The sequence below is a fragment of the Caenorhabditis remanei genome, chromosome X, assembly GCF_010183535.1.
Source record: "Caenorhabditis remanei strain PX506 chromosome X, whole genome shotgun sequence".
Lineage (NCBI taxonomy): Eukaryota > Metazoa > Nematoda > Chromadorea > Rhabditida > Rhabditidae > Caenorhabditis > Caenorhabditis remanei.
The window spans coordinates 7,517,540-7,797,523 of NC_071333.1; the positions used below are offsets into that span (position 1 = coordinate 7,517,540).

Consider the following 279,984-nt stretch of genomic DNA (forward strand, 5'->3'; position numbering starts at 1 on the left):
TCACTTCCTCTACGATGTTGTTGTTGTCTTGCTGGACAATGTTTTCAATTGAGTGGTTCATAGTTCGACCTGAAATAAAAGAGAGTGAATAATTATACATTATGATGGAGAGCAGTTAAACGACGTATACGAGATGAGGAGACAAAAAAGATCAAGGAAGAGACTCTTTTGATGAACAAGTTGCAAAAAGAAAGTAAACTCTGAAAGCATTAAAATTTTTATAGATCAAAAACAGAATTGACGGCCGGTGTAGGCATTCACCATGTTCTGTTCCTTGCCTTTTACCTCTGAAAAGTGGGAGGAGTAGAAGCGGGAAAATGGGGCAGCGGCGGCAAGGAAGTCTGCAGACGGGGCGGTAAAATTGAGCAGTGAGCAGCTAGACAGACTGGGTAGAGAATGAAGAGAAAGATAAGGAAACGAGGCTCTCGGGTAAAATTCCAAAAGTTCGCCCTTTCTCTTCGTTGTCTTTTCTTTTTGCAAAAATACTTGATGAAGCCATGGAAAATACTACTCGAAGGCAGCTGGAAGTGGTGAACTTCAACAGAACAGCTGCATGTCCACGGACACGTGTTCTATGAGTTTAACAGGGTATAACGCTTGGTGCACTAAATGAAAAATGAATGTTGAGGAAAGATAGACAATTTGTACACATGTTACAATTAAAACAACCGAGGTCAATCGTTCGAAGCACAATTGGAGTTAGAAACAATTGTAAGATCGCGAAGAAATGCTTAAGTTCATTTGCACTAGTCATTGTCTTCAACTACTTCATTCTTTTATTCTTAAAATATATCCAATAAAAAAATGAAAAAAAGTACAAGAATGTACTGGTGCTTTAACCCTCTATGGAAAACCGGGAAAGAAGGAAACGTATTAAACATTAATGAAACCACAAATTGCTTGTATTTTGAGAAGAGAATGAAGACTTCTGAGCAAAAGCTTATCCAAAACACAAGTTCAGAAGAGAAAATCTACTGGTGAGGATGCCAAGAGCATCATGTGATGTTTTTTCGTTATTTGAGCAATAGTGGAACAAGGTTCCGCTGCTTAGTGGACCAAGAAAACATTAGATGCAGATTGTGAGAAAACAATAGATATTCTGCAAAAACAATTGGAGAGCAAAACTTCCATTTTGCAGAAAAAAACACAATCTCAGCATAACATGGAGTGAAAGTATATAATATAGATTAGCCATAGTGGTTGACAAGTTCTCATGTATTTAATTTGCAGACTCAAAAGTTAACATGTTATTGCATTTGCAGACAGGAAATTGCAACGGAAGTAGCGGCGGACTTGAAAATTATATGGGCAGAAAAGCGTATATGCATGAAAATGTGCCAATTCACACTGCCCTCCCTTATCTCGCCAATTTTTGGCAAGCCTGCTAGTAGGTTAGTTAGAAGAAAATAAGCGAGCTCTCCCGGAGCGGCGGACGCCGCGGCGACCAAGCTATTGCCAGGAACTACAGAAAATGAGAGCATATTCCACTAAGCTTTCACAAAGCCAAAAGAACATTGTAATAAGAAGTCCCGCTTTCCGGATTACGATCGTTTTCATCCCAATACTTTGTATTCAAAAAGAGATATAGATTCAAAACATAATCTACAAAAAGAAAAACGACTGAAATGAGTAATACTATAAATTCCACTTTCTGATGAAAGCTTCAGAGAGCGTTAAGCTCTTTGCTCATCTAAAAGTAAAGAGAGAGGGTGCCTGGTGTCCCTCTGTCAGACGGCTTGGTGCACACATTCATACATTTTTTTGCAGCAAAAAAGGAACCCAAAGATAGAATGGGCGTGTCTTGAGAGAACCACTAGTGCAAGAATGATGTATCTGTTTCTGTTCCCAGGAGTGAGCTTTGTAATACGAAGTAAAGTACTTTAGGGGAAAGTGCAGAGTTGTCGAAAAATCACGTGTTCCACAGTGTACAGTAACCAGATGACAGTAATCAACAACAAAATATTATACGATGATTTCAATTTAACGGAAATTTATTAGAAATCCGCAGTTGTGGCCGTGAGTTTGTTGAAATTCAAACGTACTCAAATATTTTATAAACCCAACGCTATTGTTTTAGCAAGTAATTTGATTGGGGACAATATTTCATGTGCTTTATTTTCTAAATATTCAAAAAATCAGGGGTCGCGTTGATTCCCTCATGGGTACGGTTAAAAACGGGTCAGGTTGAATTTCAAAAGGCGGGTTAAACTATACAGAGCCAGATGTTCTTCCAATTTTGGGTGCCACCCTGTCAACCTGTTCTAACAAAGAACACTTTGCAAAACGACCTTTCTATTGATCATTCTCCGCTGTGATTCCATCGTTTCATTTATCTCAGGCGTTTTTACTTCCATTTAAGTTGATCGTAAAAACTGATTTATTTTCTTTAGTGTCATCAACTATTCATTAATGGAAGAAATATTGCAGTTGTTATCAGATTTTGCCGTTATCATCTAGTTATCAAGAAGCCAGGAGAACTGGAATAGAGCAGTGAACAGCGCATGCAAACTTTTCGCGGTCGTGCAAAACGGAAACTACTGGGAGAAAATAGAAAAACGAAAGTAAAAGATGAGTCTGCAAAAAAGAGACAGACAGAAAAAAACTGTATGTACAAAAACAACAAAAGAAGAATGGGGGACACCATCTGATTTTTCTTCCTTGTCTGTTGTCAATGTATTCTTGTTTCTCGATCTGAAAAATATCTAGAATATGATAACAATAACGTCTGGAATATTCTCTATTTAGAAGTGATAGAAAAGGGAGACGATTCCGGGCATGACTTAAGAGAAGATGGGAGTTGTACCCGATTAAAGTGCGAAAATGTTGGAATGAAGCAGGCTGCGCTTTGAGGGATAACATGATTATGGGCGGATCGTTTGGCCAGAAAACTGGGATGGCGGCGCAAAAAAAGAAATGAAAGGAGAGGGACTAATTCTAGCAAAAAATACTCAGATGGATGACTAATTGGTCACATTCAAACGTATCGCATTTGCCTCCACCCGTTATTGCCATTATTTATGACTATGTTCTCTTTCTTCCAATCATCATCATCATCCATCTATTTTTGCAAAATACAAAAGGATCAGGGAGTGGAGAACATGAAAGGCAGAATAAAAGAGAGGTAAACGTGTGTGTACGCGTTTGAAAAAGAAAAAAAACGGAGAGGAAAATGGTACCCCTTGTACAACAATCCGACGCGATGAAATGCGTCTGCGCTACAAAAACAGTTTGACAACAGCAGCATCAGACGCGCAGGAGGCGTCTACCTCTCCGCGTGACTGCGTTGTGCCCTTTTTGCAGGGGCGACAATGTTCTTGCAAATTTTTATACCCGATCCCATAAAATAACACAAGACCCTCTTCCTGTTCGGTAGCAGAAACTAATTAATGATCAACACACACAATCAGAGTGCGATATGAATCAAGAAGTAAACAAAAAAGAGGAACGTTTTTAGCATAGAGAACCAAAGATGAACACTACTTGCCTGGTGGCCAATGTTCTGTATTATGGAAAACAGGTCAGTCTGCATGGAGGTATTATAGAAGCTTCTAAAACAATGGGATGGAAATTTATTCAAATTATTTGGTTTTTGATGTAAAATACTGTCTACTAAAATGGTGTTGTAAAGTTGAACACTTGGTTTCTACTTTGTTTTTTTTACATGGATAATAGAGTCAATTTGAAAATGTTCATTCGAGTTCAAAGCGTCATCAAGTTATAATTCAACAAAAAAGAAGTTGATATAAAACGTATAGTTGAGTCTCATTATAATAAAAATATGTGAAAATTGCGCTAAAACTGCATCAAAATGCAAAAGATTTTGATGTTGGCTAAAAACGCACAATTTTGAAAAAATTATAATTGAACTCTGAAGGAAATTGTGCCTGAAAAAAAATCATGGGAGTAGCAAATAACATTTGAAGTGCAAAGTTTTTTTCTATGCTGCTTCACTTGATCTCATAAAATTTAGAAAAGGAACTTGTATAGTTGTCTTGTGAGGAATTAGCAATTCTTTTACGGTTATTCCCGGATAATTTCACTCCTAGCCGCCATAGCCATTCAAAGTCCGTTCCAATGTGAATCCCAAGCCGATCTGGGCCTGAAAAATCGATTTCCAAACACGCTACGTTTCCAACACATAATCTTCATATCTGTCACATTTCCCAGATCCAATTGACTTGTCACTGTCCCAACCCTTGATAATAATCTGCGATCTCTAAGAATGTTAATCCAGGAACTCAAGTACAAAAGGACGCTTCGTCACCTCATCAAGGAGCTTCAATGACAATCACGACACTCTGAGTATTGTTCATCTATCTCTTCGATCTCTTTTTAATCAATATTTTTAAGGAAGAACCCAGCCTTTTTTTTTATTCTCTGACAAAACCATTTAGAAACCGAACGGGAAAACGATTTTTTGAAGACTCTCGAGATTATTGGAAGTCTTAACTATACTCTGAAAGAGCTATGCTTAAAAAGCAATTCAATGCCAATGTCTAAAACTTCATAAATATCGAGAAAGTGTGAAATTTAAAAAAAACACTTTTCATTCCAAATTTTGTTCAAAACTTTTCAGAGATATTTACTGTTACATTCTTGTCGTAACGACTTTTTCGACCAAAAAAATAAAGAATAATAATTATAACTTCCAAGTTAATAAAAGAATTAGAAACCGTTAGTATTTGCATAACTTTATCAATTAAGTTCTTATAGCATCAATGTTTGTGATGAACCAATCAGGGATTATATGATGCCATTGAAGAAACTCGATTCTTCAGTCTCAATTTTCTCAATAGTCCATTTCGAATCGTTTTGTTGACCACTAGATATATAAAAACAGGAAATGCATGTATGAGTTGCCACGTTTTATGAGCAATAATTATGATGATGATAGGAAGTTTGACGAAATTCATCAGAACAAAGGTGATAGCAGCGACCATGTTCACAGAACAAATCATAGCAGACTGAATCAGTATTTGAAAACTCTAAAAAACAAAAACTGTTCATATGGAAGGTAAAGTAAGTCACCTTACCAAATCTTGTCTTCTACTCTTCCAACTGAACATACTCATTTTCTCTTGAACTATGAAATAAAGCCAACCATACATAAAGCACATAACAGCCACGATGAGGATATTGTTAATGCTATGAGGTATGTTGTGATACTGAAAACATGAGGGATAAGTAACTTCATTTATGATATTTTGGTACCTCTGATAATCGGTTTTCTGTAATCATAGGATCAAACAACCATGTGTAGTATTTTGAGTTGAAGCCAACAGGATTAGTGAAAAGAGTGAAATAAAATCCATACATTAAAAAAACATATCATAACAATAAACGTTCGATTTCTGAAAAGAAATTCAGTAAAAGACACCAATTCATCTGATTTTACCCATTGAACAATGTATATGCATATGCTGGCTTACTCATCTCCACAAGTCTGTTGGCAACAAGACCCAACACAATAATACACGAACAGCACCACAATCCCAGAATAATAGACCCAATCACATAGTTAAAAGTGGGATATGTACACCAAACCGCACCTTGGAGTGCCAACACTCCTGTGATGATTGAATTTATCCATAAGGCCAACATATCGACAATTCCCAGACAGATCATGATCTTGAAGCATGACATTTTATAATATTCCGGTTGAAACATTACTGACAAAATGGATGCGTACAATATCTGAATTACCGTTGGATGAGAAAGTTTCTCTGAGCCATAACTCACATTGACTACAACTCCAAAAATGATATCGAAATAGCCAAGATATGGATGACGTACACCAAAGAGTTTAGACCACTCTTCTGAGCTATGCGCACTGTAAATCTTTAATAAAAACAAATACTTGATTGAACGGCTTACCTGCAGTTATATAGTGGCATGCTCTCAACAGAACCATATTCAATAAGTTTATTCATGGCGTTTAGAAAATTAACGAATCCGGAGCTTTTTATACTTTTTCCCAGTCAAATACGTTCTGATTGGTCAACAGCTCTAGTATGATCTTTATCCGAACATACAAATTATTCAATAACCAATAAATTGTATTCTGGTAAGATCGGAAGTCAAAAATATACGATTCAAGACGGAAGCGTAAAATATAATATTCCGAGACCAAACCGAAGTTCAATGATGATAAGGGTTTTGATGCCATTTCTTCGAATCTAGGCGGAGCATATAATAAAGATTAATATTGCTTCAAAAGATTTGAAAATAATGAAAGAAAAGTATCAGAAAAATTGGGAATGACCTAATGATCAGACATCTTCTGATTTCATACTTCGACACGGTTTCAGACACATTTTGTATTCAATTTGGTTGCCTAATGAGCAAAATCACAAAGTCTACTTGTTCTGATAGTCTACATATTACACCCGGGAGTAAATGTAAGACAATGCTAGTTGTCATAACAAACTGAAGGGAACGCTTGAATTTTGATTTCAAATATGTTCCAGTCCGTGAGAAACATCTGATTCATTCGAAAATCAGAACATTTCATAAATTGGAACAACACACAAAAAAATGACGTTTCGTTTGACATTTTCTTCGAATAAACATCACGTGGACCATGAATCTTATTGTTTTTCCTGATGGTTTCATTTATAGGAATTGTTCAATTAATCAACGGATGCCCTCACTCAAAGAACACAGCGACAACAATGCTTTATATAAAAATAAGTCTTAAATGAATTGATTCATTATTGAAACAAATTTGAACAATAAAACATAATGATAACACAAAAAACAGCTACTTGACGAAATTTAAAAAATAATTTACAAACCCATTTTTAGAAAGATTCTGCTTTTTGTTCACGAATTGCTTTAATTTTTCGTGTTCGAAAGAAAGTTCAAAATTTACTGTGACATTCTGGACAGTATTTCCGATTTGAAATTGGACTATATCATGTATGAATTCTTCGTAACCGTACAGGTAAGAAGTGTGTTTTATTTTTGTATATTTCCTTATGTTGATAAGACCCCACGTTTCTCGGATAGCATCGATGAGTAGACGTCCTTTGCTATCAAAAGGACGAGGCAGCCGTTACTTTTGGGAGATTGTTTCAAATGGTAAGACGATAGTGAGTAATGTTTTTCTCGACTGTAGTCGATCGTGTTGAGCAATCTTGATAGGATCTCTTTCATTCTATGCGGACAATCATCTTCTTGGAATCGGAGTGTCAACTTCTTAGACGGGTACTGACTTTGAATGTGTGCAATTTTAAAATTTGTATCACTTAAAAGATAATAAGTGGTGTTTATGAAATTATTCATCCAATAAACTTCTAGAGTTTCTAATACCATTTCCAACAACAACTGATCATTTCTTGCGGTCCCTCGTTTTGTAGATATTGGTAAAATTAGATTGTGACAGTTTCAGCATGTAAAACAACTATGAAACAATTGATGATTTCTTGTGAATACATTTCAATTGCATCGTCTCCAATCACAAAAATCAAATGATCACAGGCGGTTTCTGTTCCGATTAATCCAGTAAACGACTTGAGTATTTCGGTTCTGTTTTGAAAAGAACAAAGACAGTATCGTCCAACGGTCCGAAGAAGTCTGCAAAAAACATGACGTTTTTATGTTTTCTGAACTTTATTTCATACATTGAAGTTATACGCAAAGAATCAAACATCTTTTTCGGTAAATTCAGTGAGTCCATCATTGGCATTGGAATTAAACTGTGATGCTGTGATGATACTGAATAATGGCTGCGATCCATGCAGCCACAACACAACCTTTCCAATCCATATATCTTTCGAACAGACTCCTCTGAAATAACCAGATGCAGAAGTAAACTCTATAAACTAAACCTACTGCTTTGTTCCAGAAGCCTATGGATCTCTCTATGTAACCAAACTGATCTTTTTTTTTGATAAGGAATGACCATCAAACACGAACTCTGTGACCTTGACTTGAATTATGTTTATCAAATATCTGAAAATGTTTGCTTTGATTTTTGAAGACCTGTTTTTGAAACTAACGAAATATGTTCATGAATGTTTCTGTTTCGCAAAAATCTCCCATTAATTATCAAATATTCAGATACGTTCCGCATATGAATCTTTTTATGGTTTCGGCGTGTTTCTGGCAGATTAAAAAACCGACATAATGAGTTGATATTCTGAAAAAGTATAAAATACAAAATTAATAAGATGAGACTTACAACAAACAGCCGAGAATACTCGTAATCATAATTAAAGTCGTTTTGTGATGCAATTGAACTAGGAAAAATTCGTGCAATATTTTGAACAATCATATTTGTTGGAAAATGCTTTACTGCTTGGCGTTGTCATTTCATCCGAATCTTTGTAGCGATACATTTCTCGAAATGTCTGAAAAGTTCACTTCAAATTTTTTCCCAGAAAAATAAATGAAATTTTCAATCACGACAATCAAACGAAAAACAAAACAGGTAAATTTAGGCGTAAATTCATTGAGCGGAAAAAATGACGTTTCCCATTCAAACCGTGTCCATAGAGCACGTTTGCCAATGTCCTATTTTCTCTTCGTCTCCACATGCCCGTAATGCAGAGCTCAAATAGAATGTATTTTGACTGTTCACACTTAAAGTACCGATTTTTTGCTCATTCGATGAATTTTGCAGAGAAAACATGAGCCACTAAATGTAAGGGTACGTGAGACATGGCCTTGTTTTTGAAGAATTGAGATTTTTAGAAAAAAAAGTTAGTAAGGGATTATTAATCCTTTTGCGGTTATCCCAGAATCTTGTTACCCCTAGCCATCGTGGTCATTTAAAATTCGTTCCGGGGGGCACACATTCCAGTTTGGGAGGTCTATTTCTAGACACGCCAGTTTTCCAAACACATAACCTTCCCTACCTGTCACATTCCCAAGAGCCAATTGGCTAGTCACTGTCCCAACCCCCATCAATAATCAACGTCTTCTAAGAATGTTGATCGAGGAGCTCCAGTACATAAAGACGCCTCGCCACCCTATCAACGAGCTTCAATGACAATCAGGAATCTCTAAGTATTGTTCATCTACCTCTTTAAGTATTTTTCTAATAAATGGTAAGGCTTCGCTTTCTTTGACAAAAATATTTAGAAAACGGACGGGAAACAATTTTAAAAAAAGCTTAGAATTGTTGGAACTATAAATTCTACTGTGTTTTCAGAGCAACGCTTCAAAAGCAATTCAATGCTAATGTCAGAAACTCTATCAATATCTACAAAATTTGAAATCAGAAAAATACGTTTCACTCCAGTTTAAAACTTTTCACAAATATTTACTGTTACATTTTTGTTGAAATTTCCGACTTCAATGTCCTGTAAAACTAAAAAAAACAAGTTTATGAAATGATCGGAAAGCAATAGTATTTGCATAATTTTATTAATAAAAATCTCATTGCTAGATCATTGTTTGTGATGAACCAATCAGTGAGTATATGATATCATTGAAGAAACCTGTGTTTTCAACCTAAATTTTCTCAGTAGTCCATTCCGAATCGTTTTGTTGATCACGAGATATATGAAAACAGGAAAAGCATGTATGAACTGCCACATTTTTTGAGCGATAAGAATAATGATGAGTGGAAGTTCGACGAAGTTCATCAGAACAAAGATGATGGAAGCGACCATGTTGATAGAACAAATCATGGCAGACTGAATCAGTATTTGAAAACTCTAAAAAACAAAAATTGTTCATATGGAAGGTAAAATAAGTCACCTACCAAATCTTGTCTTCTATTTTTCCAACTGATCATACTCATTTTCTCTTGAACTATGAAGTAAAGCCAACCATACATAAAGCACGTAACAGCCACGATGAAAACGTTGTTAATGCTATGAGGTATGTTGTGATACTGAAACACCATGAGAGATACAGATTTTCACTTATTACATTTTGGTACCTCAGTTGATCGGTTTTCTGTAATCATAGGATCGAACAACCATGTGTAGTATTTTGAGTTGAAGCCAACAGGATTAGTGAAAAGAATGAAATAAATTCCATACATCACAGGAATTATCATAACAATATACGTTCGGTATCTGAAAAGAAATTCAGTAGTGATCAGACACCAATTCATCAGATATTTACCCATTGAACAATGTATATGCATATGCTGGCTTACTCATCTCCAGAAGTCTGTTGGCAACAAGACCCAACACAATAATACACGAACAGCACCACAATCCCAGAACAATAGAGCCAATCATGTAGTTAAACGTGGGATATGTGCAGTAAACGGCACCTTGGAGCGCCAACACTCCTGTGATGATTGAGTTTATCCATAAGGCTAACATATCGACAATTCCCAGACAGATCATGATCTTGAAGCATGACATTTTGTAATATTCCGGTTGAAACATAACTGACAAAATGGGTGCGTACAATATCTGAATTACCGTTGGATGAGAAAGTTTCTCTGAGCCATAACTCACATTGACTACAACTCCAAAAATGATATCAAAATAGCCAAGATATGGATGACGTACACCAAAGAGTTTAGACCACTCTTCTGAGCTATGCGCACTGTAAATCTTTAATAAGAACAAATACTTGATTGAACGGCTTACCTGCAGTTATATAGTGGCATGCTCTCAACAGAACCATATTCAATAAGTTTATTCATGGCGTTTAGAAAATGACAGAATCCGAAGCTTTTTATACGTTTTCTCAGTCAAATACGTTCTGATTGGTCAACAGCTCTTGTATGATCTTTCTCCGAACATACAAATTATTCAATAACCAATAAATTGTATTCTGGTAGGATCGGAAGTCGAAAATATACGATTCAAGACAATAAAACTCGGAGACCAAATCGAAGTTCAATGATAAGGTCTTTGATGCCATTTCTTCGAATATAGGCGGAGCATATCAAAAAGATTAGTCTTGCTTCAAATGATTTGAAAATAATGAATCAAAACGTAGTATCAGAAATGTGGAAATTATCAAATGATCAGACATCTTTTGATTTCATATTTCGACTTGACTTCAGACACATTTTGTATTTAATTTGGTTGCCTAATGAGCAAAATCACAAAGTCTACTTGTTCTGATAGTCCAAATATTAAACCCAGAAGAAAATGTCAGACAATGCTAGTTGTCATAACAAACTAAAGGAATTGCTTGAATTTTGATTTCAAGTTAGTTTCAGTTCGAAAGAAGCATAACACATTCATTCGAAAATCAGAACATTTCATAAATTGGAACAACAGACAAAAACATGACCTTTCTTTTGAAGTTTTCCTTGAACATTACAGACGACATCGATGTGAAACTAACGGAGAACAAAGTCTTCTAGAAAACAGGAAAACAAGGTTTATGGATTCGTTGATTGCGAGAATGCAAATGTTCGTGTATAAGGCAGATGAAAAATGTGCATTCCAAGACAGGTTTGATCAAAATAGCGAAACAAACACGGAAAATCGTGTATCTTTAATGAAGCATCTCTAGAGGACCGAGCAAAAAAACTGTTGAGTAGAGTGAACCAAACCTATTACAATTATAAATACTAGAATCTACAAAAGCGTTCATGTGATCAAAACGGTAGTGAAATTGCAAGTCGACGCTGAATCGCATTTTAGTTTAATTTACAGAGATGACTGGAATCGAATTGGAGCTCCACGGCTAAGGAAGATCAAATCAAGAATTTGTTCTTTTGCTGGCAATTCGATGATTCCCGATGAAGACGCGGTGAACCGAGTCAGAAGAAAACATCCCGAACACAAATGAAAATTCGAGTACAAAGGTAAAACAACCGAGTAGCCAGAGTGATTTCAAAGGTGCAAATGGGAAGTCGTTGTGAAGAATGAGAAGTGAACCAGATCAGGAAAAGAGGGAGGAGAAGAGAAATACTTACTATCTCTGTAAAAAATTAGTCCAGAAGCCACCTGTAACCCAGGAACATCAACAGCTGCAGCAACAGCAGAAAACCAGTCTTGTTGTTTGAACGGCTATGGATATGGTATTACTCCACAAACCAAGCATGTAATGATTTTTCGGAACTTTGTTTAGTTACCGATAAACTGCATGTATTGGTTGCCTGTACACAACCATGATGTATGGTATATGTCTGGTCGTAGATTTCGATGGATCTTAGAAGAAAACAAAGAATACGTGAACTTTTGACATGTTGGGGGAGATGTTATATCGTAAGGTATATAAACCTCAACGTGAAACCCTTCTTACGTGTCCCGATTATTCTTGTGCTCATCTACTTATGGAAATGAATTCTAATGAAATGGTGAACTAAGAGCCATGCTTTGACTTGCACTCACACTAGAAAAGTGAGGAACACAACAGTTGTGATAGGATATCCCGTTTGTTACTGGTAGGGAATGAAAAGTCAACGGTGGTTGCTCTACTGGTATTCTAACATAAATGGACATTCTTTGAATTCTTTGTGTATTTCAATATATGAAACACGTTATTTTCTTGTTAAGGTATTTACAAGAAACCTAACAAGGGCTTCGTTAATTTTAAATAAGTTTTTTGGCTTTCCGATTAGTTTCTTTCCGTCTTATGATAAGTTTCTTCCCATATCGGCTAGACGTGCCGGAATGCATTTTCGTGAATCAAAATACCAAAAATAATTTCAAATACTTTACCCTTTCCAAATGATTAGTCGCAGACTCTGAACAAGAAAAAGTTTTGATAAATTTTTTTGTCAATTGTCAGTTTAAAACATGTTCAAAATTTTAAAAAAGTGCAGTAAGTTTTCATAAACCACTCAATTTTCATTCTACATAATACTGATAACGGTTTTACAGTGGTTATATGTAAAACAAACCTCTACAGACTAATAATTAGCGTTTGCAGCAGGAATGAATTTTATTCACGCTATTCAGTTTATCTTTAAAATTGAGAAAGTTTGTCAAGCATTTTCAAACATTAGAACTGAAGAAAACAATGAAGTAGATCAATTTTGACGGAATCATTTGAGTTTTATATCAATCTTTTTTCAGCATAGAATTAAATGATTTATTATTATAATGTGAAGGTATGTTACAATATCTCTTAAAAAATAAACAAAGAGTTTTCGCTTAAGGAATAAGTAATGAATCAGGAGCCAATATTCAATGAGAAGATATTTGAAATTCACACCGAAAACAGTTGAGAACAGCAAAAAAGATCACTTCCTCTTGATGAGCTTTCGAGTTCAGAGTGCTTCTGGATCCACAGCTGAGAATATAAGACAAACTGAGCTGTTCAACGATTCATTGTACCAATAGAATTCTTTCTTGTCAATGAAAAAGCCATTGTCAAGACGCACTGTTGTTTCAATTGTTTTTGTTTCTTCGAGTGTCCAAAATTCCATTGCGCTCTCAAAATGGAATAAATGACGAAGGTTGTCAAAATCAGCTTGTTGAAATTCATTCATGGCTAGTTCAATAACTAGCTCCATATTTTTTTCTGTTAAGTGAAATACTAGCTCGACAATGGTGGGCATATAATCCTTCGTTTTGATTTGGAAATCAGATTTTGGTTCATGTGAAGAACTGTAAAAGTATGAGAAAGCAATCTTCACTTTGTCTGATGGGGTCCAATAGAGAAGTCTCATAATACTATCAACAAATGTGTCCGATTTCGTGAGAATATCTTGGTCCATTCCATACGGTACATTGAAATCCATGGCGAAAGATTTGCATGGATAAGTTGGCTTCTCATAAAGAAAGTCCCTCATGTCATCAAAAAAGTTTTTTGGGTCGTATTGGCAAGGCATGATACGTCGATTCAGATAACTCGTTCCAACTTCTTTGAAAACAACTGAAGACACATTCCATTGTTGCAGCAGTGCAATCACAACTCTGATTGCAGGCAACCAGCTTAGCTGTAAAACCTCGAAAAGCATAGTTTCACAGTTGCAATCGGTGACAAACTTCTTTGTGAACGATTCTATGTACTGTCGTCGATTATCAGCTCCGTTGAAATGCCAGTTGCGCATTTGGACAGGAATCTGAAAAAAACTGACAGCTGTTCATCACTTAATCAATTTCTTTCCTACTGTTATAGTTTTGAAGTATCAGATTAGCACTTTTTTGAATTTTTTGTTGAAACATTTCATATTTTACTTTTATCTAACCTACGTGAACATAATATGTCGTGGAAATCTTACCTAATATGGGTTCTCAAGCAATTGATACGTATTGGTCTATCGTTAATACGTATAGCGTGAACAAACTCTTTTTTGTGTGCCTGTATGTTCAACTTCGTATTGATGGAAATGTGAATCTTATTGTTTCTCTGTCCGATTGGTTCACACATGGATCTATCGACGGACTTGCTGACAAGCTGAAATTGAAAAGTCTTCAGTAGTATAATTTCTCAAGCTTACTCTTAATGAGAAAATGTCCCAAGGTTTATCCTCATCAGTGTTTTCATCTCCGATTTCGTCTGCTCCAATTATCTAATCTGCACGTGCTTCTTCCTCTTGTTCAATTGATGATTTGATGTGTTCCAAAATCTTTTTGCGCAGGTGTGCACAAGTTTTGCGCAGGTGTGCACACAAAAAATACATTTTCGAACAAGTTACCAGTATTTATTGGTTGGAGAGTTGCAATGTTTTCAACGATTAAATCGTTTTGACATGCCATACTGCTTGGTATCGTTATTTTTTCCGTATTTTTGTAGATACACTCACCCTGAATAGCTGAAAAATTTAACTTGATTTTATCCAGAAAAGAAATTTTCAAACACGACAGGCAGGTAAAAAAAATGAAGTATGTAAATTTAGGCCTAAAATCGTTAGGTGGAAATGCACGCTTGTGATATTCAAACCGAACGTGTGTCCATAGAGCACGTTTGTCACCCCTCTTTTTTCTCTCTTTTTCGCATGGCCGTGTGAAGTAATGCAAAACTTAGAGAATTCAAAAAGACTGTTGTGGATATTTGGAGAAGCAAATGTTGGGAAACATTGACTTGATTGATTGAATAAAACGTGGCAAATAATATCCGGAAAAATAAGTTATTTTATACAACACCAGTCTTTGCATTCGCAAAAAGACACAGAAGTTCTATTCCATACTCATTTAACGTATTACAATTTGTTCTTATGAACTCAAGAAAAAAGATTGTGAAAAGAGATTAAAATGCTAAAATTTAGTAGAGTTAAGTTACACAGTTGGTACAGGAATTCTTTAAAATAGAAATTTGTCAATACTCATCATTGTTGCTGAAATTCAGAAAGTTGAACCAGATTTTTTTTCCTCAAATTACTAGAAGCTTTTCAAAATCATTATACTCTTGATAAGCAAAACTGTAATGTTGCTAGTAGTTTTCATTAAAAAAATTGTTTTATGCACAAGTAAAGTGAGATGTGGAGTAGTTACAATACATAACACAATGGCTACAAGTTATTCTTTGAGAAAAAGTGATCACTAATATCACCGTTAACAGGGGGAGAAGACACTTCACAAGATTAATGAGATTTTTGTTAGTAGCTTACAATTTGAAGTTGAAAAGAAAGAAAATTTGGTAAGAAGTAAAACCAGAAAAATTAAAAATTATATGACTAGTAGCAGATAAAGATAGAAATCTCTATAAACCTGATGTAAAACACAACAGTAAAGCGAATAAAAGCTCATCAGACAGACCCGAATTAAAAATGTAAATGACAAAAAATAAATCACAATTAATCTTCTTATTTCATCAGCTACCAGTACTACTCGAATTTCCACCCAGAGGCCATGGCTTCTGATCTGTCATATCTATTTGACAGACGTAGTCGTTGGCAGTGTATATAGTACCAAGACGTTTTATCCGTTCTTCTTCACTCTCCTCTTTCCAACCTTTTTTATTTCTTGACATCCGACTTGACCTGCCAGTTTCTGCTTCGTCTTCACTGGAACTCTTCGTACGGTCTTTTCGTTTCTGAAACAAAAAATTTCAACATAATTGTATAGGTCAATGAAGTGATTCTATACTAAAAATAAATATATGTATATCTTACATCAGTATTAATTTCTTTGGTTTCAGGTTCCGTTTTCAGCTCCTGAACTGACGTTGAACTGATCGGCTCTTCCGAAACGCCTTGTCCACTTCGATAACGTCTTCCTGATATAATGACGTCCACACCGGGACCGCCTCCATCATAATTTCGATCTAATCTTCGAATAGGCACTTCGTGAATTGCTCGACTGGATGTTGTTCCCCACGAATCCATGCTCCGACTCATCGACTCATTGATATTTGACGTATTTGCACCCGGAATCGGAACACCGGTACTGTAATACTCTGTTATTTCGAAAATTCTCAAAGAATGCAATACTTACGCAAACGTCGACCTTTGTTCAACAATTGTCTCTTTTTCCTCAACCGTTCTTTTTCCCAACAACGTCTCTAAACTTCTATACGAAGACGTCGGTCGATTGGTTGTTGGCATTGTATACGCATCATTGCCTAAAATTGGCGTAAAAGTTTTTTTTTTCGTTTTCTCCATTTCAAACTAACAATCAATTGAATAGGACACTCGTTGTGGCGCTCCCGCTGATGAAGACGATGCATGAGAAATGGAAAAAACGTGTGGTTGAAGGTCTTCTCCTGGAGGACGAGGTGGGACTGGAGAACACCTGAGATCTGGTGGTGGTGGGATTGCTGGACCACCATTGTTAGAACTTGTATAAGTGTCGATATAAGAAACAGGTCGACTACGTCCTGGAATTGGAGACGTTGGTGGTGGTGGAGCATCGAGAATAGAGCTGGTGGAAATGTTGGCAAGTGGAGCTCGTTGTGTATCGATGGATATCGGAGTTTGCACGTTGTTTGACACATTCCCATTTGCAATCTGTAAAATTTCATAGAATCAGTATATCGTTCGTACGGTTAGCGTTTACCGTTTCATACTCATTTCCAATTGTCGAATAGTAATGTTCCCTTCTCGGCTGGTCCAACTGGCCTTGTTGCCGTAATCGTTCTCGAACAACATCAGCATTTTCTCTGAAAACAATGTAGCGTTGATTTTACTATGCGTGACTAATGAAGCGATTGCAAAACATTGAAAAACCTGTTTTTATAGCTATTTAACATTAAAAAAAAGTTGAGTGCAAAAGATGAAACAATGTTCTTTGGAAACATTGTATTAGAAACTTACCTCATTGTAATGTACCGATAAGACGGTTCTCTGCTAGAAACAGCTGATTGTCCATCAAACGGAATAGCAGGTGGAATCGGGTCAACTATAGGAAAAGCTGGGAGAATAGGCTCCGGTCTATTTGATGGACCGGGTTGCGAATCATCTCCGTAGTGGGACACATTTCGTCGAATCTGAAAGTTAGTTCGTTTAATAACCATATCATTTTAAATTATGCTACCTTGGAATACAGAAGATCAAGTTCTCTTTCCGTCTTCTCGATCTTTGATTTCTTTTTATCCACTCCAGTTTTTGGTTGAACATTTAGGTTCACTTTTGCATATCCTGGATCGTACGCGCTGCTGTTGTCACCATCGTTTTCAATTACATTCCTGCCTCGTTCCGATGTGATTGAACTGTAATAAATTTGAAGTTTCCGGGAAATATTGTTTCAAAACAAGTACCTATACGGATCTTCAGAATTAGGAGCGTAGATTTGAGATGCACTTTGATATACCGTTTCATCGGGACGAGTACGGTTTTGTGGTCTACCGGAGAAGATTGGATAGTCGTACTTGCGATCACGGCTAGTTGTTGCTCCGCTGACTTCTCCAACCTATGAAAAGCATTTTTTTACATGTCACACTGATCAAAACGAATACTCACTTTTGAATAGAGCGGATCGACAAACGAATCAGTTTCCGCGTCGATACATTCATACATTGGATTCACAGTTTCATCAACAAATCGGATATCGTCAATTTCCCCTGCTGTGACCCCACCTCGTTTAGCTTTTTTGTCAATTGCCGTATACAAATCTGCCGGCAATTTGGGAAGCGCTCGACCTGGCGCCGATTGACGGTTGAAGGTCAGCATGTTCTGTAACTGAAAAGGACAATTATATGGATTCATGATTTCATATTATTAAAATCAAAAGGAATCGGGCTAATTTTACAATGATAAGATTAGTAAACTTACCATATTAGTGACAGGTTGAGAATGTCTTTCATGAGGAGCTTTGACGGGATTCGGACGAAAATTGATGTTGTTAAGAGCGGCCGGTTTGGAACTTGCCGGAGGATTTCCGGTAACCGTGACTACTCCATAATCCGTCTCGTCTTGCTTATCTCTGTAAAAAGAATTTGATAAAAAAAAAGAGTGATAATGATGGTATTTTGATAAACCTCGAAATATTTTACACCTTTTTGATTGGAAAAAAGAATTATTAATTCAAATTTAGCAACCGCGCTCTATTGGACAGCCCGTGTTTTCTTTATTTGGTAACACTTATTTTTCTTGTTTTTCGTAAGTCTTGATTAATTTGATGATCGGTCATTAGACATGTTTTTTTTACATCTGCCAGACAGTTTTTCATTCACAAATACTATTTCCGGATGCAGAAAAACAAAACTCGCACCTGTTAGTTTTATCATTCCCGCAGCAGGTGCACATTGCAAATACAGAAACCATGACGATGAAAACAGCGATTGTGAGCAGAAATTCGATTGGATCGATGGCTGAAATGGCCGGAAGTGACGTGCTAATGTCAGCTAAAGGCATAACTGCCTGCTTCTGAACACTTCCTCTGCTCAAGAATGTTTTGTTCTGAAATTATAAGAACATCAAGTGAAAGAAATGAGAAAATGATAAAGAATAGAAAAAGAAAAACACCGAATTGATAGAGTGAGAAGGTGAGAAAAGTGTAACATCATAAAATCAAAGATACAATCAAGAAAAGTTGTATCAAGTTGCGAAAACAGATAACTAGACTTCCTTTTTCTTTCAAAAACAGAAAAAAGGAACAATTCCTTAGGAAATCATAGTTTTCAAAATGCAAAGTCGTGGGAAAATACCTCAAAAGGAGGAACTTTAATGAGTGTGAACGGGGTGAAGAGAAAAGGGTCAGACAGAGAGAACTGAAGAGACGCAGAGTGAGGCAGATGGAAAGAACGATGAGGGCGGTGGAGAGAGAGATGGGGCTGTACGCGCGTAAGGCCCTCCCAACACACTTTGAGAGGGCCGGTTGGCTGTTTGCCAAGTGGATGACCATCCTTTTCCTCCCACCCAAGAGGGGGAGTCTCCAACAGCATAATGTGACGGTTTGGATTGACCTTTTCTCTCTTATCCAATTGCCTGTTCGGAGAGACAGAGAGACAGACGGCCTTCTGTCTTCTTCGGTAGACAGACGGAAATGAGCACTTCTCTCGATGCGCGGACATATACGTGTGTCTCCGGCCTGTCATGTCACTTGTAATTGATAGACGATACAATGGATGGGCAATTAGACGACAGAGAAAGAATTAGATTAAAAAGTACATTGATGGAAAGGAAGAGAAGAGCATTCGGAGAAGAAATGAGTCGTACTAGGTTAGGTTGAGGAGTTAGAAAGTTTTATGTTTCGTGGTGGGTGCTACTTTCATCATTCTTAATTAATCCGTCTAACAATTGTATGACTGATGTGAAATGAACTTTGGTATCCTCAAAACGTTTGTATTTTTGTTGCTCATATTAATGCAAAATAATTCGATGTTAACTCAAAGATTCGGAGACTAAAAATGAAATATAGAAAATATATTTTCGTCATATTTTTTCTACTTATTCCAACAGGATCTGTATCTAAAATCACAGAAACGCAGAGAATTTATTTTCTAAAGGTCTTAATTGTTTTTAACTATCTTTGTCAGATTATAAAGAGTTGACAATTCATTAGAACTATAGTTTTGTTAGAATAGTCTTGAAGGCAGTAACTGTAAGATATAAACAACCTAGCGGTGAGAAAATCAAAAGTGAAATATACCAAAAAGCTACTATTCACAAAACGTTTCATTTCACACTTGACTATCATCGGCCTACCGAACTCTCTGACTCTTGCACATTCTTTGGCGGAACACCAAAAAGCTTTTCCCAGTCTGGTTTTCAGCGAAAGTTTAAAGATAATCGTTTAGCAAATATCAACTGCCGTTTTACTTTGTGCACATTGTACATGCATGAAGTTGTTTCAAAGCAATTTCGACAAGTGGTACGTCATAAAAGTTAAAAAGAGGTCGACTACAAAGGAAGTACTCTACAATTAGGGAAAAAGGTTCAAAACGTTTTCACTAGTAATTGTCGTCTGCTAAACATTTCGAAAGTATTTATTTTCTAGAAACATATTGATTTGTATTAAAATGGAAACTTTGCAAATGATTTGTTGCTCCCCGATAAGGAAAGTGACGGAAGTGGAACGAGACGGAACGGAGAACCGAAAACGAAAAGAAAAACTGAAGTTATTGTTGAGAAAAAAGGGGTTGACAGTTTAGTTTTGAGTGACGTGTAAACATCTCTAATAAGAAAAAGTCAGTGCACCATAGAGGGGTACTAAAGAAATCGGCGAACTGTGCCTCTTTGATCTGAGAGATGAATAGACAGAGAGTATCGTCGCGAAAAGGGTTGTTTCCTTCGACACACACCGGCGCAAACACAAAAATGAAACCAACTGTCATTTTTGTGAGCGAGAGGGACAGAGCTCACAGATGTATGCTCGGAAGGAAGTGGAACGACCGCTCTTTCGATGGTTTTTTGTTCTGCTTTGTAATCTGTATAATGTTTTGATGGGAACCGCGGCGCTTTTCTTTATGAGCAATCTGAAAGGCAGGACAAAAGTAAAAACAATGAATAACAGGTCAACATTTTTTATTGTACGTAAAGATAGAAGAAGGTCAGGACGATTAGGAAGGCGACGAGCATTATTTGACTATCACGAATGGCCGGAGAGTCGTTGCAGAAGTCAATGTTCTTGCAGAAACAGTTCGTGTGAGTACCCAAAGAATTGGTGACTAGTTTGCAAGCTGGAAATTACAAAAATTTTCTCTTAAATCTCTAAAATTTAGAAAGTTTGCTCTCTAAATTTCCTAAGACCTTACACGCTCCTGCGGTATCAATTGGTGGATTGTCAATGCATCCGTGATAGATTCCGTTTGACAAGGCGTCCGGTCCCTTTGTACAGTAGACTCCTTTGCAGTACAAACTTGCGTTACAGTAGTCGTTGGCGTCATCCACGCCGAGTGGGGTAACACAGTCGTAGCACTTGATTTGTACTTGTTGGTAGGTACCTAATCCTTAATCATATGCAGAAATCAGTATGGTTACAAGCTTACCGATAATAGCCACGGAGACTAGGATGACTTGCAAGAATGAAACCACCATTATGATATTCTAGGACTACAGAATATGAAAACAGAAACGTCTGTGTAGTGTATGTGGGGTGAATGTCAGAATATGAAAGAATTCGGGAGCCGAGTCGGGCTTGTGGTTGCTATTCGAAACGCTTTATGCTTTTATTTATTTCCTCGATTCCAGGGGACGGAGGATAGACACACGACATTTCCATAGTGAAATCCACAACATCTTCTCTCTGGTTTTTATTCTTTTTTTGTTTTTTTGACACAAAAATTGGAAAAAAGCAGAGACAAGAGTGTGTGGGGAGGACAAGTAAGCAAATCAAAATCGTTGGCGGGGTTTTAAGAAACAATACATTTTGAGTGGTTCATAGAATGGCAATTTTTGACAGAATTGGAAAAAACATTGAAATCAAGTTTTGGAGAAGAAGAAAACACGTGTTGTATTTTGTATATAAATGAAATCTAGAAAGCGGATGATAATGATAAAAAAGCAGGCATAAAAAGAATTGTACATTGGGAAGAGATCAGCGATTCAAGTTCTACTAGGATTCAGGGACGTTTCATCGGTTCTGAAATTGTTCCAATTTATACATATAGTGTTTTCGGATAGGAAAACGAACCTAGACGCAGTTAATTCCATGTGCCGTTTATATCGGAATGATCGTTCCGTGCTACCATACGCTTTCGTAACATTTGCAGTAGTAAATGATGACGGTGCACATAACGAAACTTCCTGAAAACATGAATAATGCTTATATTTCACCGTCGTTTGTGTTTTCCTACCGAGTCAGTATTCCATTGTGCCATGTCATAAATACATGCTCCTATTTGAGTTGACTTTATACATTTCCGACAAGACCGCCTAAATCGTTTCCCCCATACGAAAAACACCCAAAAGTTAGATGAGCAGTTGAGGACGATTAGAAAATTTGATATATCCACGAATAAGGAAGCAAGTGGTGACCTCATGAACGCTGATTGACCGACAACCTATAATTTATTTCCAGCTTATTTAGTGTTCTTCCTCTGGTATCACTTACATGCTCCAAAACATCAATGACCGTTGGCAAGATGTCGGAGATCAAGAATTTAGCGATAACCAAAACCAACATTATATTCGATTTATGGTCTTTTCTGGAATAATTGATAATTGCTGATAAGATATGTTGACGTCATAAAAACAAAAGGGTTCCTATGAAAGAAAATAAAAACTGACCTTGAGGAGTTATATCGAGATGATTTCATTGATTTACACCGTGTATCTACATCCGAATTGGGTGCGCATAAAGATTTCCGTTTAGCGATAGCGGATCGGAGCGCTGAAAGGAAACCGTTGATTACGCAAGAGAAATTGTAAAGAGTTTATGTACCAATTGAGATTCGCAGTGTGAGAGCAAACAAAATAAGGCAGGGAAGTAGAGTTACAAATATCATTGCTAAGATGACGTGATAAATTGTCCAATATAATTGATTCTGAAAATAAGATAATGATTAAGTTTCAGCTTGCTCATTAACCCAGCATCACATTTCGAACTTCAACATTTTAGTTTATGTATAATCAAAGACCACACTTCAATTCCCCCACTTCCTGTTCTTCACAATAGCTTTCAACCTATTTTCCCACCCAGCTACCTTAGACTGAGTTAGATTGAGTGAGTTTTCGGGACCTTTTGAGAAACGCCAACACCTTAGAATTCAGAATAAGTTATGCTTTTGGGACAAAGATCTATTTTTCCCCACTTAATACGCCCTCTTTTTTTCTCACATACGTCGAAAAGTGAAGTCCTATCTATTGTAGCAACACAATTGTCGCTGGTTGGAGGATCACAATATAAAATTACATGAACTTCAAAGAATCGCGGAATTGAAAACATGATAGCCATTATTGACACCACCACCATCAATCTTCGCACTCTTCTGAAAATGAAATTTGGTTTAGTTTAGGCACAGACGGCTTCTTCTTTCTTCTCTCTCGATTTCACTTAATTTAGTTTCACGCACCGTTTCTTTCCGATTGCACGATGTTTGAGTGGTTGGCACAACGCCAAATAGCGGTCTATAGTCAGTGTCAAAACAATCCACACGGATCCGGTGTGAGTGGTATTTGCGAACGTGTAAACATAAGGGTATAGGTACACGTAGGTGCCTTGTGACACTAGGTGACCCCACCACAAGTTGGGAAATGAATACAGTAGAAAAGCATTGGCTAGTAGTGCAGTTTGCCAAAGTGTCAGTGTCACCTGAAAACAATATTTTTGAAAAAGAGAACTTGAATTACTGTAGTTTTAGTTTAGCAAAAAGCCTAAATATTATTTTGATTGAAAACTTCTTCTATCAAGTACTGTCTCTTTGTCAAACCAGCGATCATCAAAGTCATACTGCTTCATTAATGCATAACAATTTACAGGGCATTGTATATATGCATCTAAACATTTTTAGATCTCTGGTCTTTCAGTAATTCAAACAATGAATGTTTCATGTGAGAATATGTTCTTCTGGTGGTCTATGATAGTTCAGAATTTGTTGGTCCCTACTTTCAGTTTTTTTAATTTCAGACTACGCTTTACTTGTCTGGAAAAGCACTTCTAGAATATCTGAACCGTCCAATTACGCAAAGCGCTCAAATTGCTGTTTTGTAAAGTCATGCATACAATTCATTTTTCTAATGAGTAACCGATCAGATCAGCTAAAGAAAAATGAGAGGTTTGAGATGTCTTGTCTCATTTTTTAGCCTCGTGAGTTGAGTTATTCTCACAAATTATAGTTCCTTATGACGAATGTAAATACGATGCTCACTAAAATATACCAAATCCTCTAAAGGATTCCGTTAATATTCACGTACCAAATAATACTGAATTGCTGGTGTTCCAGCTCGTTCTTTTCGTAGAAATATGAAGACTGACAATAGATTTAGAATAATTCCTGAAAATAATAAAATGATTATGTTTAGTGGGGGCGTCTGAAATAGGCGTAGTGTCTAAAACTCAAAAATTCAAAAATTCATATGTACTTACCAGTAAATACAAAGAATGCTGTGAGGTATCCGTTCAACAAATGCGACAACATTGTGATGAAAGAAACTGCCCAACCAAAAAGGACGTCAATGAAGGTGGTTGGAGAGGAGGCGGCATCCGATGGCACCATTACTGGAGGCATGAGAAGACGCGACAAAGAAGAACTGAAACATTCTTTTTTCTTAGTGTGTATAACAAACATATCATGTTTCTTGAGCATGAACAGTCATAGTTAGTTTTTTTTTTCTCTCCTTATTTGATGAGTGCATAAGGAAGAATATATTGGGAATGTCCCCGGAAAAGAACCGGATGTGATGCAACATAGAATTTATTTATTTTTTGAATACGAGAAGACACTGAGGTTATACTTATGCAATGAAGATGGGACAAATTTAGGGAGAAGAACACTTTTTTCGAAAAAAACTCCTTCAGGTTACAGTAAATTTTGTATTGGGTTAAAATACAACTGTGGGAAAGAAGGCTCCAAATGCAGAAATCAGAGAGATGTTACTTTGGTCATATCGCCTAATCGTGTGTTTATAAAAAGCCTATCCCTAAAAGAGAAGCCTTGTATACTCTAAGAACACGATTTTTCTTGAACGTGGAGGAAATGACGGAGAGCCAACGGAAAAACTAATATAAAAGTTATGAACAAAAACGAAAGGAGCATCAAACCTGTCAAAAACACTCACAATTTCAACTGAAATTTCTCTTACTTTCCAGTTTTTTGTTGTATGAAATGAGTTCTTCAACCCTACTTCATCGTCTTTTTTTTAAACGGATGCTTGAGACGGAGAAAAAACGACGCGTCTCACAGCTTTTAGTCAATTTGCAGACTTTTTTTTCTGGATTTTTAAAGCAATTGTTTTGTTGTTCTGTGATCACGATCTGTGAGCTAGTAGAGGATATTTCATATGTATAACACCTAATTTCGGATCTATTGAAGTTTTGCTAGTCGGTGCAGAATTGGAGGCAGTCTACTCGATTTTGATAGAATCTCGCCCGTTTGAGATCAAAACGAAACATCATAATAATTAAAAATGAGTACAATTATATTCTTCCAATTGTGGGAATAAGAAGAAAAGGAGCAACGAAGAAGCCGTCTGGGCCGTTGTGCTTTTGAGCCATCACTAATCACGTCCTTTGTTTTTTTAGTGAAAATTACCCGGTTTATGACGAAATAGGAGAAAGTCGGCTGTTGCCCGAAATTACACAGATTTTTGGGCAACCGGTAATTGTGATTACTAGAAAATTATTAAAAAATTATTCAAAGATTAACTATTAAATAAACGAATGAAAGACATGTTATTTGAATAGATAAAATTGAGCAAGCCGAAGATAGTCTGAAACTTGTCGCAGATTTGTAGGTCTAAGGAATAGAAGAACGCAATAACCTAGTTCCAATAAAAACAAAATTCGAGTACTTGAAATTTCCTTCAAAAGAGAAATGAAATCCGAACACCTCAAAACAAAAAAGGTGTCAATAGAATTTTGGAAGGTGCCAATCAAGTTTCACACTAAACTCTCAAAACGCCCCCAGAAACTCAAATTTTGCAGATATTGTTTTTGGTCGGTTTGGAGTTTTTCTCGCTAGACTTTCACTCAAAAACCCACACTTAAGTGGAGTTTCAAAAATCGCCTAACCTTTCATGGTTCCTTCTTCCATTACTTCCAAAACAGGTGCTTCTTCTTTTTCTTTGAAATTTTACTGTTAGTCCAGACAAAATGAAAAAAAAAACGAATTCTTGAAAAAAAAAACAAGGATTCCCCCATAATGCTCTCTTATTGAGAAAAAACAACAAAACACAGAAATAATGAATAGGGCAAAAATTGGCAACTGCGAAGGCGGGAGACAAGCTTTGTGTGTCGGTGTCAATGCATTACGGTGAAATATTAATGGAATATGCATGGAATACATATGTCCAAATGTTGCACAGACGCAAGAGCACAATCTTGTTAATCTAAGTTATGAAGGAAAGAAAAAAGTTCCTCAATATGAATCCAGAAATATGCTACTTGAAAAATATGTCATATCTCTGTCTCTAGTCAGAGGGCAATTACTTGCTGGATATATGCGTAGGAGATTTTGCAGAAAAGTCTTCTCAAATTCAGAATTCTTGCGTGAGTCCTCGCCTTAAGTAAAATGATGCTGTAGATCCAACTTCAAAGATCCAAGACTTTGTTTTTCCGGTTGTTCTTAGAAGTATTAATAAAAATTCAAAGAACAAAAATTATTTATATGTATCGTATTGCTGTACATATTATGTCCTGGGTGCCATTACACTATACACTCCTCAGAGAACAAAATGATAGCCAATTCCAGCCAACATATTTTGTCTCACGAAAAAAAAGAAGGGCAAGTCGAAAATAGAAAATAAGAACAAAATACTTCTAAAAAGTAACTGAGTTAAAACGAACTGGCGAATCGATGTGTAATGGGAAAAATAATAACAAAATAACAATCACGTCAAAAAAAGAACAAGATGTCGTCCATCTCGGAAGGTCTTTGAGCATTAAGCATCAAAGGATAGTAGTTATCGTTCCAACAAAGCTAATTTGAAAAATGATTCATAATTCTCTTTCAATTTTCATTTTTTATAGAACCTACAAATGCTGTGACGCTTTCAGGAATTTCCTCCAAGGAATCTTTTAGTTATAAAAGTTCAGGGATTGAACTATTTCAAGTAACTCCAGTATGAGAAATAATATGAGAAACCATATATAAACATGAAAAATACACTGGTACAATGAAAATCACAATTTCTATGTTCCAGACACTTCTGCACGAATTGTGTAATACTTTCAAAGATTCAAAAATAGGGTTCTGGGAACCATGTGTTCTCAAAACAATCATACGACGTAGAATTGGAAAAAATGGAAATAAAATCATAAATATAAGAACGTGAGATTCGACAAAATATTGTTATGATTGAGAACTTGGAAATTCCTTGAGAGTAATTATAAGTCTAGTCTAGGTTTCATTTCAATGCCTTCAGAAACAATCAGAAAAGTTTTTCAATTTTTAATCTCTCAACAGTGCAGAAAACCAAAAGACTTAGAAAAATTCACTTCACGAAACCTAACCCCATGATTTAAACGTTTAGAGAAAAATGGTGCCCTTTTTGTTATCACTGAACAATCTTGTTCTCAATTTTTCAAAAATTCGTTGACAAAAAACAAGCGTTTCCAGTTAGTTGTGCCATTCCTGTGGGACCTCACCTCAGACTAAATGACGACTATACTAAATTCGCTTTTGTGTGTGTATTTCCTCTCCAGATACTGATGATTTATGAGAAGTGTAGGTGTTACTGAATTAGATATTTGGCAGGAAACTACGAACAGCTAGCCGAGAATGAATAGAACCTTTACTTCCTCATTATGGTGGAAAAAACACTGAACGAACATAAAAAAAGACGTTCTTCTTAAGATCCATCTCATTCAAAAAGCAAAAATCAGTGAGAGGAAATTATTATTATTCACTGAGATTCTACTGCAAGAGAGAAGAGATCCAGGCTATATTTGTTTTCCAGACAGACTATGGGCACCTTAATAAATAACACAAAAAACAACTAGGGTAGTAAAAAAGGAATGAAATAGATATTCAGTGGAAAAAGGAAGTCACAAAAAGGTCTAATGACATGTGTAGTTTCTCAATTTCTCAACTTGCACACTAGTCCACCGTGTCATTAAAAACTTAAACTTGAGCTAAACTATATCCGGGATGAGCTATCCGCAGGGGACTAGCAAATTAAAATGACGGACGAGCCACATCGAGTAAATGCTATATATTTGTCTAACCGACTACCTAAAATTTTTCGTTCAAGTGGACCAATGATCGGAATAAGGTTCCATGTACGTCTCTCTTCAAAAATACTTGGGACAGGATCATGACGATTTGTCAAGACACCTTTTTATGGGAGGGAGTGAGACTATTTCAGCCAGTTTTGATGCCGAAGAACTTGATGTTTTCAATTTTCAGGAGAAATAGATCAAATGAATACTGGGACTGAAAAAGACATGTTGTGTTGACGACTCCTCGTTTTGTACTTGCCTTACTCGCATTATGTGTAGGCACTCTTATTTTCACCAGTCATTTATTATCTCCTAGAAAAAAACCGGGCCGTTTTCACTTCTTTCCTCCCTTTTGTGGCTTTAAGCGTTGTTTACCCAGACAAGGAAGGTACCAAATGACTTCATCATCTCGATAAAATTGAATTACCCACAGGCGCATAGAGAGAAAAGACTACTTTACAAAAATATAAATGTAAATGAGAAAAGAGAATGTTGAATCTGAAAAATGTCCTTTCACTCACCTCCATTTTGAAACTTGTCGAAACGCCTTAGAAGGCGGAGATTAATACAATAGAAGTTGAACTCTTGTGGGAGTTGGAGAGATCTGTAAGTCAGCAAATTTCATTTGAAACAAAAGCGAAACAAAAGTATTAGTAAAAGATGATAAGAAATATGAAAAATCTGTGTATCTGAGTCACACAAATCAGCTAGTGGGAATTAGGAAGTAAATTAAACTAGAAAAATTGCACAATAATATCACCAAGTAACATCATTTTCAAGTCTGGAATTTTGGGATAGTTAATAAAATTGACGTATGTTGCATTCTTATCAAAATAATGTTCTAGACCTGAATGAAAACCAAGGATAGCGTCATTTAAATGAAGTTCATGAGGTTCAAAACACACTATTCAATAATTACCGTATATTCTATGACAGGATGTGCGTGTGTCTGAGAAATAGGAAAAAAGAACTTTGCTATAATCCGGAACTTTCTAGATTTTTGAGTTTTCAAGATTCAATGGTAAAATACTGAACCGGGACGGATTGTTTGAATTTCCAGATGAGGCAGTTCGTTTGAGTTAACTGTAGTAAATTTCCAGTTCCGTGGTTTTTTATGATAACAAAACTAAATTAAACTAAATCAATTTATGATACCCTTTCTCTAACTTCTTATATTCGAACTAGCAACGTTAAATTTTATGATTGCAGTAATCACCAGGAAATTAGATTAGACTTGAAACATTATCTTTTAGCATTGTAAAACTTGTATCTTCACTCTATAATCTTGTGATTTGCATGAAAATGTCATTTCAGTTCCACGAGATCAAATTGCTCTTTCATTCCGGATGTCTATTACATTCTGAGTGTCATCCGATTATACTCTTTCTACGTGACTTAACTAAATTATAGTTCGGTTCATAAATTTTCAACTTCTCTTCACAGCCATTCCCGTCAACCGCGTGGGACAACCCTGGTTGACAGGAACTCAGCGAGTGGGAGTTAATGACGTATGAAGCTTTTATTTTAGAAACAAATTGGATTTGATCTATGTGCTTTAGACTCTTGTTTTACACAAATTAAAAACTGAAAGGCAGTTCAATCTTTTGATTCTGAAGAATGTGTGAAATTAATGAGGAATTTTAATAATTTTAATTTATTATTGAGGAAGTGTCACAATTGAAAATAAATGCATTAGAGAACAAAACTTCAAGAACTACCGGGAGAACCTTGATGTGAAATAAAAATATTACTGAGGTGTAGTCAAGATCAGAAATTCAAAAAATCCAGATCTATACAAACAAAAAAATTTTGAATACGTGAGATTTCGTCCCTATAAAAAAGCCTGGAGCACAACCAGAAAGTTCATAAATTTGAATGAGAACTCAATTCATCTTCAAAAAACGAAAAAATACCATAAGACAAGAATGATGGAGAAAATTCAAAGTGTTTACCCAATTTTCACATCAGGAAAGACGCAGGAAACGAGAATAGTCAAGAAGAAAGGAAGAAAAACCAGAGTGAGAAACTATTTGATTTCATTTTCAGATATCTCACCAGCCCATCTTCTTCCCTATTTTTGTTTTTAATGTCTTCACTTTTTTCTCAATGAACTTGTTTCTACAGGGAGCATACAAAACATAAGAATTTGCGAATTTTATACGGAATATTTTCAGTGAACTCCTCACTGAAATTATTCATGGAAAATGAATTATAGCATGATAGGGCGGTAGAGTAATAACGAACAAATAATGTAGTTACACAACTCCAAGAAAAACAAATCTGAAGTCAAATCAGACTGGTACATTAAGACTCCAAGTGAGAAGAAAAGAAATCAAAATTAAAAATAAACATTTGGAGTCATTGCAAAAAGAATTTAAAAAAAGAAAATGTTTGCAACCGACATCAATTCATTTATACAACGGACAAGGATGAATCGGAAGCTACGGATGTATATGTTAGAATTTTTTGATAACGTGCCCTTTTTGCAAAACGGAAATAATGAATTGGAAGATGCGGGGATAATGTGGGAAGATTTTGAAGCTAAGCCCTACAACATATCGTCATTTTTTATTACAATTGATGCTAAGTATAAACGTTCAAATGTAGTGAATTCGGATTATGGATGTACCACCTTCAAATACTAATAATGAAGATGGGTGGTCGATAGATAGGTGGTTAAAAACAAGGAAGATCGGCAAAAACACTAGTACGGAACAGGTTCATTCCAACGAATAAAAACATGGAGATTGATTATGGAGAAGCAAGACTGATGATAATTTGGTAATTCGATTTCACAAGAAAAAACCAAAGTCTCAGTAGATTGAAATCTAGTAATCGACGCATCCTTTTTGGTTCTTTCGTTTTGTGTCGACCCATTTGCCCATTTGAATAATATGAGTGTTCTCACGCTTTGAAAAATAACAGGAATAACAATTAACATTGTAAAATTATCATTACCAATTCAAAAATAAACACAAAAACTGCATAAGAATTTCCAAAGACAATAGACAGGAACTATTTTATGGCTTCAGTCTGATGAACCAAATTTTTGAAATTTGTTTGTGTGTTTAATTCAATCTCTATGAAAATAATTTTAGCTTAAAAGTTGATATGGATTACTAAGTACAAAGAGTGAAACCTAACTAGGAAGTTTTGTATCACATTTTGTTTTCGGCACGGAGGGATTTTCAAAGAAAAAATCTTACGCGTTAGGATTTCAATGGAATATTTTTTTTCTTTTTATCAAAAATTCTTGCGCACTCCGCATTATAAAGTCCAGTTTATTTAAAAATAAACCCGTGCATTCGGTATTAGACAATCTTCTTTAAAAGCTGTTGTTAATCTTTAAAATGTATTTATAAGAGCTTGATCGGATTTCAATATGGTCATACGCAGTGAGGGTAACGTGTGGAAATTATAGAGTTTAGCCATCAATTTTCAGTTTTGTTTGCTTAAACGAAACATATTGAAAACATATCAAAAAGGTTCTGTTTTGATAGTCAAACATTAATCCAGTTAAAGTTATATTTAAATAGTTTTGGAAACGTTCTATGTGGCCGCTAAGAGGAATTATTCAAGAAAGTGAGATTATCACACTCCTACATCTAAAACAAATTATGCATGCGGTCTTTTCTCATAATAGGCGCTTCTGTTAATGACTCTACAAATACACAAAAAGGTATTATTCGTTTAATCTTCTGTCTGTTTTCGATTCCTGACTTGGGTACAATAGAAATGATAACAATGTACGGGATGACCCATCCTTAAATTAAAAATGGTAGGAGTAGTCGAAAAAGCAAAAGGCTTCAAGACGCTCATCAAAGTCAATTTAAAGACGAGAGAAAAAAAGGAGTAATAGAACGTCGTCAATTTTTTTGGGTGTGTAATATGAGAAAACATAAGTATGAATCAGATGGAGCATTCGACTTCGCCTTCGGGGGGTTGACTTTTGAGTTGCTTTTTCTTTCCGTTTCAGAGAAGAAATGATGGCGAACCTCAAGTGTCATCTTTCAACCTTTCTCGGAATTTTTCCGCATGGCTGAAGGATTGAAACTCATCTAGCTGATGAACCCTGCTCCCTATATTGTTCCACTAGAAAAGTAACTTCCAAGTGAAGTTCTTCATTACACTGGAAACTTAAAAGGATGAAAAAAAGAAGGGCAGTACACAGACGTTTCGATTCAGCCGAGAAGAAAAGGAAGAAGGGTAAAATTGAAGAGGGAAAAAATTTGCATTGTGTGGCTGTCAGAGAACAGAATATGTCGGGAGCGCTCTACTGAATAGAAGGTGGTTTCGGAGAATTATGAAGTCAAAAACGTTTTTTTTTGTTTGTTCTGAACGCCTATTCGAAAAGTTTTCGGCATGTCGAGACAAACGCGAAGTTGGGTCAGGAAAACATGACGGGGGAATGCTTGGAAAATGAAGACCAGAGCTAACACGAAAAAGGCATCTAAGAAAAAAACTTCATATGTGACATTTTTCCAAAAAACACAAGGAATCCCGGGGAGGAGCGGAAGTCGAGCATGCAAAAGTGATTTAGAAGAGGAGGCACACACATACACAACATTCACTCTCGGCGACCCCTCGTTTTAGAAACAATATTATATTTGGAAGTAACTTTTTGCTCCAATGAGTCGAGAACGAATATCTTCATTTCAGAACATGATGTACTCGGTACCAGCCGCACTCAGAATTCCAGATGAGAGTTGAGAGTTGAGGAGGTGACGAGTTGAAAATGGGAAATTAAATTGAGAGAATAGAAAATAGAACTGGTTCTAGTAGGAGACACTTTTTTTAATGAGTTTGAATTGATGTAAGGGTTGACTCGTTGAACGTAAACTTTAACATTTGAAAATGAATATAATTACTAGTTTAAAGTTTATAAGCTCAAAACTCGATACACCTTCAAAAGTTACACAACTTTAGTTAATGATGTAGTAGTTGAAACTGCTGAAGTTTGATGGAGGCGTTGACAGATAGTAAGGTGCTTGAATAATTTATAGATTTTTTCAAACCTACACTGTAAGGCAGTTACAGTAGTTTCTCACAATCGTTCATCTAAAACATTCGAGTTATCAGGCTCTACTTCAACACTAAAAAATAAGGTCTAGCCTATAAACATGCTCAAAAAGCGATTTCCTAGTTAACATTTCTGAGAAAAGAAACCCAAAAAGGTTTTTGGTATGCTTGATTAAATCTGGGAACCAATCTTGGTGATACCAGTGAAACAAGGTTTTGTGAGTACAAACTTCAGTTAATCCAAATAACCTAACAAATGTTCATGCGCGGAAGTATTTCCATTGGGCACCAAAATTTTCAAGATTTTTACCGACTTACCTCAATGTCTCAAAACGAAAACGAATGAATGATTTATCAGTTCTATGAATCACATGATGAACAGAACAGAAAACAAGCTTAGAAACCCATCTGACAAAGGTTATACCCCCTCATCTATTCTCGGTTGTCTTCCGTTTTTCGCTTCTAACCGAAACTAAAAATTGAAGGTTCCCATAGTTGGATAGATCAGGGGGTTTGTTTCTTTTACTCTTCAATTGTTCAAGGAAAGAATGCCAGTCGTTTTTCGACATCATGTTATTTTTTATTTCTTCTATACCTTTCGGTTCTCTGCGCCAATAACTTCAGGCAGGTAGAACCAAGGTCCCTATAGTTATGGATGGCGTCTGTCAGTCAAATTGCTCACACAGAAAATGTCTATAATTGGATGGCGGAAAAAGAAATCAGGAAATTTCTTGAGAGAAGAAAGAAACTAAAACATAAGACAAACTGGTTGATATGTCTGAAGGAAGTGAGCTGTGCGGCAACGGATTGAGAAAGACAAGCCAGTTGGCTGGTGACTTCAATCAAAAATGTCAATTTTCTGAATCGCTTGTCACAAAAGTTGTCGTTACCGCAAAAGCGACATTAGACAAAACTCCAGACAAAAGACGTAACAACCATCATGTGGTCCTTAGTCTAGGATCCATACGGGTGTGAAGTAGGTCAGAAGTCAGTATAGTTCGGTAAGAGGGAATATGAAATATAATTGACTTGACTAGATCTGGAAACAGAAGCAGACTCGGAAAAATAAAAATGAGAAAAAAATTGAAGTGTGTGAAAAACCCTCTAGTGTCCCCTTCCCAGACACTAAATACATCATCTGTTGTTCCTGAATAAAGATCTATTTCATGGAATTCGGTATTCGAATTTCGATCGAAGACATTCCAATGAATATTTGAAAATCTTAATGAGTTTTCATCTTGAGTTTTGGTAAGCAAACATAGAACATTCCATAACACTGGGTTGGCCGAAGATCTTAAAAACAGAGAAAAGTAAGAAAAACAGAATGGAAAGGATTACTGGTAGGACAGCACAACCTGGACAGCAGTAGTAAAGAAAGAGAGAGAGAGAAAAAAGAAGAATTAAAAAATTGGCTTCTTTTGATACGGACATGCTCTTCATTTTCACTTTTCTCTTCTGAGCCTGTCAATGCTCAAAGATCCTGAAAAGATGATTGACCAATATAAACAGTGATGTTCTTTGGAATGTCTTTTTAAAATTGTGTAGTTGAAGTATCCCTTCAAAAAGTTAAAGCATCAAAGAGTGCCAGACAAAACACTGAAAACGGAAGAAAGAAATATAGAAGAACGGAAAAAAACGCATCGACGTTGCACTAATAAATTATGTCATTCAGAATCGAAGGCTGAAGCAAAGTTTGACTCGACTCTTTTTGAGTATCCGGAGTATCAAATGATGGTCCCCTAGAGGATCAGCAGAAACTTAATGATTCCACTAAAAGAACAGAAAAGGAAATATGAAGAAAGACGACGGCGCCATTTGAGACTTTCAAAAACAGCGAACACGTATGATTAAAGATTTGTTTGGAATACATATGTCATTAGTTTTGGGCTAAGTTTCAGAAAAGAAAACAAGAAATTTGTACAAATACATGTTCAGTGAAATGAACTTACATGTCATTTTGTCTACAGAATTCTTCTGTTCAGATAGATACAACAGCAACAATATAATGTGATGAGAACTTCCTGAAGCACAACGTCAATAAAAATATGTAAACTTCTTGAATCTGACCAAAACAACTTCTTTCCAACTGACCTCAAATCCTTACTCAAATTTAAAGGATAGAATGATTAAAAAGTTTAAAAGAGTCATTGATGACGCAGAAGCATCTGGAATGGGTTAGCACGAGCAATATAAACAAAGGAATCTAGACCTCGTAAAAACGGATTAATCGTTCTGAGAATAGAATCAGATCAGGTAGAAAATGAAAGTTTTACGATGGATAAGAGGAAAATGTGATGTGTTGAGTACATTTATTTATTTTGAAATACTCAGAATTTTTGAAATACACCAATATAGATTTGAAATTCAACATCTTCCACAATTCTGACGAGCGTGATGTCATCTGTATTCAGTTCTGGTTTCACATTCAGTCTGCAAGACAACATGCAGAAAAGAGAAAAATGAAGTGCCCTCAGAAGAGTCACCTCTTCAATTACCAAAAAACGCCATTTTCCTCTTTTCTTTCTTATTCTCCAGCAAAAAAGAAGTGATTGATATAGGCACATCTTTGATTGATTTGAAGACTAAGCCCATGGAACCAAACTAGTATTTACGGTGAAAAATGAGAGAGGAGTTATTGCAGCCCAATTTGAACCTAAACCACTACACGTCATTGGTTGGTCGAAAAATGGGAAAAAAAATTCTAGGGAAAAACAGCTCGGCTAAGGAATTGCCTAGACAGGGGTTAACCTTAACTGAATAAAAATATATACAGAGGAGGAACAACATTTAAATCATTAGCAGAATGCATACAAGATCAGATCATACTGGGTCAGAACATACAAAGTCAAATTCGGTGTCTTTCTGGAAAACATTATGTTTTTAAGAAACAGCTCACGTACTCTATCGATGGGTCTAAGACAAACAGACCTAAGACAAAAAGTACGCTTGAAAAAATTGAGGTGCGCTTTGAAAAGGATTTGAGATAATCGCTTTTCAACGGAGGTTTCTTTGTTGTCTATTGGGACCACAGAAGAGGAGAGTAGGCACAAAGTTATCAGGTCTACGTACATAATTACACTCTTCTAGTTTTGTCCCGTTTTCCTTTTTTCTCTTTCAGTTTTTTCGTTTTGTTTTTCATTTCATCGAATCGTGAGAATATTTAGAACGATTGATGAACATGTGAACTTGCGCATAGAAAATAGAAAATAGAGAGGAGAGAACCAACATTAAAGAATTCTCACGTTTTTACTTTCATACGAAGTACGAGAACACATTTTTTCCTACCTGGGTCGTTTTTCATTAGACATTTTCAGCCAATCCAATCCAATCTGACAAATTGGAAATGTTTTCAACCCATTTTTATAGGATATTCAAAAACGAAAACAGCGTCACCTAAATCCCATGAGATTTTGATATTTCTGTTGTCTCATTTTTTGATATGTTTGGTTCGACGCGTTCTCCCTCTTCTCAACTCGACGATTTTTGGGACAATGTTTAAGACAAATGTCTTTGCCATCACCATTTCTAACTCGCTTCAGTGTCATAGTTTCACTTCCTGGTTTATGGAAACAATGGCTACCGACGAGTTAGAAGTGGATGTTTTGTGACATGTTGAAGGAATCGCTAGTAGTGTAATAATTTTTTGATGAAGGTAGAGAGTATGAATGATAGGTGAAATGTTATCAAGCATCAAGAAAGCGGCTGGTGCAATAATAAACTATGAAGTGTAGGAAACGATGGTTGCCCTTCTTTTCCAGTGTAATATCGAAATACTCTCCTTGACCCAATAACAAAAAATGTGTGACGTCAGAAAGAAAATAGAAGATTTGGTAGGAACCATTGGAATGTTACAACAACGAACAATTCAAAAAAGCCAGACAATAAAAAAAGATTCAAAAGTCTAATAGTTCTTCAGGTCATATAACAATAGATGAAAACGTGTGGGACAGCAGTTATTGAAAAGGAAAACTTTGATGTTTCAGAATTGAAGCTATACAAAAAATGTCTGATTGTTGAGAACGAAATAAGGGGTTTTCCATGTTTTCAAATTTATAACTAAAAACAAATACTTGAAAATAGGCAACATCTGTGAGAACAATACAATCTTGAAATCTGAAAAACTGAACTCTGTTTGCAATGAATGGGAAAAATTTAAGAGTTTGCACATAACGTGATTGATGTTATTACAAGTTTTGAATTGACTAACTTTATTGGTTTGCTGGAAGCAGGAAATAAACGTTTCTATGAATCAGGTCTAGCTCATTGTGTGCATTTTTGAATTTCTATAGAACAGCGATTAAGAAAAAATGAAGCATTTAGTTCATTGAACACAATTTTAGTTTTCTGAGAGCTGGGGACTTTAGCTGAACAGTGTTCTACCAAAAGCAAACTTTATTCGTATTCAGATGGTCCAAGTTTCGAGTGTTTCGTTAAAAACTTTATTTGTCTGAAATCCACAACCTCCCAGACAAAATCAAAACAAGGTGCTCTGAAAAAGGTGAAAATGTCTGTCATAACATGTTGTTTCTTTGAAATCCCACTGGAATTATCCAAACCAAACAAAAATTTTGATGCTCACAAACAATACGACAATTTTATGTTTTGCTCATATACAGAGTCAGGATTGTCTACGTTTTATAACCGGATTAGTTTGTTTTTTTGTCATTTCTTTAAGTCTGCATGCATGAATTTCTGAAATGTCAATTTTCAATCATCAAACAATCAACGCCTTTCCATGCAAACAATGCTGTAAATGTCACATTTCACAAACTTTAAGTCATCTTCAAAACGTAGTACTCCCACCATTACGATGACTATCTAAAATGTATCGAGGCAACTCATAAAACGTTTCCAATCCGCTTCGTCAACAAATGCTATTGGTGGAAATAGTCAGAATTATTAGTGACACGTCATTTTTTTCTGATACCGAAAGTTTACACGGCCAAACTTCACCAATGGCAGCTGAGTGAGTTGGAAAGCAGAGAGAAAGAATGCCGATAAGGGAATAGTACAAATAAACGGGGTGAGGAAGAAAAACTCGAGATTCTCAATTTCCATTTTTATCGAAACATGGCAGCTCCAATTCTCAACCCAGTGAGTTTTTATTTCAATCAATAAATGTTCTTTATTTATAAATTTCCATATTTCTAGGCCTGTCCAGGATCATTCGCTCTCCCATATGGAGTCCGTTCTGGACTTCAAATTGCTTTCAACGGACTCGTTAAGCATAAGAACAAGTGAGTTAACACCAAACATCTAGCAGAACTTCTTTCATAAAACACATCTATTTTGCAGGGACTTCAACATCAACTTGATCTCTGGAGGAAACATTGCTCTTCACATGAGCTTCAGATGGGAAAAGGACAAGATTGTCGCTATAAATGCCAAGATTGACAATGCTTGGGGAAACGAGGTATATTTTTTCAGAAAACTAAAGTGGTGTTTGAAATAAACCGAACGTTTTCCAGATTCGTCACTCCAACCCACTTCACCACGACCAAGCCTTTGACCTCCAAGTCCGTGTCTACCCAGGACACTTCCACGTCACCACCAACGGAGTTCTTCTCGGAGATTTCCCACATCGTCTTCCATTCGAGAGCATCGGAGCCATCTCTTTGGAGGGAAATGTTCATATCAACAATATTCAATTCTCTCAATTCCATTAAATACTTTTTCATTCTTTAAACTTTACATAAAAAATTTGGAATTTGAATAAACATTCACTTATGTGATAACACTGATGTTCTTATCAGTTAGAAATCAATAACCACTTTTGGTCAAACACATTGAATTTTATTGCATAAACATGGAAAAAGAGACGTTAAAACAAAATAATTACGTGAAACTTTTGAAAGTAAAAGTCTATGACAGCAAGAAGGTTTTGACATGGGAATTGATAGCAGACAAATTGCGAATTCAAGAATATTGCAGAGAGTTCGAAAGGATGAGATTAGGATTTGGGAAGAGACTACAGCGCGGGACACAGAACGGGCTAATAACATTATTTATAAAATTATGATTCAATTACATGCAAAATAATACATTTTCTTTTTTCTTAAGAACAGGTAGTAAGAAGGATGTATTTGGGAGAGGGAACAATGAGAAAGTGAAAATACACGTACTATGGAAATTTTGACAATTTTGATTTCCAATTGCTTTGAATATATTCTGTTATACCGTATGAGTTTTGTGGTCCTCCATGAACTTGACTTGGATTGCAGTTAGGGGGGAATAGCGTTGTTGTGGATAGGGGCGCGGTAGGGGAAGTAATGCTGAAAACAGTAAGATTAGTAAATGGGTTTTTTTCGAACTGCTTTAGAAAATACAAATGTATTCGAAAATACTTACCAAACCAGTGTGCTCACGGAAGACAACGCAATCGACAATATCAGCCACTAGCCGTTCTGTGATTCTTGCAATGTCCTTCCTGTTTGGCAGCTTCTCATTTCCTGCTTTTGGCAACTGAATTGGTGGATTTTCCACAGCATGCCGAGATTTGTAATATGCGATCAATACGTCGAGCTCCTCTTCGGCTTCATCAATAACAACACCATTCTCGAATGGAAGCGGACGAAGTTTTTTGTAAATCTCCCGACATGCTGGGTCGTCCATATAACTTCTCTCAAAGTCTTCATATTGGAAATAACGAGCGAGTCGTTCACGGAAAAGCATCATTCTTTGCTGAACCAGTGGTGATTTTTTGGAAATATCGTAGATGAGTGGAAGATAGAATGTTCTGATTTTTCTACCAAGATCTCCATTATGTACACGTTGGGATATTTCTGACATGTGCATTCGGAAATTCAAAGTCGTGGGATCCTTGGAATTTGTGAAACGATATTCAGTGTCCAAACGAGCGTAATACCCCGGCGCCATACAAGATCTGTCACGCCATTTCCGACTGCTGGTGTACCAAGTATTATCGAACTTTGCATACCGTATACACTGCGGATGCCTTGGTCCGCACTTCAATTGTGGCTTCGGTAAACAGGCGACTCGCATTCTGCGCCGAATATCTCTCGTGTTTATTTCGTCTAAAGTTTCCTCAAATTTCTCAAGCTGGAGTCCAGTTTGATGCCATATTTCCTGAGTTTGTCTAGGCTCAAAATGTTTCATTCGCACAAAAGGAGTTTGAAGCTCTATCAATCGCTCGACGATCAAATCACATTTTTCTTGGTAGCAGTGAAGAAGAAACTCGGGACAAAGAGTCAACTCCAGTGTTTGCATTTCAGTAAGTGGTCCAATCTCCACCATGGGCTCCCATTCTTCTGTGCATGCTCTTCTCGGCGGGTACCAAACTCGTCCTGGCGTATCGTCTGACAGAGGAACGCAATCTAATGGGTAGAGTTGCACATCGTTCCCAATCCATGGTTTTATCATTCTTCGACTATAATAGTTTGGTATCTCTTCAGTACTCTGATATGTGATTGGGATGTACGAGTAATCAACTTTGAATGTTTTATGAAGTGGAACTGTGCTTTCAGGGTTTTGTTTAGAGACTTCAGGTGCTTTGAAAAGTTGTTCTTCTGCTTCAGAATAATATGGTACCGGTTTGTAGAAAGTAGATTGTTGTTGCTGTTCTTGTGGTTGCGTGTGTTGTACTTGAGGCCTCTCAGTTTCTGGTATCTTTTGAGATGAAACGATTGGAGAGATTTCTTTTGGTGGCTCCGGTTGGACTAATTCATGTTCTTTTTGAACTGGTTTTTGAGTAACAGCATCTTGTCCAGCAGGTTTCTCAAGCACTTGTGGATCGACGACTGATGATGTGGCCTCAGTTTCTTTAACAATGGACTTCTCAGAAACTACAGGAAGAGGTTCCGGTGTCGGTTGAGCAATTTTTTCCAGTGGTGATGTATCTGGTGCCTTCTCTGTTTCAGGAACATCAATAGGAGGAATTACTTCATTTTCTGTTGTCTCCGAAGTATTCTGTTTTTCTTCCTCTTTGTTCGAAACGACTGGCTCATCACACTTGGTTTTGTTTTGTGGGATATCTAACTGAGTTCGTCCCGGAACATTCGGATCGTCCACTTCCATTTCTTCTATCTTCTGTTCTAGAGGAATTGGTGTTTCAGCAACGGGTTGTTGAATCTCTGGTTCCTGTTCCATGGGCTCATCAGTGTCCATCTGCTCAATATTTGTAGCTGGTGTGATTAACTCATCTGGTTGGTGACTTGGTTCTTCAGCGGAAACTTCTTCGATTACCGGCCCTTCTTCTTCGATTGTCGGTTTCTCTTCTTTCATTGCCAGTCCTTCTCCTTCGATTATCGGTTTCTCTTTTAGAATTGTTGAGTCTTCTGTGTTGTTGATCGGTTCCTTGAGGATTGCAGGATTTTCGGGTTCCTCCAGAATGCGCTGCTCTTCCAAAACTTCTGGAACAACATCGTTGAAGTCTTCAAGGACTGGATTCATCGATTCGTGATTCGTAGACGTGGTTGGTTGATCCTCCGCGTTTTCTAGAACAGGCATTCCCAAATAACTTTCATCAGCTTCTTCTTCCTCTGCGGCTTTTTCATTCAGCGCTTCCAACTTCTTAGCTTCTCGCATTGCTTTTCGTTTCTCGGCATCTGCCTTCTTTTTCATAGCAGCTAGTTTTGCTTTAGATGGCGTTGGAACTTTCTTTTCGGGAGTTGGTTTTGGTGTTCTTGCATGCTGAAAAAACATCAGTTTACTTTAAATTGGTTAGCATAGTACAAATGGATGCAATTTTCATGTGGAACACTATAAACGATTTTTTAAGTTTGATCGTGAGTTCCAACACTTGTTTAATTTAATTGTCTGTACTCACCTTTGTGGAAGTGCTTGGAACATTTGGATCGTCCTCCTCGTCATCATCAGTAACTTCTTCTTCCGTGTAATATTTCTTCTTTTTTGTACTCCCAAGAGGGCAATCTTTCTTTGCCTTTGTTGCATGTTCATGCCATCTCGCCTCTGTCATAACCTGTGCCATCGTCTTATTTGATTCTCCTCTTTGTACAGCGGCTACATCTCTGCGCGTTTGGTCGAATCTCGCGATAACATCCACAGTGTAGATGAGACGGTCCAGTGTGCTGCGCACTGCAAAGAAGAGAGATGAGGTCAATCAATATGAGCGAGAGAAGGGCCACATGCACAATGGGGGTAAGTGAGGTGTACAACATACCGATAGTAGCATCGTCCTCAACTGGTGGAGCTGGAGTGAGGTTTCGAACACTTCGTTTTGGTCGAGTAGATGTCATACCCACTGGAATCTGCCAGTTTATAATTATCATTAGTCTTTTGAAAAATAAAGGATTGAACGGAAATTGGAATGAAAAAATAACACTATTTATTTTAGAAAAAATTGAGTCTTATCGCAAAAAAATCATTCGATTTTGAAAACGGCTTATCAGACGTTTTTTAATATTTGAAGAATCGAAATTTTCAAAATAAAAATGTTGTTCTCAAGCTGTAAACCCCTATACTTCAAAACAGTTTAAAAGTTTTTGAATGGAGGAAAAACCTAATTGAAAGCACTTTTTATCAATAAATGAAATGTATCCATCTTCGCTTCTAAGAAAAACAGTTTTTATCAACGAAACAAAACACAAAAGTTGTCCAAAACATTGAGGGAACGAAAATTAAAATCAATGGTGTCATAAGTTGTTTGCGCGTTCTATGTGCGGGCCAACCTCTTTCTTTGCGCCTTACTCTCAAGCTGGCAGCATGAGGCGAGAGTAACACACAAAGGAATTATTTGAAAAAATAACAGAAGGCGCGAAAAACTGAGGCAGTGACTGATTCTAAAATGAATTTAAAAACAAATACAAAATTTGATAAGAAAATGTGAACGAGGGAAAGAAAAAATAGTGAAGAAGAGACAGAAAGAGAAAAGAAATTCATAGCGGTTGAGAAACCAGAAGAAAATTGAGGAATTTGGGAAAAAACCCTACGTTAGATCAGGAGTTTGTTTTGGTAATATGCAAAAAGAAAAAAAGAAGAAAAAATATGTGCCACTAAAAAATATGGACTGATATGATAAGAGCTCCCGGCTTTTCTATCCCTGTCTTATTCGATAATCCGTTATCAAACACCCTAATACTCGGACGGATATAAACGGAGAGATAAGATTTCTTCTTAAGAACACAATACCTTGGTTTTTTTCTATTTCTTTTTCAGATATTCACTTCTATTCAGAAACCAGACAATACTATTCTTCTTTTTTCATCTCACCCGACAAGTAATTTGTTTTAGTGCTTGCTCGTCTGGAGGTTTAACTCGCTATAAAACTCGTCAGCCGTGAACAAAAAGGAATTCGAATTCAAGTTTTACGAATCATTTTTTCGCTCAGGTTACGGGCGTAAACTAATTTCTCTTCACTCTCACATCTTTTTACTCACATTTTCTGCATGAATTTCTCGTTCCCATAGTACCCATCCAAAAGCTATCATTTGTGATATCGGCTTCGATCCTCACGTGCCTTTTATATCCTTTTCATTGAAATTGTATGTTTTGGATTGTATTACTCTGCTTTTTGTTCTGAAAAAACATGATGATCTAGAATAAATTTCATATTACTAGGGACCATGTCTGAAAATATGTAATCTGGAAGAATTTTTTGAATCTCACTAAGTTTCTGCGAAATCAGTTAAGGGATCACAAATAGGTTGTTCAAATGAGCGATTCCTATAGTTAAGTGAGTAGAATGGTTGTTGGAATTTAAATGTTGATGAAGTGTTTATAACTGCTCTGCACATTTCGCTTTTTCAAAACCAATTGATTTTTGATTCAAAAATATTCTTGATTTTCTTTTGAATATTCATATTTACGACCATCAATGTAAAACAACATGTGTTTGTGAGAGCACAACTAATCAGGTATTCATAAATTTAATTAACTGAAGAAAATTGTTGCCATTTTGAAGTTAAACAATAACCGAATTCTCTCACCCTACTCTTTTTCTATTATCACTCGTCTGGAATGTCCTTTTTGGTCACATTTTCATCCTTAATCCGTCATCATCACTCAACAACTGTCAGGAAACGGAAATTGGAAAATAAAGGATAAAGGCAACGTTACTTCCCATTTTCGCCCACAATATCTCATGGTTTTCATCCAATTGTTGCTACTTTTTTTCTGTTTGAGATGAAATTCACGGCATAAACCACGAGTGTGAAACTTTCATTATCCAAATGTGATCGCAACACGAACCCTCTTCTTTTGGCATGCAAAAGGAATTGAAGAGCTACTTAGCTTCTATCCCCCCTTCTTTCCTCCCGGTTTGCATCCGGCTGGTTAACGAAAGAAAAGCTTTTGGTTATAAATAGACAAGCAAAGTTTGCTGGTATCAAATTGTCGTCTTTCCTCTGTTTCCGGATCTTGGGGTCTGTTTCTTTCTGGTTGAGCTGCAGCAGCATAAGGCAGAAATCACTCACGAGTTTTCTTTTGTAGTTTCCAATTTTAGAAAAAGATTTAAATTTAGATTTGTTTCTCATGTCGTCACTTCTTTTCTGGCAGCTGTGCTATCTCGTCTTTGTTTTTTCGGGGTAGTTAATGTCACTTATATGCGTCAAGAGACAATTCTTGATACTTTACGTAAAAGTCGTTAGAAAGTTTAAAAAAAAAGGCTTATTTTGAATAAACGGGAACTTGCTCAATTTTTTCATAAGCGTAAAATCCTTAGCAAGCTAAAGTTCAACTTCTCCAATACTATTTTTCGATAACATGAATCAACAGTTATCTAAACATTTTAAATGTATGATTTTCAAAACAATATTCGAATTCTAGAGTCCAGCTGATCCATCATCTTTCCTACTTTTAGCGTTCTCTTTTTTTCTCAAAGCGTCGCAAATCTCATTTAATATGCATAGCTGCAACGTAGTAGGGTCATCCTCGAACCATCAAAACATTTGTAGAAAAGAGAGGGAGGTGGTCTGTCGGAATATAGTCACCCATAAAATATGTGACATGAACATTACCAAAACTTGTTCTTTGTTTATCTAAATGTATAAACAAGAGGAAACAATTGTTTCCGGGGAGCAATGGATTGACATATTTCACTGATCATCAATATTCATAAACCTCATTTTTTGCGATTCAGAATAACATTCAGCTATAAACTAATAGATGCATATTTCAGGAAAAGCACCATGGTAATCAAAACACCAGAGGATCCTTTTGTCTACTATCATTTGGGTGAGTCATACCTTCTATTTTTATAGCAACCGGAAGGGTAATATAAACAGCAAAGCATGTAGATTGTTGCTATAACAACGCCCGAAAATTGTTATCAAATTATACGAAAGCAGAAATTATCAGATGCTGTTTTCCTTTTCATACTCGAGAATAACATTCGAGAATTGAATACGAGTCGGTGTTAACTTATTTCTGAGTTTTTCTGTTTTTTTCATTTACGGCTCGTCAGAGTTTGTCTTTCTCGGATCTAACTTCAACAAAGAATTTTACAACAGTTTATGTTCGAATAGCAGAAAAATGTGAAAACTGCCCTGAAATTTCATAAAAATATATTCTGACAAATTAAATAGAAAGATTCAAAGGAATTTTGTTAGACCTGAAATAGTAGTACGCTTCCTGCAGAGTCCATATTTTAGATTGGGTGTAGCTGTAACATATTATTTCCAATTTACTAATCCAAGTGCAACCTTTTAGTATTTTCATTCACGCCCATATTCTATTGTTTTCAAAAACTAACTTCTTCCGACTAGATTTATTTTGAATGACAGTGAGAATGAACAAATTCATTCTAACAATAATGATGGGGTGACCCTGAAGAACAAAAGATGTGAGAGAAAAATTGGTGGACGACCACGATGACAGCCAAAGAGAGAAGGGTGTGGTGATTCAGAAGAGGGGTCCGAGCTCAAACAATGACAGAAAACCCCGCAGTCTTCTCATTCAAAGACCCTTTTGCTCCCGACTCTGGGATGAATTTCCAATGTCTGAATGGAGATGAAATGTGAAGAGTGACGCTGCTTGTCTTAGCAGCATTTACCCCAGACTTCTTCGCCAACAGCTTCCTTCCTCCCCATTTTTTGTTAACTTAGGCAGCAGGGGCCTCACTATTTTTTATTGTTCTTTTTTCTCTTTTTTCTTTCCATCACGACGTTGCACACGAACCCATAAGCTTTCCCACTCACCACCATTCAGTTAGTCTTACATCTTTACTCTCCACCCATTCTTCATTTCTCCAACTCACGTCGTTATTATTGAGTTAACTAAGACGCGATTATGATTGGCTCCGCCTCGTGTACGAGACCACTCCATCAAGCGTTGATCCCGTTAGCGGTTAGTGTTCCACCAGCCGCATTATTTATAAGAGGAAAAACGAGACATATTGAAAGTAGGTTTTCTAGGGTCACACAAAATTTCAGAACTTTTTATCATGTTTAAGATACATTTTCAGTGGAAGAAGAGTTAGATACTGCACCAGCACTTGAACGACAAAGACCACCAAGCATTGACTACCTGTTCGAAATCACCAACTTCTCGAGACGTGAAATTCAACAGCTGTATCGGTCATTTAAAGAGGTTAGCTGATCTGCTATTCGCAGTGCATCGATCAAAACAATATGACTTCAAATGAAAAATACTACTTACCAATTCATGGGTCTACTTTTAGCTTGTGAAAACGTGGGTTATTCGCTGTCGTTAAAAGAATTTATAGTTGACCTTATGGTTTCTGCTGATCTGAATCGTTATGAGTTCGCTAGACCATGTAGCACGCTAAACAATGATTGTTGAAACCTTCCGTAGTTTTGCCGCAGGTTACCAAAAATACATACTTGGGCGTATTATTATCAAACGTAACTACTTTTTTTGAAATTATCGGAAACTGGGAGCTTTAAGCTTTTCCAATTCTACGCGTAAGAATTCCAGTTTATCAATTCTCATATTGGGAGGACAAGTAGTAGAATTAGTTTCCTTGTTGAAATCTATTGATAACTCTTTTTCATTTCTAGCTGTGGCCAAACGGAACAGTTGCACTCGAACAATTTCAAGCCATCTATGCAAGTATTTTCCCGAATGGAGACTCAAAAAGCTACGCAGAGCTGGTTTTCCGGAATATCGATCAAACTCGTGTTGGATCTGTGACATTCTTGGTATATTCCAATTTTTGATCTGAAACATTCATTCGTTTACAGGATTTTATCACAAATTATTCAAAAATCGCCAAAGGGACAGTTGATGAACGTCTGGACTGGATCTTCACTCTCTACGACACAAACAAAAGTGGATATATTGCTTACAACGAGATTTTTCATGTTGTGAAGTGGGTTCTTTTTTCTTTTTTTTTCTTGTTTGAAACCTCTCTCGTGGCCGCATCGCAAAATTATTTTTTATGACTTCTTCAGATCGATGTATCAGATGGTTGACGCGTCGCTGCAACCAACTGCTCTTGCCACCATATGCCGACAACATGTTAAAATTGTTTTCAAGGTAAAGAAAAAATCTGAAATGCATGATATTGTGAAGTGTTTATTGCAGAACTTGAACATTGCTAATGGAGGAAGAATCAATAAAGAAGAATTCATGCAACGCTGCCGTGCTGACACAGAAATCGTCAACACCTTGGAAGTGTTCAATTCTTTTTCAACTGGTCTCTTGAACTTCTAATTGATACTTTGCTAACTAACTGATGCTAACCTCCTATCATTTTTCCAAAACTTCTCAACAAACTATTGTGAATCTCAATTTTTATTTATTCTCATTCATCATACTTACATTATCGGTATAAAGTATTCCAGTGTTTTATTTAATTTTCAATAATAAGGTGTTGTGGGAAAAATTGTTTACCGATTAATGGAATGTGTGTGACATAGAAAACATGTCGATAGTTTTTCAAATACTCTGAAGTCGAAGAAATCACATGTATGAAAATTTTGATTTAATAAGAAACCGATAAAACGATATAAGATACATATGTTACTGCCAAAAATGTTTATTTATAAGGGATATAAAAGAATGAGGGGAATATATGTCGGGATACCATTAACTAACAATTATGTAGATTGGGATTCGACATGAAAAACATTCAATATTCATCACAATTTCTAACAAACTAGACCGTTTTGACCGATTGCGTAAAATGAAGGGGATGGTGGGGAAACAAAAAAAGTGGAAGAATGAAGGGGCGAAGTTGTAGCACCATGAGGATGTTTTCAGGAGCATAAATATGGTTAAACCGTGTAAAAGTCTAGTTTTACGAACGAATCTGTTTTTGAGAAGGGAGCATTAACGAAATCTATACCGGATTATTTGTACCCTAGACGGAAATGAAATACACAAAACACACCACAAAGAAACGATTGATGGCAAGGAGAAATTTTGGGGAAGTAGGGGGGTCGTTGTCGCTGGCGAGGATACGCGTTTTTTTCTGATGGGATGGGGTTTTGGGGAAGGCAAAGTAGACAATCTATGGCAATTAGCACACACACATGAGCACACACGTTGAAAAATCAAATGAAACGATTAGATGATGAAAAAGCATAAAAACTGGGAAAGGGAGAGGAGATAATCTTAGGGATAATACACTATTTCAAATTTTTAAAAAATCTGGCTAAACGAGGGAAAATATAACATATACTTATCTCCTATACCCGGGCACTTTGTAATCGTACCAGTAGTAGTAGTCGAAACGAAAATGGGTATGTGCAATATGTTTTGGATTAATAAAAATATATGAGGGGAATTAAGAAAAAACAGGCAATATATCTACCAGTACGGTCCATCAGTGCTGAGTGCTTTCCACGAGGCGAATTTTCCCCAGTCGTTGTAATCGAGTTTGTAGGCATCATCTCGGTCAAGATACTTGGATCTAAAAATGTAGACCGTTTTTAATTATTCTCTAAAAACTTTTGGTTACCAACCCGCCGAACAATGAGGCACGACGCTGTTGTTGTTGCTGTGGAACGACTGGATGATGTTGAGCGCAGTGCAAAACGTAGTTGGTACCCGAATTAGAATCCCAGTATTCAGTTTCATTTGCTTTGAAGCAAATGCAAAATTCGATTTGATGGATCTGAAAATTTTTGATTTTTGATTGCTGAGATTCTTCAAAAAAGTGATAATTTATAAGAGAAAAATGTAACTTGACTAAAACTCACCTCTACATGTGACACTACACTAATTTGCACACCCACGTACTAACTCAGCCTCCTCCTATGAATCATTAACCGTACTCCATGTGTTTTATCATATCCCATATTTCCATTATCCAACTCTCACCTTCTCTACGGAAGAAGGAAGGTCAATTTCAAATTTGAAACAATCATAGACTTTGCTGGTGGATGGTTGGTAGATCGCAGCTTTGTCCATGTATGAAATCCATCCATTCATTGTGTATCTCACAAAGACACTCTTTTCAAATGCAATATTGCCCACTTTGACGGTTCCAAGCACTTTGTAACCTTCATTGTTCAAAATTACATTTTCCAACGAGACTTTGTTCTTAAAAATTGGATTGAAAAATGAGAGATATTACGGAGACTTACCGTTTCCAAATTTTCACGGAAGCGAACATAATCAGCAGCAGGCTGTTTGAAAGTAAGATCCCAGACAGGTGCAGGTTCTCTTGCTGCAATCTCTTCTTCTTCGAAAGATTCGCCACGGTAGCGGCGGAGAACGGAAGGGCTCAACTTTGGAGGACAATCACTCGGTTCGGTGGCAACACGGATCATGGTGAGATCTTGTCCACAGTCATCGGCAAATCGAACTGACTTTCTCGACTTCTCCTCTTCTTTGAGTTCAAGTGGTCCAGCACAGAACAGGTCCAAATCATCATTGCCACATTCGCTGCTTGATGAGCTGTGCGATTGATAGTCACTTCCTTCATCTGGAAAACATTGCTAACTTTGTATAAAAAGGTTGGTATAGTGTGTTATCCTATCCAATAAAAAAAACCCAGATCAGACCAGGTTCCTGATTTTGCAAGAACTATCAGTTAGTTCAGAAGATTTATCAGACTAATTACCAAACCATCTAAAAATAGCGGCAAGTTCAATGAGAACATTACAAAACGATTAGTGATTCGAAAAAAATTGAAGGAGACAATCGCATCACTCATCAATTAAGGATCACATACCTTTCTCTTTAATCGTCGTTTCGGAAAGACGCTTACGAACTGTATCCAAGTTCATATGTGTCAATCGCATCTTGTTCAGTCCTTCCGACTCACTCTGGGAGCGAACCTGAATAAAACGTGTGCTATGATGTTCAAAAAAGGGCAGGTCCTATTATAACCGGTGTTGTTTGTTGCAAAAACTTATTTGTGTCGTTTTTCGTTTTATTGACAAGTGCATAGTTCGATAAAAGCTACAGTATACCCGCCTCCAATCAGACAAAAGACAGTCGTGATAAACATGTACACGTGCCCAGTCGGTTTTTTTTCTATATCTAGAATCTTTTAACAACTCCATTACCGATCGAAAGTTCGAAGCAATTTGTGATCTTTCGAACTTTGATTTGCAGAAAATGGGAAACAACTTCTCTTATTTTCTTTCTCTTTTTTCTACATGAGAAGCCCTCAGGCCTAAGAATTGCGCTGCGTCTCCTATAATCTTGAACCCTCTATTTTTTTGATGCGCCCCTACATCGTCACACGCACTGCTCACTTCTTCTCTGACTCTCGTGTATTCTGTTTTTGCACGTCGACTCCAAAGGCCCAAATAAAAGTGCATATAGTTGTTTAGACTCACCTTTAGACTGGATGCATGTATTGAGGTGTCACCAAAAAACGGGAAACTGGCGGCCCGACGACATCCTGGCGACGTGGACAGAACTGAGAATGAGGCGGGTGCCGAATGTGCTGCGCATGTCTCCCATTCTCGTTCGCGCCCCATTTCCATCGGCGCCCTGAAATTGAAAAATTGATAAGAAACATATGGAAGAGCACTGAAGAAGCGAGAAAGTAATAAGCTTTCTCTAGAAGCACATTGATAGAGGAAATAGTCAACATCAAGGAAATAAGTGAGCAAGAATCAACTCTGATCAGCAACAACAACGATGACAACAATAACAATTCAGGAAGAAAAAAAAAACCCACTGCAAACGAACCTAGTCAATCGAAATTTGAGCTCCCGATACACCTCCTCTAAATCTCCAAAACTGTCAATAAGCATAGAAAGTGAGAAACCCATTTTGTGCTCACCGCGACACCCGGCATGAAGTGAGGAGGTCTACTTACTGGCGACGGCAAGAGGGGACCCTCGTAAAAAAGTTTTGTCTAGGGGTGAGGCAGGCCTAGAAGGACTTATCAAGAGAGGAGGGGGGGTTAAAAAAAGGAAGACACGATGCAACAGACGGACGAGTTCTAAATCAATCTGTTGGCGCGGCACAGCGAAAACGGGGAGCAGTGTAGGAGCTGCGGGGGCCATCGGGCTCCACTTCTTTTCCTTCTTTTTTCTTCTTCGACAAGCTCACGTACACACACTCGCATTCACTCATTCTCTCTATCTCTCTTTCTATTGCACCACTACCACTGTGGCCTGACAAATCCTCAATGTGGGCCCCCAAGTTTTTGAGAAGTAAAGAGGGAGTGTCTTTATCTTTTTTTTTTCTTCTTTCTTCTTTCTTGTCAGTTCAGTTTGACATAGAGTCTGGAAGACGTGACAGAGGAGAAAGAGCAGTTGACAACTGTTCCGTCATGAAGTGTGTACTTGAGTTCAAAAAATTAACCTTGAGGGAGCAAAACGCAAACCTCAAAAGTATTCGTGAGATTGATATCACTAGATTTTAGTAAACGTCCAAATAATCAAAAACCCAGTAAATGATTGATAAAGACAAAATTATCAATCGTAGGGTTCAGGTCTCCACTGTCTTCTCATCAGACAGTCCAGTCTGATGAGAACTGCGTAGAAGACCTCCGGGTGTACGTGACATAGCAAAAAAAGGCGAAAGGCGAACGACTCGACTTATCTTCTATGTTGTCTCACGTGGCAAATTCTATTTATTTCCTCTTATTTTCTGATTAACAACATTAAAACTGCCAAAAGGGTAAAAAAGAGATTTGACGGCAACACTTTACGAACAAATACAAACAAAAAAACGACACCGAACGGACAAAGAAAAGTAATGGTGAACGCGTATGTCTTTGCAGTGCGGAGGCACCCAAAAACTATCTGGTGTAGAACCTGCGTCTCGTACACTCTCGACCTCCTCATCACTCATCGTAATCTATCCGGAGATGCGCAATATTATTGATTCTCCGAATATCTCGTAGTACAACAAACTGTTGCTGACTTCATTTTGCTTTGTTTTTCTTGAAAAAATGATACATGAGCTCACGGGACCTAACCTCGTGGTCATTTTCTACTGAGTAGTTATTTGTGAATAGAGATGATATCAGTTCTGGAACAAAAAAGAAAAATAGGTCAAAGATAAGCCTGTTCAGAGAGAGATTTCTCTTCTGAGGTATGAATTGCCAAAGTTATTGAAGCTTTAACTTTGTATTTTGAGCCGGAGTAGGGTTCATTGCACAACCAGCTGAGAGTAATAGGCGTGGGAGGACGGTTATCCTCCACTTGTCATATGGAAATAATTTTTGGCGGATATCGGGAAAAACGAGCAAGTTTGCAAAACTAACTCCGAACACTTCACACACACACAAACGCACATACAAACAAAGATGAATGGGACGGAGCAGAGCAAAGAATGGTCACTTTTTTCTCATGGGAGTTCTCAAGGCGTTTGTGATAAGTGGTATTTTATAACTGTCATTTTTGAGTGATTGTGAGAAGCGAAAAAAGGTTTTCTTTCAAAAGTCAAGTTTGAAACAGATAGATAGGAGAAATGATTTTGTGGTGTTTGTGACTTGGGAGTAGGAGGAGCGAGGTGTTTTCCAGCTGGAAAGAGGCAAAAAGTGATATCAACTGTTGTTGATGGAAAATGAACGGGAATTGGGTAAGACGATTAAAAAAAGTGCTCAATTCAAAGTTAAAAAATCAGTAACCATGCTCTCAGAATATTTGTCGAATTCCAATTGTTAAATTTTTCCTGGAGTTGTTTGCAGTTGAAACTATTATGAAAGTGTTTTAAAGTATTATGTTAAATAGGTAACCTGCAAAAAATTTGACATTAGAAAATGTTTCATTTCAAACTATAACGTTCGAGATCTTATCTTCTTCTCTATCATCAGACAGAGTACACGTTCAGGTTACAAAAGTTATAAGTCTACCAAAGATCTATTCACAAAAAACTGAACACTAAACTAAAGAAGACGAAGTTGTCGCTCGGACACCGAGAACAAACTCCCGAGAGTGTGTGGTGTTGGGGTGGCAAGTGGCTCCTCCCACTAATCTTGCTATCATCGAACGACCCCACCTCCTCGTGTCGAGACGAGACACACGTGAACTTTTTGCAGGGTATGTCCCCAACCTGAACATGAACCTACAACTGTTGCACGTGAATACTCACACCCCGCGGAAGAAAACGATCGGTGCTGGAGGGTCTCCTCTCATTTGCTTCTTTCCGTATGCCCACCGTCACCACAACTGTCGTTTGATGCAACAATGTGTGGCGGAGATACAATATACATACGCATATGAGTCTATCGGGGCCATTTGCCAACCATAGGTGTATCAAAAGTGTAAATACACTATGGGTGATTGTTTTGAAAAGAAAGGCGAGAAGCATTAGAGAGATTACTGTAGAAGACCCCGTAACATAAAGAAACAAAAGTAAAAAAAAAAGAATCAGAAACCGATTTGGGTTTTGTAATTAACGTCATTGTGTCATGTTGAATAAATCAAAATAGATCATCCATTGATACTGTGAAATGTTGCAGATGTCGTCAAGAAGCGGCCTCTAGGTATTCCCTCGCTTGTTCCCGTTAATCTTTTCTCATCGACAGACCAAGTTTCACATTTGCAATAAAAAGCATTTAATGACCATACACATTCCCGTAACTGATAGCAAGGAATACCTTTAGTTGAGTCTTTGATCGTTTCGTGAAGGTTAAAGTGAAGAATGGATGAGGCGATTCTTGAAAGAACTTGTGTAAAGTATCTTCTCCATTCGTTGGGCCAATACTTTGTTTTTTTGCTTTTCCGTCTTTTTTCCGCTTTTCAACGGCTCGGATTTCTTTTACATCCTAATATTTTGAGACAGAATACAAGATGAATGTATGGAGAATTTTTGAATGAAAAAGATTGAGAGAGAGAAGTACTCAAAGAACTGATGACAGACACAAATGACAGCTGATAGATCTCAAAAGTTGTCAGAACTGTTAGATGTATCTGTTTGATCATATGTTTGATAAGTAACTATACCTGATAGTGAGTGATTAATAAAGGTTGAGAGAAAGTGAAGGGCAAAGTAGAGATTGGAAGAGAGTGGTTGTTTTGATAATATAATTGGATGACTCTGATGGACTGATACAAAAAATCGGATGATTTTTACAGTTATAAAGCACAACTGCTGTAATAAAAGTTTAGAGTTCATCATAAACCGTCACCAATAGCTTCTTCAGATGAGATGATAAGTTTTGTTTGCATTAAATGAAACATACAGTAATTCCGATGCATCATCGCACCTTAGGAAAATCTGAAAGCTCAGAAAACTTACTTAGCAATCTTAACAAATATTACAATTGATATGACCCAATATGTCGGTAAAAAATTTATACAGAAAAAAACAGTTCGAATAAGTTTGTTCCAGTTGTTTGAATTCGAAGTTCAGGAAATGGGAAAGGTATGGTAGTACACTAGCCTTGGTAGCGAATTCTGAATACGCTACATGTCTTACTAGGAAAGGTCACAGAGCGACCGTGGAGTTCTGGGATATAGATGAATTTATGTTATTTTGGATTTAGCTATAGTTGGTCCTCTCAGCACTACTTAGTATGTTTGCAAGCTGATACAAGAACAACCTTCAAATCTGTCTAAAACAATTCACGCTAATTGCTCTTCAAAGAAAAATTGAAAAAGAAGACAAGAACTTTTGAGGCATGTGTATATCTTTGAAAACAGTCAAAACCCTCTCACACAAACTATTTGGATCTTTGTAAAGATACTCACAGAATTTGCATTGAAAGTCGCATCGTGGAATAGTAGAATCGATTTCGATACCAGAATTAAATAAACACCAAGTCGATGTTGTTTTATAAATTTATCTCAGAAGGTGACAATTGTCTGGTTACATGCAAAATTAAAAGTCAACGACGTTACAGACCGCTCACACGGTGTTCTCAATGGCCGATAAACAAAAATGAGGCGAGTGGCAAGTAGTTGACAGTTACGCCGAGACTTTTTGTGGGAGGTCCTAACGGATTTTTTGATCTAGACTGGGTTTGGTCTAACTATGAGGAAAGTCGCAACTTTTGAAATAAGTGAACAATGTTTACAAAGGTTTCACAAATCTGAACTGCTGAAAAGTATGAATTCTAAATTAACTGCAGTAACTTTGTACTTGTTCAAAATAAAAATCGAAATAAGGCTTTGAAAAAAGTGCAGTCTGCAATATTTTAAAAAATCTACATAACATTTTATGTTATAAAAGGACAGTATTCCTTCAGAGATGATCTCAGCTCTTACACTCGATGACTGATATTCCCAACATGAAACAAAATCGGGAAACATCTTTCGGAAAACTGGAGTGTCTATTAATAACAAACATATTTGGTCGTATCATTGTCTATATTGGTTTATTAATCAGTCTCCCTTTGCATACTGTATCTAAAACGTTTCACTTCAGAAATGATACTAATCCTCTTATTTTCGAGAAGAATAGTTATCGAAATATCTCATTTCATTTGGTTAACCTTCTAGCGAAAATTGTTTGTACGCCACTCTTTTGCCGTAGTTTCAACTCATTTAATCTCGCGGGAAAAATTTTTCTGATTGCATCACGGATCACACAATTTGCAGACGCAAAGTGCGAGCAATTTCACGTGTTTCACGTGTAGATGCACTCCGATGCACCTACTTCAAGTTCTATGAGCTGATGGGGGTTTCCCGTGAAAAACGACAAAATGTGTAGGAAAATCTTGCGTCAGCCTGATTGGTTGTTTTCAATCTTCTCGGTTTTATGTAAGAAGGTTACAATGATAACGACTATTTGATGTTGGCTGTTTTTACTACCGACCAGCAGGTGTTAAAGTTGGGTAATCAGTTTGATTTTGTGACATTCTCATGATGGGGTTACCCCTTTTGCACAAAGAAGAAATGCATTTCACATGATGACAACGTTAGAAAAGATTGCAGCCCGATAATTGGAGCGTTCTTTGAAGTAGTACAATAATAGATGAGGATAGTGGATCACGTGATTGAGAAGCAAAAGTTGTTTATCACTTATTTCTTCCCGCCACATTGGGGACACCCTGTTTGAGTTCTTTCTTGCGATTGGTTTTTGGACAGCGAGAAGTTTCAACTCTCACTGATCATTTCATCAGATTTGCAAGACGTAGAAGATAGGGCAAAAAAGTTGTTTTTGCACCAGAAGCTTGTTGGATCGCAGTACGTAGGACAAAAGATACAAGCCAGCAATCTTTGAAGACTAACGACTAGAAAGAAAGCAATCCATCAGGAAAGAGGTTACAGAGAAAAAACAAGAAAGAATCAAGCATGTTGTGTGCATCGCTGATTTTTACACCAAAATACTTAAAATGATAACAAATAAATTAATCATTCTCTTTACGCTTAGTTTTTCAAAAGATCGGAGAAAACTGACATGAATGGTTTTTAGGAAAAAAAATCGGTGTGAAACAATGAATGAATTTCGTAAACATTCATAGTTATGACTCATGTTCCTTCTTTGTTGTCCGAAAATCACACCATCAAAAAATATACATTTGATAGAAAAACACCCAGTAGCTAGTCATGTTGGTAGTCCTCAAAAATAATATCAAAGAGCCAGTAGTTTACGGGGGCAAGCTAACCTTTATTATGGTGTACTACCGACATTTCTCTTTGTAAATATTTACAATTGTTATCAGGGGGCAGTATTGAACACGTTTGCTGGTATTTTAGGAAGCGCCATATTGTCGGCAACGGTTTCCAAAAAGCTATAGGTTTAGGTCAAGTAAGAAGTTAGGAGTCAGAGTAAAAGAGCCGAAGACTAGTTATTAAAGATGAAAGTGTGAGAATTATGAAACATTGCAGGGAATTTCTGTTATATGAGAATTTTCTATTATTGATTGAAAATTGGTATGGATTCAAACACAAAAATTGAAACTTGAAAATGTTTGAGCTTGTGATTGATTGGTCAGAGAAAGTTGATAATCAATTACTGATTAAAAGCTTTTGGTTAACAGATGCACAGAAAAACGAGAAAACACAGTTTTTAATGAAGTTGGATATTTTATCAAGATTACTGTAGAAGAACTGTGTCAAAAATGATTTCAAAGCTTTTAGTGTGAATTTAATTTAGAAATCACAGAAAATGTGGTAACTACCAATTTGATGATTTGTAATAAAAATTGAACTCGAAAATTTACTGATAACATTTTGTCCGCTTTTTTTCTTCTCGAAACTTCTTGAATGGTTTTTGACACTTGATGTCTTCTATTTCTACAAAAACACATCCATTAACACGTTTTTTTCTTCTCCCTATCAGTTTCCACTTCTTCAGACGGCTATGTCGTCTATCTATGAAAAACAAAACGTTCCACTTCGTGCAAATATACCAAGCAACACGTGCAGATAGTAGTAATGTACTGGAATCAAGTTTTGTATTGATATTATCACTAATCATCAAACAAATTTTACATTTTCGTTTCCCCGCTGATTTGTATCACACTTTTTATGAAAACAAGTCAGTTACTTGATCGCGTTGATCAAAGATTCATTTCTTCTTCTACAATTTGATTTATAGAGGGGAAATGCATATGGAGAAAAAAAAAGATGGTCGAAAATTATCAACAACAGTTCAAGTTACACGGATAACCGGTTTTCGAGAAAAAATAGATAACAAAATGGGATGAATAAATTATTACTTATTTCACCTGAATCGACATTAAAGTTAGTGAACGTTCTCTGGTCTTCACAAATTTCTCCGAAATAAGAAGGAGTAGTTTAGAAAGAAATATAACTAAAGTGGCGTTGATTGAACTGTGATAACAATTAATGACGGTCATTTGTGCTTTTCACTATCAGTTTGTCTCGGTGGAGTTTTTACTATCCGAACAGAAATAAAAGTCGAAATCAAAGGCTATTAAGGTTATCAGTGCAAGCTAAGCAGATTAATAAACTGTAAATACTAATAGACTGGAGACGTTGTGTTTGGCATGTTGAATGGTTAGGGGCGGAAGTGAAAGTAAAAAAGTGCAAATCGCTTACGTGAATTTCATGTTCCAGCTCATTACTTTCAGAAGTCGGAATAATAGGAATAATAAGATGTTCGAAGCAAAGATCTGGTTAGTGTTCTTTCTTAATCATAATTTTACGACAAGACTAGTGGATCGTAGGTCTTTTCTTTATTTCTCCCGGGAGATGGATCGTCCCATTTTGCTAACACTTCTCGTTTCTACTCTCCTCTCTCTTTTTGTCTCCGAGTCTCTCGACACTGTTGTTTGTTGAAAATGAAACGGAGCGTTTTGGTGTGCAACTACCGATGGTGAGGCTTCACGTGTAGCGCCACGTGTTTCACGTATGAGATGAGACTACTTGCAAGCAATCCGGATGGGAAGATCGAAAATAAATGAGCCTTCTATCTTCTCTTCTTCTTCATTTTTGTTCTTCTCATCGAAATGTCTCAATATTTCATTTTGGAAAAACCCCCTCCAATCGTTTGATGCCAGGTGGTACCTATCACGACGACGGAGTTCCGATAAGTGGTTCGACAAGATAAAAAATGAGCTGATTGAAGCAATTTCACTGTTCACGTTCAATATTGACATTTAATTCTGCAAGTAGTAATAGTTTTCTATTACACATTCTGAAGTATCAGCAAAACGATGATCAATGGTGTGATAATTGTTGTTTTACAACTGAAAACTACCAAAACAAGCATGGTTTCAACGCGATTACTATGATAGCAAGTAGAGGACTTGAAAAAGAACATTTGAAAGGGAATTTGTGCTTACTCTGCATCTGAAACTACTTTCTTGCACATTCCTTACTGATTATCAACTCAAAATGTGATTAGTTCAGACTTGATAACTTAGACACAAACCGAAAACTAGAGACTGAAGTAAACTAACTTACGGAAACACAAAATTGAATGATAAAACTAACAAGACAAAAGTTTCTTGTTCTATTTTTTATTTAAAAACACACGAGACGCTTTATTGGGTCATATGACATAATTAAGATTGCCTCACGTTTTTTTTTTGAAAACGTGCCTGGCTTCAAATCTAGTTTTTTTCTTTTTTGAAGAATTACTATGTAGTTCTGTGAATAAATATTCACTTTTTTTTGAAACTTTCCGAAAATTTTAATGCATAGTTAATAGTTATTAACTAGGCTAAATACTAAAAACTTCAATGACAGAAGTTAAGTTGCAATAACTTTGTTTGCAAAAATATGGATCACCGTCAGTACAATCAAAAAGGTTGAGATATTTGACGAAGCTATTTCTTATACGATGATACATTTTTGCCAACCTCCATTATCTCTGTTCTAATTTGATAGTTGAATTGTGTTGTCCTGTTTCATATTTTCTGTTCATCTTATTCATAAATCAGTAAATTTCCGGCAATTTTTCTTACTGAACCGTTTCAAACCACAGTTTTTTTGAAGTCACGTGACGCTCCGATCCAATAAACAAACTTCACCCATAAACCTGTTGATCTTCACTGATCACTTCTACAACCTTGACAAAAAATATTCCGCGAATAAATAGAAAACAACAAGGAAAATCCAAAGCCAAACCAGCAAAGCCATAATTCACTCTCCAGGAGACACAGGCCAAGGCCGACACAGTTAGATTCTCAACTCACTTCATGTCAATCAGCAGGAAGATGATGTCACGGGAATTATTATTACCGAGAGAAGATATATAACTTTTTGTTGTATTTTAATGTGTTTTCCTGGCTGATGACTTCCTTTTATATCGAAAACCGCGGACACAGACATTTTTAGCAAAAAAGTCAAGTACAAGGGACATATTTTTCTAATTGACCAAATTTGATGCAATTTTTCAATGAAAGTGCAACTTTTCATATGTTTACAGACATGTTGACATGCACTTTACCATAGAAGTGCATATGTTGTTTGCTCGGAATGCTTTGCAAGAATATGAAGGTCCCCTCCTCATAAATTCTCCGCGTGCCCCTTTTCATGTAACCAGGGCAACGCTCAGCTCGTCACTTCGTATCGAATTTTCTATTTCTCTACCCTTCTCTCTCTCTTTACTACAAAATGGCATACATTCTTGGATTTGGCGATGGTATTTTGATTAGTTTTGGGATTATCCTCGGAGCACTACTACTATGCGTTGTGAATGGGCGATCGAAAGGATTGTGAGTGTAAATGCTTTTCGTTGAAAAGGTGTAACGGGTAGAAGACAGAACATACAAATACAAAATGGATTCACAATTCTTTGAATTTATAATCCAGTCTACATAAGCATTTTGTTTTGAGATATCGTGATTATGGTTTTGCTATTTCCGAAACGAAGAGTAAAATGGTTGAAACACGCATTTTTCTATAGGTAATTTCAAAACAAGTATGTTAAATAAGTAATATTCTGTTTTCTACCCGTTAGAAAAAATATAATGTAAGAATAATGGAAACAGGAACAATATAACTAGATAAGCTAGCCAAAGTGTGTCTAAAATGAGAAATCGTATCATATTTCCAATAATGTTCTATTTTCAGGCCTTCCGTGATAACGTATATCATAATTGCTGCTCTTTTGCTTCTTCTTCTTTTCTGGTGGCCTATCAAAAAAGCTGATGAACCTGCTGTGGAGCAACATGAAAAAACTGATATCATCCTTATTCCACGTGTGATATTCCTTATTTTGCTTCCGTTCTTCACAATCTATCTCATTAATTTGTATGTTCGACACAATTTATTCAATGTTGTAAGAGCAGAGTCCACGTCTGAAAGACATGGGCATTCCTGGTTGATGGAAACAAAGATTGCAAGAATGCGTTGATAAAAGAAACTGAATAAATTGATTATTTATGTGTCTGTTTACTCAAATAACAAAGGTCATTTATGTCTTAAAAAGAAGAACTAAGGTCTTCTCACCGGAAATTGAATCTTGCACGTTTACAAATAATATCTATTTCCATTCAGTGAGACAATTAGTGTTCTCTGTGTTCTTTTCGATAGAACAATTGGCAGATTTTTCTGACTAACTTTCATCAACTCAATCACGGAAAACAACACCTGCGTAATTAAATTGCACAATAATCTCAAGTCTGTGAACTGAACGTAATAGATACATATTGGTTTAACACTGATTATTTTCAGTTCAATCTACTGTTATTAAATATCAGGTGTCAGCCTACCCACATATTATTAGTCATATCGTATTCAGTTATATTTCAAGTTTACTGACTTTCCCTATTGCTCAAATATTCAAAATTTCCTTATTTCAAAAATCACAACTGCACTAGTGTTTGAAATACACAACATAAATCAACTAGTACTCTTTCGATTCAAAATGCACTTTCAACTCAATCTTCTGAGATTTCCGTTCTATTTTTGTTCAAAATCTCAATTAACACGCTTATGTCCCCCTCAATTAGACACAGAATTTTATAATTGTCTTTTTTTTTGCGCCACATTTGCACGTTTCATTGTCCTTCTCCTCTGCTAGGAGATCTTCTGAGTTTTATGACTTCATTTTGACGGAGTGAATGACAGGCAGCGGTACGAATAGCCATTTAAAACAACAATTTATCTTATGACGAGGGTTTTCAAAAGATCAATTGAAATTATTTCAAGAGATTCGGATCAATATGACTGTAATATAAATGCACAAAATTTTCGAATTTCAAAGTTTTGAACCAAGTCTAATGCAGGAAGACCTGAAATCACTTTTAAAAGTTATTCACAAAATTACAATATAGACAGTCTTACAGCAAGAGTTTTAAATATTAGGAATGAGGATATTTATATTTTTAAAGAAATATGTTAATGAACGCGCACTAAATCCCCTTTTTCCTGTCGTCACCGTACAACCTCGTTGAAACCCCCATGACTTGAAATGTTTATTACGCTGCACAAATTCAATCAAACTGACCATATTTATCATTGTCAAATATCTGGTATTATTCACCCTCTAGATTGGATATCGACACCAAACTTTTTCATTTTCCTACCAAACACTCACCGTCATGCACCACAAAATGCATAATAAATAAGGTAGACAAAGTCACAATTGTTACCACACCTACTAGTCACAACTGACAAACCCCTTCTCTATAGCCTCACATTTCTTATTCCGATTTCATTGTCGTTCCTTTTTCATTCTCGTCATTTTTCCCATTTTTTATTTGCTCTGCTCCTGATTCTGAATTTGATGAGAATTCTAGAAATGATTTCAAATGTCCTTGTAAACCACCAAGGGGATAAGATGAAAATGAGATGATTGCGTAGGACTTGTACCACTGTTGACTTTTCCCTCCGGAAAGCGAATTGGGTCCTGAAGAGGCGGCTTATTTCAAATTTTCACCCATTTCGTCATCGCTGTGCAAACACTTGACTATCTAATTTGAATTTCGAACAGAATTTGTTTTCTTGCTGATGGGAATTGGTTTTTTTCTCCATTTTTCCCACATAAGTGCTGCAACCCGGAACAAAAAGTTACAGATAACACAGATTCAGTGATATCTGTTTGAAAACATTTTGTTCTTTGCTCTGACGTCTAATCAAAATGTTTCCCCAGACTTTATAGAATAACAGCTCAAATTGTGACTTTCACATTCTACGTCGTGGCTATTTTCTTGTTTATTCCAAGAAATTTGTTTTTCTTTGTCGTAAAAGATACGGATGGATGGGTATGCTGAAAAGTCCAAAGTGTTCCAAATTGAATATTCCACGATTTTGCTCTGAAGAAACCGCTCAACAACTACAGAAAAGGAAGAGTTCGAACTAGGTCCCGTGGTCTAGCTGACCTGAAACAACCATCATCTTGTTCCTACGACCCATAAAATTGTACGCAAAAAAATGGAATCATGATCTACTTCAATTTTGTCTTCTCCAATTAAAAAACAAAAAAAAACGCGGCTACCGTAGTTTTTACCACCTACAATTATGAAAACAAGGATTAACGAGGCACCATAGTTTACTATGAAAGATGATTGTTTTTTTCCGAATTAACGACATTGCGTGCTGTATTATGGCACCTCAAACCGGATACAATTATAACCGGGTTACGTGATGTCTGTGAGTCAGATACAAAACGAAAGGGACAAAATACGTGACCACGAATTGGAGGATCTTCGAGCCCGAAAATGGAGATTTATAGTTGTCTGACTGAATGGAACCAAGGGAATGAGGAGAAGACCTGCTGAAATGAGTTGGATTCTGATATACGTCATTTTATTTCTGATAGGTTTTCTCGCTTACATATTTTCCTATAGTAGTATGTGCTTATGAGAAGTTAGTCCTTCAACAGATTTCAGTCATGTCTAAACACTTCAAACTCAACTTCCTCTTGTTCGTTTTCTTTTCGAACGTCTCTCATGTTCTCGCATCAAAGGAGATCCTATCTTTTGCAAAAAAAGATTTAGAATGAAAATTCATTTCCATCCTGCCACGTCACATCACTCAATCTTTGTGAATGTCAAACGACGACACGCCAAAAGAAAAAATGAAGGGGAGAATAAAGAAAATCTCAGATTACACCTCGCTGTTACCCTTCTTTCTCGAGTTAATTCGGTTTAAATCTAGAAGCTGGTGCGGGTCATTCTTTTGCCACATCTTTATTTTTTGTTTTCATTTGTTTTCCTCCCACGATTACGCGCTCTAACAATCGAAAAATACCTTAGTATCGTTTATTCACAATTATTCTTAAAAAACAAACTCCATTAATTTTTCTCACCCGTCTGATTCTCGATTCCCAGAATGGCAAATTTCTATTTTTCCTGAACTTACTTACACATTACTATCGTTCAATTTGAGTGACAGCTCACTCTTCGATCTAACGATCATGTGGCGTCAAACTTCTTCCGAATCCAGAATTCATAAGTTGAACATGTCAAATCTGATTTCGCTCCCTAAAAAACACTATTCTGCCAATGATCTTGGTAGACGAAGTAAATCCAATATCTTTTCTTTGAAGTCGAGTAGAAGGGTTACCATTAGTAAATTTACAATAAAAGGTAACTGATATGTTATTCTTTTGTTTTCCATTGTTTCTGAAATTTAGTTTGACTTTTCTTTGGACGAAGTAGTGAATTTTTGGAATTGCAAAACTGGCTTCGATCAAATTTACTTGGAGTCCTTTTTGTAGTGCCACTTGATTCGTTACCACAATCAATAGAGTAACTGGATACATTTGAAACATAGTCAATGGGAATTTTTGAAATTTCCACTGCAGTGAAACTTCAGTTTTCTATATAAGTCGTTTATGTATCTAAAAATGTGGTTGACTCAATTTTATTGCACTAAACATCAACTGACGTGTGCCGTGAATAATCTAGTAATCTATTATGTTGACTTACTCTGGTAAGTAGGAAACATCACCTTGTGAGAAAATTGTTTTTGGTTTTTGTGGTAAGAAAATGCGGTAAATCCTGCGCCCCAATAATACAATTTGTTAGGTTGAACGAAGATTCTGTTCTCCAAACTAATAGCTCAGACAAATCTTGTCGAAAGACTATAGCCCGTTTGAAGAAGTCTCTGAAGTGAACTATTCTGAACATAAGTGTTTTGTTAAAATTCAATTTTTGATGTCCCAAATGTCGTACTATTTTTTTGTACAATTTTCATATATGTACTTTTTTTCATCAATTGCTATACAACTCTGACATTTTCTGATCCTTAATAATTCTTTATTCATCTCTCTTGAATTATTTTCTTCGACCTTTTCCGTATTTTCATTTTCTTGGATCATCTTTTCGTATACTCTGATTGATTTTCAAAATGCCCCACCCACGTGAAAACGGCCATTTCGAGTATCCTTTCAATCCTAGAGGGAAAATTGGGAGGAGGGAAACGTCAAAATGGGCGTGGCCTAAGAAGACGTCCTTCTGAGCTCCTCCCCCTTTTTTTCGAAGAGAGAGTCATTGTCATAAGGTTCCCCAAACACATCTAGGAGCACCGGTTTTGTTTTCAGTTTTCTATTTTTTACCGGTTTTCTATCCTCTCTGGTGTTCCCTTTTCTCTTTGGTCTTTTTAGCTTCCAGTCATAGAAAACCTAAAAATGTATGAGTTTCCAGGTACAATGCTCAGCTTCTCGCGACTCACCTTCGTTCTTCTTGTCTCCGCATGCGTCATGGCTATGGCCGCACCAAAACAAATGGTGTTCGGTTTCGGCAAGCGGTTTGTTTTCTGACTATACTAAACTTGTCAGAGCTCATTGAATTGTCTTCAGCTCAATCGACATGAGCGAGATGCCAGAAGACGTTCCAATGAAACGCTACAAGCCAAGAAGTTTCGCAATGGGATTCGGAAAGCGTGCCGCAATGAGAAGCTTCAACATGGGATTCGGGAAGAGATCCGCTGAGCCACAGTTCGGTTAGTTACTCTTTTCTGTGTAGCTTTAGTGAATGTCCATCCCTCTTAGGAAACCTAACCCCCTATCCTGCTCTTACCAACCGCTTCTGTGGTAGTGTTAGTCGAATTTGAAATTCTCGTATGCAATCTGATTTTCATTTAGACGTCGATTCCTTCTAATCCCCACCATCACATCACACAAACGCACCAAAGGGGTGAAAATGGCGCCAGCACTATACCAAAACAGTCTCTCTATTCTCTCTACTCTCTCTCTTTCTTTTTATCTCTGTTTCTCTTTATTCCGATGATTTCAGCACCAAAATCAGTTTCACCTATATTATCTCTCAAATATTCTTTGTCTCTCTGTTCCAACCAATCCAACCCATTTTTCGCACTTGCTGAACGTTTGTCCAGTTTGAAGTTTCCAAGCTGAAATAAAATGTTTCTAGTTAAAATCTGATTTTAATCTTTATTTTCTACAAGAAATTGTATGTCTGAATCGCCAGAGGGAATGTGTGGTTGCTCTGTCTATTTATTGAAGTATGTATGTCCATCTGAAAAGGGTATGTCACCGATTGTCTATCTAGATGTAGATTGTATGTATTTATGTGTGTCTGTGTGTTTTTCTATTTGTCAGCAGGTCCTGGAGGACTCTTATTAGAGGAGAACGAGAATAGTGGTTTTCAGACAACGAAGAGATGCCTGCCTTCTTTGAGGAGGAAACCCCAGTCTTCATCCAAAAACGCAAGTTGATCATGGGCCTTGGAAAAAGATAAAATGTAGGTTTCCTCCTCAAACCAACAAAAGTTTAATGGTTGGGTTTTGAGTTCATCAAGTATTCAATTTTTCTCGAAACATTTTTGACAAAGTCAACCAAAAGTTTTATGTGTTTTATGAGTAGTGACGAGTTCAACAAATGAATAATTCAAGAAAAAACGAGAAAAGCGGTTTTGGATACAATTGAAATTCACGAAAACTATTTCAGATGCCACTTCCGACCTGCCTAGGGACCCCAACTTCAGTCATCACCAATCCTTCTGTGAATCAATCATATGTTGAATTTAAAAACAATCTCCTGAGTCTCAATTTGCTGTTGCTTTGAATAAAAATGAATACTTTGTATTTCTTCAGAGAGAAGCAGCTGACAGACTATACTAGTTTTCGACAGAATGGATTTTTGAACTTTTCCAGGCTCCCATGGCTCAGGCAAAAAGAACTAAAAGAGTGCTGAGAAGTAATTCCAAACCCCTCTCTAAGATCAGATCACTTGCCTCCGCATGACGATCAGAAATCGTCAGTTTTCGGCATTTTTCCGCTTTTCTCGTTTCCTTCATTCGTTTTCTTCATCGCATTCCGGCTGATAGGCGCCTGTTGAGCTATTGGCACAAAGAAAGCCTTGTCTCACTATCTTCTTGTTGTACATTGGCAAAATCGAGAGCAATTGGTTAGACACCTGCTTTGTCGCGTCGGCGCCCCATGCTTCAAGCATCGAACTGATCACCCATCTTCCCTGCCGTCGTCGGTTTTCTTCTTCCTTCTTTTTCTTGTCGTCTTACACACTGGGAGGCTATGTGTGTGTTGGAGGATGTGAAACACTTCTCGAGACCTCAAAATAAGTGAGCAGGTTGAGAAAGGATGAGGTGGGAAGTGATAAAGAAAAAAAGAGGAAAAAGAGTGTTAACATCAGTGAAACTAAAAAATAACGGAAAAGATCATAAAGACAATTTGAGCCACATCAATTTTTGTTAACAACTATACTACGAATATCACCTGTCACTGTGAACATCTCAGGTTCAGTTCTTGTGTTCCTCTCATTTCGAATTTCGGCACTGACACAACACCAACACCTTGATATCGGATTGGCACCCTTCTAAGCGGGTATCCCTTTTCATTTCAAAAAGTTGCATTTCACCGCGTAGCCTCTGATTGTAATGTCATTCTCACACATATTCTCCAAACACTTTCTCATCGGACACATTTCGGAACACACAGGGACCACCCTGTTCTTCACTCTATCATCATTTCGATTCAAATCGATTCCACATTGGATGACATTTCAGTGTCCTCTAGTCCCCCAGCGACGCAAAATTTTGCTCTGATTGCAGGAGTTTCTTGTGTAAAATGTATATAAATCTTTTCGCCGAAACAAGGAAAAAACGTCGATCTCATCTTGCTTCCATTGGTCGATTTTCATATGTTTTAGTGGTCCTGGGAAAATTTAATAGAAGGCTTTACTTTTATGTTTTTGTTTTTCAATTTTAACTAGCATTCTGATGTAATCATAGCGATTGAAGAAAAATATAATTTTTTAAATGAAAATCATTTTTCAGTCCTGTGTTTTTTCTTTATTATAGGTCTTGTCACCAGTTTTTCTCACTGCTCAGACTCTTAGCCAAAGATTACACTCTAAGCATTCTTCACACTTTGGGTGTAATCATCATAATTTTAATAGCCATGGCAATTGTCATAGTCCCTCACACTTTCAAGTGACGTTCTCATTTTCTCATCAGTCACTTATTATTATGTTGGTGTTGACTACTGAACTTTGCCCCAACTTCAATTTTTAGCCTACTCTTCCTCTCCCATTCTTTCCCAATCAACAAGCTTCACCCCAACTTCTTAGGGTCTTTGTCTCGATGTCTTACTCAAAAACAAGTGGCAGAAGATTTCTGCTTTCATCTTCTTGTTCTAAAAGCATCTCTATTTCTCTCTTTAGTTTCCATCTTCACCTCTCTGCCATTGATGCGATCGGATCGGCAGAGGCTGAGAAACGAGGAGAGGTTGTTGTGTCGATGAGAGGGGGATCTCCAATCCTCCCACTCATTTTCTATCTTTCCGCCTCCTCTACGCCAGAGTTTTCTTTTTTCTTCTGCTTCTGAGGTCACATTGACTGATGGATCTGTTCTACGAGAGTGGGCCATTTTCCGGCACAAAATCATCAGAAATCGAGTCCCGCCTCCACAAGAAAACAAAACAAAACATGATGAGAGAGGTCCGAGGGCAAGTCGCCACCAGTTTTGAACACACTGCACTTTGCCCAAAATACCAAATTAGTAAAACATTTTTCCGACTTGATCTTTCATCTTCAATAGGATCTGATTTCAAACAACAATACGCTATCCATGACATTGTGACAACCTACTACACACTTCTGTCATATTTCTGATACATTCTTTTTCCCGTATCATCTTTTTCTTTTCAAAATCATTATCGAAAAATCATTCATTGTTGTCTTTTAGTGTCGTCGTCGAAATGTCTGAGGTGGATGCTCAAGAAGAGTTTCACGACGCCCCGGAAGAGGCTGTCATTGAGATTCAGAAGGAGTTTGTCGCCGAGATTGAGCAAGATAACAGCAATGCTCAACAAGCTGGTAAATTTAAAACTGTTCAGTGTCATAGAATAATATTCAAAATATTCAGAAGGAGAAGAGGACCAACTTGTGACCGCTGAAGCCGACGACGAAAAGAGCGCTCAGCAGGTTGATGAGGACCGTACTGAAGATCAGGTACTGTAATATTATATGTTCAATTAACGGGAAAATATAAGGTTCGAAAAGAAAGTCCTGACATGATTTTTAATATTAATAACACATACCTCGTTGTTCAAAGAAATATCCGAGTTTTGCCTTCAGTTTTCTTCTTTTTTTTCTTTTTTCTGACAATATTATCACCTCTGGCTAACAAACAACAGATACTGCTCACTTATCTGTGTTCCTCTGATTCTATTTCTTCTTGTTCTTTTTGGTATCACTTGCTATATCATCTCTTATTATCTTGTCCCACACCTAACCTATCCCGTAAACAACTTTTGCCCAGGCAACCATCCCACCCGTCAACGACTGATATCGTGATATAAGACAAGAGATTGCTCAATGCGTAGGAGTCCTTTTTCTCTCTCCTCGGCAAAGACTGAGACCTCGACCAAACCTTATTTTTTCTTCCTAGATCCCCTCTGTCTCTGTCGTTTGCAAAACGCAAACAACCAGTCACCCAACCCTTCGCCAATCAGTCAGCTTGGTCTAGAAAATCGGCAATAATTAGTTTGATCCGATTCCAATGTGATCATACCTTTTGAATTTTTTAAGACTATGTTTTAAATACTCAGAAGCATTTTTCTGAAGATCTCAGACAAACTAAAAATATAGCGTTCATCAATTTTTTAATTTGCAAAAAATGTGGCATCTTTCTTAAATTTTATGTTCTGTCCGCAGTTTTATATCCACTATGTTCATTTCTCGCCGAAGTCACGAGTAGAATGTAATGTTTTAAAAATTTCTAAGAACCAGATGGTGCCTTCTTTCATTGCTACCACCAGATTCAACCTGTTCGGTTTAGCTCTTTTACTCTCTCTCTATAGCTGCCAGATCAAACAAATCAACATCTGACTTGTGTGAGTGGGTATATACTTTGCCCACTTATGTTTATAGGTGTTCGTCACTTTCTGCTCAAGTGCAACTTTTGTTCCGAGCATCTATGATTTTTGAGGTTTCAGGTCCCCGATATCACTGGAACGGAGTACGTGGACCCAATGACGACAAGCATGGACGGAATCGAAGATCTTCCAGCCAATGAGGAGACTCAAGTAAGATTTTTGATTTTCCTACTTTATAACTCTCACTAGAATACTAAATTACGTAATAATCACTTAATGTTGTAATACCAACCAAGTTTTGTTTATATCCATACATTTTCTTTTTCAACGTTAGTAGTTTTAACATACTCATATTAGAACCACTACCCAGAAAAACACAAACTCTAATTTTTTCAATTCATTTTTCTAATTCCTACTAATCAGTTCGAAGACACAATAATCGAAGAAGACGAACTTCCGGATCAATTAGAGTCAGCGGAACATCAGGAACCGCGCTCAGAAGTTATTTCCTCAGTTATCGAGGAGGAAATCATTGAAGAAGAAGAAATTGAGGAGAGCGATTACGTGAGTTTCATTAACATTCTACTCATCAACAGAAGAATTAATCAACCAGCCTGCTAGATTAGAACTTCTTCTATTAAACGCCTTCTATAAAACAGAAAACTCTTATCTCAGGTCGAAGAATCAGCTCCAGCCGCTGAAGAGGCAGCTCCAGCTGAGGAAGCCCCAGCTGAGGAGGCAGCTCCAGCCGAGGAAGCTGCTCCAGAAGAGGCCGCTCCAGCTGAAGAAGCTCCAGCCGAGGAGCCAGTTGTTGAAGAAGCCGCCCCAGAAGAAGCTGCTCCAGCAGAGGAAGCTCCAGCAGAGGAACCAGTTGCTGAAGAAGCCGCTCCAGCTGAGGAACCAGTTGTTGAGGTAGCTGTTGAAGAAGCTCCAGCTGATGAGCCAGCGGCAGAGGAAGCTGAGCCAGAAGCAGAGAAACAAGAGTTTGAGCTTCAAGCTCCACCAGAGGGCAAGCGGCCACGCACTCCAAATGATTTGGATACCCCAGCAGCCGATGAGGAGCCAGTTGCAGAAGAAGCAGACGCTTCCTCTGAGGTGCCACCAACTCCAAAAACTGCTGCTTCGGGTAAATACACCTTTGCGAAGAATAAAAATAGTACTGTTTAATCTTTCCAGAAAAACAATCAGTCCCACCAACTCCAAAATCAGCTGCCCCATCCGAGGTGCCAGCTACACCAAAATCCGCTGCCCCATCCGAGGTTCCACCAACTCCAAAGTCTGCTGCACCCTCTGAGGTGCCACCAACACCGAAGTCGGCTGCTCCTTCCGAGGTTCCACCAACTCCAAAATCCGCAGCCCCATCGGAGGTGCCACCAACTCCAAGATCTGCTGCTCCATCGAGTGTCCCACCAACACCAAGATCGGCTGCGCCATCAGATGTGCCCCCAACTCCAAAGAGTAACGGGCATATTGCCAATGGTAGCATTCCAGGAACTCCATCAGTTGCCCAGGAAAGGTACGTATTCTTTGACATACCATGTTTCTTCAATTTCTCTGCATGAACCTATCCCTCCCAAACACACCACTAACTTTTCTTTTCATTTCACCCCTCAAACCACGCACCATTTCAGCGCTAAGGCTACTCCAGTTGCCACCCCAGCGGCCACCGCTACTCCAGCTGCGACAGCTACTCCAGCTGCAACTGGAACACCAAAGGCTGAAACTGCTTTCAACTTTGAAGAGACTCCTGCCACACCAAGATCCAGTGTGCCAGCTACTCCAATTGATTCAAATTTGACTACTCCAGCTGCTCCAAAGACACCAAAAACTCCAAAAACCCCACGCACGCCACGTACCCCACGCACTCCAAAAACACCAAAAACTCCAGCTGCGTGAGTTTTCTCCTATGCACTTTCTACACTTTTCTATTTTTTACGTTTGGCTTCTCCTACTTTTAGTTCAAAAATACATTCATCTATGAAATAACTGTAAATTAATTTGATTCAGAGCAGAGCCAGAACCAGAGCCAGTTGAGGAAGAACCAGTTGCCGAGGCTGAGCCAGAGCCAGAGCCAGTGGCAGAGGAAGCTGAGCCAGAGCCAGTAGCAGAGGAAGCTGCTCCAGAACCAGAAGCTGAAGAAGCTCAAGAACCAGCTGCATCTGAGCCAGAGCCAGTTGCTGAAGAAGCTGCTCCAGAACCAGAAGCTGTTGAGGAGCCAATCCAAAAGACTGAGGTTGCGGAAGAGGAATCTGCTCCACCAGCAGCTCGTCAATCATCTCCATCTCCACCACCAGCTCGTCGTCGTGTTCAATCACCATCTCCGGAACGTCAACGTTCTTCACGTCACGCTGATCGTGACATCACTAGCTACGACGAAGATTCGTACAGAACTGTTCCACCACCAAGAATCCCAGCTGCCACTTCCTTCTCTTCGTGGAGTCCACCAGACAAGCAGAGCTACACTCCAATCAGGTATCATATTTCATCCAACAGAATAAACGTTCAATTTCTTTTTAGTCCATTCGTGAGCACTGCTAACAAATATCGCAACGAGTATACCTCTGGCACCAGCTACCGCCCAAGCAACATCTACACCTCTCACTTTGACGATATTGTTGCTACCGGAGCCTTCTCATCTGCTCTTTATTCTACTACTCGTTTGATTGAGAGATCACGCAGTCGTACTCGTGAACGCAAGCAAGCTATGAGATCTCAAAGATCTGCTTCAAACTATTACAGGTGAGAAACTTATCAAATTCTGAAACTTTTTCTACTCGGATCTTTCAGATACGTCTCTCAATACCCAGCTCCAACCCGTACCCGTGAATACTCAACACCTCCAAGCCATGCTATCAGCCGTCCACCAAGCCGCGCTTCCAGCTTTATCTCATTCCTTGACTATTCGGATGCTAAGCAAGGAGAACTCTCCCGTGGCAACTCCCGCACTTCCATCTACGGAGATTCACTTTCCAGAAGCACTTCCCGCGCTAACGTTGACGCTTATTATGGCGGTGGCAGACTTTCTCGTGTTGACAGTTACGTTCGTGATATCCACACTCCATACGAATACGAGGTAAGGGGGGTTTCGGGGGCTATCTGATGGGAAGAAACTTAACAATAAGAAGTGAGAAGTGCTATACAAACATTAGAAATGCGATATCAATTCTATTGGGTTTTCAATTCAATCATTCTTTTAGGTTCCATCCACATACGACAGATACCGTTCATCGTCCCGTGGACCAGTTTCTTATTCAACTGTTAACGGATACACCGTAAGTTTGAACATTTTGTGTGAAACACTGGTGTCTAATAGGTCTATTTGTCAAGAGGTCTCTCAAGTGACAGAACTTGTCAATGATCGCTTTAACTATTTTGAGTTACTTTATTATTTTGCCTGCTTAACTGAAAGAGTATAATATTGGGATTCGAAAAAATCCAATTTTTTGGAATGAGCAATTTTAAGTTTTTTCTGCAAGATGTCTGATGCATCAGTTCAGTTTTAAGTTTATGTGATCGTTTTTTTTTTGCTTTCTCTCAGAAAAAGATATTGTATCTATCATCCGGTGAAGTGCAGTAGCAAACACAAACAGTATGGTAACAGTAACTCGAGGCGAAAAATACACGCACTTTGCGAGTCAAGCGGAGGAGACAGTTGAGCAGCACAAACACCTGAGCCCACTTTAAACCCCAAGGCAACAAGAAAAAAAGTCGTTGGGGCTGCGCTCATCTTATCCTCGCAACTCAAAAGCATCCACACAGGAGCCAATCGGTTGCTTGTTGCGTTTCCTGCTCCTTTCTCCGCTTGGTTTTGAAAAGGAAAAGCCAGAGCGTTCCATCCACTTTTCTGGGAGCTAGACCTCATCCCGGACACTTCACCTAAATACATTTTTCTCCTTATCCTCCCACCACTTTTTCGCTAGTCTTGTCAGATAGTTTTCTATTGACTTGGTCTAGTCCAGCAGCCGCCACCAGTTGCCAGATCTCATCATTCACCAAATATAACTATGTATCTCTTCTCGAAAAAACGCATATTCAGACAAAAATTCGACCTTGTAAGTTAAGAATAAGTGTTGCTGAATGAGCCTGTAAAATTGACACTGTTTCTGACCATTAATTGAATATCAAAAGATCAAACCAGTGTTTCACACAATAACCAACACATTCTTGACTCCCCACCCGTTCACCAATGATTCCAGGCGTATACCTCATCTCCATCTTACGTTGAAACTGATTCCACCCGTAGAATGAAGAGATATCAGAGAGATACAAGCCCGGCGATGGTTCGCAGCATGTATGAGGTCAGAGCATCAAGACCTTTTTTTATCCATGCCCCATGTCCCAAGACAATTTTAACGTCCTTGTCTAACCAGTCCCTGTTTGGTGTTGACTAACCGGAATGCATGCTCAAATTCCGGAAGCAAATGTCACGTGTCATCTGATTTTCAGGGACGCATTGGACAACTCGAAAGATCGCTGTCTCGCGAAGTGATCCAGAAAGACAGAGTATGTTGTTTTGTCCATTTATTTTTCAGCAGTCATGTAGTTTCTCTGAAATTGTCCTTTTTTATATGTTATATATGTAAAAATTCAGTTGCGCTCCGAGTACCAACAGTTGTCCTCCAAACTTGACCAGGCTGTCCGTCAAATGGAATTGCTCAGGTCTAATTCATACAGCAGCTATCGTGGACAATCTCTTCCCCGCACTAGCGTCTACTCCCACTTCTATCCGCACTACTAAATGTCATATTTTCCCAATTTTAGTCTCTTAGTTGCATCCACTTTTCCATGTCATGTTTTTCAATTGATAATGTTACTTTTTACATTTTCAATCTAGCTTCCATTCTATTTTCACAATTCTTTAACTCTTCGCACCTCTAAACGCTGCAAAGTTTTGATGAAATCTCCTGATTCTGCAGGAGTGATGTTCAAATTATCTTTATACTACAATCAAATTTGACTTTTCTCTATTTTCTTCTGTTCTGCAACCACCCCTCTTCTTAATTTCATGACTATCCTTTATACCTGTATAACGTTTATATTCTGATAACACGCAAAAAGGTAAGAGAATGGATATGTAACTGTTTGTGCAGTGCTGTGACAATTTCATGTTTTATTCCACTTATTTGTTTCATTTAATATGTAGACCCGACCCCAAATGACAAAAACATAATATTTCTATCACATTAGACTTTTGTGTAACACTAACTAGAATTCAACACCTATTAGAGTGTGTAATACTTGACACATCTCGAACAAACCTTCAATGTTTCCAACTTTTCAGCCCGTATACACCTCCCAGTATGGAAGATCAACGACTGATAAATCGGCCGGATATTCGGCGCTCCATAGCTTATACTCTGGATTTGCGCGCGACTGGGCTACCTTCAACTGAGAGGTGAGGAATACGGAGGGAACTTATTCTAATTTCAATTTGTGTTTTCAGGTGGCGTTTGGGAAATGTTGTTTATGGTGGTTTGTATCGCAAGAAATACGATCCTGACCTAGAAAAAGCTGTTCAATATTATAGTTCATGTGCTAAAAGAAGAAGATCCTAAACATTTATATTTAGCCAATCCCATCCTCCTACTTTTGACCCCCTCTCTCTTCCATCTCTGTTTTCTGTTTATTTCTCCTAAAGACACACATTTTTCTTTGAGTCCGTGATGCCAAGTCATTGAAAATTATCCTTCCATATTCAAAACGAAACGAACATCTGAATTTAGCTTTGTAGATTTTTGTCAGTTTTTATCTCTATTGAATTTCTAAACGATGCTTCTTTTCTTGAATTTGTCTGAAACTAACACCAAGCCTTTCCAAACAAAAAACTAACCTTTTCTCCTATCTATCTTTCCAACACCCAGACATACTGCCTATTGTAAACATCAACACATTTTTTGTATTTTTTTGTATTAATTCAACAACAATACGTTTGATCATTATCTTCTTTCTAAAACCCTTTTGTAGATTTTATCATTTGATTGAATTTTGAATTTTGTAATGAATAAAGTGAAATGAAGAAAAATTGTTTATGGACATGAAAAAACAAAGAATGAGATGAACCCGCTGTACAATAAGAACTGAATGAACGAAAATAACCAGATGGGATATAACACCGTAGAACGATAAGTCATGTCGAAAAGGTTTTAAAGATCAGTGATTCCACTCCATGGATCATTAGAGCAAACAATCGTTGCTGGCACTTGCATCACTTTGAAAAATCCAGACCACATAAGTGGAAGGCCAAAGAAGCAAATCGACCTGAAATATGAGTACATTTCAAAAAACAATTTCTGAGGACGTTTACTTTTTTAAACAAGCGTAAAAGTACATTAAATTGATTTCTTATCTTATCAAGTCAGAGAAACTACTTTCAAATGTTAATTCGTTTCCGATCAAATTAGTCCTTCAACTTACATTATAAATCCAGTTGCTGTAGAAGCAAGGGTAGCAGCTTTGCGCTGTTCATTGTACACTCTCTCCAATTGAAGGCTGATTTTGGATTGGCTCATCTGAAAATGGGCAACTTATTAGATAATGAAAAAATGAGAATGAGGAATAGAAGGCGTGTGAAAATAGTAGATTGAAACAAAATAAGAACCGGCTACCCGGCAGCGCAAAGATTAGGATGAGAGTATCTATCTACAGGCGCTCTTAAATTTTTAAATGTGGAAAGGAAGTGGTCGAAAGGAATCAAGAAAGGGGAACGAAGAGAGTGGAGAATTGGGAAGAACGACTGATCGAGTGGTCGGAACCTGACAAAGGGAACAAATAAACTATGGATGGAAAGGTTGGTGGGGGCAAGTCAAAAGGAAAGTTCATTGGAGAAAAGTGATTGCGCGACGCTGCTTTGTGTTATAAAGACGAATTCACAGACAAATTTAAGAAGTTCGAATTCATCGTTGTTATCGGATGATTCTATTTGTGACTAACACTTACTGACTGACCATGGTTACCGAACAAAGAAGTTTCAGTAACCCTTCTCAATAAGAAGATTAGTCAGGCATTAATAGGAGTAAGATCTTACCTCCTGACCCATCGGTCAACCGTCATCCTTTTTATACTCCGCCTAATCGAAACAATATCTTCACGCTCCCCAAACTAGAGCGTGTTATACTCTGGTTTTATCTTATTCAAAACCAGTTTCTTGAATCATATGATAGTTTCGAAATCCGTGGTCAACCTCAATCCCTCCCACCTGCACCTCGATCAGATGTTCTGACGAGTGTGTGTCCTTGACATACTGTATTGGATGTATGTAACAGTACCAGGTGGTTACTTGTTGCTTATCTCAATCTATGTATCTTTTTCTCTTGCAAGATTGAAGATTATCCATCGCAATGCGATCATGTGCTAGGGATACGAACCAGTGATCTTGGAAATTTGGAATTGGTGATTGACCAACTGTATAAACAGATTTCAAGGAGGTCAAAGTCAAGAACGGAAGCAAAACAATGACGATATCGAATTGTCTTGTATGGCGAACATTAGGTGTTCCTTTAGATAAGGGAAAATGTGACTTTCATTTTCTCCACCTATCCCTTTTTTCATTCTCTGTTTTCACTAACCGAAGTCATTAATTTTGAAGAATTGTCAGCAAGTAGGTAGGCACATTAGGGAAAGTTTAAAAGCAAACACCTGGATGGAATACAAAATAACCTTTGGTTCAGAAAAAGTTGTAAGAAAAACAAAAAGAAACGGTATTTAAAAAAGTAAAACTTAATGGGTTCGGAAGAAGGAGAAAAAAAAACGGGAAGAGGGCAAAAACACACGGAATGGGCGCCCGGCGCCGAAGCATTTCATTCTTCATACAAAATTGTGTTACTGGAGCGATTCGAATGGATACGGATCGACCTTGACTTAGTTTTCGCCTCTTTTTCCGATAACAGGCCGACTATCACTTTCACTACCTTTTATGTCAGTTCAAGCGCCGACCTTTTTTTGCACAGGCAGTTGGAGAGAAATTAGGAAAAGAAAATGGGAGAAGAAGATAGAAAAGTGAAAATAAGAATGAGAGTAATGAAAGAGAAATGGACGACTTCCGAGATAAGCAATCAGTTTCTCTTGACCTTTTCAGGATAATAAGAAACAAAAACGGATTTAAACACAACAACAGTCAGGACAACAAAAAACACTTATTTTTAAAGGAACGATAACTTATTATATACAGTACAGTAATAACTGGAAAAGAAATCTCACAGATTCACAGAGTGTGCAGACTCCATAACAGTATTTTGGACATAATGAGAAAGAATTTTTATTTCTGAAAGTGCAAGTTTATGTGAAGCGTATCTACGTAAATACAGGTGACCTCACCACAAAAATTAATCCTGAAGATGGAACAACGTTAGTTCTAATCTAGATGCAATCATCACTATTCAAACTTTTTTACAAATGGTGAACGTAAGCAAGTAAAAATGCTGAACTAAAACAGAAATCGGTTTTTCGTTATTCAAATTATGTCACGTTAATTCAACTCAACTATCCATTTTTACTATTTTGTAAATAGTTATGAGAAAATTTTTATTGTCACAATCCGAATAATAATCTTGTACATTCAATACTCATGAAAATCTAACATTTCGTTCTATTCTACACATATACTTGCAAAAATACTCTTCGAACCACAAAGTACACTCTTATTTTGAAGAAGTGCAAAACGATAAGCCTTTGCTGACCTCCGAAGTCACAAGATGTCGCCGATCCGTCTTGACACAATTAGTACCGGTAATCTGCGGAGGAGTGTGAATACGAGATCTCCCATCTGTACGCGCATTCCATTCTTCTTTTTCTCATCTTGATTTTGATCAAATACTTTCAAACCCATTCGATGGGGGTTCGATTCCCCCCGAATGCGGTTTTTTTTTTCAATTTGTTCAATTGGTAATTTGATATATTTTCTCGGCCAAAAATAATTTATTGCTCACATTTGCCAAATAAAAGGGAAACCCTTCCCTAATTATTTACAAATGAGTGATAGCGTTAAATAATAATGGAAGAAAAATTACACATGAAAGCAGTTGGGTTGAAGCGAGAAAAATTTAGAAGTGGATAAAAAATATAGATGACGAACAAAGCTTCAAACCATTATGCGTAAAGCTGCAAAGCGTTTAATAACAAACTGCGCAATCAGTACAAAAATTAGTGATTTTCAGAATAAAGTAAAAAAGACCAGTGGTGTTGGTGGATGTGATGGATGAGCTTGGTATGTTTACACCTTACAGTAATTGTACCAATGGTCATAGTTCTCATTGGGAAACGGGGGTCTAGCTAAGCATCGGGACTGATAAACAAAATGGGCATGGGCAAATTAGGAATAGCATAGTGGATAAGGAAAGAAAGATCCAGATGGTACTTAATGATGTTGATCTGGTCTCTCGTTTCGGGCAGCAGCTGGTCTTTGAGTCGGGAACACCGTAGCCAAAATTGGTGCAACCGTAGCGTGTGGGTGCTCGTTGATGGTTGAGTTAGCACCCGAATTGCTGGTTCCGGCACGGTTAGCTGTTGGTTGAACAACGACAGTTGGCGGAGATCCTCCATGAGCGCGTCTCTCTGCAAGTGGACGGATTGGGTGTTCATCCATGCTGTTGTCATGGCTCAAAGCAGCAAGACGCCAAGCGAGAGTTCTGAAAACAGGTAAATTAGAAAATTGAAAAAGAAAGAATGATTTACCCATCGGAACGGATAGCCTCCACACGAATCGCCTCAAACATAGCTTCCATTTTCGACATTCTCTGGTTGACTGAAATTTCATCAGTATGAATTGGAAATTTTGGAAATTAATTTCAACTTACGTTTTTTGACTTCAGCTTCAGTGGCAAGAGCACGTCTCTTCTCTTGGTTGCAGAGGCCAACAAGCTTCTTATTCTCGATTTGTAAGTGGGTCGCCTCATTCATTTGTTGACGAGAACTTGATGGTGGTGGTTGCTCGAAGTTTCTGACGATTGGAGAGTGAGCAGTCACTGCGGAGGGATTTAGCTCTCTGAAGTTACGAGAAAATTGTACATGAATCTAATAGCGAGATATTAAACATACTTTTTTTGTGCAGCAGCAGCATGAAGTGCAACTTCAACAGTATCGTCAAAATCGACGAATCCATTGACATAGGCCGTCTCGAGGGTCTGCTGGAGTTTGCGTTTTTCCTCGTTCATCTGGCTCATTCTCTTTCCGAGAGTATTGATTAGAAGCTCTTGCTCCTGTTCCAAAGCAGACTCGTGGTCTACCTTCTCAGCACGCAAGCGCATCAATTCCTCTTGATAGCTTTTTTCGGCGCGACTGCAATAGGTACGGAGACGTTCAATCTCCGCTTGCTTGTCAGCCATCAATTTCTCTGCCGCCTCGTCTCCATGAACATCCGGAATTTTGGCGACGTTGGCCATGAGTGACTTCGTCAGAGACTCCTCGTCCTTCTGATACTTCTTCACGAGGTAATCCTTGTCTTGGTTCAACTGTTGGATCTTCTTGAGAAGTGAGTTTGAAATGTATTCCTCCTCTTGTTCGGCCTTAGTGAACATCTGGACAGCGGCAATTCGGAGTTGCTTGTTTGCTTCAAGAAGTTCTTTGTTCTCGCGTTTGCGTAAAGCGTTGACATGCTGAAAACGTAGAAATTTTAAATATTTTCTGGCTAAAAAACTTACTTTTTGGCGGTAGAAGCGATACATCAAATCGAGCATCTCGTATGGCAGTTCCTTGCGTAGTTTTCGGTGATTTTCCGGAAGTGGAGTTGTCTGATGCACTCGATAGACCGTTCCGTTGTGGGGCGCCGGCTCAAACCACGTTGGTTGCTCGGTGATCAAGAACTGGTAGAACTCCGGGTATCTCGAGTGAATGTCCCTATCGGCAATCATGTCACCGACGCAGACGTTCATCATGATTGTACGGTTCCCCTCGAAGTCCTCCGGATCGATGATCTCGGCCTCTGAGTTGCGCGACGAAAACATCGAAACACTTGCTCCGATCGATGAACCAGGGCTAAAATTAAGACATTTTAATTGTTTTTTGTTGAAAAGGGACGAAAAAAACCTTGGAGCAAACGGCTCGTGTCCACTGGAGTGACTGCGATGAACAGAGAACGAGGATTCACCTGAAAACAAAACAATTATTGATTTTTGTCGATGGCAATATGATTAATATCACCTCTGATCGACGGATCGATGTGTAATGCCTCATTTTTGCCGGTAGAACGTCTTGAATGATCCATTATACGGTTTCTATACTGAAAATTGATAAAATATGCGAAGGAAACTAACGAATTGGGCTAAAACACGAAGAAAAATGAGGAATAGAACGACTGTTCATTGGCATGTGTTCGAAAAAAAAGAGGGAGAGGAGTGTTCACTGGAGCGCGTTTGCACACCCCGCTGCCGGCCGCCATCAAGAAAGAAAAAGAAGGGAGAAGAAAGCTGTGTCGTTGGTTTCTCGCTGTCCTTTTTGCAGTACTTTTTTGCGAACGAATTCATGGGAAATGTAAGAAAAACTGCTGCATGTGACCACGAAACAAAAAAATCAATGGAATGATTGAGAAGTATAGCGAGAAAGGGGTTTAGTAATTGAACAAAGAAATGATTTTGCTTATCAAGCCATCATTGTCCACCAAATGAAATTGTTTTCGTCTGAGTTTTTTTTCAACGAAATGTTTTACTTTTTTCTTATGGTTTTTCTGGGTATTTTCAAATTGGGAAAACAAAAACTTTGATATAACGGACATACACTGTGATTAGTTTACTCGCGAAATTTTTTTTTTCATTTTGAATTTCATAGAAACAGGGAAACAATGACAAATAAGGATAATGAAAAACGCAAATGAAGGCAATAAGAAGGCGAGATTGGCAGTACCCTTTGGCCACGTAGGAGGATGTGTGATGAGTATGCACACTCATGAATAAAAAAACACTCAATGCACTCACACAATTTCACTCAAATGGAGAACAGACAAAGTGTTCTATTTTCCACTAACAAAATGTGGAAGAGGTGGAAGAATAAAGGACAGGTCAGTTGACTGATGAGTAATCAAAAGAGTTTAGGTGTAAAGTGTTTGCACAGTCTGTTTAGAAATGAACTAGTTGTCATGTTCCACAACTTTTGAGATGATATCATGATATTGGGTCGACTTACTGCTTTACTTGTACCAGAACATTTTCCATTGTTACTCATCGTTCTTGGATAAAAGCCGAAGAAGAATATATATGCTGCAAAAAAAAACGTTGTGGGTGTTCCAAAAAACGGGAGAAAGAGTAAAAAAGAGAAACTCGTCATTGTGCCACCAAGCGAGAGAAGGGAAATGAAAAAAAGGGCATTTTTAGTGGGAAAGGGATGAAAAAGAGCGATTGACGGCGTCGAGATGAGCAGCTCCATGCAATGGAAATTGAACGCTTTGAGCTTTCGTTTTTGGTGAGGATTGGATAATTGGCATTTGGCAGAAGCGGTGTATTTTTTGGGTTTGTGAGAAGACGGGAAACAACATTTGCAGTGGAAAGAAGAGGTGCTATGTTTTTAAGGAGGGTATTTATACTGAAGAGAGTCTGAGAGCACCTGCTGTTTGAGGATAAGCAAGATTTAGAGTAGCAGTTATTAGAAAAATGAGATGCACTATAGATCTACTAAACATCTGAAAATAGCTCGAATGACGATTCTCTCAACATGACTTCAATTTTTGTATGAACTACTATATATGGAAAAAAAACACACAAAAGTTATACAGAACGTCGGTCAATTTGTTAAGTACCAACGGTCACATGCACTTCATAAGTTTCCAAGAAAAAATTATAGGGTGAAAAACTGGAGATTAGAGAGAAGTGTCACATGATATTAAGTTTTCTAAACTGTTCTTTTGAAAATAGTACATGTTTTCAAGATGGTATCTCTCCAAAAATCTTCTTCTCCCTTTTTTGAACACTCGTTTTTTGCAGTATACCGAGAAAGGAAAGTGAAAGGGATGGTAAAAAAAATAAGGCACTTGGGAATTTCGTTTCTGTTGTTTTGTATTCCTCTCTTTTTTTAGGGATCCTATCTTCTATCTTATCATATCAAACAAAATGAAAGAGATAGTGAAACGGTATAAAGAACAAAAGTTCAAAAAAAGGACGGTTTGGACAGCCGCACGTACACAAAGGGCAAACATGATATGGCAGATTGAAAACACTTAGTTGGCGGTTTGCAAATGAGAAAAAATTGAAACCGGATACAAATTCCAGTCAAAACGGAACACAGCCTTTTTCGATTTATAACTTGGTTGAAGTTTATATTTGTTTGGCAAATTTTCTCGTGCATCTAGTTATTCTAAACAAAAGAGGTTCTTTTAGAAGGTTTTTGAACGTCTTTTCCCATTTGGCCAGCACAGCTCCAAATATGTGACGTAGGCATCTCCATCTTTTTTACTCTATTTAAAAACGAATGGGAAAGAGAAAAGGAAAAGAAATGAATTTATTGGACGAATGAATGAATGAATGAATGTTGGCTTGAATAACGGATAAATGAAAAATAGAACCACAAGCCCATAGAGTTTCGGAGGTTAGAGAAAAGACAAAAAAAAAGATTTTCAGAGTAGATAACGCATCAAAAACAAAAACTCATTTATTTTTAAAACAAAACAAAATTATTTTCCAAAAAAAAAAAACAAAGTTTAACCCAAACATAGTCATTCATGGACTATATGGTCAATGGTTATTATTGCTGTCAATGCAACGCTGAAGTGAGAGTCTTGTATGCTAATTTCTGTACAATTCCGATCGTTAACCAGTCTCAGCTGACATCTTTGAGCTTTCTCTGATGTTAGTTCCATCAAGTGATTTCAGAGATTATTCATTTTTTGCATCCTCGTCATCCCAATTTTTGTATTTTGCGGTCTTGCTGATTTTGAATGATAGGTAACTAACGAGTTGAACTTCTTTTTAAAAAAATATTAAAAAAGAAGAGTTTATTGTTGAATATAACGTACCACGTTGAAATTAGAAGGGTGAATATCAATAATATGGATAATAGAAAATACATTGTTTTTTGTGAACGACGAGAGGAAAGTTTAAATAATTTTGCCAATTAACAATAAGTTATAAGAAGATAAGGGGAACATGTTGGAAGTACATCAACTCCTAGTACATTTGACAGGAATATGTGGGGAAAAGGGAGGTGGAGTCAAAAAAAGTAAGCTGTGATAAAATGTTTTGGGGATCAGTGAGGATCAAAGAATAAAAACTTATTCTTTATTTTTGTTATGAGGAATAGTCGCTGTTCTTTTAATGAGCTTCTTTTGAGTGATTTGTTGGCGCTTACGGTAAACAACTTTTGCGTTGACTTGATATGTCTTCTTTTTACGGTTTTGACGGACGATCCAACAGATGATAGCAACGATGAAAAGAATCAGTGCCACTGTACCACCGAACAAGATGAAATCGACGTCGGTTGGAAGAGATTTTGAGGTACTCAAATGGAATGTCATTGTAATGTTGACATCACGAGTGGTTCCAATCGCCAAGAGTTGAAAGCTGAAAAAAATAGTTGAAGTTGTATTGAACTTTTCATTATAGTTCACAGAGGTTAATCTCAAGTATGTATTTCCAAGAATAATGTCTTAAATTTTAGTTTTTAAATTGTAGTGGAACATAGTCTGCCGTTCACGACATCCGTACCTCAAGTTGTCATCGGATGGAGTCGAGCAGTAGATTTGTTTGAGCACATTAAATCCATTCAGAAGCTCTTTCTCAATCAAGATTGGCTTATATGGTTGGACATCCAACTTGAAATCGTAAGCAAAACCACACTTAACCAACTGGAACACAATATCTTCTGATGACGCATATGTGAAAATGATGTGAGCACTGAGATTTGCATCAAGGGCTGAAATAGATTTACCTTGATTCAAGAGTACGCCAATTTGAAAAAAAAGTTTAAAAAAGTTCAAGATAAGCGCCGAAGTTTATATTTTTTATTTTCGATGTTTTCAATCATCAGAAATTGCAAAGAAAATGTTTTGAAGCTATGTTCTGACTTGATAAGTGAAGCTCAATAGTCATACCTTTAGTAATGAGTGCATTCATCATCACATTAAAAAGATTTTTTGTGTTTCCATAGATTTTGACTTCTTGAGATTCGATGGGTTCTTCAATTGGCTTGGGATTGGCTTCAATATGGAATTTATAAATTGAAGGTTTTCTATAGCGTTGTTTGGATGAGCCCGGCTCCTTCGCGTAGAGGAAGACAGTTCTGAAAGCATGTGTATAGTGTTGCGGGGGAGATGATTTCCTAGGGACAAAAATGAGATTTAGATCATGGACATAGTTTATGAAATTCTAATGATGATTGAAGAAAATATTTTGCTTCTCCGAAAAGAACAATTTAGAATGTTGAAAATGGAGCATATGTGCAACCACGGGGCTTCTAGCGTTCCCGATTTCAGACCACTATTTTTCTCTTAACTCACGTGTTTTTGATACTGCATTTCTCCTCCAAGGTCCAAAAATATTTGATCCAAGGTTGATCAAAAATAATTCTGGCTTTCTCAATTGGCTCGATAGTCCTCCACAATGTCTTATTACAATGTTTTAAGACAAAATGGGCAGGAGCCTTACAGCTAAAATTCATTCCCAGTGGTTTTTTGCGGTGAAGAACTGAAAAAAAAGATTTTACTACGTTCTGATGAAAGATTTTCAAGGAAAACCACTCCTTCATGAAACTGGATTCTCAGATATATATTCAAAATGATACGGTTAGGTTATCTGTCTGTTACAATTATTCGGATATGAAGAAGGAAACTCACGATACGACATGTATTCACTAAATGTTTGATTAACGTTAGAAGTGATGACCATAGGTATGTATTCCAGAGATTGTGTATTAGTAGTATTAGTAGTTCCAACATTTGTTCCATTGAAAAACAATACATCTTGCTCAACATTGGTATTTTTTTGGATTGGGTTGTGGACAGCAGTTGTGAAAACTATTTGAAGAGTGAGAAAAGTGACAATTAATGCCATGGTTGTTTTCTTTTTCATTTCAATCGAGGTTCCCAACAAATGATCTGGAATAAAATGTTGGAGTGAGATATGAATATAAAACAATCGAAAACAATAGAACGGAGAAAAAGAGAGAGAAATATCACAGTTACATGATTTAACTCTAGCTGCCCAACATTTAGAACGCGTTTTTTGTATATGTTTTGATATCGGTCCTAATCACTGATTATTCTAAAATTGTCAAAAATGCAGTCTTTCTGTTTCGAACAATTGCAATCCAACGAAGTTACAACCTATCAAGATGTTTTTTTGTCTTTCTACACAATTAAAGGTTTTCCTATATGTTTTGTTTCTTTTTAGAGTACCATTACTACCAAACCATGTGTAAGCCCGACGTCATGTACATAGGAGTCATCGGACATGCTATATCTCTGTGCAGCTATGATCAATGTTGGAGGATCAATGATGATGAGTCATTGGTACCATGTGACTGACAAAATGTACTATAGAGTCACGAATCATTTTGGTAAAGTTGTTTCTCACAAAGAATTAGTATCGAGAGACACTTTTCTAATCTAGGTTTTCTGAATAGATTGTGAAAGAGTTGTGAACAAACTAAGCTTTGGTTTGATCTATCAGCAAGTTTCAGTCAGAAGTGATGAAAAAAATTGCAGGCATAAACTGGAGATGATCTGAGAGAAAGCAGAAAGTCACCATTCCCAACAAGTGGAAACATCAAGAATGACTGCTTCAGAAACCGATGCCTTCTCAATAAATGGGCGGAGTTTGTATAGGTAGGCGGAGCTTACAGTAAGAGAACGCAGTTTTTGCAAAGACGCCTGTTTTGCAAACTGAAAAACTGTGCTGACTAATATTCTCGAACAACAAAATGAGAAATTTTTAAATTTCAGATAACGATTCTTATTTCAGTAATTTCAGATAACGATTCTTTTGATTTCAGATAACGATTTCTGTAACTGTTCAAATCTGTAGGGATCTTACTGTACCATGAAAAAATGTATAAAAACTCAGAAAAAATACGGATCAGAGAAAACACAGAGACCAAACGCAACAACCATTCCCGCTTTGCTGGACTATTCCGCTTCGTTCAGAGGGCGGAGCTTCCCATAAGAAGGCGGAGTTGATGTTTGATCTATCTTTTTTTGTTTGAAACAGTGTTTCATAAGGTGTTTGGAGCGGGTCCTTTTCTATGCGAAGTGTTCAGTAAGCGATGGCTTGACAATAAAGGGGCGGAGTTTAGAAATGGACACAGCGTTTTTTTTTTCGAAATGAGCAAAAACCATCGGAGAATTAAACACTAATCGATCAAACAACATTCTATTCTCAAAATCTCATTTTTCACAGTATTATACTATGAATATAGGAAAATAGTGCTCATTTATAGAAACTGCCGAACTTAAAAACAATGATGTCCAATGGTTTCCAATTTTCTCATATAAGAAAATCAGAGTTCAAAATTGGAGAGTTAGACACATTTCAATCAATTTAGGATCTATCAGATTTCTAGATACAGTCTTGTTTGATAAAAAATGAAAACACTCCTTTTATTCAAAATCGCAGTTAACCAATTGCATTCAATATTGAAAGTGGAAAATGGTCATTCGCAGTTTTCTATAAAATCTCAGAATTAAAGTTTACATTTTGAGTAGACTAGAAAAACTATACGGTTTCTAGGGACAATAGTTCCGGAGCTCAGTTTGAAAACCTCTCTTAATTATCTTAACATATTTTTTCATGGCAGCAAATTGCTCCTAAATGTAAGTGGTATTTCTGGATCAAGAGGAAAAACCCTTGCAACATTAGAATGGAAAAAAAACTGAGAGAAACCATTCACAATGGACTGAACTAAAACACGTGACTGCGTTCTCGCTTTGTTGGACTGATATGTTTCAATCAGAAGGCGTAGTTTTCAGGAAGAAGTTGATGTTTGATCATTTTCTGTTTGCTATCAGAGACGTTATCCCGTTGGCCAATCCCGGTTCAGTGAGAAGGCGGAGCTGAGGTTTGATTCGTTTTAATTTCTGACACACAAAATTATGACTAATATTTTTTTCTTTGTTTTTTTCTTTGTTCGAAGAAACTGGATGAGATAGAAGAACATGTGAAAACTAAAAGTTGAAGAAAATGCTTTTGATTGTATTTTCAAAAGTTTTCAGAGAAGGATTATGCAAACTGAAAGAACGAATCGATATTATTCAGAGAAAATTGTTGTTCATAGTCTACAAGGTTGAACTCAAAAAACTAATAAAAATTCAAATGCATTGGTTTCAAAGTCAAATGGTGAACGTGGCAATATTCCCCTTATATTAAGATGTTCCGTTCACTGTTTTATTGAAGAGTCAGAGTTTTGTTAGAAGTTTTGTATCACTATCTGGGACTTATGAAAACATCAAAACATGTGAATGGCTCTCTCATCAATTACGGACGGAAAGCTGAATGCACATGCTTGGCGTAATCCATTCCTAAATAATCCTAGATATCATTTCGAAGACCTTTCAATCAACTTTTGTCTGATTCTCTTATGTGTAAATAATTTCTTCAATTATTCTTCCGAAAAATTCTAAAACATTAGATAGCATAGTTTTTTTTCTAATTTTAGAGAAATACCCCTATTTCTAAGTTCCGCCCTCTTATCGAAAATGCCTCACAAGTTTAACTCTGCTGTTCTTTTTTCTAGTCACATGGTACCAATGAGTTATGAGTATTAAACCTCAAGCATCGATCGCAGATGTACATTGATATAGCTGCAAGTCCCGTGACTTATGTTTTCCTGACACGGTAGTAGCAACAGTACTTTGAGTAAGAGACAACACAACATTTATGCAGACATATAAGAAAAAAGAGAGAGAAAATGTTGGGTAGAGAGACAGATAGGTTATACATATGTTAGATTTAGCAGATGTTCAGTATTTCTTACAAAAAGACACAATCTTGGTTTCCGTAGTTTTTTGGCATTCTCTAATTAGAATCATTCATTAATGATTAGACACTTAACATAACGTTAGATTTCATAAAACAATCGAAATTTGAAAATTCAGTTGATTTAGGTAGATTTAACGGCAGATAGCAACTACTGTAAGAACATAGATAAATGCCTATCTTTTGGAATATGATAAATTTGTATAAGTTTGTACAGTAGTTTTGTCTCATCTGTTATACAGCATAACATACGTGACTACTAAGATCTGAATAGACGTACCCTTCTTATACAAAAAGAGTACATTTGATGACGATCGAACACATCTGACATCATCATCTCGTACCTTGTAATTTGCTAATATCTATCTGTCAAACTTCTTTACTTGTTATGTTCTAATTGATTATTTTGCTATTCATAATAGTTCTCATTTCAGATCAATTGTCGGCGTACTTGTACTTCGAAATTGGAATGGGCACAACTCTTGTATTAACTGTGATCCTCGCTCTGTTACAAACAGTGGCGAGCACTCCGGAATCCTCATCCAATGTCACCACTACCACTCAATTGAGCTTTACTGCAGTCGACAACAGATTCAATGCTGAAACCCTTGTTCTTAAATCAAATATGTTTTCCAACGGCAATGAAAAGGAAGCGAAGAATGTTCAGGATTACACTATCATAAAGATGGGAGATGAAAATCAATGGCGGGGTTTTTTTTTCTAGTCTAAAGGTATTCTCATTTTATCGTGCTTAGCGTCTCAAAACCTTTTTTCCAAAAAGCGCGAAACGTCTTAAAAATTATACAAACATTAATTCAGCCCTCAACGACAATAGCAGTTCGCTCGTTGTCCTCAGCAACTGGTCATCAGAGGCCGCTGAGTTTCGGTTGGCAAAATGTGGTTTTTTCTTCAACTACACTATCAACATTCGACCTAATACAATTTTCAATGTAGATAGAGACCTCCTCAACGCATTCAATCAGATCAAACACACTTACTGCTCAAACGGAACCGATGATGATTTGAGGTACAGAACGATTTTTTTGTAACGGTTGTCGTGAGAATGTTGAGTGTTACAATAAAAGCATACGTGAAACATATCCTTGTGAAAACTTTAATAAAAGTCAGTGAATGAAAAAACAAACGTTATTTTTCAGCTTCCAACTTCTGGTCACTCGTCTTCCGCCTTCTGTTGACATTTTAATCCGGTTCAGTGTACTGCCCATCCCAGAAGACATTCTTGGCTCATCCGTCATCTATTTCATCTGGTATTCTATGTCTGCGGCAATAACAGCCATTTTCTTAATCTGCTATTTTTCTTTCCTGGGCTGTGCATACCGTCAAAACCAGAATAAGGCAACATATTACGTCAATCCAAAAACCGCTGCGACTAACTGTGCCAGTATTTTCGTTCACCCATCATCCAGAAAAAGCTTCTCAAACGCATAACGACCGTTTGTATCACCAATGGAAGAAAATAACCGTCTTGCTGTTTGATCGCCTTTTGTCCCTGTAAATTCATGTTCTCATGCCTTCTCCCCCTCTTCATTCCCCTTTTCCTATCATCCTTAAATTACTGTATTTTGTTTGCACCATTTTTCTAAAAGCTCGTCAATTATTCTAATATTTCCTCATTTCCCAAAAATCACTTTACCAAAATAATACTTTGGAACATATTTTCATTACCATATGTAAATAAATTTTTCTTTTGCAGCTGATATAAAAAAGCATTTGAATTCTGGTTGACGCGCAAACCAAGCAAGCATTTTCAACCAGTGCCTAGTGTGTTCAAAATGGGAACTTGAACTGAACAAAAAGAATGGATCTGTAACGCATGTATTTCCGGAGGAAACGTGTTTGTGCATCACCGCAATACTACCGTAATTTTCCAAAGAAACGTCCGCCATGTTCGAAAAATTGAAGTTCCTTAAGAAAAAGGTACGGCAAGCCATGTTCATGTTCAATCAGTAAAAAGTGGAAAGTAGCCGTCAGAGTTCATTGCTGGAGACATCAAAACGAGCATCCGGTGTTTTATTGTTTCACAGTTAGTTACATCAAATGTTTGGAAATTCTTTTTAGAAGTACATTATAAAAATTATCGCGGGGGATCTGGTTAAATTCAGAAAACTTGACAACGTGAAGATAATTAAAAATATAAAACTTCGAAAAAGTGAAAAAAAACCAGGTGAGTAAAAAATAAGGGACTTGGAAAGAGTTTGATAGAAAATGTAAAGAGATAAGTGGTCCTGTTGAAGACTGTGTTGTGGTGGCTAAGGCAAATCTCCAGGGAAAATCCTCGCTGCGAAAGTTGCCTCGTTGATCTGTCGATTCTAAAATTCATTGAATTATGCCTTTAAAGTTACGGCAGAAAAACATTGTGCAAAACAAAGAATTCGAAAATGATCTAAAAAACTATCAACTTATACTTTGATCCCGATTTGTTGCATGGCGCACGATTGCATTATTGTTGTAATGCGTTGCTTGCCACCTTTCTCTTCGAAGTTGGAAAACACGTGAAGCCCCGGTAAAAATCATTTGTATGTGGAGACATCATGGTTGTGTTAGATTTTTCATTATCAGGAATTTTGTGCTTCTCTCTGTCAATAACACGAGCAGGCAATGATGGACCACTAAAAATACTGATTTTCTTGTTGTCAGTGAACGATTAATTGCTTGCACCCACGTTTCTTGAAAAGGTGAAGAACAAAACTCTTTCACTTCAATATCGGTGAATCCACTGGTGAGTGCAGTTTTCAGAATATTCTTTAGATATTCCTTCTCCTTGTTAAACAAAGGGTATTCCTTCACAATATTGTTAACAGCAAGTTCAATTTTATCATTTATAATATTTCCTTCTGCGACTTTTTCATCACGCAGGCGCGTCATCATATTGTCCCAAGTGTGCTCAGTTTTGATGCAGTTTTCACCAGCACGTTGATTTTCATCTTGAGAACTGTTTCTGAATACTCGGAAAAAACTGTTAATAAAAACGTCGGCCCAAGACGTCACAACGTAGCTACGTAACCAATCGTTTTCTGCCTTGAGCTCTTGGTTTTTGGCTATGCGCTGCTCGTAGACGTGCTGAAAAAATGAATAATTTATCTTCTGTCATGGTCCAAAATGACTTACTTCAAGATGACACTTAAAATACATTAAATGTAGCATTTCGTTGCAAAGTTGACGGTGTTTCTCTATTGATGGAGCTTTCAGCCACTCCTCCAAGAAAAATGTCCTGTTATTTGATAGATCGTAACGTAGAAAATATTCAGTAGCCATAAAATTGTAGAATGCCGGGTACATTGTCTGTAGATCTGTGTTGGCCATCAAGTTGAGGACCTTAACGTTCATGTCACAGGCGTTTCTCGGAAAAACTTCCGCCTCCTTCCTACTATTAGTAGGGATTTGCGTAATCTCAGCTACCGATTCTCTAGAATTTTTCTTTTTCTTCTTATGAAGGTGAGCTATGGTCTGACAAGCAGCATTCTCGTGTGTGTGAGATTCTTTGAGAGATTGCTTTTCAATTGAACTGATCTGATAACCGTTGCCCTCGACTCTGACGACGGTTGACCTGCCAAGAACATCAGGTGACAAGAATGGCTCACTGAAATCACACAATATTATTGAAAAAATATTGAAATGCTTGCACCGACTTTTTCTCAGCCGGTGTTGCAAAGAATCGCTCGAAATCCCCATCGTCCAACTCGATTAACACACGGGAGAATGCAATTTTCAGGCTATTCTTTAGATCTTGCGTTTCCTCCTTCAACAGAGTTCTTGCCGTAGCAATATTGTTGACGACGAGCTCAATCTCATCATCCACAAATTTTTGACGAGCCGTTTTCTCATTGCGCATGCGCGTCATCATGTGGATCCAAGTGTTATCCGTTATGTCGTAGTGTTTACGATCACTTTGATTTTCCACCGTTTCTTGAGACTTGTCGTCGAGAACTCGAAGAAAGCTGGCCATAGATTTGTCAGAAATGGATAAGTTGACGGAATTCCGCAGTTGACTATTTTCCACAAAAAGATCTCTGTTCTCAATATTGCACTGTTCCATGTCGTGCTGAAAAATGCGAATCAGAAAACAGTTTTCTACTCTCAGTAACTACTCACCTTCAGAACGTCCTTGGAACACATCAAATGTAGCATTTCGTAAAAAAGTTGGCGATACTTCTCAACTGTAGGAAATCCTTCCATCTTAACATATCCCTTGTATTTCGATGGGTCGTAACATTTGAAATTGTGTGTAGAGATGAAGTTGTGAAACTGAGGATACATTCCTGCTGTATTTGGGTTAGCAATCATGTCATCAATAGTAACATTCATGATAAAGGTGTGATTTCTATCAAAGTTTTTTGGCTCCAAAAAGTTTGCATCAGTGTGATCCGACATGATTACCAAGTTCGAATCTATCGAAAGTTGAATCAACCGTGAAGCACTGAAAACTAAAACAGATTATCCAAAGTGACGGGAGAAGTACAAAGACTGTAGCGGTGAATCGATTGAACGTCTTCGTATAACAGGATAAGTTTAAGATTGATCACAAGTGTTGTAGCTCCTAGATAAGTGTGACCGGGAATGTGCTGAACATCAATGCCACAGGGTCATAGTCTCTATCAAAACTACAGTGTTTTCAAAATGTTTTTCATACATTCCGTTAAGCAACATTCCTCCCAAAGAATTCATGTTTTACGGAACTTACCTGATCTTGCAAACAATACCTGATCTTTCAAACTTTGTCAGAGACATGAATGACAGGTCTAGAAATGAAGTCCAGATGTCAAAAAACAAATAACTATCCTAGGTTCATTGACAAAAATTACTAAAACTGTTTTCTGTTCTACTAGATACACCGATTTCTGAAACGCCATATTTCTCTTATTTTCGTGATTTTCGAGAACTATTTTAAAAGGTGAAACACGTGTTGTTTGACATTTGGCAAAACTAACCAAAAAACTGTAGTAAAAGTGTTTCTAAAGATTGCGAAAAACTATATTATATTGAACAGTATTCTACGGTTTTATATCAGAAACTCAAGTTTCAAATCAATTTTGTGAATAAAAAATATGATCCCAAAAGAAGTGAATAGATCAATGATAAAATGGAAAAGAATTGATATCGGAGATAAACTAAAACTGAATGAATATTGAAGATTGCCGATTTGACGAGTATATATAGCGGTTCCCAACTCAATCAATTTTATTGCCGAGAAGGCACACAGAATAGGATGAGAAATTTCAGAAAAAAGAACCATAAAATTTATATGATCTGTGGTGGACCGAACATAAAACACTGTATTCAAATTCAACAATATTTTTATGAATCTTGGGATCTTCCGCGTGGTTACTGTCCTATCCAAGTTTTGAATGGACTCAACAGGGAGTATAAAATTTAGAAAAATGGAGATTCACACAAAAAGTTATTATCAAGTTTAAAAATTGTACAAACTCGCTTGAAAATTTTTTTGATAATTATCCGGTGCCGACTGTACGGTTTTGCCACGGTTTTCGAGATCAAAAGATGAGAATCGTTATGCATTTTGGTCCGTTCACTTTTCATTTCTTCGGTTTCATACGGATATATACCATATTGGAGCGATGATCTCTCTTCGGAATACGACAGGAGCTGGTACTGCGTGACGCTTGTCCACTGCTCATGTCCTCCATGATTCTGTCGAATGGATCCGACATAGTGCTGAAAAATCAAAATTATAAGACATGTGAGTAATTTGACGGCATACAAGTTACGAATGACAGGAACGAACGAGAGAAAATCAAAGAGAAATCGAAAAGAAAAATGAGGAGTTTTATGAAACATGGCGCCACGTGGAAAGACGTTTTATGGACGTTTTCACGGAAGGGGCGTTGAATTTTCAGCGAGGAAAATGATGCTGCAAAAGAGTCAAATTTGAGATTTTTCTATGAGAAAGAGATGTGGAAGCAGCGATTCAAACTGTCGAGTATTGAGAAACGAACGCCGGAACAGGAACAGGAAAAAATAATTGCACGGAACAAAAAGCAGCTGATGATTCTAGAAGAAAATGAGAAGCAGTTGAAGAACCTTATTATTTGGTTGAGAAGACAGGAGATAAGTTTGGAGAAGGTGACACATAATGAGACACGTCTTCAGTTGAATGAACTGAGTAGGGCTTACAGTGAACAGCCAATAGAACGGAATGCGCCGATGGTCCCCAAAAGAAGATTGACACCGAATGAGATTCTGATGCGGATAATCAAAAGATTGGAGGTTCCAGTGGTAGCTTTGTTGGAAATTCAAAAATTATATATAAACCAGCCTGGCTGCCGCGCCTTCGGCGCTTCATCCGGCTGGCCTCTCCCTATTTACGTGTTCTTCTTCTCAGAAATGTGTCCGCGTGGCCGACTGGACCAAGGCGGCGGGGTCTGCGCAAAGAGAGCAAGTTCGATTTTGGGCTCGGCCGCCTTTCTTTCTCATTTCTCAAAATTTGCGGACATTGGGATAGATGGACAAACCCCACATGCGTTTTATATATAAGAATGATTACGTATTTTCAGTTGGATATAACGGAGTAATTCTTCGATTCTGTTCTCTCAAATTTCTCAACTTCTCACCCTGTTGTAAATTCCGTGAATTCACAACTATGTAGTAATCGAAGCACTATAAACTTAAAACTTATGAATCTGGAAAAGAATTCAAAACAGTAAAAGGAGTAAAACTCCATCCTTCTAACCTCTTTTTTCAGACTCAACGACGTCATTTACCTGAAGTCAACGTCTAGTGCCGTTCCTGTCGCTGTCCTGCTGCATCCTCGCCCTACCGTACTGGAAAGTCTGCGTCTCTATTTTTTCTCTCCATGTGAACGCGCGGTCGCTCTTGCCGGGATTTTCGAATCATGACGATGATTTTTAATTTCCTTTTTCTGTCCCTTTTAGTTTCTATGTTTTCTTCAATTTAATAATCTAAATTTAATATAATTAATTGGCTCATTTAATGTAATTTTCCCTCATTTCGTTAGCAATTCATAGAAAATCCACGGGCAACATGGCCCATTTACTAGCCTAAAATTTATATAAAAGCAGTTGCGATTCTTTGTTACGAACTCTTCGCCCAATTTTTTCATTTAAAATCCAGCTATTCGCCTACTTGAAACGTCATCGCCTCGATGAATTTTCACTGCAATTCTGCTCCAAAAAACCTCTCTCCTCGCCCGCGCTTAGTGACGAGGAGACGCAGACATTGCAACAGAAACTGGGTGTCCATTGATCAATTTCCTTGCAATTTTTTTTCCAGGTTTCTCCTCATTCTACTGCCCGTGAAACTCTTCGAACCGCTTTTTTTATAATTTTGTTAGATTTATTCGCCTATCATTGAATAAATTTAGATTTCTTTTTAACTGTTTTCCTTTTTTGTCTATTTAATAATGGTTCTCTCCGTTAGCTATCCCTTTTAAAGAGGCTTTTTGTGTCATTTTATTCTATAAAAATTAACTTTAATTGATTTATTTCAGAAGAGTCAATCAATTGATGAGGAAGTGTACAAATCTTCCAAAATATAAAAGAAAAGAAGTCTATATGCAAAACTTAAAAGGAACGAGGGAGAAGAACAAAGAGCTGGAAAAAGAAGAAGAAACGATGAATCCGACAACGCCGAGCTCTGAGTCGAGAGATCCGGCGGTGTCATTACCTCCAAGAGATCCTCAACCGTATATGGTGAGAGTTCCGAAAAAGACGCTTCGAGTTGTGGAGAACGCGCCGGTGGCTTCATTAGAGACGGCATCCAAAGGTCCCCTCCCTCCGAATAATCCAAGGAAACGGCAGCTAAGATATTCTTCGCCACCACAAGAAACTGCCAAGGAACGACAGCAACAACGAGTTAACGATGAGCTCCGACGAAAACATTCGGAAGAAATACTCGTATGGAAGGAGAGATTTGAGAGATCACAAGCTGAGAGGAAGTCACTGGAACGACGAATGTATCGACAGGCACAAGAGTTTCAGGAGAGATTCGATGAGACTGTTGACAATATTTCGTGGAAAGAACGATACGCGCATTTGGAAAATTTCTGTCGAACATGTAAAGGAGAAAATATAAATTTGAAGGTGGAATTGAATGGAATCAAGAAAGAAATGGATAAACGGGAGAAGGAGATCACTGAGCTTCAGTTGGATTTGGCCTATGTTAGATCGCTGTGCCCGTAAGTTTTTGAACGATTTTCCCTTATTCCCACCCCGAAATCTATTATTTCAGAATGCCAATACCACCGAGAGTCAAGAAACAAAGAAAGCCGAGAAAGCCGAAACTGCTGTCACCACTGCCACCACCACTGTCTCCATCTGCTATCAACTTGTAATATACATAATTCGATTTATATACTTTTGTTTTCATTTTTCAACTGTAATCGATTCTCGATAATTTAGTTTTGTTAAAATTCATTCAAAAATCTGATATTTTTGAAATTTACTTCGCGAAAGTAATGCAGTTTCAATCAGTTTTCAATTCTTAAATTAGTTTTCAGATCTCTTCAAAAAGCATGCCACGAGCCAAAAAGCAAAAATGACTTCGATTCAAAATCTGAAGAAATCGAGAGAAGCACTACTCGCGAAGAGGGATTATCAAAAAAGGGAAAAAGAAGATAAAATGAATGCGATGCAATTCCAACTTGACGGAGCTCTCCGAGAAAATGAACGACTTCGAAAAATGAATCAAGAGTTGAAAAGCCAGCGTGATCAGTTGAAACGAGAGAATGAAACTCTCCGATTCGCAGACCCAGTCGATCTTCGACATTGGAAGTGCCGATGTATTAATGCTGAGAAGAAATGGACGGTTCAGCAGCATCTGGCTAAAAATGAGAAAGCAACTACGAAACAAGATCTGAAATCTATAAAAAACGCGTTGGCTATTGAGAGGAGAGCACATCAGGAGACGAAGATTGCCCTTGCGTATTATAGGAATCAGGAGAAAATTAGGAGGTGATCTTAACTTTTCAAGTTTTCTCAATGAAATTTATATTTCCAGCTTCCAATCACACCCGGCAACTCATGGTAGACCTGTACGAATGATACGAGACCCGGTGAACACTCCAGAAGAGGCTCAAAGCTCAACTTTCAATTCAATTTTGATGAATATGGCTGCTCGAATTACGCCCCCGGATACAGATGAATCACATACAGATACATCACATAAAGAGAAGAAACCTGAAACTTTAGCTCAAATTGTGGTTAAAGAGGAGGAGAAACCAGAAACATGTAGATTCCTGTTGTAAAAATGCACTTTTTGTACTTAAATAATGAAGCTTTTTTATATTGGCTTCTCAATTTTCTTTTCAACTTCCATTGATTTGTCTGCTTTCAATAGCCATTCCTCTCATCTCTGGCGCCCCTCCGACGCCACAATGGAAACGTGCCCCGTTGATATTTGTCGCTCCTGTTCCTAAATTGCATTATTTTGTTATAGAAAAATGGCTCCAATAACAAAACGAGTAAAGGCGGCACGTCACAATGGATGTGGAGATTGTCCCAGTGCAAACAGAGTAAAAGAGCTGTCATCGGAAGTGGCGGCTCTAAAAGCTGAAATAAAAGCTTTGAAATCAGAAAACGAAGAGCTGAAATCAGATAAACGACAGCAAGAAGAGTTGAATAATCGATTTCCCGAGTTGTTGGCAGTTTGGAGAACTCGTTACGAGGAGGCGATGGACAAACATTTGAATAAAGTGCTGATGCGTGGCGGTGACGTGTTCATTCCGATGGGTGTGCATTTACGAGAAATGAAGACAATTGAAACGTGGAAACGGAGACACGACGCAGAACAGACACTGAGAAAACGACTGGAAGGATTCATTGAGAAGTTTAAGAAGAATAATAATGAGTTGAGAAGAGACTACGAGACACAGGAGAAGGCTTTCAAGAAGGCAAAGAAAATGTTGGCGATTTTGATGCCGGATAAGCCGAAGAGCTCGAGCTACGAGGATGATGATACAGAAGATACAGAAGTAATACCGAAAAGGTAGGGAACAAAAAGAAAAATTAACACTTTAAAATGTATTTTTTTTAGAGAAGACACTCCGTCAACCACTCTGGAAGGTCTGGAAATAATACCAAAAAGGTAAAAACTAAATTTCTTTTTATATCTTCTCAATTTTTGCTGTTTTTTCTTAAAAAAACACTTTTTTCTTATCAAAATTTCAATTATCAAGCAAATTTTCTCATTTTTGCCTGAATATTCCTGTTTTTGCTATTATCGTAAAAATACTAAATTTCAGTACAAAAAGTGATTTTTCCCCGGTTTTCCATTAAAAAATCTTGCAATTTCCCATTTTTATCCAAGTTTTCACATTTATCAATTGAGAAAACACCCAATATTCATTTTTCTTTTTCAGAGAAGACATTCCGCCGTTAATCCCTGCGAATAGTCTGGAAATGATACCAAAACGGTAAATAAGAAATAAAAAATTTATTTTTAAAACATTCAATTTCAGAGAAGAACAGACCATAGAAAAATTAATGAATGTGAAAGAAGAACAATTTGAAGAATGGTATCAACCAGCTGTCAAAATGGAAATAGAAGATTTCGATTTCACACAGAATCCAGAAGCCTCCACGTCGTCATCACTCAATTTAACTTTAAATTTTCCATAAAAGTGATTTTTCTTACTTCTCAATTAAATTGCATCCTGAATGAAACCACAACCTTCTCCTTAAACCCGGTTCAATTTTCACTAAAACGTTGCGCTATACGGAGTCTCTTGGGGCGCGATTGCATACCAGTTAGCGGCATCTAGTGGTCCATAGAGATATATATTCTCTTAAAATGGCTAGCTAGGATACATTGCAATTTGGACAAGAAACACAGAAAAAGTAGGAATATTTTGAAATTAAAAATTTTAAAACTTTGAAATTCAGAAAATCAAAGATGATGTTCGCACCGGAAGACAATCTCAAAATTATTGAGAAAAAATATTTAAAATATGACCGGTTTGAGATTTTAAATGAAGGAGATGTTGGGATAGGAACATGCGGAGAAGAGTCTCTATTATAAATTTGTGCTTTTTTTGTACATTTTAGTCGACTAGAATAACTCGATTTTGGACAAGCAACCGATTTTCTCAAAAATAACTATTTACCTTCCAGATTCCGGAACATCTTGTCTCCAAACCTTCACTTCACCAGTTTCGATGTCAAAACAAAACTCCAAATCGCAAAAAAGTTCACTATTGTGCTAAACGGTGACTGAACAAGTCATGGGACTTGGTGTTCTATTCGAATGGATCTCTCGATGAATTCTCGTGGAAACCGCTTTTTTCGATATCCTGTACTTCTTCGATTTCATATGAAATGTTCGTCTCGTTGACCACATTGAAACGAACATTAACGTCTTCTGAAAATGGGAATAAGAAAACGTGAAGAGTGAAGTCGGATGAGGTTTCAGATGCTCATTCATGAAATCACTTCAAGAAATGATCAGTTAAACTGTGACGACTTCCAATCGAAATTTGATGGCGGAATTGAGAAGTGAGAGACAAATAGATAAGAAATTCCAAAGAATAACGGAGTGAAACACTATCTGAAAGGACTGAAAAGTCTGATCTGATTAATCTCACCTTTCAGCAGTAACTTCTGAAACTCCTGCAACACAGATAATTTTTGAACTACCATTCAAGTGGATAGCTTCTACGAAAATACCTTTAAGGACCTGATCGAAAGTGTTTACGAGATTCTTGTTATCTCTAACAGCTTTCTCTACTTCAGCAACTTCCTGGGCGTTGTAGTCAGGTCCACTCGAATCGCCACCACTTTGACGGGAGTCATACGAATCGCGTCTTCCTCTGCTTTCATCGCGACCTCCACAGCTACCACGAGATTCATTTCTTCTATATCCTCCAATTTCTTGAATCACTTCTAACTCCATAGCTTCCACGGGAGTCTCTCGAGTCGTTTCGATCCCACCATAACCTCCTACGAGAACTTCCTCCATATCCACCTACACCTACTCCTCTACTCTTTGCATACTTGTTAATGACATACTTGAGAACCGAAGGGTTTCTGTGGAACGGTGAGTGCTTGGTGTCAATTTTTATCCACATCTCGTTAGAACCATTTCGACTTTCCACCAAACGAGCGGATTTCAGATGTTGCATCCGGTTCAGAATTGGGTGAATCGCGAAGTGGGAATGTGGCATTTCCGAATCGGTAGAATTCGTTGTTGTTCAACTTCTGTGAAGTGAAAATCTCCACACATCTTGTCAACTTCTTTGGAGAACAAAGCTTCTTTTTCATCTGATCCAGTGTATACGCCAGCTGGAACATACAATGCGGCTGCACAGTCATAAGCCACCACGTGGTACGATTGGTTACTGAAGAGTTCTTCTCATGGAACTTTCTCATGATGAGGTGTTGAGCGCAGCTGTAGAAGTTTTCGCGTAAGAAATTTCAATCCACTCTTTGAAACATTTAAATAGCAGATCTCACCATTATACATATTCATTTTCACAATTGGAACGTCTCTTTTTCCGAAAACTACAAATATTTCATTTTTCTACCAAGAAATAGAATTAGATTACATCCAAGGGCTGTTTTCATCAAAAGACTCTTTCTCCCTCTATCTCTCACATCAACAACTTTTCAGGACCTCGCAAGATTTTTTGTGGAATCCAGCAATCCAATTTTGTGTCAAAATATGCAACGCGTACTGGGTTTTTTCCAGATAATTTTGTGTTTTTTTTGAAAGTCACAAGTTTTTTGCAGTGTTTTCTTTTTATTTCACGCAGTACAATACAGATTTTTGATAGTGAAGAATAGTTTGATTTAGTTCTCATGTTTTTCTCATTTATATTCTTGTTCTGTTGTTGTTGTGTGCATGAAAGAGGAAGGAGAGTTCTCCGGATTTCGAAAAAAGAATCAGAGATAGAGATAGCGTGTCTGCATTGCTTAATAGACTCTCCGGAAACAGGACTACGAAACTCCCCTCTAAAGCTTCTCCAGACACAACAATACCAAATACTCTCCTTCTGCAGCATTTTCTATACAATCTCATTATTTTCAGTTTTCAGTTTATCCTCAAATGCTCACAACACAAAACCCTGATCTGTGTGTGGAACCATTTATAGAACCTTCTCAATGGTTTTTTACACTGGTAGAAATTATTCTAGCTGTTGGTGGATTAACCATGAATACTGTAATAACTGTGATATGTCACAAAGCGTCCCCCATGCCACATTCACAAAGACGGATACTGGTAAATTGAAGTTTATAATGTTGAATACATTCCAATAGTTTTTTCCAGGCTTCAATATCTATAAATTTTGCTGTACTCTCAGGATTCCAACTTGCTCGTAACTTTTTCTTATTTCTTGTAATGCAACAACCGTGTCTTAGCCAAGTGACTACTGTTTCATGTAAACTTCAAGAGTTTCCTCTAATTTTCTGTTACATTCATTGTGCTGCAACGTTTTTCCTGTTAGGAGTTCAATGCAATTTTCTGAAGTTGTAAGTTGAAAAATAAGTTTTAACATCAGGTATATTTCTTCAGAAAGCCAATTGACAAACTCCCTATGAAATGGTATTTGACTTGCTCAGTTTGGCAAAGTACTGTCGCAGCTGCAAGTGTCGCTTTAGCACTGTTATTCACTGCATTTGATCAAGACTTAGAAAACGAGCCGATGAACAAATGTTCAATTCTTCTCGCTGTCTCGCAATCTTTTCTGACATTCTCTCTTCTGACACTTCTGATTTTACTTCACGCTTTTGGATTCATACTCATCATGATAGCATCCATACTACAGAGAAACAAGTGAGTAAACGCGAAATTTTGGTGAATCCAATTTTGTTTGCAGGAAAAGTTGGATAGCGTTCACAATATTCTCCTTAAAAGAAATTCTTCAATACGAGACTTTAGCATGGCAAATATCTCTCTTTGTCTCGGGATGCGTAGTGTTATATCGACATGTTTTAAGGGAAACATGTGATGAGGTATGTGATTTCCATCATGGTATTATTTGAAAACAAACAGGACAAAAATACTTTCAGTGTGCGGTTGTCATTCTGGAATTGGCGTTTTTAATATTGCCTCTACTGATATCATTTGTTCATCCTCTGTATTTAATCTGGTAAGTCCAAAACTTCATTCACGAGAAAAGACAAAAGTTCATTGTTCAATTACTTTTTGTATTTATCTATTCTCTAAGAAAGCAAACAACCATTTTAATTCAAACCACTATCACAACAATTTTAATCCTATAAATCAGTACTTTTTTACGATGAAAAACTGATAAAAATCTAGTCATGAAATTCTTTGTCTTTTCTTCGTACACTACTGTAGATATTACCTGAAGTTTGATTTTAGGTACGTTCTACCCATGCGAGATGCTGCAACTAGAACATTCCCGTGCATGTTATCAGCGTTGCCTGAGTACTCACTGGTACCACCACAAGTTCCATCAGCGAGCACTTCAGCAAGTAAGTTTTCACTTACTTCTGGATATAGTCAATGTCATATATTCCAGCATTCCCACTCCAAAGCCCCCGCACTGATCTCACTCCAAGTGATACTCTGGCAAATGAATTCAAGAAGAAGCTATCATCATTATCACCTAAAGTGGTGATTGAAGAAGAAGATATCGCTGCTTGTGAATGGCCGACTGATCCGCTGTAAAATCTAAAGAAAAACGAAAAATCCGTTGTAAAAATTGTTTCTGTCTTTCTTCTCTCTTTCTCTTTCACGCCCTTTTTATATAGTGCTTTTTTCAATTTTCTCTATTTCACTAAGTAGCAATTTATTTGCGACAAATAAACTTATATTTTTCACAACTTGAACGGTTATTGAACTGGGAATGTGAAGTTTTCTGGAGCGAAGAGAAAATGTGGAAGATTAACTTTGGAGTGATTCAAAAATATGGGAAAAATTAATTATACCGGGTACGGAATTTTTGACAAAAAGGGGTAGGGCTTTTTCAAGATCTAAAGCTCTAGTCTACAAAAAAAGGAACTGAAAAATATAGGGTGTTTAGAACTGAAATTACACCAATATGGCGTTAGACAATTGCGGGCACTTATTTAAAATGTCGTATGAGAAAAAAATAAAAGAGAGAGTGAAAAAAGGTAATACTTGGAAGAATATATACATTTCACGATCAATCATAAATTAAAAAGATATTAGGTAAATCGATCCTTTGTTAAATGACGTTCTACGGCACGCTCCTCTTGTGGTGACAAGTCCAAGATTCGACCAATATTGTAGATATTGGCAAGTTGGCTGTGTCGATCACTGAAAGACATAAAAACTAGTTAAACAACTGAAATACATGTACGTACCTCAATATGAATGTGAGAAGTGCATCCTTTGCTTCTACATCCAATCCGTTCTGGAATGACTCAGAACTGCTTCCGGCACTTGGTAGATTTCCTGCAGCGGCAAGTACGGAGGCGCGAGCTGAAAAAGTTGTAAGTTATAGAGTGGTTTTAATCGAAAATAGATTACGTTGCATTTTGCGATGGGTGATGACCGATCCGGTTGGCGATTTTCGATGACTGTTGATGATCTGATTCTGCTTACAAATAAGCATATCTCTCTCCCGCAGCTCGTTCTCAAGGTGGAGAACTTTTCTATCGAACTGAAATTCAAAAGTTCAGAATTTGTCTCAAAAGTCTCACAAGAGTGAATAATCCTCTTACAGTATCTGCCAGTTTTGCCATGCTAGTTTGATTCAAAATAAGTTTCTGTTTGTTGAGTTCGCGTTGCAAATCCTCGATTTCCATAGACATTTGTGCTTCTCTTGACAGGAAACGGTCACGTTCCATGTTTTTCATTTTGTAAAGCGTGGCCTCCTCAATCGCCTTATCTCGAAGTTTGGTCACATCACTCAATTTTTTGGTGATAGCATCAAGCTCTTCTCTGAAACGGATATTACATAGATTTCGTATGATTAATGATTTATTGTTACCTGAGACTCTCAATAATCTCCTTTTGACGCTGAGAAATAAGTCTTTGCGAGTCAACGTCATCTCTCAAGTTGCTTTCACTGACAGACAAATTGGCAACTCGTTCTTTGAGAGCTGCGAGCTCCTGGTCTTTCTTCTGCACAATTTCGCAAAGCTCATCAATTTCCGAAGTGAGTTCAGTGTATTGCTGAAAGTGATGTCATTGTACATACATAATGGTTTTATCACTAGAAGAGCCTTGAACTTCCGGCGTTGGCGCCTGGCTACCGTTTCTTATCTTATTAATGTTGTAATGGGAATTGTAGAAAGAAGGGCAAGTATGGTTGTTGAATAAAAAAGGCATACAAAAATAACACCAAATGATACCTGTTCAGCTTCAACCTCGATCCCATCAATAGTTTGCTGAGACTCCTCCAGTTCTTTCTCGAGTTTGGAATTGATTTTCAGAAGTTCCTGGAACAAGAAATTACAGAATCTTTAAAAAGAATAAATTGCGAACCAAAGAAAACAATGCATTTATGACACTCACCTTTTCTCCATGCTTCACTTTTTCCAAGTCAGCTTGAAGTTTACCAATTTCCACTTGAAGACTTTCCATGACTACCGGAAGGTGTCGATCAACAAGAATGAACGAGTCGCTGTCCGTCTACAAAATTCAAATTTTGAATACAAAATGCGTTGTCGGAATTTTGCATAACCGTCACATCTGCACTCCGCCCTCCGTCACAAAGACAGATTGATGGAAAAAACATCTGCTCGGGCAAGAGGTAAAAGAAAAAACATATGTTCATGTTCTCCGGGCGCTAGCATTAAAATTTCAAAACGGCCGGAGGTGGCGAAACTAATAAACTAATAAAATATTATCAGACAAGAGAAAAAGAGTGTTATCAGTTCTTCTTAAATAATTCCAGTGTTACCAGCCACACTGGTGAATGTGATCGAAAACGGACAGAAGAAGAAAAAAAAACGAATATAAAATCGGAATTGGCAAAGAGTCAATTAGGCTTGAGGCCAAAGAGGGAGAGGAAAGAGGGACACCATGATAACATGATAATGATCAATTTGGAGGGAAAACAAGAAAATGAACGGGTGGACGGAGAAAAGAGGGGGGAAATGGACGAACGATAAGAAAGATGATCCATGATCCGTCATCAAGAACTTACACGCCGACAGATATACGAGACGACAAATCTTTTTTTCCGAAAATTTTATTCGTCATGAATCATTTGAATGGCGTAGAAAAAGCGGACACACTATACCGTAAAAGCCGAAAGAAATAATTTGAAAGAGTAGGTCATCTGTGAAAAACCCATTGTACTACCACTGAACACGAGTACTATTGTACATCAGAAAAATAATATATCGACAGTGGTATATGGGTTACATAATGACAGTAGCGGGGTGTAGTAGTGTCAGAGGGCGGTATCCCAACTAATTCGCATATTATAGCTACAGGTGTACGTTGCTATCGCGCAGGTTGCCATTGGCCCCCGCAACAGCATGAAGACGGAGAAAAAGTCTCCACAAGCAATGATGAGAAAATCAAACAATAGCTTTTGCTTTGACATTTCTTCCCTTTTTTCATGTTACATTGCAGTTTTCGGCCATACACTGAGACCGTTGAAAAAAAAGAGGAGAAACGATTCATCAAACTTATTCAACTTGACGTTTTTACGCGATTTATTTATCTGTTTAAGCCGTTGCCAACTTAAAAAATAAAACGTGACAAAAACAGGAACAAAAACGCAGACAAAGAAGTTGGCGGAAAATTCAAAACCGAATGTGAATGTGGTAGAAATTTGCATAATCAGGGAAGAGTGTTCAAAAGAAGAAATAAAAGACACAAACTCACGGTTCTTTTTTCTCCCATCTTTTGTGTTAAAACGGCACGGAACATTGATTGAAAGAAAGTGTAGATAATAGGAATTAATTTCATTTAAAGGTGAGCGAAACCGTGGGTGGCGGATAATGACACACCAGTCAAAAAGAGGAAGAATGAGTGTGAGAACAAGAACATCTGGAGAAAAGTTTTTTGGAAGTTAGTAGTATAGCTACTAGTGATTCCGATCGGTTGAAAAAACGGGCAAAAAGAGAACACAGGGTGTCAAGGAACAATTCGGAAGGAAATACTACAGTTTCGCAACTAGTGGTCAGTAGAAATGGAAAATGCGAGACGAAGGAAAAGCATTTTTGTACATTTCTAGTTTCTAAGAACTGAGAAGCTACAAAATAGAAATGTTGATGTATAATTTTGAAATAGTGTACTTAAAGGAAATCTTGAGATTTGGTGAGCACCAGCGTGGTCAAAAACCTACTCAAACAACTTCTTGAGGTAAAAATAACAAGTGCCAGTAAATTAGACGTTTAAATTTTCCGCTTAAATGGCGTTTTGTTCAAGCAAATAAGTTAGACTACTGAATACGACCTAATATTTCGAAAATGAATCAAACAACAAACTTTTCAAAATTTCCAAAAATACTGAACACGGGCGTAACCTCAGTTCCCCCTCCGCACAGGAACTCATAAGCCTACATATATACACACTTGCTCAGTTCGAGTCACACACACGAAGATAGAAGCAGAAAAATAGTTCAAATAGTGAAGTGAGCGCGCGAAAACAAAATATTCGTGAACAAGTGGCCTTGTGTTTATGAGTGAAGCGAGGAAGGTGTTGTGTCCAGGGGTGACGCCAGTCGTCAGTTCAACACAGTCTTCTTTCCGGGAGAGAAATGGATGGGAGGTGAATGACTATTTAGGGGAGAGGACTGTCACCGAATTTCAAACGAAATTAATCGAGTCTACTGCGTTGCTTTGCCCAAAATCGTAAAATAAAAATACAGTTTTCATTTCTTTCAATTCACTTACAAGGTCTCAAAAATCGTTTTTCTCCTTTCTTTTTCATTTAAAACGATTCTCATCATAAACTTTCTCTACTCACTTGAACTAATTGAAATGTTAAACTGTTGATGAAATTGAAAAGTGAAAAAAAGGAAAAAACCAGGCGTTGAGAAGAAATTTGAAAGGAACGGGAAAAAAGAAAGAAATGGAAAAGGTTACCGTGAAATGTACACATAATGTAGAATGATTAAGAGACCCGACTCCGAACAGTTTTTTTCTCAAATTTATTGACATTGATGGGGAGAGGAAACGAAGAGCCTTGTTGGAACCCGCTTCTAGTGTTTATTCATTTAAAATCAGATGAGTTTTCTAACAGAAACTTGCCCATCATCAAATGTGTTTGTTTACCAGATGTGAAAGTTCAACAAAACGTTTGAACTTTTAAAACAAGAAGCTACGAGAGACGTTTTTTTTGTTTCTAAGAGACAGCGGGGGCGACTACGACAGCAATAAACAAGAATAAAATCGGCATGGTGAAATAGTGAGTGGAATATGAAATATCACAAAGAAACAAACGTCTATGCTTCTCTTCTTTTTCATAGATTTGCTTTTGAATTCAAGAAATCAGAATATTGAGATTTCTGAGAAAACAGTTGGGAAGAAATGTGAAATAGAAAACAGAAGGCAAGAAGAGAACAAAAAACAGGGCGTAACCAGAAGGACTAAAAAATTTACTAACTGATTCGGTGACAAGAACTTTGTTAAATTGAGCGGAAAATGATTAATTGCTACCGTATCTATATCATATACGCTTTCAAAAGAAAAAAATGAAAAAATCTAGGATATTTGTTGTGTTTGTTTTTGCGGGGGAAGAAAATAACTCAAGTGTTTGATTTCTATTTGAATATTCTGCGCTTTCTATTTTTTTGTTGAATTGTTTTACCGAAGAAAAAATCTTGCTTCTTCACAAATATCTGAATTTTGTGAAAGACCATACCTGAACAGTTTGGTCATGACATGAAGAGGTCACCACACCAGTGTCCATCACACTTTTCCTCTTTTTCTCGGCGGCCATTTTCTTTCCAACGAGATAGGCGCTCATCTGTTGTTCTTCGTCTCGTCTGAAGGAAATAGTACTATTTGAATGACCATGACTCAGAAGGCGTTGTCCGTTTATGTTTATCTCGGGTCCCCTTCCCTCTTTCCCCAACATTTTTCTCACTTATTGCGGTCGTATTTAGACATTGAACAACAACAGTAGGTGAATTAGGAAGTTCAATTAAAAATGTTCAGAAAGAAAACTAGGACCGGGTACTGTATGGTGGAGAGAGGAGACGAAAAGAGGGAAAACTATATTTGATGTATGGTTAAAAAGGAGTGGTGAGTGGATGTAACAAGAAAACTTTTTTATGTACAGTACTGTTGTAATGTGATAGGATTCTCAAAATTTATGACCTTCCTGCCCTATCATCAATCCCCCTATCAATATTTGCCAGTTGGTTCATGATATTCTCCAAAACTTTTCCCACACCCCTTTTTCTTTGGCAGGCAAAAACCTATCAGTCACAGTTGTCATCAACCACACCCATATCTCTATCCATTGCATGAAATACAACTTGATGGTCAAGGGCTTGTCCTGTTTTTTTTTCTACACTCACCCGAATGCATTGATAGCCGCGACCAGCTGTTCGACTTCTGCAGAAATCTGCTTCACTGCAAGCAAATCGTCATCGAATTCGTCGTCAACACTATCTAGTTCATCCTCATCAGTCTCGTTAGACGGATACCTCTCGATAATTGAGTTCCGTAATGCTTGTGTCGCTTTCTCGTCGTGTACATTATTACTTGAAACCGGCTCAGCAAACTCGAAACTTTCTGATGACGTAGAGGATGATAGGCTTTCTTCTTTTCCAGATGAGTAACCATCAAAATCAACTTTCACTTCATGCGCTGAACATTCAGAGAGAATGTCGTCGTCAGTAGCTGGAGAGGTTTTCACCTCATCAGAAATAACGAGTGTTGGCATCGGTTCATTGTCAGTTGTTTCCTGGTTTGAAGAAAAATGTGGTTCTTCATATTTCTCTATTTCTTCGGAGGGAACAGTGATTTCAGTTTGAGCCATTGGAGTTTTGGCAACAGTAATTTCAGAGAAACATTCTGGCATTTGCTCGTATAGCATTACTGGTCTGTCCATGACCAGATTTTGAGCATAAGTAGATTCAGCTATTGCGGATGAAACTTCGCAATGCTTGTCAGCCTCTTGCAACTGATTCACTGGAGATTCAGTCTGAGAATAAATCATAAGGTTATCAACTTTCTCAAAGTTTGATGCATCGACATTCATTATCTCAGGGGATTCATCGTCAGCAACATCCGAGAATGGTGCTTCTACAACAATTGATTCTTTTACGAAAATTGATTCTTCGGATGAATTTTCTTCAGTTTCGAGCACTGCTGTTTTTTCCTTTGGATCTTCATTCTTCAATATTTTATCATGTTGAATGCGATTATTAATTTTCGCTAACATTTCTTCAACTTTCCCAGCCATTTCAGCTTTCACATTATTATGAACACATTCTGTGATAACACTGTTTGCAGTCATGTTGTCACAGTTATCAAATGTGTTGACACAAGTCTCAACATCAACAATTGGAGCATCAGTAGAAGTTACATCAGAAGTTTCACTGTCAGAATCCTTATAGAAGAGCTTTTGAAGGGGTTGAACATCAATAGAATCAAAACTTTCGGCAGTTTCAAGTGGGGCGACTTGTTCGATAACGTCTTCGGAGTGTATTGAATTATTGGTTTCTGAGCTGGAGCAAGTTGAAGAGTGCTCCATATTTTCCTGGTCGCTTTCAGTTTTAGGAAATTCAGTCTCAACATATAGCTTCACGTCTTCATCACTTTCAAATGCAATCATTTCTCCGCTATTTTCAATTTCCGTCTCAACTTCATCGTTTTGGTAGGGGGACTCATTATCTGATAAAATAAGCTTCGTCATGTCTTCCTTGAGCCCTTCCACATCAACATTCATCAACTCTTCTACATCCTCCTCTTTTTCTTGAATTGGAGTGCTACGATCTTCATCAGAACTGATATCTTCCAATCCCAGAGTAGTATCTTCTGCCAATATTGGCGTATCAGGTCGTTCGTTTTGGTTGCCACTGACGTCCACCACACCATCCAAAAGCTGTTGAGCGACATCTCGAATGTGAACATCATCCACATCATAGAACTCTTCTTCACTGCTTTCATCGAGAATCTCTCTTTGTGTCATGACCAGAATTCTCGGTTTCTGTAGATACATGATCTGTTTGACTATCGGAGGGGAAATCGCGCGTGGTGTGCTCACTGGTGTTTGTTCTCCAGAATCCATGAGTTTTTGATCTACATCTTCTGGAATATTGATAGTGACATCACCGCCAACTTCACGGGCAATGTCATTGAGGCTTGAGGCTAATGGGGTGGCATATCCTTCACAATCGGAACTCTCAGGACTCTAAAAAAATGATTCAAAAAATTAAATAACTCTAGAAAGAACATCCCACCTTATAGTTTTCTCTGGACGTCTCCGAACCGTAAAGTGAATGCGTATCAGTATCGGTTTCAGAATCCATACTATACCAAGTTTGCTGAAAATACCTGCAACGTTCTAAGAAAAATTATTGAAAAAACTAGGAAGACGCATCGAGAAGTAAACTAACAACGATAAGAGAGTCGTTAGAGGAGGGACAAAAAATGCATTTATCATCTTCTTTACCTTAAGGAAATAAAGAAATAAAGTGTCAACGACGTTAGATAAGAATAAGAGAATAGACGAGCAAGAAACGGGTCGGAATGTATGTATATTTAGAGTTGCTAGAAATACAAAACAAGGGCGTGATGGTGTGGCGCGTCTTCATGTTTCAAAGAAAGAGGGGAGGAATGAGTGATTGCATACGAAGTTTATGGGAAAATCTGTAGTAGTTGCTGTCTGTGGAAAAGAATCAAAGAGAATTGGAAAGGGAGTGTCAGACCCAATCCAGCCCGGGGGCTACTCGTACAGATTCTCTGAAAAAGTATGAAGAGAATAGTACGGATAGATATGTCTATTATTCCTCTACTCGCGTACCTAATCGCATTGAATCAAGTCAACTACGTGTCTGAATGTGAGAAATAGAAAATTCAACAAAAAGCACCAACACAGAAAATTATTGTTTGTGTACACAACATAACACAACTCAACCAATTGAGAACCAAACCAATTTTTTGTTGGTAAATGTTTGTGTTTAAAGTGAGTTGGCCAATATGAACATGCTATTCTATCAAGAACCCTAAAGAAATATATGTTTTTCCGTATGAGTAATATATCTGTGATTCTTTTCGCTTCCATTTTCTATCTGGCGTCAGAAATATCAACAATTGAATTGTATACAAGTAAAAACAGGCTTTTGTTGACAAACGGCATGGCCTGAGCATGTATACAGGCCACAAGACAGGAATGGGAGGAACAATAAAATCTCAGAGTTCCAGGAGTTTGTAAAATAGAAATCAAAAAACTGAAAGGCAGATAGGAAAGTTTGTCAAAGCAAATCATTTTTGGGCTATAAACAAACTACAGCAAGTTAAGTATTCAAAATCTGAATTCTTGAGAAAAAATTATTTGTATTATACGACCTTGCCTGAGAAAAATCCAAACATTCTGGATCATATGTGTTTTCAAGGGGCGATGAATGATAGAATCGTAAAATAGTGATGTAGAGTGGATTGACACAAAAGAATCGGACGGACGCCTTTTCTTCCGCACAAAAGAGAGATATGATTATGCCTGTGGCTTTCATACGGGACATACGGGTCTTGATGGGCGAAAATGGATATATTCTATGAATATATAAAGAAGATGATAGGGTGGACCTAGCAGTGTCTTCCCTAAAAACGCAGCCTCTTTCTTATCAGCCTATGATGATTGAAGGGGTTTTTCCAGTGATGGGTTGATTGTCTATTGTGGGTGTTACATTAAAATAAGAATAAAACAACGTTAGTTTTACAGTTGGACACGTAAAAGGGGGAGGCTTACGAAAAGGAAACGTGAAAGAAGCGGGGAGGTATTGGAAGGGAGCGGAAGAACTGGATTGGTTGAGGCAAAAGGCAAAGGCGAAATGTTATGATTAGGGCGAGAAAACATGAGAAAAACTAAAAGGTTCCGGGAACTAATAGGTAGTACAAAAAGAGTATTAACGAGAGAAATAATGATGAAGAAAGAGACAGTAACTAAGTCTACTCGTTTTCTTCATAGTCGAATGATCTGATCCGACCGACATCTAATTTAAATGCATGAATGATTGCAAATCAAACAAGTCGAGAAATGGGATAGGGAAAGAGAAAGAGTAAATGATAACCTTGAGTGATTGAATGCATACACTTCTTTTAGAACATTTTGTCTGTCGTGTCAAACGCGAAGACATAAGATACTCTACAGTTCTCAATTTCATTCAAAATAATATTTCTGAGTGTCTAGATTATCAAAAATTGGTCACTAACATCCCATTCAAAATACGTAAAATCAAAAGAATCTAAAAATTTTGGTGTTCATATTTTAAGGTCACACTATCTTACAAAACTGAGGTTTGAATTGTAATAGTAACTAAATGGGCTTGTAAATTCAAAATCATTTCTAATTCCATCAAATCAATGAACCCTTCTAACCTAAATTAAAACACTAGATCTAAAGACTGGGTGAATTTTAAGAAATCTAGCAATACCGTCATAAAACCAAACCACACTGCCTCGAATTCATTTTTAAAACTGGGATTAGAAAATTTCATTCATTTAATGAAATTGAAAATTATCTTAAATTTACGAGCGCACATTAAGTTACAAAACGTTTGATTAGAAATTCGTCCACAGTTTCGTAAGATAACCTAACCTCAAAATATCAGACATGAAACAAAAATCAACTGCGGAAACAAGATGTCTAATAGCAATCAAAAAGCTAACCTGCCACTGTTTTTGATATTGACATGAGCCAATAAAATTTATAAAATTTCATCTATCAAAACAAACAATTTCAGTTGCTTTTTCAAAAGTAAACAGGACAGAAGGATCAAAATCAACTACTCTGAAAAAAAGAGGCTACTTAGTTGAAGTGTTTTTCAGAACAACGCCTCCTGAAAACAACACCCAGAATGAGATATTGAACATTCAGTACATATTTGGAAATGGCAACCACGCAGAAAACGCCCAGAAACACAAAACCAGCAATACTCTTTTTTTTTTTGAATGCCTACTCATAGTTTTTTCTTCTTATTTTCTTTCCCCCTCGCAAGAATGACGTTTTTTAACCACTTCCAAATGATCACTTCCCACCGAACTGTGTGAAAAAAAGCTTCTTTGACAAACCATATGATTGTGGTCGATGGCGGCGGAGGCAGCAAAGAAATAACTGTTTGTCCTTATGATTTATTGAGAAAATGTCTCACATAAACCAATTCTAATTCTGTCTGATTCTTTTTTCATATTCAGCACTAACAATTGAACACTAACAAGTTTGGAGAATGATAGCTATGATGAGAAACATTTAGCAAAGCATTAAACAAAATTAGAAAACAATTATTAATAATCATAATGACAAGAGTTGTTGTGAGCGATGAAAACTCTCGAGAGGTCTCCTTTGTTAGGATAGTCGCCACTGAACAGGGTGACACCACTAACTGCAGGAATTATTTCGAGACTTCGGAAAAACGACTGAAGGAACGGCCCGCTTCCGAGATTAAGGAGATGGAAAATGACGTCTGCATCCGGATGCATCTCGTACATCACTCCCGAGAACACACGAAGGGCTGACATGGCAATACTGGGTGAGTCAGCATACAGAGGCGCTACTTTGAAGACGTTTTCTTCTGAAAAAAAATTGGCCATAGGGTTTGAAAAAAGACAAACAGACAGTACACACCTTCAAGTGATGTTTTCACAGCAGAAATGTGAGCAATGATGTTGTGATGTCCGTCAAACAAAACTATTCCGAAAACAAACGCAAGTTTGTAGTAATGCTCCAAAAACTCTCCACGCCTTCTTCCATTCACACTGCTGTCGTACTCGACCAATTGATTCCATTCAGATGGTGTTAGGTGGTTCACAAGCTTGAAGTTCTGAAAAATCGGAAGTATTGATTTTAAAGAAAGCAAACATTAAGAATACTCACATCGCCACTCAATTTCTCCATAGACGCATGATACTCTGCAACTTTCATTTTGTAGTTCTCCAGCGTAGCTCCAACCACTGGTGTCGCTTTTTTCTTGTATTTCTCTACCATACTTGGAACTGAAACAGTTTTAGTTTTAAAATTTTATAAAAGATTTCATCATTTTTACCGCCTCTGAGACCAAGTACGTGATCAGTTGGCATTCGAGAGATAGCAATATCCCAGATAACAGAACCAACTCCTTTTCCTCTGTGTTCTGGAGCCAAAAGGAAGAATCCCATGAAACAAATTTTGTCGTATTCATTCCAAATGACACATCCGACAAAGTCTTGTTCTGCTGAAACCAAACACATTGACTTGTCTAGTAGTGAACAGAAAGAAACTCACGAGTCTTAGAAACAGCCCATACACTGCGAGTAGATCCAATTGATGGTGTGATAGCAGTCACTGAGTTGTCATCAGATGTCCATCCTTCAGTATCCACGAGATGTTTCCATTGCTTCCAAAGATGGTTACTCGGTTCTGGATTCTCAACGATGTCGTATTCAACTCCACTCATCCCGTTTTTTAATTGGTCTGAAAAATGAGATATTGGAAAAAAGTAACGATTAAATATTTGAAAACACAAGTGCACGTTCAATTTGTTTGAATGGTATAGTAAAATTTTAGGATCTGAAATCGAGAACATTTGTCAGTTTTTTGAGAAATCATTCATGTTTTCTTGAAGGAATGTAAAAGCATAAACAATAGAATTTCGGAGCAAAGAACAAACTTTCAAATCTTCCACCAACCAAAGTGTCTCTCTCGTCCCAAAAGCACGAAACGTTCAATCTTAGTGTGAAATAAAACACTTTTAGTCTTTTCTATCTGCCAAAAACTTCCCGGCCCATCTGTCTTTCTTCGAGACAGCAAAAAAAAACGCAAAAGATTAATCAGAAAAAGTGGGAAATAGAACAAAACGAGACGCAGTGAAAAGTGCAATGCGCTCTTCTCCGTTGGCAGGAAAGAGCAGTAAGAAAATGTGCTGCCAACACATATAGTCGTTTTTGCTGCTCAACCAACCACACTCTTCCTTTTTCTTAAATGTCTTTCTAAAATGGTTGGAACGAAGGAAAAAAGTGTTTGCAGACAGGAAAGGAAACACTCAAAAAGAAGAAAACTGAGGAAAACGAGAAAAAAAATGAGGGAAACTTAAAATATCAGGTTGGGTTGAAAGATACAAAATGGAAATTGATAATAGATACTTTTAATTGAAGGTTGAGACTACTGATAAGAAGAACAAAACGCGCATGGAGTGATACATCATAGTACACGTAGACCCGATCTATCTATTGCTTCAAAAATTGGTTTCTTGTACTTTTGAAGAGAGAGAAAAGACGAAAAGTACACTCCAAGAACAAAGAGTATCTAGAGTGGAGGCACATGGAATATATCAAATTACTCATTCTTTGGAACAATGTTTCAGTAAAAATTTGAAATGAGAAAATGAAAAAATAACAAAGAGATATTGGAAATATGGCTTTCAATAAATTTTTGATTGGCTCATGTTCTCTTTTGTGCAGTTCAATGACAAGTAGTGGGGTAGGAGCAGGTCAATAGTTTAAAAACTAGAAATTACAATATTGAGGTGTTATAATTGTACAAAGGAACTCCATCAATCAATGAATTCTGACGAAAACGAAGGAGAGAATCAGAGATGCAGAGAGGTCACCAATTTGCCAATACGCCAATTGGTGTGTACTGAAAAACACACAGGTTATGAGAGATAGGATAGAGGTCACCTGTTGTATTAGTAGATCACGTTATTTCTTTCATTTCAATTTGCTCACAAGGAAATGATCCACGAAATTTTGACAAAGCTTTGTCTTAAGATAGATCTGGCCGTCGATTCGCTTTGGGACCTTGTGAACTTGTTTGTTTCGGACGGTTTCTTAAAGTTTAAAATGTTATAAGAAGGTGAAAATGTGGGCTACAAAAAACCAATTGGACAATTTTTCTACTTTTAAACATAGATTGGTACGAATCATACCGTGAAAACCAACAGAACTCGTAAAATCAGAAGGCGATAATTTTTGATAACTAAATTTAGTAAGACTTCCACTGCTAAACATTTTCATTACTGAAAGTTGCTGAAAGTCTAACAACGTTTTCGATTCTAGACAGCGGATTGTCGCAGAGTAATGAATCTCAAAGTTACGTTACTTGCTTTTGTTTAACGTGCTTCAAATTGTATATATACAATAGTACCATATATACAAATCCATAGTTATTGCTGTTAGTTTTCAAAAGCACAGTTTTAATTAGAATATTTGTTTCAATCACCTGATATCAGTAACTTTAACCAAACATCCATTTCCTAATTTTCTACACTTTTGATCTAAAATCCTCTGGACTTGAGTCAACATGTCTCCTAAAAATGTGATGTCACGTGTTTCAGAGAAATCCAATTGGTAGTGGACGAAGCAATTTGCCAATTTGTGTTTAGACTTTCGCAACTTCTTCTTCTTCTTCATTTTGTGCGCCATTCCTGCACCAATTCTCTGGTTGTCTACTAGCTCTCACTTAGTCTCCATATTGTTATGCGATCGTTTCTCTTCTACTTTCAATTGTTTCTTTTTTGGAGCGACTCCCACTTTCCGGCACAGAATTATTTCTTGCTTTTTTCTTGTCTACACACAAGGCGCCCCTGACAACTAAATCAATTTCCGTTGTTCGAGAAAAGAAAGAAATGTAAGATGTCGACACGATTGTTTCGGCATAAAGAAGCGTAAAAAAGGGTGGACAAAATAGAATAGCAATCAGCAGAGCACTTCCTTCTTTTTTCATCATTTTTTCTACATTTTTCAACATTTTTCTGCTTCTCTACATTCTTCCTTCAAATCCGTTTTCCTTTTCCTTTCGATGCTTTTCAAGAGAAAAGAAGTGTGAGGAGAGGCTTGCTTTTGTCAGATGTTCAAAAAAGAGATAAGAATTGAGTTTTTTTCCTTCTTTCTTTCCATGCTTAGAAGCCGAGAAGAGGGTGCAAGGGTGCGGCAGCCGGGCCGGCTGCGGAGTCTGCGGAGAGCACACACCCACCACAACAATGGGGCGGTGCTTCAGTTCGGCGTCTTCGAGTCGGTCGCCTCAGGGCATGTGCGACGGCGACAACGACGTCGTCTACGAATATTGATGCCACCATCATTCGTCGCACAAAACACCAAGGCCACCAGGATCCATAGGTGACAACGGACGACGACGACCACTGCCAACGTAAGTCCTTTTTTCTCCTTCCGACCCATTCATGTTTTAAAGAATAGCAATCTAGTTGTCGCCTGGAAGCATTGGTTGCCTAGAATTCTCCTTTTTCTCATTTTCAATTTTTTTCCGTCCTTTTCCTTTTTCCCATTCAATTCCTTTTTTCGTTGAGAAGTCCATAAAAATGAAAAAAAAAACATTTTATACGAAGCCACATATTTTGCCTCCTTGTCGCCTTTTCCCATCATTTATCTTACCCAAAGTCCCAAGGGAAATGTTCATACTGGACTGCAAGATTGAGGACAAACGGCGTTCTGATTGAAAACTAACAGATTGTCACAGATTTAGTTAGTTTATTTCAGCTTCTAAATGCTCTCCACACTATTTCTGTTGCTGTATGCTACCCGGGAAACGGTTCATGCACTCGCCGCGGAGATCAGTCCAACTGTGTCATATTTGCTGGATAGAGGGTGAGTTACAAATCGAAATCACGTTCACACGACCAGTTTCACACTGATTAATGAAATTCAAAAGTTATTTGAAATCTGAATAGCTGAAACTGATATCTTATTGTCATTTTTCAAACGATTTACTTTATTTCAGTTGTGCAAATGACACTGAAGTCATTGATCATCTCCTTTTGGATCGTGCCCTCTATTACAACAAACACAAACTTCCATCTCCACAAGTAGACGTGAGAATCGAGATGTGGGTACAAGAAGTGTCATCCGTCTCCGAGTTAACACAGGATTTTGAAATAGGTACTCATTTCTCCATCTCAGCCAAACCGAGCCACCCCTCTATTTCCAGATTTGTACATGAACGAATACTGGACAGACCCCGGTTTAGCCTACGACATTCTCAATCCCTGCCAGGTAATTTGTCACTAGAAAAGATTTTACATTTCCGTTGTATGTGCAGGGCAATTTATCATTCGATTGGGCTGTCATGCAGAATATTTGGACGCCCAATACATGCTTCATCAATTCTAAAAAAGCACAATTGCATAGTTCGCCATTCACCAATGTTTTTCTTATGGTCTTTCCAAATGGTAGGTTTAGTTTTATCTGTTGTTTTTATAGTAAGACAAAAAGTTCGCTAGGGTTCCAGAAGGTTCAGATAAAAAAAGAAAAAAAAGAGAAAGAGAAAGATAGAGCGTCCGCAGCTCGTTAAGTGTAGTTCGACTTATGCTAAGCTTGATTCGTTTATGCAAAATTCTGAGACTGCGCAAGGGATAAATTAAATTTGAAGTCTTGGATCTCAAATTTCGAATTTCAAAATCCAAGAATTCTAAATTCGGTAGTAGTGATAGAAAAAGTATTTGCTAGAGATGTTTCAATTTCACATGTTTCCTGAAAATGAAATTCAATAAGAAACGGAATCACTGGCAAAAAAAGTGAAAGGAAATTTGAATGACATAAGATACAGTGTATCCGTGGTTTGTTTCCTGTGTAAAATTTCTAGGATGACTATTTATTTTTCAATTGAACCAAAAATGGGGCAGAATGTAGTTGAAAGGAGAGAGACAGATCAAAAGAAAAGGCAGGTTGCAATGAATAATTGATCAAAAGACCCAGCGAACAGAAACAAAGGGAATAATTGTTTAGTAGGAGGAAGGGTGTACGGAAGTGTTTCTACGTGTGCTCTCTACCTGAAAACCAATCCACCACATTTAATTTCCATTTCATTCTCTTTCAGGTTCTGTATGGTCCAATTGGAGAATAAAGAGCACTGGTCCCTGTGTGATGGATCTCACTAAATTTCCAATGGACAGTATTGAATGTTCTTTGACTTTCGAATCATTCAACTACAACAAGGTTGCGAATCTCTTCCAATTATACCCCTATATTTTTCTTTTTATGACTAGTTTTTTTCATAACAACATTTTCCTCAACAGACACATTTCAATTGTTCCGTTTATAGGATGAGGTATTCATGCGATGGGGCGACCCTCCATTAACTATCTTCAAACCGATTGAGTTGCCCGATTTCACAATGACCAATTTCAGTACTTCCAATAAATTCCAAGTAAGTTACTGGTTTGGAGAGTGAAAAATAAATTGACTTCTTGGAAAATTAATATTTCATGTTTACACGTTGATATCTAAGTTCTGTCCATTTTCAGTTATACGCAGCTGGATATTGGAGTGAGCTGAATGTTAACTTTCTATTCAAACGGAGATCCGGATGGTATCTCCTCCAAGGTTACATTCCCACGTATATGACAGTATTCATCTCCTGGATTCCATTCTATTTGGGTCCAAAAGCTATTCCTGCTCGAACAATGATTGGTCAGTTTTAAAAATACTCGGAGAAAAAAGTTTGTGAGTATAGTGCCTTTCCCCAACCGCATCCTAAATCTTCCGAACCACGTAATTCAATTTGATGTCGCTGATCAGATTTAGTGCGTCACTGCAATCTTCTTCCCATCCTTTGACATTGAAAACCGAGGTTTGCGATGAGTTGCACGAGAAAGGAAAATGAGTAATGGATTATAGTTAAAATAGTATCGAGATGAAAAAAAAAGAATAAGTAGAACACTTATCATGAATATAATCTCTGGTAATCTTTTCAGTCCACTTTCTATTCTTCTTTTACCGATTATTTCTTTGTATTGTTTACACCAGAAAACGAGTAAGAACACTAAGACTCACGGATGTTTCGAAGATTAATCCTATTTAAGACTTTATAAACCACCCAAACATATACAAATTCTTTTAGGAATGAGTTTTTCTGTTGGTTGACTTTTTGGTATTACTGAGAAAGGCAGAAGTTCATTTCTTAGGTAATCTCTAATGGACTAAAGTTTTCAACGGTAGAGTTTTACTGAATCAAATTAATCTAAGTGGAGATTTTTAAAATTCATTTCGTATAGTAGGTAGTTAATCATTCTAAGTACTCCAAAGCTCGGACAATAAAGTTTTACAACATTACGGTAGATTTAGTGTTTGGAGTAAATGAACTTTTAGTCACTCTCACAAACTGGAAAGAATTTCTAAACAAATTTTTGTGAGGGTGAAGGTTTGTTTTAAATGCTGTTTCGGTTTTTGCTCAATTTTATCAAATTCGTATACTGACTTAGTATGTTGTTGAAATTACTTATACAGTGTGCTATTATCTGTTAAAATAATAGCTGATTTATAAAAAGTTAATTAATGTGAAACTATTTGAGAAGTCTTTCTTATTTACTTACTAGTTCTTACTAGTTAGAGTGTTTGTAGGAACAAATAAAATTCAAAAAAAAATGTATTTTAATTATTTTTCAACGTTTTGGAACAACATCTTGTCAAATCATATATAGTTTGATAAGTTTGTTCTCATTCTTAATTCCTTCATCATTCAGGTGTCAATGCCTTACTGGCTCTCACCTTCCAGTTTGGTAATATAATCCGAAATCTACCAAGAGTGTCGTATATCAAAGCTATCGACGTCTGGATGTTGAGGTTTGTTTCGTTTTTCTTCCCCCTTTTCCTTCTCCTTTACCTCACCTCTACAATTATTCATAACCTCCTACTACCCAATACCCAATTCTATTTTCTTTCTTTTCAGTGGCATATGCTTCGTTTTCGCGTCTCTGTTTGAACTTGCCACAGTTGGCTTTCTGATGCGAGATGAAGGAAAACCACCGGCAAAGTCAACGAGGATAGCTAAAAAGTTTGTTTCCAGTTATTTTGCAATTCATGAGTTGTTATCCTAATTCCAGCTCCGTTCGTTGGCAACAGCAAAGCATCTGCAAGGATGACATTCAAAGAAAATCCAAAAACTACTTATATTGTGAGCGTCTGGATAACACTTCTCGATTAATGTTTCCAGGTTTGTTTGTCATTTTTAATGCACTATGACACTCTTTATTTTTAGTGGTGTTCACATTATACAACTTCATTTATTGGTTCGTATACATGAAATCAGCCTGGGATCAATAACCATAATCAACACATATAATAGCGACCAATTCCAAAAAATTCATCTCATCGTCCCCCTTTTTCCAAAATGAATATCATTTGAGTGAATGCAACTAGAGCCGTGGTTGAGCTAGATAGAAAGTTTACGATTGAGTGACTCTTCCGGTCGCATCATCATCAAAACTTTTTCATGCTGACTTTGCAGGCAGCTATTATGCATCCACTCATTGACAATCATATCTTCGCATATTTTCGCCCATTTCTCTCATCTATATATTTTCCACTATATCTCTCACCCTATTTTTCTTACTTTCCTATCTTTCTAATTTGAATAACAACTCCTTCATATTCAATTAAGTCACGTGTACGATAAATGAACAATTCATGAATAACAAACGATTCATTATTTTTTTATTCAAACGTTTCTCAAATGAAAAGAGAAACAATAATTATATCATCAGATCCGTCGATGTATTCCGATCATAGCACGACAGTTTGGACATGTGTGAATGATGTCTTTGCAGGAACGTAGACAGAACGGCAAGAAGCAACAACACCAGCAGCTGAAAATAGAGAAGTAGTTGAGGAATGATTAACCGACAGGAGGAATACGGCTCAGTGAACACAAAAACATGAGGGGATAAACACGGAGTAGACTTGCTTAATTGGATGGGGAGGAAGTGAGATGACAAGTGTTCAACACAATGTTACTCACCCAAAAAGGAAAAGAGCTGCAAAGAAGATCCAGGTCAATAAGCCGTAGACAGATTTGGTACAAGTCACAATCTGGAATTATTTTGTTTTAAAAAAGAGATCACAGTTTCCATAGGTTCACGCGGAAATCAACTTTTTTGAAGTGCTGTGTGGTTTAGAGGTCACTAAGACAATTCATTAAAACTCGCTTCTTTCGCATCGCGACTACTTTTTTGATATTCTCGCAAAACACTTTTCCCAATTTTCTCACCCTGAGGAATAAAGAAAGTTTACACACTAAAATATTCTCTTGAATATCTATATCTTAAATCTGACCAACCAAGAATCTCCCTAATTCTTAAGAATTTGTCGAAAGACTGAATATTAAATTTTTCGGAATGCGTTCTCGAAAACTTATTATAACCATTCATCCATGAAAAGTTTGCTGATGATTTTATGAGATTTCTTGTTTGCTCTGTTCTCTTCACTTCTTTCCCTTATTTTGTCTACCTCCGGAAGTCTCAAGAAAAATGTCTGGGGCCCTCGGGCACAAGTGCGACACACTGAACCACTCTCATCTTCTTTTCAACAGCAAAATCTCGGGAAACTCACGTCCATCCGACAATACGGACACTGCAATTTTGTGGCATGCGGTTCCAGACGAATGATGACAGTAGAAGATGGCATCGGTCCAGACGCCATTGTTGTGTACACTGGAAAATAGTTGTATTGGGGTTGAATGATTTGGAGTGTAATTTACCCGGAGAATGAACATCCGCAATGTTCTCAAAACCACCATTGTCATGGAAGTGAAATGGTGGTGAGGTTACATGATTATTCGGGTGATATACTGGCTGAGTGGGTGCATAATCCGGATTGTATGCTGGTGGGACCACTTCTAAATTAAAACTTCGTCGTGGGAGAATTGTAGGTTTTCATGTTTTGTTTCTCAAGTTTGTTGTCAAAATAGTGTGTCATCTTCTATCAGTTCCTCGAATATACCAGAAGACAACGATGATTTAAAAAAAACATGAGACAATATTTCGTAATTTCTTTGTCTCCTATTTCATAATTTTCGATGACAATACGAACACCGTTGTTTTGTATTCTAGAAGACTTCAAAACCCCATTTCTGGCTATATTGGAATATTTCATAATTTTCTTTATTTACTTATCAGAACTCACGATCATAAGCTGGTGGATTTTGGTATGACATCAGAAGGAGTGATGGATGAAGATGTCGTCCTGATGAGAGATGAAATGGAATGGATGAATGGGACTGGTGGCAGCTCAGAGCTATTCTTTTTTCTTTTCAGAGAAGAAGCACAGAGATAAAAAAAGTTGGCCTTAAAAAAGGAAGATATGGGCGGAGCTTCTGAGCTGTGCGTTTCTTAAACGGAAAAGGAGAGAAAAGATATTTGGCATGTGATGGTGAGTGCGAGCAGCGTGAGCGAATGAGTTCCGGCACCGAAGCGCTGTTTCAAAACGAGCAGTCCAGAAAAAAGTGTGGGCTGTCGGAAAAAGAAAATTTGGGCGACAACAAAAAACACATAATCGAAAAAAGACACAGCATCATCTTCGGTTGTAACAACGTCTCTGGCGGCTTCGAAAAATGCACAAAAACATCGAAAACATGACCGGGCATGCGATCTTGAAGTGCAATTGAGAACATAGTGCATATAAAGAACACTGGATTTCAAACGGTCGTATTTCCATCTAAATGCTAATTTCCCAACTCGAATTTCTTTAAATAAAAGAATATTTCAAAAATGTCTCGAAAATGAAACAAATGTTGATCAATTGTATTGTTTGGTCTCAGTTTTGTTTTGTCTTATTCGCCTCTTTACATTTATGCTACATTGCCTTTACAAAAAACCACTACATATTTGAGAATATTTATTTTGTGTTCAACTTTGACAGAAGCTTTTGACAAAAAAAATGAAATAATCAGCTGACTTATAAAGGTTTGTGAGTGTGTTGTTGAGGAAACTAAACCCGTTTGGATACTATACAATTGAACAGATTAGAATGTTGTAGTAAGTGACTAATTTAGTTTTTAAACAAGTGGTTTTAAATGTGGTTAAATATGATACAAAATTGGAGATTAGCTGAGTATGGAGTTGAAAAATTATAAGAAAATCGGGATTTTAGTAAAATGACAAGTAACTAATAAATAATTGTGACATGATTAATATTGATGAGGTTGTTGATTGGGATACTGTCCCATATAGCCATGTTGTTGTTGCTGCTGACCTGGCTGTTGTGGCTGTTGTTGTTGTTGCATTCTGAATATATTGATTTATTGAAACGTCAATTCCTAAACTTCATAAAATCTTACCTCTGGTCTGGTTGCTGCTGTGGGTGATAGTACTGATTAGCTGCTGGCTGCTGTACTTGTTGTTGAGCACCCATAGCTCCCATTCCTTGAGCTTGTGGTCCTTGTGCTCGATGTTGTAGTGAGGGAAATTGTTGCATTTGATTTCCATAACCACCTTGCATTTGCTGCTGGGCTGCAGGTTGTTGTGGAATACCCATCGCGTTTTGTTGGGCTTGTTGAGCTTGTGCTTGGGCCTGGGCTTGGGCTTGGGCCTGAGCTTGCGCTTGGGCCGCTTGAGCTGCCTGAGCTTGAGCAGTCCTCTGTTGTTGCTGTTGCTGCTGGAGTTGGAGTTGCTGAGCTTCTTGCATCCGCCGGTAATGTTCTTGCTGTTGCTGCTGAGTGGCTTGTTGTTGTTGCTGTCCCATAGAGTATGGAGGTAACTGGGCACCACCCATTGGATTCATTCCACGCTGAGCTTGTGGTTGTTGTTGTTGAGCCGGTTGGATCGGCTGAGTTTGTTGTACTTGTTGTGGTACCGGTTGTCCCATTCCGCTCATTCCAGACCGACTCATCCCTGGTTGACCCATTCCAGGTTGTACCATACCAGGTTGACCCATGGTTGACTGTCCCATTCCTGGTTGTCCCATTCCAGGCTGGCTCATTCTCGACTGCTGCTGTGGTTGTTGGGGTTGTTGACCAGGTTGAGTCATTTGTTGCTGGTGCATTTGATTTTGCTGCATACCATAAGCATTCTGCTGCATGTGCGAAGAACTGCTCTGCTGAGATGACGCTGAAACGAGAATGATGAATAAAAAGAAATTTGTAATGAACACTCACTATTTGTACTTGTGTATCCCTGATTCAATCCAGATTCCTCCATTGATTGGTTCAAAATGTTGGATGAAGCATTCGAGCCAGCATAACCACTGTAACGGTTTTGTTGCTGCTGTGGTTGCTGTTGCTGGTGAACTGGTTGTTGAGAAGGTTGCTGTTGCGGCGGCTGAGGATACTGTGGGGTGGTTTGTGGATTTGGTTGCTGTTGGTGATGAATCGGAGGATTCTGGTGTACTGGAGCCTGAGCTGGCTGTTGCTCGTATCCTTGTTGTTGTTGTTGTGCTGGAAATCCACCACGGTAAGAAGCATTCTGTGGAGCCATTGGATTCTTGGTCTGCTGTGCCTGCTGCGTTTGTGCTTGAGCCTGTTGGTATTGCTGCTGTTGTTGTTCAGTTCTACCAAACTGGGCTTGTTGCTGAGGTTGAGCTTGTTGAGCTGGTTGTTGTCTCATTTGGTTAGCTTGTTGAGTCTGAGCAGGCCACTGATTCTGTGATGCTGGCTGTTGTTGCTCAGGACGCTGATAGTTTTGAGCAGCAGCAGGTTGATTGTATCCTTGTTGTGAATAGGCTCCTTCCTGGGTAGGCCGAGCATACTGTCCGGGATTCTGTGTTTGTTGAGGGTTTTGCTGTTGGGACTGGGCTTGGGCAGGCTGGTTCATGTTTTGTGCTGGCTGTTGGTGTTGTGACATTTGAGGATTCGAAGCTGCGTAGTTGGTTTGTTGCTGTGGATATGCAGTTTGTCCTGGCTGCTGAGCTTGTGGATATCCTCCGGAAACATTCTGACCAGGTTGTACATAACCTTGTGTACCGCTTCCAGGTCCCATCCGGTTCTGCATTTGACCCATTGATCCAGGCTGTGTTGGACGTGCACTCATATCAGGAGTTGGTGTGGTATGCATTGGGCGGTTGTATTGTTGTTGTTGAGCCGCTGGTTGCTGTTGACCTGTTGGGCCACCAGGTTGCATTGGAGCAGGTTGTCCAAGTAAAGGTTGCTGCTGCTGATAGTTTTGCATTGCAGTCTGCTGTACTTGCATTGGGTTGGGATTAACAGTTGGACCTGGTAGCAATCTTGTTGGGTTGGTTGGAGGAACTTGGGCAGTGGCTGGAAAATCTGAAATTATGACGTTGAAAAATACTGTTGAAAACTAAAAACGTACCAGGTGCGTTAGGTTGTTGTTGTTGTTGTCCAAACGACATATTTCTTCCAAACCCAGACGCGTTCCCGGCTGTAGCATCTCCGAAACGTGGATTTTGACCAGTCGCTTGTCCTGCTTGTGCATTTTTTGCTTGGAAGTACTGTTTCTCCTTCTCTTTCTGCGAAAGAGCCATCTGGTTTTGGGTATGCTGGTATTGTTGAGCATGAGCTTCGTTTGGTTTGGTCGGCATCAACATTTTGGCCCCACCCGGTTGCTGCATTTCAGGTTGTGCACCGAAAGGATTTCTTTGCTGTTGTTGTTGAGGAATGCCTTGCTGTCCTGCTTGTGTTTGACCCAGCTGTTGAGAATAACCAGGGTAAGCTTGTTGCTGAGCCTGTGGGTTCATTCCACCTTGATTTCCAAATTGTGGCTGAGCAGTAGCTTGCTGACGGATCTGTTGTTGTTGCTGCTGCTGCTGTTGTTGCTGATGCATATTCATCTGCATTTGGTTGTTTCCTTGCTGGTAGGCAGGCGGTTGGTGTTGTTGCTGAGCCGGCTGCATCTGCTGGTGACCATGACTAGGCTGTTGGTAAGCTGGCGGTTGGTTTGGTTGCTGAGCTTGCTGTGGATATCCAGTTGGATTCTGATAGGAACTCTGTTGATAGCTTGGAGGTTGTCCCTGTGGCTGTTGCTGTCCGTAAGATGCCGTTTGCTGATTCATGTACTGATTCTGCTGATTCAACCGGTGTTGTTGTTCGAGTCGGGCGCGATGCTCCTGTTCACGAGCTGCAGCTGCAGCGGCAGCGGCGACTTCTCTAGCTCGAGCTGCTTCTTGCTCTTTACGTTCTTGTTCCAGACGCATGGCTTCTTCCTTTTCTCTTCGAGCCTTTTCTTCCATTTCAAGACGAATACGTTCTTGCTCCTGGCGGAGTCGTTCCCTCTCTTCAGCTTCACGTCGTTGACGTTCTGCTTCTTGTCGGAGGCGCTCGCGTTCTCGTTCCTCAGCTTCTCGTTGAAGTCTGATGCGTTGCTCTTCAGCTTCACGACGTGCTCGTTCTTCAGCTTCTCGGCGTCTCATTTCTTCTTGTTGCCTTCTTTGTTCAGCAAGGAAAGCCTGTCGAGCTTCTTCTTGGATTCTGAGCTGCTCCTCTCTCCTTCTTTGCTCTTCCTGTTCCTTTGCCAGACGCTGTGCTTCTATCAATCGGTTGCTCTCTGCAATCGCTCGTTTACGTTCTTCTTGCTTTTGTTGTTCAATCTGAGCCATTCTTTCTTGATGCTCACGAGCCTCTCGTTCTCGAGCTTCCCGCACTTGTCTTTGTTGTTCTATTATCTGTTGTTGCTGTTGAAGTTTCATAACCATTTGCTCTTCCATGATCTTTTTGCGATCTTCAGCAGAAATCGCTGCAGAAGCACGATGAGTCATAGGATTCAATGGACCAGGGTTTGGTGTTGCGAATTGTCCGTATGCTAAAAAAATGTTTTTAACGTTAGAATTGAAAATCGAAAAACTCACTTGGCATAGTAAGCCTGGTCAAACCATTTGCAGTGTATGTTGGTGGCGGTTGTTGGTGCATTGGCTGATTCATTCCCTGTTGGGATTGTTGATGTTGTCCCATTAAACCTGGCATGTTGTCTGTACTCATTCCAGGAAGTTGCTGAGTCTGGGCAACAGGTGCCGTACTGCCAGGAACAGCCGGATTGACAGCAGAAGCAGATGATGTAGATGTTGTTGCAGCATTAGACGTGGCGGCTGCTGCGGCAGCGGCGTTAGCTGCAGCGGCAGCAGCAACAGCGGCAGCAGCATTTGCATCAGCAACTGAAATTAGTTTAATTTGAATGAAAAATTTAAAAAAAATTAAAGAAATCGAAATTTAGTAAAATACTCACTGCTGTTGCGTTTTTCCTGTTTGCGATTGAGCATGTTGCGGATATTAACCTTTGTCTCGTCACTAGATCCATTACTCATTGGTGGTTGATTAGCTCGCATTGCTGCGTGATAATTTCCACCACTTCCGCCAGACGAGCTTGTATTTCCTCCGGTCCAGCCGGCAGTAGCTGCAGCGTCAGCTTTAGCATCGGCTTTAGAATTCGCTCTTTTAGCTCTTGGTCCGCCAGCACGAGCTCCAGAGTTCCTTTTGCGACCTCCTCCTCTACCACGTGTGGCTGGTGATGAACGAGCAACAGGAGCTGCTGAAAGTATTAATTTTATTTCAGAAATCTCAGAAATATTGATGCAAATTGATAAATTTGAAAGAATGGATCTTTCAAATGACCGAATGCCGGCGGCCGTGGCCTAACAGGATATAACGAGATTTTTAAAAAACTTACGTTTAGGAGTTGAGGTATCTCCTTCTTTTGCCTCAGTTGCAGGAGTAGGGGTAGCTTCAGCTTCTGCAGTTTTTGCTTTCTCCGCTTCAGATGCCACGACTTCATCACTTTTAGTTGCACCTTCTGCAGTCTTCTCTTTTTCTTTATCCGTTTCTTTATCCTTGTCTTTATCAGCATCAGCCTCTTCAGCCGATTTCTCGCCTTCCTTTTCGTCCTTCTTCTTCTCCTCATCTGTCTTTGATTCCTCATCAGTTTTCTTTGCTTCATCAGCCTTCTCTGGAGTTTTATCAGTGTCAGCCTTCTTTTCACCGGACTCCTCCTCTTCTTCGTTAGTTGGTGTTGGTGGATCAACAACTTTGGTGATTTCAATATCTGGTGGGGACAGGAAGACGTCGTCAAACATATTGTCGCTCATTATCAATTGTGGCCTATTGAACTCCAGCATGTGTTTGTGTGCAATCAGAGGGCGAAGCACACTTTGGATGGGCTTAGCAACTTTGTCGAGACGAGTTGTTTGGAAGTTTCGGAATCTCCATCCTCCTTTTTGAATTACTTCAGGCGTGTCCAGAATGTGGTCGAAAGCGTTGGTCTTCACCTTTTCTTCCGGCAAATAGGCGTATCGTCCGTTTTTCAAGCCTTCTCCGCTGATGTATTTCTTCGACGACTTTGGAGAGTTGTTATTCTTCATTTGGAACTTTTTGTAGGAAACCGATGTCATTTGAACTTTGCCAATAGGAATGAAGCGGAGAAGAGATCTGCGGGACGGGTCAATGTACCTGTCTTGAACCTCTTTTCGGATCTTTTTCATCAATCCAGCGTATTGTGGCCAACGAACTCTGATAGATCCGTATCGGTCGTGTGTGTTCATGTTGTCTCCTTCAACGAGTGTCCAGAGAACCATGTGATGAAGCATATCGTAGCATGTTTCAAATACAAGCCTGAAAATTATAAAAATCAATAAAAATAACAAAACATATTCAATGACTCACTTTTCTCTGGCCTGGTTGATAATTCCATGATACATAAGTTGGAAGATGAGCAGTCCCCAGGGTTCCACATGTGTTGGTTTTAGAATTTCCTTGTAGATATAGGTGATCAAGTTCATTCGTAAAACCGTACAATCCCGATGCTCTGGTCGATTAGTCCAATCCGACCGTTTGTGATGGTCACGGTGAATTTCCCTTTGCAACTGAACATAAAGCGCTTGTAAAAATCCATCTTTACTCTGTTGAGACTTCTCACAACGAAGACAAGTAAGAATCATGTTGATGAACGGAATCTTGGACATTGCCCATGAACATTGAAGAAGACGATCTTTTGGAGTCGTTGGTCGAGTATCCATTAGCATTGCAGCCTCCTTCAAAAACTTTGCAGCAACTGTTCCGATAGTAGAATTGGTATGAGCAACAGGGATATTTGTCGGTTTTGGACACATTCGAACGAGTGGAGCAATCAGCCAATACTTGTTAATGTCAGAGAAACGGAAATCAATTAAGGTCTTTAAATTTGGCATCTTGATATTGGTCTTGTAAGCAGTTAGAAACATGTCACGACAACATTTTCCAATTTCTGACATCAATGCATCCGCTGCGATTGCTCCTTGTTGAGCGTACTTTGAATTGGCATCCGGACTGATCTCCTTGATCATGAGCGTCAAATCAAACAGTGTTGCCCGGAAGTTCCAAATGTTCATAAACGATAACACTTTGTCGACAGTGACTTTCTTTGAGATTTTGTGAGCTTCGAAGAGTTTTTGCACATTGTCTCTTTCAGTAATCCTTCGCAGAGATAATCTCAGGATCTGTTGTCCAAGGCAGTTTTGCTTCAGCTTATCCTGGTTGAACGCCTCCATCCTTCGACTTTTTACAAATCGGAACATTCGAAGTGTAACCCAGTCTTGCTCGCAAATGGTGAACAACACTGTCTTAGCAATGTTGAACAGGAACTGTGGGCGATATGGAGCCTTTTCTCTGTGAGAGTCCGATAAAATCTTCTGCGGATTTTTGATTTGAAACACCGATGGGAGAATCAGACTGAAAATTTAAAAGTAATAATATTTGAAATATACATTGAATCACTTACTTAGCGTCACGGAAACGTGGTTGAAGAGCTTCTAGCAACTGAGAAATGTGTCCAAGTGCTCGGAACATAGCGTTATCCATTTCAAACCAGTGGAAGAGATGGAGAATTCGCTCGTCAGCAGTATTCTTGAAACGCTTCTTCTTTTTTTCAATTCCTCGATAGTGAACAGCCAGTCCGAATGGTTCATCGCCAGCACAACAGAGTCCAGCAATGATTAGAAGACACAGACAGACTCCTGGTTCAGCTTCACTCAGATTCCGAGACTCCGTGGTTTTGGAAGTGACTTTTCGTCTGACATCTCGTGTTTTCTGTGATGTAAGACGTCCATGAGTGCCGAGCATCAACGGGAAAACGTGCTTGGCCAGTTCTGCGAGAAGACGTGGAATGTAGAATGCAGACTTTCCAGCAAGACAACTGATGAATGTGGTGAAGGAGTAGTGAGTGGAGCAGTCAGAGATCTGCAAATATTTCAATTAAAATATAATTTAATAACAAATAACTTACATCAATAAACTGTCCCATTTCCTTAAACGGGAAGGTGTCGTGGCAACTTAAGCAACACAATCCTTTGATAGCTCCAATCCAGTATTCCGACAGAGGTGGATCGTTTGCGGTCACATTTGCACAGTAGTTAGCCAATTCGTTTAACCGATCGAAGTTACGACCATGTTTCCGAGCCTCAATGAATGCGCGAATTACAAAAGAGTAGCGGGCATTCGGTCTTTTTGACGGTGGAACTTTCTTTGTATTCGGCTTCAAATTGTGAACAATCCACTTGAAATCACTGTAGGAGTCATATCGTAGTGCAGCTCCTTTTAATTTTAATTTGCAAGCAGCAAACTCTTCATTGAAGCAATTGACATCCATATGGACTTGTTGAGTATTTGGGAATACTCTCCAGAAGTATTGATCTTTAGCATCAAAGGGTTCTGTTTGAAGTCCGGCAGCGGTTATTGCCTTTCTTGCGTGGAATGCAAAAACTGCAATAGTTCGTCCCCAGCCAGTGATCAAATGGTCATCCGCTCGAATCATATCTTCAATTAGATGATAACATTGGTTGACAATCCCACAAGCGTTTGGATGTAATAAGAATCGTTGCCAGTGCTTCATAAAGAACGAAACGAAGATGAATCCAGTTTCAGCGTAGTACATGTCCGGAAGAATATCCATGCGTAATTGAGCAATCATTTCGTCAACAGATTTCAGGAATGGAACAGTCATCTCAAAGAAGTCAAAGATAGAACTGATGTCCATACTGAACTCATACATCTCACAGATGACATTTACGATTTCTGGAGCCGGCACTTTGTCAGAAGATTTCTCCAAGAACGCGCCGATTCCGTCGATGTAGTTGTATACAAGACGCTCCAAGATGATGTGTTGGTCATAGTAAGTTTGAGCACGAAATTGACGGAGAAGCTCTTCGAGACGTGTCTGGTTCAGCTTTTTGTGGAGAGTTGTGACTTTTGAATGTCGATTGAAATGAATGTATGACTTGGTCTCAAACTCCTTTGCAATGTTTTTGTAAATGGCACGAATACGTCGGAAATAGTAGTTCCCAGCAGGTTTGATTCCAAACAAAAGAAGTCTTCTGATCCGAAACTCGTCAGTGTCCTCGTTAACATCAAGTTGTGGAAGAACAATGATCATTTTTTCCAACAAATCCAACTTTCTGCCCATGAACAACCGTTTTGGTGTGTATTCAGTAGTGAATTGTATCAATTTAGTCTCATCTTGCACTTGTTCTTTTTTGAATTGTTTCGGAATCTTGGGCAGTTTTTGCTTGCGTTGTCTAGCCATCAGTGGTGCATTGTAGTCCAGATCCATTTCTTTCTCAAGCTCTTGGATTATGTCCGTGATCGAGAAGATTTTTTCTCGCATCATCTCAATCATGATAGCCACAATTGCATCAAATTGTTTTTGATACATTGGAATACCAGGCTTTGGTCCCTCAGTCACCATGAAGTTGAAGAAAAGATCCATTGGTTGCCATCCGCCGATAGTGTTCTCCGAACCATGATCCATACCAAATCGAAGAAGTTTTGCAATGTATGCTGCACGGAATGAACCTTCTCGTTCGTCAGTAATGCACCATTTGAACATCAATTTAGATCTCAGCAGAGCTTCCTCCTTGGCAAACTTCTCACGGAATTTGAATAATCGATTAGCAGCATTTGGAATAGCATCTGGTTTCTCCACGTCGATATTATCCATGACTCCGATTACATCAACACAAGTGTCAATTATTCTGCCATACTGAAGAACGTCCGCTCCATTCGGTAACCATTTCTCTTCAGCCGCCTGGCTGCGACGGACAATTTCGAGATGTCGGAGACGCAGAGTGTCTAGTGCCTCTTCGTTGCCTATAAGTTGGAATGACTGTTTTTGTGCAACAAACGAAAACATATTTTCATTCTAATTCTATCCGACGCATAGCACTCATTTTCGAATTTCAGGAGAAAATCTCTTGAAAACCCACATTTCTTGAAAATAACGAATATTCTCTCATATTCACTGTAATATCTTACCTTCGGGGACTGGTAACTCGTAAAGATCACATGGTAAGTAATCCAACGGAGATCCGCAGAGTTGTGGGAGGATTTTGTGACGACGCGGTTCTTGTTGAATCTAAAATTAACAAATTTTGTTATGATCAATTGATCGAAAGAATTTCTTACCACAAGGTTGTTCCAGACAAAACTCTCCGGTGTGACACACGCCAGATATTGGACCATCGCTGACATGAGATAAATTGGTTCCATCATGGTGGTATAGTCGTATTCTTTGAATCCCGGATGAGTTCCTGTTTTATTTTCCCATTCTTTGTCTCTCAAAGCTCTCAAACGAATTTCTTTGGCAATTGCATGAATTTCCTGGCCTTTCTCTAGCTCCTTTTTGGCCGCAAGTTTTACTTCTTCCCTTTCCTCTGGTGTCATTGGTGGAACAACAATGCCATCGGAAATTCTTCTTTCGCTGGTTGTCTCTTTTTGAGGCATGACCATAGGTGCATTAATTTCCATTGGTGGGATGTGTTCAATTGGTGGGATGGTCTCAATTAATGCAGTTGTGTCCATGTGCACAGATGTTTCCATGGGTGCAGGAGTCTCCATGGACGCTTTTTCTGGCTCAGACACAGGTTCCTCAACTACTTCGGGAGTTTTCTCTTTCTCAGGTTCAACCACTGCAATGACAACACAATCGTCCTCATCAACCTTCTTTTCTTGCACAGCGATAATCATACAATCATCCTCTTGATCGGCTACAGGTAACTCAGCCATTTCTGGTTGGTCGACATCCATGTAATCGTCATCGACTGGTATTATCAGATTATCTGATGTGTAAGTGGGGTCAAGCTCCATTGGTTCAGCTAGAATGAAAGGATCAGGAAAATCTAAATTCAGCTCTGGAATGACAATTGTGGACATGTCGATTGGAGGATTCTCAGCAGCTTCACCATCTTTGTCTGTCTTCTCAGTGCTATCGGCATCTGTATCTTTCTCTGTTGATTCTGTTTCTTCATCAGCTTTTGAAGCCTTCGGACTTTTCTCAGATCCAGCTTCTTTTGACGCCTCATCGTTTTCATCATCTTTTGAGTTGGTGGTACTGTTCCGTTTGGATGCAGGATCTACAGGAACATCCAAGTCGTTGGCGTGATCTTCTAAAGATTTGTCCTCGTCTTTCTTCTCCTTTGATTTTTCACTTTCTTCCTTGTTATCATCTTTCTTCTCACTGTCTTCATCTTCTTTCTCGTTTTCTGGAGCTGGAGACTCGCTTGGCGAAGATATGAATTCAACTGGCGGTGCTGGTGGTGGAGCTTCTGGGGGTGTCGGGTTAGAAAAGTCCATTACGTCTTCGTTGTCTGGGTCAATTGCACTTCCACCCAGTTGTTGCCATAGAGGGAATGTGAGAAATCCGTATCTTCCAATAATGGGACAAGGAGGCCTCGGTTTCTGTTTCAGATGAGAAAATTCGTGACCCTCCGGATATTTCTTTGAGGGGAGACTGTACAGCGGCTTTAATGGAATTGGCTCGTATTCTACCACAGGAGAGGAAGCTTCCATTTTGTTTTCATCACTTTCTGCAGGAGGAGGTGTGACTTCATTTTCTCTGATGTAACGAACATTGGGCTCAGTTGGCTCTTCCCACGAGAACTCAGGCTCATTCTCATTGTATGGCTGTAGAAAACGCTTTGGTACTGGCGGAGGTGGAGGCGGTGGGAGTAGAACTGGATAAGAAACTTGAGCCATTGAATACTCATCGTAGTCCATTGGTTCCTCTTTGATGTGAACCATAAAGGAAGAGTGCGAAGTAGTGCCCATGCTTCTGTCGTAGGAGCTATCAATTTTCTCTTGTTTGATAGTCCTTCTATTCACAGCGGCTGCTTCTTTTTCCTTATCAATTTCCGCTTGTCTTTCAGCTGTTCTCTTTGCGATTTCTTCCTTCCATGCTTCTCTTTGCTCGTATATCTCCTCAGCTCTTTCCTCAGGTGTCCTTTCGTCGTCTTCATCCTCGAAATATGGTTCATCGGGAAGTTCATCGAAAAAGTCTATGAGATCTTCAGTATGGACAGATGAGACAGAAGTGCTATCTGATATCACATCTTCGCGTCCTTTGATGGGAATTGGTTTTCCAGCAGCAAACCAACTGAAAATAAGATAAGGCATTGTATGAGAACTCTAATAAGGTAGCAACTCACGTTCCGTTTTCATCAAATTCGTCTTCATTTTCAGCTTTATAAGCTTCAAATTTGCGACGCATGTCTTCTGTATCAGATAGTATTCCGAGAGCTTGACAGAGCAATGTGGACGCTCGACGAGAAAGAATCAAATTGGAGCTGATGTCTTCAGAGAAAGATATGAAATAAGCCATGAACTTTCTGCAAACAATTATTGAGATTGTATTGGAAATGATCAACTCACTGAAGAATATCATCTTTGAATATAGAACCTCTGATGAAAAATATGTTGAATGCTTCGGTGAGGTCGTTCAAAAACTCTTGCTTGTCGAGTACGCCATCCTACAAAAAGATGCAGTAAGTTTCACTCGATGAAACCAATAAAAAGAACTTACTCGAAACATGATTTTCATAAATTTCGTTTTGTATTTCCACATTCTACATGCTTCTGCGTATCCACTTTCTTCCTTCATGTTTTTTACCAAGTGGTGGAGAAGGTGGTTAGTTGTTTTGCCGCATGCTTGACTGAGTTCCAAAGTAGCAACGTCGAGAAGCGTCTTCTTCTGAGTTTTACTTGCAAAACCAATGATGCTCACAAGTTTCACGCACCACAATGCTCTGTCGAAGGGCACGCTGAAAGTTTAAAAAGTGAAATATTGATAGTTTTGGAACATTATTTTTTTAGTGCACGGCAGTCAACTATGCAATGCTAGGCTCAAAATAACTGAACGACATTTAGTAAAATGTAGCTTTTGGTTTCAGATTTGGTTTTCATTCTATAGTTTATCACAACACTATAATTTCAAATTGTTTTATTTTATTTCCGTAAACAAAAATTTTGAAAGTTTCCTTTCAAATTGTGCTAGACCAACTGAGAGAAGACTCGATAATTCTTTTTCGTTTTTGCCAAAAACATTAAATTAAAAAGAGATTGGACCTAATCTGAAGGGGGAAACACTGAGAAGAAGGGATTGAAATAAATTACTTTACTAATACACGCATCGTCGAAAAAATGCTTGTCCGCAAGACAATACGGCATTGAAACTAGTTTGAAATATTAGAAATTGAAGTGAAACAAGACTGTAATAGGCTAATAACGCCTCAAATGATTGTGAACCTGCTAAAATGCTATGGACTTAACCGGAAAATGTAACTGTAATCAACAGCAGGACCAAAACTCTAAATTTTCATCTGATGAAAAAACAACACCTCAAATGAAAGAAAACTATTTTAATTTAATTGTAAACAACTTACTTGTAGTCGTAGAACTCATGGAACAGAAACTCCTTTTTCTTGAAACTGGGAATCTTCTGTGACAAATACTGCAAAGGTGACCCTCGAGATAATGCGGAAAAGAATTTGACTCGATCCTGGAGAATCCTTTTGTAGTGGTAGACTGCGAAACGGGGAAGAGAGTCTTTTGTGACTTTCCTGTCTCTGTCGTAATTCATGTTATATTCTCCTTTTTTGTGTATGATCTGAAGTCAACATTAAGTATATAGAATTATTGATGAAAACTACTCACCGATGCAATCATAGATTGCGTACGTTTTTGTGCCCGGTCAAGGCGAGTTAGTTTGTTCTCGGAGGCGTTGAAAACAAGTGATTGAAGTTCGTATTGAGTAACTGGCATCTGCAAGGAAACCCAGGTTGTTTATCCTCACGTGCTTTCGCCCTCTCTGCTTTTCTTCTTCCTCACCACCCATTGAATATATATCTCGCCGCACACAGAACTTATCATTCTCCCTCACTCCATAGTTACTCTGCACTCTGCATATTCATCCTTTCTCTCTCTCATTCTCACTTTCACTCTGTTTCTCCATTCATACCTGATATCCTTTCTTCAACCGCTCTGTTGTCAACATGTCCTCTTCTTGATTTTTATTTTGTTTATACACATCTGCTGTGCCCATCCGAGTATTTGACTTCCGGAGAATTCTCTCTCCTGAATGAGTGTCAAACCAAGATGGCACTCCGTTTTCGGGATAAGCGTCATCTTCTTCTGATGAACCTTCATTTGGTTCAATTTCTGAAGTTGAAGGCATAGTAGACGGCAACATTTCCCTGAAAAATGAGAAATTTTCAAATTTTGAATATATAAAATAGAGTTTTCAATCCAGAAGAAACGAAAAAATAGGTCATGATAAAGAAAGACGGGGAGGGAGAAATGAAAACGTTTTATAGATAACAAAATGCAAACAAAAGGAATGGGAAAACGGAAAAAGTGTTATATTGATTTCAAATGTTCCATTTCTCTTCATGAACAGTGTTTATATTTGTGATGAAAGAGTGGGATAGAAAAATGAGGCACAAAAAGAGACGATGAAATCTGAGAACTAGATGAAACATGACCTCGTGGTTTTGTTTTATATTTTGAAATGTTCCCTAGTAATGCTTCTTGTACTGTTTCATGATTGAAAATAGATCTAAAACAGAGAAGCAAAAAATCAAACAAAAAATTGCAATTTTTTTTTGGAAATCTGGCCAGAGAGTGAGTCATACACGTTAGAAAAAGTTGTGAGTACTATTTTTCATCTACGTAAACCAACGAATCGATAGTTCTTTTCTCCTATTTCGACCCCCGATTTGATGATGACATACGTCGCCGCTCTCAGACCAGCGGAGACGGAGAGGCGAAAGAAAAAAGCGGCACAAACTGAATAGAAGCGACTTGGATAGAAAAGAAAAATCGTTCCGAGAGAACCACTCTTTGGAAAGAGTGAATGAGAAGTGGAGACGCAGTATTATGGGAAAGTGTGTTCAACTGCCCGTCCAACAGACAAAGATTCCCTTATTATCGATTCGACAGTCTAGGTCACAGTGGTCCCTGCCTCATCTTATGTACACACGTTGAGGACGGAGGAGGAGGAGATGGGGAGAAAGGACCTGTGTGTATGCGGGGGCAAATTTTTTGGTGGTCCGTTGTCGTCATTGTTGTTTTAGGAGAAGGAGGGAAAAGGCCATATGTGGGCAAAGGTAGAACAATATAATTATACAACCTATATTTTTCTGATGTCGTATTTTGAAAATGAACTGTTGCTTGTATTTTCGAGTGGTTTTCAGTTTTAGGAGAAACAAAAACTAGGCAATACTTATCCCATAAAAACGACACAATCCTATAGAAAAAAGGCAATTCCATTTTCAGAATCACTCTCAAAACATTGATTCAAAAGTGTTTCCCTCGCGTGTAGTAGAAAAGGAAACATCTGGTGAATGTCTGCCTTCAGTCACCAACTGGAGGGTCTAGATTAATGAGATTGGCGGGTCAGAGACACTGAGAGGAAATCTATGAGTCAAGACGGAAACTAAAAAACTGGGAATTGCGTCTTAAGGCAGAAGAGGTGGGAAATCTGAACGAACATGAAAAAAAGTGGAAAGAGGAATGGCTGCGTGTGAGAATTTCAGAAGTTACTTGGAATTGTTGGAAATGAAAATGTCACAACAAATGGTGAGAAAGTACTTTGTCAGATTATTGGATGGTGTCTATTTTCTCATTTAAAGACAGTTACTGAGTTTTATGAACGCAATAATTCTCCCAATGCTATGAAATTGTGATTGCCTCTATAAAATGAGACATTCGTAATTTATGACCGCCTTTGGGTTGACACTCAAGACCACAAAATTACATTAGCATGATCTTGAAACTTTCGTGTTCAGACTGGGGAATGTTTTAAAATTTCAGGTCTTGTTCTTGTGCAGAAAGCTATATCATCTTTCTCTGCAGCACTCTCAAAGCTGTATTTGAAGAAAAAACTGGCATGTTGGAAACGGCGGCTATTGGAAATGGGGCTGCTCTTGCTGACGCGTATTGGCCAAAAACGCGTCACTGGCACACTTTTTTCTTAGGCCACTAGATATTTTGTTGTCACATGACTGAACTTTCCTATTTTCCCTATAGAAATAAATTCACCTGTTCAGTAGGCTTGATTAGGTCCATTTCATGATTTTCATACATTTCATAGAACTCGACCATGAATAGAAACTACTTGGCGAGCACTTCAACGCATATCTCAGAAACTCTTGAAAGTTGAAGTTTCGGTATATTAATAATTTATAGTGGAACAAACCAAAAAACAAAATAGAATGAATTTTCAGGAATTGTAGAGAAAAAGAAGAGAAGACGTGAAGGACAAATATATGGAGATGAGAGAAGAAAGAGGAAACACTGGTTCGTAAGAAAATGCATGAAAAGAGAAGGAAAAGACGACGAAGAAAGAAGATAACAAGGAAGTCAATAAAAATAAATGGGAAGAAAAAGGAAGGGCACAAAACAATTCGAGAAACATTTGAAATCATTTATGCAGAGAACAGTTGACTGGCTCGAGACGATTCAAAAAAGAGCATTTGGGCGGCAGGAGAAAGGTTGCTAATGGGCTCGCGTTGACCTGTAAGTTGACTTTGTTTACACAGAGAATAATAGAAATGAGCAGATTGGTGTGGCTTTTCTCTGAGAAAAGGTCAAAATTAGAATTGCTAATCAAACATACTTCTGGTGATAGTGCCACTGGGTGACACATTATCATAACGAGACATTTCAAGGTGAAGACTTTCTCTTGAGTCACTTGACCACTCTTCAACTGGACTGGATCGCTCATGAATTGGTGCCACGTGTTCTGGAAGCATTATTTTTTCTTCTGGAAATGCCAAGATCTTTTCAAACCTTGAGTTGCCGCTTTAAACATCACTTTTCTTTCTCGGATTTCTCGAAGCCCGTTTTCTTCGAAACTCTGGTCATCTGAGTCATTGACACTAACGGTTCTGGTCATAATCTGGTGGGAATCAACATTATTGCGAGGTTCTGGACTGAAGGAAGGTTCTGTTGTTGCAAGTGGAATTTCCTGAAAAAAAATCACTCTCAAAATTTATTCATAGTTGTTCTAGAGTCTAGAGTAACAATGTTCATTCAAAGAATGGAGGATCGGAACACATGTGGGGTACATTCTATTATAGACCCCCGTAAGAGTAGGTTATACACCCCCTGTGTAAACGTTGGAATACACCCCCACAATGCGTGATTTAGTCATTTGGATGGGGGTGTTTATTGGAATGTTGGGACTATATTATGAACATTCTATTATAGACCCCCACACATTACAATATAACCCCCCAAATTTCAATCAGATGTGGGGGTATATATTGTAATGTGAGCATCATTTTGATATAGGCCCCCCAATGACTGAGTATCATTGTTGGCAGTCAAATTGAATATTGATTACACTCAAAAATAATTATTTTCTTCCGATTTTTCTTCGTTTTTTTCGGGTTTTCTGTGCGTTTTTCAGCAGTTTTTCGCTAAAACTTTAAAATTTATCTTTAGGTTAAAACTAAAACGTCGATTTATGCTGAAATTTCCCCTGATTTTCCACAATTCTTAGGCTTAAGCTGAAATTCCCGTATCATTCTATTACACACCCCTAAGCCTAGCGCCCTGGAAGTAGTGATTACCTTAAAACAGGATACCCTGGAGCTTGCTCTCGCCCCGCCCCTAAGCTCAGCGCCCTGGAAGTAGTGATTACCTTAAAACAGGGCACCCTGGAGCTTGCTCTCGCCCCGCCCCTAAGCCTAGCGCCCTGGAAGTAGTGATTACCTTAAAACAGGACACCCTGGAGCTTGCTCTTGCCCCGCCCCTAAGCTCAGCGCCCTGGAAGTAGTGATTACCTTAAAACAGGACACCCTGGAGCTTGCTCTCGCCCCGCCCATAAGCTTAGCCCCCTGGAAGTAGTGATTACCTTAAAACAGGACACCCTGGAGCTTGCTCTCGCCCCGCCCATAAGCTTAGCGCCCTGGAAGCTGATTTTCCTTAATTCTTAGGCTTAGGCAGAAGTTCAGGAGACATTCTATTAAACACCCCCCGGGGGTGGTATACCAACATGGCGTTTTGGGGGTGTTTATTGATACACGTGGGGGGTTATAATAGAAGATTGCCTGGTGTTTTGATATGAACCCCCACTTTCCACTGTGGGGGGCTTTAATGGTTTCATTATAACCCCCCACACTTTCTGTTCCATTATACAGCCCCACAGTTATAACCCCCCACTTTTCAGTTGGTGGGGGGTGTATTCCAACATGCGGGGAAGCTATCGGTGTGGGGGGGTATAACCGAATTTTCCCCACATGTCTAATATTGCATAAAGTATGATTATGCAATTCAATCTAAAAAAAGTAAATCGGCGTGGATCAGAAATCATGCTGTCAATTCAATGGATTGTAGCATTTACGAATGAGTTCTAAAATGATTTTTATGTCTGAATGTTTATAGCTATTTGGTAGAATTCAAGATAGGGTTAGGGATAACTAGTTAATCGGGATCTCACCAGAGCTTATCATTGGCTAAACCATCTCACACACTGAAATTCAACAGGATTTGAGATTTATTGTATTCGATATTTATTTTAAAAGTAAGTGACCTACATGATGGATGTCCACATCCTTATCCACTGGTTTCTGAACATTGTTGGTGCTTCCATTAGAGAACCTGGCTCTGCGAGTTCTTGGTGACGGTGGCGGTCTTGAAGTTGGTCGCATACTCCTGGCTCGTGCTCTAAAAATACGCATTCCTTCTCGAATTTGATCCATACCAGTGTGCATGAGTTGAATAAACGAATCGGTCCGGGATGATTGGAAGGTTGCATCGGTGGAATGAGATCGAGTGCTTCTGCTGAAAATGAACATTTTTGAATTTGAGAGAATACTTGTAACTGTTAACCTGCGCCATTTGACTTCAGAAGTTGGTGATCCACAGAGTTCACCTGTGGAAGTTTGTTGCTTTCTGTTGAATTTCCAGAAACCTTCCACTGACTTTCCTCTGAAGAATCTTGGCCATTTGGAATCAGATTCTGATCTCATGTCAGACATTGTGGCTGATTTCGAGATAGTGGTAAAGCTGTTTTCAACGGATATGCTTTTGCTTTGCTCTGAAATAGAAAGAATTGATTAAATGTTATAGAAAAAAGAAAGAATTGCCTTCATCAATGTCGCTGATGAATAGAGCCTCCGAGTTCTCAATAAAGAAGTCACAAATTGCAGTATGCACATTAAGACCACTGAGAAGATGAGCATCGGCTCCGTTGAGAGTTGGTGGCGGTCTGAAAGTAATCAACGAATATTGTTGCAAAGTAACGAGAGCTTCATACCGGAATAAATTCGGCGACCAAACAATAGCCAAGTTTTTTGAAGTCATATCAGTGAGTGCTCTCGATTTGCATAGTCTTGATAAGTGTTCCATCAAGAATTTGGCTGTTTTGTAATGGGCTTCCGGCATGGATTCCAACAAAAATCTCAACGATTCTGTTTTCTCGGTTACACTTTCATCTTTTTCAAATGCTTCGATTAGTTTTGGGTATGCTTGATAAGTGAACAGAGGATTTGGAAGTTGACGGAAATATTGTTTCAATAGCGATGACACTGAATAAATGTCTCGTTGACCGAATTCATGAAGATCTGGTTCTGCTCCGCTGTCGAATTTCGCCCTGAATTCATAAATGATTTATACGAAAGAGGAAATATTATTTACCTGAGTCTTTGAATATTTGATTGAATTCCACATTGCCTATAAATACCCGTAACAATTCCCTGGTCTTCAATTGCAGCACAACATCTCTCTACTATAACTGGCACTTTTCGTCCTGTTCTCATGAAAAGCTCAGTGAGTTCCAATCCAAATATTGGCTCTCTTCGTCGGTTTCTGAACATAGTCGTCATATATCTTCTTGCATTTCTGGGAATCGCCTTTTGTTCATTGTTTAGCGGATTAGGTACACGTTTGTCATCAATGAGCATCACGCAGTCGCGTGGGAAGTAGCCGACCTGGAAGGAAAGCTTTGTGTCATACTCTTTTTTTGTTTTTTGGTTTTTAAAGATATGAGTCCAAAGTAGAAAAAAGAACAGTCGAATTCTTGGCCCTTTGAAAGTTCATTAAGCCAGTAGGTCAGATAGTTGCACTAAATTTTGATGTTTTAAATTCAAAACAGTTAGATTCAAACACGGAAAAAATCATTGCACACAGGTCAGCTTGAATTTACGAATTTCAGTAGTATGAAGACGTGATTTGAGTAACAATAACTGATTTCTGATTTAAAATTCAAATTGAAAAACCATATGGTTTATTATAACCATACTGTGCTGTGTAGTATCGTTCACCTTTCTTTCTGATTTTTCAAACACTACCGACATTTGTGAAAGAGATTTGAAAAAAACCTCACATGCGGTTTACATCTTAGAATTAAAGTTGGAAATATATCAAAGTTTTGTGAAAACAAACTAACCTCGAAACCTAGTCTTGCATTCTGTGGATCGACAATCTTCTGGTTGGATATCGTCAATTTTGCTTTCCAAAATGTTTCCTCATTTGGATTTGCTGTTGACATTTCCGTAATAGAGACGATATCACCGACCTGCAATGTTTTTGTTTACTCTTGTAGCCTCGCAAGACCAAATTTGAAAGATACCCGCAATCGCAGCTGAGAGTTATCTGTTGGCTCAAAATCTTTTGTAACTACTGCGGCGGCGATAGCAGGAACGTTGATAGAAGTTTCTTCGGCAGGCTCAAAATGGCCACCACGGCTATCAATCTGAAATAAAAACAACAATGAGAATATTTTATATGTTTTTCACACAGCGACTTGCTCTTTACTGTTGTTTTCTGTCAAAAAAACGTCTTTTCAGACAAGAAGAGCATTTGATATTAAAGACTTTCGTATACCATTTTACTTGTTCTAACAACGGGGATGAACTTACTTCTAAAAATTTCAGAACAGGATAGCACGTTATAATACTGCCAGTGAGCTCCGATAATCGTTCTGTATAGTTGACAAGCACTTCCTGAAAACATCATATGTCAACTTGAGCCTACACATACTGATTTCAGAAGCCGTCACCTTGAACTTTGCCGGTTCCAGATGAATAAGAGGAAACAGCTCGTCAAGACGTGAGTGCCTTCGTTCGAATACACAACGATGCAGCTGTCTATCGAAGACAGCCCAATCCTCTCGAGAACGTTCGACAAGCCTGAATGAATCAATGATGGAAAACCTTTCAAGTTTTTGCTTTTTCTTTTTTCTTCCTTTTTTACTCTGACTTCTTTATTTTAAATCCCATGAGAACAGCTCGTTTTGTTAGATTTTTTAGTTGTCGTTCTATATTATATAGAAAAAAAGCATGGCATACGAAAGAAAACAGGGAGACAATAAGAATTATGTCAGAAAAAATAAATTGGAAACAGAGGGAAACGACCAGCTCACCATGAATTTGATTCACTTTCCACACGCATTTTTATCCGCTCGGTTGCATTTTCGTCCGTGCTTATAGAAATTATGACCACTTTTACGGGCCCCAATTCAACGGATGAGTAGTGGAAGTGTTGGCAGTCCACGAGACGTTGGATTCGGAGGCTGAAATTTGGAATGGGTATTTTTTCCGTGATTATTAGATATTTGTGTTTGTTATTAATATTACTTCCGCAACAGGTCAAGCTAGTTTTCAGATTCGAGCCTTCGCTGCTGGTATACTGAACTTAAATTCTAAACCTCGGCTCTCCATACCTTTGCATCTCAATATTGATCCGATCGGCTAGTCAGTCACTCATCCAAAATAAAGTCATTCAATCAATTACATGAAATATTGAGGTAGAATAGATAGGGATAGACCTCTCGGTCGCCTCAAGTTCTTTTGGTGAGTGTGTAATACCACGCTCACTACATCCTACGCTAGCTGCACTCCCCGTGGGGTAGACAAGCGGATAAGCGATGAAACATTTGATTTTGATTGGAAGAATCGAGTGATTGCAGAAAAAATTGCAATGCAAAAAGTGGATTGAATTCTGACACAAGATTTATGGGATTTAGAGAAAAGTGCTCGGTGGGGACATATGGGTAGCTGTTAGAAAAAAAAAGTTGAATATTTGATTAGAGTAATTTTGAAAGCTAGTTAACAAAACGTTGTATGTAAAACCTTATCACATTTCATGATTTATAAAATTTCATAAACCAACATTCTACATCTAAGAATCACACAAGACATATCAAAAATGTTTAGATTGCAGAATTAATGGCGGTTGAAAAAAAGATAATGAGTGATAAATTTTTCTCTCTCTCAATTTTGATTCACTGAAATACAATTTTTTAGTAACAAAATTTTCTGGATAAAGATTCTACCTACCTTCTACCGTTTCTCCTGGCAAATGGACTTTTTGGTGAAAGTGGTGCATCGGATTCCTCGACGATTTCCATCGCCATTTTACATTACCCTTTTCACTCTCTATCCACGCAATATTTCCGTGTTATGATACCAGTTTCTTTTCACACGATGTTCTTTCTGAAAAATAACAACCGGATGTGGCAAGGATATAAAACGAAAAAGGTGAAAAGTGTTGGAAGGCGCAAAAATACACGTTATAAACACACGCTTTGCTTATAGATTGGTTCGATTATGTACATACAAACAACATGTCAATTTGGTGTTGGCAAATGAAAAGTGACGGCTTTTCAGTTGAGTGGGGCCATGAGAAATCAGGAAAATCAGAAAAATCGTGTGACTGGGGTTAGGAGGTGAAAGAGTAAATATGGGTTCGTTCGGAAGTTGTTGAAAATTGAGAGGAAAGAAAAAAGGAGAAGAGGGACAGAAGGAAAACTTGTGCCGTTTAGAACCAACAACCAAGAATCTTTAGAAGACATGTGTTGAAAAATCATGTGGTCAGAAACATCTTGTTTGAGTGTATTAGGAATAAGAATTATTTTCATTTAACTGGTTGGTCGATTAGTAATCGCTATAGCCTAATACAGATTGCGATTTGAAAGCATTTTGATAAGCGCTGAACATCAGAAAATTAATTCCTATACTATTATTCACAAAAAGAATTTCGGCAGAATGAATACTACTCGAAACCAATTTGCATCAGAATATCGTGCATTAGAACCAAACAGTTGCAAAACACAATAGCATCACTTTGCAAAGCTCAAGATTTCAGAAAATAAAAAAGAGGTCAAATCATACCCTAACTCATTTATCTTTTGAGACAATAAACGTGAAAAATAGTTGGTTGGTTCCAAAAAACTTCATCAAAACTTGTGACACCTAGCAGAAAGATAGCTAACATCTCGAGAAACAGCAACCAGAACTGATCTGTGCCAAGTTTCCGGTTTTCTAACTCATTGAACAGCTGCTATCGTTAAGGAGGAGAGAAAGTACAAGTCACTCGGTACCACACGTTAGAAGGACAGGTGTCGACCAATTCATGGAACAAAACTCTTATAAATAGAGAAAAAACTGGATTCTATGATTCTAATCAGTATACTGATGAGATAGAAATGATAATACAAAGTGTTATGAGAGGATGGTGTGCTACGTTTCCGGATTCTTCTTCTTTTCCGTCAAAAGATAAAGAAGATAGAGGAGAAGAAGGGGCCCTCTGACTTCTCATCAACCACTCTACGTCTCGTTGCTCGTATCACGATTCATCCAACACACACTCTCCCTTACGTTCCTCCTTCTCTTTCTTGCTCTTTAGTTATCCTGCTGCTCTTCTGTGGAGCTCTCAATTCATATCTACCACCTGACACTATCCCTATCACCGCATTGGGGAGAAGATGGCTTGAGGCGGCTTGAAGAAATAAAATGACCGACATTTGTTCTCAACTTTTCAATTTTTGTCTCTATAGAGAAGGTGGAAATTATTGGAATCAATAGTCGGTCAGATATAATTACAGAGTTGTTATATCAAACACTAATAATAAAATCCAGAACAATTCAACTCAAAAAAAAAACTTTATACACTGCATATATTATACAGAACTCGAGAAATCTGAATTCATCAAACACAAAGTGAAAATTGAATGACCTAATTTCAACATCAAGCAATTCTTCTTTCAAACCTTTCATTTCTCGATGTTATCGTGTTACATGCCTTCCCGAAACCGACACTTTTTCTTGAGGAACATCCAATCGGGAGAATCTGACTTTTGTTTCATCAAAACATTTATTCAACTTTAGATAAATGCAAAAGCAAGTGAATTCGAGATTAATTGGGAAAAATGTGAAACAGTCACAGAAGAGAATGACTCGGGAGCAGAGAGTTTTGTGGGGATTAATAGAGAGCAGCTTGGCACTTAAAGCAAAACGAGGAAATAGAAGTATCCGGTATTCTATTGTTTCAAAGTTGGGGATATAGATAAAACTGGGATAATAAGGTTATTCAGCGGGGAAAAAGAGAAATGGTAGAAAGTGAAGAAAATGTAAATAAATACCACAATTTGTCCAGATCAGTGTATACAAATTATTATACAAATTATACAAAATACTCAGCAAATTCAGGCTTAGAGATCCGCCAATGGAGTTTTGGTATATGGATGATCCGCATCGTGTTTAAGCAGTTTGACAAGTTCGTCGATGTAGCTTTGATGCTTTCGGCAATAGATAAAAGAGTCCCACATCATTGTACAGACATCCAAATCACTTGTAGAGGACAGGAAGATGTTCTGAAATTTGGGGATGTAAAAATGCAGTGGCTGATATTGATTAGTTGAAAGACGTTTTCCAGAAGACGCGACGCTCTCGCGTGCGTCGGTAGCCAAGGTAACGGGAAACACATGATTGTTTTTACCCTCCATGTTAGAGTATTCAACCGGTAAAACCTTATGCGGGTCTTCACACAACGTACATTTTACTAACTAATACTTGCTCACGGTACGTTTTTTTGTATCTTGTCATAAAAAAATACAAAACTCACTTTTGATAACGGTGCCGAAAATCTGAAGAATGGAACTTCTAACGAGTCAGCCCATTGTCTGGATCGTGCCACTGGTGCTCCTTCCGATGCAGTCGCTTGATCGATAAACATTGCCGCCAAGTTTTTGATTGTCTTGATTGATTGCAACGGTGAGTTACTATCAATTGACAATGTTTCAATAACAGTACATGGAATTTGACCTGTTCCAAACGAGACCAACACATTCATTTGTACGGCGTCTTTCTTTCTTCCAGACATCTGAAGTTCACGATTGTAGGCATGAACCTCACTCATCAGGTCTAACGCCGGGTTATTTGAAATAATACCACCATCGATGTATCGATCTTCTGAAGGTTTGAAGAGAACCGGTGCCGCAGTGGATCTACGAAGAGCCATCCAAAGAGGCATTTCTTTTGGTGTCTCTGGAGCAACATCTTTTGCCGGCTTGTAGTTACGAGCCATTTCCAAACGAACTGGTAGTTTCTCCGAGTTAACCGCACTGATCATTAATCTTGGATATGGAATTTCCCAGACTGTTCCAGTGCCGAATTGATCTTGGATGAACTTCTCCAGTTGTACGGTGTCGTATGGAGGCATAATTCCGTCAAACACTCTGTCCTTCAGAAGAAGATATGTCTGTTGCATCTCGCGCAGATTCTTTCCAGTTGCCAATCCAGCCATGATCAGTGATCCGGTAGATGTACCAGCTGACCAGTCGAAATACTTAAAGATGTCATCTCCTAATCTTTCCTCAATTGCAATCAACGTCTGGATGATAACCAATCCGCGAATTCCTCCACCATCCATAGAGATCAAGTTGACTCGTGGCTTCTTGCTTTTCTTCGAAGCTTCAAGTGCATCTTTGATGTTCAATTTCTCCGAATCAGTCAATTCAGTTTTCTCGTAATCAGATTCACAACCAATATGAATCATCTGAAGAGTCTCTTCATACTCTTCTTCGAATGATGAAGCATCAAATCGGCAGTTGCTTCGACATCCTTTGTAGCCCTTCGGACAACGTCTCGCCCCAGCCGCCTTCAAAATCGCAAGCATTTCCTGGCTGAAAAAAACATTTCTTTACAAAATCTTGTGTTGATTTTCGAACTCCTACTTTTGAAGGGACGCAGCCAAGTGTCTCGGTGACTCTCCTCTCTGGTTTATCTTATTTGAATCAGCTCCCGCCGAAATCAGAAATTTGACGCACTGCAAAACTCAATTGTTAGACTTTCTGTGCTATCTGATGGTTACGTACCTCCAGGCTGATCTTTTTTGCATCTACTAGAGCGGCTGACTTATGAAGTGCCGTGTTTCCATGGGGGTCGGTAGCATTCATGTCGGCTCCATGGGCGTAGAGAGTGACAAGAAGTGGCAATAAATCAGGCTGAAAAATTGGAATTCACTTTTTCTTCAAAAAGTGAAATCATGTCTGCTACCGTAATCTTACTCAACAAGTATTACACCATAAGATTAAAACACACCTTTCTGGTAGTGATGAACAACAATAGGGCAGTTTCTCCTGCATTATTCTTCACATTAATGTCCAATCCTAATTCGACCTTCCTATTCAGTAGTGCGTTCAACGACTCCTTATACAATGCCACGTGAATTGCACTATTACCAAGAGCGTCACGTTCATGAGCGATTTCCGGTTTGTCCGTCAGCACTACCTCAACGACACTTTGCGCATTCTTTGACGTCATCGCCACAAACAATTCATTGCGATCTCCGCGAGTAAATTTCGCGCCTTTTCCAATAAGGAAAGTGGCGACGAGTGGTTTGGCGGCACTAACTGCTTCGTTCAAAGGACTCTGACCATCCATATTGCGCTCGTCAATGAAGTGATGTGAATCCGGGCACTTATCCCAAATGACCTGAAAAAACGGAACCACTCAGCATATTGAAGCGCTTGGAGCTTAGCAGTACCTGTGCGCAGAAACTGCTAGAAACATGATGCCAGACATTGTTTCCCGCCTTGTCAGTTTTCAAAAACAACGTGGGATCCAGTTCAAGAAGTCTCTCAACAATTTTCTGTCTATCCATCGCCAATGCTAAATGCACTGGGTAGCAGTTTTCTGTGTGACACAAACAACGGAGCTGGCTGAAAAGAAAAACAATGATATATTTTCATGAATAAATGATCCCTCGCTTACCTTTCGAATGGTTCCAGATTTTCATTCATTTCCTTGATCATTTCATCCGAGAAGAAGTCCAATCTATCCGTTGCAATTGCCACGTGTATCATATGATAGTGTGGCTTCAGACGAATCTGTATGACCAGTTCTTCAATCTTTGATCGGATATCAGCACGTTTGGTGTCCAAAGAAGTGAACAAGAATGATTTCTCATCACAAAGGTGAAGAAGATCCATCAGATCTTTCTTCTCATGAGCTCGGAACAAGCTGAACGGTCGGGTGCTCAGAGAAGCCGGCTCATAAAATCCGTTGTGTGCAAACACCAAATGAAACATTAGGTCCAACCGTCCATCTTCTCTTGTCGTCCCAGATACAATTATAAAATGTTCATCGTCTACTTCAGTAGGAACGATCTCGTAGTTGTTGAGCTCGTCCATTGGAAACTGGCAGACTTCATCAACTCGGGACGAGTACCACGGTTTGTTGAGTAGCTTGGTGAGCATTGATGGAAACGTTCTCACAAGAGACACCACGTTCTCAAAACTCAATCCAGTCTCAATACGAGGAGTGATTTGTCGTGCTGGTGAGTTGGTCACACTCGAGCTGGGATCGCTTCTGGAAATGGTATGATTTAAAACTGGACGCTGGTTATCATGCTCACTTTTTTATTAGTGGCACAGTTGCATCGCAAAGACCCGGTTCGTCTTGTTCTGCTTCTACTAGGATAAAATCATCCTGAGAAGCATTGGCAGTAGTAGTTGTACTGGTGATGATTGTGGTTGTGGTAGTGGTATCTGCGTTTTGGACTGTCTCCGTGACAGCCATCGTTACTTCGTGTGTTCCTTGTCTCAAATCTGAAACGGGAAATACTCATGCTTTTCAAAACATTATTTCTGCGCTAAAACAAAGACTTTTTTGGAATACTTACCTTGCCGACTGCTGACGATTTGCTGCTGGCTTGGCGTTTGATTTTCTCTATAAGCCAATGGACTAATTGAGACAAACAAGTCCGGGTCGGAAAATGACCGAATTCTTTTGTTTTCCGGACTTTTCACTTCTAGATTGTCCATAGGAGCTTCCGGTATGAATGAACAAGATTTCAGGTCCGCCATTTCACAATGCTGCTTCTCACCGTTTTCAAGTCCTCGTGACAATGAATTTCTGAAAGATTTGAGGTTTTTGTTTGCAATTTTTATTGATTACTCACCCGTTCGGTTTGAGGGCACTCAATGACTGTGAAATTCCTGGCCAACAATCTTCAGATGACGTTGCAGAATACCAATCGGACGAATGTGTGGATTCAGCTGAATATGTAATTTTTTGAATACATTTTCCAACGAAAAACAATGAATTCAACTTACAAATGGCTAAATTCGGCTCTTTGTGGACTCCGGGCAAAAACTGCTGAGGGAATGGGCCGTCCTTACTGGATGCGGCCATGGTTGCCTGGAAAAATTGATTTATGTGAAGTGTTGAGCATAAATTTAGACGTTTCGAAAATTCGGAGCACAAATTCAAGTGGAAAAGAAATTTCCAGGCAAAGAACACGAACAAAAACAAAAAGTTCTTGTTCAAAATAAAATTTTGGCACGAAAAAGTGGAAGAAAACCGCCGGAATAAGGCGGATAAGATTAAATTAACATTTGCTGGCATCCATGTGATGCCTGCCACACAAAACCACACAAAAGACGAAATCCACTATGGAGCGCATTTGCTGACCGCCCTCGTGGTGGCTGACGGGGCCGCTAGTCATGGGGGTTGTGAGAAAGGGGTGAAGAGCGGCTGTGCGTTGAAAAAGAGAGCGAAGGAGGAAGGAAATGAATAAATTTCGGCTGAAATCACATTTCTCGAAAGTGAACTTGAAAATAGAGACAAGACAAGAATAAGACCATCAGAATAGTAAAAGGACAATGATGAATCGCGATAAACGAGATAAAAAGGAAAGTCAACGTAACATAGAGGAATAAACATTGCGAAATACCTATGAATCATTTTAATAGCGACAGATAACATCTTCTTGTTTTAAAATGAAGCTTTGAGACAATAACGACTTCAACGTTTTGTAATAGATATGGATAGGCAAGAGTACACTCCATTTCCTTCTCAAGGGCATACGCAAATACTTCACGTTTGTCAGGTGGTCTCGTATGAGGTCTCCATTTTTTGAGTCATAGTTCATAGTCCAGAAAAGGAGAATTTCAGTGAAAAGTCTTATCAAAGTTTTCATCAGTCCTGTTATGATGTTTCTACATTTTTTTCCAAAAATAATGTCCGGTTAGAAACCAAAGTTCTTTTCTCTTTTTTTGAATAAAGAAGATGCATCGAAAAGATAGTTGGGAAAGGGAAAATAAAGTTTTTGTCCTTCTTTTTTGGATTGCATTTCGTTTTGAATTGTCCCATGACTTTGACTTCCAAAGAGGACACTAATTGTGGGATCGAGAAGCACAAAATTGGAACGAATTGGATGGAGGCAGAACAAGAGAAAAATAGGAGAAAAAAGCATGAAGATTGGAATCATGTGGTGTAGTTGGAATTAATTAGTAACGTTTTCTGGTGCGGTTTATTTGATTGAGTTGTTTCCAAAAGACAACGATACAATTGTTCATTAAAAATAAAAACAAAATGTGGTCACTGATAAGAGAAAACAAAAACGGAGAAACAAACAACAAAAATTGATCATTTCACGTGAACGTGCCATGTCTTTTTATTTTTAAATATGATATGAAAAGTTTAAACGGTGAAAAAGGTAAAAGAAGGTAAAAATGGCGTGGTTCTATCATGAATCGACAACTCTGAAATATATGCTTGACATTAAAAACAGAGAAATTTATATTCCCGTTTTATGGGGAGTCGTAACCTTCATAAATTCAGAGAGATGGCTTCGTTTCGGTTAATAGACGTTGAATATTTTAATAACTTTCAAGAAGTTATGAAGTCAAGTATGAGTCACTTTGAAGAGTACTGTAGTTTGTTATGAAGAATTTCGTTTTTCAAAATTCTTCCATCAGCCAGGCGAATGTCAAATCGTTGTTTATTAAAAACTTTTCAGAATTGTTCATTCATAATATGTTTGGTCAAAAATTATTATTTATGTTTAGTATCACATTTCACCAATCCTTTATTTTTTGTAGAAACTACAAATTACATTTTTTTAAATCTTGATATTCATGTTTTCTGTTTGCACTTTTGATAGCATTTCAGACTTTTAAATCTTGATGTGCCACTTTTTATAAAGAGTGTGGTTCGAAAGTTGAGATATCGGATAATGTGAATCAATTAGAATCGAACACAGGAAAAAATAATTTTGTAAAATATGAAACATTTGTTTTTAAGTTGTCAGATGAAATAGCAGTCCCAAGGAAATTTCTTCTTAAAAGTGTCTAACTTTCTCAGATATTGCTGCTTGTACTTGATTTTTTAGCCAAACAACAAATGTATACAAAAAATGTCAAATTAAACTGATGGATTTTATGAAAAAATATTTATTTTTGAGACATTTTGAGCTCTTCAATTTGACTGCCTATCAGAGAGACCGTCTCATACTCAAAAAAGTTGACAACTTCAAACTAAAAAATGCAAGTGTCGCATTCTTTATATCCAGTATTGTATCTCTCCTGTGAAGTTTCTTCCCGATGTATCAAATCAAATAGTACCCAATTAAATCTATCTGATTACCCCATCCTCAATTTCCTTAATTTCTGATCTGCGTCCTCGGCCTACATTAATGGTTTTATTTTACTTTATTTTAAATGTAACGTGTCAGTGACTATATCTTTTGTTTCAACAACTAAATCAAATAAAACACTTCTGAAACTATTTCAGATATTTTCAAGTTGAAGCAATGGCGTGTTCTCAACAAAATGTTTCGGTGACAAATGCTTTCAAAAGTATCAATGAAATAAATTCAATCAGTCATTGGGTGGGTTAGAGACATTTCTTTGGTATTGCCGTGGATATATTTAACGATTGATAATTGTCACGTGAATTTTAAGATTATAGATCATGTTAATGAATCAGACTATAACATTGTCTATTTTGTGAAAAAGTGGAATAATCTTTTATAATTGATGACGTGTTGTTCAAAACCCTTCTGTTCTTAATTGACCATTTTCAGTGTTGATATCTACCAAATAATGCATTCTCACTTTCAACTGTTTTCCATAAAAGCTCCCATCGTCCACAGTTTGTATCTTTTCAGTGTTGAAGAATGCGATGAGCTTTGATGAGAGATGAGAAGATTGCTCTTCAACGCGTCACTGGCAAATTTGTTGTATTGTTGTTTTAGCGTGATTGATTGACTGTGTAACAATTAGATAGAATGAAAATAAATCAAATATCGGAGGATGGAGAAAATTGCCGGAGCGCAAAGTCACAGTTGTCGATCGACGGATTCTGATTATTGCAGATGAGATGGAGAGAGAAGTCGGATTAAAACGCAATTTGTCTTGCGAGGTTATCAAAACACCAGTGATACGGAGAAAGACAATAAAGAGATAAAAATTTGGATAGTGATGAACTTACTTACTTAGTTACTTAGTCGATCCGTTCTTCGCTCAGTTGGTGTGGGCGCGGATCACAGCTATCCATTTTTTCCGATCTTTGGCGATTGTGCTCCAAGGTTCGATCAATTGAGTTCCTTGTCGCACTGAGATTTCTTTCCTCAGGGGGTCGGCCCATCGCATTGATGGTCTTCCTACTGGTCTTTTCTCATTTCTGGGTATCCATTCTTGAAGTAACGTTGTCCACCGATTATCGTTTCTTCTCATCACGTGGCCAGCCCAACCTAACTTTCGTTTCGTTATGAAGACAAGAGGGTCTTTCACTTGGGACATCTTCCTTATATCTTCGGGATTAGATCGCCTCTCTCGACGTGCTACTGAATCTACCGTAACAGTTGCAGAGGCCGGGGGGGGGGGGGGTCTTTGAAATTCAAATTTTCAGAATTGAAGATGTTTCAAAAATCAATAGTTCAAAATTGAAACAGGCACATCAGTCCAGTTCAGGGGTTTTCAAAAAATGTGGAAGTTTGAAAGATTTTGTCCAGATATGATAACAAGAATTTTATCATTCGAGATAAAAATTCATACCAAGTTTTTCATTTTCAGTTCAAGCAATGTTGAGAAGATAGAAAGCCACCGAACTGATTCTCTGCACATTTTTTTTTCAGAAATATAATAGGTGTATTTCAAAAAACAACCAACAATTATTGCTAAACGAGTATTATTTTTCCATCTTCATGATTTTCACCCTGACTCCTTTTTGCAGTTTTCTAATTTCTAGAATTTTTCACTGGAATGCTTTTAGGATCCCCGGTAGTTAAAACTCCCATTTTACAGATGATAAATGACAAGCAACGGGTGTTGGTGACAAGCATTAACATGATTGTTTTCTTAACAAGTGATTCGCTTCTTCCCTCTTATCACTACCACTTCCACTATCTCACCGGATCTCTCACGACCAGCGAGAATGTCAGTTGTCATTGGCGGCTCGTCCAGCCGCTAATTAGCTCACTGGCTCTTTTCTCTCGTCAAATGTTGTACAAAGTGACCTTCTAATCGGCGGCGGCCCTTTTGGCCCAAAGAAAACGGCAAGAAGTCAGTTGTGCTAAGGTAGTCCATTTGAGTGATCAACTTGAATAAACTTTTAGCGACTCTGCGGGTGTCAATTAGAGACTCGTGAAGTGTGTGAGAGAATAAGAAAGATGAGGCACCTGTCGTGTGTTAGTTACTAATCTGTCACTACATGACCTCCGATAACCATCTCAACTGTTGGATTGTGATGGAAAATGAGCAAATAAGCATGGATGATTATGCTGATAGCTGTGGAGGCTGACTGGGTAATTGGTTACACTTCATGCATCACTATAGTGACTTTATCTAAAAATCGAGGATCTAATTATGTCGGATGTTGAACGCTGGTGACAAGAAAACGATGGATAGGGTATTGAAGAGTCTATGCATATAGCAGAATCGACTGCGATTTCTACAAAACATTATTTGTGATTTAAATTTTATTTTCAAACCCCAGTGTGCTTTTCTTCGTTTTCTTTTCAATTGTTCAACTCCAGACACTTTTCAACTTCTCAATCAAACATCAAATTGAACATATGCTATGAGTTAAGTCATAAATTTATCAGAACCTATCGTTAAGTTTATACACCATCCTCTTCTCAATTCAAATTTCTCCAGATGCCACCAATCGTCACCGTCCCCTTCAATCTCTCAGTGTGAACTGCCGCATAAAACTTGGCCATACTCATTCAAAAGCTATTAGAAGACCATTAAACTTGGAAGGGTTAACCGTGAGCCAGGCGCAGTCAGTGACTTGTAAATCACTAAATCACCGTGTCCGAAATGTGGGGAGACGATGACAATGGTGGCACAAAGCGGGTAGGTAGTTGAAAGAAGAGAAGAAGGAAGAGGGTGTCTCTTCCACGTTAAACAAACTTTAAACTGACGTTTTGATCAATTGCTTTCTTGTCAGAACATATACCCACAGCCACTTAGCGGTGGCTTCTTATCAAAACAATTGGTTTTCAGGTACTAGCAAATCTCTCGGTTTTCGAACCGAGGTGCTTGTGCTTTTCCAGAAGAAAAAGTGATAGCACATGTTTTGAACTATTATTCTCCTTTTTCAGCGTAAAATCGAACACGATTTTCGACTTTTCAAATCAGAATGATTAACTTAGGGTTTGTGCGTTCCGTTACTTCCGTCATGTATTTTTGTCTGAATTAACAGTTGATGTTTAAGACGTTTCTGGTTATGTGAGCATTTCAGAAGGTTTTTTGAACCATTATGAAAATAATTCCAATGTGCGTTCAAGAGTTCTCTGCACGTTCACAATTTCCATCATTTTTATATCATTACAACTTAACCAAAAGTCAATCTGACTGCATAACTCATTCTTTGTCGGTAAACAACTGTTACTTTCCTCTTTCTAAGCAACCATCAGCCATCTTTTTTTTTATGATCTCACTTTCTGACCTCAATATCTTACGATTCATCCTTTTCCCTTACTATTTTTACACAACCCTCTGAGCCATAAGTTTATCTGTGTCGGTGTCTATGTCAATCTGTTTGTCAATTGCACAATATGCAAATGCTCGGCGACTGTCAAAGGAGATAGGCCGGGATTACGATTACCGCACAAAAAATGAGTCGCTTCCGTTTTTTGTGGAACCAATGAATATGCAAAATCACGGTCCCTTTTCCTCCATTCCCGTATGTCGCCCTCAACCTTTCATCCCGATTCTCTTCACCGATAGATCATTAATTATGGTGAAAAGTGCGAAGAAAAGAGAAAAAGTGAAATTAAACATTGAAATGAGGAAACCGAGTGATGAAGAGAAAGTGGCAATTTCCCGAGCTGATTTTGGTGCTCAGATTGAGTTGCGGAAATTGGAAGTGCGTTTCGACAATTAATCATTCTCCGGATAGTATCCATCAATAGTATAGCAGTTTTTCATTACTAAAGTTGTTCAAATTATCTCGGAATGGGAAATAAGAAGATATATTTATAAATGAATGCAGGCGTTGCGCTAATCAATTCGAAACATAAATTGTAACGATTAAAATGTTAAATCCAGAAGGTGTCAATTTGTACTTGTTCTCAATTCCGAAAAAATCCCATCTCATCATCAGATTCATCACCGTCACCCCAGTTTCATTTCCAACCACCTGCATACTCGTCTTCCTGACAATGTAACCAAGTGTTCTGTGGGTGGGATTTCAATGTTAATTTGTCGCAACAGTTGGAGGTCCCATTCTCTGTTGTTCTAACTAATCGCTCCTTCTGGCGCCATCTAAATCAACATTTCGTCTGTCATGTGACATATGTCACACCTTCAGAGGTCTTCAAAGCAAGTCAAATCGTAGGATTGATACATCTTCTTGTTTTTCAATATAGCGGTTACTGAATTGTCTTTAATTAAAGATTGGGCGGCCAAATAACAATTAAGTTGTGAGAATTGGCTTATTTACGCAGAATATACAAAGTATTGCTTCTTTTCCAATGAGAGCAACAAAGTTATCGCAAGGCTGTCTATTCTGACTTTTTTCAATATCGTTACCTATTTTTTGTTTCTTGACCTAGTCTAACAGCTGTAGAAGAAGAAGGAAAAGCTTGACACGATTGCACTTCATCTCCCCTTTTCCCTTGGTGTTGAAATTGATGGTGATCAATTTTGATAGACATGCAATCAGCGTGTTGATCAGATGGCATGAAAAGACAACATTCAGATCGGATAGGATCCCGCCCTCCGTCTTCTTCTTCTTCGACCACCCCTGAGCGGTGGGCGTCTGAGTCTGTGTGACGGAGGAGAAAGAGAGGGAATACGGTAGTTAATTGTTTTCGGACGAGGGCCAACAATCTGGTAGGCGGAGTCACTCACAAAAAGAGAAAGAGATAGGACCCATTGCACACTTTCTTTTTCACTTTTGATTTCCTTGTTCTAATTGATGCAGCGTTTTTTTTTGCTTTATATCTCTTCACCACGAGACGTTTCATGCATTCACTCCTCAACCTTTTCCTCGTGCCTCATCAATTTTCAACTAGTTGGGGATAATAAGCTAATAAGTGGCGCGTACCCAATAAAAGTGTCATTTCGAGAGTTTGTATGTGAGGGTGGGGACTTGGAAAATATGCATGATAATTGGTGAGTCGTAAAACTCTCTACGCCTAGTTTTGGCTCTCATCACATAATGACATAATTACTTTCTTTAAGGGATAACAGACAACTTAGAAAGGGATGGCAACAAGCAGGAGCCTAACCTCACTACTCCAAACAATTATGTTTTGTTGGCTCGAAATTCCAAACAATTTCAACATCAACTCTCCTAACACTTCATTTAGTTCCAATTTCCTATTTGAGTTGATGAGACGATGATTATTTTGGTGTTGCGCTTCATTGTTTTTGCTTTTTGTCTCTTCCAACCTCCCCCACTTTTACCGCTATCCATCTGAATCAGCTAATGACGATTGAAGAAGACCTATAAATGGGGTCGATGTCACGTGGCAATAAATAAATCGAGACGCGCAAGGTGCTAATGTCATTAAGCATGGCAATAAGCGCGTGGTGATGTTAGATTGGTCAACACATCTGCTTAAGGGGCTCCTCCCTCTCATTTTCCAGCCATCTTACCGTAAACCTTCTGATTTCTGTTTGCTTTGCAATTTATCCTCCATCCTTAAGCGATGCGCACCACTTCCCGCCTTTTTATACTTCCTGTCGCCTTTTTCGGGGTGTGCTCTAAGAGACAGAGAGCATTATCTTCAATACCCTATTAATTACAAAAGTGTATCCTCTTTTCTAAATCCCTCTTGCTCAATTATTCTTACGGTAACATATGTTGTTACGCATTCAACGTTCCCTCATTCATCGCAGATTATTTTTTATGATCAATTCTTTCTAATCCATCGTAATGAATCTCTTTTTCTAAAGACATCGGTTGTTTTATTATAGATATTAGAACAATGGTGTCGAAAGACGAGAAGCCGAAGCAATCTGGATTGTTCAGTGTGGAAAGTCTTCTGGAGACACCACCACACAAGTCAGACAAAGAGGAAGTTTTCAAGCCATCGCCACTTACGCCAAAGACTCCGTTAATGATCCCAGGACTTCATCACATGGCACCGTATTTTGGAGCGCAACTTGATCCAGTCATGATCTACTTTGCACAAACTGGGTGAGTGAATTAAAAAGATTCCCATAAGTTAAACCTAGAAATAACATCTTTAGACGGTACACATAATCCTTCATAATCCATCCCCTTTATTCAGAAACCGTCTGCCTATTGTAAGCTCTGACAGTTCCCCTGAATCAAGTGCCTCTTCTCCTCTATCCATACAACACTCTCTCCCATGGCTGTCCTCACAACGAGAAGATTCACCAAGTAAGAAAAAGCTTAAACTTTGAGACCCGTCCTTAATTATCATTTACAGCCAGCGACGACACCAAAATCCAGATTGGACTCACAAAGTGCATGCTGAGAAAGCACAAGAACAATCGAAAACCGCGTACACCCTTCTCAACTCAACAACTCATTTCTTTGGAGAGGAAATTTCAAGCAAAGCAATATTTGTCAATTGCAGAGAGGGCCGAGTTCAGTGCCTCATTGCAATTGACTGAGACACAAGTCAAGATATGGTTCCAGGTTAGTATTCGTTTTGTTCCCAATCGGGAAACGATACGCTAAATCAAAAGTGACAGTAGTCACCAATAGATCATAATCACATCGGCACGCTTCGCTTAATTATGGTGTTCGTAAACGCGTTCTCGCATTCCTTTCGATTAGGTAGATAACAATGACCTTCACGCCTTTCTGTAAGTCATCCGAGATCCGAGAAACCGATTTATGGACACCTGTTGTCATAAGGTGTGCAATCTAAACTTTAGATGTTATCTTTAAATATAGCCGACACTTTTTTTGCTCATCCATAATAAAAATGTTATCTGGTGTCTAGATTCATGAAAAAGTGGCTAACCATATCTGACAGTTTCTCGGCCACTTGTCAAGAGACTGTTGTGTTGTGCCAGCTGTCTTTTTGGCTACAGTACCTACACACCTCTTGATACATTTTTCGGACCCAGCGCGTGGTGTAATGGTGGCAGATGATGGCGCGGTTAATTGACCTTCATCATCACGTAATTGGTAAATATTGCTGCTGCACATCGCAACATTCATACCCGGTTTATATGTCTTTTGGGTAAGCCATTCTTTCAAAATTTGCGGGTCGCAGAACATACACAATGGTGTCAATGACGCAAGCTAATTGTCACATATTCATCTGCTCAGGCTTTTCTTCAATCAGTCACATACGTGATGGGCCATAAAATTAGACGAAATACCAGCGGATTGCATTGGGAACCGCAGATAGATAGACCTAAACCATCTGCATCACCCACAACCTTGATTTACTATCCGATTCACACCTGTCATTTCATTCCAATGTCTTAGTTTTTGATACAAAAACATCTCTCCTCTCATTTTTCTGTTCAAGGCCATTGTATCAAAAGAAAACTGTCAATTTTTCTTTGATTTCCCTCATTTAGAAAGTGTTAATGATATGATAAATGATCTAGAAGATTGCGGAATTTGGCAATGAAATTTTCACCGATAACACAGCTGGAGTCCATTTGTTTGATGAAACGATAGAGAAATCTCTAAATTGTTGAATATGAAAGAAAAATCATTAGTTACAGAATCGGAGGGCAAAATCGAAAAGACTACAGGAAGCGGAAGTGGAGAAAGTGAAATTTGCACAGGCGAGTGCTTATGCTGTAGCGGCGGCTCAGGATCCAACAAGTCTACTGGCTTTCTATCAACCACAATGGTGAACTGATATCCAAAACGACAAAGTCATAATGTTCAATACTAGTCCACTTCCAGTCCACTATTAAGTCATGTCCCACACCTTCTCAAAGCACTGTGAGCATTCATAGCTGAAAAACATCAGCCCGTACTTCCAAGTACTCTAAACTTCTATTCAATAGTTGCCTCTACTTCTGTAACCACATGCTCAATTTTCCATTAATAGTCCGGTTCTTCAATGAAAACAAATTTCAATTCTTCGTTAGACATTCCTATATTTCTTTTTCTCTCCCTTTTCTTTCACACTGTGTTGTGGACCCATTCGCTTTTTATTTTGCATCCGAATTATCATAGAGTTTATTGAATTCTTCAAAATCACCTACTTTTTGATGTTGCAAAATATATATATGTGATCTCTAATTGTAGTTTTCAAAACGTTTCCCCTCTCACAATGTCATTGCTCCAGTGAAACTGTTTTATTTTTCTTGCTCTATTTTTCTAAAATATATTGATAGTTGGTAATAAATAATTATTGTACATGACCTGTCATAAAAGTAATAAATCACACAATCTCTGAACTTGAATTTTGTTCCAATGAATCATCCCGTCCTTTTTCTAGAACTTTCAATCCTTGTTTGGCAAGTGAGTCACCGGAAAGATAAAAATGGATCGAAACGCATCGTTGCCCTCGTGATTCATCTTTGTCATGGTATAAAGTTACTACCACATAAGACCAAAGACCGTACTTCCTTTTCCAGAAATGGCACTTTCAATAAACAAGTAAATGCTGGCTGATTAGCAATAACACTTTCGCTGATGACCCTTTTTTCTACTCTTATCATTTTCCAACTCCTTTTCTAAAAATGCCATTTCTCTAACCTCTCTTCCAATTTTGAACAAACGCCCATAATCTATCTGTCAAACATCGCTTTTATCGGATGATTAATGCAACGTAGAGTGTTCAAATAAACGAATCGCATAAAAGGAAGGCGCAATGGCAGTAAGAACGCAGTACAGCCTACTCGCTCTACAATCATGCACGTTATCAACAGCCCAGTAAGTTTCAATACCCTTCTTTTGATATTTAATTAAGTAAATCTCTCAGGACGTTCCAAGCGCCCATGCCATCCGTGAGCAACTCCGTGCTGGAACTGAAATCCATGTCAACGGACATGTCACCCACCATCATCACAAGGACTTCTCCGTTGAGCTTCTCTCCGGACCACATATTGTTCTTCATGTGAACTTCCGTTTTGAACATGACCATATCGTTGCCATGAACACCAGTACCAATGGATCATGGGGACCAGAAATCCGTCATCATAACCCATTGAAGCATCATGACAAGTTTCATCTTAAGATCCATGTTCATGATGGTTATTACCACGTGAGTAGTGATATAGTAGTTTTTGTTTTTACTTTTCATTTTTAGATAACCGTCAACGGAGAACATCTTGCTGACTTCCCACATCGTATTCCTTACCAATCGGTTCAAGCCATTGGACTCAAGGGAGCCGTCCATGTCGACGAGATTTCCTTCACCGGATTCGATTTCGGAGTCGACTGGAACTCTCAACATGATTTCGGACACACTGGATACGGAGCCTACGGAACTGAGACTTATGTTGCTCCAGTTTTCCAAGAGACTCACTCCTACAACGCCTACTTCTAAACTCTTTACTGTGTTATGTATGAAATTGATACTTTGTATTTCACGTTGTGAATAAAAATGATTTTTTGGTACATGGAAACTCTGTTAAAGATAGTCCGTCACAGTTATTAAAAAAAATCTGATAATATCATCAATGCATGTCTTCACACTGAATGTCAAACATTTTTATGGCATTTTAGATTCCGTTTCAACACTTTCTTATCATACAGTCCAAAAGCTCAAAATACGATAAAACTCTTCTTGTGACTCTCAAACGTAAACATTCTCAATAATGCCCAAAAATCAGATTTTTTTCTCGGAAAGTGCTTGCAACAAAGTTCTCTTTCAGAAATAGACAAGATGATGACTAAGGTTGAGAGGAAAACAGATCAAACATTTTCGCATATTGACACTCTTCGTCTCGTAGATGACGGGACAGAAAGTAAATAAGGTTTACAAACAGGAGCAAGAAAACAAGATGAAAAGTATAAAATGGTAAAGAAAAAAGTGGTTGACAAGTTAATTTAACTTAAGTTGAAACATCTTGTCAACATGTACATCATCGAAAATCCAGTAAGTGTTTCTTTTTTTTGGTGAGTTTTTCAATTATTCATATTATTTCAGCATATTCCGAGCGCCCATCCAATTGAAGAATCATTGAAAGCAGGAACTGAAGTAGAAGTCAAAGGAGGAGTTCATGAGTAATTCGTTTTTTTCTTCTTCTAATGTCGGAATAAAAATCATTTCAGTGAATTTGCCATTGAACTTTTGAGTGGAGACAACATTGTGCTCCATATGAACTTTCGTTTCGAAGAAAACCATGAATTGGTTCTCAATAGTTTTCTAAACCAAGCATGGGGAACCGAAGTTCGACATCTCCACCCTTTGAGACGTCACAACCCGTTTTGTGTTCGAATCTACGTTCATGAAGGATACTTCAATGTTTGTTGTTATTTCTTTTTTGTTTCCAGCTCAAATTTTAATTTTAGATAACTGTCAACAACGATCTTCTGGTTGAATTCGATCACAGGTTCCCGGTCATGGCGGTTCAAGCAATCGGGATCAAAGGTTCCGTTCATGTGGAGACTATCACTTTCAAAGGATTCGAATTTAAAACAGAGTGGAAACAACGCAATAATCTTGTGAATGGAGCAGTGAGCTATGCATATGACTCCGTACCAAATGCGCCTTCATTGGTTCAAATTGAGGGAACACAGCATTATTAACTTTTTGTTATCTTTTGCATTATGTTAAATTTATTACTGTGTCCAATAAAACTGTTTTCTTCAATTCTTTACATACACATCTCGTTCCTTTCTTTTCATTTCTTATTGACCTAACTTTGAACTTTCTCGCTTTCATTCACCCTAGACCGCCCATTCTCCCTCTAATTGCCAGCCGACATAAAAGTGCAATCCACAAGACCACCGCTGAGCCAAACCAAGCCAGAGCATCTGTTGAAAATTCATTAGTGCTACATACTACTACATACTACTGCATCCATTCAAGTACCAGTCATCCAACTCCTTCTCTCATCTCTTTCTTCCTCTTCATTTTATCTGAAACGGAAGAATTGGTAGCGTGCTAAAGCAGTTTTTTGTTCCTCTTGCTCTCTACATTACAACATTTTTTGTTGATACGAGAGATGACAAAAACGAGTCAGAAAGACATAAAAGGAAGAATGCTTCTCAACCTCGGGACCACATTTCATCAAGTGCGTGTATAAGAAAGAGGAGAAATCAATCCATTTCCGACCACATAAATCATGGCCCAAAATGTATCCACATTTTTCATGCGGTCTCCATGCGACATCGTCGATATTCTCTTTCCACTCATAATTTTTTTCTCATGAAGAATTGAACAAAATAACATAGCAGATGAAAATCCCCTTCTTTTCATCTTGCTATCGTATTCCATTTTCATTTTTCTCATAACGTGATATTCATGGAGATCGTTGAGTCTTGGTCACATGTTCATCTTTTTAATAATGGACAGACCAGTACAAAATTTTAATTTTCAATTTAATCTCTCAAAGGGTAGATCTTCTTTCGGGAAGCGCATGCATAGTTCATTCAATTTTGAATTGCGCCCATAGGGCACAAGAAAATTAGGTTGCAGAAAAGGGAAACTTATCCCAACTTTGTCCAGTTTGGTACCAACTTTTATTTGTTTTGCCTTTTAAATCCCTAGCTGATGACATTCCTAAAGCCTTCAATATGATTTCCCTTTCATCTGGAGTAATTCTTAATCTAGTGTAGCACAGCTACTTTTTTTTGCGGTTTTTGTTAGAACTCAATTCATCAAATTGGATGAAGTGAAGGTTTTTAGCACTCAATCTTTTTTTCACTGAGATGTTCTTGTAGATCTGAAACTGAGATATCCAGAATTTCTTTAGTAAAACACATTCTTCATCTTCCACCAAACTTCCCGCAAGTCATTTTTCACCATATCTTCAAAAGAATCGGATAACTCCACCCACTTCGCCGAGTACAAAAAACCATACAACCAAAGTACTATTTCCGTCTTTTCCACAATTTTGATCTGCAAACGATAGGTCAACCACGACTCAAGTGAAAAGATTGTGCAAACTTAACGTAGAGCAACTAGTCTGCTCCACCGACTTACCTAGATCACAAACCACTGTTGTAGGGCAAACATGTTCTTATTATGTTCATTGCAACCCGATGATCACCTCTTCTCCCCCGTCACACATCATTTTTCTTTCGTTTTTTTTCTAATATAGTCAGGGGTCTTCTTTACGCCTTCATGACATCCTCTCAAGTGTCATTGAAATCCAACGCTGAAGCAGAAAACGAAGCAAAGCTCCGATGGCCTTTCTTCATTTTTTCCAATTTTCCAGCCACGCATATCATAGTGTTTTTACTGAAGCTAGCCCCCTTTCATATTTCAGAAAAAAGAAAGGAGAAGATTCTAGAAATACCAAAGCCGTTTATAATTTGTTCCTTTAGTCGCTTCAGAGAGCTCCACGCAATGAATTCAGAATATAGGATTTCTTTATACACACAGCTCTCCAATTTCTCAACCTGGGAGGCTTGGGAGGACCCGATTTGTTAGATTTGGGTCGTGACCAGAAACAAGAAGAAGACAAAAAAACACAGAAGACCCTCTTTTCCATCATTTTCTCCTCGCCTCATTTGTTTATTTCAACTTACAACCAACCCGAAAAACCCTTCCTCGTGTCCCTTATGGCTCAAATTTTTTGGCTTGCTTCTCTCCTTTTTCTTTATTTCTAAAGAACAAAAAGGTTGCGTTCTCAATTTTGAACTTTAAATCGAGCGAGAAAAAGTGGAAGTCATAGTGACATTTTCAGCTATTATTCATACCCATTTTTGCTGCCCACTCTTTGTATTGTTTCCACTTCAATTATTCTTTAGAAAAAGAGCGTTCCAGATGTAATGTATGTGCATCCGAGAACAAGTTTCTCCTCTGTTTTTCATCCATGCCTTCTTCTTCTCTTTTCCCGTTTTATGCGTTTAAAAGAGCCCAAAAAGGAGCAGTTTGTATATGTGGTCTCTAAAAACTTTTTCTCTTCCAGAGATATCTTTTATAATTTCTAAGTAATTTATTTTCAGAATGATCTTCATCTAGATTGGGGTGAACGCACGATGTATTATCTTTTTGTTGGATTCCTAGCGCCAGCGATTCTGATTCTTATTCTTGGGCTATTCGCTTGTCTAAAGAAGTCTTCGAACACCAGATATGACGACAAGGATTATCAATCTATTTATTCTACGGAAGACAGCCATGTGTAAGTTTGAGCGGAAGACGTGTTCAAAAATGAAAATTTACACTGCTTTGTACTTTTGAGTGGAAACAGTATGTTCTATTAACTTCTGTCTATGGTTGATGTGAGATCGGAAGGTGCGTATGAACCACTGATCAAATAAAAATAAATCATATCAGAGCGATGACATGATCACCTAATTTCTAATTTCAGAAGGATTCGAATGCCAGTTTACGATTCTCGGGGTGTGAACAGTTACCAAATGATATATGAAAATCAGCACTTCGATTTCAAACACCCTCCAACTTATAACGAAGCTGTTCGCCATATTGCAAATACTAAGTGAGTATAAAACCAAGTTCTTCTCTTCCACTATATGGAAATGGAACGCCAAAACAATCTTTGGAGACTGGACGTTGAAATTCAATTAACATATTTCCAGACCACCGAGCCGGCACTTGCCACCGAATCAACCAAGAATACTGGAACGAGCAGCAGTACCACAGCAAAAACATACAACCATTTATTAATGTGTATATATTTTCTGTCACACAATCATTCTTATTGTGTTTTTTCTTGTCTTAATTTTCAACAAAGTAAACTTTACAATAAATAAAAAGGGTTCACGTGGAACACATGAACTTGAGTAAATCAGAATCTAAACAAAAATTGCGTTCTCCTGAAAGTTTTCAGTTTCCAGTTCCAGTTGCTGAGTCGAATGCATGATTTGTGCTTCCCTTAGTGTTACACCGGTGTTGAAGTGGCGATTGATTACTGCAAAAGGTGTTAAAAAAGTGGTTCGATTGGCTATAATAAACTGATAAGCTACTCGTCTTTATGTGGTACATGTCTATTACATATAATTATGCCAGCTTTGCACATGTCGTTGATAAGAAAAATCATATAGTTAACATTTTCTTTATTGACACTCCGGAGAAACATGGCTTCAATTGCCAAGTATGAAATCTTTTCTTTTATTATTGCTGCATTATTTTTCATCACCGGACTTGGTATGTGGATTGCGTTTTGGCCAATATTCAATTCAGAGTTAGAAGCGGTGAGTTACAGTATACCTGACAATCTGTCATAAAACATGTATATTTTAGAACTATAAACTACAAGGTAACATAGATGGATCGTTGAAGTATGCCGCATTTTTATATGCAAATCCGCCAATGAAGAATGTTATGAAGTTCAACTTATTCAACGTGACTAATCCTGATGAAGTGAAATATTATGGTGCGAAACCGGAACTGATTGAAGTTGGAGGATACGGATTTTTGTGAGTAGACAACAAAAGTTGTAATTCGTGAAATTTTAATTTCAGAGAATCTGAGCAGAAAAAGTATTATGAATTCAGTAGTGACAAAACCCAAATGTTTTATCAAAACTACAAACAATACCATTATAGTCCGGAAGACACATCAGAAGGTTTCAGTTATGATGATTATGTCTTGTTTCCCAATTCGATATCAGCGGTATGACTAATAAGAATAAGGGCTTGGCCTAATTACCGGTTTTTAAATAGGGCGCTGTTGCAACAATATTTGGACCAACTTCCGAGTTCAGTAAAACAGCACAATCTATTGTTTCAATTGGATTGATTGTACTAGGAGAATACCCATTTATGTGAGTTTGAGTTTTCTTCCACGCTTCTCAACTAAAGAAAGCAAATACACGTCATGATTCAGATCGAAGAAAGTGAAAGATGTATTGTTTGAAGGATACGAGGACCCACTGTTAAACGTCGCGCACTCTCAGGTTCCTCCTATTCACTTGTACTTAAATGGCTTTGTTTTCAGTTGTTTACATCGTTGGTCAGATTTTTCGGTTATGGGGATCAGTTGTCATATTTACCAGAGATGAAGACGTTTGCATATCTGTCTGGAGTAAGTGACAATAAGTTTTTATAAAATTTAGTTTCGGAACACATTTCTTCATAAAATAATTGCAGTACAATAATTCATACGACGAAAACTATTGGATCAATACTGGGTATAAAGATTTCAGTAAACTCGGATTTGTAGAGAGTTGGGCAGGTTTGAAGGAACTTCCTGCTTCATTTTGGCCAACAGAAGAAGCAAGAAGGATTAGAGGGCCCGGTTAATCATATAATGTTAATAGTTTGTACATTTTTAGATTCCAGATTCCGGGAGTTTATCCAAACTTCATCTTACAAAGTCTGATGAACTTCCATTCTTTTTATCCTTCATGTGTCGATCTTTCAAGAAAACGTACTGGCAGAGTGGAATGGTGGACGGCATTAAAACAATGGCATTTGCAGTTCCCGAAGAAGAATTCGACACGACCTTGGAACAAAATGCAGGATTTCGTTATAAAAATACGGAAAACGTTGATTATTTTCCAGAATGGTGTAGCGAGTGAGTTCAAACACTTCATTTCAGAGAAATATCAATACTTTGAAATATTGACATATGTACCCAACCTTAAAAACCCGAATTTCGTGAACATATTATACTCCCTGTTCCACATTTGATGACCTAACTATACACGACAAACATGAAACAAATAGATACGGCGATTCGAATAAGGGTTGATTCGAAAAAGATCCAAAAACTTTCTAAAGAAAAAAGAGGTTTTCCTGTCCTCCGTTTCATCACGATCAACATTCCCGAATCCTAATCACCAGAACAGGACGGATCAAGAAAACACCCAATACACTCTATTCGAAGTGATCTTATGGTCTTTCAGTAAATCATCGAATTCGTCGTCGAACTGCCAAAAAACGGCAAACGGCACTTATCTTCTGCCGCCTGGCCTATTCCCGCTGGTTTGTTATCCGGGTTGGTGTTCATTTTCTCATAATGTTCCTTTCTCGTTTGATAGTGATCTTTCTCAATCCGCCTATAGCGTCCCGATAGTTCTCGACATCCGCGAGTTTATTATGCTTCAAACCCATTAGCCGTCAATCAAATTCCAGTTTTGCAGGTCATAATGCGCAGCCGCCATTCACGGTTATCGTCTCCCCACCTCATTTTTTGTACTCACCTCCGGAAGTACAACATCGGCTTTCCGGAATGAGCCCGAACCCACAGACACATAAACCAATGGTTTTCCACCAAGAAAAAGTAGGAAAATTAAAAAAAAAACAAGTTCAAAAGTCAAATTTCAGACATCTGGCACTGCTCTACAAGTAGATGTGAGGTTCCAAGTAAACCTACCAGTTGTGAACAACAAGAGATCAATGTAATACTTGTCACCTGACGCACCTAATACTAGTTTTCATTTTTCAGTATGTCATCACAAATGCCAAATGTTTTAATTCCGTTGTTTTATGAGGACTCGCACGCAGTGGTGAAAGACTTTGTCATGAATACAGTGTGGCTGGGTGTCATCATAGTTCCAAAGATTATCAAGTATTTGAAATTTGTTTTGATATTTGTTGCCATTTGTATTCTGACTATTCTTTTGGTAATACGGGTCAGAGTTAAGGGTTCCGTGTCGGTAGTGTGAATTTGCTGTCACTTCCCAAGAAGAAGCATTTATTACTGTGTACAATAAAAACTTGATTCACGTTACGAATTATTTCCGTTCGCAGCTACTAGTTCTTGTTTAAGAAGAATACAAGGAGGCATGGGGATATATTTAAGCTGGAGTGGATTTTCTTCCGGCGACGTACTTCTTGATATTTGGATGGTTGAAGATACGGTTGATGAGAGCCTGAAAATATAATAATGGAAATGTCAACGATCAAAAGTCAGTGAGTACCAAGATGTGTGGATAGGCGTCAAGAGCGTCTGGACTTCCGTAATCGATGACTTTCGAAAAGCTCTCAGCAGCGAAGACGTCGACCCAGGTCTCACGGTCACCGAGAAGCAATCCATTGTTTCCATTTTCCAACAAGAACTTCTCAATAAGAGGAGCATACTTTTCAATATCCGGGAGAACCTTCTCCTTGAAGAATTGTTCCTTGTTAGCTTGGATCATTCCAAGAAGAACTCTTGAGAATTTTCCCATCCCCTCGGAACTCATGAATTCCTGGATGACCTCAGCAATCATGTCCAAACGGGCACAGTCAACTGCATTGGTTCCGGCGCGGTCTAAAATACGAAAAAGTTGCAAGTCACTGTTCGTTTTTTACCCTCATTTAAGGATGATTAGCTGGAAAACTTACGGAACTGATGTCCGAGATAACGAGCGATGGCTGTAGTTTGGCTAATTTTCACACCGTCGACTTCGAGAACCGGAACTTGTCCGAGCGGCATTTCTGTAAAAAGACGTCACCATTCGTTTCCATTTGTATCGGCGAAGCGTGGCTAATTTTTCTGGAGACGAAAACATTTAATCTGCCTCCTGTCTTCTTTGATCATTAGGAATAAAGATGTGAAAAGACAATCTAGTCACGGAATATTCATGTTTGGTGATTCATATTTCGAAAACTCAAGGTGGAATTAAATTAACCTGGTTTATAAGAAGCCCACTGCTCCATTCCAAAACGCTCATCCTCAAACTTCTCATCTGCCAGATGGAAGAGAAGACGGATTACTTCTCCGCGTCCACGGACATCAAAGTAGTAAAATTTGAAATGAGGCATTTTTCCTGTAAAATAAGTTTTTGAGAAAATAAATAAACTTGGTCTGAAACCAAATAGCAAGAACAAAAGACTGGAGTACGCAAACGTATTTCAAACTTTGCACACAACGACTCAGCAGAAATTTATAGCATTGACATAGTGATAAGGAAATCGCTATTCAATTCCGACAAAAATGATGATAATGCAAAACTTTATGTTGGCATTTCTGTTTCTTACTTAGAGTCGGAAATTCTAGAAGTAATAGATGGAAAAAAGCAAACACGTGAGACGCCGAGTGTGCTACTAAAAAAAGAATGAGCCTTGCCACTGGGCTGGCAAGCACTAAGAATAACGAATCATTGACCACTTTTCTGGCAAAAAAAACAAGAAGACAAAACACATACGCAGTCAAACATTGAAACGGATTTTTCATAAATTATTACTACTGCCCGCGAAGCGCAGTTATGATTGCCCCAAACCAGCAGTGCAGAAAATAAAAACCAAAAACTGTTTATTGTTCTCCAGTTTCCGTTGGTCGTGATCGTTGATAATATGAAAACAAAACAATCCCACTTTTTCTTTTCCCTCTCCACTTTTTTCATTCCTCGTTTGGATCGAAAAAGGGGGAGACTGCAAGAGAGGGGAAGAGGTATGTCAAGAAGTACTTGAAGTCTGAAAAGCAGCGGAACATGTCGAGAATTAGAATCGAAAATTTTCCTTTTTTGATTGATGTTTGTATTGAAGAAGAGAAATCTTGAAAGAAACAGGCTAAGCAACATCATGAACTTTTTCTGTGCCGAAGCTCTAAACGACGTGAATAGAACAACGATAAGAACCAAATCCTGATTCTAATGATCTAAAATCCTGATTCTAATGATTCAAACTACGGGAAAGATTGATTAAAACAACTCTCCAGGAAATTCAGACTCCTCCCCTTTTGTGGATGACAATACACCTTTTTTCTTGGACTTCATTTCATTTCTTCTATTCGGTCCATAATCGAGATAGCCTACCTAGCCGCCCCTCTCCCTGCCGGACGTCCTTACCCGTCCCTCATATTGTGATGATGGTCATCGGTCATTATTCTCGGGTAATTATGTGTCTTCTCCTTAATTCGTTGTAGCTAGTCCGCTAACCCAATAAAAGAAAAGTAGAAGCTAGCGTCCGATTCTGTTTCTCACCTCATTCTCGGTTCATTCAGCTGTAAGAGTGTTGCTTCTTTGCCAGGCACTTTGAAGATCAAAGGACTATTCCTGTTGGCGTTGTGTTGTGTTTCGAGATCAATTGGCTTGCTTTATTATAGCTGACGTTCACTCCACCCACCCCTATTCCCGTTAGCACTTTCGGATTTCACTTTGGAGGAGAGACACGTGAAAAAAGTATATCTTCAGTTTATTTTCAAAATATCTGGTCATGTCGCATTCGTTTTGTTCAAGACGCACTATGTCTCAATTGAGTTTCCGAGGATTTCATTTTGAAAAGCACTACAGTACATACGGAAGATCTTGTCCGTTATGACCTTTATACATCTACTCAAGAAAGTTCTCATTTTCTATCTCATTTTAGTCTATGGAATCGGACAGTTATTCTGAACACTCGTGCTGATTTCCTTTTTAATGTTTTTGTTTCAGTGATCAGGAACATTTGAAGTCAAGATACCGTTCGTAGATATCAAATCACTCATTATCGCTACGACTTTCCGAACACATTCAGTTTAGAACAATGTAGTACGAATTTCATTTTAATCCATTTCTTCCAACACATATTTCATTGGAAAACTAATTTTTAGTCCATGAAATTTTATATTCATTTATCTATACCCGCGTTCAATGAAATACTGTCATTCTATCATTTTGAGCTCAAAATATTAAATTCATTTTTTTTAGTATAAAACAAAAGATCTCAATTTACCCAATGCTCGGTTTAATGATATTGAGTCATAAAATTCTAAAAGTTTACAGGTATCAATCAAAATGCATTCACATCTACTATCCCTGGCACTCATCTCATCTTTCATTGTGATAGCCAATCAATGTGCAGCAACTGACAGTTCTACTTCCCCTACGAGTGAGTTCTTGTTTTTAGAGAAACTGACACACTTCCCTTCCTTTTTTCAGCCACGACTGTTGCCACAACAACAGCTGTAACGACAACCCCCCCAACAACCGTTGTTACCACAGGTAAACATTTTCCCGAAACCATAAGTATACTACGTGTTCATCAGTTGTTACGTTTTTCCGCAATCGACAAAATTTCGATTTGCATCTAAAGCCTTCCATATTCATTAAGAAGTGGGGAGAAGAATGGAAAGTGGGAGAACTTCCTTATGTGGAGACGAATGCGTTTTTGTGAAGTTATAGGTCAACAGTCATTTTATAATTTTAATTTCAGATTGTACGACTTGTACAGCTGACCTAATAGGAATTGTTACTGGAAACGATGGAGATAATGTATGTTTCAGAAGTTTACTGAAATAAAAAACATTCAAAATTACAGACACCCACATCGACGATAGGTGTTGATGCTAATAATTGTGCTACAATCACTTACGTCTGTGAAAGAAATCCTGTGGTTGCCACAGATGTCGTTCTTATTACTGTGAGTGAATTTCAGAAATCACTGAAAACTAATTCTCATAGTTTCTTTTCAGTACTACAGTGACAGTCAAAATCCAACGGATGTTGGTACTGCAGATGGGCTCGGAACCGCTAACGTTCAGTTGACATGCGTTGACGGACATTGGGAAAATGGAGGAATTGAGATCAACGATATTGAGTGTCAAATCATCGAATAGTCTTTATCGGCATTAGGTATCAAATCAACTGCTCAACCATATCATTTGTCATTGAAACGACGGTATTTTGATTCGATGATATGTATTGATAACATTCTTCATAACTTTAACACTGCTATTACTAATAATAATAATAATAATAATATTAATAATAATAACGAACATAATTAGACCTTTAATGAAGATTTCTGGGTGAAACGTTATTTTTTCCAAAGATAGAAGTTTTAAGTACTTCATTCATATCTTCTCTCTATCTGGTTCATTATTTATTCAATGTTATTCGGTGGTTGTTGTACATTTCGGTTTCAGCACAAATGCATCCACTTTTCACTCTTCTTTTAACTTTCACTTTTCTGTTGAAAATCGCTGATACATGTGTTGCGACGTCTCCAGGTGGTACAGCAACAACAACTGCTGCCCCTACAGGTTTGTATTTATTATTTCAGTTTTTTAGTTCATACGTCGGCCTGTTTCAGGTTGCCAATCTTGTCTACTGTCAGCTACTGAAATTATAAATATCAGTGAAGGAACCAAAGATTTCACTAGTGACACTATCGATAATTCTGGCACCTGTGCTGTTAGAACCTCAGTTTGCGACGGATTTTCTGCAGATTCCGGAGTGTTGATTACTGTAAAACTAGGGTATATGTTAAGTATTTTAGTGTTTTATTTTAGTTCAATCGAGATGAAGCAGGACAAAATAATGGAACAGGCACGGTCACCTCTGTTCTGATTTGCAATACAGCAGGACAATGGACAAAAGATGGAATTGTTATCACAGCAATTGAATGCCAATCCACTCCGTAAAATGCTCAGTTTATATTTATTTCTGTTTGTATATTTGATTATGTTAATCTAGCAGGCCAAACGTGCGAAATTATGACTAATAATTTGAGTGTGCTATAGAGTAATAAGTGCTAAAAATTAAATATTTACAAATTGTAATAAGATGGTGCTAAACTGAGTTTTCATTTCCTATATTATTTGGAGATAAATGTTTCACTCGTTTCTGTTCCGAACATTGTGTGTCTTCAATTTTTAAAACTTTATTCTGTTTTTAGAGGGGACAAATAAGACAGTTATTCAAATCCTGATTTACTTTTGTCAAAACGACACACGAGATACGATCAGATGATAGTTATGTTATTCATCCAAAATACTCTCCCAGCTGCTTCACTGGGTTGCATCAAACGCGGAGAATTCTGAAAAGCATCTATAATTTTGTCTGAGATCAGTTGCTCTATCTCAGGCTGTTACCTCTTTAAACTTGACTGCATTAGATTTTGGGGGTTCCTCATCTCTTACACTTTCCATCTCCACCACTTCCTCACGGATTTCTCTTTCACTTGTTTTTGATTTTTCTTTTGTTTCTTCTTCCGGTTGTCTTTGCAAAAAAGAACGAGATGTTCCATTTTTTCCGTTCTCACAAGCACACATGCATTGCCCATTAACGACAGCCCCTGTAACGGTTTCTATTGTTTTTTTGATCTTCTGTTCAAAACCTTATTTACCAGGAGTATCGAATGTCAACTGTGCCGGGTTAACTTGCTCTTGAATCTTTGATGAAGAAGAAGAAGAAGAACTTGGTTCCTCGTCAATACTACTGCTCATCTCAATGACCATCGCTGGCATTTGTGGACTGTTGGACTTGACACATTGCAGGATTCCGGATTGAACATCATTGTCATATTGTTCGCGAACGCCACACAAACAGGCACGGAGACGGGATTTGTCATGCATCCGACAGACACTTTGTTGACGGACACTAAATTAAAAAAGTGTTTACGTTTTCATTATATTTTTGGAGTAATACTTCTGGATGCATCCTCGCAGAGCATAATCCCTATTGTAAATCAATTGAACGTATTCTGAGTTCATGTCGAGTGCTTGACGATAACATGTTATTTCATCTTCATCCAGCATACAAGCCGATGTGATATTATTTTTAGTTGGGTCAGAAGCCCGACTTATTCTAGAAATCCCGCTTCCAAAAACTCGAAGTGCTGTATTCTGAAAGAACCGAAAACGAAATTCGATCCGGTTAAAGAACTGAAAAACATACACGCGTTCCGCAAACGCCAAGAGAATCTAAGCTTGGTCGAGTGATCGATAATTCAGGTAGTCCCCACAATCGGTCGGCAAGATCGAATTGATAAATTGCGCGCGCGTAGGCAGCATCTTCTGGATAATTAAAATTACGGTGATTTTTGAACAGCAAATCAAAAGATCAAAAAGATCGGAAAGGTATAAACGCTCACCGTCCAGAAGGCTAGGGCCGAAGAAATTTCTTTTAGGAACGAATGGGGATCGAACAAAACATTGATCCAGGGCACTTCGGAATTTCATAGAATTTTCAGTGAAATATTTCAGCAAGCTATTGTACTTGACCATTGGGGGAGGTGTTGCTCTGCGAGTCTCTCCATCATTCGAAGTTGATTCTTGAGTTGCTGTTACATGAGTTGCAGAAACCGACGCATCAAAACATTCATCGAAGATTTTTCGTTCTGTATGACAAGAAGGTCTTCTGACGCAAGCTTTGAATGCATTTTCTTTATATTGAAGAATCTGTTCAGTGTATTCAGCAGCAGATTTGGCACATTGCTGAAGGAGATCAGCACAATAAAATTGGCATGACACCTAAATTATGTTAAAATTTTGGAATTATTCAAAAAGAAAGAAACTAACCAGAGGAGCAACGACAAGGAAAAACAGTAGCTTCATTCGAAATGACAGACTTGGTACACTTCGGATATTTGAATAGTCACGAAGTGTATACAAAAGTAGTATTAGTATGAAATCTTCCCTTTTTTTCCACACCCCTCTTCAGAATCCAGTTTTATAGAGTGCACTTTTACTAGAAGAGGTCGTTTTAAATAAACAGTGTTGACGTGGAAAATTCTGAATTGTCTGATTCATTTGAATCATCTCAGCGTGACATTACTTGAAAATTTCATTTTTGCAATAAGAAAGTAACAAAGAGAACAATGGTTAAAAATAGAAACATGAATATAAGAGAGTTCAATGTTCACGGTCATCTAACAACATTTGGAGTCGTTTTTGTAATGAGTGGAGTTGTCATCAAGGTTCACGTTTCCTTCGCGGTTTAAAAATGGGACGTCGTATTGACCACCTTGTTCTGTGGAGATTACCTGGAAGGATAAGGATTACAAGGTTTTGAAGAAGGGGAAATCGGTTCGAAAATCAATTAGTAAGAACAGATAGACCCTATCAATCAATTTAAAAAAAAATGAACGTTTCTTAACTCACCGTGTTTGCTAAGAATTTGAACGCCTCTTCGATGCCAACACTTTCTTTTGCCGATGTTCGGAAAGATCCTACGAATCCATTGTTTGTTTCCAAGTCATACAGTTTGTCGTCACCAAGTTGATTCTCAATGTCACACTGCAAATAAATGTAATGATTTCATGGTATCCTAAAATAGTAAACACCTTGTTTGCAAGAAGAATTGCTGGAACTGGTGAGCCATCAGCCAGCGTGACTTTTTGATCCAAATCAGTCTTCCAGCGAAGAGCACCTTCGATAGTTCGTTCTCTGGTGGAGTCCAACACAATTATGGCAGCATGCGCATCTTTGTAGTAAACACGTGTCATGACACCATACCTATCTTGTCCTGGAAATTAATTTGATGTAATTTTAGCAAACTAATCGGATTTCCATATTTAAAACGTTTGTTGCAAGAATTTGAAAAATGTTTGGTAGTCACTTGGTTGTCTTTTTTGAGTTCTTTTTTCTGAGTTTCCCGCGAGAAACATCAAGTTCACTGCGTTATTGTTAGCTTTCACAAATTATTGTGCCACCATTTCTCACTTCTTGAACACACGGTGATCTTTGCGAGATGTGGGTAAAACTTTTGAACGACACAGGTCGAGGTGCGAAACACACAAAGTTATGCGCGGCGTCAGTTTTTCCGCCCCTACTCTTTTCTTCTACTTCTTTCTTCTTACCCTCTGGTATACAAAACGTTTTGGCACAAATACACAGAGACACGCACAAGTATTCAAGCCGCGTGCGCTTGCCACCTTCATCTTGCGGACCGGATTCCGCAACGTCGGCAACCTCTCATCCTTGCGTTGCGGTACTTACTTTTAGTATAATACATGAGCAGCTAAAGGAGGAGACGCAAAAAAACTGTGTGGAAAATTTGAGGTTGAAGGGGGAATGGGGGAAAAGAGCAAATTGCACACACAAACACTACGAGATCTTTTCCGTTGTCTAGCACACTGTGCAAGAGGTTACCGGAACGTGTCAGACCCAGTTTAACCCTCTCTGCCAACCTCAAAAAACTTTTTTCTGGATTTGCTTGCACTTTCAGAATATTTTTAGACTGAACCAGTGTACGTCCTTTTAATTTACAGTACCTCACAGCACTTATTATATCAGAAAATATAATTATTTCCTACTTTCCAGAATTGCAATACTATTGTCTTGACTAATTTCTAGAGTGTTCAGCACAACAATTTAGTTTCAGTGAATGGAAAAATCAGCTCACATACCAGGATTAGACCAGTTTACTATTTAAGCGAAAGCAATTTGATAAGGTATGACGTTGAGTTAAACTAGGCTCTTAACAACATATTCAACAAAGTGTGTTTTCGATTTACCAAGAAGATTCTCACTTAATTCCAAAACTGTAAAATTCGAAGAATCACGTCATCCTCCCTTTCAAAAACTCATCCGGTTCGATTCTCAATTTAGTGTATAGCTTCCCCGAAATTGGGGTGGAAGAAGGGTCAAAAACAAATTCGACACAAAAGGTGTTGAGAAAAATACAATAGATTCCCTCCCGTCCCGTTTTCCGCCACGCCATACATGAGCAAGCAATTTTTATTCGATCGGGTTCCTCACACTTTCGATTTTCAACATTTTTTAGATATTGTTCTCGGAAAAATATAAGTTAAATCTTAAGGATTTTGTGCCTCCACTCTATTTGAAATTATTCAACAACAGTATGCCGTTCGCCGTTTGCCTGTTTCTTTTAACGATTCAACAATAGCATTAGAGCCTAAAAGCCCACCCGGCTGGTGAAAACCAGAAACGTTCTTGTGATAGCGCCGCCGTCTTCTGAGCAGCTCCTCTCCGATAGATCCCTCCCTCAAATTTCCTCCTGCATACATGCGTGGCAACTTACACAGCCGCCACTGGTAAACAATGTGTGCGCATCATCAAGGCGCTTGGCATACAAACAGGCGCGGAACGACGCGCGGTTGAAAAAGACAGAAAGGTCGCTTATCAAAATCTCCCCCCTGGTGAAATTTTTTTCTGTCTCTTTCCATGAGCATGGTTATTTGCATTTGAGTTAAAAGACAGCCGCCTTGATTTTCGTCTTTTGTCTCGTTCCCTCTCTCTCTATCTTCCCTCTGTGATTTCCAAATTTCAAGTGGTTACCGCCCATTTGCCATTGGCCCTACTAGTTTTTTCGGTACATGTCGTGTTCTTCTTTTACACTTCTTGAACATTTTGACATTGATAATGTTAACAGAGAGGGGGCAGGATAGTCTAAAGGTTGAGTTTAGCAGATTGAGCCCACCCACTCCGCAAATGAGTTTTATTCATTCATTCGGTAATTTTCTAGAGTGAACCTAGAGGTTTATCAGTTTTACTTCTCGTTCGCTTAAACGTTTTCTATTTTTCTTATAATTTTGCGTGAATATCCAAACTTATCTTCTTCTGATTTATCTTTTCCATTCTACTCCTATTCTACTGTATTTTACTGTTTCAAGTTAAAAATATTTGTTTATATTATTGGAATTCAGTTAATAACCAAAAGTTACTGATTCATTATTATAAATAAATTTTTATGTAGCTGATTATTTTACATTAATGCTCTCATTTCATGCACAATTCTAAAACTAGCACGAAAAGCTTGCAACAAAAACAACTTGTTTCCGCTCGCTACTTTTTTTTTTGAAATAAGAAGTCGATCTATTTCCCTATCGATTCTTGTTTCCGAATATGGAAGTGCAAGATGACTGGGAGGGGTGTTGTGTTGTGTTGCATATTTGTGTTGATCTATCTCTCGCCTACTGTGTTTGCTCGACGAGCTCGCCCTCCCACCTCCTCTCACCTTGGCGGCTCTCGCCCTTTTCTCACTATTATTTTCATCAAAGAAACTGACTCCGTTTGCCTAATTATGCACTTGTATATTGTTTGAACCTACTGAATTATTTCAAAAGTCATTTTTTCTCAATTCTTCCAGCGTGGGAAACCTCCTTGAGACAACATCTAGTTCTATTAGTTGCCACCAATAGAAAATAAGATCCTGTAATATGAGCGCCCGCTCGGCATATTTGTGCCAAATACAAGTAAGTTGGAACAAACAATTCAATAAATTACTGGCATTTTCTTCAAGATTTGCAATGGGTTTCTAATAGCAGCTGGTTTGCTAGCCGTCGGCTTGGCGGGAAGTCAGTTCTCGAAAGTTGGTCTGGATAACTACCGAGACATTGATTTTCGGTTACTCAACTTTATCCATGTGGTGACAGGATGTATAGGATTCTATTCGTTATGGAGGAATCACGGGAGTATTGTGACAAAATCGCTCTATTTGGTTTCATTCACGATAGGATTTGCTACTGCTGTTTTTTACGGGTTCACCACATATCGAGTAAGTCAAAGTTGTTTAGATTAAAACTTTTTGAAAACATTAAATAATTAAAATGGTATTTTTACAGGTAGTGAAAGCTGGTGAAAATCTGAATTCTCTTCAGTCCGCCGCCGGTTTCAACGAAGAGTTCCAATCCGAGAACAGCAATTATGCAGGAAGAATTGTTATTTCTTCTCTGATGATTGGTGGGATATTATGCTCAGCATTGATGAAAATGTTTTATTTGCAGCTGCCGGAGCCGTTGCTTCTTTGTTTTCACTTTTCGCCATCTTCCTTCTCAGCAAAATCATCGTTGTCACTATTCCAGTGTATCCATTGCAATCGGTATTATTTATCACACTAACCCTGCACCTAACCTTGTTTTTTTCTAACTAGATCTCGATGATTCAGAGAGAACAAGAACTGGCGATGAGCAGTGCAAAAAAGACGTTGGCATCAATTGGACTTATCAAGTTTATCCTTTGTTTCGGAATTCTCGGACTTTGCGTTTTCATTGAATACGAGCATGAGAACGTGAGTTTTCTTCATTCAAAATTTTTGAACTAATTCAGAAATTTCAGGTTGCTGGACAAGACAAGTACATCAAAATCGGACTTGACCACATTTCTGCTATGCTTGCTATTGTCAGTGGCGCTATGGATATCTGGGCTACAAGAGGAAAGAACCAACAAAATTTGAACTTGAAGGTGAGATCATATAGTGTATATATCTTGATCATTCACCTTTTTGCGCATATTAACCTGATATATTTGTACAGGTTGCTCTCGCGGTTGCTGTCGTCGCAGCCACATGGTGTCTCAAGACAGTTGATAACAACGCAATGCCGTTCTACAAGAACGACCTAAAGTTTTATTACCAGGGTCGTGAGGTCGGAGGTAAGAGATACATACGTAAGAGACACGCAAAAGATATTGAAATATGATATGTGTATGTTTTCAATTTCCAAAAATATTTGGTCACAGTGTACACTTATGAGCTCACTACTGACGATACATCAGACAAATAAGCTTCAGATCCATCAATCACATCCACTGATGCACCAAGATATATTTTGGTTGTGGCCCACGGAGTGCTATTGGGATGCTTCGGAATTGCATTCTTCTTGTGTACATTGTCTGCAGTCATAGTTGGAACATACCTTCAACTTGACTTCCACTCAATGCATACTGAAGTTAACAAAAGCATCAAAATTCAAACTGGGTACTGAATAACAAAAGGAAACCACAAACATTAGAAAAAAATTACAGAGTTCTGAATATTCTCCACGTCTTCTGGGGAGCTTGTATGCTTGCATTATGTATTCTTGGTCTGTTGGACACTTGGTGGAGAGGAGAATTCTTGGGAGCTGATTTACTTTGGGTTTCAATTCTATTCATGACAACTGGATTGATGACTTCAAACAACTACAGGTAAAAAAAATTCTGAATTTTGATAACTTCGATCCCTCCAATATGAATGGCCAAATCATATATGTTTCAGTGTGATGATCACTACCAAGTTCATACTCTCTGTTGTCTGCCTTGGAATCTCGGTTGAAAAAATGTGCGCCTCTGCCAATCTGATCTACCAAATGGCTGCCTACCCTGCCTACAGAAATGGAAACGAAAGAACTTTTGTCGCTCAAATCATCCTTTATTCCATTCAAGCTGGTGTAAGTTTTCAGAATTCAACAATGAATATCCATATCATAAGGATATCTATTCCAGATCTATCTACTAGAAGCGTTGACTTCTCTAGCCGGTTCCTATCTCTATGGAACTGAACTCCGCAAACAACCAAATTTAACTTATCGTCATTCAAATGGAGTGCATGGATTGTTTTCGCTAGGAACACTCTTTTATGCTGTCGTCATTACTGGAACCTACATTGTGTTCGAGCTAGGAAAATGGAGATATAATGAAGTTCCAATTGAAGTTCCATTCTTCAGACTCGGAAATGGACCACTTGCTGGAGCAGTTTTTATTGTACAGGTAACTAAATAAAATGAGTTTGACAGTGAATCTAACAAAATATTTTAGTTTCTCTGTATTCCATTCCCAAGTCTCTTGGCATCTGCATCAATCCTCAACATCATTATCGCCTCGATATCTTTGTTCACCGTATCTTCCGCAATAACCAATGTTTACTATCTGGTAAGATAACTGAAATCTTGAAACGCATTGCCCTGATTGAAAACCTGTTACAGCAACGGTACTTGCAAGCGTCTGACCTTCTGCCAACCACTGAAACTCAGCAAACAATATATCAAGTTGCTATCATTCTCGCCGCCGGAGCAGCTCTCGCGTGTGTCATATGCACTGTTTGCGCAATTATTTGCTCGCTAAGGTTTGAATATTCATCTTCATTTATATGAATTCACGTTACGTGTGGAACGGGAGTTGGGGGGAACATTATGCTGTTGCACCTCCTGTTTCAAATTCTCAAAATCAGAAAAAACAGATTTGAACCTCAAATTCAGATCCTCTTACATTCTCCATCATCGGTCTACCTCACCAGATAGCACCGTTGTTGCTCCACTTGGAGAAGAGCAATTCGGAAGTGGTACTCTACGAGTTGGAACTCATATGAGGACACCTTCACGACATATGCATCCACAACAAAGCCCGGTAACACTATGATCTTACAAGAGCTTATAGAAACAAGATGATTCCAGGCCGGAGGAGCCGTTCAACCAATGGAAGAACAATCCGTATACTGGAGTGCTGACGAGAATCCGTTCTACTATCATACATCAAAACGATTCTATGGAAAACCTTATCAAATTGAGTCTGGGTAAGTGGTTGCAGAGAACGTGCAGAGTTGCTTAATTTTGAGAGAAGTGACTTTGATGGCCTCTTACCTTGTTGACAGTGGCAGGCTGATAAAGTTTTCCAACTTTCTCAAGAAATAAATTCACAGAAATCACAAAAATTGTTTAAAAAAAACAAATCAAGGAGGTGCGACAGCTTTCAAAACCATACAGATTGCAGTTCTTTTTCATAATCTTTTGATTTCCAGATTTTACGGTTACGCACTAGCTGGAAGTGGAAGTGGACAACCCGGACAAAGTCCATCAGGCGATCCAAACCGAAGGGTACAATCATCGGCGTCACAAACACAAATTGGACATGTCTTCAACAACTGATAACTTTACTCTCTAATTTTTCATTCTATACTGTTTTTATTTTTCAACTCAAAACTTCACTAGAAACTGTTAGTCGCCTACAAATTGCCTCCTCCACACCGCTTCATACCCGTTTTCCTTTCCTCTTCTTTCTCTCCCGCGCCCGAAACCGAAAAGTGCTCACTTCCCAACTCAACTTTCAATCGTTCAAGTTTGACCCATTTTCTTGTACTAGAAAAGCATAATATAGGAGAATGGTGCTCACTTGTCAGCTCAATTTCTGAAACTGCGTCAAAACAAAAACACCCTGAAAAGTTCCAATACTCTCTTTTAAAGTAACATGACTTGTATGCCTAATCCGTTAATTTGCACCATCACACACTTTAATAGAAGCAACACAAAATCAAAAAACTGAAAACAAGCAAAACTTTTGTGTGTAAATATTTGAAACAACACGTATTTTTACCAAGTAATTTGTTAAAATAAAGAAATTCTTTTCGCTCACCTGAAATATCCCAGATTTGAAGATGAACAACTGTGTTCTCGTCGACAGGTAGGATTTTGAGTGCAAAGTCAACACCAATCTGAATGAGAAAAGCTAAATACTTGTTAGTAAACAGACATACTATCAAACAAATCTATTGTTTCCGAATACAACGTAAGAAATAATCAATCAGATGGAATATTAACTTACTGTAGTTTTATAGTTTGATGAAAATACATTGTGCACAAATCTTCTGATGATAGAAGTTTTTCCAACACCTGGATCTCCAATTACAAGGACTTTGTAATTGATTTTGTCATTATTCGTGAGAGCAGCCATCTTGACTTTTTAAGGACGTTTCTAGCCTGAAAATATTCAAAATCTGAATGGAATAACACAATAACACGAGGTGAAAGTGAATCACATGAAGTATAACCATTAGAAAACAATTCCAACTTTTGAGACAAGCTCATCAACTGAGTAATGAATGAATAAATCTTACTTTAGCAAATCGAGAAATCCTCACGAATGAGAATCTTATCTAATTACAGAATAAGGGCGGGTAAAATCCAAACAAACAACGTTACAAAGTACTGACCAGTCTATTGTTATTAGTCTATCTATCTTATCTACAATTAGAGCGTACATTGTGCCTGTACAATCACATCATCACCCATGTTGTTTGTTGTGCAGCATTGGTCAAGTCACTCACAACTCAATTAATCAATAATACTGTTTCTAGTCATAAACTACAAACTTCAAGAGTTTGTTATTACTTGACACCAAGTTCTTAACAAAATAACACGTAGGTGTAAAAGGTATTCAATGATTATATTAACAACGAAAAGTTGCACTTTTATCTAAAATTATATCGAACTACCGCCGGTTCCGATTCGCACCATGCACGACGGCGGATTGATTTTCGCGACATGGACTCGCAACCCTATCACGGACAAAAGCGGGAAAACCAAGAAAATGAACTGATTGTGAAGTATCAGTTTAAGTCGCGTAGTGTGATAACACACAGTCAGTTCATTTTGTCTTTTTATTTGATTTTTCATATGAAATGATTTTTAGTGTTCTGAGAAGTGTTGCAATTTTTCAAAAGTAGAGCTGTAGATTTTCAGGGAATTTTATTCAGACATGGCGTTTTCGATAATCAATGAACACACTTCTCAAACATTAAATTCTGCGAGTACTCATCATTATAAAATATTAGTGTTTCAAAGGGTTTCGTGAAAATTAAGTTTGAAGCCGAGAATATACATATAATATTAGGAAGAGAACTTGAACTCCCAACTCAGAAAAGTTTGTTCTTTGTCCTTCACGTGATCAGTTTCTTATCATTATATTCGTTCAATCAAATCTTTGCATTAATGACCTTTTGTATCACAACCATTTATTGAGTCAAGAAAACCTTCGTTCCGTTGAATGTTTTTCCCACTGCGTCTTACCATCAAATCTAATTTAGATAACTATAATTTTGTTCTTTCCTTGCCCTGATTTTGTTTCCTATTCACCTCAGTCGTTTAATATTTCAGTTTCATATGGATCCTCCCAATTTACAAGCAAAACTAAAAGGAATAGATGCATTCTGTGGGGAACGTTACTGGGTAAACTGGTTATATTACTATTTGTTCTAATACACAGCTTACAGGACCCTGAAATATGGAATGCAACAACAGTACCCATTCTGACTCAATGTTACCAGCATACCACTTTGGTCTGGTTTCCTACTGCAATAGTTTTCCTGCTTGCTCCTATTCTTACAGCTCAAATCTTCTATCGCCGTCCAACCCCTATCCCATGGACCAGGCGGATTCAGTTCAAAGTTGGTCTCTCCTGTATTCTAATAGCGGATTCGCTCTCTTTATTTACCGTGGCTATCTATGAAACACTGTTCCAAGGATTCCCATATGCAGTCGACTTTGTTTATCCACTGACTTTGTGTTTAGCAATGGTGAGTATTTTGGTTCATTGATCTACCTTAACTCCAGATAATTTCAGATTGTTTTAACAGCTCTGATTGTCTCTTGTCGCAACTATGGAATTGTTACATCCGGAGGCCTATTTATCAGTTGGCTTGTCTTCACACTGTCAGCTATACCTGAACTCCTCTACTGGATTCAACAAATGGTGGCACCTGCTCAGCCATGGAATTGGTTGGACTACCCGAGATGTATTGCTTTTTTGGTTTGGTTCATATGCTGTGCATTGGAAACGTATCTCCACTGTTATGCTGACCATTCACCAGAAGGATACAAGTATTTGAACACCGCTCGTAACCCAAGTCCTGAAATGACGTCGTCTTTTTTGAACCGTATTACCATGTGGTGGTTCAATTCTTTGTGTAGTCTAGGAGTGAGGAAACCATTGGAAGTCTCTGATTTGTATTCTCTCAACGAAGCTGACACTTCCAACTTGCTAGTGCCCAAATGGTATAACTTGTGGGACAAGCAGAACAAAAGTGAGTTGTTTTTTCATCTTTCAAGTAAGATATACGTAGTATTTTCAGAAATTGAGGAGATCAAAAACCGTCGCCAAGCTAATTTGAACGCTGCCCAGACATCTCGGCGTCGCACATCTTCAAATGATAGTACTCCACTGCTTCATGATCAAACAGCTGATGACTATGGATCTTTGCCAACCAGTCACACTGAACAGTTAATGCCCTCCATTATCTGGACACTGTTTTTGATGTTCAAATGGGATGTTATCACAGCGATGGTTGTCAAGTTCCTCTCAGACGTTCTACTTTTCGTCAATCCTCTGCTTCTGAAATCATTGATCCGATTTACTGAACAACTTGAACGTCCGATGTGGCAAGGAATCGTGCTTTCTTTTACAATGTTCATCTCGGCTGAACTATCATCCATCCTTCTTTCTCATTATTTCTATCTGATGTACAGAGTTGGAACAAGAGTTCAAACATGTCTTACTGCGGCTGTATACCGGAAAACTCTCCGCCTGTCAAACGCTGCTCGTCGGGAGAAAACTGTGGGAGAAATAGTAAATTTGATGGCTATTGACATTGACCGCTTCCAACAAATTACACCACAAACCATGCAGTATTGGTCGAACCCGTTCCAAATTGGATTAGCACTTTTCCTTCTATTCCAACAACTTGGAGTTTCAGTATTCAGTGGTGTTGCTGTAATGGTTTTGCTGTTCCCGATCAATTTTGTGATCACTATGATTATTCGAAAATGGCAGATTTCTCAAATGTATTACAAAGATGAAAGAACAAAGATGGTTAATGAAGTGCTCAACGGAATCAAAGTGATCAAGCTGTATGCCTGGGAACCACCTATGGAGAAAGTGATTGAAGATTTGAGAGAAAAGGAATTGGGACTCATCAAGAAAGCCGCATTCTTGAGAACGTTCTCGGATATGCTCAACTGTGCCTCACCTTTCCTTGTCGCTCTTTCAACGTTTGCTACCTTTATCTTCATTGATCCAAAGAATGTGCTCACTCCAGAAATAGCATTTGTGTCACTCACCCTTTTTAACCAATTGCGATCACCAATGTCCCAAGTGGCTGAACTCATCACTCAAACAGTCCAAGTAATTGTTTCCAACAAGAGACTGAAGGAATTCTTAATGTCAGAAGAGCTCAGTGAAGATGCTATTGACCATAGAGGACGTGATAGTAAGTGTCAAATAGAATAAAAAATAATGATAATTTTAATTGAACAATTTCAGACAACGATGTAATCAACGTCAAAGATGCAACACTCTCATGGGAATCTGCAGATCAAAACCCTGTACCCAGTCTCATGAATATCAACTTCTCTGTGAAACGTGGTCAGCTTGTCACAATTGTCGGAAGAGTGGGGGCTGGGAAAACTTCGATGCTCCAAGCATTGATGGGAGAAATGGAGAAACTGAGCGGATCCATCGCGCTACACGGACGACTATGCTATGTTCCTCAACAACCATGGATGCAAAATAACACACTTCGTCAGAATATCACGTTTGGAAAACAGTTTGACGAGTACTTCTACACTCGTGTGTTGGATGCATGTGCACTTTATCGTGATCTTCAAATTCTCCCACTCGGCGACAGTACAGAAATCGGAGAAAAAGGAATCAACTTATCCGGTGGACAGAAAGCGCGTATTTCATTGGCTCGTGCAGTATATCAAAACCATGATATCTATTTACTCGATGACCCAATGAGTGCTGTTGATGCTCATGTTGGAAGTCAACTTTTTAATTCTGTGATTGGGCCAGAAGGAATGTTACGCAACAAAACTCGTATTTTGGTAACCAATGAGCTATCCTGTTTGGAAAAGTCAGACCTCATCATGGTGATGAATGATGGAAAAATAGAATACGAAGGGAAATATCATGAATTAATGCAACAAGGAGCTTTTGAGCAACTTCTGATTGAATGTGAGCAAGAAGAAAGGGAAAGACGTGAAGCAGAACAATCAGACGAAGAGGATGACAATTCTGAACCTGGAGGAAGTAAGTGTTTTGTATAGACATATCTCGAAAAACAATTCATTTTCAGTCATGATCGAAGGAGATTCCGATTTTGAGTACGAAGACGATTTGATGGCTTCTCCTATCATAGATCACGTCCTTGGTACCAGTCACATGTCGACCGTGTCTGGCATAATCAATCGACGCAGAATAAGTACTTCGAATGCAAAACAACGACGACGTCCTTCCACTACCAAATCATACAGCGCATCGATCGTCTCGGCTTCTACAAACACTCGTCAACTCACTGGAGCTGAGAGAGTGGAAACTGGAAGAGTAAAGATGGATACTTATTACAATTACTTTGGAGCAATGGGAATTTCTATTGCAATAATTTTCGTATTGGGAATGACAACTAGCACAGTTGTTTCAATGGGAAGAAACTTGTGGCTTACGGATTGGTCAAATGATAATGCTGCTCGTTCTGGTACAAACTCAACTGGAAAAACAATTGGTGTTCGCCTCGGTGTCTATGCTGGACTCGGATTCTCCGAGAGTAAGTTTCGAAGTAATTTTGATACAGAATTAACATAGGCTTTCAGTTATTCTTCTTTTCATCGGAATGCTTTCCTTGTTGTATGGTGGAGTTGCTGCTTCTCGAAACCTTCATGCTCCACTTATGCGCAGTTTGTTCCGTGTTCCAATGTCTTTTTACGATACTACTCCGTTTGGAAGAATTTTGAACCGTATCGGAAAAGATATTGAGACAGTTGATGTACTTTTGCCATTTAACGTACAATTCTTTGCTCAATGTTTGCTGCAAGTTATCTCTACTCTGATCATTATTATGATTTCAACTCCAGTTTTTGGAATTGTCATCATCCCATTATCCATTATGTATCTCATGGTTATGAGATACTACATTGCAACTTCTCGTCAGCTGAAACGTTTGGAATCAATCACCAGATCTCCAATCTACAGTCATTTGTCTGAATCGATCCAAGGATCGGCAACAATCCGCGCTTATCATTTGGTCGACAGATTCTGTAAACTATCCGAGACTAAAGTTGATGCACATGTTCAATGTCGCTACCTGAACTACGTTGCAAACCGTTGGTTGTCAGTACGTCTAGAGTTTATTGGAAACTGTATCGTTCTATTCTCCGCTCTATTTGCTGCACTCACCAGATCAACCACAACTTCTGGAGTCATCGGATTATCAGTATCATATGCTCTGAACATCACGACAGTTCTCAATTTTGCAGTCCGTCAAATTACAAAACTTGAAACAAACATTGTATCTGTAGAACGTGTGAAAGAGTATGCTGAAACTGAAACGGAGGCTGAATGGAAATCTGAACCAGGAAAGGAACCACCACAAAATTGGCCATCTGAAGGACGAATTGTGATGAACAACTATTCCGCTCGTTACCGTGCAGGGCTAAACCTGGTAGTAAAACAACTTAACGTGGAGATCAAACCACACGAGAAAGTTGGAATAGTCGGTCGCACAGGTGCAGGAAAGTCTTCGGTCACACTTTCTCTCTTCCGTATTATTGAAGCGGCAGAGGGTCAAATCATAGTCGATGGTATCAACTTAGCTGAAATTGGGCTGCATGATCTGAGATCCAATCTGACTATCATTCCACAAGACCCAGTACTTTTCTCGGGTAGTTTGAGGTTCAACTTGGATCCGTTTCACCATTATTCGGATGATGATATATGGAAGAGTCTAGAGCAGGCTAATCTCAAAGAATTTGCAACTGGACATCACGATAAACTTGACTACATGATTACCGAAGGAGGTGACAACATCAGGTAAATCCTTGATAACATTTGTTCAATTAATTCAGTTTTTTGCAGTGTGGGTCAACGTCAATTGGTTTGTTTGGCTCGTGCCCTCCTTCGAAAAACTCGTGTTCTTATTCTGGATGAGGCAACTGCTGCAGTTGACGTTTCTACAGATTCTCTTATTCAGAAAACTATTCGAGAAGAATTTGCGAACTCTACAGTTCTTACCATAGCCCATCGTCTCAATACTATCATGGACTATGACAGGTGGGATCACTAATTTTTGAAGTAATAAGCTAACTTTTTGTTAAGAATCATCGTGCTGAATGATGGTAAAGTAGGAGAATTCGACAGTCCACAAAAACTACTGTCTAATCGCAATTCCGAGTTCTATTCTATGGCAAGACGAGCGGGACTAGTCTAAAATTGATATGATAACATAATTTTTATTCAGTTCTTGACAATAAGCCTATTAATTTGTTATTTTTATCTATTTTCTCATTTCCCATGTATGATTTTCCCTTTCACAACTTTCTCTTCCACCAATAATCATATCACCAACTTTTACCTTTTTTCAATCATCACTAATTGTTTTTCTCTTTTCTATCGTTGATGAATTTATTAATTAGATCTACATCATTTTGTAGTTTTTCAAAGTACATTTACAAGTTAATAAAATACACGTAACATTCAAGTACAACTGCAGTCTTATCCATTCTTTTCTTCATTCTTCATCTTCGTCTCGATATTCTCGTTCTCTACTCTCTGGAAACTCCACCATTGGCATTTCCTCCGGTAGTTTGACTGATTTGGACACCCAATAACAGATTCCAGCAAAAAGAATTGCAAATATTTGGAAGAAACTGTTCACTCCATGGAACATTTTTGAGAATTTGTCGTTGTCATACAACACACAGTTTCCGCGTTCTGGAAATACTAGTTCACCGTACCAGAATACTTAAAATAATCAAAAACTTACCGTTCGGACACTGTCGGTTCCAAAGAATGCAACATAGGTCGATAAAGAATCCATATATTACCGGCGCGGGGATGAATCCGAATAAGTTTGTTATGAACGATGCCAAACTCAAAGCAATAACTTTTTCTTCATCAAATACACTTCTCAGCACAATCATCATTGTGACCATAAAGAATAGGTTTCCGATGAAGAGTCCAATCATCATAACAGCCAAATACGCAAAAAAAATGTCACATTCGGGATGCACAAGTCCTTTCTCCACCGAATTTCCATAGACACATTGACAGTTGGACCACTGAATAGTTAAATATGGTATATGGGTAGTGTCACACAGCAATAACTTACTGTATTTGAGAACACATCATAATCCGTGCATCCGGCGTGACAAGGAGAATAGAAATTTTGTCCATTCATACTGACTCCATCAAATTTGAGTATAGTTTCACAGTTGCAATATTCCAAGCACTGTTGTTCACGTTCTTGGTGGTGATAGAAATGCCATCTACAAATAATGGAAAAATATTTCAGAAAAAAAATTGAGAAACCATACCTGTCAGCGTAATCCACATACGACAGTCCCTCCACTTTTGGCTGTGAGCATCCGAGATTCATACCAATAATATAACTGACAAGAATGACAACCCATGATCCAAGCAAACAGATAATTGAAGATCGAGGAGCAATATTGTAACGAGAAAGAATCCATCCTCCCAATGCAGTTGAAACAGCAATTGCTCCCACTGATATAATTCCGGAGTAGATGTCAGCCATACTTGCTGATCGACCATATTGAGTTTCTATGAATTTTGGAAGATAAGTTTGATAGCCACCAATCAAGTATGATCCAAACATCCAAGCAATGACCATGGTTATGTAAACTTTGTTGGATAACAGTTTCTTTAGTACCATTGGGAATTCCCGGAGAAATAGCTCCACATTTTCTTTGAAGGTTAATCTGTCTTCAGGGCTAACTTGTGGTCGTGAGAGTCCCAACATAAGATGGAATGAATCAGGATGCTTATATGTTCTAGGAAAGAAGAAGAACGGCAATGCAAGAAAAAGATACGCAGATCCACAAAGCAAGAACCCAAGCCACCATGCTCCAATCCAATGCTCATCATGTGTACCAATGTGATCGGGTGCTGGAAAAACAAACAGTTTTTGAAAAACTCTAGTCAAAAAGGTTGCTTTTCTCACCATCCCCAAGTGTTGTGTAAACTCCATTGAGAATAGAAGAGAGCAGAAATCCAAGTGCAGGTCCGAATGCGTACATTGAAGTAAGAAGACCGAGAAGAAATGGTGATTCTCTCTTTTGCTTGACATTACTGTCAATATAGACGTACGCAATTGTGTTGAAAGGTGCCGCAAAGATCCCAGCAAAAAGTTGACCGAAAGCCAGAATGATGAATGCGTTCTGAAAATTATAAAGTCATGAGCTTCTGTTAAATTCAAATAATAATTACTTACTGTGTGCTCATTGTGCTCTCTCCAACAATCTTCACCTTGTGATGAGATTTCTCTCATACTGTTGACATCGCATCTCATTTCCATTGCATACGCTTCCTGTAAACTTGATAATCGGGCCCATATCATTTACCAACTAATTGCACGATTATTACTTTAAGACTTGCAACTACAATTTTCGAGACCTCCACTATTATTAGTCACCTCCAAACAATTATTTTTTAACACTCACCTTTTTTTGCAATAATTGCTCTTGTGTGTAATCAGCGGTTCCATAGAACAAGACCGGAAGTGCTAGCATAAACATAGACAGAGAACTCAATATTACTCCTGTAAACAGATTTTTAACTTCTCTTGGTTTCATTTTTTAATTTCTATGTTACCAATTCCTGTAATCCTTGGCAGATGGTAGTGAGATCCGATGTACCCGATAAGAAGAATAGCCATTGTGTGTCCGATATCGTACAAGGACAATAGCCACCCAGATTTTTCCGACGAAAATCCAAATCGCTTTTCCAGTGTTGTTAGCATTCCGACCACATAACCCAAGTATGTGCCTTGAACAGCAATTACCAGAACCATCAAAAGTACAAATATGTTAATGGTGAATTTGTACTTTTTACCGGGTAACGGTGTTCGTTCCGTCATTTCTGAAAAAAAAAACAGTAATAGTAAAAAGAGGTATAAACGAGGGAAAAATATGAAAAAAAAATATGCAGAAGAGTGCGAATACAAGAATGGCACAGTCAGTATTTGTGTATGCTTGATAAGAGCGGTGAAGAACAAGAAGATGGAGAGAAAAAAAGCAGCCAAAAAGTGACTCATCACGCAAAAAAAATTATTTGACACAGACCGCCGGACAGAAAGAGGTGAGGCATGAAGGGAGAGGGTAAACAGGGATAGATGCCAATACCTTTTCCTATTTACCTACGACGTTTTTTGTTTTGTTATCGTTTGAGGTTCGAATTCGGCTGAATGAAAAGCAACGTAAGAAGTTTGGTTGGAAGAAAAATCGATTTTCGGAAAAAATAAGTTGGGAAAGATAAGAATTAAAAAATTGATGGATGTTCCCGAGACATATCAATTTCAAAAATTGAAACACTGAGTTTTTATGCAATGCAACTTTCTTTCATCGAAAAACCATATGGTTCTCAGTAAAATTGAAGCACTCAACTTAACAAACAAACATCTTATTTTTAATAGACTGTTCTTACGAGCCCTATTTTCAAACGTCGGTTCAAATATACTCAACACACCAATAGTTTTGAAATAGTATCATTCGATGCGTACAAGTTGAAAGTTGAAAGATGAAACCAAAAGACGGATAGTGAATCGCCTTGAAGAAAAATTGGAGAAGTAATTCTGTTGAATTGGCGGAGGGCCATCGGAGACATAAACACCATAATGGTGACTGTCGCCTTTTGAGAGAAATATCTCTGGAGTTACTGGAGACGGAGACATCAAGTGTCCTTCATCGGGAAGAATGCATTACTCTGTACTACTGAACAGTGTCTTGTTTCATTTGCTAGTGATGGAGGACTCGGTTGCGAAATTTATTTTCAGGAGTGGTGTTTGTGTTATGAAATTTGCATTTTTAAATAGTTCCCGAAAAAAGTAAAGTGCAGTAACAAATGATGATTCGTTGGATTTTGTGAAAAATTGCTATAGGGAAGACATTGTTCAGAAATTACCACAGAAAACTCTTTTAACAAGACCGGGCAAGTTTAACTTCACTGAAATGCCAGTTTTCCTCATAATTTCTTCAAGCACCCTTCTTATTTGTGTTTAAATCTTTCAGTTATGATCCAATGCACAAAAGCAAAAGATCAAGCCACGTTCATGTTGCGTGAATGTTAAAACAATGCTATCTGATGTCGGAAAGCCGTTTTTCCGCACAATTTCACTTTTTCCCTTCCTTTCTAAGAAGCGAAACTTTCTTACGTCTTTTTTCATAGCGTTTCGTTGCCGAATGGGGAAGTTCAGATGAAAATGTGACGGGCACGGGGGACACACGACGATATGAGATCGGTATCTAGGTATTCCACATGCAAGCATTGAAAGAATTAGAAAAGAAGAGAAGCTTCACGCGCTTTCCCGCTCTTTCTTCAGACACTTTGCAACCAATTTCCTTCTTTTCTGGATACCTTTTTCTATGGTTATTTAGTTTGTGACGGGGTTTCATAATATGTGGAGCAACGGTTCAATATCAGTAAGTTTCTGATTTTTCATTTTTCAACTACACTGAAGTTAAACATGGTGTTCATCCAAATTTCGACATATTTTTAATTTCTCCCAGCTTGATTCCCATTTTTTCCTCATTCAAAACACATTCACTGTACTTTTCGAAAGTTTCTTCCTATATATTTTATTTTCAGATTTCTACATTTATCCGTCGCTACCGTACCTCTGTATCTTTATGCACCCTTGTCATTATTCTATTTCTTGTCAACGTCTCCATCCATTCCAAAAACCAAGAAGACTTACTTTTAGCACAGGTAAGATTAAATTGCCATGTATCAAAATCCATTGCATTCCTATCCAGTACCCATCGGGCCGGACTAGTGACGTCGATCATAAATCGTATCGGTCGACGAACAGACTTTTTTAGAATGTCTACAGTTTATCGCTATTTTTGAATCAGTTTCCGAACAATCTCATGGAACATGAAAATAGAGATCTTTTTTATTTATTACAGAATAAAAATGCGGAACCAGATTTTTCGATAACAGAAGAGCTACGTATGCTGAGATTAGCATTTCTCAAATGGAGAACATGCATGAGAGAAATTCTGGATGATCATCAGCTTTCACTAGATGATATGGATCCACAAGATCCGCAGTTTAGTTACTTGCAATGGTTGGTCAGTCAAGCCGATAAAAAGCGAAAAGAATCTGAGGAGGATACTAGCGAAAATTTTGATCATGTGAGTCAAATGTTATTGTTACTGGTATAAGCCATTTTTAAACATTCCAGCTCTGGCACAAATTGGGTTCATATGCAGATAAATGTCGTTCCAAAACAGATTTATGGCATATGGAACCTGAAACAGTCGTTGGAACTGCTCTAAAGTTTTTTATGCCCTCACCTTCGGTAATTGTTCTTTATATAACTGAGTTTCATGACATTTTCATTCTTTTCAGGACACTTCAGCTACGTTTGTTCGTGTCGGAATCGGAGCGAATGTTTCTATTGAGCGGTATTTCAAAAAACGGTTGTCTCCGGTATGGACTTTTTCTTTTAAGTCATATCAAGCATTTTGGTTGTTCAGGAGTCTGAATTTTATGGTGCCGACCCTGTTTTTCTGGAAAACTCACAAATTTATTCACCAATAGGGATATTCTTCCCGTTCGCAGTTGGTAATGAGACAGGATTGAAACAAGCAACATTGAAGTACTCCACAGGTTTCCTTCCCATGACTTTCAGAAAAAAACTGTGTCTAATATTTCAGAAAGAGTATCTTCCAAATTTGTGAATCACATTGGAATCGATATATTTTTCCAAAATCTCATCAGAAAAGATATCATCGACTACTTGATATTTGAAGGAGACGGTGGAGAATATGATATGATGTCTCATTTAGCAAAAGGTGGAACACTTGAAAAAGCTGGAATCACTGTGTGTCAAATTAACATTGAGGTAAAGATGAAAACATGTTATCATTAAAACCGATGACATTTTCAGTATCATCTTCCAAAGGAGATGAAAGATCCGAGGAAAGAAATATTCCGGAAACACATTATTCAATTTATTAGGTATGTTTTACTAGTCGTTCTTCGCACTATTCTTTCTCTTTTTCCAGAGATCGAAAATACACACTACTTTCTGTGACAAACATGGGTAACTTACGAGTCTTCTGGGTAAACACGTCTTCACTGGAATGTGCAAGGAGGTATCTGGAGCGATTATTTTCAAATGATGTTGAATTGGTTTGAAACCTTTTGAACAGGCTTGTATTAAAAAAACAATTAATTTATTTGCCTTAATTAACAAAGAGAAAACACTAAATAAATATTTTACTATCCAGTTCTGTTGAAAACATGAACAATTGAGAACCCGGATTATGGGCGAGAGTAGAAAGTTAAATTGAAACAAAATTGTTACATTGATTTGGGTTTGAATTTGTAAAGATCTAAGTTTTAAGACGCACTCTCTGACTCGTTCGATCACCCATGTTCACCCGAAAAAAGTCGACCATCTCCGATTTGCCAATCCTTTTGATCAAAGATAGTACCAAGTGTTCTTAGCAAATTGGGGTACTTTTTGGCCAGGTCCGTCACCTGGGTACCTAGAAAAATCAAAAAATCGATATTTTTCGAAAATTTTTCCTGAAGGAGTTAGGAATGAAATCTCAACGGGAAATTAATGTAGACACTATTTGAAGCATTTTTTGTGTTCAGAACAAAATTCCAGCTCAACACCTTCATAGTGAAAATTTTGAAAATTTATGAAATTTTTGGGTTTTTTTCATAAAATCGTTTTTATCTCGGCAGGGACACGAGAAGACGGGCTTTTTTATTTTAAATTCGGAATCTACACAAAATTTGGTATTGGAAACATGCTGTCCCTACTCGTATCTCTAGACCCAAAGAAAGATTTTTTGGGAAGAATGAGAAAAACTACGATTTTAACTTTCAAGTCCTTCCAGTAAATTTATTTTGATGTTTCAAAATAAAGGTTTTTTGAAGTTTTTCATTCAATCATGCCATTTTTATTCAGTTCCGGTACAATTTTCGATCATACCACAAAAATTTTTTTCGAAAAAATTGAATTTTTTGATTTCTGAAAATTTTCTCCCGAATTGAATCATTCCGACTGAAATGTTAAGGATAGCATTATATTAGGTTGGTTCATAATTTTCTGCAATTTTCGAGCTTGCTGGTTGTCGTTTTGTTTTCTCGGCACAGGAGTAGTTTTTCGATGTGGTTGTTTTTGTGTTTGGTAGATCCACTCAAGTACTTGCTACAGTTTAAAAGTTTTACTCCTCACGTTTTTTTCTCGCCGAGAACGGAGCTTAGATTTACACGCAACTTTTTGCGTTTTTGAAACCTTATTTTGTTTTCATTCGTTTCTGGTCTAAAAATTATGCCATTAAAAAAGAAGTTGCTGGTGTATGTTAACAAAGGTCTCTTTGTTTCAACGCAAATACTTTTTGATTTAAAAGATTTGACACAAGAAATTTAGATCTGATTGAAAAAATTCTTCTCTTTCAGCAGTCAGAGATAGATTTGGAGTTATAGCAGGGAATCGTTGAAGCGGATCTGTATCAAACCACCCGTAGGTTGTCAAGTTCTTTTAGGGTCACTCATGTAACTGTAGATCATGGATGGAAACAAATTATCGGAATGAGAAAATTCGTCGTTACATATCACACGTTTTGAAACAACATAAGATGATACATCACATGGACCTAAGTTGGTTCTTAGTACTTTTACACCCAACACACGTATGGTCGGGCTATTTATTTATTAGAAATTAATAGTGGAGTTGTTACTCTAACGATGTGAGGAAAGTACAATGTGTGGGCTAAGATTAGCGTCCTCTGGATGTTCTCAAACCTGAAAAAGTGGTTTTTTGAATCTGGTACTCGGTACTCTGGGTGGAGTAGTGGGAACTCATGAACGACGACAGGAAAGTAACATTAGATGTTTACGTTTCTTATTTTGATAAATTTAAAATCATGTGACTTCAGGACGGGGAGATATAACAAAACGGCGATTTCAGTATGACAAAGCTTTTTCATGTGTTGGGAAAGTAACCCACAACAAACTGTTGCCATCTGGCTGGACAATACTTTTTTATTCATCGTATTAATCCAACCTTCTTCTCTTTAATTACAAACATTTAACTTGACTCCAACGACATTTAAATGGGAAAGAATCCGAATAGAAAGGGGATATCAAAAAGAAGCAAGTTTCCTTTTTCATTGATCTCGATTAGATGGTCTACGCAGAGAGAATCAGTAAGCTACCAAAATCTTGTCAGAAGACCACCGATGCTGATAAACAATATTTTGAATTCTAGAACTTCTTCTGGATTTGAAAAAATAGAAGCAAAGTTTTATCGAAAAATTGCAGAAAATTATGAACCAACCTAATAAAATCAGGAGAATATAACTGGAATATTCTTTAGGTTCATAAAAAACTTGATTCCCACTGTCGGGTCACCTGCTACTTACGTGTTCATTGTGAAATTCAGCGAAATTGTCAACTTGGGAAGTTGGTGCAACGCTACTTTATACTTGCAACGTTATTTGACAGGGAATTGCGGTGAATATGACAGGAATAGTGAGAAAACGGCAAAATTTGATAGATTCTGCAAGATTTACGAAAAAAAACTTGAATAGTTTTTTCCTGATATCCATAAAAAGGTCAGACCATTGAACATTTATGAGTCCTAATTTTTTAAAGCTTTTTTCGTAAATCTTGCAGAATCTATCAATTTTTGCCGTTTTCTCACTATTCCTGTCATATTCACCGCAATTCCCTGTCAAATAACGTTGCAAGTATAAAGTAGCGTTGCACCAACTTCCCAAGTTGACAATTTCGCTGAATTTCACAATGAACACGTAAGTAGCAGGTGACCCGACAGTGGGAATCAAGTTTTTTATGAACCTAAAGAATATTCCAGTTATATTCTCCTGATTTTATAATGCTATCCTTAACATTTCAGTCGGAATGATTCAATTCGGGAGAAAATTTTCAGAAATCAAAAAATTCAATTTTTTCGAAAAAAATGTTTGTGGTATGATCGAAAATTGTACCGGAACTGAATAAAAATGACATGATTGAATGAAAACTTCAAAAAACCATTATTTTGAAACATCAAAATAAATTTACTGGAAGGACTTGAAAGTTAAAATCGTAGTTTTTCTCATTCTTCCCAAAAAATCTTTCTTTGGGTCTAGAGATACAAGTAGGGACAGCATGTTTCCAACGCCAAATTTTATGTAGATTTCGAATTTAAAATAAAAAAGCCCGTCTTCTCGTGTCCCTGCCGAGATAAAAACGATTTTATGAAAAAAACCCAAAAATTTCATAAATTTTCAAAATTTTCACTATGAAGGTGTTGAGCTGGAATTTTGTTCTGAACACAAAAAATGCTTCAAATAGTGTCTACATTAATTTCCCGTTGAGATTTCATTCCTAACTCCTTCAGGAAAAATTTTCGAAAAATATCGATTTTTTGATTTTTCTAGGTACCCAGGTGACGGACCTGGCCAAAAAGTACCCCAATTTGCTAAGAACACTTGGTACTATCTTTGATCAAAAGGATTGGCAAATCGGAGATGGTCGACTTTTTTCGGGTGAACATGGTCTGTTGATCGATGCTCGAACGAGTCAGAGAGTGCGTCTTAACTGAATACTAAAAACAAGGTGAACTATATGGGATGACATCTCACTCGGTTTGAAAAATGCTAATCATATCTTTTAAACGGGAATATGTTGTAAAACACACATTTTCTGAAGATAAATGAATTTTTGACAATGAGTTCATGGAATATCGCATAATTTGCATGTCCATCCCTGTGGTACATCTTTGGCTTTCTTGAATCCAGCACATTTAAAATGCCACCACTCATCGCACCAACAACATCCTGTACTGCCATATTTTGAAGACTTTTCGCATCCCGGGCAAGTCCAACGAGTCTACAAACATTATAATAAAAATTCTCGATGCAGATCGTTGAGAAGAAAGAAAAAATAACTTACAACCTTCTTTTGCTTTGGCTTCGGCTCGATCTCATACATGAAGTAATCGATGTCCTCCTCTATCACGACCTGGAATTAAATCATGGTCAAATTCATTTCTTTAGCATCGTTAAGTTAATACTAAAGAACTTGAAAAAAATTATCACATCTATCTATAATTTTTCCAGTCTTTGGTGCCTTTTTTTTTTTCAATTTCTTCACTTGCAGTCTGAGATATTCCATGTAAATACTCACAGTTTTTGCTTTTTTCGGTTGTGAACATGGCTCGTATTCGGAGTCATTCGCGTCATCTTCCTCGATTTCCTGTAAACAAGCGCAAAGTGTTTTTTTAGAAACGTAAAAATGAAATTTTTGACAAGTCTCATATTTGAGCATGTCACATTCGCAAGACAAGAAAAGAATCATAAAATATGAGTGATTGGAGTATTTTTGACATTAAAAAAAGAGTAATTACATCGTCAATCGGTTCTTCTTCGTCCGAGATAGTTGTTGCAACTTTCTTGCCTTTTTTGCCTTTCTTCCCTTTATTGTTGGTTTTTGAATTTGTCTTCGTATTTTCTCTCAATTTCTTCTTTTCCTCAAGCTCTGCCTTTTTTAATTCCTTTGCCAATCGAGCATGCTCAGCTCTCGCTTGTTTTGCCTAAAAAGAGTAGCATGTAACTTGAAAACAATCATTACAAACTCACAAGTTTGGTTTCAAAACGAGTATAAGCAGCATCTATTTTTTCCATTTCTTCATCAAATGCGTGTGCTGGGCATGTTTCAGTCATAGTCATAATTTCTTGGAGTGTATAGTTCCGAGGATTGTATGATGGCGATCCAGTTTTACCGCTGATTCCACAACATACTTTGCACGGACGAAGTTGCTCGGAAGGCACACCAAACATGCGGCCGATAAGCAAATCACTGCATTCCGGATATCTTTCCGCTTCCCAAAGAGCCTGAAACACTTTCAAAATTGATTTATCGCGTGTTTTTGAAAAGAGCATAAGAAAAACGGCTACAGTTTGAACATTTTCTTTCTTTTTCAATTTGAATAACACATCGTTCATTCAAACCTTTCGAATCTATAAAAGCAATTTATGGTTTCATATAGCTACTCAAAAAATTCCAACGTGAAAAGGCAGGTTGGTGAACATCAGTTCCAGGTACTCATACGACAGCTTTTTTGGAAGAAAACTTGCTCAATTTGACATGTTTCAAAGCGATTTTCAACATACAAGATATGTGGAATGCTGATGCAATTGTTGTAAGATTCTGTTTCCTCATGTTGTACAATGCGATGCCCTTTTTATACTTTTTACATGCTTTTTATTGCTTATATTTGCGCATTTTCTAGATCTGTGATGACTTGTCGATACTTGAAGCATAATAAATTTCAATTCAGATGTTCTAATTTAGAAAAAACTTACGTGTTCAAGCACAGTTGTGAATCCATCCCGTGGTGGATCATTGCCGTTGGCCTGTTGTGAAGTGCTTAGACCTGCGGAGTCCTCTTCCATGTTGAGCTGCAATAATACGTTGAATTTGAGAAGAACTTAAACAGAAAAAAACCGAGAAGACTGATAATGAACGAATTTTGTGTAGACAATGCTAAAATTGAGTTATGATTAAGATGAAATCTACGAATAAAAAAGGAATATACATTCACAGAACACGCGGTAGGTCATCGCGCGAGTAGTGAGAACAGAAACAGAGGAGACGTAGAGAGTGAGAGAAAAAAGAGCGCATAGCCTCTTTGTGTGTACGTATGTGCGTCAATGATAGACTCAAGGAATATAAGAGACGCAGACAATTTCTAATGTCAGATCCTCGAAGACCATGCTGTCGAAGGCAGAAGAGGTTATTTCTTGTAAATATATACAAAGTAAAACAGATTGATATTCAATTGAAGTGGAAATTGACAGAACATATTGGTTTGAAACCCACATTCATGATTGACCCCAAGTTGACTGGGATAACTACAATCACAAAAAAACAAAAGAAACATGACGAATATTCTAAATATGTTCCTCTCATTTTTTTTTAATTTGGATTTTTCTATTATGAATCCTTTTCAAGAAACAATTCCTTAAACTTCAGTAATGTAGACTTTTGCAGATTTTTTTTTTGTGTTTTCCAGAGAAATAACTTTCAGCAAAATTAATCAGTTATCTTATAAAACCTTGGGTTTGTAGAAAATGTTCATCTCTTATAGGATTTATCGAATTGATAACCTGAGAGGACAGATCATCTGTTTCTTGAACCATAAAAGTATTGTATGTGGTGAAAAAGTGAGAGAGGTGAAAGTACAGAAAACTTTCTTATCTTCTTTGTGTTATCTATCGACACAATTAGTTATAGACTATAGCTTGGTCGATTCCGAGTGTTTATCACTCAGCTTGCTATTTTGATAGTTTTACAGTTGCCACGTACTCAAAAAAATGTGTTGAAAATGAACTATTTTACAAAAATAATTTTGAAAGAGAAGAAGTAAGCTAGTTGATGGGTGTATAGAAAAAAACCAGAATTGTATAACTCTAAAAACCGTTAATAAAAAACTATCCAGTTGAATGGGAAGGAAAAATTGTTTTTCATATCAACATTAAAAGAAAATTGATAAGATAAAACTCAGCTTTAATAATAATAAACTTAAAATTGATACTAGGATAGCTTTGATTAAATAGTTATCACGATTGTATTGCCAATGTAGTCTTCGGAAGAGTATGCATATTCTTGTGGGTTCTTTTGGCTGAGCCAACCTTGGTTATTGGGGCTTCTTCTGAAATATGAACTATTGATTCTCTAGTTATTCGGTTCCGAACAACCTTTTCGTTAATTTGACGTTTTTGTTGAAGACGTGCACATGCCGAAAGGAAACTATATACTTTGAATTGTTCGGACTTTTTCAAATATTCGAAAGCCGTTTTAACGTCCAACCACAAAGTACCAATTATTGGAGAGTTCGTTGTTCCGGTGGAGGCCTCCTGAAAAAACGGGATAGTCAAGCAGAAGCAATTGAGGAAACTACTATTACGTCAGCAGTTCCGTTAGTCTGTATTGGCCGTTTACTTTCATTTTCAGACAGATGAGCCATACGCATCTTCACAACATCTGCCAAAATTCTGTATTCTTCCAATTCTTTTGAGCGCTGGAATTTTTTATTTTCTTGAAGTTTTCAAAAAAGGGTGTACCCACTTTATGATTTTCAGCCCACTGCTGATAATGATGAAATGAATCCGAGAAACATGTTTGTAGAGCTCTTCTTGTTTCATCATCAAGTGGAATTTGATAAAAGCAATGCAATAGGAGAATCCCAAGAGACTCCATATGGTTTTGATGGAACATTGTTTCCCATCTTGTGAAATCAATTGTTCCATATCTGACTGGAAGCTTTCGATTTCTTATGTTGTAAAGAAACTGGGAAGTCATCTGAAACATAAAACATATTCCACAGAAAAACAAACATTTTCCTTACGTCTTTCACTTTAGATACACGGATTATCTGCTCTTCTTCAGAAATTTGATGGGTCTCACTTGCATTTTTGTTAATCTCATTGACCAAATGAATGAAAACTCCACCCATTGCAGGAGCAGCATCCAACTGTGTATTGACTGTCTTGTTTCAAATGTTTTTCACAAACAAACTCACCGATAACTTTGTTTTGAAAGTCTGATAGACTGCATTGAATTGGTTCAATGGGGAATTATCAGCGGGAACTGGATTTTCGATAGCTGCTTCCAGGTCTTCAACAAACTGAAACACTCAAAATATACAAAATGTTCAACATTATAAACGACTGACATTTCTAATAGCTCGTTGCTCGAGACCATAGCGGAATCTGCTACTTTGGGTCATTTCCATTTCATCAAGATAACGAGCGTCTTCTGATGCCGGTGCTGAAACAAATTGGCGGCGCACTTCATTATGACGCTGTTTTTTCGCTTCCTTTATTTTTTCTAGTTCAGTAATTCGTTTCCGACAAAAACGAACTATCATTTCAGCGCATTGATTGTCCTCAGAAATTTCATTTGCAGGTTCTTGCGTAGACATCTCAACTTGGAAGGCAACACTGTAAACTAAAGTTTTGAGAAAAAATCAGGCGAAAGATATCAGAAATAACACAAAATTATTAACCTTTTCAATAACCAGCTAACAAAAACGTTCAAAGAATAGGTAAATTTGCAAGTCAAAAATGTGATGATAAAAGATGAAAACCAACAAAAGCGAACGATATACGAAAGGGCATTGGTTGTGTTGGATTGCGTGTGATCGTGGGTATTTGATATCAATTTCAGATATTGGTGATTCGCAGTGTACAGAAAGAGAGATACTGGAGAAAACATGTGATAGAGAAGCGAAAAAAAAAATCTGAACCGCATCAAAAGATATCATCGGAACGTTATCAAATTGAACAGTGAAGATAGGTGATAAGACAAATTGAAGATTTAGTTTTTTGATAGTAGTTCACAAAGAGATTAGATTTAAAACGTATGACACCAACTTGAAAAATAAATTAACACTACGTATTCCAACTTTTTTGTTTTGGAGGGCATTCATTTCTCGATTTTCATTGTTTCGAAATTGAAAGAATAAAAATAAATGAATAAATTGAAGCTTCATTTTATAAACTGTTTATTCTGTTCAGATACATGTAGCTGTTTTTTAATCTTTTGCGAGAGTTCTTATAAGTCTTCTATTTTTCAAGGTCTTCCATTAATCATTCATGGAAATGATAATTCCAATTTTCAAGGGTTTCATCTGCATTAATTTTATTTTATTTTATGTTTCTCACGATGTTTCCTAAACTTTGGCATCACTCAGAGCCCCCTTCGTTATTTTTAAAATTCCGAAACCAATTCGTCACGATTACTCGATCAGAGTTTCTTTAGCTAAAATATAGATTTATACAACAACAAACACTATACCTTTGATAAAAAGGAAACATATGTGTGTCATATTTTGTGCATAATGCAACAACCTGAAGAAATAGAGCCGAGGATGCGTGTCAAATGAGATAATCTATAGTGAGATTAAGGAGAGTTAACTTGTTGGAATTAACAGGGCATAGTTCATACACATTAAAATAATCCAAAGGAGTTAAAAATAATTGATTCCAACAAAACGTTTGATACAAAAGTGTTGTTCAAGAAACGTAAAGTTTCTGAACTGCTGGTGAATGTTTTATTATACCAGTGGTTGTCTTTTCCGCGTCTTCATATGTAAGTGATGTTGCTTTTTTTATATCGATAGAAAATGGAGGAAGAGAAAAGAGAACGCGCTTACTCTGCCAGGTAGATATTCAAAATACAGTAAAATAAAAATAAAAATAAAGAATAAAAAATCAATAAAAAATAGTGAAACTTCCTGGAATCAAAGAGATTTATGCCAAACACAAAAACTGTTTAATAAGAATAATTTAGGCATGATAGGGCAACACCAACTAATTTTTGTCACTTCATCGAATGATTTGCGTCAACGTTCATTGTGATGAGTATTTGGATTAAGTTCAATCTTAGAGGTGATGTGTATGTCAAGAAACATATGAAACATAAAGAAATAAAATGTGGTTTTTGGTAATAGTTTTTGTTATATCCCGCCTAAAAACTTTGAGACCTCACAAAATTTTCAACGGTCCTTTTTAGAAACCCACTCCAATCTCTGATCTCTGTTGTTATGATGAAATATGTACTGAAAAAAACTATATAACTCTGAAAACAATTGTAGTGACTAGTAGTGCCCAGCACCTCATGTACACCTACAATTCAATAGTAATAAGCCTCATCTCGAGAAAATTTATAGTTGTAGGTTTGTAGAGGCTATGGCCACACCCATTCTGATCTTTAGTATAAATACCCAGGAAAAAGCCGTGTGTTATCACTGAATCACCTGATAAACTATTTCTAACTTTTAATCGAAATGAAGATCGCTCTAGCCCTTCTATTCTCTGCTCTTCTTGGTCTTTCGGCTTATGCAACTGAGGAAGAGTTCGAACCATTCAAGGTAAGTGATCAAAATGCAGTTGTCCAAAAATCATCTTTTTCGCAGGCTAAGAAATTCTGGCGCTCGTCTCGCTTCTTGGACTCTGAAACAGCTGATACTGGTTCTCACAAAGTCACTGTTGCGAAAATGAACGATATATACGATGGTATCATCGATTCAATGCTCAGCCGAGACAATCAGTATGAAAATGGTGGTATTGCTGACAACGTTGAAAGTGAATCGGCTGAAAACAAAGAAACCGAGACCGCTCAAATCAACAACTTTGATGACATTTTTGAAGCGAAACTTCTCAACCTCCGTCGTAAACTGATTCGTTATGCCGATCAGTTGGCAAAGACTCGTAAATTAAGAATCAATCTCTTTGAGACACTCGGACTCCAAGAAAAAGATTCATTCGCACCATTTGAATAGTAATGTTTTGAAGCAGATCGCCACTGATCTAATGAATATACCAATCAACTTCCTTTTCTTAAAAATTACTTTTTTTTTGTGATCCAATGTCCTATTCTACAATATTCGTTTTTCCGTCCTCTCTCACTATTTTTGTGAATAAGTTACGATCAAAAATCATATTCAAATTCTTTTGTCAATTAACTTGACATATTGAAAAATTAAATAAAACTTTGATTAATAAGAATGTCAATAACGCAATAAATAAGAACTTCTGAAAATCACACGTGACTGACATGTGAGGTAGAAATGTGAAATGATAGAAACTAAGTTATTAATCTCGTTCAAAATTGTACAAAATGAAAAAGTTGTGCGTTTTGAATATCACAATGCTAGTGACAGTGACGTTATCAAATAGATGACACGTTTGTTGAAATCTACTAGACTCTTATAAAAACAGAGCAATTTAAATACGGTATCTCTGCTGTAGTTTTTCACACAGTTCTGCAAAATCTAACAAACCTAGACTCTCTGATAGTAGGCAAGACACAGACTTTCCAATTTTTCACCAATTTCTTAAACTTGGAAAAGCACTTCTGTTCGGACTTGTTATTATTTTTGGGATAATACTTCAATTATTGTAGTTTCAAAAATTATATCCCGTGATAATTTAGAGTAATAGGTTTGTGTTTGATTGAACAACGCCCAGAGCAGACAGTCACATGGAAGAACATGTAACAACATAACAAGATTAAAAAGATTGTGCCCTCTTACTCCAGCTACAAATATTAAACCGCACCTTCTTCTTTCTGCTTGTGTCTATACTCGGTATTTCGGTTTTCAACCTTCAATTCTTGATGGTAAGAAAATTGGTATTTTAAAGATATCACTTTTTTTTAGAGAAAAGAAGTTCATGCCTTATGATGACTCTCACAAATCTGAAACAGCTGATTCGAGTTTCTATAAAAATATCGTTGCGGAGTTTGACACAGTTCGACATAATTCATCTTCAAAAATAGAAAAACGATTGCTTTCTGGCGACTTGTCAGAGATCCGCAATAAACCGACCGAGAAGAATATTATTGAGAACAACGAAATTAAATACACTGCCTCGAAATTCGAAAAAAAACATTTGAACCTTCGCCGTAAACTAATCCGTTTCAACAGAAAAGCAAATGAGGCTCGTCATACTGAGATTCATATTTATTATCAACTCACATTTAGATTTAATGTGAAATATTATTCTGCGTTTTTGACATAATATTAAGTTAAGTACTATCACAGAATTCGATAATAATTTTTACGTACAACTGATAGTTCAGCAAGTTTTTGAAAAGGAAAAAAAATTTGCATTCTCTTGTTCAACAGAAATTTACTAATGATAATGATTTAAAAAACAGAAAAAAATAATCACTTTCTCCAAAATCCAGGATCAGTGTCAACATTATTAGAAATTGTTGATGGCGACGGTGCGTTTTCCAGGACGAAATCCGGCACGTCCAAAAGCGATCGACCTCTTCATGTTTAGAAGATAGCGATGTGCCTTGTAGTTCTGTCGAGCTACAACCGGGTCGACGTTGTGGAGAAGATGCGATTTCCCGGCGTCCTGGACAACTGTGGGATCGTTCTGAAAAGTAGAATTTGATGAAATGAACAAAGTAGTGCTTCAGAAATTTAATCACTTTTTAATGAGTAAATAGAAATTTATTTAATTACAAACTAATGAGTTCAGAAAAGGTCACCCACGTTTTGATCTTCAATTGAATGATAGCGAGCAATGGCTGGTATCGAGAAGAGAACGATGTAGAAACCGAGCATGAAGCGCATCATTACTGAGTTACAAGGAGTCTGGGAAACGACGTGAAGTGATCTAACCAGCTAAAGATGGAGTTTATATACCTCTTGCTGAAAGATAGATCGTTTTAAATTGAGAGAATATAAAGAATAGGCGGAGCAAATTGGTCACAACACCGGAACCGGTTATGAGTTACTAGGACTCGTCATTATTTTTTAGGTAATATTTGGTGAAACACGCAAGAATCACATAAAAGTGTCGTTAAGGACGCCCACGTTATAGTTTTTCTCAGAAATATGAATCTGATCAGAAGACCAGGATCAAAAACTAAGGAGGTTATTTTGAATGGATCAGTTTTAACAATGAGGGAAAAAATGTTCAATCTTGATATTAAAAAAGAAAATTGGGGTATGAGAAATCTGAAAAACACACGTACAAACTGAGAATGTTTTCAAGAATGATAAATTTGGTTTAGTAACCTGTATATACGTTTTAATTTTCTTTTACAAAGTTTTATCTATGCCCCGTTCTGCAGATTAAGGTGAAAATGATTCACATCAATGGATATTGAATTTCCTATAATTGTCCTTTCTGTAAAGTTTTTCTAGAAATTTTATGGGCGAAAAAATCTATAAAAATGTTTGCCCCTGCTGCCAGTATCATTTTTTGGAATATTCTTATTTTATATTTTCCTTTTCTCTCCATTTGATAGAACTGAACATCGATTTCATACAAAATGAAGAAAGAACAATCATTCCTCTTCGTGCTCTCTGTTTTGTCCTTTCTGCTAGGATGTGGTTGCTTTGGAGTCGGGATTTATTCATCTTTGCCAGGAGTCAAATTCGATTTGATTGATGTATTGGAGGACTGTCTGATTATTCATCCCACTGTTCAAAAAAACCGTACTGAAATTCAAGAAACCCTCATGCCCCTCCGCAAACTTGCTCTCGAACAGGTATCAAAACTAAGAAGTTCAACAGGAAGTTCAATTTTTCTCCTTATCCTGATGCTTTCATTTTTCATTGTCGCCGCTGTTTCCGCCGCAGTGATAGGAACATGTTATGTGAGTTAACGCGAGTTTCTTTTGTGTTGATAGTTCAATATTTTCAGTGGAATGATAACTACAGAGTAAGCCGCACTTCTCATTCAAAAAGCAGCAGTATTGTGTTTTACGCAGGAAATAACGAATTTGGAGTAAAGACGCACAAGAATATTAACTACCATTCTGCAGTGGGAGCTTCTATTTCAGTTGATGTAACGGAGGAAACTAACAATGAAGTGGTTCGTTTCTACCAGCAGTCAGCCAAGTTCAAAATAATTAAGTCATCATAGTTAAATCAAAATTGACGGACTTTTAATCAATAATTTTTGAACACTGACATTGACAATAAATTTTTTTTGACTTTCTTAAGCTTCGCATTTGATAAAATGGTTATTAAAAGTACACGTGGTTGGAATTTAAGACTGCAACAAATTAAGACTGCAACGTGTAACATAGACGCTTGTATTACGTAACATCTTATGACTAAAAGCAAGTATCAGAAAAAGTTTGAAGCTTGCAACCACTGCACATTTATATAAGGCTTGAGACCGTTTGTCAAAAAGACCAAGATTCTTTTTTTCTCCTGCCTTTATATTTAGAAAACTATTACAGGAGCTTTGCTAATAATAATTCCAATACATTGCACATGCCTTACGACGTTGATAAGACTGGTCGCGATGAACCGGCGTCAGACTTTTGCCCAGTCGTCTGAGGTACAAGGTTTCGTGAGCAGACAATTTGTACCATAAGATTGCGGAGCAACCGTACCTTGACGCTGGAAGAGTACTCAAAATCTAATGACTTCTGGTCATCCTTGGACTTGGATGCGCCTGAAGGACTAGCTCCAAAAGTCAAACTGAACTGTTTAGTATCTTTCGTGGTTGTACCAAATCGACCAGCAGCCAAGTCCAGAACTGTGTCGTATGATTCGATCGTAGGTGCGTAATAGAGGTCAGTCGATTTAGAAACAGGTATCTTCGTTGTCACCCAACTCGGCATTACGTCATCCGTTTAGTGACGTAATTCTCGCACCTGCTGTTGTAGATGTCCCACTTTGAACACTGTTGCGCAACAAATTTAGAACGGATAACCTCCGCATATAACGCAGTACCCAGAAAACTGATTGACTCCGGTATCCGATTTCTGAAGCGACAAATAGGCGAGAAAAGACCTACTGTGGTAGTACGCTATGCATTTTCAGATATTTTCTCAATTTTTCATAGCTTTTACCGCTAGAAAAATCTATTAGAAACGCCCCTCTAATAAACGTGCATTCAGAAGACTACTTTAGAAGCGCATGCGCTTCAATTGGAGGGAATACGGTATGTAGATATTGAAGCTTTGATTTGAGAAGCTGGATTAGAACCAGAGACTGTTTTTTGAAAATTGCACACTTTAAAAATGTTTTTTACAGTTTTCTTTTTTCTGAAAGCCTTCAAATTTTCACACACATCAGTGCCTAGTGGGCGCATGAAGAATGGGCTTTCTTGGGGTCCGAACGAAGTCGAGGTTGCTGTTGAAATGTTTATACATTTTAGAATTGAAAGACGAAATTGTTATCAAAGGAATTTTAAAGAGTATTCAGACAAATTTTTACAGTTTTCATATATTTGAACATTATAACAAAAATGTTCAATGCAATTTGGTTATCACAAGTTTCAGAATTTCATGTGTTACTTTGCAGAAATTTAAAATTTAAATGAACAATTTAGAAATTTAATTGCCAAGTGTATTATTGGTATTTTGAAAAGTTTTAGCAAAACACATTGTCTAAGCACTGAAATAGAAATTCTGAAAGGGAGGAAAATAAAGAGAAAAGTTGGAAACAAAGTGGAAAACATGTTTTGATTTTTCAAAATTTTGTTGTTTCATTCCTGGTTTGTGCTTCGCAAATTAATTTATTCGGACTATTTTTTTCATTGTCGTGTGATTCGTATTTTAAAATTGTGATTTTTTTTAAAGGGTAAAAAGATTACCCGACAGGCTTACTGCTCCAACGTTGTATATATTTCTCTTTGTTGCATTTTACCTCACTTTCAAATAGTCCTTGCGACGCGTAGTCCATTGCACCTTTTCTTGCCGTGCCCAATTGTGTTCTTGTTTCACAACGTAGTCTGCGACTGGTGTCTTCTCTTCTTTCTTACAAACAAGCGAACACATCCCTCAGTTTTTATTTGATCACAGAATCGCATAAAGTTGCTTATCAGAATTGCATTCGTAAACTACATTATTCAGTGTCAATGTGCCTTTTTTCTTATGAAGATGCATTCAGTTTGTTTTTAAAGCCGTTAATGATGAAACTACAAGCAAATAAAGAGATGAACAATGTTACTGCGCATCGTGATGACGTTTACTTACCACAGATACCCCGCTTTTTCGGCTACTGGTAGCATTTACAAAACATAATAAAGACGAATGGCCATGGAGAGAATGAGATATGTTTCTAGAAATTGTGTAGATAGACTGAAAATAAAATATTGAAGAAGAAGTGAGAAGCGTGATTAAAAAAAATGGATCAGCTGATTTTTATGGGTTCAAATTGGACAAATTGAAGATACGAGTCGACATATCATGATAAAACAAGTAAACCATGATACCATAGGAACCTCAGAAAAAATTATAGAAATAGTAGTGACAGAATTACAAAAAAAATGAGTCAATATAATATAAAAAGAAATGAAAATTTTCTTCCGTCGTGTTTCTTCTCTGATGTCTTCCTGATCGACTCCACGAATTTCTGTTCTTTCCATGGTGGTCATTTCCTTGTGAATTGTCTTCTGAAAAGAACCTGAAAGAAAGAAATTAATACATTAACAATAACCTATAACGATGATTTGAAACGAGTAAAAAATTAAAATGCAAGAAAGCCCAGCTATTCAGAAAGCAGGATTTTCACACAAGGTTCATGGCACATTTAGCTTTCAGCTATCTGGTTCTCATACTTTTGTGAACGTGGATTGTTTTGATTATATGGATAGAAACCCGATGATGATCTACCCCAAGTAAGAGCGCGCACATTGGTCTGTATGCGCGTTTCTCTTTCACATTGTTTGTAGTTTGGTCCGACTTCCCTATTTAAGGGACTGACATCCCTCATTCTAGTTATTGCTTCCCCAACCTATTATTGGCTACTATTCTGTAATCATCTATCCCCCTGAATCCCTTGATTTCACAAGTCGTACGTCGTCCTTTTTCCTGGAATAGCCTTCTTCTGTTCCCATCTTCACTGTCCTGCTGCATCCGCGCTCTGCTGGACATTTCTCTGCGTCGCGACTCGCTCGTGATAAGATGCACGGTTGTCGACGGAGGCAATTTCGAATCAGTTAGAATGACGACGGACCCTTTCCTTTGCCTCTCCCTTTATCGTTTGTTTTTTTCTAATTTAATATGTTTTCTCCCTTTAATTATCTTTAATTAATTAGTCTTATTTAACTGTAAATTCCCCCTGTTCCCGTAGCAACCAAGAAGGTCCACAACAACGTGGCAAATGACTGGCCTAAAATTCCTTATAAAATAATTACATTCATAACGCAAATCACTAAGCGTTCTCTATTTAACCATAATAATAAATCATTATAATTACCACCAATTCTTCGTTTTCTCTCTCCTTTTTCAGGTTTCTCACATCTTTATACACTTAGGTCTAAAATTACTATGAACATTGTCATTTCTCTATCTTTTTTCTAATCTCACATTTTCTTAGTCCCTTTCTTTATGGGCACAACATAAACTCTCTATCTATTCACTCCACTGTTCCTTGGACTACACCCCGGCTACGGTATGCCGGACACAAAGGACATAACATAATGCATTTTCAATAATTACTACAACAAATTGTAGTGATCATTCATTTCATAATTTCTAATAAAAAGTTATATCAAATAAAACATTTCATTGCAAAAAGTGTACAACTCTCCAGAGAATATCTGTGCAAAAAGTTGTCAATCAAAAAAATGAAGTTCTATCTTTGAACTGTATGATCCATAAGAAGTTTATTTTGTGCAGCAATCAGTGATACGATGAAATAAATTCAAGGCTGGACATTTTCAACTGAAAATATCAAAACTGTATATCTTATTGCACAGTACTGTATACTGGAATCCGCGCAATAAATTATTCTGAAAAAGTTAGAAAGATTCAGAATATATCGCTCTTTTCATATTTCGTTTCTTCCACAAACGTATTACTAATTTCGGTTCTCATGCATTCCGCGCACCTGCCCAACACCCGCTGAGATGTCTCTCTTCAGAAGGTATGCGACAGTGAACGGCCGCCCTTTCAGGTGTGACGTTTTGTTTGTTATTATAACAATATCATATTCATCGGGGACAGTAGCATTCGGGATGGAACTGTTTTTGGAAACACCGACTAATCCTTAACGCAAATACAGAAGATGTTAGTTGGCTACAAAAGAGAATGAGTGACTCTCCTTCTATTTTCTTAATCCAACTGTCAAGAACAGTATGAAGGTTGAGTATAAAGACAAGTATATGTTTCTGACTGATTCTAAAGAAAGTTGAACTAATGGATAGATAACAGTTACATTTCGGCCATGTGAGCTGCACCTCATTCGCGACTAGGAAAAAAATCGTGGCACCTTGGTTGAAACGAAAATAGTTATAGATTTGTAAAAGTAGCAATTTTTAGATACGCACATTACTTAGTACCTACTATGTAGCCGTCTGAACATGATTAAACTGTCTTATATCAAAATTATGATACACAAATAAATTGAACGAGTATATAACTTTTGATCCTCTGTGTGTACATTATCTTCCTTCTAACATAGAAGATCCTTGATTTTGAAATTGTGTGTTCTTTAGCAAAAACATGCGAAATTGAATCTAGCCACTTAGAAATAGTCACAATTGTTCAGATTTACCAGAGAGGAAATATTGGATAAAAAGTCAAAAACAATTATATATTATGTGCTGCATGATAAGACAAGTGATTAGATCCAGAGATACGGATGGAAAAATAAGGGAGCACATTGAATGGAATAACATATGACTATCATTGCGGAAGGATAAAACAAAGTAATAAAAAGTACCTGAGATTGAGTTCTAATATGTTAATTCTGTAACTCATGTTAGTAGCATCAATGTTGGACACTGAAACAGAGTATGTGAAAATACAGACGTAGTTATATCGCATATGTACCCTTCCATCAATTCAAACTGTAGGCATCGGGAATGTCATATTATTTACATCATTCCCCAAGTGCATTCATTGTTACGTGAGGGAGGGGCGGGGAGACCTCGGGACCATCTCTGCAGGGAGGACCGTGGCGGGCACACAGAAGATCTGACGGGTTTTCTTCACGCCGTTTTTGGCAGAAATTCTCAATTATTGTATTGATTTGATATTGAATCTAAACATGAAACCGTTCTCATCGTATGTTCTTTATACCGTTTCTGTAAATACAGAGGTTAGAATATAGTGGCAGTTTTTCGTTAACAGTATTATAGACCATATGTTTGTCTATTATATTCTATCACCTCAGCTATTTAGGTTCAAAGATAATATTATTAATATATATGTATTTCTATCTGCCTTCATATTATTTTGTTAGTACTAATACCAAGATTTGAAGGTGCACCACTTACTGGAGCGTCTGGTGGGGTCACATGACTTAGGATGTGCACGACGCAACTAAACGATTGTGTTGAACAGCAATAAGTTAGAGGATAGAGCAAGAAAAGAGAAAAACAGATATAGTGTTTTGATACTTAGAAGAGAGTCTGGAGAAAAACCGTAACTTATTCTATCCTCGAAAGCTATTTTGAATAGAAACAGCCATCAAGAGACAATACATCAATTTCTTTTTTCTATATTTTCCTTTGATTAGCATTCTTTTAGATCTGTTAGAAATATAACATTGGTCATGAATCTAAACATGTAACAGCTCTAATCGTATTTTCACTACATCGTAACTATAAATACAAAGGTTAGGTTATAGTGACTGCGTTTTTTTTACAGTATTCTTGTCTTAATGTTAGTCAGGTGGGTTAAGATGTGGCAACACCAAAACATTTTACTGTCCTCTCACCTCTACTTAAGAAAAAATAAACAGTCTAATAGAAAGGGTAGCCGTTAAATTTTTCTCCCGCTGGGAAACGACTGGCTCAGACCTCCAGTGGCAACCTATAGATGCTTTGAACAAATGGAACGTCCACTAATACTGTGAAAGAAATGGAGGATTGATAGTATTTGATTTTTTCTGAACATATTGAAGAATGACATGTAGTAGTCGGTTACGTTGGAGCATAATAAAAACTTTTGATGTGTGAAACATCTCATCTCATGCAAAAAAAAACAAGAAACCAACTGTTTTCGATTCGATCATAACAACTTATTATCCGAACCGATTAGGGCCGTAATCTTGTAAAAGCTAACTTCTGTATTATAATAAGTCATATTATTGTTAATTATTACATTTACGAACTAGGTTAGAATGCGAATAAGAGCAAAGTTGTCGGAAAAAACACATGTGTTATGTGACAGACCTTTCTTCAGCAAACTAAAGCGTTTTCGTGTATTTTCTGGTTTTCAGTTTTGCAGTTTTGATTTTGAAGCGAGTAACTGCCGAGCATAGTTGTCCGGTATCCGGATTCCGAAATTCCGGAATTCGGGGTTTTTGTGACATTCCGCTTCCTGTTCCGGATTCCGGAAAACGAAAAATCTCATTCCGGTTTTTTGAGTTTCTTTTTCCGGAATCCAGAAGTTGATATTTTAAAAATGTTTTGAGTTTAAAAGACAACTGTATCACTTATTTTCGGTTTTGATCCCATACAGTAGTTTTAAACTTTATTTATCATTAAAAACACTCGAAAAAGTGTCTTGGCCTTGCAAATTTATCGAATATTCCGGGATTTTTTTGTCATTCTGGTTCCGAATTCCGGAAATCGAAGAATGTCATTCCGTACAACTATGGTTTTTTTCAAACGGTTTATGTCCATCCACAAATATCTATCTGACTGGTGTTCTATGAGAAGAACCAGATGTTTCTATTCTATTGGAAAAGAATATAAAAGAGCCGGTTGTCATAAACCCAGGTCTGTATCCCATACCGTGTGGAAATATGATACTTTTGGCCACAGTTGACCTTATTCTAGAAACCTATCCAATCAATTGTTTTTCTCGCCATTCTCCTTTATGTTTCTGATTGATACTTTTTTTGTTTCCATACAGATAGATGTTTCCTGATGTTTTTGTAAATACAAATTTTCAGTGAAAATGGCAAAACCGATTGATCAAGCTGTCGAATATCCTTTTGAATATGGGAATATTTCAATCACGGTTAGTTGAATTATTATGTAACACGCCTATAGGGTTTTCAATCAAATTTCAGATAACATAGATCCAAAATCTTTCATGATTAACTGCTCAAATTTAATATTGATCTTGTCTAGAAATAACAAACATTAACCTTCAAACTCTATTTTTGTTGATCTATTTTTTTTGAGTAGTTTATTCAAAGTTTCTATGAAAAGAATTGCTTCAAGACGAAGAAAAAGGCGAGTTTTCGATATTTTAGCCATAAGTTGAAGGTTTAGTCTGACTGTCTTTTTTAACTTGTAGGTACATCTTCAAAAATCTCGCTTGAATAGTTTTTTTCAGACTGTCAACGCACTTGTCCATAGTTTGAAAAACAATGCTGAATTTGCCACTAATACTTCTATTGTCCTGAATGAACGTGTAAAAGCAAGTACACTCCCCCTTATGTTGTCGAAAGGCACTAATAGGATGAACGATGTATGGCTGCGTATTACGAATGAAACTGAACATATTCCATTGTGCGAAAATGGAAATGTTGAAGACATCATCCGACATGTAGCCGAATTGAAAGGAACCATCTCAAACCGGGAAAATTGCGTCAATTTTTTTATTTGGAAAACGTTGCCAGATAAGAAGACAATCCCACTGGAACATGGAGTTCTTGAAGACATGTGTCTATGCTTCAATACTTTACTTTGTAAAGCAAAAACATTTGATGATATGTTGAAAGAACGCCAACCAGAAAACAGTAACTTGGTTATTGCAAATTTCAACAACATGGAGGAAGAATCTTTTGATTCTCTGAAAAAATTCTTGAGCCTTCTCCAGAGCACTTGTATCAATCAAGTAACCAAGGTGGAACTGTTTCGAACTGAGGTTGAAGAACGGTGTAAGTCAGAGGAGGTAAAAAAAATCGTGTTGGCTATAGCTGCGAAGTGGAAACTCATTGAGGGAAACGTGACTGCCCTTTCAAATATGATCGATAAGAACATTGATATCAAATCTGTGGTTGAAGAAGTCAATTCTATTCAGAAACTTGCTGGAATGAATTCGGTTAATTATCTTGTGAAGAAAAATGATAGATCTAACGTTTCGGAGGAATCGATTGTTGTGGAGGCACTAGGAAGACCTATTGCAGCGGTTTTCATGAAAATCGATGTTTTCAAAAGAACTCTTCAAAACGTTTCTCGAAATGAGTAAGTTACTTAATTTTCATTTTCGGTATTCATTCATTTGAAAACGTGTTTTCAGAAGTCATACAATCGAGGAACTTTGGCTCCCAGAGAAAATTAAGGAAGTACTTTATTTGCAGAAAAATATTGAGCTTGTTGGGTTATCATCTGTTTGTGATTACTTCCCTGAAGCCAACGAACAAAGTAGAAGCAAAAAAGCAAAAGTTATTATAAAGTTGTTGAAAGAACAATGCGAGAAAATACAATCTGCTGCTCAGAATTTCTCAGGAAGAGAAAAACAAACAGAAGAAAATGTCGAAACAACGATGACCGAAATTCTTGAATACGTTCAAGACCCAGTTTTGAACTATTTCATGAAAATGAAACTGGGCCTCAATGAAGTAGAAAGAAAAGTAGTTGACTCTCTTCTGAAGTTCTACGGTGAAATTGAAAAGGACGCCATAAAAATCGAGAGCATTGTGAAAAAAATCAAGACAAACAGGAAAAACGCAGTACTGTGAGTTTTAAAAAAAATTTCGTGTTTCGAGTATATTTTTGATTAGGTTTTTGATTTACGCTCTAAAATGCTCCTGAAATTCAAACTGTATGGATATCGACAAAATATCCAAAACATGAAAAAGATATTTAAAAAATGTAGAGGTGATTACCTTCTTCTAATTGTTTTCTAATAATGTACTAACATAGTTTTTACTTTCCAGGTCAAAAGAATGTGAGATCGATCATGAGAGAGTATCATTGTCACAGAAGGAGCAAATGAATGACAATACCACGAAAGCATCTAACCACATGACTCTCAAGCCAGCAATCAGCCAAAGCGTCCGCCGGAGTGTGGAACCATTATCCACAACTGAAGACAATTTGGAAGAAACTGAACAAATGGAAGAAGAAAGGGTTGAAAGTGAACAATTGATAAAGTTTAATGATACGTTTGATGAATGTATGGAAAACGAGAAGATCACATCCATACATAACAAACTCATCGAAAAGGAATCAGCTGAACCTACACCTCTGCCTGTTGCAGCACAGAGTCAAGCTGCCGATGCAGAGAGTTCAACCTCAGAGAATGTCTCATCGGAAAGCAAATGTATGCTGTGGCCTCGTAACGATATCGGAAGCGAAGAGTTTATGAAGCATTTCAAATTGTGTGAAAAACAGTCTTTTGACAAAACGTGAGTGCTGTAGATCAAAACGAAATCAAAAAAATTAATTTCAGAACCAATCGCCGATTCGAATACGTCGCAAACGGAGAAAAGTTTATGGAAGAGATGGCAAAAGATGACGTTTTGCATAATCCTTTTCTTATTGAAAATGCGAATGGGCTTGGAATGACAATTGCAAACAATTTGAATTTTGATACTCTGGAAGATCAATTGAGTGAGTTATTGGGATGAACAAATGAAACTAAATAAATGAAAATAATCGATGAAAAACTATACTAGGAAGAAATGAAAGCTCAGACTAACTAAGAAACGTTTGAAATCAAATTTTCTGATTTTAAAACACACATTTCAAAAAATATGAGGCGTTGTCTGTAATATGAGGATTCCTCTTAGCACAGTTGCAAAAAGTTGTTTCAATCCAAACCCTTTTTACAGCATGTGTACCCCTATTGTAGTGATCTACAAATAAATACGTCACTAACCTCATAGACGAATTTTATGCCCAATAATTGATTTTTCATCGAAAAAAATTCAGAAAAGTTCCAATTTTCCAGGCTAGTTTGGGAAACTTGTGGTAAATGTTAGAATCATTTTGGACTACCCCACACAAAATTCCAGGTTTTCAAACATCCCAAAAACAACAAAAGTGAATTTCAGTTTCCCATTTTTCCAATTTTTCTTAAAAACTCCTATAAGTTCTCAAATTTCAAATTGTTTACGTCCTCCCCCGCAAAACGTCTTCTATGTTTCAATTTAGGTCAACAAAAAACACTGGACAATACGAGATTTTCTTATTCTATTTGAGGGTTTTCGTATTAATTACTGATGAATACGGAAAAATTGGAAAAATTGGATGAAAAAAACTAACATTAATTCGGTCCAAACACACTCTTAGGTATTTCATCTGGAAATTGACTTATTCTAAGTATTTCATAAAAATGGTGATTATTTTCTGAAATATTTTTTCATTGAACTTATTATCGAAACAAAGTTCATAAGGGTGGACCCATATGTAATTTTTGAAAAGAATGGTCGAAGCACTTGTGAAATTTTGCGATTGCCAACTTTACGGCTCGATAACTCCAGGCTATATTAATTTTTCTCGCAAATTTTCCCGAAACTATAAGCCCGACTCTCATACATTGGTTCCTCTTTGTTTACGATACTTTTTTCCCGATTTATTCCATCAAAATCGGTAAATCCTATAGGATTTTCCAGACGACAATGCTCTTTTAATTGTTTTAATTGACGCGTTTAATCTAACTGGTAATAGAAAACTTGGGTACTGCTTTACCGTTCGGGGACTGTTGACACACTTTTTCTAAACTACTACAATAGGGGTACACATGCTGTAAAAAGAGTTTGGATTGGAATAACATTTTCAACTGTTACAATGTCTAACACAAACATTCTCATTCTTACAGATAGTGCCTCTTAAAAGATACAAGTTTTCAACTGACAATTATGAAAAAGAATTACATAGAATTGAAAGATTTTGACACCTGTTTTTTTTCATTTTGACAGAACTTGTGAGTTTCAGAACCATCGAACGGGCAACCTCTCCCAAATGTAGATGTCATCAATACTTACAAACGGAGCACCGAACCAATGACTGTTGAACAGTTATTGGAAGAATTCAAGAAACCGAATGCTGAAAGATCAGCATGCTACAATTGCTTGTCTTTTGAAACAAGCAACATCGATAGCAGGTGAGCAAAAGTTTTGGGGAAAAAAAACATACAATATTTATTCAGATTCTGCAAGGAATTCAAACTCCCTAAATATGTCGTTAAAAAAAGTTTAGTTCATAATCTGAGGAATATTTTGAATGAGAAAATCAACCAACTCTTGGAGCAACCTGGAAATAGCGAAGAAATCGTTCAAAAAAGGAAAGCAGAAGTAAAACGTTTGGTAAAGCAACGAGACAATATGCCGAATTATCATCTTTATGTCATGTTAACCATGGCCGGTTCGTTCACCGAACCTCATATTGATTATTCGGCAACTTCGCTGTATTTTTATGTGGCCAAAGTGAGTTACATGTTTATATTCTCAATACACTCTTAGTGGGCATGTATCTTTGAGATTTTGCTTTCAAAAATTATTATAAAACCATATAAAGTGTGCCTAACAATCCCTTCCGATATAGTAATTAAGAAATACTGGTCGAAAAATAATATACAAACGTTCATTTATCTATCTATTGAGAAACACATTGAACTGAAAAGTTGGAAAAAAAAAGCAACCCAAAACTTCCAGCGTTGCATGATCAAATCACCGTTTTAGTTTGAATGAACTGAAAAAAGACAGTATCAAATCTTTTAAAAAAAGTAAAAGTTGAGTGGGGAGCAAGTTAAGAAATAGGAGTATTAAAACACGTAGAAGTTTTGAGTTGATTTTATTGAGAAACTAATGTATAGTAACAAAATTAGTAAATTCGAAATTGTAAGGAACTGAGACATCAGCATCAAAAAATGCACAAAAGTGGACATAATTTGAACAATTATAAGTAACTATCCGAAACAACTTGTTTTTACAGGGCCAAAAAATATTCTACTTCGCCCCGCCTACGAAGGAAAACTTGGTCTTTTTTCGGGATTATGAGAAGTACGAAATGACAGAATGGATTGGAAAACCCCTGTTCAACCAATGGCAAAGAGTTGTCATCAACGAAGGGGGGATTGCAGTCGTCCCGGCTGGATATATACATTTTGTGTATACTCCACTGGACAGTATTGCAATAGGAGGAAGTTATTTAACTGAAGACTCCTTCGAATTGCAATTCCAGTAAGCAGTTAATAAGGTTCTAATCTAGTAATATTCTTCATATTCAGAAGATCCAAACAAGAAGAATCGTGGGTAAAAAAGAATCCGAAGTTCAAAAATATCATTTATCAAGGATTCCGGGATGTGATGTTCTGTTATATGGAGCACATTCTCATTCCGAAACTTGAAAGTAAGTTTTTCACATTCACAAACTTAACCTCAGTTTAATATTACAGGTGGCGCGGAGCTACAGGAAACAGTAGATATGTTTTGTAAAGAAATGAATGATCGCCAATCTACTGCTGGATTCTCTAAAAAAGACAGACAAAAACTTTTGGATGAACTTGCTAAATACAAGTCTGAACCCGCATCAAAAAAAAGAAATCATCCTGAAAGTTCTGAAGGTGATTTTTATTTCAAAAAACTTTATTTGTATAAGTGTTTTTGTTTTCAGATGGAGAGCCGGCCGATCAAAAAAAAAGAGTGGAAGAAGAAAGAAACTGAGCACCAAAGCAGAAGGAAACTGAGCACCGGCAAATCCCACTCTCTCAGTTTGTTTTCTCCCCGTTCCTGGAGTACTGTTGCACTGTATATTCCCCTCCTGTCTCTAGCATCCTTTCTCACTCTCTTGAAAAACCATTCCGTCTTTATTCTCGTAAAGTCCTTCAACGCTGTAATATTTCATATTCTTCCTACCCCCACCGGCTCGAAATCCTTAACTTAGTTTCCTTCCGTCATCGCCGTCTCAAAGCCCAACTCCTTCTTCTTTATAGCTTTATTAGCGGTGCCACCTATTTCCCCCACCTTAATTATCATGTCGAAATCTCCCAATCACTTCGATGTCCCATGACCTTAATTTGCTGCCATCCTTCTATCCCCGATTTTTTTTTCATCCACCATTCCAATATGGAATGCTATTATTGCTAATGTCCCCCAATTCCTTCCTCCGTCTAAATTCGAAACTCTCCTTAACTCCTCTATTACCCGTTTTTAGTATTTTAGTTAATTGTCATGCTCTCCCCCGCTTTTCTTCTCTTCCTCAAACTTGCTAACTCCATTAATTTTTCTCCCGGTTATTTTACCCCTTATTCCAATTCTCACACATTTTCGTTAATCCACTTTTGTCAATAAATATATAAATGCCCCATTTGTTTTTACCAACTACTAATAATTATTTTATAACTTGTTTTCAAAATTTACATTTGTTGATAATTTCAAATTGATCATTCCCGTGAAACATTTTTTTTCTCTCAATGCATACACCTCAATCTAGCTTTCTAGTCGAATCATCGTTTTTCTTCAGCTTTAAAATAAATTATTTTATGTTCGAATAGGTATTGTGAAGGTTCTGTTCGTATCTGTTCTGTAAGAGTTGTTGGGTTTTATAATTGTTTAAAAAAATGTGATTTAAATTGAATTATTCTATCATTCACGTGTTTTTATATAGCTTGATTGTGGACACTATAATCTGTTGCCAAAAAACAACAATGAGATAAAATAAAGCCGTTTGTTAAAAAATAATTGTAAACATTTTGAAGCAGCAAGACTGGAAGTATTCAAGTATTCAAGTCCATAATGCTTAATATCAACAATTCCTTTTTGTAGCTACATAATTTATCCCCCACCTGTCTTTAATATTTTCCATTAGTGTCTAACAACTCTAAATTCGGTGCTCAATACTTACCTAATCGTTTATTATCCTGTTGGAATTCCCTTCCTGTTAATGTTTTCCCGGTTAAAACTTCCTCCCGTTGTTTCAGAAATAATGTTAAACTTCTTGACTTCTCTAATTATCTCACTCTTAACATGTCTACCTACTAATCTAATTTCCTTATCGCTTTTGTTTGTTCTCTACTGTGATTGTGTTAGTGGCTTTTGGCCCTTCATCTCAATAAATCAATTCAATTCAATTCATTAGTTCAAAACCTATAGTAGTTTGAACTTCAAGCATGTTCTTAATTGTTTAGGGCAGGTCAATTATTCCCCATCTCAGAATATGAAGTTACTTTCCGAAGCCATCTCAAGAACTGTGTTGCTAATCATTGACACTGTTTCCACTAACAAAAGTGTGTTTTGTGTCTAATTGTTTTTTGAAGATTTTTTTCTGCATTCATTAATAAAAACGTTTTTTTCAACAGATTCTATCTATTATGTGTTAATGTTGTGGGTGCGCTCTAAAACGGATGCAATCCAGGTGTCTAATACTGATCCTTTTTCAAAATACAGTCCTCCACATAAATATAGGTTCACCCCCCCCCCCCCCCCCCCCAAATGACCCAAAATTGAAAAAATTAACTTTTTCAAAAAAGGTGTATACCGCAATAATAAGAAAATAGGAAGCCTATTTTAATGGTAAAAGTTAAAATTCTAGAAGTTTTCAAGTTTTGAGGAATTTCGAAAATTTCCTATTTTAGGTATTTTCCGTTCCACAAAATGATAGGTTCACTTGATGAAAATCTCAAAATTTTTGAAAAAGGAAACGGGAAACCAGGATTTTTAGAATGGAACCGACTAAATAATACGTCTTACGTAAATTTTTACAAATGTGCCACTTTTGTCTGTTGATGGGATCTTGCTGCGAGCCGAATATCGTTGGTAACTACCGATTTTTCAAAAAACACACACCGAGGTGAAAACCTCTGGGAAAAAAATTTGATTTGTCAGGAATGTGATGTCAAACACTTTTTCAGGGTATTTAAAGTTGTTTGGAGTCATTTTAGATTTTCGAAATTCAAAGAATTCAACAATTCTCAAACTTGAGGTTTGAATTGGTGAAATCACCAGAGCTGTTTCTGACATCACAAGGGTCTGGGCTCAAATTTTATGACTTTCCAAACAAAAACAATTGTCACAAGCATCAAACGCGTCATCCTCGTTCAATTTTCAGTTATCATGAAAAGAAGGGGCCATTAAATCTCAAAATAAACTTCACTTCATTCTTTGGATATCAGTGACTTTGTTGGTAACTGTGTAAAACAGCCATGACATATGCAAACATGATACTTTTATGTTTAAATCATGCATACTACGTTGTCGGTGCAAATTGTGACACTTGTACACTTCTCAAACAATCCCAACCCTCCAGTAACAGATTAGTCAATAAGAGATTGAACAGTCCAGAAAGTCAACTTGTTCAGTTTAAGAATTCAACGGTAATCGGCGTTTCCATGAGTTTAAAACGAATGAAAATAACGTTTTTGATGCTGGTGACAATTGTTTTTGTTTGGAAAGTCATAAAATTTGAGCCCAGACCCTTGTGATGTCAGAAACAGCTCTGGTGATTTTACCAATTCAAACCTCAAGTTTGAGAATTGTTGAATTCTTTGAATTTCGAAAATCTAAAATGACTCCAAACAACTTTAAATACCCTGAAAAAGTGTTTGACATCACATTCCTGACAAATCAAATTTTTTTCCCAGAGGTTTTCACCTCGGTGTGTGTTTTTTGAAAAATCGGTAGTTACCAACGATATTCGGCTCGCAGCAAGATCCCATCAACAGACAAAAGTGGCACATTTGTAAAAATTTACGTAAGACGTATTATTTAGTCGGTTCCATTCTAAAATTCCTGGTTTCCCGTTTCCTTTTTCAAAAATTTTGAGATTTTCATCAAGTGAACCTATCATTTTGTGGAACGGAAAATACCTAAAATAGGAAATTTTCGAAATTCCTCAAAACTTTAAAACTTCTAGAATTTTAACTTTTACCATTAAAATAGGCTTCCTATTTTCTTATTATTGCGGTATACACCTTTTTTGAAAAAGTTTATTTTTTCAATTTTGGGTCATTTTGGGGGGTGAACCTATATTTATGTGGAGGACTGTAGTAACAGACGTAATTAGTAAGTGAAAAAATATACCGTAAAAACTGTATTGAAGCGACATGTCGCTCTATTTTTCGAACAAGTTTTTGTTGTCGTTATATTAGAGGTTGTCGTTCTACTAGAGGCTGTCGTTTTATTTTTCGAACGAAGTTCTAAAAGTCAGTCAGGTTCGATTTATGCGAATAAAAGTGAAATCAGAAAAAAAAACATGAAGCATTAATGAAAAAACAACGAAAATACCCAAAAACAGGGTGTCGGTCTATTAGAGGCTGTCGTTCTACTAGAGGCTGTCGCTCTATTTTTTGAAGCTTAATTTTGCTGTCGTTCTGTTAGAGGTGTCGTTCTATTAAAGGTGTCGCTCTAATACAGTTTTTACAGTAAATTTTGTTTTTTCTTATTCCTTTTCAATTTTTCTTCAACATAAATAGAGAATCAGCTCTTTTTTTTTAGCCGATAATGTTCCGACGCTAGTGGTATGGTAGAATGGCGTCAGGTTTAGTACGAGAATAACAATAAGGAAACAACATTTATTCAACGGAAATGATAACTAACCATTAGGAGGATTCTTGGCTTCGGTGGACTTGACGAGGAACGAAATTATTGTTGACGGCATATTAGGGGCGGAAGAAGCAGGGAGAGAACGATAGATGGAGCACTCGAGAAGAACAGATAGTGGTTTGATTCCTTCCTTATACACAGCAAATATAGAGTAGATCGTTATCGGCAGGTTACCAGGTTGTGGCACATCCAAAATAGTGATGGTATCGGTTTGGTGTCACAGGTCACGTTGAATCTTGTAGTCGGAGTTCATTACTGAATTTGGTATACACCAGTGTGGCGTGAGTAAGAGTTTCACAGTCAGGAATTAATGAATGAAGTAATGGTCACTTTGAAAGAGAAATAACGTCTTTTGCTTTGGAGTATTGGTTCAGAAAAAATGAGAATCATACGAATGTTATTAACACGATGATATTTTAATATTTATAATTTCTGGAGCATTTGATTGCTTGTGTTATCGATTTTGTTCGAATTGTTCTATAAGTTAAGTTTCTCTTGAGAATATGTATGAAAATTGAAGATGCGGCTGAGATTTCGCTATTTTTTGGAGTGAACCGCTCATTTTATTCGAAATTTGTCATTGTCTGGTTGAAATGCTGGTATTTCTGCTCGAGATGTTTTTACTTTTGCAAAAAGTAGGAATAGTTGAATCCGCAAAAATAGGAATAGTTGAATCCGCACTGTTTTGGCAAAAGGAATGTGATCGGAGTGCTTTTCCGATAAAAGACAGACAAAAAATCGATTGCTCCACTTCAAGAACCGAGTACCACCAATTCGTCGTGGGGAAACATCTTTCAGGTCTGTTTTTCAATTCTTTTGAAACAAGAGTACCCTTTCTCTCACAAACTTTTCGTTTTTGGTAGATGTGAGAAGTTGAAATCGATGTTTACCAATTCTGCAATCACAGTTCCACCGCTTCGTTTGTCGCTCATCTAAATTCCTCATTTATTCAAAATTAACCTGAATGTTTCTCTTGTTTATGACGTCGCCATCCCCTTTTTTCCCGTCTTTTCTCAATACTTTGTCCGCTTCGCCACGCTTCGCCAGTCGCTCACCCAAATTTCCTCTATTATAAAACATCAATATGAATTTCTCTCTGGGTTTCTGACGTCGTCATCACCATTGTCCCGCATTTTATCAATATTTAATAATCATTGTTTTGTCATCTTTTTGTAAAAATTTCAATCCAATAGTTTAATTAACTCAATAACTCAAACTCTCACTTTTTAAAAATGTTTTCTGAAGCAAGTGAATGAATTTCGATAGAAGAAATGCTTTGAACAAACTGTACTACCAAAGGATGATAATGTTTTTTTCCTTTGAAGTTTACCTTATTTTTATAATTTCAAAGAACGTCAAATTTGAAAGTTCAGATCGTATCTCAATCTCGCAGAAGCTTAGTGGTACATAATGCGAAAGTCTGTTTTTTGGAAACAAGATCAAAATAAAGCTTCAATAAGACAGTTTAGCTTTAAGTAAACATTTTATAAATTCTGTCACAAGAAGAAATTCACAGTTCTCGTTTTCTCTCCGCTCCGGTGTCTCGTCAACGCCTCGATCTCCGTAAATCTACATTCTACTGTGTGCGTCTCCCGAGTGGTTGTCGGTTCTGGTCACCAATCGCTGCGAGACCCACTGTGTGGGCAAGGAGCGAGGAAGTGGTTTTCGTTTATATATCATTTTTCTATCGATTTTTATGTATTTCAAAATTAATCCCATATTAGTTTAATCCATTGAAAATGACTGCTTCAGCCTTTGTCGCGAGCCCGCTAGTTCTTCGCGCACCCTGACTCAGCCGAGATTAGACGTAACTCCTTTAGATAGCTTTTTATATCATGCCTCTTTCAGAAATGACAAAAAATTGCAAATTGAACAAACTTAGGCTGCATTTGCCTAAAACTATTTTTTTCTGATTTCATATTCTTCACTATGTTCGATTCTGCCGCAAAAGAATTTCAAGTTTCAAAACCCTCAAAAATCGAAATAATCGAAATCCAGATTTGAATTATTAACATTCCCGCCAAGACAGTTTAAAGGGATGTGTCCTTTTTTCTCTGAGGATGGATTGAGTATGAGAGGGGGGCGCTTGCATTAGACAGATGGCGTATTGTCTCTTGATTCTTTCCTTATCCTAAAATTTGTCATAGAACAGTATTTTTTCTAATTTTGTCAAATATTTCCAGTTTTCTGTAATTTTTCAAAATATTCAAATTATCAGTGTCTAGTACCGACCCTTTTTAAAGTGATAATATACGTAGTAAGTCATGCATTTTTATGCCCAAAAATTTAAATACCAATTTCGGAGAAATTGTATTATTTCTCATTCTTTTTCGATTTTTTCAACATAAAAATTATGAATCAGCTTACTTTCAGCTGAGAGTTGTTAGTTGTCAGGATTATTTGAACTTCCACCGATTTATATACATCTTCAAATATCTTTCTGATTAGTCTTTACCCGTGACCTTTCTAAGGAGTTTTATGAGAAGCAACAGATAATCGTATTCTTTCAAAGAAGAATATTAACGAGCCGGGTGTCATAAACCCATTTTTATTTAGGATCCCGCGTGGAAATATAATGCTGTAGACCACAGTCACCTTTATTAGAAAAGGACCAAAACTCGCCTGTCTAGTCTTTCAGTCGTGGTGTATTATGACACAACGTTTCTCCTCTTGTAATTTTTATATTTATGATGAAACTAACTGAAAAGATTTAGGAATTCATGCATTATTTCTTTTTTTATAAATTTTTATTGTTGTTTCTTTACAAGTTTATCGAGACTATTTCAGATGACAGACGAATTCGTGGTAGATATCACGGTCTTTCCGCACCCACCAGAATTATTAATGCAACTTACTCTGAAAGATCATAAAATAAAATTCGAAGGACGGACGATCAAAATGTTAAAAGCATCGAGTTCTGAAACAGTACTAGAATACGATTGTTCTATTTTATTATACAAGCCAATGAAGCACCCAGGTCAGCGAGAAAGAATGGTTCTTTCTATCCAATTCGCAAGCACGTAAGTGTGTTGGTATTTCATTCTTTCATAAAAGCTATAAAATTTTACGAAAACAAAATTCTTTTATTTCAGGCCGGGAATGAAGTTGGTATTCAATAATTCCAACCGAAATTACGTTGGCTATGTAATTGAGAAATTCAATGCATTCCTTGAAGCGAATAAAGCTCGTGAGTTCACTTTAGAACTACCACATGATATCTCTGCATTTTCAGATGTACATCAAAAACGCGTGACAATCGAAAACGTCCCTACTGTTGATCCACACCAAATTATAACTTCATCAGTTCCAATCAAAAAAAGAAGAGCTGAATGGGTATTTGTCAGGCGGATACGAATTGAACGATAACTGTTTTTACAGGAATTTCAAATCGGGAGAGAAGGAAATAGTACACAAAAATTGATTCGTTTGGACAATGCGATCAATTACACACAACAAAGCGAACAAGTTGAAGACCTCAACCCGTTTAACGAGGTAGTATCAAATGGAAAGGACAATATTCCTGTTGAACAAAATGAGACAGTCACTGTCAAAGGTCAAATTATCACAGATGGAAACGAAGCTTTCTCAGCAAATCAGAGAATTGAGAAAGGAGAGGTGAAAGATGTCCGCAACGTTAAAGAGGAACGTGTAACTCAAGAGGCAATGAACTCCAATTAATCTTGGGGAAACTTATTTCGGGTCTGTTTTTCAATTCATTTTAATCAATAAAACCCTTTCTCTTACAGAAATTCCGTTTTTAATAGAAGTGAGAAGTTGCATTCGATGCTTCCCAATTTTGCAATAACAGTTCCACCGCTTCGCCAGTCTCTCATTTAAATTCCTCATTTATCCAAAATTAACCTGAATTCTTCTCTTGTTTATGACGTCGCCATCCCCTTTTTCCCGTATTCTCTCAATACTTTGTCATCAGCCTTCATTGTGTCGTCATTTTTTTGTAAAACCTTCAATCCTACATTTTAATTCACCCAACAACTCAAACTCTCTCCATTTGAGAATGTTTTCTGGAGTAAATGAATAAATTTTGATCGGAGCAATGCTTTGAAAAAAAGGCACATCTTCATTGGCATCTTTTCAAAATCAAGAACGGCAATATCTTGCTCACAAAACGGTGCCGCGTACTCTAAGACACCTATATTCCTTCAACTGCAATAAACAATTTTCAATAAAAAACAGTGTTAAGAGTTGATTAAACGATTTCGGCACCGACGGCTCAAAATCTTTTTTCGGTCAGTAGTAAATGATTACGCGTAGGTTGCCGTCTAAAATCCCAAAATGAAAGCTTGTGAAGTATGACTCGGTTTTTTCATTAAAACTGAGTACGATGTGCCAGATAACTGGTAGTATGCAATTCAATCTCATCGATAATGCAGCCGTAATCCCATTCATTTAAAAGCAAGATTACAAGCTGCCGATTGACGTGACAGATGTATACATGAACAATAAGGCAATCACGTAGTAAGCTATTCTAGGACGTTGTCATTACTGCTCTCGACAAAACAATGAAGATAAAAGAAAATCGAGAAAACGAACTATGCTTCAATGATAATATGTATGTAGACTCACTAATAAAAACCGCATAGCGTACTTTTGTTATAATTGCTTCTCTGAAAACAGTAAGTTGGCGTTCTTCCAACATATCTTCGAAAGTTTTTGCTTGAGAAAGCAAAGTATCCAAGTACAGGTACAGATCTTCATAGCGTCAAATCCTCCCGAAAACTGGGTTGCTAGCCATTGCCAATGTTTTTACTAACAAAATTGTGCTTTTTATTAAATAATTTCTTTAAAATCTTCTCTTTGTATTCATCAATATAAACGTTTTTAACAGCTTCCGTCTATTAATGTAGTAAGTGCGCTCCAAAGCGAATGCGATCAAAAAAAATTATGTTGTTACTAATTTGTATTTCTAGGTAAGAATGACGGTTGAAGTATTAGTTTCAATCTAACAATGTACTAACAGCGAGAAATAATACTAAAAAACTTTTGAAACGTTTATGAATTTTTCAAGTCTATACTTGTAGTAAACTTTTGTTGAGGTGAATTAGCAGAGTGGAGAATCAATAACTCTTAGTTGTTTGTTGAGAGTGCTGTATATTTTAGCAATAGAGAAAAACAAGAATTTAATAATATCTTTATTTATTTCCACCCATCAGTATCAATCTCTTTTGTTGTTCTTCTTATTCTGATACTTCCTATACTTTTATTACTTTTTAAAATATCAAGTGATATAGTTCACTTGAACTTGAATTTTTTGCAAATCATCATTTACTTTTGGAAAAACCATTTGCATCTATGTTACTGCCAGAAGTAGCTTCAAAGGGTAAAATGGTAGTAGTCTGTACATTCCTGTCATTTGAGTTTTAATAAGATTTTTAAAAAAATCAAAAACGCGGTAGGAAACCCGCTGTAAACGTTTATTAGTGCAAGACACTCAATTTTCTCCAAACACTCCGATCAATTCAAGATAAGGTGAGATAAGTCCCTCAGAACTTGAAGCCAAAAAACTTTATTTTCCATTTTATTATAGCTTTGTCAAATTGAAGTAACTACAAACATCAATAAAAGTTTATTCAAAGATAAGTTAGTGCCATTAAACCATTCCGACTCTATTCCAGTTTAAATGTTTTATTAACTAACACCTTAACTGGAATATAACCATCGATTTCATTCAACATTTTTTCATTCTATAGTTTCATAATACTAAGTTTGCTGATGTGATATAACTTAAATTGGTTAATATTAAAATTTCATTAGTTTCTTATTGTTTTTGCTTAGTTATACAGGGTGGCTCGGTTGTTCAACAGTAACCATTATGTGTACTTAAAAAGTTTTCTTGATCACATGGCTTGTTTGGAAACAGGTATTGTAAAACAATTGCTCTCAAATCATGAAAGCTATTACCTCTGGCGTTGTTCGCTTGTTATTTTATCACAACGACAGATTAACATGCAATTTAATGTCAACTTGATATTGGCTGGTGCTTGAGGTTTTTGAACACTAGTTCACAGATGCTTTGCAATTGGGAACTAAATTTTTTTTCAGAAAACTTTCGTAATTTTTTAGCTTTTATTATTTTTATCCAGTTCTACGCCCATTTTGTGAATGACAAGCAATCAAAAAATATAGTATTTGTAACAACAATTGAAGTCTACCTAGTTTTCTAACCAATTAATAATTTGTTATTTTTTCTTTCAAAACTATATATTTTTACAATTTTCTCAGTTTTTCCTGCCGAGACTGAAATCGCAGTCAACAACTTCTTCATTAGTGATATAGTCGTAAATAACTATGATTCATATTCTGACCTATATAAATCTCATTTTACCCTATTCGTTTAACATTTTCTCTGTGCTCAACTAGTGCACGATAAGATGGGCACACTCCTTACACTTCTCCAACAAGTACAAGAGTGTGCAACTGCGCTCTGTTGACTCGTTGAGGCTGTTGCGAAAAATGCTCAGTAATAGAAAATACGTCACCAGACCTCGTTAAATTAGAAAACAAATTATTTCTTTTGGGCCATTTTTGAAAACAGTAAAAAATCAGAAATATAAAAAATGATTGAACGTTATTGTTGTCGCGTTTGATCCATAACAATTAATTTTAGTTATTTATTTAGATGATCTAAAAAATATCAGATTTTTTAGACATGAATACTTTCAAAACTTCAACTTTTTGTGTTTAGTTGAATTCCAGGATAAACGTTCAACTCGTTCTGGTATTCTTTAATATCACACACGATTGTCTGAGCTGATGTGCCCTTTTTGAGGCGTCTACCTTCAAACGAATCATCTCTTGCGGACAATCGGTCGTTTTTCTCTTTGTCTCTCTGAACGCCTTCTCACTCATACATTTTCTCTTTTTTCCTCTTCACACACACGTCCACATTCACTCCAACCCTTTTTCGATATACTCGATGCCTTAGACAACGCGCCAAATAATGCAGATGTTGGCGCCATCTCTTTTATTTATTGTGTCAGTTTGTGGACTATCCTTGTGACATGTCTCGTGACTTTTTTCTTTTAGTTTTCTTTTCAAATTAATAGCGGGAAAATCAATCAATATTAGTTTTTCAGCAATGGAGATAGTTCCAAACCCAGAAAAATCTTATGGACCAACAGGTCATTCTTCTACAATAAAAAGGAATCACTCGATGGTGGCACAACACAAAACATTTGGTTTAAAAGATTTTATTTTTGCTCTAGCAGATAATCATGATGATTTGCAAGTAGCAACCCTCACTGAAGAATATGAAGATCCTGAAAGACATTTGGAAGTAAGTGTGGAACATTAAAACCAGAAAATAAGTTCATGTTGACAAATTTTAATAAGTGGTTTTTATTTCTTCAATTGGAATGGTCTTTGCACACATTTTTTGCACTGTCTCACAAATTTCAGTTTCCAATATGATAATGTGGCCATTCAATAAACTTGTTATGAACTCTCAGAGGCAATTTATGGTTTTCGAAGATTTGCATGTTAATCAGTGATTTTTTAAAGTTTAGCCTTCTAGTAGAGATCTTACAAGACCAGAAGATTTCAATTTCACACAACACCAAACGTGCTTAAAACCTGAATCATAAATAATCTCAAATTTTCATTCGTTCAGATGGTAGTACTGAAATGTCCGAGATGTAATAAAGACGCCGAAAACACAAGAGACCTCATTGGTCATTTAGTGACACACGAGTCAAAACGTATTCAATGTATTTACGCTGAATGTGGAGTTGTAAATATAGAAGTCAACGAACAACTGAAATACGCGACAAACATGCAGGCCAAAAACAGTATTTTTAAAAGGTCAGGTCGATAAAATCAATAAAAAATTTTAAAAATTCATTTTCAGGAAGATCGAAAACCGTCCTTACACACTCAACGTTGCCCTCTCTTCTCCTTTGTTCCCATTTCTTTCGATGCGAAAACTCAAAATCTACATGGATCAGCCACCGTATGCAACTAAAAGTTCAGCAAACTCAGACTTGATACAGAAAGATCTTGTGGTCAGAAAATACATGCTCTCAGATAATTGTTAACACTTGTTTTTCAGCGTGGGGATAACATTCACCCCTTGTTTTTTGATTGGTTTGGTATTCAAAAGGTTTACGAGAAAATCAAAGCTTGTAAGAAGTTGAAACAGGAAAAACAGTAAGTGTACAAGAGTTTTCAATCTGTGAAATTTGATTTATTTTTAGCGATATGAGATATTTGAAATCACTCTGCGAAGAAGGCCAAGTCATATACCAAGATTTGGTTCACAAAAATCGCACAAAAGAAGAGACAATGTGTTTGGCCAGTGCATTAAACCTTCCAATCGACTTCACACAACAACAATTGGTAGATGCAATGCGAATGATGGCGGATTACAAAGCAGATCGTCCAGAGTAAGTTTGGAGACTGTTTCGAGATTGAAAAACATGAAATTGAACCATCTAATTTATTTATTTCAGTTCTTCTATAAGTTACAACGCATTAGAAGATGAAGATGGTAACGCCATCACCAAGGAACAAAGGAAATTAATTTCCACTTTGTCAAGCAACTTCATATTTATTACTGGTTCAAAACGTCGATGCACAAAAAACAAATCATACAAGTTTGACGTCTAATTTTTTTATCATTTTTGTTTTATGAATTATCCAGTTGATTAAGTAGTATTTTGATATAAAATTCATTTTTCAATTATTATTTTCATTTTGACATTGTTCATTGTTTCTTTTTTTTCTTCAAATTTTCATTCACTTTTGTAAAACTCTCTGGTCACAGCCTTATATGCCAATTGTTTCTTTTATTCTTTCACGACAGTCGGCGAAGTTTCAAATAACTCGCGTGTCTACAATTTTCATCATTCTTTCTTGATCTGTCTTTTTTATATCCAGCCCACTTTCTTTTAAAAATATCATAACTTTCTGTGAATCTCTATATTGAACATCTGATGATTTTTTTGAGAATAAAGTGATAATCGTGCGTTAATTCATTTTTAATAGTCAGGAAATATCACAAATGGAGTAAAACTGAGATCATGGAAAGCATTACGAAAACCCTAAACCGTTTAGCATCATACAATAAATTACATGAAGAACTGGCAATTAATCTATCAATTTGTTCTTTAAAATGTTCAATAACATTTGATTATGTTCATCCAGCGACCCGGCGTTTGATTGCATTTTTTCTTTGACAGACTTCAATTCCACCGACCATTTCTTCGATGTTGCAGCAGTTTCAACAATCTGAAATATTATCAATTTTCTAAATCTGGCGATTGGAGTTTACCTGATTAAGCAAAGAAACAACAAATCTGACGTCAGTATCACCACCATTAATCATGAAAGTTTCAATGTATCTTGTTATTGTGCTTTCAACTCCATTAACGCATATAGAAAAGAATGGGAGTGTTCTTGCAATAGCTGGTGCTGTTTCTCCATGACTCAGCAAATCGAATCCTCTGAAAATTTGTCGCTTGATATCAAGTGAATAAAAAATACATTTTATTAATTTTTAGAAAACTAGAAAAACACGTATTGGTGTATTATATTTGTCACATTTTCTCACTGGTCATTTCAAAACTCTGTCATATTAGAGTTGTGATGAATTTTGTTTTTTTTACTTTCCAGCTATTTTCTTTTAAAATGTTTCCTTTTTTCAAACCGAAAAAAACATATTGTTAGTAAAAAAATCTCGAAAAGCCAAACTGACGTAAACAGAAACATTTTTCGAAGGCTCTCTAATAGGGCAGGGTACTGCAAACGAGTACCGCCTGAGGAATCTTGAAACACCCAAATGAAATCTTTATGTTCAAGACTAAAAACTACTCACAGTTTTTGCAAAGCTTTATAGATCCGCGTCATTGACATCTCATCGTTTGCCACCTTTGCTCTTGTTGCTGCCACCATCAGTATTCTGTATACAATACGGCAGTAGTACTCATTGTCAGTTGGAAACGGAATGGGATCACCAGATTCTATTCCAGCTAAAAAAAAAGAGTATATTCATCATTACTCTATCGAAATTGTGAATTACCTAGCATAAAGTTAATAACATCTCCATTGAACTCGTTGGATCTACATAGCAGTTGTTCAATACCTTCAGCAATGAGTTCTATGATAAAACGCTCCCTTCTGACTCGCATTGTTGCTAATAAAAGCTTTAGAAGAGTTTTCTTGTCTTGTTTCAATCGAATCGGCACTTCAAGGAGCTTTATCAACACCGCCAACACGAATTGTGACTCATCGGATTCCAGTCTTCTAGAAATTTTTGATGTATGTGCTGGTTCAACATTAAATGAATACTTACCCTGTTCCATTAGCCATTTTCCTAAGATATTTCTCCAAATAGGACGACATAATGTCGATTGTTGGCATATATGACTCAAATGAATCGGATTGAACAAGATAAAGCAACCCCGCAAGTGTATGCACTCTGACCATCTTTATATCATTCACCAAACCAGATGACACCAACTTCAAAGCAATTGCTTCAGGTTCTCCTGGTTTGAACTCAGCGCTATGCATTTCTGTTCCTAGTACTGATATTGATTTGAGGAACATCACATGAACAAAGGATGATAGAAATGGATTTTGGTCGTATTCTGAAAATATATCTATGCTATGCTACAAATTTATAAAAGGTACACACCATGTCTATATATGATGGATGTTGTCCTGAGCACTGCCTTATGGAGATCGGGGTCATCGAAGAAATCAGAGAGATGTAGAACTGTTTGAAGAATAGTGTATAGCAGTGCTTCACCAAGTTCTGCAATCCCTTGGCTGTACCAGTACTCGAAAATATTCATCAGTTGCTTCACATTCGATATTGTGTCAATGTTGGTAGCAGATGTCAGAAAATAATTGCTAGCACTATGATCAATTCTCTGAAAGCTGTTTCAATGTATTTCAGGCAAAACTAATATGACTCACGTGATAATTTGCGTGTTGTTTGAACTCAATTGGCATCATTCCACAAAGTTGCCATAGTGAGAACAGAGGTGTCTGACATATGCCATACAGCCGCGTTTTGCCGTCACACTGAAAAAAATCGAAATATGTCTGACAACTTGTTTTAATGAAATCTTACATGTTTCCACATTTTCTGGTCGTGTTTCTCAAGAGGAGTGGTAAATGCAGTTCGTGGCTCACACTTCCACACACTCTTCAGATTACACAAATGGGCATATTCGGTGCTTTGTAAAAACAATTCGGATAAATATGGAGACTTGAGCACAAATCCTGACAACGGGTCACCTCCATTGGGGTACTTCATTGAATTCAAAATTGTAGCAATATAGAGTTGAAGAGCATTACAACTTCTTGCTTCCCTCTCTTGAGCATCTTTTGAGTCATGGTCCAATTTCTCAGGTCCAATCACTGTATGAGCAATTACAGCTTGCATGGTTGTGAACAGCACTTCAAACTGAGCATTTGTCACGAGACCGACTTTAGCGAGTCGTGATCTCATATCATCCAAAACAATCACATCGCAAACATGTCCCGTTGGTGGGAGACAGGTTATTGTCGGCTTTCTCACTATCTCAACAACAGGGATCCAATTAAAACATTTCATTGCAACTAATGGAATGTTGAACACAGAGTTGAGAACCGGATGTCGGAAGCAAGCTGAAAAATATGAAACTTTTGTTAAACATTTGTGGTTTTTGTTATTTTTAGTATTCACTGTCAAAGAAAACAGAATATTACCTGATTGTGTTTTTGTCAATCTTTTTTGGTTTCTTAGATTGGTTTCCTGGCAGAGTGCAAACAATGACAGAGTGAGATTCTTTATTTCTTTGATTCGTCTATCGTCCATATCTCCTTTCACATGAAAATCTACACGATATTGACTGTATGACGCCAATAACGCATCTGTGACAACTATCCCAGTCACTTTTTCTGCTAACTTTATGAAAATTGCTGCCGTTCCCAGTTCATCTTCCGAAATAAGTTGAAACATCCGTGGATGGGTTATCAAGTTTTGCACTCCTCGCAGTACATATCCATCATCGGTGCAGCTTGATGTTACTTGGTCGAGAATAAATTTGATTTGGGTGATGTTAAGACAACCCAGGTCAAGATTTGCATTCTGTAATAAAGCAAAATTAATTTTTGTTAAGACCTTGAATCTGACCTTTGTATTGGCTAACAGTTTTAGATATACGTCAGTGTTGAATCGTTCCGCGAGTAGCTCTGCCAAGTCTTGTAAGCGGAAAGTGATGTCAAGCCGATGTTCCAAATCATCTGAAAACATTAAATGAGTACTTGAAAGATTCATTTTGATTTACCATCAAGTCTTCTAAACTCAGCGACCAATAGTGCCCACATTGCATCATCATCTGGATATTCCCTCTCGACGAGATCTATGAAATCAATAACAGCAGTTTTGCCAAGGCACACAATTGAATGACAAAGATCCTGATAAGAACCACAGAAATGTTTCCCTAGCAATTCTTCTACGGCAGAGATGCTGGTTCCTCTCAATTCGTTTTCAAAATCATCTTCTTCTTCAATCTCACAAATCAGCGATTGGTCTGCGTACTTTAAAAGATATTCTGCAGCTTTTGTGTTTTTTCCAGCATCGAGAACATATTGAATGTACCTAAAAAACTAATTGCAAAAATGTTCATAAACGATTTGAGGCGTACGTTTTCCAGTCAGTGTCACCCATGTTTTCTTGTGCTGAGAAGTAAAAAACCGCAATCAGAGCACATTTCGCATCTATGTTCTTAGTATTTTTCTGCTGAATCCAATCGTCAATAGTTTCGAAAACTTTAACATCATCGCTTATTAGGTAATCAGTTATTAATGCAAGTGGCAATGCAACTGCAGAAAAAGGCACACGTTGTGCGTGATAGATATCGTCACCCATCCATTTTGAGACAACTGACCAAAACAGTCCTTCGTTGGCAATATGGTCTCTGAAATGGTGCAAGTGTGTAAAAAACTGATTTCTTAATTTCCTACTTTTTCTTTTCCAATAATAGCGACAACGAATACAATGTTTCTGTTGGAGCGTATGTCATACAAATGTCCCATGTTGATTGACTTGTTTTCAAGAATTCCTTGGCTTCATTTGTTTCAAATCTTCCATTTAGTAATGCGAAACTCACTGCTTTCATTGCTGAAAAATTGTATTCAAAGAATTGAAGTGCGGTTTTCTAGGCACCATGTGGTATATTTTCTTCAGATATTTTTTCGATCGATTTCATCAACATTGTCGCAGCAGTGATTGGTTTCTGATATGACTCATCAACTTGGAATCTTGTAGCGGTAGCCAGAAAATGCATCATCTAAAAGGAAACATTGTCAATCTTGATTTGTAACCGGAAGCTTACGGTTTCATACAACTCGGGATGAGCGCATTCTTCCGGTCTGGCAAACGCCGAAATTGTTAGTTTCATGAGACATTCTGTTGGGTCTGCGTCCGATAATTTCAGTTTATGATTCATTAGACAAATCATGATCTGCAGTACTTGTTCCTTCTCGAATCGCCCACGGAAGCGGAAACATTTGAGACTACGAGTAATCAGTGGTTCAAGCTGTTCCATAATGGTTGCTGTCATAAATCCCATTTTCACATTTTCCAGATCCATATCATCTCCCCAGCGATTAAAGTACTTGTTTCCTTTACATTTCAAAGCCTCTACCAAAAATTCATCGTTGTCATTGAACGATATGGTGTTTGAAGACTCAAAATAAAATACTCTTCCTCTTGTCAGTGATTCCACAAGTTTCGGGTCTAGCAGACTTCTTAACAAAGCATGAAGTAGTTTCAGGGCTGATAACGAGGACAGTGTGAACAGTACCTAGAAATGAACAATTATTTTGTTGCTGATAATGTTTAGAAACCTACTTTTATGTACACAATTATTTCTAGAATATTTTCAGTAGATGTTCTGAAGTTGTTCGCCATAGAAGCCATCATCAAGTTGATTGTCGGTGTCAAAAGTTGCTCTAGCTTCTCGTCAGCAGAACTTTGTACGCTCCGCTGAAAAAGCGAAACGATTTTTTGGGTTTCCTTTTTTATTAGTTTCACTTACGTAATATGCGTCCAGTGTTGCCCTGAACTCTGTTCTGTTCCCGAGCGCATCATCCATTTCTATTCGAGAGTGTTGTAGAAACGTAAATTCTTTTGTTTCCGCTGCTCCTCTCACGATAAACACGTTTCTGTATATCCAATTCAAAATTGACATCCCAACATGAAATCCGTGGTAACACTCCTCTTTTGTTGGTGAATCCGTCAGAGATACGGACATTACTTGGAGGATAGCCGGAAGGGTGTCTGAATTCCAATGCATTCTACTTAACTGAGCAACCTTTTCATGTGTATATTCTGGACTGATCACATTCTCACGCAGAATTCCTTCCATTTTTACGGTCGTCGACTGAAAATCTAGAATTGAATGGTTGGGAATAAAGTTGGATACCTTACCATCAAAGTTTCAGAAATGAGTATTGTCCTCCAATCATCGTAAATGTTAGGTTGTAGATTGTCAGCTTTTTGATTTGGTCGTTTTCCGGATATAAGGTTTAATCTGAGTGGTAGTGAAGGAGGATACAGATCTTCTAATATTACATCATTCCCACAACAGCTCAAAAACGTAGGAACAGCATTCACAAATCTTGGGGAGTCCCAGCAGTCGATGATACCTAAAAGATTAAAACATTCTGTCAAATCTGTACGTCATAAAAATCGACCCACATCTTTTCAAGGCGTCTTGAAATTTTGTTATCATCCCACTAACGGCATCATCTTCCATTTTGTTCTTTTGGATCCCGTCTCTGATGACTCTCATGAAACCACATGCGCTTGTGATTTCGGGTATGCTGAGGTCGTATCGTGTGGTCAGTACCGAACGGAACGCCATAATTTCCAAGAACTCAAATAGTTCCGTTCCATGGAGATGAAGAATATGCTCCACAGTAACAGAGTCCAGCAGGTATCTATACTTCTTCACAGATTTAAACACGGAAAGACACTCTGGAACAAAACTTTGGTCACACATTTTCTGAATAGGTTTTACCATCTAGATGAGTTCCACGTTTCAACACCAAAAACATAAATTTGATTGCTTGTTGAGAAAGCTGATCGTCGGTTGATGTAGAATACTCAATAATATCCACCAAACGTTGAGTTTTGTCACCTGGAAACAACAATGAACTTGAAAATTATCACAATAGAAATTAATGAAACTCACCAACACGCACAACAAATGTTTCTAGTGGTCTTCTAGCGCAAATGACGTTCAGCACACGTATGGCAAGAATTTTCATAGAATCCTTAGATTGTCGGTCAGTTTTTAATAGTTTTCCCAGACCAGTGAGCAAAAATGTTTTTCCGAGAAAAGCAGCAACATAGTTGATAACTGATGGTGTCTCGTTTACAACTATTTTTTCGAATTCCTCTAGAACCAAATCAACTTTTGCAGGAGGTTTCGTTTCTTGTAACTGATCGTACAAATCGGCATTCACCAGAGGGTCGACAAACTCTGATGGTTCACTCGGCTGAAAAACATTAATCATTTGATAGAAATCATTTGAAGTTGACAACCTCTTCAATTTCCACCGTGTTGTCTCCATACGTAGTTTTCAAGAATGAACCAGGCACAAATGCATTCAATTGGTTGTTTTCAGTTTTAATGAGTTCTTCAAGGGCAGCAAATGCATCATAAGCTACTTCGTTTGATGAATCTCTGATTATAAGAAGCAACATTTCCGTTAACTGAAATAATGAATTCTAGTTATTACTTTGCTGCTATTGATATAAACTTACTCCTTTCAAAGTAGTTTCAGTTAATCCATTGGCGTAATAGACTAAACTTCTCTTGATCAAACTGATTGCTCCTACTGGAACTGTTTGGTTGTTGACATATGATTCGATAACTTTCTCAACGTGAGCATGAAACATCTGAAGTTCAGATGTACACCAAAAAGTAATCTTATACTTCAATAAAACTTACAGGCTTGAAAGTTTCTTTAGATTCAATCATAAGTGCTCCAAGCAAAGCTGCCATTGTTCTCGATGCATGTCCTTTCGTGGTCCACAGCTTTTGAAGCACTTTGTCAGCTATCTCCTCAACAAAAACTGCTACTTCTCAGATACTTTATCATAAATCTTACTTTTAAATCCACAATTTGCCATATCACCGCAGAAACCAGTTTATCGCAAGATTTCTCTAATGCCTGATGACAAATTGTCTGATTTATCTCTAAACTTCGAAGAATCAAGGTTTTGACGACTTCTTGGTGGAGTGTACGACCACTTTTTTCGGGTGTTCTGCAAACCTAGATACAAAGTTGTATTTTCATTTTTCGCAAAATCTTTACCGTTGCTTCGGGAGAAGGTCCAGATAGTACACCAAGTATTTCATTACTTTTGTCACTTGTCGAGCTCCAATCAACCTTTCTATGCTGATAGCCACTAATTTTAGTGATGTTTCTGGATATCCATAGCATTCGTACGCCTAAATAAATTAAAAATAGTTTCTTGATAAAGTTCTTGACTTCTCACTTTCAGAATATGTTCATAGTATGCTTCTGCTGCTAATCTGATGTCCGCATTATTTTTTTCCAAACTGTTAAATGTGATATTCATTAATCGATGTACGTAGCGGTGGTACTGCAAAAAAACTAATCATTCTTCAAAATTCTATTTTTATAATTTTTTTATAATTTTTCCTTATCGAGTTTAAAAAACTTACAGTATCATTTCTATCTGTTAACACATTAACAGTCAAATTTTTATCGATTATTCGATGGGCCGACTTCAGAAGGTATAATTCCCTGTCTGACGATAGATTTGTACTCAATTCATCCGTAATTTGTGCCAATACGGTTGATGTCATTTCTGAAATATGTTTTTCTACTAAACTATCCTTTTTTCTCTGGGATAACAAATAAATTCATCGCGAAAAATAAATAAAATTCCATGCGGCCGAACTTGCGCCACTGAGAAGAAAAATTCGTCCACGGCCACCACGGCCACCTCGGCCATAACTGTTGAATAGAAACGAGGAAGAGGCCAAACAAACATTCTGTTGTAGAAAGAAGATGAGGAAGGTTGATGTAAAAGAGACATAGAGAAAACGAGAAAGAGAGAATGAGTGGAGTCACTCAGTGAGTATGTTGTTTGTGAACCAGAAAACCATAATTATACACAGAAATAAAAAATGTGCCTACATTTACTGCAGGTGCAATGAATTAGAAATTGGGATTTCTGACGTTTCTTCATAAAAAAGAGATCAAAATTGAAAAATAAGGGTTCTTTATGTGCGCGTCTATAAGAATTGAAAGCTAAAACTGTAAAAAGTTTTAAAAAAGAGTTTAAATCCCAAAACATATATGTGTACAATACTATATACATGTATGTGAGTACAGTGGTCAACCTACGGTAGTTCGTCTAATAAATTCTCGCTGTAGTTTATAGGAGTCAAGAAGTTTGATACTCATTTACAGGTCATTGCTATTGAATAATTAAACATTGGATGCGTGAAAATTGTTGTTGAAAGAGAGACCAGGGAAGGATGGGACATGGAAGGTATATTAACTTTTCTCAATCAACCAAAACAATAATTTTTTTCCAATATGTTGATGGAATGTCCTGACCGTCTCTTCCAATACGGTAATAGTATTCCAATGCACTTGTACAAGTTCTACCCCAGTGAGGTCTATCACGCTGAAAGACACTGGTACAGAATCAAATACGAGTTCACGTGGATTATGACAAAGATTTCTGACGCAAAAGATTTTCAAACAAATCTTCAGTCAATTTTGAGTTATCAAAAATTGAGGGAACCTATTGACGCGACATTGATGAATTACTTTTTTGGCGTACTTTTTGGCGTACATCTGATCATTTCCGGTTTTCTTACTGGATGCTGCATGGGTTGTTCAGCTGTGTGTGTGTGAGTTTGACACATTTCTCGTTTTCGGATGAAAATTATCTGTTTTCAGTGTAAAAGAAAGTTGGACTATGTTCTGAAAAAACAAACAACTACGTGAAGGAGCCGGAACCACAACAACTTGGAAAAATCATTCATTCAGAGCCAATTGTTAAATTCAAGAATCGGGTGAAAACTCGGAGAGTTGATATGAGAGCCATGAAAATTAAAAAATAGAAATGAAGACACTGACGACACCTACCAGGTAGACCTGTCGTTCAATGACAGTCACGTGTTCAGTGATGACGTTGCTTATGAGATTTGATTTAGTTATATCAACCATTTCTACCCTTTGGTCAAGTTACGGTGCCACTTTTCGTCTTCTGCGATCTGTGATTTTTGATTATTTGTTGATCGCTCACTGGAGCTCCTCCTACCAAAATTTATGTTTTCTCAGATTTTCACATTTCTATGCTATTTCCTGTTTCAGCAGTGAGAATGTGTGACTCATATCAGTGAATTCTCTCCCGTTCAATAGCTATTCGCATAATTGTATGGGATATTTATGGGCGGCGAAAAATCTATAAAACTTCTCTTCCCTTCTTCTGGCAGTATCATTCGATTTGGAGTTTCCAAATATTCTCTCGATTTTCAACTTGATAGAGTCAATCAGCCTGTTCCAGAATGGAGAAAGGACCGAAAATCCTTCTTGGGATAGCGATCTTCTCTTTTATTCTCGGCTCTAGCTGTTTTGGAGTCGGCTTCTACTCATCCCTACCTGAAGTGGAATTCGATCTGATTTACCACGCTGAAGACTACCTGATGGTTCATTCTTCTATTATTGAGAACCGCACCAGTATCCAAGAATTTCTCATGCCCGTCCGTAATTTCACCCGTGAACAAGTTTTCAAACTTCGAAACATCACCGGAAGCTCTATTTTTCTACTCGTTTTGACGCTCTCCCTCTTTCTGACTACTGTCATCTGTGTCACTATCATCAAGTTGTGTTGTGTAAGTAAGATAAGCTAAACATTTTGATATCATACTGTTGTTTTTCAGAGAGGAAGCAACTCCCGAATGACTGGCGATGCTCATCACAACATCAATCCTGTTGAAATCTACGAAGGGTACGAACGAATCAACCGCCGCAATTCCGAAAATGAAATTCTTGAGAACGAAGCTGTCGCCAACCAAATTGATGAAGCTGTACTTCTATCATACCAGCAATCTTCCAGATACGGAAGAGAAAAGCGTAGAGGATCGGATACTGAAGATCATGTTTACGAGCACGTTAACTATTGATTTAATATTTTATGAATGAACTTTGAACATTTGCAGTACAAATATTTTGAATTCCCAGGAACTGAGAGATAGAACATGTGTGCGAAAAATCATGCGAGCGAGCTGTTATGACATTTTCAGAATAGTTTGATTAATGGACTATTTCAAAACAATTAATCGTTTGCTATTGCTGGAAATATTTCAGATAAATATTTCAAAAGGTTTAATCAATTGTCTTCTAGTAGATGAAGACAGGTTTCTCCCAATCCGTTCACCTTGATTTCTGATTTTGTATAGGATAAGAGGTTCGGAACATCAAGAAACTGATTTGATTGAACATCTGTGTGGTTTTTAAGGAAGACTCCGCCTACAAATATTGTTTTGTTTTCTGAACCACCATATTTTTCACCACAGAGGGGTGAACCAATCATATCGGTTTTGATGCGGAATACATCTGACCGCCTGTTTTTTTGTGTTCTCTTAGTGCTCTCTAACGGTCCGTCCAAATTTTGGATCGTCCGTCAACACATTAAAAAAATCACATATCACGTCAACACAAAAGTGGTTTACCGTAAGCGCCAACAAATCACTAAAAAATCTCATTTAAAGAACGGCGACTACTCCTCATAACAAAAATAAGGAATAAGTTTTTTTAGAGCAGCAAAAAATTATAAAAACCAAAAATTTTGATGATGAGTGCGCAAAAAAGTGACGAAGACTGTAGATGGTATCTTGTTTGAAAGTTTTGAGTACAAGGCAGGTTTTCAAAAACAAGCTAAAAATACTATTATAGTAGAAGAACATGTGAAAGTATGTCGACGCTACCACACGCTACCATCCTCTTTTCAAGAATCATGACTTCATAGTGGTCTAGTTTTCACCAAGAAAAAACTCTGTAAAACGTACAATATCCTGTTTTTTTTTAATCTGCAGCTCTGCAAATCTTTTTCTGTAAGATCACGTGATCAGAAGAGTTAAACAACGTCATTCAATTGGAATGTTTCAGAAGACTTTCTAGCGCCTGATTTTTTTTTCTGTTCTATCTTGCATCTTTCAGAAAACATCTTCCAGAAACGACCGGAAACTGATATCTAAGTGGTGTGGGCGGAGCTTCAATCGAGTATAAATTTTCGAGACGGTTCTGTTAGTTTCCGTCATTCTTTATAAATTTTATTGTCTTGCTCGGCAAGATTTTCTCATGTGACTTCATAAACAATTTTTTCTTTTTTTCTAGCAAAGACAACCATGATGATTTTCTCTTGCTCTCAGGTTTATGAGCATGGTACGAAGTAACAGATGTTCATGTTGCATCAATTTGTTGGTCATCGTACAGCAAACACAAATTTTTCTTTTCGTAGTTGACAACTTTACGAAACATATTTTTTATCTAATTTTATTAGTTTTTTGTAGCCTTGTAGACGTTTTGGACTAAAGTCGACATGGGCAAATTCTCAAAAAGTGAACAACATGCTTAGCTGTAGAGCTCTCTATCTTCCCAAAGTTCTGTAAAATCAACGCTTTATTGAGACGTTACTAGGTAGATATATAATCTCCGGCTTGCTAGTTAATTTTTCCACATTCTTTTTCGAAAGCAAAATGTTTTCTATCTTCTCCAACAATGCTTCTAAAAACGTCTCTTCTCCTGTCTTTCAGTTCTTGGAGATTGCACTTTGAATTCATTTTCTAAATTGTTGTTTTCTTTCATCCACACCGCTGTCGCACCTGTACATATTCCGGAAACACTTTCATTTCTTAAAGCATTCTTTTCATTTTGCAAATTTTCTTCTTTTCCAGAATGATTCTCAAACAATCAGTCTTGATCTTGTTTTTCCTCACTGCCATCTCAGCATGGGGGGTGACCACTCCAAAACCGGAAATCAAGTATCACCGATGCTCTTCCTGTGCTACTGGCGGCTTTGTAAGTTTGTAATTCTAATAATTGGGCAATTGAAAGTTTTCCTAAAGGTCCTCAAGAAATGGCTGATGCAACATTCCGAATCTGGTCAATCGATGGGATGGATTGACTGGAGAGGAACTGACTGTGCCGATGGACTTGTTTTCATTGTGGCTTGCATCAACTCTTGTGTCACCATCACAGTCGAGAAGAAAATCGCCGAGGAGCTGTACGTGTATCAAGGTAACAGATACAAACCTTCAGTGTGATTAGTTATAACAACATATTTCCAGGGACCATGGAAGAATGTTCTGATGATCTGATTCATTCGAGTCCGGATCTCCCAAATCACGGAGAGAATTTCAAGGCTTTCTACGAAGATGCAGTTTTTGTTGCAACACGCATGGGTCACAAAATAACGTACAACTTCACTCGCAAGAGTTTCATCGATCTTCACGATGAGGGTGTCGAGCAAAGACATAAAGTGGATGATCAAGTGTATATCACCAGTTCTGGAGTAATGAAGGTCACTGATTTCACTACCATGGACTATGTCACTGCAGTCGCCGTCGTTATCTCATTCTTTATTATCATTGGCGCGTGCAAAGTCATCTGCTGCAAGTCTTCTTCTGTCCCGGTAAGCGTCATAAAAACATTAATGAAGAACTGTACTTTTTTTTTTAGAAAACTGAACCAATCTTCCTCAACGGAGAAAACGCAGAACTTGTTCCTTTGGAGCCCAACAACAATGAGCTGCCGGATGAACTTGACGATGATGACGACGTGAAAGAAAACGTTGAGAAGAAGTCAGAGACCAAGAAAGACGTTGAGAACGATAACGACGAGAAAGAGAACAAGAAGACCGGAGACAGTCCAGTGTAGTGTTCCATTGATTTTATTTCTAATTGTCTGCCACATTCACTCAGCCGACTTCACTTAAGTTCACATTCTTTATTATCAATCAAAAACTTATTATTCCTCAGTTAACCAATCAAAATACCATATTACCATTCAAAAACTTGGAGAAATAAAGCCATCATCTAGAAACTTTCGGATTATTCAAACTTGACTTTCTTTGGACCACAACATTTTCTGATTACAAAACGGAAAGCAGTGAAGACGACATAGACCACAACGGTGACCACTGCTGCAGTGATCGCCATGATGTCAAGAAGGTAGTACTCGATGAAGGTCATGTGTCTTCCGTATGGGTCCATCAACGGCAGCTTCTTGAACCTGTGATAACTACATAGTACACAAGTTAAAGAGTAATTCTTTAAACTCACTTTGCTGCGAACTCGACATGACGAACAAGTACCTCCTTTGCGTTAGTCGGTCTGTTTTGAAGTCTCTCAGCTAGGTGTTGAGCATTTTTCTTGTAGCTAAAGCGATTAATAGTTTGTGTTACGATTTCTCGTGTGGTGTAACAAACCTTGGGTCATAAATAAGTTTTCTTAATGCTTTTTCGAGTTTTTTGGCGTTTGCGAGGTCGGTTTTGTGAAGCACTTCTACTCCGCCATGTCGTTTGAGCATTTCAGCGTTTCTGGTTTGATCAGCAAAGATTGGAATCTGAAATAGACAGTAATTGATAATATAAATTATGTTTAGTGACAATCGGATTTTGTTTCAAACTCACCACAAGTGCTGGTTTCCCCATCATCGCTAATTCGGTGACACTTGCTAGTCCTCCATGAGTGATAAACGCATCGACACGAGAGTCAGCGAGCAGCTCGTTTTGAGGAATCCATTCAACACGATTGATATTCAAAACTCCACATGTGTGCTTCTTGTCAGCCAAGTCCTCGTATTTCCAAATGAAAGTGACTTCTGGCATCAGCTCGAACAACTGGACAAGAGTTTTTCTGAAGAAATATTCATTCAGCATTGTATATTCAATAATGAACTCACTTGTATTCATCCGGCATATCCTTTGATTTGATCACCGACCCGAAGGAAATGATAACATTTTTCTGTCTCATAGAAACCATCGTATCGAAGTAGTGCTCAAGTTTCAAAGCTTCTTTGTTGGTGTTCACTGTAAGTCCTCCAATAGAAACAATTTTGTCGAGAGATGGAGCAGGAAATTCCAGGATTTGAATGTTGTTAGTCAGAAGGAATGCTGATTCTGGTAGGATTTCCTGCAAAAATCAAAGTGAACACTGGACTACTGTGTCAGGTCACTAACTCTCCAGGTTCTTTTGATTCCAAGAATAGCCTTTGCATTTTCCGCCTCAAAGTCTCCAATCGCAGAAAACATATCTCTTCCATACAAATATTGCAGGAAGTTCATCATCCTCTCGTACATCGTCATTCTATCGCCATAGACACTTTGAGTACTTGGAACATAACTTGGTGCAATGAGTTGACCAATCGCATCACTGACATGATCCATTCGTGCACAGGAAAGAACAGAAACATGGGCAGGAATCTGAAGATACTCGATGATTCCGTAACCACAACTATCGAAAGGTTCTGTGATTGCAATATCGAACTGTTCATCTCTCAATTGATCTAATATTTCCTTCGATTTCATGACCTCTGTAATGTTTATTTTGGTAGTGAAAGAGAATATGAATGGAACTCACTATTGCACTGTTTTCCGAAGAGATTTATCAAATGTCCCGACTTCCACCACATCTTGATTGGATTCGAGGTTTCTGATGTCCAGAGACTAGAGAGAAATTCGTCAGTTTTTCCAACCATTTCGGCCACTTCTTCATCAGCATCAATGAAGATCTGTCTGGTGGTTGACTTAAGAGCAGTTTTGTTTCTCTGGGATTCATCAATCACTGGCATAAGTACTGTCTGAAATCGTTTCTTTGTGAAGTCCCAGAATATTTATTTTAAAGTTTTAACTTTTTGAAATCAACGAACCACATCGTGTCCTGCGTCGGTCAAAGTGTCAGCAACGGCAGCTACAAACTTAATGTGACTGTGTCCGAATAAGTTGTTGTAAACCAAGATTTTGTAGGAATTCACTCCATTGAGAGACAATAGTAATAGGAGAGCAGAGAGCACCAGCATCCGCATGTTGATCAATGTGAATGGCAATACACGCGGTTTTTGGAGCAACGAACTGATAAGATACTAATGCGATGGACGGCGTATGTAGAGTGGAGTGGTAATGAGTGGGCGGGCATTGTGGTTGGAGCAGAAAGCATAACAAAAAATTTTGAATGTTTCTTATCCAGTTACCACGTAGATACTTTACCATCGATGCAAAGTGAGGGATCTGAAATAAGTAAAAACAGTACTACTACAAACAATTCACAGAGTCGTTTTGAATGTTTTTTGTTTTGTACGTGCAGAACACACACCATCTACCGTAATCCTCATAGAAGAATACCTCGAATCAGTATCAATTCTCATCCCACATCACAAAAAAAAGAAGATATTCGAACAAACGCATCGCCCGTCAATTTTCTAAACTCTCTCGTTTTCTCGCTATCTTTTTCCGACGCAACTTTTTTGTCAACCCATCCTTTCAACGATAAAGAGAGGCGGGGGACGGCCAAAGGTGTAAACGTGTTCATTTTTTCATGTGACTACCGGCCCAAACGCAGCAGAAATATCAGAAAATCTTTTCATCTACGCCTTCCTTACTTATCAACCTATTGCCGAAATTGAAGTTGTCAGGGAGTGATACATCATTCCTTTAATGGGGGCTGGGCTTAGTTTTTTATTTCTTCTCATTCTCTCTCTTTTAGGTACGGTGTATCACAAAAAGTTCTCTTCTCAAGATAAAAAACTTCTTAAGAACGGGAAACCTGTTTACAAATATTCATTTGAAAGACCGCCTCTTCACTCGATTTTCTTTCCTATCAGTCAGTTGTTCCGGCTCTATCGAATGAGAGAAACCGCCTCTCTCAAAAGAAGGTCAACGTTATTATCAACAGAATTTATTTCCCAATTAACCTTCTGAAAAGTTTAATTGAGATTGTCTTTTTCCTTTTCTGTTCTTTATTTTGCCGCCTTTTTCCGAAGAATGATTGCAAAGGAGAACTTTAACAATTTTTCTCTTCCTCAGGACAATACCCCTCAAATCATCGCATACATCTTTGTCCTCTGATAGCTGGTGCTCCCTACAAAGAAAGATGTCTACAGAGACAGCAAAGGAAGAGGTAGTGAGAAAAACTCCTCACAAGTGAGACGGTAAGATCACCCATATAAGAAAAAGTTGGATGTTTCAGACAGCCGTGTTCGAGGTTCATAGCTGACCCGCGGTCTTCAGGATGGTATACTACAAACATAATGTCATATACCGGATCAAAAGATGATAAAGAAGGTGGTGAATCAAGCGTTAAAACTAAAGAAGAACTGCACAAAATGGTCACAGAGAACATTCACGATTTTTTGGTAAGCGAATATAACTTGCTGAAATACATTTGATGGGATTGACTTCTTCAGAATGTGTACTATCGCTTTCGGCTCTACGTTCAAAAATCAGGAGAGCTCTCCCTTTCAATAAGGGGAGAAGATATCAATGTATTTGTTGAGGGACTTTACAAATTTCGTCTAATCCCTCCAAAAAAGGAGCATTTGGAGAACACAGAAATTGTAATGGAAAATGCACCTTACTACAGAGGTTGGTTTCCCATTATGGTAATTTGTTTTTTAAATGTGGTTTTTTTAAGAGTTTCTACCAGAACTGAAGAGCCTAATCCATGACTATGATCTCAAGAAGAACCTAGTCCAATCAACGGAGAACTACGAAGATTTTACAAAATTCAATTATGTGGCAGCAAGTACAAATGCGATGATCAAACGTATTCTTCTTGACCATGCTAAACAACGTGATCGTGATCATTTTATCAAGGAACAGATCTACAATCTTATTTCTTCTGCCTGCAATTGCAATGCTGATTGCTTATGGCAATCGTATGAGAATCTTATGCATATCACGGAATTAGTTGATGATTTGAAAGGTAGAGATGAGCAGACAAGAGAAAAAGCGTTCGGGCCCCTGTATGTGATGTCTAAAGACGAAATGGAAAAACGACTGAAAAAAAATACTAAACGAACATTTTTGAGTTCGATGCGTCGGGATATTGCTGCTTACGACTATGAGGACAGTGATGAGCCAATTCTTGTAAACGAAAATACTGACAATGTGCCCATTCCTAGTATTGATGTTGCAAAAGGACGTGGATTGTGGGCATCTCATTCGAGAACCTATCCCGATTGGCCAAGTTAGAATTCCCTCTGTTTTAGTCGAATAATTCTGGTTTCAGGTGACGCAAAAAAAGAGACTTCTGAGGAGGGACCCTCTAAGAAGTCGAAAACTTTCTCAACTTCAAACAAAAAGGAGCAAAATGCTAATGAAGTGGTGGTGGAAATTGTTGAAGTCAGTGTTGATAAAAATGCAGTTAAGAAAGCTACCATTACTAGGGTTGACTCAAAAACTAGTGATAAAACTCAGGATGGGATGCAATCAAAAAACAACAAGAAAGGAAATGGATAACTTATTGTTTTGAAATTGAATAATGTCTTCGTTGTGATTTTGGTTTCATCAATGTGTTTCTTCATATTTTTCAATATTCTTTTCAACGCTTTTATTCTACTAACACAATCAAGTACTCCAAAAATTATTAACAGTGGAATTGTCTTATTAGTTCTTTTTCGACGCTGTGATTCAAAACTATCATAGATTTCTTAACCTCAATCCCATCAAAATCTTTCCCTTATTCACATCACTTTTTTGAATAGCCAAGCTAGTTCTATTTGACAACCTGGTTCTATAATCCAGCATATTAAAAAAATTTATTCTCATATTCTCAACTACCACAAATTTCTGCCACCGGTTTTTTATGAAAATTTTTGCCGCTTGTAGTTTTGCACCCTCAGTTACCCTTAGGTTTCTTTAGTATATGAAGTATTCAAATAATACTAGAACTGGTTTCACTTTCTATAATTATTCTAATTCTTACATGGTTACTCAGAAATAGTCTAGAATTTCTTCATTAATACTGCTACTTTTTTTCATTAATGCATTTTTTTTTCCTTAATATGACACGAAATTTGCTATATAATTGCTTTGGCTACCGTATTCAGTCTCTTTTTTGAATTCGAATACTTACCTTATTCATCAATTTTTTCGATTGTTAATCCTCCAATTTGTATGACCTTTTCCTTTCTTCGTCATTATATATGAGCATATATTATATATACTATCCATTGTCTATTACAATTTTTTTTAAATAAAGTAATTTTGACTTTTATAATTCAAATGAGTAAAAACCATTAATTTATGAGCAAATTCAAATTCCTATCAATGCGAAGACAAGATGAGATGACAATTGAATGAAAACAGCAGTTAGAGGGTTGAGATGTTTTATATTATAAGTTGTATGTTGGAGGAGTTCATTGACAATGAATGGCAATTGGTGGAAAGATGGATGTTGTTTTAAATTGAGATTATCTATTCATTTTGATAAGAAAGTAGTGGGCAACAATTGAAATTTGTATAAAAAGGGGAAAAAATGACACGATTTGTTTTACCAGTGTATTAAGCATGTTGCATTTGCATTGGGCGAACTTGAGTCTCACATGGTGGACACACCCAACGAGCTTGAGGCGTCCCGTCAAAATGATTAAACGCATTTGATGTTAGTCGCGTGCATTGTCGATGGTACACGTTTTTGCAGTCATGATACATACAACACAGGGTAGGGGACCCGGCCTGAAAATAAAGAGGATAAGGATTAGGGTTTTAAGCGGAGACTACATTTTTCGTATTTTAAAAAGGATTAGAAATCGAATGGAATTGTAGTTTTGCTCAGAAAAGAGACTCACAGATATAAAATTATGACAACCAGCGCATTGATCTGGTGGTTGATTCGATGTGGAAGGTGCTGAAGGGAAATCATGGCTTTGTGTTCCAGCCAGCGCCGGGTTTCGCAAAGTCAGCGGCGGAAGACCAACTCGCTGCTGGTTGTTGGTGTGGCCAGTATTGCTGTTGGCCGTCGGGTCTGTAATAACCTATATTCGACTCAGTCTCGAACAGCTGTCGCCTAATGACTAACTTTCTAAATGATTTCCATTCATCGGCGGCATTCCAGCCATATGTGGCGGCATCTGCCCTCCCATTGGGGGCTGTTGTTGGGATGGTAGTTGAGGCATCGACTCGGCTCGTTGAAGAGCTGGCGGCGCGATGGGAGGAAGTGCTGTAGGCCCAGGAGCTGGTGGCATACCGCCCGCCGTTGATGTAGATGGCATATTTCCAGCTTGATTCATTCTTGTCATATGCTGTTGTTGTGCAGCTATTTGTTGCTGGTGCATTTTTTGCATATGCATCTGTTGATGGTACTGATGCATTTGCATTTGCTGCTGCATCCTCGGATCTGTGGCTGCCATTGGATGCCGATTCGGTGGTAGTGGCATGGTGAATGTTGGCTCGGAAGCGTCTGATGCTAAAAATGTATTGAGTTCATGACACAGGACCATACAACAATTCAAGCTTACCACTTCGCGCTTTTTTGGCAGGCTGTCGACCGCTAGTTGATGGTTGCGACGCGTTGAATCCAGGAGAGACTAGCATTGACTGTGACCGGGAAAGCGTTGGTGGTCCCATGGATGGTGTTTGCAGTGTAATCTTTCGATTGTATCCTTCCTTGAAATACTTACTTCCTTCTATGAACCCAAACGTGCTTGGTTCAGTTGCCGGAGTGTTCTGAAAAAAGACTATTATCGATTTTTGCCAAGGACAAGTTCAATCCTCAATTTCATGGCATTTATCCGCTATTTTCATCGGTGACTCAGCTAAAAGCTTTTATATTGTTCGATTGAGGATTTATATCTTGTCAATACCGCTTTTTTTCCCATTCAATTGTATTCAGTATCGACATTTTCTATGTAATCTTTTTCTAAATCCCATTCCATACTCTCTTCTTTTCAGTTAATATCTAGCTCATTTTGTCAGCAGGTAAAAACGTCACGTGGACGAATTTCTTTGTTTATCACACGCGCTCCGCTATTCGCGTCGTGCATCTCTGCATAGAGAGAGTAGTGTTTATCAAAAGTTACCCTTGGCAACGCGCTCTTTTGGCGGATGCGAGTTAGCCTCTAACTAAATCGAAACTCTTATTTTTGCCTTGCAAGTGCAATGGCTCTTCCCCTCCAACGTGTTATTACTTCTTTTAAATGCACTATCCTTATTTTTAAAAGTACAGGTGAGTGTTCTAGTCCTAGCGTACTTGATCACAGTGAACTTACATGAGCATTAGCTCCTTCCGGATACGGGTGGCGTAGTGGTTGCCGCTTCCGCGAAAAGTAGTGTTTGTCCACTTGCGGATGCATTTTCTGAAAAAGTAACGGAATGGTGAAAAGGGGGAAAGGGTAATCACTTTATTGGGTCCTACCGATATCGATTCCTTCAAGTTAGTCATTGCGGCGGGTAGTTCGAAATTATGCACCAACGTGAAAGGTGTGTCCTGAGATGGTGGCTCAGGGACACTTTCAATTTCTCCTCGTTTTTTCTGAGGAGAAGTTTTTGGCTTTGCTGCTGGGAGTGTCGGTACTGCAAACGTTGGCGACCGCGCTGGCTGTGAACTTGTTGTTGCTTCCGGTGTCCTATTAGAGCTGCTTGGCGTGTGATAGGCTGGTGGGGCTCCTGTTGGTTGCTGAAGTGCGGGGGATTGCGTATGAGATGGCGAATGCCGGACTGGCATTGCCGGCTCTTTGAATGTTGGTTCCGGTGCCGGTGTTGTGACCGGCGATTGCATGTTCTGAGTCATCGGCGGATACTGTAAATAATTTTTGATTAGTGATTTTTGTACTTTTGAAGCTGTTCTTGTAGTTTCATCGTGATGTGTTCTATTTTTGTAATCTATCCCTTTTCTTTGTCAAATGCGTGGGTGTGTTTGAGTTTTCACGACTTGCCGAAAGAAGATGATGAAGTCGCATGGTGTGTTTCACAAATGAAAAATGAAAAGGAAATGAGAGAAAAGAGAGGAGACTAGGTCATAAAATCAATTCATTCGACTCGACTATCTACCAAGAACAGAGAACAATGCAGTTGCATCGATAGGGATCTAGGAGAAAAAATGTTTCCAAAGGTTTTTTAGATATCATTTTTCAGTATGATAAGGGTCGAAAATTTAGAAAGTTCAGTGCAAAGTCAGAACAGTCTTCGTTTGTACAAGGACAAATTATGTGTTCTAGGTTTGAAAATAATTTAAAACCATCGAAGTTTATTTAATGGAATCTGCTTGATATTAATTCTAGAAACAATTTTGTTTTGAAAAATTTTGATTCCTATTAATTCTGATTTCTGGCAAAGATGAGTTTTAGTTCTAGCGCAATTCTGGTTTGGATTTTATATTTGACAACATAATCGCTATTCCATTCACCCACCTGATTTCTAAAAAAGACTTTTATTTATACTTGCATTCATCATAAACCACGAGTTATGTTCTGCTCCAAAAAATATTACATTCGGAAGTTTCTCTATCTCACTTTCCCGTTACATGATCGTTCTCTACATCTCCAGTCTCTTTCTTCTTTCATTTCTCGCTTCAGTTTTTGCATCCCTGGTTGTCCTCTTCCCGGGGGCCGCGCACATAATTGGTACTAGGAGCTGACTTGTCGCGCACGCATCGCAAAGGTCACGCAAAGCGGCTCTTCCTCAGTAAAATCATAACGCGCGATTGATTTTTGTGGAAAATGATCCTTGTACTACATTACTACATGACCAAGTTACAAATGACACTTTTTGATTACCTACCTGGCCATTCAAAGGAGGTAGAGAAGATCCCATTGGAGTTTGATGCTTCTGAGGAGTTGTTCCATTCGGACCATGGTTCGGTGATGCCATTGGGTTGTGATTGTACTGTGGTGGTGGTGGCATATGATTCTGCATTCCTGGTTGTTGTTGTTGTTGTTGCTGCTGCGGAGTCCTTTGCTGACTGGCTCCTGGAGTCGTCGGTGTAGACGGTGTTCCCGGAGTTGCTCGCCCGGTAGGAGGATTAGGAGTCGAATGACTGGAATTCATTCCTCCATAGTTTCCAGGTGTACCGTGACTGCTTGCCGGATCATTGCTTCCAAACTGACCCTGATTTCCCATCGGTGCATACGGGTTTACCACTGGTGCCGCAGATCCAGAAGGAGTATTCTGGGCCGGAGTATTGTGTCCTGAAGACTGATGGCCGGGAGTTTGATGTCCTGGAGTCTGATGGGTTGGAGTCATTTGACCAGGAGTATGGTGTCCAGGAGTGTTCTGCCCTGAAGTATTGTGACTGGGAGTGTGATGACCTCCTGTGTCCGGACCAGGGGTAGAATACAAGCTGGCGTTGAATCCACTAAATTGGTGTTGCCCGTTCGGCGTCCCACTTGTGCCATTCTGTCCTGGGGCTTGAGAAGTTACAGGTGTTCCTTGGTTTCCGGGTGGTGGATATCCTGGATATCCTCCAGGACCACCAGCATAGGCATCATATCCGTTAGGCGCACCGGGTCCCCCAAAACTTCCAGGATACTGTTGATTTGGTGTCTGCTGCAAGTTATTGGGTCGAGTATCATCTTGCTTTGCTTGCTTTGATGGTTGCAATGGTGGAAACCCTTGTGTTGTTGGCGGCCTGGTGGGCGTGGTTCCATTGGTGTATCCTGGCGGTTGGTAGTGTTGAAGGGGAGCACTTTGTGGGGGTGGCATTGACTGGTATGGCGGTCCCCCATGTAGGTGTGCTGGAAGGGGCTGTTGAGTAGGATATTGATGAGGAACAGCTTGCGCAGAAGGTGGCGCAGGTTGTGCTGGAGGAGGATAATTTGCATTTTGAGCCGGCGGCGCTGGCTGCGTTGACGAGTTTTGTGGGGGCTGAGCCGGCGGTCCTTGCATCCCAGAGTACATCCTATATGGATCGGGCACACCTCCGTATGGATTGTTGGGCGGCGGCATTTGCTGGTGAGCATTGTAGTTTGGCGGTGGCCCATTCTGAGGCGGGTGCCCAGTCGTGCGTTGCTGATGTGGTGGATATCCCATATATCTAAAGAAAAGACAACAGTTAATTAAAAATGTATAATGACCCAAAAAGCGATTCAGACATACCCATTTTGCATTGAATTGGCATCGTAGCCAGGAAGCTTCACACCTGCACCAGGTGGGCCCGGATACTGTTGCGGCGGTTGTCCTTTTAGAGGCATAGCCGTCGGCTGCGCTGGACCACCCATGTTTGGCTGACCGGGTGGCATTCCGCCATATCCATTTGCATTTGGTGCATACATGTTCTACAACACAAAAAAAGTAAGATTTATTTTATAATTATTTTCAGATAACATACATGCTGATAGTGCTCCATTCCTGGATATCCGCCGGGTGGTAGATTTTGTGCATACTGATTGAAAGAACCGTTTGCTTGAGGATTGTACTGCGGCACACTTCCATTACTATTTGGAAAACTCGTCGACATGTTTGACCCTGCAAAACGTTGTACTTTTTGGATTCAAAACATAAAGGAGCTCAGTTCGGATTGGTTCGAAGCAATGATAGATAGAAGAAAAACGGAGAATAGGAGAGAGGGCAATGGGCCCGCGGAGGGTTAGTGAAGAGACAGAGAGAAGATGTATGGAGGAGTGGAGTCTAGGAAGAGAATAGACGAAAAGGAGGAAGGCTAACCAACTACAACGACGAAGCGGAGTGGCCGAGATGGGAGGGAGAAGAACAGGCGTTCTTCTCATTTATGTGACCGATTGGGTTATGGCTAAGAGGAGAAGCTGTGTTGAAGAAGAAAACGAAAAAAAAAGATGGAGAAGAATTGAATAGTGTAGATGGATAGGACGAAGAAGCCGAAACGGACGAACCCGATGAAATTATGCCATCTTTTTTTGTGCGGAATGGGTCGAAAGAATGTAGGTTCTTTCCAATGGCCCCCCGCGTGTCGAGCCAACCGACATCGACCACGGGCGCCATCTCTTTGTGTAAAGTAGATGTTTTTATAAACAGATATTCCAAGAAGAGTTTCAAATTGAGTATTTGATTGCGATAAAGAATAAAACTACGATAGAGATAATGATCAGAACTCCCAGTCGGAATTCCGAATACCTATACTGTTGAAATAGAGCAAAGAGGGTGAGATTCTTATCAAAATTTCCAAAATAGATACCATCTATAAATTCAAAAAAAGGAAAAGAGGGAGGAGTCGAAGGACAACTTGAAAGGGAGATGATAGGACGATATGAAAAATGAAGATGCAAGGTAAAAAGGGGCTGACCGTATGATTGATGTCATGAAACTTCCTAGAAGGAGGCCACACACTGTTATCGTAGGAAAGAATTGTGCGCAAGACGGTCGGATTGGAAGCGGACAAGGGGGGTCTTCCGATGAAAGGGGAGTAGAAGGATGAAAAGTTGGCGGCAAAAATCAATATGCAGAACAAAATGAGAAGAAGAAAAAGAAGAACAGTGAGGTAATCGCCTATGTCACCCCTCTTCCTCCTGTTCTTCTTCTTTCGCCTCTTCTTCTTCTTCTTCTACCAGCCTGTGGGGCAAAGAAGAGGACGAAGAAGAAGAAGAAGGCCAAGCGTGATGTGTGTCTGTGTGTGCGTTTTGTGTGTGAGGAGACCGAGAAGGAGGTTTTTGTGAGGAGGGATGAGTGTGGGTGAGTGTATTTTATGAGCGAGTCTGGGGCAAGTGCGTTGTGTTGAGGTGGTGGCCTGGGGTGGTGGTGTGTATGTGTGCACTGTTTGAAAAAAAAAGTAAACGACAGTGCGCAGGCAACAGAGACCCTCATTTTTCCGAGAGATTCGACCTTAATATGGAGGTACGAAGAGAAGCAGAGATAGGCCAATTGCGAACGCGAAGATTGCCGGGTTTCTGTAGCGTACCGAAAATGTCTGCTTCTCTTTCTTCACACCATTTGTATTAAAAACTTTTACTTTGGCTCTTTTTAATGGTCAATAAAAATCGATGCCGTTCAGTCATTCCTATTTTTACGTTTCGGTTTGATTAGCCTCTGAATAGCTACAAAACTTGTTAGGGACCACATTGACATGCCGTTCTGACTGCCACCGCTTTGTAAATACGCCTATTTTTTCCTGGGGTACAGGAACCTCACAGATAGGGAATAAACTTCACAGTTCTTTTTAAATTTTCCGCTTGTAACAAATGAGGTACTGTACTCTTCAGAACGCCTTTCGTGTCATATCACAACGTCTCATCTCTCAGACACTCCCCAAAGTTCCAACTCACACTTTTAAAATAAGACCTTGAAAATAGTGACAAAGCGGAGGCGGTAGGAGGAAAATAACTGTCGTCTGAGATATCGTTTTGGTGAAATGAAGAAAAATTGTCGACGCGAAATAAGACAGGCAAGCGGATTACACATATCCACAAAGCTGCAGATAAAAACTCAACTATTCCTTATTTTCGTTCTTCCGAATATTTTTTGCGTGACTATTTCCCAAATCGTACAACTTACAGATTATCAAATGCAAAAACGACTGAAGACGTCAAACTAAAAAGAGAAACTATGCCTTGCGTCGATCTCAAAAAGATATGGAACGATGACCTAAAATTCACCTACTTCTTCGTGACAAATGTTTGCTTTCTGGTGGGTCCAATTGTGACGAGTGAGATCATCACGTGCTATTATTTTGTTTTTTTTTAGATCTCAGGATTCGCCTCACTGGTTGTTGGAATATGGCTATACAGTTCGAAAAACAACTTTGTGGAGTTGACACCTTCCTCTTACTCAGGTACGATTCTAACTAGGGCTTTGAAAGCACTAAGAAAAACGGAGGAACCAAAATATGCAATTGAAAAGTGTATTGCTGGTGGCGCCGAGTGAGGGGAACGAAGAGTGCACGAGTAATTAATAGGACTCGTGCTTCGGAGGTGGAACAGTTGGTTTCCGAGAGCACAACGTCTTGACGGCATATGAAAAATTGCCTTCAGTCCAATACTATGGTGAAAATTTGATCAATGAGATCAAGGTTCTAGAAGAGAAGAATTGGTTAGAAAAACCATGGATTTTCCAAAACAATATTCTTAAATTGTGATGTTTGTGTTTTGAAAACGATATCCCTCCCTAGAAAGCTATTTAGTAATATTTAGTTTCTTTTCCTATTCGAAAGAAATTGCCTTCAACGGGGATGAAATCAGTGCGTACTCTAACTGTAATGATTCATTTTCTATAATTCGGTCACGATTCTCTCCAATTCTTAGCAAAAATCTATTCCCAACTTTATGGAGTGCCCTTCTGAGGAATCATGAAAATCTCCAGAAAAGATTTCCCGTTTCTCAGAAATTTGATACTACTTGAAGGAGAAAGAGACAAACTAAGAAGAACTAAATGTGCTATTAGTACTAATAAAATGACGGAGAAAACAAAGAGTGATTGAGAAAAAACCAAGACGAGTGCATGCATGTGCTGGTCTTATCACAAACTAGATGTGCTCCTATCCGAAAAATGTTTGCAATTGGGTGTGAGTGTAAGAGACAGAGTGAAACAAAGAGCAGTAAGAATTTTATACACTAAAAGTTTCGAAATGAGAAGTTTGGTTTAAATTAACTTCAAAATCTGCCAAAGATGGTGATCTAGAAATAACAATTATCGGAGAGAAGGTACACTATCCAAAATGTGCCAAATAGGAGGCACACCTGACGTATGGATTTGCTTGCATAATTACTGGGTCGCATTGACCTCGATTATGTGCACTGTACACCTTAGTAGTCCCTACTCAACTCACATAAAAAGCGAGACGCAGACTGTTTGTTGAAAAGTGTGCAAGTGAGAAAATGGCAGTAAATGAGAAATGTTTTTGAGAAATATGGAGTAGGTATTTATAGAAATGAAGAATAAAAATGAACAATAAAAGAGTTTTCAATTTCAGCTCTATCTGCGGCGGGACTATGCGTTTTCACCGGTGTCACAATCTGTATCATTGTTGGTGTTGGATATTTGGGCGTATCATGGGGCAACAAGCCGCTTGTGTATTCGGTAAGAGACAAAGACAAAACATTGAGGTTTATGTGACAACTTTTCCACACTACAGTACATCGCGTTCATATTTCTCCTCATAATTGTCCATGGAGTCGCTAGAATCACCGGATTTCTGCACAAGGTGAGTCAGAAGATGAGCAAATCTCTCAGAAAAAGAGAAGAGCTCAATATTAGAAATCATAATGAAAAATGTTAAGGAAGAAGCGAGAGAAAATCTGAGGAAAAACATGTTTGACAATATTAACACCAGCATTGTTGTGACCAAGATTGGAAGAGAACTCAAACTTCTCGTGACTTGGAACCATTTGCAAAGAGAGGTTGGTTATACTGTAGTTTTTGAAAGTAGATCTATAAAAAATAGAAACTGAAGAAAAGAGCTGTTGTTTTTGATACTGCCTTTTTTTGCAAGCAATGTTTGCTTTTAGGTGAGACAAACAAAAAGCGTATAGGTGTGAAGCTTTTTTTAGTCGATTTTCCAAAAATTGACTAAGAGGGATAGCAGGATGGGGAAAAAGCGGACGATAGATTTTCAACGATTACAAAAAAGATAAGAGCGATTGACAAGTGGCGTAAGAAAATCTGGGATCGACACCACAGATCAAATATTTTTAAGATTATAGAAACACGAATACGGTAACTGATTAAAAACTACGATGAGATAATGTACTTACGGAAAGTGCAAAGAATTACACGATACAAAATGTTTTCCGTACCAGGTTCTGACTATCCCCTACATAGGAAAAATACAAAATAATTTATCCTTTTAAAAAAGGGCACTTTAGTAAAGAAAAAAGTGTATCAAGCAATGTCTTCTACTCCGACCGGTCATTCCATGAGCTTTGTGTTTCCATTCTCTGCTTAATCTCTTTTCCGTACGACAAACAGAATGGCGGAAAGCAGAGGGTGGAGCGACAACGACCGAGCTTTCGAATTGTCGTTTGAGTTTATTAGACAATGTCTGAGATGAATGTCTAGCTCGGTATAATAATAGGGTGGGGCATTCAGTTTTGGTCGGGCTGATTTTTCGATGTTTAAAAAGAAAATTGAAAAAGAAAACCGAAGGGAAACTTAACTACAAAACAAGATATAAGAAAAAAAAATGGATATCAGGAATACTGTATACCTCTCAATTATGACGTTTCAGTTGGAATGTTGCGGTGTTAACAACTATACCGATTGGTACTACTCGGTCCACTGGCCAAGTAGCAAATACACCCCGGACAGCTGCTGTAACCCAATTCATTTCAATGGAAACAGTACTATGGAAAACTGCGGAAAGCTTCCGGATGACAGAAGTGTACTTTTCCAAGAGGTAATTTATTACTAAAAGTCAAATTCTGTTATAAGACACATACATTCCAGGGTTGCTTCCCGAAATTTGCCGATTGGCTGTATCACCACATCATCTTAGTAAACTGGGTCACGTCGATACTTTTCGTCATTGAGGTATGAGACAGTGTGCGAAGATCAAGAGAACAATTGAACGAATGCTAATCATTTCAGATTATTCTCTTCATCTTGTCTTTGGCAGTTTTACAAGTTCTCAAAAGTACTAAAGACACGTCCAGAAGGTAATACCGAACTTCAAAATAAACAGAATTATAAAAAATGAGGAGGTGTTTGCAGACCACACCGTCGGGAACGGGAACCGGATGTGTCAAGTGAGAGGATACGGTTGAACTCGATGGATCGAATTGGGGATGCTCGAATAGATAATGATACAGTACTTGAAGATGGTGGTAGTATTAACTCACGGTAGTTATCCGGTTCATTTTTCAAATTCAAAATGTCATTTTGCCTATTTTTTCACTTGTATCAGTGCCCATAATTATTATGACCAAATGTTCTCAGATTGATGACGCATTCATTTAATTTATTAATCTCTCATTTCACTTTGTTTTTTTTTTCTGTTTTTCCTTCTTGTGTTTTCTTCAAAAATGAGCTTAAATTACAATAAAAATTAAGAAAAGTTCGGAGATTATATGGAGAAAACATAACCTTTCAAATTCAACATTATATTCACAATGTTTGTTACAAAGCAACTCTAAACCGGTAAATATATATTTTGCTCAGTGGATATATTAGACACATGAAGAGAATATTTTGTATAGCTGCGTATTGAAAAGAGAATTGAGGATTCCAAAAGATGAAAGGACACGACTGCTGAGTTTTTTGCTGATTTATGTCCACCCATTTCGAAGGGCCTCAAGCTTTTCTTTTCCTCCTTTTTGTTCTTTCCGAAAGAAAATTTTTAGGAAACCTCTTTGCTCTAGCCCAAAACTTCAAATTGCTTAGAGTTCACCTGATTTTCCAAGAAACTGAAAAAGTATGTTGAGAATATATAAAACATGTAATATCTGCCATCGATCTGGATGTGAAGACTCAGTCATGTGGCCGGTCACTACGGCCGTCAAAACTTGTCCAATCCAGTTTTTTCACCCGTTCTCCTTCGATGTCGTTCGAACTGGAAATGAGGAGAGCGCCGCTGAGAAACATAAGTGAGGGACGAAGATTTGAATCAGGAGAAGACCGAGGAAAAAGAGACTTGGATTTTGAAATGACATCATTTTAGGAATAATTGGATTTCAGAGACTGCCAATGCGCTCTGAATGGCAAATTTGAAACGGTTGTCAGTTAGAATGATATATGTTGAATGAAGGAAGCTCAAACAAAATTGAAAATAAACACTTGGTGTTCAAACTGTTTTTCAAAGAAGTGAATGGAACAAGAAATAAGTTTGAAATTCATTTTTGATTGTTTTCGATGTAAAATTCAGTTTTTTAAGATTACCACTGTTTGAGAGGGAATGAAAACATTACCGAGTTTCTCATGTGGTCAGAAAAGTAACTAGATGTACATTGAACAAACCCAACAGAACAAAACTTTGACAGATATGAGACCTCACATAGTTCCACATTTAAATAGTTCCACATTTGAACGATTTTATTAAAACTGCCCTAAATCAGCATTCTAATGGAAAAACTGAAGTGATACGTTTTCTTCCATTTTTTGTTCAAGTGTTTCGGCTCATTTTTAATTAAATTTCATCTTGAGCCAATTTCATCAAGTCCAGATTTAGGATTTTTGGAAAAGAGGCAAGGGACCAATTCTATTTTGTTTTCAGTTTGAAGATTTTTCGGAGTCGGTGTTACAAGACAGAATCGTTGACAGATTCGTTGTTCTCTCCGAAAATGAAACAACTGATTTTGTGCTGAAAGTAGATGTCTAGTTTTCATATATCTATAAAAAGGAGCTTATAAAAAGGCGATTACAGCATGCATTTTTAGAATATTATTTTTAACTTTTAACTCGTCATATCTAAATTCTAACTTCAAGAGAAAAATCGTTCACTGTGAAGATGCATTTTAGTATTCAACGAACTTCTCAGTTTTCCGTCAAATCATCAATATTCTCGGGCAGTTCAGATTTTTGCCAGCGTGATATCCTGTTTCTATGTTTTGTGGTTTACCAAACTATACGGTTTCTTAACACATTCCAGATGAAATATTTGAGTATCAGTTTTACATCCCCAATTACTTACCTTCTCCTCCTTTTGAAATAATACATGAAAATAGCATATTTTCATTTTCATTCCCCGTCTTTCTCATGTGTTGAAGAACCCTAAAACAAAAGAGGAAACGAATTTATAATAAGCTTCAATTTGAATGTTCAAATTCGCTGCCTCTTTATCCCTCCCGCTGTTTTTTTCCGCTCTTATTCCCTTCAATTCCTTCATACCATAATTTATAAAAGACCCCTAAATGTCCGCCTGCTCGCTCTCATGATCTCATTATTAATCGACAGGCACTCATCAAGACGTTCACTCTTTTTTCCTGCCGTACCCCGACAATCGGCCCGTATTGTCGGATAAAAATAAATGTTCACAGAAAAGGTCGATCCTGGAGGTCAGATATATGTGTGAGATATCGCACATTGGCAAAAGAATAAGGTTCCGACTGAAGAATAAAGTAGCAGACATCATTGTATTGCGAATTGTAGAAGTATGCCGCATTAATTGGTTCCAATTTAGAAGCGGGTTCCTCAACCCCCAATGTGTGAAGAAACATTATTTTCTTCAATTGAATACATTCTTACGGTTGGGCCGTACAGGTATTATGTACACTGAGGTAGCAGTAAACACATTATGAACACAATGTAACTGAACAGAATAGTGACTCCAGGTATATATTCTGAATCATTAAGAAAATGGGATAGTGGAGTCAAAACAATATGAAGGCCTGAAATGTCATTCTAAAGGACTGGTTTTATGAGTCAGAAATCGGCGGTGACTCCAAAAAGATTGAAATGGTTATACGCTTGTTTGGTGACAATTTGAAACAATAACTTATGATATTAGCATGTTGTTGGAGGAGAGCACACTGTGACATTCGTGTCGAGAATGTTCATAAAAATAAATGCTGGCTTACTGTAATGTCATTTAAGTTTTTCAATAGCTTTATAGTTGATATTCCCAAACGACGCTGTCGTTTATTTTTAGCGTTCAATTCGATGTGAAATGCTTTGCTTTCTATTAAGGTTCTGTATTATTTTGTCCCTGTCATATATACCTTTTTTGAATTTGATTTTGAAATCATTTCTTTACAATTTCCATAGAAATTCGTGCCGATAGTACTATCAAAATTTTACTACAATTTCACTCGAGATGTATCGCATTTTAATGCCATTTCGTTTAAGGTTCGGACATGCAAATTCGTCCTCCCGCATCGCATACATATAGGAATCGCATACACCAGTCGCGGTATGTAGAAATGTAACGACACATTATTCGCTTCACAGTTGGAAAGAATTATAGAAATACTGTATATAGGAGAGACGCAGACTGTTGAACAGTGAGGGAGAAGAGGTAAGGAGGCAAAACTAAGGGCGCGCCGCAGTTGAATGAGGGGCGGGGTGCCGTGTTTCTGTATTTGTATTGATCCGAAAAACCGTCTCGTCTCTCACCCCACATTTCTGACATTTTTACAGCTGCCATCGGCTTGTCGACCGGATGAGGTATTTAGCGCTGTGGGCATTCATCGTGCTTCTCACTTTCACGGAAGGACGAAGAAGAGTTTACACGGAGGAGGATGAAGCAAAATATCTTCAACAGGTCAGTTTTTCATAATATGATTCAATGTACCTGCAAATAATATTGAAGTTTAAAAAAACAGGCAGTTGGAAAAAGAACTGTAGTTTCAAGTGGTACGAAACATATCCCAAAGATAAAAATTTATCAGCTCTCAATTAAAAATTTTTGTCTTTTGCGCCGATTCTGTTTCGCAATATCATCATCCCAAAGCGTCACCCAAAACAGTTCTTTCCAATTAATAAACATTTTCATAGTAACTTCTCTTCAATACTTAGTTTCCTGACAACACAAGACGTAGTACCTGGAAAAAACTAATTTACAGTACCATTAGTTCCTTTCTTGAACATTACTCTCTTTTTGACACAAAGAAACCAGTTTTACATTTTAAAATTGATTGAAGTGAGTAGTAGTCATGTCCTTCGTGACAGATTATAGCAACTTTTCCGCTTGGATGAAGATTGAATCAGTCAGAAAGTGTTTTCATCAAAAATTCCTAGATTTTTACAGCTGAAACAACAAGAACTTCAAAATTTTGAAATGGAGATGAAACAACAGTCTGAGCAAAGAGGTGCAAAGTACTCTAGTAGTATGTTTGGAGTGCAGCTGGATGGTGGAAGTTTCGAGGCAGATGAGTTACCAAGTGAATTAAGAGGACCAACTGCTCCCTGGAATAGAAAAACTCAAAAAACTTCAAGAAATGATCAAACACAAGCACTGGCTCTAAAATCTCAACCTTGTAAGTTGAATTTACATTTTCTTACGACTAAACAAAAACTTTAATGCGAGTATTTTCAGCCACCGAATCTTCCTCCCGTTTTGTGAATGACATAACCGACGGCTTTGGTGAAGAGGACCACTGGTGTTATTATTGTGCCAGTCCAGTCGAGAAAATCAAGCTGGACATGAGGAAATCCATCAAAAACTTGCTTGTTATGCGAAGGACCGCCTTCCCATTAGGTTATTGTTGTTTCTCATAAAACTTCAAGTAATACTTCTTTATTTAGATGCCGTTACACCTGACTGTTTGTCTGGGAAGAACAAGACAAACCTGAAAAAACAAAAATGTACGTACAAGTATTGTCAAACGCTGTCAATTGTTGATAGAAATGCTGGAAACTCTTTTGTCGTTCGTGGATGTGCTGAGCATTTTGGGGCAATTAATGTGCCGGAGCTGGAAAAGAAGAATGACTATTCTTGCGACATGTAAGTTTTCTGTTAAAACTGGTATGATAAATAATAAAAGTGGAAATAACTTCACACAAACAAAACCACAATTCTAGATAAGCATCTGAATTTCAGGATTCATGAGAAGCTGGAAATCAAGGAATGTATCTGCAAAAACAGCAAATACTGCAATGCAGGATGGGGTAAACGAAGCGCAAACGGAGTGTTCCAGCAATTTCGTATTGGATTCATAATAATCTTCGTTATTTTCTCACTTCTATTTTAATCCATCCGCTGCACCAAATTCCAAATTTACTAGGCTTTATCCAATTTTCATCTCGGACATGATTCAGCTTTCACTTTTCACTGTAACCGATCTTTTGCACTCTTGCACCTTTCTCTCTTTATTTTTCTCAATACTTTTCGGGTTTCTATGTAAAACGCCGTGTTTCTGGGAAATGGTTCCCATCTTGTCACTTTTTCATTGTATTGTTCATCAGGGTTTCATGCCTCATTGCGTCCGTCCTCTTCTAATTTTATTGCTCGATTTGAATTTGAATGAAACGTTTCATATTTCCTTGAGAAAATTCAAATTTTTGTGACGTTTTGAAAAAGGTCTTCAACAGTATAGACTTTATTACGTAATTATTAGTTTTGATAATAAGAAAAAAAGAAGAATTGAGCAGGGGAAGCATTGGGGAATGAGAAAGAACAGGCAAAATGAGAATGTGTAACAAGAATAGTGTTTGTCAACAAAAAGAAGGGAAAGCGGTTTGAGAAGCAGATCATGAGCAATATCAAACGGGTTTAAAAAGAAAGGCAACATTTGAGAACTGGTAAGATTGAAAATTATGAACTTTTAGTTTTTGTAGCAGGTGCCTCTTCTTGGTGTGTATCCCGAACAGCATTCTGGGTATTGTTGCTGAAAAAGAATCAGTTGGAAAACAATATTGGAAGTCTAGGCTTACGAAATAGGCGTCATTGGCTCCCTGAGCCGGTTCCTTGTACTCCATTTGGATGGTGAGAAGAGCAGTAGGGCATTGGTATATGAAACGTCTGAAAACAATTATTTTGTAAATGAAATGATTGACTAGTTACTTACTTTTCACAGAATCTCGTAGCCGTCTGTCTCTTCACTCTTCTCACTGTGGACGAGAGGAATCTTTCAGTTGGTGGGTGTACTTCCAATCTGAATATGCTTTTAATATTTTTAATCCCTCTTTTCTCAAAACTTACTCTTGACGGAGTACTGGTTTACGTTGAGAGATGCGTGGCAGTGGGAGAGTGCTGGCTACAAAGTGTTTACAGTTTGGAACATTGTCAAAAACAACACAATTAATATGTCGACTTACAACGCGCAAATCCGGATTGCTTTAATTTTGGATTCAAATAGTTGTTGGATCCAAAGTTGAGCTTGGCAAGCAAATCGCACGGAAGTAGAAGACGTCCATTGCAGATCATTCCTTTCTTCGGCTTAGCGCAGACTTGAGTGTTGCAACTCTGTCTGTCCAAATTACTTCCGCTATAAAAATAGTGAAGTTTTCATTTTTTTCATACGGTCTATTAATTAACTTACGCGCAAACTTGGTTACCGCCATAACATGCTCTTACTCGAGTTCTGGTTCCACATCCTCCACATGGTTGAGAGCAAGCGGACCATTCTCCCCAAGCACTCCACGAAGCTAAAGCTGGAGCGTAAGTCGTCGTCGGCGTAGGACGAGTCTGAAAATCTTTGATTAGATTTGAGAACGGAATAAATTTCAGCAATTCAGAAGTGTTACAAGTGAGAAAATGGAAAAGTAGTTGTTAGTGGAAAAAATGGAGGATAGTCTCACTAAAGCATTCTGGGAAAGTTGCGATAGATCATGCTCTTGTGCAGATGGTCTCTTTGGAGAGGCATCTGAGGGAAGAAGCAGTGCTGGTGAAGCAGAAGGAGAAGAAGAAGAAACAGTAGTGCTCGGATCAAAAAGCTCCTCAGAGGAATCGAGAGTTTCCGCCGATTGCTCATCCGAGGTGTAGATCTGGCCGTCAGGCGTGTACAGTGGTGGGTTTTGAATGTGAATCCATCCACTCGCCGTTCTTGTCCAGTATGGTCTAGTCGTGGTAGCATAAGTTGGCCGAGTAGTGGCAATTGTTGTTGGCGTTCCTCCCACTAAAAAATATCGATTTGAATTGAAATAGTCAATCTGCTCGAACAGATTTTAAAAAGTGAAAAGTTTCAGAATCTTGAATATTCATTCCAAATTTAAATTACTGTAAATAACATTCAGGTTGTCTGTTAAACTATTCTTTTTCACTATAACATACGCGCTCTGTATCTCAGAGTGAAGCCTTTCCATCCATAAGCTGTCGACGGTGTTCCTCTGTAAATGATGATGACGTCATCTCCCTCCGATCGGATAACCGATGGTAAACTGCAGCAGAGTCGTGCTCCTAAACTTATTCATTATATCAGATCTACTTTCAATGCATACCTGTAGAAGTTTTCTGTGATAAGTACTTCACCTCCACATAGCTTTGACATGGATCCGAACATTGGAAGTTCACTTTGTCAAAAACAACCTCGACGTTTCCTCCAGGGTTCTAAACGGAAAAGATCAGTTACACGAAACCGCACGCTCTATTGCCTCTGATTAAAATCTCTACACTTACTCTAATTCGCCACACGCAATTCGCATCGGCTTGCACAATACCGCTCTCAATTTTCTGATATGAAGAGGAAGCAGTGAGTGATCCTCCGCATGATGCTGATCATTAAAACAAGTAGTATCGGATGAAGCCTAATGAACCACTTACTATACTCAACAGTTTCACAATAAGTTCCTCCGTATCCAGATGGGCAACGACAACGGCTACAGTTGTTTGGATCGGTGTATCCTTCATTGATGCACGGGAGTTGTCTTTGACAAACATCTGAAATATTGTTTCTGAAGTTACTGTAACAGATTAGTCAAACATACTGCTGCAATATCTAGTGTTGATCATTTTCGCGTCTTTGAATGAGAGTCCGTCTCTTTGTCCAATTGTGTTTTGATATCTCCAGTCTCTAGTTTTGATGGTATCACTGTAAAAGTTGTCGAAGTGATGTTATCTCTTTCTCGCGTTAACATTACCTGGACCAATCATAAGAGAACGCCTTTGCACCATAGTGCATAACAGATCCCAAATCATACGGTTGCCCTGAAACAAAAAACTCAATTAATTCAGGTATACAATTTCAAACAAAAAGTTCCTGCTATAAACCTAGTTTGACAATACCAGACATACTCGTCATAAAATGAACAAGACAAAGTAACTGATTTTTCCAATAGATAAGTTTAATTTGATCTGTACCAGTTCATGTCTCACTTACCAAGGTTATCACTGTTAGCTGGCGTTCTTTTGGCAAAGTTTCCTTCGGTTCCCTAAAATCTCTGCTTGAGACAGTTTAGAAAAACTTTGACTCACTCTAGTAATCTTGTCAGCTACAATACTGATGTAGTTGTCACGGTCATCTCGAGATTGCTCGTGCCAGAGTCCCAGAGCATGGAGAGTTTCATGGGAGACGATTCCAAGCTGAAAGTAGGAAAATAAAAACAATGTTTTTGAAAAATGGTCAGTTTACACTATCACATCCGTATCCAATCGATACCAACTGTTTACCACCAACTCTACCAACGTTTGACCAGCATCCATTTCCTCTGTAGTATCTCAATCCATCTCTATCTCCACCATTCTCCTTGAATCTGAAGCAGACATTCTGCTCGACGTGTCTGATTGCACTTCTGATGAGTTGACGCCAAGTCTCTTCTCCGCCGTAGAATTCATAGGAGATGGTTAGGTTTGGCCAGAAGTTTCTTGGATCTGGGTGAGCTTGTCTTTTGGATCTTGGGTTATCTGAAACTTCATCAGGTGAGAATCATGAATCCGGGTTGTTAACCTACTTGACTCGGAGAGAAGTGATTCAGCCTGAGGGAGAGTCAAGATAATGTCGTTTTCGAAAACTTCATTCCAAAGTTTCCTGTTGACAGTTGCTTCCGTCTTGTCATCTTTCACTGCTTTATCCATGTTTTCAGCAATAGCTTGGATAGCCACCGGATCCTAAACCAACATTAGTCATGTCTATCCCAGAATAATTTTCAACATACATAGTCGTGTCCGTATTTCTTTGCATGTTTTCTATAGAAAGCGGCCAGCAATTCTTTGACCTCCGCATAATCCGAAACGACGTCGTTGGCAATATACTGAAAAGTCGCAGTGGTTTTCTGATGTTACTGTTACTAAATTCATTTTTCTCACCGCTGACTGGGCTATACTGACTAATCCGATTAACACGAAGAACGCCTTTAGGCAAGTTTGAGACGCCATTCTGCAAAATAAAACATCAAGAATCGGACGCGTGAACTTAATGATAAAAAAGGATGAATGATCCACATTTGATAGATAGAGACTTTGAAGATACAGTGGATATAGATAGAAAAATAAATCAATGAAAAGGAAAGCGATGATAATTTGTTACAAGGATGTGACAAGATTAACAGATGGAAAAGGAGAAAGAGTTTCACTTGATTGCTTCAAAAAACTTCATACGGTTTTCTTCCCCTCTACGCCCAAGACAGCGAGGTCAATTTTGCGGAAGAAACATGCTCCGCCCATCAACAAAAATTCTTCGGGACTAGCGATATCGCGATGTCCTTTTAGCGTTCTTCTTTTACTGGGCCTTCCACGTTTGCGGAGGACTATCCGTGAAAAAGCACCAAGAAGGAACTAACATAGGATCTTTGGTTTGCAAGATAGCATCGGTTCGAAAAGAATGAGGTGAAATGTTTCATGAAGAGGGAAAACGGAACAAAACTGAAACGTACTACATTTTAGATAAACAGACACAATTGAGTGATTGTTCTCACATTTTTCAAGTCTGTGAATTTTTAATCTCAGTTTTCTGGCCATGCCAACCTTGAAATAATAACTTCCGTGGGAAAATGTTTTACTAGAAATCTGTTTCACCAAACGACGGAGGAAAAATTTTAAGGAAGTTAAAAATAAGATTTCCGTAAATTGAAAACTAGTAAAAAATAACTGAAATTGTTAAGCTTTTTTGACATTATAACTACATGTCTTCAAAACCTATTCAATGCTATCAAGCCCACGAGAACAGTGAAAAAACATGATAACAGCCTCCAAAACACCAAAAAAACAACTGGTAAATTATGAGCTTACTTGTCATGCAGACTGGTCGATTAAAACGAACAAGAGTGGATTGGCTTGACCCTGATTCCTCAATTCTCACGTTGTTTCTCCAAGCCTCTGTTCCTCTTGTCTTGTTCAACACTAGCCAATTAAGATGTCTGAATAGACAGAAATCACTTTGTGAGATATCAATCAGAAAAACAACTGTATTGTGTTTTGAGGTTAAGCAAGAAGAAGTTCGAGTAAAGTGTGAAGCAATGAGGCGACACGCGCTCACTAAACAGATACAGGTCAGACAGACAAACGTTGACCGCGGAACGAGGATAAGACTAACTTTAGAAAGTTTCAACGACTACGCGTGTTTTGAAAAGTAACAAAAGGCAGTGGGACTTAAACGAAAACAATGTTCTCCTTCAGACATGTTCTGAAGTTTTAACGGCACGGAGACACGTCTTGAGGAGAGCACAAGTGAGGTGAAGACACCGTCCGGGAGTCTGTTTTTATACACGATCCGCCCACTTTTCTGACGAGATCACGAAGAGACACCATCGCTTAAATGGGGTGTCCTTTTCTTCCATCCTGATGTGAATCTTTTTTTAATTCGAATTAAGGCCTCGAGACAAAGAGGGTCCGTTGATTCTGACACCTTTTTGATGTGCGAGAAAAAAAACGACGACTGTTTTTCAAATTTACACCCGACTAATTTGACAAGTGCAACATTTCCTGATTTGCTTTGATCTGTCGGGTCTTTCAAATCTACAGTACCCAATTGAAAAATTTGGAGTTGTTCTATGTTCTCGACACCTTTCTGTCGTTTTGTCATTTTTGAACTTTAATTGCATTCGGTAGAAGTTAGTTTTTCGGTATCAGAAGAAATTAGTATTTAAATTTTCAGTTCATAATTGAAAATTCTCAAAAATCCAATTTAGTTTCGATACCAATTTCATTTCCAATTTTCAACCTCCTACATAATCCATCGCGCCCAACCCGGAAATTGAGGAAGTTGTTTGTTGGACTTTTTGTTCATCTCGCTACCTGCTGGGACTAACCCATTTCCATGATCATTCACAGTGGCCGCACCATTAGTAAAACCTATAAAAAGCGTGATACAGGACTTGAAAAGTACACAAAACTGGTGCCTGATAATGCTAGACACAATCAACACAAAAACCATTTATTTGGGTCAATGCGACGACCTTTTTGAGATGAGTAAACCCATCGTGCACTCTGAATTTACTTCCGCCTTGGTTTTTAAAATCTCAAAAAAATATTCACACCTAACCACTGTTTCAATTGAGACATTTGTGAGACATCAGGTATATTGTCGGGTATCACTGATGATAATTGGAAGATGATACACGATGCGCGGATGAAATGAAACCGATCCGATATTCGGTTCTGCTTTGGTCTGCCGTCAAGAAGCAGAAGAAAAAGAAGAGGTCACGTATGTAGTTCTGATATCCATAGAATACATACGTCATATTATATCTGTCGGTGGAAAATGAAGGATGTACATGTTCTGGGTTATCTTGAAATTATTTCAATAAAGACATGTTACAATATTAGGAGAAACAGAAATAATACGCATACTGTAAATATGTTGATAGTTTAGTAAAATTTGTTTTCAAAGACATGAAAAATAAGTCAATAATACTCGGTCTAATTTTTTCATTAGATCTTGATCTGAAAGCGTGTTCAGACTTTCACTCAATACTATAAACTAGATTTTATTTCCTTGTTCAGAAAACCCCAATCCAGTTTGACCCTTACTTTTTATCTTAAACTCTTGAAACTATCCGCCAATATTCGTATTGATGTAACTAGAATATGAAATATATTTCATATGTTTCTAATAATTTCCCAATTTCCCACATGTGTTCCACTCAGAAACAAGTTTCCTTATCATATCATTTGTTTTGAACGTGTTCAAAATCAGCTGAAAGTCTAAAAAATCCGTGTACTTTTCCGCATCAACAAACACGTTATACTACCATTAAACCAGACCTCCTGGATGTGTCTTAGAATTGATAAAGATCACGTTACAAATCTATTGCACTAATTGAATGAAGTTCTCATCGAAACCTCTCGCACACATGAGTAGTCTGTCTCGTTCACTCAATCGGCAAGAATTCCACTTGCGATTAGCCAAACCGAAACCAGGTTTCATTCCTCCTTATTAGGGTCACTGTTTCACCATGTACTGACCTTTTCTTGAGACATCGCACAAGCCTATTTCATGCCTGACTGTGCAAAGGGTTTAATTGTTTCCAAAAAACTTGGTTATCTCTCCCAATTTCACTAGTTCAACACCAACACCAACATTAAGAATAAGAACTGAGACCATTGAAATCAAAACCGTAATGATCACAATACAAAATACAAACAAATTTATTGAGGGAAGTACGTACCAATACAATTGAAACTGCAAGAATTCGGGAAAAAAATTAGCAGTGGTGCAAATCAGCGGGGATTGAACAGAGAAAGGTATTCAAGCTACCAGAGGGAATAAATCAGGACTCTCAAAAATACAACAACCTTAGTAATAGAAAATGGATACGATGAAATAGAAAATGAAATAAAATTATGGTCTGAATTCTTCCATCACTTCATATTGATGAATACTCAGTCGTTGCAAGTTTTCTTCCAAACTGTAGACGCCCATTTCCATTGCTTCCTCACGAATGTCGGTGTACAAAGCAGATGTCCTGAAAATAAATGTGTCATTGTGAACTAAAAATCCCTCTAAACTTACATGTAACGTTCTCCACAGCTAGGCAATACAGTAACGATAAGTTTTCCGACCATCTCAGGGCGTTGAGCAAGTTGAAGAGCAGCAGCAACATTGGCTCCAGATGAGATTCCTAAAATAAAGTACTCAAATTGAAAATTATAGACCGTTTTTTTACCACAAAGAAGTCCTTCTTCAAATGCAAGACGTTTAGCCATAACAATAGCTTCATCGGAGTGAATACGAATGACATCCTCATAGATCTTAGTATCCAAAACAGCAGGCGCGAATCCCGCTCCAATTCCTTGAATCTTGTGTGGTCCGGCTGGGTTACCACTAAGAATTGCAGATTCCTCTGGCTCAACAGCAAACACACGGATAGCCGGGTTTTGCTCAAGCAAGTACTTTCCAACACCAGTGATAGTTCCTCCAGTTCCAACTCCAAATACAACTACATCTACTTTTCCATGAGTCTGTTTCCAGATTTCCGGTCCTGTGGTTTGGTAGTGAACAAGCGGGTTGTTTGGATTGTCGAATTGAGCAAGAACGTACGATCCAGGTACCTTTTCTTTCAGTTGGTTAGCCATGTCGATAGCACCCTTCATTCCTTTTGCGGGGTCGGTCAATACAACAACAGCGCCAAACGCTTTCAGGAGAGTACGCTGCAAAAAAGATGATAAGTTTCATTATTTCTCTCATGAATGTATACATACTCTTTCTCCACTCATAGATGCTGGCATGGTAACAATACAACGGTATCCTTTAGCAGCTGCCACAAACGCTATAGCAATTCCAGTATTTCCGGATGTTGGCTCGATGAGAGTGGTGACTCCCGGAACAATCTGAAATAGCAGCAGTGAATATTTCATTTGTTTTTCCGTTTGATTCACTCACTTTCCCTTCTCTTTCAGCAGCTGCAATCATAGCATATCCGATTCTGTCCTTGACAGATCCCGCTGGACTCATGTACTCCACTTTCACAGCTGAAAAGACAAAAAAGTTTGAAAAAAATAGGAACGGTTTGCAAAAAAAAATTCTGGAATTTGACTTACCAACTTTACCAGGAAGGTCTTTTCCCAATTTGGGGAGATACACCATTGGTGTGTTACCAATGAGTGAAGCAGCACTCTCACCAATGGAATTACGATCAGCCATCTGCAAATCAAAAGTGAATAGTTGCCAAACAGAGAATGAAAAATTGTATCAAAGTTAATGATTCGAAAGAAAAGAAGGAAATCGGAAATGAAATGAAAATTTGAATCAGTAATATGGTTTTTTGCAGAGATAGAAAATTTGGCAATCAAGTAATCGTACGGAAACGAATGAGAAAATTGCAATTTATCATCTGATTTCGACTTGGGGTATGACACCGCATTCTTATCAGATATCAATTATTGGACATGGGAAACAGAAACAGAGAAAAGAAAGAAGAAATTGAAACCCAGAGATATCATGAGAAGAAAAAAGAGAAAGAGAGCGGAAGTACATGGTGTAGTGCGGAACGAATGCACAATCAGCTGGCATTTGTGATAGGTTTACACACCCACTTGGCTCTATCTCAGATTGCAACATAACATTCAAAACAAGTCAAGTTTCTCAGGACCACACAATGAACGTGCAGAAACGTATTTGGTTTGGTGTTCATGTATGCACAAAAAAGATGGACGGTACATGGAAATAGAGATGGCAAAGAGAAAGAGACGATAAGATAATAAACCAACAATGTGCCTGTAAATCAATATAACAATATACATTTACGGAGATTCATGATACCCATGAAATGGAAACAACCACTATTTCCTGGAGATATCATAAGAAAGAACACAATGATACTTTGTGATGGCCACCAAAACTCGATGCGAGTAGTAAACAGAATGAATGATTACCAACAGAGCAAAACGTTTTCATATGTGAAACTCTGTTGTCAAAGAGTGCAAAAAGTTCTAGACAGTGATACTTATATATAATTTTACAGATTATGAGCCATTTTGCAAAGCGTAACATTAATTCATTTTAAGATTAGCGATCTATCCTCAAATCATCTTCAAATACACTTTATTCTGGTGCGAACTTTTGATATTCCACTCTTTTGTTAATCTATTCATTCAAAAGCTATTCGAAACGTCTTAGTTGAAGTGGTTTCTAATTGCAGGATGCAAGAATTGAGAGAACAAAAAAAATGAAAAATAATACATATCGGGGGCAAAATGTATTTGTATTTTACGCAGGCCGCGACGTGTTTGTTAACAATAGGCGCTCACACTTCTTTTCAGTTTTCTAATTATTTATATTTTATTTTTTGAAACATATCTACTGTTAGTTTTAATTTCACTGAACTATAAAAAAACTAAACTATAAACTAACAAAAGTATGAATACCTAAAGTTTCAAGTAGAAAAAAAACATAAACACGGAAACTGGAATCTTGCCAACTACGACAATAGCCAGAAA

The 279,984-nt window shown here is 37.7% G+C and overlaps 68 protein-coding genes across 68 annotated transcripts in view; 31 read left to right on the plus strand and 37 right to left on the minus strand.

The window, feature by feature from the left end:
• GCK72_023431 (uncharacterized protein) overlaps positions 1–61 on the minus strand; it is a gene marked incomplete at both ends in the record, with an annotated part of 1,049 nt that extends 988 nt beyond the window's left edge. Inside the window, one exon of the mRNA XM_003102576.2 lies at positions 1–61. This exon is cut by the window's left edge and continues 5 nt beyond it. Within this exon, the coding sequence (XP_003102624.1) occupies positions 1–61 (61 nt within the window).
• A 4,675-nt stretch (positions 62–4,736) lies between these two features.
• On the minus strand, positions 4,737–5,316 carry GCK72_023432 (uncharacterized protein; the record flags this gene model as incomplete). The annotated part of the gene is made up of 3 exons (XM_003102523.2): positions 4,737–4,985; positions 5,034–5,165; positions 5,212–5,316. The coding sequence occupies 3 exons, from the start codon at positions 5,314–5,316 to the stop codon at positions 4,737–4,739; spliced, it is 486 nt and encodes a 161-aa protein (XP_003102571.2).
• Positions 5,317–5,391: 75 nt separating this feature from the next.
• Positions 5,392–5,930, minus strand: GCK72_023433 (uncharacterized protein; the record flags this gene model as incomplete). Its single annotated transcript, XM_053735396.1, has 3 exons — positions 5,392–5,694; positions 5,740–5,830; positions 5,875–5,930. 3 exons carry the CDS (start codon positions 5,928–5,930, stop codon positions 5,392–5,394), a joined length of 450 nt encoding a protein of 149 aa, XP_053578962.1.
• A 1,762-nt stretch (positions 5,931–7,692) lies between these two features.
• Positions 7,693–10,612, minus strand: GCK72_023434 (uncharacterized protein; the record flags this gene model as incomplete). The annotated part of the gene is made up of 7 exons (XM_053735397.1): positions 7,693–7,788; positions 9,444–9,662; positions 9,710–9,841; positions 9,890–10,028; positions 10,078–10,376; positions 10,422–10,512; positions 10,557–10,612. 7 exons carry the CDS (start codon positions 10,610–10,612, stop codon positions 7,693–7,695), a joined length of 1,032 nt encoding a protein of 343 aa, XP_053578963.1.
• A 2,529-nt stretch (positions 10,613–13,141) lies between these two features.
• GCK72_023435 (uncharacterized protein) lies at positions 13,142–13,927 on the minus strand (the record flags this gene model as incomplete). Its single annotated transcript, XM_053735398.1, has 1 exon — positions 13,142–13,927. One exon carries the CDS (start codon positions 13,925–13,927, stop codon positions 13,142–13,144), a length of 786 nt encoding a protein of 261 aa, XP_053578964.1.
• A 1,703-nt stretch (positions 13,928–15,630) lies between these two features.
• On the minus strand, positions 15,631–18,610 carry GCK72_023436 (uncharacterized protein; the record flags this gene model as incomplete). The annotated part of the gene is made up of 11 exons (XM_003102585.2): positions 15,631–15,852; positions 15,932–16,205; positions 16,254–16,380; positions 16,432–16,765; positions 16,815–16,917; positions 17,072–17,244; positions 17,292–17,466; positions 17,515–17,666; positions 17,717–17,935; positions 18,029–18,179; positions 18,468–18,610. 11 exons carry the CDS (start codon positions 18,608–18,610, stop codon positions 15,631–15,633), a joined length of 2,073 nt encoding a protein of 690 aa, XP_003102633.2.
• Positions 18,611–20,722: 2,112 nt separating this feature from the next.
• On the minus strand, positions 20,723–21,235 carry GCK72_023437 (uncharacterized protein; the record flags this gene model as incomplete). Its single annotated transcript, XM_003102521.2, has 3 exons — positions 20,723–20,877; positions 20,953–21,141; positions 21,187–21,235. 3 exons carry the CDS (start codon positions 21,233–21,235, stop codon positions 20,723–20,725), a joined length of 393 nt encoding a protein of 130 aa, XP_003102569.2.
• Positions 21,236–21,742: 507 nt separating this feature from the next.
• Positions 21,743–24,354, minus strand: GCK72_023438 (uncharacterized protein; the record flags this gene model as incomplete). Its single annotated transcript, XM_003102574.2, has 10 exons — positions 21,743–21,779; positions 21,831–21,943; positions 21,994–22,200; positions 22,251–22,344; positions 22,427–22,529; positions 22,581–22,683; positions 22,980–23,127; positions 23,212–23,450; positions 24,053–24,132; positions 24,225–24,354. 10 exons carry the CDS (start codon positions 24,352–24,354, stop codon positions 21,743–21,745), a joined length of 1,254 nt encoding a protein of 417 aa, XP_003102622.2.
• Positions 24,355–38,105: 13,751 nt separating this feature from the next.
• GCK72_023439 (uncharacterized protein) lies at positions 38,106–38,701 on the plus strand (the record flags this gene model as incomplete). Its single annotated transcript, XM_003102597.2, has 4 exons — positions 38,106–38,129; positions 38,187–38,272; positions 38,331–38,448; positions 38,504–38,701. 4 exons carry the CDS (start codon positions 38,106–38,108, stop codon positions 38,699–38,701), a joined length of 426 nt encoding a protein of 141 aa, XP_003102645.2.
• GCK72_023440 (uncharacterized protein) lies at positions 38,320–38,713 on the minus strand (the record flags this gene model as incomplete). Its single annotated transcript, XM_053735399.1, has 2 exons — positions 38,320–38,410; positions 38,490–38,713. The coding sequence occupies 2 exons, from the start codon at positions 38,711–38,713 to the stop codon at positions 38,320–38,322; spliced, it is 315 nt and encodes a 104-aa protein (XP_053578965.1).
• A 543-nt stretch (positions 38,714–39,256) lies between these two features.
• Positions 39,257–42,250, minus strand: GCK72_023441 (uncharacterized protein; the record flags this gene model as incomplete). Its single annotated transcript, XM_003102579.2, has 4 exons — positions 39,257–39,307; positions 39,384–41,684; positions 41,821–42,089; positions 42,175–42,250. The coding sequence occupies 4 exons, from the start codon at positions 42,248–42,250 to the stop codon at positions 39,257–39,259; spliced, it is 2,697 nt and encodes an 898-aa protein (XP_003102627.2).
• A 3,988-nt stretch (positions 42,251–46,238) lies between these two features.
• GCK72_023442 (uncharacterized protein) lies at positions 46,239–47,624 on the plus strand (the record flags this gene model as incomplete). Its single annotated transcript, XM_003102578.2, has 6 exons — positions 46,239–46,350; positions 46,414–46,538; positions 46,970–47,110; positions 47,153–47,280; positions 47,363–47,447; positions 47,496–47,624. The coding sequence occupies 6 exons, from the start codon at positions 46,239–46,241 to the stop codon at positions 47,622–47,624; spliced, it is 720 nt and encodes a 239-aa protein (XP_003102626.2).
• A 1,098-nt stretch (positions 47,625–48,722) lies between these two features.
• On the minus strand, positions 48,723–50,854 carry GCK72_023443 (uncharacterized protein; the record flags this gene model as incomplete). The annotated part of the gene is made up of 6 exons (XM_003102528.2): positions 48,723–48,825; positions 48,878–49,029; positions 49,236–49,457; positions 49,502–49,842; positions 50,092–50,197; positions 50,705–50,854. 6 exons carry the CDS (start codon positions 50,852–50,854, stop codon positions 48,723–48,725), a joined length of 1,074 nt encoding a protein of 357 aa, XP_003102576.1.
• A 9,447-nt stretch (positions 50,855–60,301) lies between these two features.
• On the plus strand, positions 60,302–61,043 carry GCK72_023444 (uncharacterized protein; the record flags this gene model as incomplete). Its single annotated transcript, XM_003102552.2, has 2 exons — positions 60,302–60,402; positions 60,761–61,043. The coding sequence occupies 2 exons, from the start codon at positions 60,302–60,304 to the stop codon at positions 61,041–61,043; spliced, it is 384 nt and encodes a 127-aa protein (XP_003102600.2).
• A 4,242-nt stretch (positions 61,044–65,285) lies between these two features.
• Positions 65,286–66,333, plus strand: GCK72_023445 (uncharacterized protein; the record flags this gene model as incomplete). The annotated part of the gene is made up of 3 exons (XM_053735400.1): positions 65,286–65,383; positions 65,436–65,578; positions 66,245–66,333. The coding sequence occupies 3 exons, from the start codon at positions 65,286–65,288 to the stop codon at positions 66,331–66,333; spliced, it is 330 nt and encodes a 109-aa protein (XP_053578966.1).
• Positions 66,334–70,599: 4,266 nt separating this feature from the next.
• Positions 70,600–71,462, minus strand: GCK72_023446 (uncharacterized protein; the record flags this gene model as incomplete). The annotated part of the gene is made up of 2 exons (XM_053735401.1): positions 70,600–70,886; positions 71,123–71,462. The coding sequence occupies 2 exons, from the start codon at positions 71,460–71,462 to the stop codon at positions 70,600–70,602; spliced, it is 627 nt and encodes a 208-aa protein (XP_053578967.1).
• Positions 71,463–76,071: 4,609 nt separating this feature from the next.
• Positions 76,072–76,437, minus strand: GCK72_023447 (uncharacterized protein; the record flags this gene model as incomplete). Its single annotated transcript, XM_003102515.2, has 2 exons — positions 76,072–76,186; positions 76,343–76,437. 2 exons carry the CDS (start codon positions 76,435–76,437, stop codon positions 76,072–76,074), a joined length of 210 nt encoding a protein of 69 aa, XP_003102563.1.
• Positions 76,438–79,280: 2,843 nt separating this feature from the next.
• On the minus strand, positions 79,281–81,125 carry GCK72_023448 (uncharacterized protein; the record flags this gene model as incomplete). The annotated part of the gene is made up of 7 exons (XM_053735402.1): positions 79,281–79,551; positions 79,598–79,667; positions 79,720–79,907; positions 79,961–80,517; positions 80,563–80,896; positions 80,948–81,008; positions 81,062–81,125. The coding sequence occupies 7 exons, from the start codon at positions 81,123–81,125 to the stop codon at positions 79,281–79,283; spliced, it is 1,545 nt and encodes a 514-aa protein (XP_053578968.1).
• Positions 81,126–84,116: 2,991 nt separating this feature from the next.
• Positions 84,117–85,893, minus strand: GCK72_023449 (uncharacterized protein; the record flags this gene model as incomplete). Its single annotated transcript, XM_003102609.2, has 5 exons — positions 84,117–84,405; positions 84,550–84,757; positions 84,936–85,123; positions 85,341–85,527; positions 85,677–85,893. 5 exons carry the CDS (start codon positions 85,891–85,893, stop codon positions 84,117–84,119), a joined length of 1,089 nt encoding a protein of 362 aa, XP_003102657.2.
• Positions 85,894–89,281: 3,388 nt separating this feature from the next.
• Positions 89,282–90,261, plus strand: GCK72_023450 (uncharacterized protein; the record flags this gene model as incomplete). The annotated part of the gene is made up of 3 exons (XM_053735403.1): positions 89,282–89,522; positions 89,632–89,839; positions 89,970–90,261. 3 exons carry the CDS (start codon positions 89,282–89,284, stop codon positions 90,259–90,261), a joined length of 741 nt encoding a protein of 246 aa, XP_053578969.1.
• A 1,012-nt stretch (positions 90,262–91,273) lies between these two features.
• On the minus strand, positions 91,274–93,204 carry GCK72_023451 (uncharacterized protein; the record flags this gene model as incomplete). Its single annotated transcript, XM_003102603.2, has 5 exons — positions 91,274–91,442; positions 91,496–91,893; positions 91,942–92,413; positions 92,463–92,875; positions 92,926–93,204. The coding sequence occupies 5 exons, from the start codon at positions 93,202–93,204 to the stop codon at positions 91,274–91,276; spliced, it is 1,731 nt and encodes a 576-aa protein (XP_003102651.2).
• A 1,539-nt stretch (positions 93,205–94,743) lies between these two features.
• On the plus strand, positions 94,744–97,141 carry GCK72_023452 (uncharacterized protein; the record flags this gene model as incomplete). Its single annotated transcript, XM_053735404.1, has 3 exons — positions 94,744–95,075; positions 96,299–96,985; positions 97,039–97,141. 3 exons carry the CDS (start codon positions 94,744–94,746, stop codon positions 97,139–97,141), a joined length of 1,122 nt encoding a protein of 373 aa, XP_053578970.1.
• A 203-nt stretch (positions 97,142–97,344) lies between these two features.
• On the plus strand, positions 97,345–98,053 carry GCK72_023453 (uncharacterized protein; the record flags this gene model as incomplete). The annotated part of the gene is made up of 2 exons (XM_053735405.1): positions 97,345–97,760; positions 97,807–98,053. 2 exons carry the CDS (start codon positions 97,345–97,347, stop codon positions 98,051–98,053), a joined length of 663 nt encoding a protein of 220 aa, XP_053578971.1.
• Positions 98,054–98,248: 195 nt separating this feature from the next.
• GCK72_023454 (uncharacterized protein) lies at positions 98,249–99,425 on the plus strand (the record flags this gene model as incomplete). Its single annotated transcript, XM_003102516.2, has 4 exons — positions 98,249–98,793; positions 98,842–98,892; positions 99,167–99,220; positions 99,266–99,425. 4 exons carry the CDS (start codon positions 98,249–98,251, stop codon positions 99,423–99,425), a joined length of 810 nt encoding a protein of 269 aa, XP_003102564.2.
• Positions 99,426–100,383: 958 nt separating this feature from the next.
• On the minus strand, positions 100,384–100,761 carry GCK72_023455 (uncharacterized protein; the record flags this gene model as incomplete). The annotated part of the gene is made up of 1 exon (XM_003102571.2): positions 100,384–100,761. The coding sequence occupies one exon, from the start codon at positions 100,759–100,761 to the stop codon at positions 100,384–100,386; it is 378 nt and encodes a 125-aa protein (XP_003102619.2).
• A 113-nt stretch (positions 100,762–100,874) lies between these two features.
• On the minus strand, positions 100,875–101,171 carry GCK72_023456 (uncharacterized protein; the record flags this gene model as incomplete). Its single annotated transcript, XM_003102626.2, has 1 exon — positions 100,875–101,171. The coding sequence occupies one exon, from the start codon at positions 101,169–101,171 to the stop codon at positions 100,875–100,877; it is 297 nt and encodes a 98-aa protein (XP_003102674.2).
• A 970-nt stretch (positions 101,172–102,141) lies between these two features.
• Positions 102,142–103,437, plus strand: GCK72_023457 (uncharacterized protein; the record flags this gene model as incomplete). The annotated part of the gene is made up of 6 exons (XM_003102616.2): positions 102,142–102,272; positions 102,316–102,576; positions 102,620–102,755; positions 102,813–102,892; positions 103,129–103,241; positions 103,289–103,437. The coding sequence occupies 6 exons, from the start codon at positions 102,142–102,144 to the stop codon at positions 103,435–103,437; spliced, it is 870 nt and encodes a 289-aa protein (XP_003102664.2).
• Positions 103,438–103,937: 500 nt separating this feature from the next.
• Positions 103,938–111,178, minus strand: GCK72_023458 (uncharacterized protein; the record flags this gene model as incomplete). The annotated part of the gene is made up of 10 exons (XM_003102550.2): positions 103,938–104,049; positions 104,097–104,214; positions 104,263–104,395; positions 104,457–104,676; positions 104,726–104,910; positions 105,090–105,176; positions 105,253–105,369; positions 108,559–108,682; positions 109,220–111,060; positions 111,110–111,178. The coding sequence occupies 10 exons, from the start codon at positions 111,176–111,178 to the stop codon at positions 103,938–103,940; spliced, it is 3,006 nt and encodes a 1,001-aa protein (XP_003102598.2).
• On the plus strand, positions 109,181–109,483 carry GCK72_023459 (uncharacterized protein; the record flags this gene model as incomplete). The annotated part of the gene is made up of 1 exon (XM_053735406.1): positions 109,181–109,483. The coding sequence occupies one exon, from the start codon at positions 109,181–109,183 to the stop codon at positions 109,481–109,483; it is 303 nt and encodes a 100-aa protein (XP_053578972.1).
• Positions 111,179–114,152: 2,974 nt separating the features above from the next.
• On the minus strand, positions 114,153–115,300 carry GCK72_023460 (uncharacterized protein; the record flags this gene model as incomplete). The annotated part of the gene is made up of 5 exons (XM_003102634.2): positions 114,153–114,439; positions 114,493–114,688; positions 114,742–114,860; positions 114,911–115,078; positions 115,129–115,300. The coding sequence occupies 5 exons, from the start codon at positions 115,298–115,300 to the stop codon at positions 114,153–114,155; spliced, it is 942 nt and encodes a 313-aa protein (XP_003102682.2).
• A 3,044-nt stretch (positions 115,301–118,344) lies between these two features.
• Positions 118,345–121,898, plus strand: GCK72_023461 (uncharacterized protein; the record flags this gene model as incomplete). The annotated part of the gene is made up of 11 exons (XM_003102536.2): positions 118,345–118,445; positions 118,579–118,736; positions 118,786–118,850; positions 118,897–119,026; positions 119,674–119,792; positions 119,899–120,003; positions 120,101–120,266; positions 121,319–121,418; positions 121,525–121,629; positions 121,679–121,788; positions 121,834–121,898. 11 exons carry the CDS (start codon positions 118,345–118,347, stop codon positions 121,896–121,898), a joined length of 1,224 nt encoding a protein of 407 aa, XP_003102584.1.
• A 436-nt stretch (positions 121,899–122,334) lies between these two features.
• On the minus strand, positions 122,335–123,786 carry GCK72_023462 (uncharacterized protein; the record flags this gene model as incomplete). The annotated part of the gene is made up of 5 exons (XM_003102567.2): positions 122,335–122,440; positions 122,593–122,663; positions 123,183–123,283; positions 123,331–123,468; positions 123,756–123,786. The coding sequence occupies 5 exons, from the start codon at positions 123,784–123,786 to the stop codon at positions 122,335–122,337; spliced, it is 447 nt and encodes a 148-aa protein (XP_003102615.2).
• Positions 123,787–140,237: 16,451 nt separating this feature from the next.
• GCK72_023463 (uncharacterized protein) lies at positions 140,238–142,796 on the minus strand (the record flags this gene model as incomplete). The annotated part of the gene is made up of 5 exons (XM_053735407.1): positions 140,238–140,326; positions 140,429–140,554; positions 140,602–140,779; positions 142,353–142,599; positions 142,648–142,796. 5 exons carry the CDS (start codon positions 142,794–142,796, stop codon positions 140,238–140,240), a joined length of 789 nt encoding a protein of 262 aa, XP_053578973.1.
• Positions 142,797–142,881: 85 nt separating this feature from the next.
• Positions 142,882–146,173, minus strand: GCK72_023464 (uncharacterized protein; the record flags this gene model as incomplete). The annotated part of the gene is made up of 9 exons (XM_053735408.1): positions 142,882–143,026; positions 143,075–143,410; positions 143,455–143,747; positions 144,206–144,334; positions 144,389–144,511; positions 144,678–144,761; positions 144,818–144,947; positions 145,181–145,330; positions 146,097–146,173. The coding sequence occupies 9 exons, from the start codon at positions 146,171–146,173 to the stop codon at positions 142,882–142,884; spliced, it is 1,467 nt and encodes a 488-aa protein (XP_053578974.1).
• A 2,076-nt stretch (positions 146,174–148,249) lies between these two features.
• GCK72_023465 (uncharacterized protein) lies at positions 148,250–152,234 on the minus strand (the record flags this gene model as incomplete). Its single annotated transcript, XM_003102592.2, has 11 exons — positions 148,250–148,411; positions 148,663–149,722; positions 149,774–149,865; positions 149,915–150,043; positions 150,141–150,533; positions 150,586–150,760; positions 150,813–151,409; positions 151,456–151,648; positions 151,723–151,955; positions 152,002–152,098; positions 152,156–152,234. 11 exons carry the CDS (start codon positions 152,232–152,234, stop codon positions 148,250–148,252), a joined length of 3,210 nt encoding a protein of 1,069 aa, XP_003102640.2.
• Positions 152,235–160,266: 8,032 nt separating this feature from the next.
• Positions 160,267–162,130, plus strand: GCK72_023466 (uncharacterized protein; the record flags this gene model as incomplete). The annotated part of the gene is made up of 4 exons (XM_003102595.2): positions 160,267–160,478; positions 160,573–160,685; positions 160,735–160,946; positions 161,996–162,130. 4 exons carry the CDS (start codon positions 160,267–160,269, stop codon positions 162,128–162,130), a joined length of 672 nt encoding a protein of 223 aa, XP_003102643.1.
• Positions 162,131–163,139: 1,009 nt separating this feature from the next.
• GCK72_023467 (uncharacterized protein) lies at positions 163,140–163,776 on the plus strand (the record flags this gene model as incomplete). Its single annotated transcript, XM_003102605.1, has 3 exons — positions 163,140–163,160; positions 163,210–163,491; positions 163,537–163,776. 3 exons carry the CDS (start codon positions 163,140–163,142, stop codon positions 163,774–163,776), a joined length of 543 nt encoding a protein of 180 aa, XP_003102653.1.
• A 531-nt stretch (positions 163,777–164,307) lies between these two features.
• On the plus strand, positions 164,308–164,981 carry GCK72_023468 (uncharacterized protein; the record flags this gene model as incomplete). The annotated part of the gene is made up of 4 exons (XM_003102553.2): positions 164,308–164,328; positions 164,380–164,456; positions 164,505–164,697; positions 164,745–164,981. The coding sequence occupies 4 exons, from the start codon at positions 164,308–164,310 to the stop codon at positions 164,979–164,981; spliced, it is 528 nt and encodes a 175-aa protein (XP_003102601.2).
• A 2,400-nt stretch (positions 164,982–167,381) lies between these two features.
• On the plus strand, positions 167,382–168,030 carry GCK72_023469 (uncharacterized protein; the record flags this gene model as incomplete). The annotated part of the gene is made up of 3 exons (XM_003102513.2): positions 167,382–167,524; positions 167,714–167,842; positions 167,943–168,030. The coding sequence occupies 3 exons, from the start codon at positions 167,382–167,384 to the stop codon at positions 168,028–168,030; spliced, it is 360 nt and encodes a 119-aa protein (XP_003102561.2).
• A 410-nt stretch (positions 168,031–168,440) lies between these two features.
• On the plus strand, positions 168,441–170,711 carry GCK72_023470 (uncharacterized protein; the record flags this gene model as incomplete). Its single annotated transcript, XM_053735409.1, has 9 exons — positions 168,441–168,557; positions 168,607–168,782; positions 168,828–168,978; positions 169,029–169,129; positions 169,192–169,261; positions 169,640–169,881; positions 170,213–170,304; positions 170,450–170,589; positions 170,634–170,711. The coding sequence occupies 9 exons, from the start codon at positions 168,441–168,443 to the stop codon at positions 170,709–170,711; spliced, it is 1,167 nt and encodes a 388-aa protein (XP_053578975.1).
• A 395-nt stretch (positions 170,712–171,106) lies between these two features.
• Positions 171,107–172,055, minus strand: GCK72_023471 (uncharacterized protein; the record flags this gene model as incomplete). The annotated part of the gene is made up of 4 exons (XM_003102538.2): positions 171,107–171,181; positions 171,230–171,561; positions 171,636–171,728; positions 171,923–172,055. The coding sequence occupies 4 exons, from the start codon at positions 172,053–172,055 to the stop codon at positions 171,107–171,109; spliced, it is 633 nt and encodes a 210-aa protein (XP_003102586.1).
• A 1,952-nt stretch (positions 172,056–174,007) lies between these two features.
• GCK72_023472 (uncharacterized protein) lies at positions 174,008–174,828 on the plus strand (the record flags this gene model as incomplete). The annotated part of the gene is made up of 5 exons (XM_003102635.2): positions 174,008–174,101; positions 174,152–174,214; positions 174,426–174,484; positions 174,531–174,632; positions 174,685–174,828. 5 exons carry the CDS (start codon positions 174,008–174,010, stop codon positions 174,826–174,828), a joined length of 462 nt encoding a protein of 153 aa, XP_003102683.2.
• Positions 174,829–175,142: 314 nt separating this feature from the next.
• GCK72_023473 (uncharacterized protein) lies at positions 175,143–175,635 on the plus strand (the record flags this gene model as incomplete). The annotated part of the gene is made up of 3 exons (XM_003102577.2): positions 175,143–175,254; positions 175,305–175,459; positions 175,504–175,635. 3 exons carry the CDS (start codon positions 175,143–175,145, stop codon positions 175,633–175,635), a joined length of 399 nt encoding a protein of 132 aa, XP_003102625.2.
• Positions 175,636–175,955: 320 nt separating this feature from the next.
• Positions 175,956–177,549, minus strand: GCK72_023474 (uncharacterized protein; the record flags this gene model as incomplete). Its single annotated transcript, XM_003102572.2, has 7 exons — positions 175,956–176,030; positions 176,086–176,288; positions 176,340–176,593; positions 176,642–176,838; positions 176,891–177,009; positions 177,087–177,465; positions 177,514–177,549. The coding sequence occupies 7 exons, from the start codon at positions 177,547–177,549 to the stop codon at positions 175,956–175,958; spliced, it is 1,263 nt and encodes a 420-aa protein (XP_003102620.2).
• Positions 177,550–177,863: 314 nt separating this feature from the next.
• Positions 177,864–178,439, minus strand: GCK72_023475 (uncharacterized protein; the record flags this gene model as incomplete). The annotated part of the gene is made up of 3 exons (XM_003102600.2): positions 177,864–177,977; positions 178,096–178,230; positions 178,278–178,439. 3 exons carry the CDS (start codon positions 178,437–178,439, stop codon positions 177,864–177,866), a joined length of 411 nt encoding a protein of 136 aa, XP_003102648.2.
• A 2,676-nt stretch (positions 178,440–181,115) lies between these two features.
• GCK72_023476 (uncharacterized protein) lies at positions 181,116–184,577 on the plus strand (the record flags this gene model as incomplete). Its single annotated transcript, XM_003102564.2, has 16 exons — positions 181,116–181,151; positions 181,199–181,453; positions 181,521–181,638; positions 181,683–181,777; positions 181,844–181,966; positions 182,014–182,139; positions 182,211–182,328; positions 182,467–182,653; positions 182,701–182,862; positions 182,933–183,104; positions 183,160–183,423; positions 183,472–183,585; positions 183,639–183,778; positions 183,912–184,059; positions 184,107–184,225; positions 184,451–184,577. 16 exons carry the CDS (start codon positions 181,116–181,118, stop codon positions 184,575–184,577), a joined length of 2,304 nt encoding a protein of 767 aa, XP_003102612.1.
• GCK72_023477 (uncharacterized protein) lies at positions 182,423–185,379 on the minus strand (the record flags this gene model as incomplete). The annotated part of the gene is made up of 4 exons (XM_053735410.1): positions 182,423–182,591; positions 183,319–183,427; positions 185,062–185,140; positions 185,251–185,379. 4 exons carry the CDS (start codon positions 185,377–185,379, stop codon positions 182,423–182,425), a joined length of 486 nt encoding a protein of 161 aa, XP_053578976.1.
• Positions 185,380–186,587: 1,208 nt separating this feature from the next.
• GCK72_023478 (uncharacterized protein) lies at positions 186,588–191,683 on the plus strand (the record flags this gene model as incomplete). Its single annotated transcript, XM_053735411.1, has 9 exons — positions 186,588–186,653; positions 186,698–187,000; positions 187,048–187,507; positions 187,556–188,689; positions 188,743–189,510; positions 189,557–190,024; positions 190,071–191,286; positions 191,332–191,526; positions 191,572–191,683. 9 exons carry the CDS (start codon positions 186,588–186,590, stop codon positions 191,681–191,683), a joined length of 4,722 nt encoding a protein of 1,573 aa, XP_053578977.1.
• A 300-nt stretch (positions 191,684–191,983) lies between these two features.
• Positions 191,984–194,350, minus strand: GCK72_023479 (uncharacterized protein; the record flags this gene model as incomplete). The annotated part of the gene is made up of 8 exons (XM_003102583.2): positions 191,984–192,186; positions 192,239–192,533; positions 192,584–192,740; positions 192,789–193,380; positions 193,436–193,652; positions 193,706–193,801; positions 193,935–194,032; positions 194,086–194,350. The coding sequence occupies 8 exons, from the start codon at positions 194,348–194,350 to the stop codon at positions 191,984–191,986; spliced, it is 1,923 nt and encodes a 640-aa protein (XP_003102631.2).
• Positions 194,351–195,887: 1,537 nt separating this feature from the next.
• GCK72_023480 (uncharacterized protein) lies at positions 195,888–197,634 on the plus strand (the record flags this gene model as incomplete). The annotated part of the gene is made up of 9 exons (XM_003102549.2): positions 195,888–195,911; positions 196,078–196,197; positions 196,398–196,625; positions 196,676–196,792; positions 196,843–196,923; positions 196,971–197,103; positions 197,151–197,338; positions 197,384–197,454; positions 197,502–197,634. 9 exons carry the CDS (start codon positions 195,888–195,890, stop codon positions 197,632–197,634), a joined length of 1,095 nt encoding a protein of 364 aa, XP_003102597.2.
• A 3,558-nt stretch (positions 197,635–201,192) lies between these two features.
• Positions 201,193–202,913, minus strand: GCK72_023481 (uncharacterized protein; the record flags this gene model as incomplete). The annotated part of the gene is made up of 6 exons (XM_003102535.2): positions 201,193–201,348; positions 201,412–201,480; positions 201,646–201,714; positions 201,866–202,051; positions 202,098–202,352; positions 202,824–202,913. 6 exons carry the CDS (start codon positions 202,911–202,913, stop codon positions 201,193–201,195), a joined length of 825 nt encoding a protein of 274 aa, XP_003102583.2.
• Positions 202,914–204,080: 1,167 nt separating this feature from the next.
• On the minus strand, positions 204,081–205,444 carry GCK72_023482 (uncharacterized protein; the record flags this gene model as incomplete). The annotated part of the gene is made up of 6 exons (XM_003102621.2): positions 204,081–204,377; positions 204,428–204,541; positions 204,589–204,822; positions 204,869–204,994; positions 205,043–205,147; positions 205,196–205,444. The coding sequence occupies 6 exons, from the start codon at positions 205,442–205,444 to the stop codon at positions 204,081–204,083; spliced, it is 1,125 nt and encodes a 374-aa protein (XP_003102669.2).
• A 1,866-nt stretch (positions 205,445–207,310) lies between these two features.
• On the plus strand, positions 207,311–207,805 carry GCK72_023483 (uncharacterized protein; the record flags this gene model as incomplete). Its single annotated transcript, XM_003102555.2, has 2 exons — positions 207,311–207,394; positions 207,440–207,805. 2 exons carry the CDS (start codon positions 207,311–207,313, stop codon positions 207,803–207,805), a joined length of 450 nt encoding a protein of 149 aa, XP_003102603.2.
• A 1,426-nt stretch (positions 207,806–209,231) lies between these two features.
• On the minus strand, positions 209,232–209,614 carry GCK72_023484 (uncharacterized protein; the record flags this gene model as incomplete). The annotated part of the gene is made up of 2 exons (XM_003102537.2): positions 209,232–209,411; positions 209,531–209,614. The coding sequence occupies 2 exons, from the start codon at positions 209,612–209,614 to the stop codon at positions 209,232–209,234; spliced, it is 264 nt and encodes an 87-aa protein (XP_003102585.2).
• A 701-nt stretch (positions 209,615–210,315) lies between these two features.
• On the plus strand, positions 210,316–210,911 carry GCK72_023485 (uncharacterized protein; the record flags this gene model as incomplete). Its single annotated transcript, XM_003102615.2, has 2 exons — positions 210,316–210,642; positions 210,690–210,911. 2 exons carry the CDS (start codon positions 210,316–210,318, stop codon positions 210,909–210,911), a joined length of 549 nt encoding a protein of 182 aa, XP_003102663.2.
• A 6,946-nt stretch (positions 210,912–217,857) lies between these two features.
• On the plus strand, positions 217,858–223,522 carry GCK72_023486 (uncharacterized protein; the record flags this gene model as incomplete). The annotated part of the gene is made up of 11 exons (XM_003102580.2): positions 217,858–217,920; positions 218,242–219,095; positions 219,151–219,588; positions 219,791–220,261; positions 220,306–220,466; positions 221,793–221,961; positions 222,007–222,283; positions 222,792–223,039; positions 223,087–223,208; positions 223,255–223,422; positions 223,473–223,522. 11 exons carry the CDS (start codon positions 217,858–217,860, stop codon positions 223,520–223,522), a joined length of 3,021 nt encoding a protein of 1,006 aa, XP_003102628.2.
• Positions 223,523–230,185: 6,663 nt separating this feature from the next.
• On the plus strand, positions 230,186–231,076 carry GCK72_023487 (uncharacterized protein; the record flags this gene model as incomplete). The annotated part of the gene is made up of 4 exons (XM_053735412.1): positions 230,186–230,418; positions 230,491–230,585; positions 230,631–230,731; positions 230,777–231,076. The coding sequence occupies 4 exons, from the start codon at positions 230,186–230,188 to the stop codon at positions 231,074–231,076; spliced, it is 729 nt and encodes a 242-aa protein (XP_053578978.1).
• A 3,418-nt stretch (positions 231,077–234,494) lies between these two features.
• On the plus strand, positions 234,495–236,020 carry GCK72_023488 (uncharacterized protein; the record flags this gene model as incomplete). The annotated part of the gene is made up of 6 exons (XM_003102584.1): positions 234,495–234,692; positions 235,026–235,216; positions 235,263–235,416; positions 235,464–235,561; positions 235,609–235,797; positions 235,864–236,020. The coding sequence occupies 6 exons, from the start codon at positions 234,495–234,497 to the stop codon at positions 236,018–236,020; spliced, it is 987 nt and encodes a 328-aa protein (XP_003102632.1).
• Positions 236,021–236,500: 480 nt separating this feature from the next.
• On the minus strand, positions 236,501–244,248 carry GCK72_023489 (uncharacterized protein; the record flags this gene model as incomplete). The annotated part of the gene is made up of 28 exons (XM_053735413.1): positions 236,501–236,641; positions 236,685–236,856; positions 237,228–237,381; positions 237,432–237,655; positions 237,705–237,999; positions 238,047–238,284; positions 238,331–238,438; positions 238,488–239,026; positions 239,108–239,489; positions 239,535–239,644; positions 239,689–240,002; positions 240,049–240,321; positions 240,368–240,524; positions 240,570–240,693; positions 240,739–241,209; positions 241,257–241,391; positions 241,444–241,788; positions 241,836–242,053; positions 242,106–242,384; positions 242,428–242,547; positions 242,602–242,908; positions 242,955–243,125; positions 243,177–243,311; positions 243,364–243,477; positions 243,524–243,680; positions 243,731–243,867; positions 243,915–244,022; positions 244,105–244,248. The coding sequence occupies 28 exons, from the start codon at positions 244,246–244,248 to the stop codon at positions 236,501–236,503; spliced, it is 6,072 nt and encodes a 2,023-aa protein (XP_053578979.1).
• A 1,719-nt stretch (positions 244,249–245,967) lies between these two features.
• On the plus strand, positions 245,968–246,585 carry GCK72_023490 (uncharacterized protein; the record flags this gene model as incomplete). The annotated part of the gene is made up of 2 exons (XM_003102534.2): positions 245,968–246,294; positions 246,343–246,585. 2 exons carry the CDS (start codon positions 245,968–245,970, stop codon positions 246,583–246,585), a joined length of 570 nt encoding a protein of 189 aa, XP_003102582.2.
• Positions 246,586–248,359: 1,774 nt separating this feature from the next.
• GCK72_023491 (uncharacterized protein) lies at positions 248,360–249,340 on the plus strand (the record flags this gene model as incomplete). Its single annotated transcript, XM_003102601.2, has 4 exons — positions 248,360–248,482; positions 248,530–248,701; positions 248,752–249,095; positions 249,143–249,340. 4 exons carry the CDS (start codon positions 248,360–248,362, stop codon positions 249,338–249,340), a joined length of 837 nt encoding a protein of 278 aa, XP_003102649.2.
• A 173-nt stretch (positions 249,341–249,513) lies between these two features.
• On the minus strand, positions 249,514–251,488 carry GCK72_023492 (uncharacterized protein; the record flags this gene model as incomplete). Its single annotated transcript, XM_003102514.1, has 8 exons — positions 249,514–249,694; positions 249,745–249,840; positions 249,891–250,027; positions 250,095–250,320; positions 250,367–250,596; positions 250,644–250,996; positions 251,044–251,263; positions 251,333–251,488. 8 exons carry the CDS (start codon positions 251,486–251,488, stop codon positions 249,514–249,516), a joined length of 1,599 nt encoding a protein of 532 aa, XP_003102562.1.
• Positions 251,489–252,709: 1,221 nt separating this feature from the next.
• Positions 252,710–253,919, plus strand: GCK72_023493 (uncharacterized protein; the record flags this gene model as incomplete). The annotated part of the gene is made up of 4 exons (XM_003102623.2): positions 252,710–252,814; positions 252,866–253,043; positions 253,093–253,647; positions 253,690–253,919. The coding sequence occupies 4 exons, from the start codon at positions 252,710–252,712 to the stop codon at positions 253,917–253,919; spliced, it is 1,068 nt and encodes a 355-aa protein (XP_003102671.1).
• A 1,044-nt stretch (positions 253,920–254,963) lies between these two features.
• On the minus strand, positions 254,964–259,854 carry GCK72_023494 (uncharacterized protein; the record flags this gene model as incomplete). Its single annotated transcript, XM_053735414.1, has 9 exons — positions 254,964–255,137; positions 255,251–255,426; positions 255,481–255,867; positions 255,920–256,127; positions 256,670–256,756; positions 256,801–257,199; positions 258,180–259,431; positions 259,494–259,672; positions 259,726–259,854. 9 exons carry the CDS (start codon positions 259,852–259,854, stop codon positions 254,964–254,966), a joined length of 2,991 nt encoding a protein of 996 aa, XP_053578980.1.
• Positions 259,855–261,911: 2,057 nt separating this feature from the next.
• On the plus strand, positions 261,912–265,143 carry GCK72_023495 (uncharacterized protein; the record flags this gene model as incomplete). The annotated part of the gene is made up of 9 exons (XM_003102526.2): positions 261,912–261,992; positions 262,050–262,137; positions 263,275–263,381; positions 263,437–263,505; positions 263,582–263,701; positions 264,529–264,696; positions 264,747–264,830; positions 264,888–264,955; positions 265,011–265,143. The coding sequence occupies 9 exons, from the start codon at positions 261,912–261,914 to the stop codon at positions 265,141–265,143; spliced, it is 918 nt and encodes a 305-aa protein (XP_003102574.1).
• Positions 265,144–268,392: 3,249 nt separating this feature from the next.
• On the plus strand, positions 268,393–269,923 carry GCK72_023496 (uncharacterized protein; the record flags this gene model as incomplete). The annotated part of the gene is made up of 5 exons (XM_003102568.2): positions 268,393–268,494; positions 268,981–269,209; positions 269,269–269,430; positions 269,478–269,676; positions 269,773–269,923. 5 exons carry the CDS (start codon positions 268,393–268,395, stop codon positions 269,921–269,923), a joined length of 843 nt encoding a protein of 280 aa, XP_003102616.1.
• Positions 269,924–270,496: 573 nt separating this feature from the next.
• On the minus strand, positions 270,497–273,984 carry GCK72_023497 (uncharacterized protein; the record flags this gene model as incomplete). Its single annotated transcript, XM_053735415.1, has 19 exons — positions 270,497–270,559; positions 270,606–270,693; positions 270,740–270,826; positions 270,874–270,928; positions 270,990–271,159; positions 271,214–271,359; positions 271,473–271,789; positions 271,945–272,067; positions 272,112–272,220; positions 272,290–272,384; positions 272,434–272,550; positions 272,598–272,701; positions 272,751–272,817; positions 272,990–273,041; positions 273,085–273,192; positions 273,242–273,513; positions 273,561–273,717; positions 273,765–273,860; positions 273,916–273,984. The coding sequence occupies 19 exons, from the start codon at positions 273,982–273,984 to the stop codon at positions 270,497–270,499; spliced, it is 2,295 nt and encodes a 764-aa protein (XP_053578981.1).
• Positions 273,985–277,387: 3,403 nt separating this feature from the next.
• GCK72_023498 (uncharacterized protein) lies at positions 277,388–278,689 on the minus strand (the record flags this gene model as incomplete). The annotated part of the gene is made up of 6 exons (XM_053735416.1): positions 277,388–277,511; positions 277,559–277,667; positions 277,713–278,196; positions 278,248–278,376; positions 278,429–278,517; positions 278,587–278,689. The coding sequence occupies 6 exons, from the start codon at positions 278,687–278,689 to the stop codon at positions 277,388–277,390; spliced, it is 1,038 nt and encodes a 345-aa protein (XP_053578982.1).
• Positions 278,690–279,984: the final 1,295 nt, after the last annotated feature.